The sequence below is a fragment of the Saccopteryx leptura genome, chromosome 2 (assembly GCF_036850995.1).
Source record: "Saccopteryx leptura isolate mSacLep1 chromosome 2, mSacLep1_pri_phased_curated, whole genome shotgun sequence".
In the NCBI taxonomy this organism is placed as follows: domain Eukaryota; kingdom Metazoa; phylum Chordata; class Mammalia; order Chiroptera; family Emballonuridae; genus Saccopteryx; species Saccopteryx leptura.
The window spans coordinates 79,527,253-79,771,045 of record NC_089504.1 but is presented as its reverse complement, the minus strand read 5'-3'; the positions used below and the strand labels follow the sequence as shown (position 1 = coordinate 79,771,045).

At 39.5% G+C, this 243,793-nt stretch overlaps 2 protein-coding genes, 4 non-coding genes and 2 pseudogenes across 12 annotated transcripts; 7 read left to right on the top strand and 1 right to left on the bottom strand.

Moving 5' to 3' along the window:
• Window positions 1-17,513: 17,513 nt before the first annotated feature.
• Window positions 17,514-21,592, top strand: RPS6 (ribosomal protein S6). Its single transcript, XM_066368250.1, has 6 exons — window positions 17,514-17,607; window positions 18,120-18,251; window positions 18,668-18,878; window positions 19,064-19,210; window positions 21,188-21,345; window positions 21,455-21,592. Exons 1-6 carry the CDS (start codon window positions 17,602-17,604, stop codon window positions 21,548-21,550), a joined length of 750 nt encoding a protein of 249 aa, XP_066224347.1. The 5' UTR covers window positions 17,514-17,601; the 3' UTR covers window positions 21,551-21,592.
• Window positions 21,593-21,843: 251 nt separating this feature from the next.
• Window positions 21,844-163,673, bottom strand: DENND4C (DENN domain containing 4C). Of its 7 annotated transcripts, none has more exons than XM_066368235.1 (34): window positions 163,302-163,673; window positions 162,700-162,805; window positions 127,619-127,940; window positions 121,076-121,328; window positions 119,716-119,785; window positions 117,480-117,649; window positions 112,924-113,162; window positions 110,284-110,350; window positions 108,947-109,005; window positions 107,025-107,169; window positions 102,247-102,422; window positions 92,535-92,635; window positions 91,595-91,813; window positions 80,961-81,106; window positions 79,756-79,791; window positions 79,538-79,668; window positions 76,678-76,810; window positions 73,851-74,057; window positions 67,994-68,122; window positions 67,704-67,848; window positions 67,291-67,437; window positions 61,645-61,767; window positions 60,443-60,589; window positions 54,438-55,588; window positions 51,127-51,304; window positions 49,298-49,407; window positions 48,825-49,000; window positions 43,843-44,025; window positions 42,873-43,068; window positions 40,743-40,988; window positions 38,556-38,673; window positions 28,673-28,823; window positions 27,008-27,072; window positions 21,844-25,344 (listed from the first exon to the last, which is right to left on the bottom strand). In XM_066368235.1, the coding sequence occupies exons 3-34, from the start codon at window positions 127,921-127,923 to the stop codon at window positions 25,208-25,210; spliced, it is 5,859 nt and encodes a 1,952-aa protein (XP_066224332.1). In that variant the 5' UTR covers window positions 127,924-127,940; window positions 162,700-162,805; window positions 163,302-163,673; the 3' UTR covers window positions 21,844-25,207. The 7 variants fall into 7 exon arrangements, with proteins under 7 accessions (XP_066224332.1, XP_066224333.1, XP_066224331.1 ...); XM_066368236.1 differs by having other exon boundaries at window positions 162,700-162,772; XM_066368234.1 differs by lacking the exon at window positions 162,700-162,805.
• Window positions 69,043-69,149, top strand: LOC136396541 (U6 spliceosomal RNA). The gene has a single exon (XR_010749813.1). It is a non-coding gene; the product is annotated as a U6 spliceosomal RNA (small nuclear RNA).
• TRNAV-AAC (transfer RNA valine (anticodon AAC)) lies at window positions 92,718-92,793 on the top strand. The gene has a single exon. It is a non-coding gene; the product is annotated as a tRNA-Val (tRNA).
• Window positions 163,674-179,866: 16,193 nt separating the features above from the next.
• LOC136396489 (U6 spliceosomal RNA) lies at window positions 179,867-179,976 on the top strand. Its single transcript, XR_010749775.1, has one exon. It is a non-coding gene; the product is annotated as a U6 spliceosomal RNA (small nuclear RNA).
• Window positions 179,977-181,904: 1,928 nt separating this feature from the next.
• Window positions 181,905-183,740, top strand: LOC136391404 (importin subunit alpha-1 pseudogene; annotated as a pseudogene).
• A 6,011-nt stretch (window positions 183,741-189,751) lies between these two features.
• LOC136391403 (nascent polypeptide-associated complex subunit alpha-like) lies at window positions 189,752-191,033 on the top strand (annotated as a pseudogene).
• A 2,638-nt stretch (window positions 191,034-193,671) lies between these two features.
• On the top strand, window positions 193,672-193,778 carry LOC136396428 (U6 spliceosomal RNA). The gene has a single exon (XR_010749715.1). It is a non-coding gene; the product is annotated as a U6 spliceosomal RNA (small nuclear RNA).
• The last annotated feature ends 50,015 nt before the right edge of the window (window positions 193,779-243,793 follow it).

The window sequence follows — 243,793 nt, the reverse complement described above, 5'->3', positions numbered from 1 at the left end:
TTTGAGCATCCTAATAATCGTTATTTTAAACTCTGCATCTGGCAATTTGGTTATATCTGCTTCATTTAGGTCCTTTTCTGGGGATTTCTCTTGACTCATTTGTGTTGTATTTCTCTGCCTTCTCATCTTCTGTGGGTAAAATAAGGTCTCGGCCACTGGAGTCCACTGGGTGTGGCCCCTGTTTCCTAGGTATGGTCTGTCTGCAGGCCCACCACCCGCTCTGCTGTTGCTGCGTAGGGCGTTTGGGTATGGGCGTTGCCGGTGCCTTCCCACTGGGGCTGTTGCTGTGGTTTCCACCTTTCCTTCATGGGGTGGCTGTGATCATGTGCTTGGGTATACAAGCCTTGGTGGCCTTGGCCTTTGCCCCACCCCCGTGGGTGGCATTATGCTTGGCCCTGAGGTCAGTGGCAGCACCTTTACTCAGTAGTGGAACTCCGCCTGTTCTGGGCTTTTGGCTCCACCCCTGCAGGAGGAGCCGGCTCCCAAGTCAGGCCACAAGCCTGGGTTCCACAGGCGGGGCAAGGCTGTGCTTCTGCGCCCTTGCTCAAGGGCCGGTTTCCACCCCTTCCAGGGTTCCTGCCCTTCTCCTGCAGGCTGGATTACAGGCGGCCTGCAGCTGGGCTTGACCACTTTTGCACGCCTACTCCTTCCCAGCCAGGCAAGACTGAACTCACACCTGGGCCTCAGTGGTGGCCAGCTGGCTTCCGCCCCTGCCGACAGAACCGCGCTTCCATGTCCTGCCGCCGCCCACCCTCCGGCATGCCCTCAGCCATGTGGGTGAGGGCGCTGCAGCTCAGACCCTAACACTCACTACTGTAGCCTCAAAAGCTCCCTCCTTCTAAGTGACTCTGCTCTGAGTGTCGCAGGAGCTTGTTTGGCTGGTGTCCTGCTTCCCTTTGCTGGTATTGCTGTTTCCAGGGGAAATATTCACTTCAGATTTGGGGAGTGACTCATCCCAGGGGTTAGGGTGGCTGTCTCCCAAAATGTTTCTCCCTGTGCCTCCTAGATTACACTCTCTTCCTGCTACTCTGGTCCTCTCCTCTCTCCCCGTTCCCCAGAGCCCCAGGTGAGTGGTTGTGAGAGAGGTTTTCTGTGCGGTCCCTTTAAGAAGAATCTGGGTCTGAGAAATCAGTCTCTTTCTCACAAACAGTATCCTGTCTTGTTTCCAGCTAAATACTGTCCATACACCTCTTCTAGGCTCTGGGGCTGCAGGCTGGGGCTTTGTTCTTGGGACTCCGGACTCTCCCCTCTCTGCTAAACTCACTTCCCACCACATGAGTCTCTCCCAGCTGCTGTTCGCTCTGGGGAAATGGGCAGCCCTCTCCGCATTTCCGCTTTTCCTTCCATTCTCGGTGTGGCTTCTTCAGAGTTCCTTGGTTGAAGAGTCCTCTTAGTTTAGTCCAAAGTTGGTTTTTCCAGATGATAGTTCTTAAAATTAGTTTGTAATCCACTTTGGTTCTGGGAGGTGGGAGTTGGTATGTCTGCCTACTCCAGCGCCATCTTGTCTTCCCTGATTTAATGTTATTTAATACAAAAATGTGTTCTGTTTAGTCAGTATCCTTGTAGTTGAGTGACTCTACCTTCGGATCCTGTTATGGGCTGAATTGTCCTCCTCTTTCTCCAATTCTTATACTGAAGTCCTAACCCCTAGTATCAATACTTAAGAATGTGACTGTATTTGTATTTCCAGGTGGGAAGAAGTAATTCAGATAAAGTGAGGATGGGCCTCAATCCAGTCTGACTGATGTCCTTGTAAGAATTAAGACAGAAAGACACAGAGGAATGATCATATAAAGACACACAGAAGATTGCCACCTAGAAACCAAGAAGAGGCCTCTAGAAACCAATCCTGCCAACATCTTGGTCTCAGACTTCCAGCTCCACCAGTGTGAGAAAATAAGCCTGACCTGTGGTGGCACTGTGGATAAAGCGTTGACCTGGACTGCTGAGGTCACTGATTCGAAACCCTGGGCTTGTCTGGTCAAGGCACATAATAGAAGCAACTACTATGAGTTGATAATTCCAGCTCCTCTCCATGCCTTTCTCTCTCTATTTCTCTCTCTTTCTCACTCTTCTCGCTCTAAAAATCAATAAATAAGATCATTTTAAAAATTGTGAGGAAATAAATTTCTTTTGTTTACCCAGTTTTTGGCATTTTGTTATGGGATCCCTCTCAAATTAATACAGGCCCCCACTCAAAACCCCCTCCTTCACTGTGTCAAATAACCTCCAAGCCTGCATACCCAGCATCCTCTTGGATGTCTCCACTTGTACATCTCGTGGATACTTCACACTCAGTGTGTCCAAAACACCTCGCCATTTCCTCCACTCCCCATTCCACGCCCTGTTCTTGGCAACCACTATTCTAATCTGTGTCTATGAGTTCGGATTTTTTTTTTAGACTCCACATATAAGTGAGATTATACAGTATTTGTCTTTGTCTATCTGACTTATTTCACTTAGCATAATGCCCTTGAGGCCCATTCATACTGTGGCAAGTGGTAGAATTTCCTTTGTTTTATGGTGGATTAATGTTTCATTGTGTTTGTACACATTTTCTTTTTTGCTTTCTTTATGTGTGTGTGTTTAAGTGAGAGGAGGGGATAAAGAGAGATAGACTCCCACATGCGCCCTGGCCAGGATCCACCTGACAACCCCTGATCTGGGACCAATGCTCAAATCAACTGAGCTATTCTCAGCACCAGGGGACTGATGCTTGGACCAATCGAGCCACTGGCTGCAGGAGGGGAAGAGAGAAGAGGGAGAGGGAGGGGAAGAGAAGCAGATGGTAGCTTCTCATGTGTGCCTTCACTAGGAATTGAACCTAGGACTCCATATGCCAGGCTGACGCTTTATCCACAGAGCCAACCAGCCAGGGCCTCACATTTTCTTCATGCATTCATACGTTGATTGGACACTTAGGTTGTTTCCATGTCTTACTATTATGAATAATGCTGCAATGAACATGGGAGTGCAAATATTTCTTCAAGGTTCTGTTAGTTCCCAGGCTGATGGGATCACCTCCAGAATCACAGTCTTGTTAGGTTGGAGCCAGTAATGAGGATATTGCTGGGTTTTCAGTGGAGTCTATGGCTGACCAGCTTGTTATCAGGGACTCAGGCAGTGCAGATCCTGTCTGGCCCCTCATAGTATGGGACTGCCCTCAGTACCTTGTTCAGTAGGGTGGTGCTGGCACAAGGTTTTGCTTCAGGCTTCACACACGGTCCTCAGACAGCAAGCCTATTACCAGGTGTGTAGATGTAGTTCCCACCAAGTCTGTGGGAGGGCCTGGTAATTGGATGCATCCCTGAGTGGGCAGGACTGGATTTGGACTCTGGCTAACAAGAGCTGAAACCAAGGCCCAGGCCTATTTCAGGTTTCACAGGTAACAATGAGGTCTGCAGATGTGGCTCTGGAGGTGTGGATTGTGGGTCTCCTGCCAGGTTCCTAAGGGGCCTGGACTATTCTGTGACCATGGCTAAGGGGGCCTGAGCCAAGTGTACGGCCCTTTCAGGATCTCTGGGGGTGCAGACAGGAGTACTTCCTGCTGGGTCCTTCTGCCAGCAGGACTGTTTGCAGACAGTACCTAGGATGGGCTGGAACCCAGTTAAAGGGCTATTTCAAAATCTACCATTTGACCAAGTTTGGAAGGCTTCACAGCAGAAAGGCTGGAGCTAGTTAACGGGCCACTTTGGGGTCCACAGCCAGGACCGAGGTCTGTAATAATTACTCAGTGCACAGGTGGGTGTGACTCCTCCTCCTGGTTGCCCTAGTATAAGGTGCTGGTGACAGAACTAAAGCTATATTGGGCTGCGGCTAAGACCTCAGGGGTACAGAGCTCTTTCTGGGTCTGCAGCCTCAGCCATGGTCAGTGAATTGGCTGCCTGGGTGTGAGGCTGCCTTGTGAAAATGGCTCTCCTCAGTCTTACCCTGCACAAGGGTTTCACAATCTGCTTGGGTCCTAAAGTTCCCACAAAGGCACTTTTGTCCCTGGATGGATGCCAAGTTGGTGCTGGGGGTGGAGGGGATATGAGCAAGGGTCATCCTAACCCAGCCATCTCACTGATGTTACTACTTTGAGCATCCCTTTTATACAATTTTTACTTCTATGTCAATATTGTAAAATTTTTTAAATAAATTAAAAGAATTAAAAAGAAAACAAAATTTTTACTTATTCCTTTTTTAGAGAAAGAAGAAAGAGAGAGTGAGAAGGGGGGAGGAGCAGGAAGCATCAACTCCCATATGTGCCTTGACCAGGTAAGCCCAGGATTTTGAACCAGCAACCTCAGCATTACAAGTCAATGCTTTATCCACTGCGCCACCATAGGTCAGGCACAAAACTTAATATAAAAGTTTTCATAATATCTGTGAATTCTGCATCCATGAATTCAACTAATTATAGATAAAAAATATTTGAAAAAATGTGTTAAGTTGTTGCTGGCCTGTGCCTTGTACTTAGGCCTATGATGGTTGAATCTGCACTGAACGTGTACAGATTTTTTTCCTGTAGTTATTCCCTTAAAAATATAGTATAACAACTATTTACATTGTATTAGCTCTACCTGCAGAACTTCTTTCAAAATGGAAGTCAATCTTCTCAAACCCTGTTGCTGCTTTAACAAGTAAGTTTATGTCATATTCTAAATCTTTTGTTGTCATTTCAACAGTTTTCACAGCATCTTCACCAAGAGTAGAGTTCACTCAAGAATCCACTTTCTTTGCTCATCCATAAGCAGTAACTCCTCGTTGTGAAAGTTTTACCACGAGACTGTAGCAATCCAGTCCCATCTTTCAACTCTACCTCTACTTCTCTTGCTATTTCCACCACATCTTTGATTACTTCCTCCACTGAAGTCTTGGACTCCTGAAACCATCCATGAGGGTTGGGATCAACTTCTTCCAAACATCTTTTATTATTGATATTTTGACCTCTTCTCATGAATCACAAATGTCCTTAATGGCATCTAGAAAGGTGAAACCTTTCCAGAAGGTTTTCAGTTTATTTTGTCCAGATAACATCAGAGGAATCACTACTTATGGCAGCTATAGTCTTATAAAATGCATGTCTTAAATAGTAAAAATTGAAAAGTTTAAATTACTCCTTCACCCATGGGCTGCAGAATGGATGTTGTGTTAGCAGGAATGGAAATAACTTTAATTTCATTGTACATCTCCCATCACGGCTCCTAGGTGACCAGCTGCATTGTCAATGGGCAGTAATTTTCTGAAATCTTTATTCTGAGCCAGGGGTTCCCAAACTTTTTACATAGGGGGCCAGTTCACTGTCCCTCACCGTTGGAGGGCTGGACTAGAAAAAAAACTATGAACAAATTCCTATCCACACTGCACATATCTTATTTTAAAGTAGAAAAACAAAACAGGAACAAATACAATATTTAAAATAAAGAACAAGTAAATTTAAATCAACAACTGACCAGTATTTCAATGGGAACTATGGGCGTGCTTTTGGCTAATGAGATGGTCAATGTCCGCTTCCATATTTGTCACTGCTAGCCCTAACAAGTGATATGACGCACTTCCGGAGCCGTGACGCATGCGTTCCGCGTCACCGGAAGTAGTACTGTACGTGAGCGACACCTGTGCTTTGTGGCGCTGCCACATACAGTACTCCAGGAGCATCCGCATCCTGTGCTTCTCTCACTGACCACCAATGAAAGAGGTGCCCCTTCCAGAAGTGCGGTGGGGGCCGGATAAATGGCCTCAGGGGGCCGCATGCAGCCCGCAGGCCGGGCCATAGTTTGGGGACCGCTGCTCTGAGCAGTAAGTCTCAACAGTGGGTTTAAAATATTCAGTAAACCACGATGTATTAGATGTACTGTCATCCAGGCTTTGTTGTTCCATTTAACGAGCACAGGCAGAGTAGATTTAGCATAGTTCTTAAGGGCCTTAGGATTTTCAGAATGGTAAACGTGCATTAGCTTCAACTTAAATTCACCAGCTGCATCAGCCCCTAACAAGAGTCAGCCTGCCCTTTGAATCCTTAAAGACAGGCACTGACTTCTTCTCTGTAGGTATGAAAGTCCTTCATGGCATCTTCCTCCAATATAAGGCTGTTTTGTCTACACTGAAAATCTGTTGTTTAGCGTAGCCATGTTCCTTGATGATCTTCGCTAGAACTTCTGGATAACATGCTACAACTTCTACGTCAGCACCTGCTGCTTCACCTTGCACTTTTATGGTATGGTGATGGCTTCTTCCTTAAACCTCAGGAACCAACCTCTGCTAGCTTCAAATTTATCTGCAGCTTCCTCACCTCTCTCAGCCTCCACAGAACTGAAGAAAATTGGGCCTTGCTCTGGTTTAAGCTGTTGCAGCTTGTTTGGTCTTCTATCTGGATCACTGAATCTTTCCTTATCAGCAATAAGACTGTCTCATTTTCTTTTTTTTTTTTCTTTTTTTTTTGTATTTTTCTGAAGCTAGAAACGGGACAGTCAGACTCCCGCATGCACCTGACCGGGATCCACCCAGCACGCCCACCAGGGGGCGATGCTCTGCCCCTGGGGGGGGGGGTCACTCTGCCACGACCAGAGCCACTCTAGCGCCTGGGGCAGAGGCCAAGGAGCCATCCCCAGCGCCCGGGCCATTCTTGCTCCAATGGAGCCTCGGCTGCGGGAGGGGAAGAGAGAGACAGAGAGGAAGGAGAGGGGGAGGGGTGGAGAAGTAGATGGGCACTTCTCCCGTGTGCCCTGGCCGGGAATCGAACCCGGGACCTCTGCACGCCAGGCCGACACTCCACCACTGAGCCAACCGGCCAGGGCCGACTGTCTCATTTTCTTATTGTTTGTATGTTCACTGAAGTAGGGCTTTTAATTTTCTGAAAAGCTTTTCCTTTGCAGTCACAGCTTGGCTAACTGGCACAAGAGGCCTAGCTGTCAGCCTATCTCAGCTTTGGACATCCCTTCCTCACTAAGTTTAATCATTTCTAGCTTTTGGATTAGACAGGCGCTCTTTCTTTCACTTGAACACTTAGAGATCACTGTAGGGTTATTAATTGGCCTAATTTTAATATTATTGTGTCTCAGGGAATAGGGAGGCTCAAGTAGAGAGAGAGAGATGGAGAAAGACTGGTTATAGAGCAATCAGGACACACACATTGATCAATTAACTTTGCCATCTTATGTGGGCACAGTTTGTGGCATCCCAAAATAATTACAATGGTAATATAAGAATCACTGATCACAGATCACCAGAACAAATATAATATGAAAAGTTTTGAAATATTATGATAGTTGTCAATATGTGACAGAGACACAAAGTGAAGAAATGCTGTTGGAAAAATGGCCCAATAAACTTGCTGGATGCTGAAGGTTTGTAGCAACAAACCAGTTGTAAAAACTAGATCTGTGAAGATCTATAAAATGAAGTATGGCTATATGTGGAAGGATGTATATACCATATTTCCCCATGTATAGATGCACACTTTTTCGAAAATTTTGGGGTCTAAAAACTGGATGCATCTTATACAGTGGTTGTCAAGTCATTTAAGAAGTGTGGCATTTCAAATGCCATAGATGGAACTGAGGACAAGGCAATATATGAAGACAGTGATTTGTCATCAGACACAGATGAGGACAGGCTAATTGATGGGAGTTTTGACAGTAATGAGGATTTGTATGAATTTTATGATGAATAAAACTTGAGTTCAATAACTTTATGTAATACTTTTTTTTCAAATTTCAGGCCCCAAAATTAAGGTGCATCTTATACATGGGAGCACCTTATACATGGGGAAATATGGTAGATTATATCAAAATACTACCCCATTTTATATTAGTGACTTGAGCACCTGTGGATTTTGGTATCTGAGGTGGGTTCTGGAACCAATCCCCCATGTATAGCAAGAGACAATTGTAAACAGAAACTAATTAATCTAACAATATATATCAAATTGAAATATAATCAGATAAAAAATAATTTTAAGACACTTTTAAGAATTATGATTACATTCCCATTGGGGGATATAGTCTCTAAGGACTGAAAGAACTGCAGAGAGATCTTAAATATTACTTATTATGTTTGCTAATTATAGTTCTATTAATCTTACAATCCTGAAATTATTTTGTATACATTGTAGGGTATAGAGCAAATAAATCCACTGATATCTTTGATAATCAGGGTTTTCACTATGAAACATGAAAATGTAAAAAAATATAAAAGGATCTTATGAAGTTAGATTTGAATTGGAATATCAATATGTACTAATTTAAAATATATATTTATACATATTAGCTTGTCCAATAAAATGGCCTAGTAGCAATGACACCCAGAAACAATGAGCACATCTAACACCCAGATCTTGGTTTCCAAATACCATGCCCTACTCAATGGAAATAGAGTTCCTGAGAAAACTACTTGATTCAGAATCTGTGGCAATCTAAGAACAAGTGAATCTAGGATATCTGTGACAATAAGAAATAAATGTCTCAAAGACTAATGTGTTTATGTCAAAAGGATAAAAAGGTAGTTTAAAGATATTTTTAATCTAAATCTGAGGAAACCATCAGATATATCCAGAATGTGGGTTATTCTCCAAGACAACTGACTTGGAATCTTTAAATTAATGTCATAAGAAGTAAAGAAAATAAAGGTAGTGGTGCTGGGAGAAATTGCTCTCAACTAATAGACTCTAAAGAGAGTAAATAATCATATTCAGTTGTGAACTTTAGTTCCTGGACAGTGTGAGGATGGGGAAGGGAAAGCTAAAGAAGATATTGGGGTGATTGGTAAAATTTATATATGGTACCTAAATAAAATTAAGTTTTAGGTGTGATTATGATATTGAGGGTATGGGGCAGAGTACCTTATTCTTAGGAGATGCACTCTGAAATATTCAGAGGTGACATATCATGGTATTTGAAATTTACTTTTATGTGGCTCAGAAAAAATGTGTGTGCATGTGTAATAAATGTGTCTGTAAAGTCATGGTGCACTTTTGACCGGTCACAGGAAAGCAACAAAAGACGATAGAAATGTGGAATCTGCACCAAATAAAAGGAAAACTCTCCCAGTTTCATACCTATTCAGTGCAGTTCAATGTGGGCTCACGCACAGATTTTTTAGGGCTCCTTAAGTAGCTATCCCAGATAGCCTCTACAGACTCGTCACTGACTGATGGCCTACCAGAACGGGGTTTCTCCACCAAACTGCTGGTTTCCTTCAACTGTTTATCCCACTGAGTAATGTTATTCCTATGTGGTGGCGCTTCATTATAAACACGCCGATATTCACGTTGCACTTTGGTCACGGATTCGAATTTAGCGAGCCACAGAACACACTGAACTTTCCTCTGTACCATCTTGACTGGCATGGCCATGGGCTGCTCCGCTGTATACAGTGTTACATCATCATCTGCGCATGTGCACAAGCTGCCACATCATCCTACAGAAACTGGGAGGGTTTTCCTTTTATTTGGTGCAGATTTCACATTTCTGTCGTCTTTTGTTGCTTTCCTGTGACCGGTCAAAAGTACTCCATGACTTTACGGACACACTGTAGATACAACTTTGTAACTAGTAGGAATTGCTGAGTCAGAAATGACACCTAGGTTTGTCTTGTCACAGGTGCCATCACTTAGATGGGAAACTCTGAAAGAAAAGCAGGCATATAGAGAGTGATGAGACCAAATAGAAAATGGAGCTGAAATCCTAACTATTACTTCCATTCTTCAAAAGTTTTCAGGTAATTCTAAAACTTACAACCAAGATTGCATACCTAGGATACCTGCTTTCAACACTGCTAGTTGACTTTTTACTGAAAGACCTAGCCAGAGCAATTAGTCAAGAAAAATGAATAGAAAGTACTCAAATTGGAAACAAAGAAGCAGAACTACCTCTATTCACAGATGGCATAATCACATATATGGAAAATCCCAAAGAACCCATAAGAATGCTATCAGAGCTAATAACTAAATTCAGGGAATTTAGGAAATAAGATGAACACAATAAAATATGTTGTGTTTCTATATAGCAGTCATGACAATATAAAAAGTAAATTAAGCCTGACCAGGCGGTGGCACAGTGGATAGAGCGTCGGACTGGGATGCAGAGGACCCGGGTTTGAGACCCTGAGGTTGCTAACTTTAGCGTGGGCTCATCTGGTTTGAGCAAAAGCTCACCAGCTTGGACCCAAGGTTGCTGGCTCGAGCAAGGGATTACTTGGTCGCTGTAGCCCCACCGTCAAGGCACATATGAGAAAGCAATCAATGAACAACTAAGGTGTCACAATGCGCAACGAAAAACTAATGATTGATGCTTCTCATCTCTCTGTTCCTGTCTATCCTTCTCACTGTCTCTGTAAAAAATAATAATAATAATAATAAAAAGTAAATTAAGAAAATAATCCAAAGAAAGCATTGACCTGGAATGCTGAGGTTGCTGGTTCAAAATCCTGGGCTTGCCCAGTCAAGGCACATATGGGAGTTGCTGCTTCCTGCTCCTCTCCCTTCTTGTTCTCTCTCTCTCTCTCTTTCTCCCTTCTCTAAAATAAATAAAGTCTTAAAAAAACCTTTTTTAATAATAATAATAAATTTCAAAAAAGGAAAGTAATCCAAAAATAAAATTAGTCAAGGAGCTTAAAGACTTGCACACTGAAAACCATAAAACATTGCTGAAACAAATTCAGACCTAAATACATAGAAAGATATCCTATGTTCATGAATTAGAAAACTTAATATTATATAGTTGTCAATGCTTCCCAAATTGATCTACAGATTAAATGTAATCCTTATCAAACTTCCAAGAGCACAATTTGCATAAATGGTCATAAAATTCATATAGAATTTCAAGGAATCTCAAAGAATTAAAACAATCTTGAAAAAGAACAAAGTTAAGGCTTCACACTTACTTTTAAACTTACTTCAAAGTTAAAAATCAAAACACTGTGGTATTGACATAAGGATAAATATAGACAAATGGAATAGAATTGACAGCAAGTAAACTCATACATGTATAGCCAATTTTCTAAAAGGGTGCCAAAATTTATTAATGAGGGAAAAAATAGCTTCTTCAGCAAGTGGTGGTGGGACAGCTGAGTATACACCTGCAAAAGAATGAAGTTAGACTCTTTAACTCACACCATATTAACAACTTAACTCAAAATGGGTCAACAACCATTTTTAAATTGAATTTATTGGGGTGACAGTAGTTAACATAATTATATACGTTTCAGGTGCCCAATTCTACAACACATCTCTATACACCATATTTTGTTTACCCCCCCCCCCCCCCAGATCAACAACCATTTTGAACTGAAACCATAAAATTCTTGGAAGAAAACATACGGGTAAATCATCACGACTTTGGATTTGGCAATAGATTTGTCTCAGATATGACACCAAAAGCATAATCAACTATAGAAAAAAAAATTGACCTCATCTAAGGTGATCAACTTTTTTTTTTTAATTTTATTTATTTATTTATTTATTTATTCATTTATTTATTTATTACAAAGACAGAGAGTGAGTCAGAGAGAGGGATAGACAGGGACAGAAAGAGATGAGAAGCATCAATCATTAGTTTTTCATTGTGCATTGCAACACCCTAGTTGTTCATTGATTGCTTTCTCATATGTGCCTTGACCGCGGGCCTTCAGCAGACCAAGTAACCCCTTGCTAGAGCCAGCGACCTTGGGTTCAAGCTGGTGGGCTTTTGCTCAAACCAGATGAGCCCACGCTCAAGCTGGTGACCTCGGGTCTCGAACCTGGGTCCTCTTCATCCCAGTCTAACGCTCTATCCACTGCGCCACTGCCTGGTCAGGTTAAGGTGATCAACTTTTTTACAATGAAAAGGAGAACAAAAATAAATGGAAAAAAACTATCATAAATAAAAGAAACATTTTATTCATTGCAACCATAATACACTATATGATAAATGCATAATAAAAACATTTGTAATATTTTATATTGTAATTATGCTTACATGATTATTAATTTTTAATAATTGTAAGAAAAAAGTACTCATTTGGTAAAACTAAATATTAAACAAAAAAACTAATTTGAAGTGATATTTGGGTGTATTTATCATTTTCTCATTTAAAAACGTCTGTTTTGTGCAACTATTTAATCAGAATGCATTATTAATAGATATGATTTGAGGTTAGATTTCCACTTTAAAACTCGAGTTTTGGGAAAATGTTTGTAAATAAAATTATACGTATTTGGAAATTGTTAAATAGATAATGAATTAATAAAATGTGAATAGTGCTTACCTGTCTATGATTGAATATTCACTGAGAAAGAAATAATTGTCAGTCTACAATGTCATATGTGCCATGTCGTGTTTCAGTAAGAAGTACACAAAACCATTTGCATGCTCGGTATATTGCGTGCTCTCTCAAGGTCTCCTATGCAGAGCGCATGCGTCTCATAATCGTGTCTCGCAGCACTGTACTGATCATTGACAAATTGTCATGTCAATTACAAATACGTCACATCACATGCAATGGATTGACTCTGCATTGATCGAATATGGACATTTACAGATTAGTCTTCCAGTATCAAAAAGGAAGACATGTAGGAGGACACTTTTCGAGGGAGGACGGATCTTACAAAAGGACTCTCCTCCCTAAAGGAGGATGATTGGTCACCTTACTGCATCAAAATTTAAAATGATTGTTTATCAAAGGCAATTACCAAGGAAGTAAAAACACCTACAGAATGGGAGAAAATATTTGCACCTCATTTATTTAATAAGGGTGAAGTATTTAGAATATATGATTTAAAGAACTCTTACAGCTCAACAAGACAAGCCAATTCAAAAATGGGCAAAGACACCTGGCCTGTGGTGGTGTAGTGTAAAAAATATCAACCTGGAATGCTGAGGTCACTGGTTTGAAACTCTGGGCTTGCCGATCAAGGCACATACAGGAAGCAACTACTACTGTAGTAACAGTTGATGCTTCCCACTTCTCCTCTCTCTCTCTCTCTCTCTCCTCTCTGTAAACATCAATAAATAATAATAATAATAATAATAATAATAATAATAAACACTTTTAAAATGGGCAAAGAACCCTTGTGCACTGTGGTGAGATTATAAAATGGTGCAACTACTATGGAAAAACAGTATGAAGGTTCCTCAAAAAAATTAAAAATAGCCCTGGCCGGTTGGCTCAGTGGTAGAGCGTCGGCCTGGCGTGTAGAAGTCCCGGATTCGATTCCTGGCCAGGGCACACAGGAGAAGCGCCCATCTGCTTCTCCACCCCTCCCCCTCTCCTTCCTCTCTGTCTCTCTCTTCCCCTCCCACAGCCGAGGCTCCATTGGAGCAAAGTTGGCCCGGGCGCTGGGGATGGCTCCTTGGCCTCTGCCCTAGGCGCTAGAGTGGCTCTGGTCGCGGCAGAGCGACGCCCCGGAGAAGCAGAGCATTGCCCCCTGGTGGGCAGAGCGTTGCCCCTGGTGGGCGTGCCGGGTGGATCCTGGTCGGGCGCATGCGGGAGTCTGTCTGACTGTCTCTCCCGGTTTCTAGCTTCAGAAAAATACAAAAAAAAAAAAATTAAAAATAGAACTACCATGTGATCCAGCACTCCTGCTTCTGGGTATACTGCCAAAAGAACTGAAAGTAGGGTCTTGAAGAGATATATGTACACCTATGTACACAGCAGCATTAGTCACAATAGCTGAGCGTTGGAAGCAACACAAAGTTCATCAATAGATGAATAAATAAAATGTGGTATATAGATACAATAATGAAATATTATTCAGCCTGGCAAAGGAAGGAAATCCTGTCAAACGCTACAACATGGATGAATCTTGAGGACATTATGTTAAGAGAAATAAGCCAATCAAAAAAAAGACAACTACTGTATGATTTCACTTACAGGCAGTATTTTTTATTTTATTTTTATTTTTTCCCCTCCCCACACTGCCAGTATTTATTTATTTATTTATTTATTTATTTATTTTAGCGTGTGCGCACACACGTGCTCGCAAGAGGGAGAGAGAGACAGAAAGACAGAAAGGGAGAGAGATGAGTAGCATCAGTTCTTCATTGCAGCACCTTAGTTGTTCATCGATTATTTTCTCATATGTTCCTTGACTGGGACTCCCCTTGGTTAAGCCAGAAACGTTGGGCTCAAGCCAGCAAATTTGGGATTCAAGCCAGCAACCATGTCTATGATCCCACGCTCAAGCTGGTGACCCCATGCTCAAGCTGGTGAGCCCACCCTCAAGCCAGTGACCTCGGGGTTTCACACCTCAGTCTTCTGCATCCCAGTTGGATGCTTTATCCACTGCACCACTGCCTGGTCAAGCTAGGTAGTATTTAAAGTAGTAAAATTCATAGAAAGAGAAAGCATGGTGGTTACTGGAGTCTGGGAGGTCAGGGAGAAGGAAGTTGTTGTTTAATGGGTATAGAGAGAGGTCTAGTTTTGCAAAATAAAAAAGTTCTGAAGATCTGTTTCACCACAGTGTGAATATGCTTAATACTACTGAATTGTATACTTAAAAATGGCTAAGATGGCAAATGTGTTTTTAACCATCACACAAAAAAAAGCATAAATAAAGAAACCTGGGTAATAGTCCTGAACTTTACTGTTTGCCTCACGTGAACTCACTACCACTACTTCAATAAAAATAAACAGAACTAAAAGAAATGTACAAAGGACTTGAATAGACATTTCTCCAAAGAAGACAAATGGTCAACAAGTACTTTAAAAGATGCTCAACATCATTAGGAAAATAAAAATCAAAACCAGTCAGGTACCACTTCACATTCACAAGGATGGCTATATTTTTTTTTTAAAAAAAGAAAGAATAAACTAACAACTGTTGGGTAGAATGTGGAGAAATTAAAAAAATTATTCATTGCTGGTGGAAATGTAACGTAGTTCAGCTACTGCGAAAATAGTTCCTCCAGGAGTTAAACACAGAATTATCAAATGACTCAGTGACTCCACTTCTAGGTATATACTTCAAAGAATTGAAAACAGGTACTCAGACATACCAGAACTATTCACAATAGCCAAAGGTTGGAAACAGCCCAAAAATCCATTATAGATAAATGGATTAAAAATTGTAATCCATATGTAGTGAATTTTATTGTCATAAAAAGAATGAAGTATTGATACATGCTACAACATGGATGAACTTCAAAAACATTGGAAGCCACACATAAAGATCACATATTGAATAACTCCATTTAAAAGAAATACTTGTATACAGAATAAGTAAATCATAAAGACAGAACACAGATTGTGGTTGCCAGTGGTTGATGAAAGACAGAAATGGGAAGCAACTGTTTAATGGTGCAGGGTTTCCTTTGGGGATGATGAAAATGTTTGGAACTATATAGAGGTGGTGATCACACACATTGTGAATATACTAAATGCATTCCACTGAATTGTTCAATTAAAAATTATTTTTATGCCTGACCAGGTGGTGGCGCAGTGGATAGAGCGTCGGACTGGGATGCAGAAGACCAAGGTTCGAAACCCCGAGGTCGCCAGCTTGAGCACGGGCTCATCTGGTTTGAGCAAAAAGCTCACCAGCTTGAGCCCTAGGTCGCTGGCTCAAGCAAGGGGTTACTCGGTCTGCTGAAGGCCCGCGGTCAAGGCACATATGAGAAAGCAATCAATGAATGACTAGGAAGTGGCAACGCGCAACGAAAAACTAATGATTGATGCTTCTCATCTCTCCGTTCCTCTCTGTCTGTTCCTGTCTATCCCTCTCTCTGTCTCTGTAAAGGAAAAAAAAAATTATTTTTATGTCAATTTTACCTCAACAAAAAATTATACCGAGATTTTAAGTGCGTCATTTCACCAGCACTTTATATATTTACATCAGATGAACAGGATTTAGAATTTTTCAACTTTTAATGTGAAGCAGGCCTAAATGCAAAACTTTGTGATAACACAGTGAAAAATGGGATACAATAATCTTGAAAAGTAAAAATTTTGTTAACTTGAAATGCAGGAGTTTTCCTGAAGAAAAACATGTAAGAGACAATAAATATTCCTTTATTTGGGTACACCTTCAATGTGGGCTTCAGAGTTAGATCACCTGGGTTCTCATTCCCCTTCTCCCAGGAATGTTCAGGAGTACTATCAAATGCACTGTACCTTTCTCATATCTTTCTATACTATAAAGAGCTGCACCATTACCGACTCAAGAATTATTGTAATCACTTATTCTCCCTCTGATGGCTGGCATTGTAACACACTATAATAAACTAATATTCACCAGAGCTAGGTTTATACTCTCTAAAAATACTTACTGAGCACTTATGTGCCATGCATTTTGCTGCCTCCTGGTATGCATACCATGGTAAAACTGAGACATGAATCCTTCCTTAACTTTTCATCTAGTAGACGAGTTAGACCATAACTCATTTACGTATCATGACTAAGTTCTATGAAGGAAATGAGAGGTATACTATTTGAGACAGCGTGGTCAGGAAAGGGTTCTCTTAGGGACATCTTATCTGAAAGATCTGCATGGTGTTAACCAATGGCAATAGGTGAGTTTGGGACTGTGGAGAGGTTGTAACGCCAGAATAGGAGTTTGAAAAGTTTTTGACTTCATTGAAAAATATATGGTGTATTCCCAGCAAATGAGTCATATAATTTTGCGGGCTTTAAAAAAAAAATCGCAGAGGCAAGACATAAAGCAAGGAGACGAAGAGGTACCGATGATGGCCTGGACTTTGGGTAATTGTGATTGGCTAGCGCGACAGGGTGACTGAAAATGGTTTTTTTTTTTTGTATTTTTCCGAAGCTGGAAACGGGGAGAGACAGAGACTCCCGCATGCGCCCGACAGGGATCCACCCGGCACGCCCACCAGGGGGCGATGCTCTGCCCCTCCGGGGCGTCGCTCTGTTGCGACCAGAGCCACTCCAGCGCCTGGGGCAGAGGCCAAGGAGCCATCCCCAGCGCCCAGGCCAACCCTGCTCCAATGGAGCCTCGCTGCGGGAGGGGAAGAGAGAGACAGAGAGGAAGGAGAGGGGGAGGGGTGGAGAAGCAGATGGGCGCTTCTCCTGTGTGCCCTGGCCGGGAATCGAACCCGGGACCCCTTGCACGCCAGGCCGACGCTCTACCACCGAGCCAACCGGCCAGGGCCGAAAATGTCATTTTGTGATAGAACAACGATTACAGAGCTGTTGGAGGACAAGCAGATGATCACGTATTTAAAAGAAAAACAATCAAGGCTGTCTGGTGTCTTGCTGTGAACCACCGGACTGGAGCAAGGCACATTCTCAAACCGTAAATCTTCCCACGGAGTCCGAGGTACAGAAGATCCAAAGAGAGCTGAACTGCGGTCCCGCCCTCCTTCTTTGGCAGCATCAGATGCAGACTGTCCGAGACAGAGCTAGGGCTCCGCACTAGCCAAGGGTAACCGGGAAAGGTGAGGCAGGGGTCTAACCATCAGAACTAAACTAGCAGCCAGGATAAAACTCGGGCACACGTGTGATTAGAACTCCCAAGTCAATTTCCCTACTGAGTATTAGTCCCACCCCGGAAGTGACTACTACAGTCACTTCCGCCATCCCAGTGTTTTGTCCGTCTCGCGAGAACTGGAAGTGACTATGTGATATAGGCTAAGCGGAAGTCGGGCCTCTTTTTCGTGGCGCCTCCAAGGCGGCTTGTGCTTCAGCATGAAGGTAGGAAGAGATGGCGGGTTTGGGATTAGGCTTGGTGAACGTCAATCGGTCCCCAGAACACGGCATTGCCTCGATCGCGGCTCTTCAAAAGCTTGGTTGTAGGTAGAGAAGGGTCTGGTGTAAGAGAAAGGTCACTTTTACGGGGCTGGAGCTCTCTGGGAGAGCGGATGGCGAGCGATTGCCGCTGGGGCTGCGTTTGCCCGGGAACATAATGGTGGCGACGTTCTTGGGCCTACCGGGACAGATACGGACCTGCCTTTGGTTGGGCTTCTTACTCCGTGAGGGTGAACGACTGCGGAAAACCGTTCGCCCTTGCAGCCATTCCTCAGGGCTTGGTAAAAGCTGTCCTGTTTTTTAGCGCGGTGCTTCTTGCGTTTTGTTGTGAATAAGGTCGGTATCAAGTCCTCTTGATTGTGTGGGAATGACGTGGGTTTTAGCAGTGAAATAAACCTTAGTGGGTGGTTCTCTGCTAATAATAAAGCTCTTCCCTCCTCCCTTCCCCAATCCTTTAGCTGAACATCTCTTTCCCAGCCACTGGCTGCCAGAAAGTCATCGAAGTGGACGATGAACGCAAACTTCGAACCTTTTATGAGAAGCGTATGGCCACAGAAGTTGCTGCTGATGCTCTGGGTGAAGAGTGGAAGGTAAGAGTGGGAAACGGAATTGAATTGTTGCATCTAGAGTATTTGAGAGCGGTAGTAACGCAGACCTTGGGTTATTTACTTCCAGACATCATCTTGGAAAGTTAGAGCTGTCACTTTACTTTTTAGAAGGGGTTTATAGAGCAAACGAGAAAACATAATGACGAAATTGCGCTGCAAGCTAATGGTCCCCAAGGGTGTATTTAAAAGTGCCAGGAAGGGCTGTTTCTGGTTTGTTGCCACCTCAGGTAAAACAGGTGAGCAGTAAGGCTTGATTGAAAGGAATTTGCTTATTGAACTTGGAAAATTGTAAATGGAGGCAAAACTGAATGACCAGGGAAGTTTATTAAGTTTCGAAAAGTACTTAATGGGCTGCACTTAGAATTGAGAACGTAACGTATCCTTGTGTTCTCCTGCAGGGTTACGTGGTGCGGATCAGCGGCGGGAATGACAAACAAGGTTTCCCCATGAAGCAGGGCGTCCTGACCCATGGCCGCGTCCGCCTGCTGCTGAGTAAGGGGCATTCCTGCTACAGGCCCCGGAGGACTGGGGAGCGGAAGCGCAAGTCTGTCCGGGGTTGCATTGTGGATGCCAATCTCAGTGTTCTCAACTTGGTCATTGTGAAGAAAGGTGAGGCTTGTGTTCTTGAATTCAGTTACTGTTGACATTATTTATAGCTGATTGTCCAAATGCTTTGCCATTTCGTTTGACCAGTGGGGTTTTGTTTTGTTTTGTTTTGTTACCAATGTGTAAACAGTTACTCAGGGTTCTTTCTAAGGAAGTTGAATTAAAACGTTTTTGTACACGTTTCATAGGGGAGAAAGATATTCCTGGTCTTACTGACACTACTGTGCCTCGTCGCCTGGGTCCCAAAAGAGCTAGCAGGATTCGCAAACTTTTCAATCTCTCCAAAGAAGATGACGTTCGCCAGTATGTTGTGAGAAAGCCCCTAAACAAAGAAGGTAAGGGAGTTTATGAAATTTAGGGCTTGCTTGATATCGATAATCTGTCAGTAGTGTTTTGAGTGCTCATTAGAAGATAAACTCTACCTATAATTTACCTGGAGTTTATAGGGAAATATTTGAGTCGAGATAATGCATTTCGTATTGAACCTTGTTACATCCAGTGCCTTTTATCTTTGTTTATCCTTTTTTTTTTCAATGCCCTCAATTTAGACTAGTATTTCTTTAAAATTTTGTTAGTCTTTGATATATAACTGTATCCAAAGATAACATGTACCAGACATTTAAGTTCAGTTTCTGGGTTAAGAGTTGAATGAATGATAGAAAATTATAGGGCTGTAATTGAATGTTCTCTCACGCCCTACATACTTTTGCTCTTTTCTATCAGAGGTTCTAATATTTTGTTTATAAAAGAAATACGTGCTTTCATTAGCAGAACTTGCTTTAACTTCTGATGCTCATTTTCTTCATCTGTGGGATGTGTACAGCAATAGTAAGAGTTGTGAGAACTAGAAGTTAAAAAAGTACTGTATTCAGGCCCCGGCCGGTTGGCTCAGCGGTAGAGCGTCGGCCTGGCGTGCGGGGGACCTGGGTTTGATTCCCGGCCAGGGCACATAGGAGAAGTGCCCATTTGCTTCTCCACCCCCACCCCCTCCTTCCTCTCTGTCTCTCTCTTCCCCTCCCGCAGCCAAGGCTCCATTGGAGCAAAGATGGCCTGGGCACTGGGGATGGCTCCTTGGCCTCTGCCCCAGGCGCTAGAGTGGCTCTGGTCCCACAGAGCGACGCCCCGGAGGGGCAGAGCATCGCCTCCTGGTGGGCAGAGCATCGCCCCCTGGTGGGCGTGCCGGGTGGATCCCGGTCGGGCGCATGTGGGAGTCTGACTGACTGTCTCTCCCCGTTTCCAGCTTCAGAAAAATACAAAAATGAAAAAAAAAAAAAAAGTACTGTATTCAGAACACTAAGGCCATGATAGTTTGGGATTTTGAAGTTTAATATTTTAAGAAAGTACATTGTTAAGCAACGTAACCCATCACTAGTGTGGTCTGTAGATGCAATGCTCTGTAACATTAATATTTCTGTAGTGAAGTGCATAAATATTTAAATGGGTTGCATGTCAGTTCAGGTTGGGTTTTTCCTGGCAAATCTGAAAAAAATTGGGTTTTGGTTTTCAGGTCAACCTATACCTGGCTGATAGTATTCATTGGCCACTCATTCTACATATTAGGATATCACCTATGTGCTGAGTACTATTTTAAAGGTTGAGGATACAGTCGAGACAAATGATTAGCCTCATGAAACTTAAACTTTTTGTAGGTGTAATTGGAGAGACTTGTACTCTAAAGCAGATCGGTATTCCATAGGATACTGAATTTAAATCAAAGGAAAAACAGTATTCTATGCAGAACATGTTGTACATTCCAATGTTAATGGTTCTCCGGATTGGCAGGAAAGTATAGATTCAAGCTAAATGGGACTTCAAAGTATGGTGGGATGATAATGCTTTCCTTAGTTTTCAGACTGCTAAAAGAATACTGTTGTGTCTTAAGGTACAAAAATACTTAATACCCTGATATGATAGTATAGTTGTGGAAGGGAAATTTGGACTCCATTAAGGAAAGGAGCCTTAATTTACATATGATTTTGAGCTTAATATCCAAACTAGGTATGGTTTAACTAAGCTATTTTATGAGGATTAAATGTACTAATTAGGAAAACACTGGCAGCTAGTAAATAAAGTTAGCTTGGTCACTTTTTGGAAGGACTTCAGTTTTCTTTAATTTGGACAATAGCGCATTTTGGATTTATGCTAACAGTGGTATTTTAAGTTACAGAATATTTTAATTTGGGAGAGGTCTCATACCAGTATGTTTTCAGAGATAATACTAAGTCAAGTTTGTAGCTGTAAAGTTTTTAAAGTGTAGATGTGTATTCTAACAAACGAGCATTGAGAGGTGATTAAGCTATTTGAATTTTTAGGTAAGAAACCTAGGACCAAAGCACCCAAAATCCAGCGTCTTGTTACTCCACGTGTCCTGCAACACAAACGTCGGCGTATTGCTCTGAAGAAACAGCGTACTAAGAAAAATAAAGAAGAGGCCGCAGAATATGCTAAACTTTTGGCTAAGAGAATGAAGGTCAGTCTAAGATGATTGGGTGAAGAAGGCAGAGGAGTCAGGCCTCACTTTTGGGTTTGCCTTTTTAATGAAGACAAGTTTTGAATGACTGCTTTTCTGTTTTGTTTAGGAGGCCAAAGAAAAACGCCAGGAACAGATTGCCAAGAGACGTAGGCTGTCCTCTCTGAGAGCTTCTACCTCTAAGTCTGAGTCCAGTCAAAAATGAGATTTTTCTAACAGTGAAAAATAAAGAACAACAAATATCAAACTCTTTTATTGACTTTTCATTGATAAAATTTAGATAAGTGAGAAACTCAGGTCAAAGAAGGGGGGATTGTCTATAGTAATCTAATTATAGATAAAAATGATATCCTTCAAATTTAGAGATGGGGCCCATACTATGATAACACAAAATAGTCTAGGATAGGGTTTCTCTTGTAACCTGTGGGTTGCCCAGGAGATGATCCTCAGCATATGGCATGAAACAATTTCAGGAAAATAAGTGACTAGAACTGTGTATTAAATTTTCATACACTTTATTTTGAGGAATACAGTTTTTCTTAAACACCTATGCACAATACATGAAAAGTGCCCTTGTGAGGATGATGGACAATTGTCATATGTAATAAAAAAGATAACTTGTTAATGGATACCATTTTGAAACAGTTTACAAAGCTTTTAAAACCAGTGCAAATTGACCACATTAACAAAGCTTTTCAGTTCCAGTGAATTGTTATCCATGCTTTATTCTATTTCACACTCTGAAAAGGAGTTGAATGTGCTTGTTTAAGCAGTTGGCATCAATGAGGGATGCAGAGAGAAAATAGTTCTTTTTCTAATGTGCCATGTCTAACCTCTGGTAATTAGTTACAGCTATCCTTTTACAGAGCAGGAGCATCTTTAAAAGGCACAATGGGCTTTAAGGGTGAAGGACGGGTTCCTCCTTATTTGGTGAAACACAGTTTAACCACAGGTGAGTAAAAATTTTCAAATAGTTTTTTTTATATATATAAATTTTTTTTTTTTAATTTATTTTTTACAGAGACAGTGAGTCAGACAAGAGGGATAGACAGGAACGGAGAGAGATGAGAAGCATCAATCATTAGTTTTTCATTGTGCGTTGCAACACCTTAGTTGTTCATTGATTGGTTTCTCATATGTGCCTTGACCACAGGCCTTCAGCAGACCCAGTAACCCCTTGTTGGACCCAGCGACCTTGGGTTCAAGCTGGTGGGCTTTGGCTCAAACTAGTTGAGCCCATGCTCAATCTGGCAACCTCAGGGTCTCGAACCTGGGTCCTCTGCATCCCAGTCCGACACTATCCACTGTGCCATTGCCTGGTCAGGCTTCAAATAGTTTTAACATAGATTAAGTTCCCATGTGAGGCCAGTAATGCCAATCCTTTGACCATAATGTGAGAATCAAGATTCTTACACAACAGTAGGAGATCCCAATTGCTTTTAATATATGCTATTAGTTAAATGACATGAAGTCTTAATTGGCAACTGACAATGTAAACCAAAGTTGATCTTTAAAAGCAAAAGGGGAAATGTAGTATTTTTAAAGATAACCAAAACAAAAAGGCAAGTCTGTTGTATAGCCCAGAATTCTGTATTAATCAGTATATACGTTGTGCCTAATACACAAAATTGCTTTCTGATTTTGACAGCATTCCCTAAAGTACACAGATGTGGCTTGCCTGGACTATTCTGGCTCATGAATTCTGGCAGATTTAAGATTGAGAACTTGTAAAAGGATGTTAGAAAATATTTCAACAGTTACTAAAATTACAAAAATGTTCTTCAATATATTACTATTACGTACCAAAGTTAATGGGAGACTTATGCTTGACTTACCTAAAGTTAAATTAGACTATCAAGTCCAAAAACAATTTTTGACTAAAAGTTTTAGACTAAACTAATTTGAAAGACTGCTTTAAAAAATTACCAAGATATGTTTCATACAGTGCTGTAAGTCATTCTAGACAGTTCTATGTTCTGTAGGTAGTGATTCAAATGAGTTAAGATCTGAATTTTTGCTGTAAGTTACTAGTGGTACCCTTTCTGTGGTAGGTGCTAAAGAAGGCCTTTAAGCAATTTGAACACAGGTTAGCCTCTTTCTAAATGACTGCAGCAGGCTCAGGTTTCCAGTATATAAATGGCTGTTACTTAGAATGTTACAAAAAGTTATCAGAAAATTTATAATTAGATACAATAGTCAAACATTCTTAAATGTGTAAGGAGTTCTTCAATACAGATTAATCGTTTTTAGTGGGATATAATTTTAAGGCTCAAGAAAAATAGAAAAACAGACTTTGAATTCTAAAGCTCACAAAGGTTCAAACTATACATTTCTGAAGGATTAAAAATGTAACAGACAAGCACAGCAAATAATTTTTCCTTTCATTCAACCTCAATCTTCATATGTGAAGGTTCTACAACTTTTGTTGGGGCCAAAAAGTGTTAACTATGAAAACTAGTACCATGTCTTAAGTTGCAAAAATATATACTCTGAGGTGCAAAAAATCTACTTTTACAGTAATGAGAATTTTAAATAATTTCTGACAAGTTCTTTCACTTAGTACTTTCACAAAAAATTGGAACTAGAATTCTGCATAAGTCATATTTACCCTGAAATGTTGAAAGACTGCTACAGTAACTCAAAGATAACACCAGGTAGAAGAGAAATCTGTGCTGTTAACTACTGGTAGATAATTGTGGTTTTTTTGTATCCATTGATTTAGTCATGTATAATTACTATAAAAGTGCACACACAACCACTGGCTTTTTAAACCATGCAGAGAGTTAAGGCAATTTGACTGTTCCTAAGGGGTGTTTTTAACAAAAGACAATTGTCAGGTATGTGAGGCCATGATTTCCTTAAACCTACTGGCAACAAGCTCAATAGCTTTAAAGGATTAAGACTTAATTGATTCATCCTAAAAAACACTATTTACAAATGCACAAATAAGCGTAAAAATCTATATATTATACAAGAGTAAAACTGCAGTGCAAGTTTATCCCACAGGTTTTTAAAAGTGACAAACAGCAACCATTTACTGTGCCTGAACAATTTCAGGCCCAAAGAATATATACAAGCATTTTAAGCATGTTTCAATTTTTTGAAGTAGGAAGCCAATTTAATTTCATTTAAACTGACTGGCTCATTCCAATTTTAAAGCTGTTGCATAAAGCTGTTGCACATGGTATTGGGAAGAAGACGAAAATAACTGGATATTCATATACAATCTATTAAGATACAAAACATGAAGGGTGAAGATATATATTAAATTTAAAGTCAGAGGCAAGGCAGTTGTCATCAGACTTTCAGGTTACTTTGAGATTAATGACTACAGATGAATTTAGTAGTAGTCATTTAATAGACCCCTTTCAGAAAACTTCAACACGCAATCTAGGAATTTTAATAAATATCATATGGCTGTATATACACACCTACACAGCCACACATATATACACATAAGGAGTTGCTCTTCTAGCAGATTATTTCATTTGTATTGGGGCTAGGCAAGTTTATATTAATTTGCCACTCCCCAAACCCAATAGCTTTAAATATAAAATTGCCAAGGATGAATATGGTTTCTCATTATCAAACTACAAATATTGAGAAATCATGTTTTCAGCAAAGGCATATAAACCATTCATTCAGAAGTTCAAATTTTCAACATCAATATACCCTGGGGCATTTTAATGGCAATTTTTCATTGTGAGATAATTCACTGTAAATTACATTTCATTATAGATACATTGTCCCAAGAGTACTTCATTTCAGTTTTCACCAATTCTTAGCATTTGGAACAAACCTTGAATATTTCCAGACAATCTATTCCCCCAGCTTTGTGTGTTAGAAATCTAGTGAACCTCGTTTAAATGAGAGGTGCTCCAAAACACTTCCTGCACCATTCCACACTGACACTTGGTGGAACATCAATTTTCTGCAACTTCTCAAGAATTTCTGAAGACAGACTATTGTATGCAAGTCCATATTCATTATCAAAAGCCTCTGAAAGACATTTTCAAAAATGAAGTTGGAATTTGTTAAAGGAAACAAAAGTCATACATTTTAAAATGGTAGTCAAATCATATATATGTGTGTATGTGTGTATATATATATATACACACACATAAAATGTTTATTGTATTGATTTGAGAGAGAGCGAGAAAGGAATGTAGAGGGGGAGAAAGACGGGAGCATGGATCAGCCCCTCTATGTACCCTGATCAGGGATCAAATCAGCAATGTCTGTGCTTCAGATGATGCTCTAACCCAGTGGTCCCCAACCTTTTTTGGGCCACGGACCGGTTTAATGTCAGAAAATATTTTCATGGACCGGCCTTTAGGGTGGGACGGATAAATGTATCACGTGACCGAGACAAGCGTCAAGAGTGAGTCTTAGACGGATGTAACAGAGGGAATCTGGTCATTTTTTTTTTTTTTTCATTTTTCTGAAGCTGGAAACAGGGAGAGACAGTCAGACAGACTCCCGCATGCGCCTGACCGGGATCCACCCGGCACGCTCACCAGGGGCGGTGCTCTGCCCCCCAGGGGGCGATGCTCTGCCCATCCTGGGCGTCGCCATATTGCGACCAGAGCCACTCTAGCGCCTGAGGCAGAGGCCACAGAGCCATGCCCAGCGCCCGGGCCATCTTTGCTCCAATGGAGCCTTGGCTGCGGGAGGGGAAGAGAGAGACAGAGAGGAAAGCGCGGCGGAGGGGTGGAGAAGCAAATGGGCGCTTCTCCTATGTGCCCTGGCCGGAAATCGAACCCGGGTCCTCCGCACGCTAGGCCGACGCTCTACCGCTGAGCCAACCGGCCAGGGCCTGGTCATTTTTAAAAAATAAAACATTGTTCAGACTTAAATACAAATAAAACGGAAATAATGTAAGTTATTTATTCTTTCTCTGCAGACCAGTACCAAATGGCCCACGGACCCGAACCAGTCTGTGGCCCGGGGGTTGGGGACCACTGCTCTAACCACTGAACATCTGGCCAGGGCAAATCATACTTTACACACACACAGACACACACAGAATCCTTGGGTTACAACAGTCTTCACCTATGACGTTTCAAGTGCTCACTCCCATATAAACTAAAAAAATTGAGACATGAGCGTTTTGGCTTATGCTGTTAGTGTTGTACTTACGGACTACGTGGGTGAACTGAACTACTTTGGTTGCCCACGGCAGATGGATACGTAGTAACGGCATTTATGAGTGAGGGAGTTGGCGTCACTCATTTTTTCTGTTACTACAGAATAGTACAATATATTTATGTCCTTTTCCTTTTTCTGTGGCTTAGTTGTATTTTTATGTTCTAGATTATGATTTTACAACTGTGTTAGGATAGGTAAGTGACTTAGGCCAGGGTGTTTTTCAACTTACACCAAAATTCAGGTTACATCCCTGTTGTAGGAACGGAACTGTGTTATAACCTGAGGACCGTGTGTGTGTGTGTGTGTGTGTGTGTGTGTGTGTGTGTGTGTGTGTGTGTGTGTGTGTGTGTAAACTGCACATTCAAAAGTAGAAATCTTTCTAAGAGCAAGTAGAGTATTTATTCATATAAGTTGCAAGTTTTAAAATTACTTGAGAAAATAAAATGACATTAGAAAATCAAAGATAGGAAAATAGAAAATAATCCCTAATAATTAAAATAATTAACCAACTTACCAATATCAATATTCTCTCTTCCAAGAGACACTAATGATAAGAAGAGGATCTCTCTGTATAAACTCCTATAAAACAAATATTTTTTAAGTTAGTGAACAAACAGTATAAAAACATACGAAAGTGTTTTTAAATTGTTAAAAAAACAACAACATTGAGTTCTGTGGTCTACTTAACAGTAATGCACTGTGACAATGTCCTGGTTTTGATATGAAGCTGGGTGAAGGGTACACAGAACTACACTATTTTTGCAACTACTTCCTGTGAATATAGATTTCAAATTAAAACTGTAATGGGTCTAAAACTTCACGCCAAACCAATTAAAAATGGTTTAACTTTCTTATAATTTTTAACAATATAACTTCTAATTTCTAATTATAACTTGCAAAAGCAGAGTCTTCTCTCATCTTTTTTGCCACTTGACAAAGTAACAGATTAATTTCTAAGTTAGGAGTCTAAAACCCTTGGATATAAACAGTGTGAAAGGTAGTATGGGTCTCTTGACTACCAAATCAAACAATAAAAGATAAATCACCTTTATTTGGTTTGTGAACATAAAAATGTAAAAAAAAAACTTTTTAAATTAATATTTTTAACTTATTGTGTTAACATGAATTCAAGCGTCCCACTCAATACCCCTCAACCCCCAACAACGTGTCCCCATTACATCTCCTTTGCCCATCCTTACCTGCCCTCTGGGATTTGCTGTCCTGTTACCTATATCTCTGTGTTATGTATATATAATTTGGCTAATCCCTTCACCTTTTCTTATCCCTTCCACTCATCTGCCTTCCCTCTGACAGCTGTTCCTCTGCTCCTTGTACCCCCGCCTCTGCCTCTATTCCGTTCCTCAGTTCATCACAAATGAACTTTAAAACTGAGCTTCATAGCTCAGTTGTTAAAAATAAACAACTTAAATAAACTGGTTTCTAAGTATTTACATAGAACAAAAGAATTACAGAGTAATGCTGTTCTGATGATGCTCCACATAGCTTTTCTTAGAAGCTTTAGAAGCCATTAACAGGTCATTTCTAATATTCCTTCCCTACTCCTATACTACGGATGCTTGAAACTAGGTGCTCTTTAGACTGTGAGGGAAGTCTCATGTACCTCAACAAGAGGACCCACCTCAGTTTTCATTATCAATTCTTGCACTAAGCTTTTCTGAAGCTTCCACTGCAAAACCCACATATATTGACAATGGGATAAGTACTGACCCAAGCACTGTCGCAGACAACAGCAGGAAGATCAGGAGAACTCCACAGCCTCTGTAATTCACTGCTTCCATCACTTTCCTAAATTGTTTCTACTCCTAAACTAATTTTTTTTACATCCCACAAGTAAAGAAAGATGTGAGGCTATGACAGAACCTGCACAAGTAGGATGTATGTATAACATCACTGTTACCAAGTTCACAGAGGTTTTCCAGTAAATTACAGTACTGTTTCCTGAAGATTCAATACACTTTAGACATGAATTACCTCCTAAAATTTAATCTACCCCCCTCGACATTTTTATTTGTGCTCAAGTATGAATGAATATATACATTTTTGGTAGCACTTTTTAAAACAGATATTCTCTGAATATGTGTTTCTTTTACAACTAGAGATATTTTAAAATAATTTTTAAAAACATGACATTTTAAATAGCAAATACTGAATTATTTACCTTTGTCTTTTCTTGTCTGGCTTCATTTGCTGTGAAAGCAGGTTGATGGGTTTAAGAACATCATTACGTTGAATACTCTGCTTGATGGTTTCTACTAAACTGCTTGTTGCTTGCTGTTCCTCTGACAGGAGAGACAGTTTCTTTTCAGAATCTAATAATAAAAACAGTAATTAAGAATATACTTAATTATTAAAAAAGACTACTCTAATTATTAAAGAAGACTTTTTCCAGAGTTGCAGCATTTTCTAGTTTCTATTCAACATCGCCTCTCCCGTATTAGTCAAGTTATGTGGCAACGTGACTGGCTAAAAATATTTTTCCTGCTCTCTTCAGGTAGGAGAGACCAACTTATCCCTTTGCCCTTTCCCTGAACGTAGTGCTTCCTGATGTGGGGGGTGGGAGGCTCACACTGAGCCAGTGACCCCTTGCTCAAGCCAGCAACCTTGGGATCATGTCAATGATCCTGCGCTCAAGCTGGTGACCCTGTGTTCAAGTTGGCGACCGTGTTCTGTTAATTTCTATTAAATATAGCAAAATATAATCCTAATTGATATAAAGCTAATTCTAGAATTATTAAGAACAAACACATAGGTTTCACAGATTACAAAAATGCTTCAGTGATATACTGGAATTGAATCATATTAACTTGAAAAATATACAAAATGCTTGTCCCAGAAAAAGTGAAAACTTTAGTACTGCAAGTAATCCCAGCATCCACACAATTTTAGTTACAACCACATTAGTTAAGATGGGGATAATGCATCCAATAACTCCTCAATCCAGCCTCATTCTAAGTGCCTCTCATAAAGTAAGCTGTTGTATTTTTCATAAAAAACAGCCCCTTAATAAAGGCAACTAGGAGTACTTCATTTGTGTTCAATACAATAGCAAAATTCTGTTATAATACAAGAGAGAAGAGTAGCTGCCACAGGTTTTGAACCCAGCACTTCTAGCTGCTAAATGATTACCTTGGAAAATGGTTGATTGTTATACTATGTTGCGATTTTAAAAGCCTAACCCAAATATATAACTTCACTGTTTCTCTTTAATTCAATTTTTAAAATAACACTTTTACTGAGATATAATTCCCAAACCATTCAATTTGCCTATTTAAACTTCACAAAACAGTGGTTTTAATATAAGCTCGGAGTTGAGCAACCATCAACTTTAAAACATTTTTGTTACCACCAAAAGAAACCTCCTATTAATACTCACTTCTCTATATTCCCAACTCCTCAGCTCTAGGTAAACTATGATTTGCAAATATTGTCTCTGTTTTGTTCTCTGAGTTGACATTTCACTTTTTTGATGGTTTATTTTTCAGCATAGAAGTTTTTGATTTTCATGAAGCACAATTTATTTTTTCTTTTGTTATGCTTTTGATAGTGGTGTATCTAGGACGCTGCCCTAAACAAGGCCATAAAGATTTTAGTCCTATGTTCTCTTTTGAAGAGTGCTACAGGTTTAGCTCTTATATTTAGGTCTATAATCTATTTTGAGTTCATTTTTATGGATGATTTAAGGAAGCAATTCAACTTTTTTTTTTTTTTTTTTTTTTTTTTTTTTTGCTGCATGTTGCTCCAGTTGTCCCAACAGCATTTGTCCCAGTTTTGTGGTCTTAAACTTTTCTTGACTGTTATGTAAGGGTTTATTTCTGGAAACTCAACTCTATTCCACTGACTTATATTGTCTACCCCTATGAAGTATTCCACTTTCTTGATTGCTGCAGCTTTACTAAACTTTCAAATTAAGAAATGTTAGTCCTACAACTTTGTTCTTCACATTTAAGATTGTTTAGCTATTCTGGGTCCCTTCAATATCCATACAATTTTTAGGACAGGCTTGTCAATTTCTGTAAAAAAGCCCCATGGAATTTTCATAGGGATTTTGCTGAATCTGTTGTTCAATTTGGAAATACTGCCATCTTAATCATATCAACTCTTCTAAACATTTATTTAGCTCTTCTTTAATTTCTTTCAACAATGATTTTAGTTTTTAGAGTATAAGTTCTATACTTCTTTTAGTGAATTTATTCCTATAAATTTTATTCTTTTTAAGTTTATTGGGGTGACATTGGCTAATAAAAGTATACAGGTTTCAGATGTACAATTCTATAACACATCATCTGTGTACTGCACTGTGTTCACCACCCCAAGTCAAGCCTCCTTCCATCACCATTTATCCTCCAACACCCTCTTCTAACTCCCTGACACCCCCTTGCCTCTGGTAGACACCATACTGTTGTCTTTTAATTTTGTTTTTGGCTTAATCTCTTCATCTTTCTCACCCAGCCTCCTGAATTTTATTCTTTTTTATTATTATTCTTTTTAATGCTATTATAAATGGAATTACTTTCCTAATTTCACTTTTGGATTATTTATTGAAAGTATACAGAAACAGAGATACAGTTGGTTTCTGTATATTGACATTATATCCTGCAACTTTGCTGAACCTATTACCATGTTTTGTGTTTGTGTGTGCATATTCCTTAGGATTTTCTCTATTACAATCACATAATCTGCAAATAGAGATAGTTTTACTTCCTTTACAACTTGGATGATTTTATTTTCTTGTCTAATTGCTCTAGCAAGAACCTTCAGTACAGCCTGACCAGGCAGTGGCACAGTGGATAGAGCATCGGACTGGGATATGGAGGACCCAGGTTCAAGACCCCAAGGTCGTCAGTTTGAGCACAGGCTCATCTGGTTTGAGCAAAGCTCACCAGCTTGGACCCAAGGTCACTGGCTCAAGCAAGGGGTTACTTGGTCTGCTGAAGGCCCACGGTCAAAGCACATATGAGAAATAAATCAATGAACAACTAAGAAGCCGCAATGAAGGGTTGGTGTTTCTCATCTCTCTCCCTTCCTGTCTGTTTCTCTCTGACTCTGTCTCTGCAAAAAAAAAAAAAAAAAAAAGGAACTTCCAGTACAGTGTTGAACAGGAATGATAAAATAGACATCCTTGTCTTATACCTATACTTAGGGGAAAATATTTCCTTCACCATTAAGAAAACTGTGGGTTTTCACAAATATTCTTGATCAAATTAAGGAAGTCCTTCTCTATTTCTAGCATAAGTGTTTTTATTTTTTTTTTTAATTTTTTTTGTATTTTTCTGAAGTTGGAAATGGGGAGGCAGTCAGACAGACTCCCGCATGCGCTCGACCGGGATCCACCTGGCATGCCCACCAGGGGGCGATGCTCTGCCCATCTGGGGCGTTGCTCTTTTCCAACCGGGGCCATTCTAGCACCTGAGGCAGAGGCCATGGAACCATCCTCAGAGCCCAGGCCAACTTTGCTTCAATGGAGCCTTGGCAGCGGGAGGGGAAGAGAGAGACAGAGAAGAAGGAGAGGGGGAAGGGTGGAGAAGCAGATGGGCGCTTCTCCTGTGTGCCCTGGCCGGGAATCGAAGCCAGGACTCCTGCATGCCAGGCCGACGCTCTACCACTGAGCCAACCGGCCAGGGCCAGCTTAAGTGCTTTTAACAAAGGGTGATGGATTTCACCGAAAGCTTTAGCTATGCCTATAAAGATGATCATGTCAATTCTGTCCTTTATTACGGTGATATGGTGTACTACATTAATTGATTTTCAAATGTTAAACCAATATGGCATGCCTGGGATAAACGGCATTTGGTAATGGTTTGCACAATCCTTTTTCTATATTGTTGCATTTGTTTGCTAGTATTTTATTGAGAATATTTATGTCTGTATTCATAAATGATACAGACTGTTTTATTTTCTTATGAATGTCTTTGGTTATTGTATCAGGGCAATACTATCCTTCTTACCAAAATCTCAAATGTTTCCAAGAGTGTTCTCTTGGAATTATCCATACCCTGGTCCAAATACAGTCATCTCCTTTGTAGAATATTTAAGAGTGCTCTGTTCTTATGACTTGCCTCTCCTCCTGGGCTAAATCTCTGAGCCACTGCTCTGAAGCTGGGACTCAGAACAGTGGCCCTTCTCTTGAATGACACTCCTGCTTTGTTAACAGGGTGTTGAATGGGAACAATAGCCTCTATCTTTTCAGCTTGTCCCTCCTGCCATAAAACTTCCACCCTTTAAGCAACATGCTGTAAGAATTGGGACCCCAGAATACTTGGCTTGCTATTCTATGGGGTACAATAGCTACCCAACAAATGGGGGCTGGGTGGAAGAAACGAGCCTCCATCTCTCCTGGAATTTTGCCTCTGTACTAACAGAGCTGAGAGGATAAGAAGGGCTGCCAACTTGTCTTTCCCAGGGAGATTCTGAAGCCAGTGACTTGGAGATTGGGGGGGAGGCGCAGCAAGTTGTAACTCAAGTGCCACAGGAACAAACTGATTTTACTGAGATTTGGTATAGTCACTTGAATAAATGTTGATTTGCTCTATAGTCTTAGAATTTTTTTCTTTAATAATTTTCACCGCCTGACCAGGTGGTGGCGCAGTGGATAGAGCATTGGACTGGGGTGCAGAGGACCAGGTTCGAGACCCCGAGGTCACCAGCTTGAGCATGGACTCATCTGGTTTGAGCAAGACTTACCAGGTTGGACCCAGGGTCGCTGGCTCGAGCAAGGGGTTACTCAGTCTGCTGTAGCCCCACGGTCAAGGCACAGATGAGAAAGCAATCAATGAACAACTAAAGTGTCGCAATGAAAAACTGATGATTGATGCTTCTCATCTCTCTCCGTTCCTGTCTGTCTGTCCCTGTCTATCCCTCTCTCTGACTCTCTCTGTCTCTGTAAAAAATAAATAATTTTCACCAATTATGGTTGCTTTTCTGAGAAGTGGGTAGCAGAACTCTTCATACGGCCATTCCAGAAGTCATCAAAAAATATTTAAATCATTTTTTATTTTTCAATTACAGTTGACATACAATATTATTTAGTTTCAGGTGTACAACCCTGTGATTAGACATTATATAATTTATTAAGTAATCGTCCTGATAAGTCCTGTACCCATCTGACACCATACTTATTAGAATATTAACTATTTTCCCTGTGCTGTACTTTACATGCACCCCATGACTAGTTTATAACAACCAATTTGTACTTCTTAATCCCTTCACTTTTTCCACTCATTCCCCCAACTCCCCTTCCATCTGGCAACCAACAAAATGTTCTCTGTATCTATGTGTCTGTTTCTGTTCTGCTTGTTTGTTTTTTAGATTCAACTGATAGATATGTATTTATTGCTATTTTATTGTCATATTTTTATTTATTTTTCCTCTTAGAGAAGACCCTTTAACATTTCATATAATACTGGTTTGGTGGAGATGAAATCCTTTAATTCTTTTTTGTCTGGGAAGCTCTTTATCTGCCGTTCGATTCTAAATGATAGCATCGCTGGATAATTTGGGTTGTAGGTCCTTGCTTTCATTTTAAGTATTTCCTGCCACTCCTCTGGCCAGCAAAGTTTCATTTGAGAAATCAGCTAACAGTCTTATGTGAGATTCCTTGTAGGTAACTAACTGTCTTTCTCTGGCATTAAGATTCTCTCTCTCTCTCTCTCTTTTTTTTTTTTACAGAGACAGAGCGAGAATCAGAGAGAGGGATAGACAGGGACAGACAGGAACGGAGAGAGATGAGAAGCATCAATTATCAGTTTTTCATTGCGACACCTTAGTTGTTCATTGATTGCTTTCTCATATGTGCCTTGACGGTGGGCCTTCAGCAGACCAAGTAACCCCTTGCTCGAGCCAGCGACCTTGGGTCCAAGCTGGTGAGCTTTGCTCAAACCAGATGAGCCCACGCTCAGGCTGGCAACCTCGGAGTCTCAAACCTGGGTCCTCTGCATCCCAGTCCAATGCTCTATCCACTGCGCAACTGCCTTGCCTGGTCAGGCAATTCTCTCTCTCTTTTTAAGATTCTGTCTTTAACCTTTTGAATTTTAATTATGCTATGTCTTGTTGTGGGCCTCTTTGGGTTCATCTTGTTTGGGACTCTCTGTCCTTCCTGGACTTGTATGTCTATTTCCTTCACCAAGTTAGGGAATTTTTCTACCGTTATTTTTTTTCATATAGGTTTTCAATTTCTTGCTCTCTCCCATCTTCTGCCACCTCCATAATGCAAATATTGGTATGCTTGAAGTTGTCCCAGAGGCTCCTTTAACTATCCTCATTTTTTTTGGATTCTTTTTGCTGTTCTGATTGGGTGTTTTCTGCTTCCTTATAGTCCAAATTGCTGATTTCATTCTCAGCTTGATGTACTCTATCTACTATTAATTCCCTGTAAATTATTCTTCATTTCAGTTACTATATCCTTATTTCTGACTGGTTCCTTCTTATGGTTTCTATGTAGTTTTTTATGCTTATTATTTCTTTGTTGAAATTCTCACTAAATTATAACCATTGTTTTGAATTCTGTTATCTAGTAGTTTGCTTGTCTCTATTTTGTTTAGTTCTTTTTCTGGTGATTTCTCCTTGCATTTGGGACATGTTTCTTTGTCTCTGCTTTTTGGCTGCTTCCCTGTGATAGTTTGCATATATTAGGTAGAGCTGCTATGTCTCCCAGACTTGGTAAAGTGAACTTGTGTAGTAGGAGTCCTGCAGGGCACCGTGGCACACCTCCCCAGTCACCTAAACTGGGTGCACCCCTGTGTGAGCTGTATGCACTGTCCCGTTATAGTTGACCCTTGCTTCCTGTTGGTGTTACTAGGAGGAATTGACCCCCAGGCTGATCAGCTTTGAGGACTGGCTGGGACTACAGTGGAGGAGCTGTTGTGTAGGAGTTGACCCTATCAAGCTTTCCTCAGTGGGGCTTTCGGGCTCACCAAAATTGCCTCTTAAGTCACTCATGGAGGTGGCAGTGTTGTACCCTGCATGGTCTGAAGTTGTCCACCAGGTGCACTGGCTCTGGGACTTGATGGGAGGTGCAAAGTCAGCCACAGCCTGTGCCCTGCCTGGGGCCATATGGCACAAGCTACAGAGCGATGTGCAGATGGCTGCAACTTATACTGGGCTTGGAGGTGCCTAGAGGAGGCCAAGCTGTGAATCAAAGCCAGCTGCCACTGGTGCCAAGACTAAGGCCACTTAGCAAGAGGTATGGAGTACACAGAGGCATTTTTGAGATCTCTAAATTTTATCCAAAAATTATAGAACATTTTGAATCACTTGTCAATTTCATGGTGTGCAGACAGAGTTGATTTCACCTTAAAGAGCTGATTCCATTCTAAAACTAATCTGCCTGAACCCGTTTCCCCACCCCTCACCCCATGGACTCTGGAATGTGCACAAAGGCTTTGGGTTAATCACAGACTATCATTCATCTTTCCTTCACCATTTAGTCCTTCTTCTGGGGCAAGGTGCCCTTAGCATTACCTATCTTCTAACTCCTCATGATAATAGAGTCCCAGTATCTGGTCCCTTTATTACCCTCGATCACCCCTGCCATTCCTTTTGGAGCATGTAGGTCTATGTCTTAGGGGAATATAAATCTGGTGGTCTGGGGGTGAATGGTACAGGGATCCTTTTTCTGTCCTACTGCTGCCCGGAGCTGCTTCCTGTTAAGTAAATTCCCTATTAAACCAACAAGCTGGCCTTGTCTGCATCATTTTTTGGCCTCTTGGCTCCTTCAGCATTTGGGGGCCACTTTGCATACATGGGCCTTTCACTAAACACAAGAGATGCAGAAAAACAGCTAAAGAAATGGCATCTCTAATTCTATTATTTTCTAGCATAAATTTCAAAGTTACTCTGCTCCTACTTATCAACAAAAAAACTTATCAATATCAGAACTGGAAACAACAAAAAAAACTTATATTTAACCATAATTTTGGGACTGGCATATTTCAAGGAAAAACATTGAATTTTTTTCTTCCAGTTTTAAGTTTAAAAAGTTGCAAAGTAGGCCCTGGCTGGTTGGCTCAGTGGGAGAGCGTCAGCCTGGTGTGTGGAAGTCCTGGGTTCAATTCCCAGTCAGGGCACACAGGAGAAGCACCCATCTGCTTCTCCACCCTTCCCCTTCTCCTTCCTCTCTATCTCTCTCTTCCCCTCCTGCAGCCAAGGCTCCATTGGAGCAAAGTTGGCCGGGGCGCTGAGGATGGCTCCATGGCCTCTGCCTCAGGCGCTAGAATGGCTCCGGCTGCAACGGAACATTGGCCCCTCGTGGGCATGCCAGGTGGGTCCCAGTCGGGCGCATGTGGGAGTCCCTCTGACTGCCCCCCACTTCTAACTTTGGAAAAATACAAAAAAAAAATTGCAAAGTAATGATAGATTGTTGAAAAGTATAAAACTAGTAAAAAAAAATAGCTTTTCTCTTCTGCGTAGCCACGGTTAACAGCTTGGGATATGTGGTTTTACACTTTTTTCTATGTATGTATTAAAAACACAAACATATATTTTTTGTTCTTTTTCTACAAAAAGGAGAGAAGATCAAAAATTGTTCTGCAACCTGTCTTTTTTTCACTGAATATACAATGAGTATATGTCCTTTCATACCCCCATATACAAATGACTCGGTTTTTTTTCTTGGCAGCCAACACTTTAAAATGTGGATTTTTCACAAATCTGTTATATTTTACATAAAGTTTTTCATCATTATAAACAATCTTACAGTAAGCATCATTGTCAAAACAGCTTTGGCCACTGTGTTTCTATGGAAAACAATTAGTTGTCTTACTGTGATTACCAAGTTAAAGAGTATCCACAGTTTGAATTGAGATGTCTGCCATATTGTTCTCCAGAACTGTGTCAATGTACACTTAATAACAGTACATCCAAGTATTCTTTTCCTCTATCTCAACAATATTGGATGTTACTATTAATTTTTTTGCTATTCTGATGTATTTAAGTTGGTATTTTCTTCTTTTTAAAAAATTATAGTTTAGACATGGGGGCGGGGGGTGAGGGTGTTATACTGAATGGGACAGCTGAATCTATGTTAACACAATAAATTAAAATAAAATTTTTTTTTAAATTATAGTTTACTTAATAATGAGATTGAGCATATTTTTCATACTTGGTTATGGATTGAATTATGTGACCCCAAACTTCCTATGTTGAAGCTCTAACCCCAATGTGATGGTATTTGGAGATAGGGTCTTTAAAGAGGTAATTAAAGTTAAATGAGGTCCTAAGGGTCGGGCCCTAACCCAGTATGACTGGTGTCTTTTTAAGGAAGGGATACCAGGAAGATACAGGCGAGCAAAGGGAAAAGGCCATCTGCAGGCCAACAAGAGAAACCTTAGGAGAAACCAGAACTGCCAACACCCTGATTTTATACTTTTCCAGAACTGTGAGAAACTTCTGTGTTTAAGCCACCCAGTCTGTAATATTCTGTTAGGGTAGCCCTATCAAACTAATATAGTTTGTATAAGCCACTTAATGTTTTTCTTCCATGCCCGTTGATATCATTTGCTCACTTATTACTTGGTTGTTTGTAGTTTTCTTATTGATTCTCACAGGGTTTCTGAACTGGATGATAGCCCTTTAAACCCCTTGTAAAAATATATTCTAAATGTAAAAAACTAAAAATGAGCTAGAATCTATGAGACCAGTATCCATATAATTCAAATTATGGATCTTATACCAACACATCCAAATTATTTTTCCACTATATAGAATTTAGTCTCCAAATATCTAACCAAAGTGGTAGCTGACAGAAAAATCACAAAAAAATACTCTCAACTCATATGGAGACCTGACAGAGTTAAATGGGTCAATATAATAGCAAATCAATTTGAATTAAAATAGAATTTTGAAATACTAAATACAAATAAAAACATTTAAATAATGTAAAAGAACTTGTTTCTCACATTAAATTCTAGTACACCCACCCCCAGTAGTCCATTCTTCTTTACTGCTAAATAGTACTCTACTGTATAGATAGCTTGTACCACAATTTGCTTATTCATTCACTTATGGTTAGTTTGAGTCTTTTGTGTCTTCAATTCTATTTTACTTACTAAAATTCCTCCATGAGACATACAGAGGTTCTCCTGGTTCCTGATGAAGGTTGATATTATCCCATAACAGCTGAATATACACAAGTTTGCTATCCTGGGACAGAGATGATAGAGGAAGCTTTAAAAAAAAAACATCAATAGTATTAGTACCTGAACGATAATAATTGCAAGGGGACCTAGCAACACTTGATTATAAAACAGATGACCCTGGCTGTTTGGCTCATGGGAGAGCATTGGCCAGGCATGTGGATGTCCCAGGTTTGTTTCCCAGTCAGGGCACACAGGAGAAGCAACCATCTGCTTCTCCACCCTTCCACCTCCCCTTCTCTCTCTCTTTCTCTTCCACTCCTGCAACCATGGCTCCCACACTCCAGGCTGAAGATGGCTCTGTGGAGCTTCTGCCTCAGGCACTAAAAATAGCATGGTTGCAAGCATGATGCTAGATGGGCAGAGCAATAGCCCCAAATGGAGGTTGCCAGGTGGATCCTGGTGAGGACGCATCTAGGAGTCTGTCTTTCTATCTCCCCTCCCCTCACTTGGAAAAGAAGAAAAAATAAATAAAATTTAAAAATAAATAAATAAAACAGATGAGTTATTTAAAAACTCTGAACTTAAAGTCCTGTGTGAAAATTTTTATTTAGAGCTGAAGATTAATATTCTATTATTTCCTGAAGTGCAGGTTTCTCATTCTAAATTGAGGACCGGAATTATAACTTGGTATCTAGCACAGTAGCTACATCAAAGAACTGCCATTACAACAAATTTTAAGGTAAGAGTAAGTGTAATAGTTTCTACTATCTTGTTGTAGTACTACTTAAATGAGTTTGTAATACTTTTAAGATTTTGTGGGGGCCTTATGTATGTTTGGGGTGTTGGTTGACTCTCAATATTCAATATTAAAATAAAGGAACTCTAGAAGCTCACTGTCTCCAGTGGAACCGGGCTGCCAGCACACAGAAGCTTTAGTCAAACACAGCCAGAGTGGGATCTTGGCTCCTCATCATGTGTTAGGTATGTGGCCTTTCAAAAATTACTTATCTCCTCTAACTTTTAATTATATCATCTAAAAAATATGGATGAGTCTTTTTTCTTCTTTAAATTTTATTTTGTTTTGGTTTCAGGTGTATAGAATAGGAGTCTTTTAAAATAAGGTTATGAGCCCTGGCCGGTTGGCTCAGCGGTAGAGCCTCGGCCTGGCGTGCGGGGGACCCGGGTCCGATTCCCGGCCAGGGCACATAGGAGAAGCGCCCATTTGCTTCTCCACCCCCCCCCCCTCCTCTCTGTCTCTCTCTTCCCCTCCTGCAGCCAAGGCTCCATTGGAGCAAAGATGGCCCGGGCACTGGGGATGGCTCCTTGGCCTCTGCCCCAGGTGCTAGAGTGGCTCTGGTCACGGCAGAGCGACGCCCTGGAGGGGCAGAGCATCGCCCCCTGGTGGGCAGAGCTTCACCCCTGGTGGGTGTGCCGGGTGGATCCCGGTCGGGCGCATGCGGGAGTCTGTCTGACTGTCTCTCCCCATTTCCAGCTTCAGAAAAATACAAAAAAATAAATAAATAAATAAAATAAGGTTGTGAAAATTTCAACTGGGAATATGACAGATTAGAATAAAAGCTACCTATTCTAGCCACACCTGCAACTAGAAACGACCGTATAACTAAGATCAGGCCAAATGAATACATAGGGAAATATTATTATGTACAACTCCAGGAACTGTTCCTAAAGAAGGAAGACATACTCTTTTTCATCCATTTTTATCTGCACTGTTAACTGAATGTGGATGTGATAGCTTAGAAGTAGAGTCAGCCATCCTGGTGTATAACTTGAAAATGGAGTTCAGATACAGCTGAGCAAAAAGAAGCATCTCACATCCATAATGGTACGAACCCTAAACTGCTTATCCAAACTTTTTTTTTTTTAAATTTACAGATTTTAGTGAGAGAGCATGGGAGAGAGAGAGACAGGAACATCTATTCCTGTATGTGCCCTGACTGGGGATTGAACCGGCAACCTCTGCACTTTGGGATGATGCTCCAACCAACTGAGCTATCCGGCCAGGGCTCCAAAATTTTAAGTGAGAGAAATAACCTACATCTTATTAAGCCACTATTGTTGTATACTTTCTGTTACTTTAAGTTAAGCCTCATCCTAACCAACACCAACGTAATACAAGTATAGAAGTTGATACCCTACCTGTATACCTCCATTGCAATGTTCAGATGTGAGAATAAGTCCCGGCAAGTTACTAGGAAGGTCCAAACGTCTGAAATACCACACAAGGTTCCAGAAAATGATTGGATGTTGGTTGATGAAAGAGGATGTGTGAATCACCTGATCACCTTCATTTTCTAGCAAAGATTCAAGTTCTTTACGAAGCACTAGAGGACTCAAGTAGGGCACAGAAACAGGGGGAGGATTGGGTCTTTTCCCTAAAGGATCCTTAAAAAAATAAAAATATAAAAAGATGTGAATATTATCTATTTAATCCTGTATGTTTAAGAGTACTTTTTAATGAGCTCTATCCTTTCAAAATCAGTTACTATTTCTGGACCATTGCTCTATGCAGTAGAACACCCTAATGAAAACCTAAAAAAAAAGGTACTTAATCATAATTAGCTTTAAGTTAAATAAGATAAAGTAAATAGTTTATATAAGAGACCCTATTTTAAACATGAATTTTTCTATCATGTTGATAAGAGCAATGGCTTGTATACGACTAATTTTTCCTTGACAATTTTTTTAAAATTAAAAAACGTTTTCAATTCAAATGTTTTATGATGATGAGACCAAAAAATATGTGTGATTTTATCATCTACTACAACTTTAAACAGATGGGGCAATCTTTTGTGTTAACATTCTTGACTCCTTTTAAAATTATATCTGATTTTTTTTACATTTAATTCCAACAAAAAGTAAAGTAAAGTAGTTAAAGAACAGTTTTATAAATCAAAATAATGAATGAAAAAAACAACCTAGACTTCATAAGTCATGCATAATATAATCAGACTAAAATGTTTACGACCAACTCAGTAATAAGTACCCCTAATACCCAGTGTGAGGTATCCAGTTGTACTTTCCTCTAAAAGGAACCAGTGTTTCTTAGAGAAATGGCTGATTCTAGGTCTGGAGAAGGATATAATATAACATGAACATGAAACATCTTGTCGTTTAAGAAAGCAAGAAAACTTTTTAAAAATTTTATAAAGTGCTAGTAGAGTTGTATCAAGGAATAAGACACCAATTAGTAGAGAATTCTAGCTGCCCAATAATATAATTAACATCAATAAGGATAAAACAGCAATGGATGTAAGTATAAATGTTAAAATCAATTTTTCATAACAACACCCTATTCCTGCAAGTAAACTGTTCACTTTGGAAATGCTAGGAACACAACTTGTTATTCTAAAATTTGGTAAACAAAGGTGGGGGGGGGGGACCCAACATTTTTCCTGCCTCTCCAATATATATTGTAACTTTAGAAAACCAAGAAGAAGACCTAGGGACAGTTTTTCTTCATACATGTATTCCATATAATAAAGATAACAGAATTAGACTATCATCATTTTATAAGTTCCAAATGAATAACCTGATCTAGGCAATGGGGCATTAATAGCTCCTTACATCACAGAGATAGTTCATGTCTCCAATGGAGGAACATACTGCCAAAATAAGTAAACATGAACAACAAAACAGAACAACAAAAAACCTGAATCTGACCAAGCTTGTGGGTACAAGTACCAATTTATAGGGTTGTAATCAACAAATAAATTGCAAAAGGAAAAAGGAGAGTCTACAGATAAAAAAAAAAAAAGACTAAAAAATGTATCAACCAATGGCAGTGCATGGGCTTTATTTGATCCTGACTCCTCCAACTACAAACAGACATACTTGACATTGAGACAATTAGAAATTTGAACAAAGACTGAATAATTTGATATTATTTTTTTGTCTGATAGTGGCATAAATTATATTTATAAAAAAGTCCTTAGGTTTTAGAGATGCATACTGAAATATTTACAAATGAAATATATGATGTTTGAAATTTCTTCAAAATAATCTATAATGAAGGGAATGAGGGTATACATAAAAGAAGAATGACCATAAGTTGAAAACTACTGAATCTAGATGTGGGTCAAAGGGACTCATTTATGTTATTCTTCTATTTATTTTTGTACATATTTGAAATTTTAAATAAGTTCTTTGTTTATGAAAAATTCTTACTACTTTTCATGTCATCTAAATGAATCTTCTATTGACAAATTATGTGCTGTTCTAATAAATACTTACATGAATATACAGTATAATTATAATGTTGTTACTTACCACAACTTCCTGCAGACTGTTTGGAAGACTAACTGTTGAAATGCCAGGAAATGGTCGCTGGGAAAAGTCAATGTTTTGCAATGGACCTCCAACACTGTGACTTCGAGTCAAAGATAGATTCCGCTTTGATAAACTATTAGGCACAGGTGATACTTTCACAGTTTCAACATCTCCACTGGCATTCTGTATTTCATCACTTAAAAAAATGAAAAAGAGATACTGTGTTCTGTAAAACAATCTAAATCTGTAGAGTATTTTCTACAATGAATTTTGAGTCTACTGAATACATATGAGAGGAGTCAGTACTGCCTTCTAAGAATAAAATTTTCTTCAGGTTATTTTTTTAAAAACTGGTTGGAAGAACTGAATAGAGTAAATGACTGGTAAAGGGTGGGAAAAGGTGATATGGTAGATAACAGGTTTTATTTTAAAGAGATTAAGTGCTCATTCAGTTGCTTTACTCAAATATTATTTCATATTTATTAAACAAAACTGCTTAGAAGTAACTATGCTGCATGCCAATAAGTAATGTAGATCACTGACAAATGTTTAATCTCTACCAGGCTATGATGCACCTAGTATAGAGACCAGAACTTACTTATTCTTTTTTTAGTGTTTAGCATAATGCTTAGCATACAATAAGTTCTCAATATATGTTTAATTTAATAAATATTTAAGAGTAAAGAGTGTATGTCTTTGGAAACTGGCAAAGACTACACTAAAAGGGGAAATACTTTTTACTGGTTGAGAAATTAATTTCGTGTAAGACACTGTAAAACATTAGACGTAGTTTAAAAAATCATCATCAGATTCATTTGTTAGATATTTAAACAATATATGGTAGTAAAAAATTAAGATTAAATTTTTAAATGTCAGAACTTATGCCTACATGAGTGAGGTTATCTTTAGAGATGAAATTTTTACAAGGATATCCAATTTATCATGAGGTGTTCTCTATAAGCTATGGTACCTTGACTCAACTGCAGAGCTTGTTTCTTCAGTTATGGTCTGGTTATGTTTTGGGAAATCTGTAAAGTTGATCAAGCCAGGTTCTGCTGAACTGGATACGGGTTTGTGCTCCAAAGGTTCGCTTGCCAGAGGAATGCTGCCACTTTGTAAACTGTCACCAGAGGTACTTGGTTTCAGGAAAAAGCTAAATATGAAGCAGTCCAAAAAACTAGTGTTTAAAAATCTTAAAGTCCTCTAAGTTTCATATTTAGAATCACTTTATGGTAAAGCAGTCATTAATGAATTATATAATTCATAGAAATACTTCCTATTTCAAACACACACACACACACACACACATTCTCTCTCTCCCCCTCTCTCTCTCTCTCTCACTCACTCACACTGCTGCTTTCATTCTTCCTCTCCTGTCTTAAACTATTCAAATGAAAGGTCTAGAGGAGGTCATTATAGTTCAATATAAAATCCCTTGTTTTTGAAAATCATTAAAGAAAGCTGTGAAGGAAGATGAAAAGCAAAATATTTCATCAACTTTCTAAGTTAAGAAAGAGAAGCAACAGCAGCATTTTAACATGTATTAAACTATAAAGGTTTATAAAAACCTCATTTCCCCCTTATAAAATCTCTATTTTGTCCCTAGTCTCCCCCCCACATACACTCATTCAGTGTTTTATTTTTCTCTTATCCTTCATTCCTTTTCTCTCTGGACGGGGACAGTATTAGGGTTGGGCCTTGCAAGGGACATTAAGAGAATTTTCTGAAATAATAGTCATGTTTTATATCTTGATAAGGGTTTGAATTTGCATAAACATATGCATTCACTGTTCAAATGGTACATTTAAGATTTGTACATTTTATTGTATTCCAACTTTACCTCAAAAATATACTGTAAACAAATATTCAGGAATTATATGCATGCTGAAGTCTTTGGTGGAGAAGTACATTAATGTCTATAGCTTATTTTAAATGAATAAAAATGTAAGATGGATTAGTGGATGGCTAGAGGGATAAATGAAAAATGATTAATTGTAAAATATTAAAATACTAATTATAGAATGCAGGGGTGGATATTTGGGTGTCACCACAAAAAAAGTCTTTAAACAACTGTAAGTTTAAAATTTTCTATACTAATTCCCATATTAGGAAGGAAAATCAATAATGCTCCTTTATACTCAATTAGAAAATATAAAATAAGATACCACAATAGCTTAAGAAACATAATTAGTCAACCAAAAAGTACAGAATTTATGCAAAATCTAAAAGTATATAAAAAAGATCTAAAAAATGAAGATAAATACCATGCTCACAGATAAGAGAATATCCATTTCCCCTAAATTAAATCTATAAATCTAATACAATCCCAATAAAAACTCTAACTGAATTTTTAAAAGAAACTTAGTTATTCTGAATTTTATAATTTTTAAAATAAGTAACTATAAAAAAAATTCCATGAAGGGGAACTTATAGCCATAACAGAAGGACAGTAATAAAAAGATAATATGATACTAACAAAAAGAACAGAACAGGCCCTGGCCAGTTGGCTCAGTGGTAGATGTCGGCCTGGCGTGCAGAAGTCCCAGGTTCGATTCCCAGCCAGGGCACACAGAAGTGCCCATTTGCTTCTCCACCCCTCCCCCTCTCCTTCCTCTCTGTCTCTCTCTTCCCCTCCCGCAGCCGAGGCTCCATTGGAGCAAAGATGGCCCGGGCACTGGGGATGGCTCCTCGGCCTCTGCCCCAGGCGCTGGAGTGGCTCTGGTCGCGACAGAGCGACGCCCCGGAGGGGCAGAGCATCGCCCCCTGGTGGGCAGAGCGTCGCCCCCTGGTGGGTATGCTGGGTGGATCCCGGTCGGGTGCATGCGGGAGTCTGTCTGACTGTCTCTCCCCGTTTCCAGCTTCAGAAAAATACAAAAAAAAAAAGAACAGAACACACAGTAAAGTGTATATGGGAATGTGAGGTGTCATGGCATTAAAGACCTAAATATTATAGATAAAATATCAGAAGAACATTCAGGAGAAAATTTTCATGTCCTACAGATGGGAAGCAACTATTTTTTTTATTTTTTTATTAATTTTAATGGGGTGACATTAATAAATCAGGGTACATATGTTCAGAGAAAACATCTCCAGGTTATTTTGACATTTAATTATGTTGCATACCCATCACCCAAAGTCAAATTGTCTTCTGTCACCTTCTATCTGGTTTTCTTTGTGCTCCTCCCCCCTACTCCCTCCCTCTCCTCCACCCCCCCCCCCAACCACTTCACTCTTGTCCATGTCTCTTAGTCTCATTTTTATGTCCCACTTATGTATGGAATCATACAGTTCTTAGTTTTTTCTGGAAGCAACTTTTAATACAAGACTCCAGCCCTAGCACAGCTGGTTAGACCATCGTCCCAATACACCAGGGTTATGGATTCAATGCCCGGTCAGGGCACATGCAAAAAACAACTAATAAATGCATGAATATATGGAAGAACAAATTGAGGTTTCTCTCTCTCTCTCAAATCAATCAACCAATTAAAAAAAAGGACTTCAAAAACACAAATCATAAGGTTTAAAATTAATGGATGAGGACAGCAAAATTAACGATTTCTCTTCAGGAAATTAATATTAAGAATATTCAAGGCAGAGATCAATAAGAAAAATAAGCTTAATATAATAAAATGGACAACGGATATAAACAGGCAATTCATAGAAAATGCTGGAATAACAAGCATAAAAAGAAATACTCAAACTCTCCAAAATTCAGAGAAATTCAAACAAAAATGAGATACCACTATATACTCATTAGAATGCAAACATCAGCCTGACTGGTGGTGGCACACAGTGGATTGAGTATCAACCTGGAATGCTGAAGTTCCAGGTTCTAAACCCCAAGGTCACTGGCCTGAGCATGGGATCATCCAGCTTGAGCGTGGACTCATCCAGTTTGAGCATGGGATCATCAACATGATCCCAAGGTCACTGGCTTGAAGCCCAAGGTCACTGGTTTGAGCAAGGGGTCAGTGGCTCACCTAGATGGAGCCCCTTACGCCTGTCAAGGCACATATGAGAGGTGATCAATGAACAATTCAAGAGACACAACTATGAGAGTTGATGCTTATCTCTAGCTCCCTTCCGGTCTCTTTTTCTCTCTTACTGAAAAAAAAAAATGCAAAAATCAGAAAACTGATAATAAGGAGGTACAGAAATGAAAATTCTTAAACACTACTAGTGGGAATAGTTATCTAAGAAGCAATCTTCCACTGTTTATTAAAATCATGTATGAAAAGATCCAAAGGTCTCACTCCTAAGACTTATTCTGGGAGAAACTACTTCATAAGGCCAGAAGTAGACATGTATTTTACAGTGTATTGTCTCACAGCAGTGATATTTATAACAAAGAACTGGAAGCAACTGAAGTATCGAACACTAGGATAATGGACAAGTAAAATGAGGTATTAACTTCCTGCAAAAGAAATAAACTAGACTTACACAGAGCAACTCAGATTTTAAACTGAGTGATAAAAATAGAGATTTTCAGTATTATTCTAATTATGTAAGTTAAAAATACACAATCCTGCAAAACAACATATAATAACAGGGAATATTTTATTGCTTCATATTCATTTGGAAATACCCCTAATTTCTGTGAGCAGTATATATTCAAGGATATACCACAAACAACACAATGTCTTTGTTGGATCAAGCAATGAAAATGAAAAGGTGCAAGGGGAGGAAGATAATAAAAGAGGGACCTTGCACAAACCATTGATACTACATCAGGAATTGGAGTATGGTTTCACCCAGCTCCACATCTGAAGCTAAAAGGAAAACTAGAGCTAAAAGGAAATACCTATACAATTGGGTATTTTTCAAAAGTAGCTAAAAGTAGACAATATGAAGTTAACTTGCTCCATAAAACAAATAGAACATTATAGATCAGCTAGTATTCTTCTCATTGCTTACTATTTGAGCATTTCTCTATATAGAAAATTACCAGTTACAGCCTGACCAGGCGGTGGCGCAGTGGATAGAGCGTCGGACTGGGATGCAGAGGACCCGGGTTCGAGACCCCGAGGTCGCCAGCTTGAGCGCGGGCTCATCTGGTTTGAGGAAAAGCCCACCAGCTTGAACCCAAGGCCCCTCCAGCAAGGGGTTACTCGGTCTGCTGAAGGCCCGCGGTCAAGGCACATATCAGAAAGCAATCAATGAACAACTAAGGTGTTGCAATGTGCAATGAAAAAGTAATGATTGATGCTTCTCATCTCTCTCCATTCCTGTCTGTCTGTCCCTGTCTATCCCTCTCTCTAACTCACTCTCTGTCTCTGTAAAAAAAAAAAGAAGAGTTCAAGCCAAGGTGGTGGCACAGTGGATAGAGCTGCAGCCTGGGACCCAGGTTCAAAGCCCTAAGGTCGCCAGCTTGAGTGCAGGGTCACCGGCTTGAGTGTGGGATCATAAACATGATTCCATGCTCGCTCACTTGAGCCCAACAGTCACTGACTTGAAACCCAAGGGGTCACTGGCTTGGCTGTAGTCCCCTAGTCAAGGCACACATGAGAAAGCAAACAATGAACTAAGGTGACACAACTATGAGTTAATGCTTCTCATCTCTCTCTCTCTCGCTCTCTCTCTCTCTCTCTCTGTCCCTCCATCTCTCTCTCCCTCACTAAAACAAAAGAAGAGTTCAAGCCCTCACCCCCTTACCTTTATATTTGTTAGTTTGTTTCTAAAAGACATAATTAAGGTCACTGAAGCAGAATGACTAACATTCGAGTTTTCAATTATCTATAACATTAGTTTCAATTATCTATAGCAGTTAAAGTTAAATTAACTGCTACCGATAATTATATGTTAAATAAAATGAAAAAGCAGTCTCCTACATTACCATTATTTTCCACTCAAATACTGAAAGTTATGTAGAAAAAGGAAAAGGACACCTGGAATGTACCAGGAGTCATGCCTTTGGGGTGTCTTACCTCTTATGGGAGCTTTTATAATACTAACCTTGCAGAGCCTCTGAAGTCTTTAAACTCAATGTTAAGAAGAGGCAAGAAGTTGCTTTTACAGAATGGGCAAGTTGTATTCAAATTTGAATCATCTGCTGTCCACCCAGCCATAATTTCTTCATCATAAACTAAAGCTCCACAAGCTGTGCACTGTGAACAACTTGACATCAAAACCTAAGAGTAGAAAAGTGTAGATACTGTAAACCCCCACAATGATCATCTTAAACAAGCATTCTCTGAGATATAGAATTTTATTTATTTTGCTGATCAAATTTGGAATTAATAGTTCAATTAATTTATAGGTAAAAATGATGTTTACTGCCCTGCTTACATAAGGCATTAAGCAAATTCAACACAATGACTTATTTTATTATTCTGTCAACAAGGGTATTGTAGAATTCTATTATATGTCATTCTGAAATAAAACTATGTATATAGCCACTTTATCATGAGTAGAAACAGAACTTTTACCTCCATTGCACAATTCTGATAGATGCTAGACATGCTGGTGTTTTGAGAAGAACCATGATCTGATTTTTCAAAATCCTGCCCTTTCATGCCTCTTGGAAATGGAAGTTCACCTAGAGAGAAGTACCCATCATAGCACAGTATATATCAGAATGTCCCTTACTCTTTGGAAATGCATACTTAAAACATTCAGGGGGAAGTATCATGAAGTCTATTTATTTTCAATGGCTCAGTAAAAAATGTGTATATTTTTATACACACACACTCCAAGTACCAGGCTAAGAAAGAAAGTAATATTAACACCTTTTACAAGGAATTCTTGCCGACCTGTGGTGGCACAGTGGATTAGCGTTGACCTGGAATGCTGAGGTCACCGGTTCTAAACACTGAACTTGCCTGGTTAAGGCACACATGGGAGGCAACTACAATGAGTTGATGCTTTCTGCTTCTCCCCACCCCCCGTCCTCTATCTAAAAAGCAATAAAAATAAATAAAATAAAATAAAGTTAAGGAATTCTTTAAAAGTCTCAAGACTTTTAAATTGAATTCCTGGGACTTCTCAGGTTTCTAGAGTTAATATTAAAAATTTTGGCCCTGGCCGGCTGGCTCAGTGGTAGAGCGTCAGCCTGGCATGCGGAAGTCCCGGGTTCGATTCCCGGCCAGGGCACACAGGAGAAGTGCCCATCTGCTTCTCCACCCCTCCCCCTCTCCTTCCTGTCTCTCTCTTCCCCTCCTGCAGCCAAGGCTCCATTGGAGCAAAAGATGACCCGGGCGCTGGGGATGGCTCCTTGGCCTCTGCCCCAGGCGCTAGAGTGGCTCTGGTCGCAACAGAGCGACGCCCCGGATGGGCAGAGCATCGCCCCCTGGTGGGCGTGCCGGGTGGATCCTGGTCAGGCGCATGCGGGAGTCTGTCTGACTGCCTACCCGTTTCCAGCTTCAGAAAAATACAAAAAAAAAATTTTTTTTTTAAATTTTTATTTCTGACTTCAATAAATTGTAAATGTCTTCAAAGTTTTAATAAATTTATGCATCTTTTAAAATATATATATATATATAGAGAGAGAGAGAAAGGGAGAAAAAGTTAGGTTAAAACTAGATAGAGAATATACAATTGTTCATTATATAAATCTTTCAATTTCACAGGACATTAAAAATTTTTCTAATACAAAGTTGGATAAACTAGAATTATAGTTTTAAAAAAACACAGGGCTAAGACATTTCAGTGATAGAGCCCAGGGACCCTCAGACTCTGGTATGCCTCTGATTCACCCAGAGAACTGATTAAAAACACACATTTATTTCTAAGGCCCTATCCCATGGACTCAAGTCTCAAAAATTTTAGCCTAGGGCTTGGTTATTTGTATATATGTTTAAGCAAATTTCTCAGGGGATTCTGATATACACTAAAGAACAAATGATATAATCCCATGATATACCCAACTAAAAATAAAATCACTAAGTAACTGTAGTACTTGTAGATCATAAAAAATAACGGTGATAGTATGGTGTGACTATATTAAAAATCTGTCAGATCAGCCTGACCTGTGGTGGTGCAGTGGATAAAGCATCGACCTGGAGGAACAGAGGTCGCTGGTTCGAAACCCCCTGCTTGCCTGGTCAAGGCACACGTGAGAAGCTATGATGAGTTGATGCTTCCTGCTTCTCCCACCACCCCTTTTCTCCTTCTATCACCTCTCTTTAAAATCAATAAATAAAATCTTAAAAAACATACTATTAGATCATTTCAACAAATAAGGCTTACTGTATGTGTTGTGGGAGAAGGGAAAGGTAAGGGCATGTAAATTAGAAGAGAGGACAATTCTTCCCCATACCTGTTGCATAGTATGATTTTCCTATATCTCCACTGCTGCCGCTACTGCCAAGGCTTGTGTTGCTCTGAGTAAGTTCACTGGGGACCAAACCTGAGATACTTGTGTTAGGTGACATATTCTCCTCCAAAATATGGTCTTCAAGGCCAGCTGGGAAGCTGTAATCTCTATTAGTTTCCTCCTTAATTGAAAAGAATAAAATCAAACACACAAACAATACCTTCACCAATGAGAATATATTTACTCCATCTTTTTCAGAATTAAACTCCTCTATAATCCTTAAATAAATCATCATCCCTATATGTATTTTTCAAAGTAATGAATTCTTCTAGTATTTGGAATTTCCCTTCCAAACTCTAAACATTCAACCAATGATATATATCAGGGGTCCCCAAACTTTTTACACAGGGGGCCAGTTCACTGTCCCTCAGACCATTGGAGGGCTGGACTATAAAAAAAAAACTATGAACAAATCCCTATGCACACTGCACATATCTTATTTTAAAGTAAAAAAACAAAACGGAAACAAATACAATATTTAAAATAAAGAACAAGTAAATTTAAAGCAACAAACTGACCAGTATTTCAATGGGAACTATGCTTCTCTCACTGACCACCAATGAAAGAGGTGCCCCTTCCGGAAGTGTGGCGGGGGGCCAGATAAATGGCCTCAGGGGGCCGCATGCAGCCCGAAGGCCATAGTTTGGGGACCCCTGATGTATATAATACTTTAAGATTGTGTTGTGCCCCTAGTTGTATGTTTAAGGTATGGGGTGATTCTCAATCTTCACTATCATAAAATGAAGAAACTCTTAGAGCTCATTTTCTCCAGTGGGATCAGGTAAAGCAGCACAAGTAGAGTAGAAGCTTTAGAATCAGACACAGCCAGAGTGGGATCTTGGATCCACATCACTTTTAGGAATGAGGCCCTGCAAAAATTACTTCTTTAACTTTTATTTATATCGCCTGAAAAATATGAATAATATGAGTTCTTTAAAATAAGATTGTTATGAGACTTTCAGCTGGAAATATGATTGTTCAGAATAATAACCATCAACACTAGAGGCAGAAAGCATGAATAAAGTTCCAAACATTGTAGTTCTTGATCACTGTGATTGTTGATGCTTTAGTTTAAATAAATAAAGAATATTTCAATAAACAGCTTTTTAAATTTTTACTTTAAAGAAGATTTGTGTCTTGTTATAAAACCATGTTAAATGATTTTAAAAAATTAAACAGATATGTAAAACAGGAAATAAAAGCACTTAAAATACCAATAAGCCACAAAGTACAATCAAAATCTTGATGCATACCTTTCTACTTACTTAAAAATATGCATAATACATATTTACAAAATAGGAAGTTTTATAACAGAGTCTTCTCATGTAATTTATTTTGTCATTAAATCTTCTACATTATTTAACCCCCTCCATCCTAATCCAATTTACTGATGTACTATTGTATGTTTAGTAAATCCTCTATTGCTTAAATATTCAGCATACTTTAATTTTTGTTATGTATATGTTATATGACGAGTTCCTTTGAGCTATTTTTACACAAATCCCTAATTTTTTTCCCCTAGATTAAATTCTGGTTAAAAATTCTAAACATTTTTATAGACATTTTATTCATTTCTTCCTTTGAAAATACTTATTAGGTATATCCTATTTGTTTTTGCCAGGCACTGAAATCAGTACTATAGCAATGAAGATTAAAATCTGTACCAACTTGGAATTTACAATCATATATTCCAAACTCAAATTATTCTGTATAAAGCTTTTTAAAAATACTGTTAGATAAAATTCCAAATATAAAATGGCATTTAAAAAAATAATGCCAGACTGAGATACTTTTGAACTTAGCTTATTTTGTCTTTCCTTAACTAACCTCATAAGCTCTTTAAATACAAAATACAATTTGTGTTATAATACTTACTGTACTTTTAATTCAATTAAGTCTGCCTATAAAATAAAATTTTCTTTAAAACAGTATACAAGTCTTATTTGTCCAATTTAATTTCCACTCTACTTCCTGTTTAGAACTTTAGCAACCTGAAATTGATTATATTATCTTGAAAATGCATGCTGTTTTAAGCCTCCATATTTTTTTCACTATTCTCTCAGATACATATTCTACCATCTTACCACTTTGACTAACCCCAAACTTTCAATTTACCCATCAAAAGCCACTTAGTTATCATGTGCTCTGCTCTTGTTGGACAGTCCCCACAGGAACCTTTTCTAAGGTGCTGCTCCTTCTTTGCTACTATCATGGTTCAGAGCATAGACTCGAGCCAATCTCTCAGACTTCAAATTCTAATTTTGTAACTCATTTGTTGTGTGACCTGGGAAATTAATTAACTTCTCTGAATCTCAGATACCTCATTTATAAAATGAGGACAAATGGTAGTACCAACCCATGGGACTGCTATAAAAATTAAATAAATATATGTGTGTGCATCTATATCCATGTATTAAAAATATATATATATAGTTTATGACAATACCTAGAACATAGTGCTACAGTAATAACAGTAAACATATATAGATGTCTGCTTTTTCTACTAAAGTACTACTATAATTCTTTAATACAATAGTGAAATTTTTTTTAATTTTTTTTTTAAATTTTATTTATTCATTTTAGAGAAGAGAGGGGGGGGGGGGAGAGACACAGGGGAGGAGCTGGAAGCATCAACTCCCATATGTGCCTTGACCAGGCAAGCCCAGGGTTTTGAACCGGCGACCTCAGCATTTCCAGGTCGACACTTTATCCACTGCGCCACCACAGGTCAGGCCTACAATAGTGAAATTTTAATTAAAGTTTTTCTATAAAAAAATAAGCAAAATTTCCCTACTTCTATTTTCATAAGATCTAATGATTAATTCTCTTTACAATGATTTTTAAAAGAATTATCAGTTTTTGTTATGCAGTATGAAATCTATGGATCAAGTTGTCAAATGACTTCATAGATATTAAAAAGATTACAAAGGTAAAGGTTATTTAAAAAGTGAAGTGCTATGCAAATAACATGGCATCATTATTAAATTAAAACATTAATCATTTGGCTTCCAAAGAAATAAACTTATTGTGTTCATTTAGACTGATCTATGGAATTATAAAGTAGTCCTGATATTTTATTTTTTCATTATTAATTTCCTTACATGTATGTTCAAATCATTTCAAGAAAGAAATAGGATATACATAAAATTTTAAAATATAAAAACCAAATTTACTAGAACTCTCTAATAATTTGTATATAAAAATACTACAAACATTCCAATATCAGACAGACTACACACATACAACAATCTTACCTCATCATCTGAGTAGTTGTAGGCAGACACTACAGCTACCCACATCTTATTGGCTACTGTCGCTGCTTGTTTCATACCAGATTTTAGGACATCTATCTTGGGTCCAGACAGTATATTATCCAGCTTTAACCCTGACAAAGAATTTACCACAGAACCCAATGAGCCATGTGGTGAAGAATGCACCAATGCTGATAAAGAAGGTGAACGTTCTTTACGACCTCGAGAGGGAGTTTGCTGTTTGAAACGCCCGGTAAAAGTTTTAGACCTAGACACTGCAGGGGAGCTCTTTTCACTTTCAGGATTTTCCTGTGCTGGTGGACCATGCTCTAAAGGTAGGCTTGATCTCCTCTCTAAAGGGTGAATAAATGCAGTGGTAGGGCCAGGCTCTCTGTTCCCCTCTCCGTGTAACTCCATACTAGAAGACTTGCTACCCAGGGGACTCTTTAGGTTCATGTAGGTTTCAATTTCATCAGCCAGATTACGTGCAATAACTGGAGAAAACAACTTATCTTCAGAATCAGAAGTTTTTTCTCCTGTATATTCAGTGGCTAAAAGAGACAAAGGATCTAGTCCAGTTTCAACATTTTCCCTCTCAACAGCTTTAGCAACACCATATAAACTACTTCTTTTATTTATTAGTTCTTTGGATCCTGCTTTCAAGTCTGCACTGTTGCTATCACTTTGTAGACTATCATGTGTCTCCTTTGTCATAGTTGTGGTTACAATGTCATCAGTTACAGGTTCTATGAGCTCTTGGCTTTCCTCAAGCATCTCTAACACTGAAGATCTGTACTCAGAATCCCAAGTGCTTTCAGACACACGAGTCCTAGTATCAGCTAGATGACAACTAACACTCTCAAAGCTATGGGTTCTTGCAATATGAAGTGGAGAGGCCTTAGGACATGTCAATGCTGCTGTGAGAATCTTGGCATCTGCTCCCATCATGATAGCCATGTCACTTGAATTCAAATCCAAACTGCTCTTCTTAAGCAACATTCCTGCTCGACTTTCAGAACTAAAACTACAACTCCTCTCCGGAAAATGCTTTTGTCTCTTTTCTCCTCTGTCACTGTTCTTGAGATTAGTAACTTCGCCAAAGACTGCATCTTCAACTTGATCTTGAGCAGAAAATAGCACTTTTGATGTACTACCTAAAAGGGAAAATATAATATTAAAAATCAGTCTGGCCTTGGCTGGTTTGCTCAGTGGATAGAGCGTCAGCCCAATGTGTGAACATCCTGGGTTCAATCCCTGGTCAAGGCACACATGAGAAGCGACCATTTGCTTCTCTTCCCCTCCCTCCACCAGTGGCTCGATTGGTTCGAGGGTTGACCCTCAGTGTTGAGGATAGCTCTGTCGTTCCAAGCATCAGCCTCAGGCACTAAAGATAGCTTGGTTGATGCAAGCATTGGCCCTAGACAGTGGTTGTCAGGTGGATCCTGGATGGGGCACAAAAAGAAATGTGTCTACCTCCCCTCCTCTTACTTAAAAAAATTAAAAGTAAACAAATATAAATGAATATGTTTTCTAAAGTAACTTTTATTAAAAAGTTTATTTTCTGGCCTGTCCTATGGTGGCACAGTGGATAGAGCGCCACCCTGGAATGCTGAGGTCACCACTTTGAAACCCTGGGTTTGCCCAGTTAAGGCACACAGGACAAGCAAGCAATGAACAACTAAAATGAAGCAACTATGAGTGGATACTCCTTGCTCCCACCCCTCTCCTCTCTCTGTAAAATCAATAAATTAAAATCTTTGGAAAAAAACCTAGATAAGTTTATTTTCTAATCTATAAAAAGATTCAGAAAATTTAGAAGGCACAAAGAAGGTACAAAGAAAAAGAAAATAAATAACAAAATTCCATTCAACCCTCTCAGAAATAACATTTTAATATATAATCTGCCTTTCATCTTCTATGCATATAAACACACACTTTAAAAATGACCATGCTGGCCCTGGCCAGTTGGCTCAGTGGTATAGTGTAGGCCTGGTGTATGGATGTCCCAGGTTTGATTCCTGGTCAGGGCACATAGGAGAAACACCCATCTGCTTCTTCACCCCCTCCCCCTCTCGCTTCTGTCCTCTATCTCTCCCTCCTCCCCTCCTGCAGCCATGGCTCAACTGGAGGAAGTTGGTCCTGGGTGCTGAGGATGGCTCCATGGCCTCCACCTCAGGTGCTAAGAGGGGCTCGGCTGATGGGCAATGGAGCAACACTCCTGATAGGCAGAACATTGCCCCCTAGTAGGCTTGCTGGGTGGATTGTGGTTAGGGCACATGTGGGAGTCTGTCTCTGCCTCCTTCAGTTCACAGAATTAAAAAAATAAAAATAAAAGATCATGCAATATATGTACATACCTGTATTATTCACTAAAATATATCACATTTCTCAATATTGATCTCTATCTTAACTTCAGGGTTTTACATTCAATTTAAGAAAAATGTTCTACATCAAGTAACAGATCTAAAAAGAAATAATCTCTTCTAGCTTAGCCTTCATATATCTAATTCAACAAATATTTGCCAGGAATCAACTCTGCACAAAGCAAATTCATAATCATGGAGGAATTAATATTTGCTACAGTAAACAATCAAGAATAGAATGCTTAGAATTAGCCAACTCCAAGAAGGCTAATAAAATCTGAGTAGCTAAAAATTGTTCAGATATAGTCATTCTTTTATCAAATATCTAAATGTCTACTAACATCTACTATGTGAGGTACTAGAAACACAATGGCAAATACATAGACATGATCCTAGCCTTCACAAATCAGTCTTATTTAATCCAATAGCACAAAACTATGCCAGTGGCTGTAGAAACAGCTCTGCCCCCCAACTTTGGGGGAAACAAATAAATAGTCTTACTCTTTGCTACCACGCAATTTTATCCATTCCAAAACCAAAAGCTATTTTCCTATATGAATTATTACACAAACTTAAGTCCATCTATCCCAGTGATGGGCAATCTTTTGAGCTTGGTGTGTCAAAATTTGCCAAAAAACCAAGCATAACTCGGGTGGTGTGTCACTTCAAGAAAAAAACCATAATTTTGTGATATTTATAGTTTAAATAACAAAAATGTATAATTGTAATATATAACTGTATTTAATAAACCAAAAACTGATTATTTAACTTACCTGCTTAGTGACTTCTTTGTTCATCAGTCAGTGGGTTTCTTTTGTTGGTCTTGATATTATTTAACTTGTGTGGGGTGCCGTGAACTAAGATAAGTGAGGGGGAGGGGGAATTCTTTAACTAACCTGCCTATTAGTGACTTTTTTTGTTGCTGAATTTCATTGGCTAAATCTTCAGTTGAAGGTTGGTATTTTGTACACTTCAAGCCCAAGCAAGTGCTACTAACTTCATCTGTCAATCTGTTTCTTTTGTTGGTTTTGTTATTATTTAACACTGAGAATAAGGTCTCACAAAAGTATGTAGAGGAAAAAATTGTGAGTAAAGCCATTGCTATATTTTTCAGGGTGCTAAAAGTGTCTGGTAATCGGTTCCAGGCACTCCAAATTTCCTGTTCGTAGTGACACTCCTCTTGATTCTCCAAGCGGCACCTTTCCAGATTCTCAAGCTTTGACCTCAAGTCGACAAACACCTGAGCCCAGATGCTGTCTTGAAATTCTGCAACTTGCATTTTATATAAATTAAGATGGATGCCACTATTTCTAATGGCGGGAAACGGCACCCATAGCACAGGCCCTTGCCTCTCTCAGCCTCCCCCCTCACTTATCTCAGTAATGATGGTCAATTAGAAATCCATGACACCCCAGAACAGTAGATTGGATGATGGTTGCTGTGGTTATGTGGTTGCTGGTAATGGCGATCACAGGGCCCCCAGATATGTGTGCCCCACAACATTCCGCTGCTCCCTGCTCCACCAGCAGGAAGTGAGATCAAAGATCCCCTAACGACCTAACCGGAAGTCCCAGAACTAGACACTCTGTGCCAGAGTTCTGTTGTTTTGGCCTACAGACCTCCGGCACAGAGTGTCTACACTATAGCAAATGTTTTATCCTTGGCTACTACACCTAGCCATATGTCATCGAAAATGGCTACGCATGTCAATGCTGTACGCATGTCATAGGTTCACCATCACAGATCTATCCATTCATATTTAGGATTCTCATTTGTTTTGTAAAAAGCATAATGACCTGGGAGATTTGAAAGGAAAGTCTTTAATAAGGTTTTTTTAATCTTCCAAATTAATTTCAGGCTTCTTTTTAATCTCCCAAATTTGTACCAACTAAAAATCATAATCATACCAATTAAACAGAATTAATAATAAGCATTTAGAGATATTTTTTAAGTTTTTAGGGGAATCATATTAGCCTATTTTACAAATCTGCATCAGCTTAGCAAACTTTTACCAACATTTGAGAAACAGATGGTTGCAATTAACTGGTTCTCATAGTATTTCCAGGAACTTGGTGACATATTTTGTTCAATTTTTAAAATGAATTTGACTATTTGATGTATTGGCAAAAGCCCCATTACCATCTCCTTCTTTCTTAATAACAAAAATCTTCCTAGATCAAGATGTAACATGGAAATAAAATGAGTAAGAAGGGAAGGAAACACACCAGTTTCCAGACCATGTCCATTTCAGTATTCTGAGAAGATTCTAACCCTTTGATGAAGAAAACTCTGCCCCCCCCCTTTTAACCTGCTATCAACAGGTTGGAAAAATGAGATATAGAACATATATATCAATAATTTGTTCAAAAACCTTTAGCTCCACCTCTTGTGTACTATTCCTCTCCAACAACAACTAAACTTGGTATCACAGAAAATACAAAAAAAAACAACAACAACCAACTTTAGAAATAAGAATTTCTACATTAATTTTAAAAGCTGGACAAATTAGTTTCTATAAAGTACAATAGATATACTTACAGACAAAACAGTCAATTTTAGAGAAGTGAATTGTAGCTACTAACGAAGGGCACAGGATACATACAGGACAAGTTCATTATCTTTAAAATCATATACTTAGGGTATGCCTTAAGAGTACTTGGGAGACTATAACATAGCTGAAAGTAGCAAACTCAAATTCAAGGGAGTTACACATAACAGTTATTCATTACAAATATTTAATCACACATAAGAAGTGGCTCAGGGCACTTATAAAAATTGGGCCAAAATTAAAAAGCCACTGATATTTTTTGTAGAAAGTGACATCAATCCTTTTTTTCCATTTCCCTTCAGTGACAGAAATTATCCAATCATACAAAAAAAGCCCTGTGGAATTTGATCGCATCCCTGCATCTCTGCTCTTGAGAAGCATATAAGAGGCCCTATGGTCATCTCTCATTACCTACCATGAGAAAGTGGGACCAAACTGAGAACAAGCGCTACAAGAAAAGGTATTCCAAATAACAACTAAACACTCTTTACGTACCTTTCCTTTTAAAAATTACGTATCTTTAAACAACTATTTTAACTTCTTTAGCTCATTTACAGGATTCAAACTTACTTCTGGCTCTTTAGCATGTTCATTACAATTAAGTCAACAATTCAGTATCATTAAAGACACATGTATATCTGCAGAAGTATATTTAAAATTTTTTTTTTCTTTTTCTTTTTCTGAAGCTGGAAACGGGGAGAGACAGTCAGACAGACTCCCGCATGCGCCCGACCGGGATCCACCCGGCACGCCCACCAGGGGCGAAGCTCTGCCCACCAGGGGGCGATGCTCTGCCCCTCCGGGGCGTTGCTCTGCCTCCACGAGAGCCACTCACTCTAGCGCCTGGGGCAGAGGCCAAGGAGCCATCCCCAGCGCCCGGGCCATCTTTGCTCCAATGGAGCCTTGGCTGCAGGAGGGGAAGAGAGAGACAGAGAGGAAGGAGGGGGTGGGGGTGGAGAAGCAAATGGGTGCTTCTCCTATGTGCCCTGGCCGGGAATCGAACCCAGGTCCCTCGCACGCCAGGCCGACACTCTACTGCTGAGCCAACCGGCCAGGGCCCATTTAAAATATTTAATAACCAATATGTAAAGACTCACCAGTGCTACTTTTCCTGCCACTGAAGTCAAATATACCAGATGGAACTTTCACAATACTGCTGCCCCATGCAGGAGGCTCAGTGGGACTCGGTGGCTCTCCACTAGCTTGTGAATGTTTTGCAACCACATTAGAGATATCACACACTTCTGGAGAAAAAAAAGAATGTTATTATTCCTTTTTTTTTTTTTTTTTTGCCGATATTGAACAGAAACTATGTACTGATTTTAATACATTCTGTATAGCATTTCCCCCCAAGTGGGGATGAATACATGACTATTTTATTACTGATTTGTGACTGATTTACTTTATGCCATCAATGTTGCCAGTATTGAGTAAAACAAAAGCTTTATTTTAGCATTCAATACCTCTAACTGGAGCATTATTTTTTTTAATGTTTATTTTTCATTGATTTTAGAGACAGGAAGGAAAGAGCACGAGAGAGATAGGAACATCAATCTGTTCCTGAGTGTGCCCTGACTGGGGATCAAACAGGCAAACTCTGTGCTTCAGGTTGATGCTCTAACCAAACCAGTTATCCAGCCAGGGCTAACTTGATCATTCTTGAATGAATAAATTAAAGCTTTGGCCTTCAGTTATAGTCATCATTTGTGAAGTAGGAAATGGACTTGTTTTGGCATAACTGCAGCATAAAATAAGTAACATCATTGAATAAAGTATACTTTTGTGTAAAAACATAGGAAGAACATCTTAACACCATAAGGTCAAAATATTACTCCATATTTCCCTAAAATGTTTATTAGAAATCATTTCTACCTCGATGAGTCCCATTAAAAAAAAACAAAAAAAAACCCCAGGAAACCACAAAAACTATATTTAATTTACCCATGAAAACTATCCTGATATTTGAGGGACTTACAGTGAAAGAATATTTACAATAAAGGGGACATTAGAATATAAGTTTGATGACTCAAAGTTTAGTCTCAGTTCTGTCAAAAAGTAGTTACATAACTTCAGCCACTAAATACTTCAATGGGTCACAGTATCCTACAAAATGGAGGGCTGACCTAGTCTCTAAAGATCTCTTAAATTCAAAAATTAAGAGACTACTGAAATCTACCATATATAATGGTACACAGTACCTTATAAGCTCAGATTTTACATTTCTAAAAATTATCAAATAAAGTATTTTAGTTAACACAGGTATTTTTCCAAGTAAAGCTAGAAAATATCAGTACTTAACCTTCTGTTTGTACTTTAGTTTTAGTTATCAATTCTCTTGCTACTTGTTCTTCAGGCACATGAATTTCTGCATCATCCTTTATAAGTTCATCCTTAGACCCATAGCCTTGGTCAGACTGACCACCTGTGAAAAACAATGCAGGCTTACACAGAAATCATTTCATACACTTGCAGTCCAGCCATAACATTTCAAAAGAAAATTCCACTGATCTACATAATTAAACTCAGAGAAAAGGAAGACAAAAAAGCTTACAAAGCACACAGACCATTTTAAACAATAAAAGGCAAAGAACAGCAGAAACAGGAACATCAAGGACTAAACACTATTACATATTTGAAAGCACTGAACCTTAGTTTCCTATTCTGTAAATCAATAGATTTTGTCAAGATGTCTTGAAAGGCTTCTTTTGGAGTGTGTCTATAGAATACTACCTTTGTGTAAGAAGAGGAAATAAACATATATCTGCTTACTTTCACAAGAAGACACAAACTGGTTCTCTATATGGTGTGGGGCAAAATAGGCTGGGAGAGATAGAGAAAAAGGAAACTTTTCTAAATATGACTTATTATTTTCTTTTTATTTTTGGAAATGTATTAACTTCTACATATTCATAAAATTAAATCAATACAATAGAGGGTGGGAAAGGAGAATAACTAAAATTGAATGCAAATAGAAACAAATGAAACCTACTATATTTCATATGAGTAACAACCACTCTGAAAGGATGTGGAGGACTAATCCAAGTAACTTGGATTACATTATTCTGAGTATGTACCCTAAGCCTGGGGGTCACAGTCAAATATTGAACTCGTTACAAAGTTTGTTTTTAACAGGGGAATGGGTGTAGTAATTCTGAAATTATTCTATGTGTCCTGTAGAACTGAGCAAATGAGTAAAGTAGATGCTGTTTTTAAAAGCCAAGATTACTGTGGAAGAGCCTGACTGGTGGTGGCTCAGTAGACAGAGCAGTGCACAGGTTCGAAATCCCAAGGTCACCAGCTTGAGTGCGGGCTCATTGGGCTTGAGCAGAGGATCACTGGCATGACCCCATGGTCGCTGGCATGAGCTCAAGGTTGCTGGCTTGAGCAAGCAGTTGCTGGCTTGAGCAAGAAGTCACGGGCTCAGCTGGAACCCCTGGTCAAAGTATGTACAAGAAGCAACCAATGAACTAAAAGTGATGACACTATGAGTTGATGCTTCTCATCTCTCTCACTCTCAGTCTCTCTCTCTCTCGCTAAAAAAAAAAAAAGAATATTATGGAAGACATATTTTTAAAGTAAATGGAATGAAAGAAGACAAAGAAAAACCTGTGGGATTGATTGGAATGAGAAGAATTTCTACAGTATATATACTATTTTCTAGTTCAGCTGAACAAATCTAGAACCAGTAACACCTTGGTAGCAGTAACCATACCTAGGGCCCAAATTTTGGTTCCTAAAATCTATTGCCCATTAAGAAGAACCTAGGATCCTTGAAGAAATGGCTGATTCCAGAGCTCAGGCAGGAAGGTATAAGAATAAGTTAGGAACATTTTATTGTTCAAGAAAGGAAAAATACAGAATGGAGGCATGCCTAAAGGATATGCGACAAACTACCGTCTTACACATGTGGTGGGAGGACAGAGTTGGCAAAACCACCACTTTGTGTGTGAACTCAACATATGTTTTATTAAATTGATTTCTATAATAACACATAAAATTCACATCTTTGTGTTCTTCCATCTCTGATGGTTCACCTTATTTTTTATATATAATTATATTTATTAGAATTTATATACATATTTTCTTTTATTTAAAAAACTGCTAATTAGCCATGTAACTTTTATCCTCTTTCCTTATTATACCCACAAGATTTTTTCTAATTTTTAAAAACTTTTTATTTTTAATTTATTGTGTTGACATGATTTCAAGTGTCCCACTCAATATAACACCCTCTACACACTGCATCGTGCTCCCCATGACCCATGCAAAGTGTCTTTTTATCCTCATTTCCGTCCTTTTGGCCCCCCCACCTCTATCTTTCCTTTCCCTCTGGCTATTGCTATGCTGTTGTATCTATCTATGTGTTACATATAAGGTCTACCGGAAAGTTCTGTCCGTTTCTATAACAAGTTTCAACACGTAAGCACATGTTTATTTGGCGCGTGTGTGCCTCTCTATTATCACTTAATGTATACATACTGACGTAGCACATTAACTAAAACAAAGTTGATTCACGTTAGTCTTATGTGTGAAGCGATAGTATACCCATGGCTACTGATAAAGTTCATTTACGCCACTGTAATTTTTACGAATTTCAACAAGGAAGAAATGCTACAGAAGCATGTCTGTCGCATCCACCATATTCCCCGGACTTAGCACTCTCCGACTATCACTTGTTTTTGTCCTTACAAAATTTTTTGAAGGGCAAAAAATTCAAAAATGAAGAAGATATCAAACAAGCACTGGTTCAATTTTTCGCATCAAAAGATAAAACATTTTTCAAAAATGGGATATACAAATTGCCCTCACGCTGGCAAGAAATCATTAATAATGGCAATTATATTATTTAATAAAGTTTATTGACAGTAAGAAAAATTTGTTTTGTTTTATTCCAAAAATGGAAATAACTTTCTGGTAGACCTTATATATATGATTTTGGCTAATCCCTTTACCTTCTTTGATCCCGTCTCCACTTCCCCCTTCCCTATGACAGCTGCCCATAAAACCACCACTTTATAAATATGATTGTCAAGATAGATTCAAGCAAGAATCATAAATGGGCGCTAAATTAAAAAAAAAGTTTACTATGAATGAGGATATTATTGCATAGGCTCATAGTATCTTCTCACAAATAGCTTATTATCTGCAAGGAGGTGAATAGTAACTGAGAGAAACCAAATATTGAGACCAGTAATGAAAATTAACATCACCAATGAGGGGCAGACAGTCATTATGTGACTCTGGGATGTAATAATCTAAATAGGATACAATATCACTTTTGTAGTAGAGCCACGGATGCATAAACTAATCTAATTACATGGAAATGTCAGGCAAGCTCAAGTTGAAGAGCATTCCACAAAATAACTGGACTGAATTCTTCAAAAGGTTCAAGGTCATGAAAGATAAAAGAAAGGGTGAGGAACTATGTCAGGTTAAAAAAGACTAAAGAGAGTGAGTTAAAGTACCACAAAGGACATCACAATAATTGAAAAAATTGGAATATAGACTATAGATTAAAGTAGTTTATGAATGTTTTCCTGAATTTGGTAACAATACTGTGGTTATAAAAGAGAAAATACTACTGAAGTATTAGGAGGTAACAGGGCAAGATGTATACAATATGTTCTCACATGATTTGTAAAATAATAATAATGTATATATGGGTATAGAAAAAAATAATAAAGCAAGTGTGGCAAACTAAAAGTGAGTGAATCTAAATAAAAATTATTTAAGAGTTCTATGTATTATTCTTGCAAAATTTCAGTAAGTTTGAAGTTATTTCAAAGTACAAAAGTCTATTTTGGCTTTAAACTTATTTAAAAACAAAACTAAGACCAGTTACTAGACAATCCTTTTATAAAGGACATGAATGAAAAACATGTAAAATAAAAAATACAGTGTCTTATACTTTCTACTACCACTTGTTACACTGCTACTCCAATGTTGGGTTTGCCATCTATATAACAAAAGAATTAAACTCTAAATGCTGCCATTTAGAATGACTAACTTCAGTCATACTTTTATTGGCTCCCTCAGAAAGGCTGGTAGAGTACTGTAGTGCCATGAAAGGACACAAGACTGGAAACTGAGTAAACTGATTAAACCTAGATATGCTCCCCAACAAGCTAAGTGACTCAGTATCAGGTACCAAGTGGAAAGATTCTACAAGATAATCCTTAATGAAAAGAGTAACTTAAGCATGCAGGCTACAAGTCTCCAAAAGTATCAAATGATATCACCAGAAACTCTACAAAGGTATATAATCACTGTAAATTCAGTACTGGGGCTTCAGCCATCTGTATGCAGCTAAAAAGAAATATATGGAAAAGGGATCTGAAGTTTCTTCCCCAACTACTGGAATATTTATGCCAATTTCTTGGGATTACCAGACCACTTTCTCTATTAAAGAAGGCAAGTTTAAAAATCTGGAGGTATAAGGAGAATATCTATTACTATTATTATTCTTGGGAAAATTGTTTCATACCACAAAATTATTTTCTTGATATTTCACTAGTGAAATACATTTCATTTTTAAGTATTAGAAGAAATACAGGAGGAAATAAAATAAGGTGGCTTTAAAATAAAAGTCTCATAAAAATTCCTACTTAATAAAACAAAGTTAATTTACAAACAGGATTGTAACTCAGCCTTATGCTGAGTTTCAATGATTTATACATGCTTCTGTAATTCTGGGGATAGTTTTTAGCATAAAAACTCAGCAGATCAGTTTTAGCAAGCAAACACATCAATACATCAATAGCTAGAACACTATTATCTTTAATACCTACAAAATTATTTGACACAATAATGCTATAAGCCAATCTCAAAGTAAGAATTATAGTCTTAAGTCATAGTATATTTTCAAAGATAACAAATGTGATTGCAAACTGATCATTAAATGTTAGCTGAATATTTTCAGTAGCACATATATGATTACACTTATCTGAAGGAGAAAAAGCCAAGAAAACTAAAAGTATTTTCCACTGGTAGCAAGACTTAAAATACAACAAAAGGTCTCTCCCCCACCCTTGCATGTCAGCAAAATTTAACCTAATAAATGGGAAATTACCTGAAGTGGTTAACATTCAATGGCAGAATTAATGCACACGTGTATCCATAGCTTCACGTCATACAAGTCTGCACCCCCACACCATGACAGCCAAGGACAAATGCAGCATCAAGAAACAGCACAGAGCAAAAAGCAGAGCAACAAAGAGCAGAGAAAAGGAAACTTCAGTCATTGAGACAAGTTCATCAGATGAAGCACAGGAATTAGACTCTGAATTCTTTTTAAAGAAAAGCCTGAGATATTAACAACAAAAAAGAAAAACAAACAAGAAGAAGGATGTGCAACACACATATATCTGCTCAAGTATTCCTTTAATTATGCTTAATTCTACTTTCAGAGGACAGAGGTTATACCCATAGCTTTGTCTGTAAAAGTAGCTTCAGTAGTTTCTCAGATTTTTAAAAGTGTCATTTAAGGTAATGACTATGCAAAGAGAATTCTTCTCATGATGTGTAACTTATTTTCTTTCCTCTTTAATATTCATGATCTCAAATCTTTAATAAATTATTTCCCACTAAATGAAAAGATTTGCAGGTTATGTCACTAATATTCAAGTTCTTGAGCTCACATTTCCTAACAATTATATTATATACTTTCATAAATGAATAATGAACAAATACAAAGAAGTTCCATGCTAGAGCCTTTCACACAGCACTCCAAAGTTAACTACAGAAAAAAAAGAGAAGTGAGCAGCAAAGATGTAATTTCTTCCCTTATTTATATATAGTATATATAGTATTTTTAAAGTACTTATACTGCACAAACTCTAGAGGGATGTAAAAGCTTTTTTAAAAAAGAAAAGACTTGAAAGAAGAAGAAAAAAAGAAAAGACAACATGAGAGTAAGTGAAGGGTTAGTAAAATCCAGATTTAGTACCTGTGCTAGAGTGATTATCAATGGAATCAAGCCTGATTAAGTCTCTGACGAAGACTGTGTGCTCCCCACTGTTAGCATCATTAGAACTATCCACGCTACCGTGGCTCACCGTGTCCCCATCACTTCCACCTGTGGCATTCTGAGGAGCTAAAGATAAGGACAACAGCAGTTCAATAATGCATGTACTGATAATCTCTAAAACTAAACATCAATGACCCATAGTTCACTTAAAGTTGCACAAAACTTTCAAAAATGTAGAGGGGGGGTTAGACTAAGGTCATGCCTATCTTTAGTTGTACTGTATATAAAAATATCAACCAGAATTTAAGTTTTCTATTTCATATAATTAAAATGCATATACCTATAAAGCTTATCATTCAGTAAGAAAGTATCTTTCCAATCACATATATTACCTGATGTTGAGGAGACCTGTGATTTTTGCATGGTCTTTTTAAGCGGCTGCCTAAATTGTGCCAAGCCATGTACCACATTTCGTACCTTCGTCCATAAGAAGATACCACTGCGGGTACTGCTAGGCCACGGGCTCTCCAAAACTACCTAAAGGTAAAAGTAAAAGTAATAGCTAATAGAAATATTTGATATGCTTAAATACATATACAAATTATACCCCAAAACCACTAAAAGAAAGTAAAAAAAATATCCATCTTAATTAGCAACATATATTGCCCAATGTCAATCTTACCTTATTATAATAACCATAAGTAATAGCATTTGGCTTTATGTTAGCAGTTTTCATTTCAAATAAGACTCTCACTGCTAAAACTGGATGACCCCACAGTCCACAAAGCTGCATTACCACTCGATAGCACACCTAACAAAAAATAATAATAACATCAAAGCATTAGTAGTTAGCATACAGTCCACCTGTGACTTGTAAAGATTTTTAAATGATTTACCGATTTTTCTCAAAGTTTTTAAGCACTGTTTTCTCCTTTGTGTTTTGAGTCTCAATAAATTATTTGTAAAACCTATTCATTAATGGAAATATCAGCATAATTTTTTTAAAAAAATTTATTGATTGATTTTAAAGAGGAAAGAGAGAGAAAGGCAGGGAGGTGGGGAGGAGTGGGAAGCATCAACTCATAGTAGTTGCTTTTTGTATGTGCCTTGAACAGGTGACCTCAGCATGCCAGGTCAACACAATCCACTAGGCCATCACAGGTCAGACAAGAAGTACCAGCATTATTAATTATTGCATTATAAGACTTTTGTGCATGTGTGCCATTTGTTTCAGTAACTAAGTTTACACAAAGAGAATGACTATTATTCTCCATACTTCAAGAAGAAATTCATTTTTAAAAAGAAGTATGATTAAAATACCTCTCCTCTAAATCATATTTTATATTCTATATCAAAAGAATTAAAGACGGCGTTCTCCAGAACGCCTATATGACAAAAAGAATTCTGTTAGTCCATGTCTTTAAAAAGTATGTTAAAAAGTTAAAAACATTGTAAAAAAAAAAAAGTTAAAAACATTGTAATATAATTAGCAAAGGCTTTTCTGAGGATATGGGTTTACCAAGGGGGATAGATTTAATCATAAGAGGACAAGTCAATTAGGTACTCCTAAAGTTAGAATCTTACATATTAGAAGAAGATGGTAGAAAACATGGAGAATGAAACAAAGATCTCAATGATCCGTGGCTAAGAGGGTAAGCCAGTTTATAGAATGTGACAGGGCAGCCATGCATTTATTTATAATAAATAAATCATTTATTCTGAGATTAAGGAGTGCTCACTTCAGCTGCACAAATACTAAAATAAAAATGATACAGACAAGATTAGCATGGCTTCTGAGCAAGGATGACACACAAGCTTGGGAAGAGAATAAGGAAATACACATATAGAAGATACTTTTCTTGGGACTCATAAAACATGCTGTTGATAACAGAGTTGCTTAACTGTGAGTATCATAATGCCAATTGCTCTTTCTCCTAAAGGGGAAAGTAAAAGATTTGAGGAAGAAAATTATATACAAGAGAACAGAAAAAATGAAATGTGAAAAGAGATCTGAAGAGGCAGGAAATCGTCAAGATGAGTACTATATGAAGCCAGAAATGCAGAGTATAATTTAGAAGCAGAAGGAGGTCAGATACTGTTAAGAGGAACTCTACAACTGACCAAGTTAAAGATGTTTTATGAAACTATATGAATTATGAACAACTGAAATCTAGGTAAGACTTATGAAGAAATGAAGAATGTGCTCAAGAGGGTACTTCAAATATCTGAAGAGTTGTCACATAAAAGAAGGAGTAAACAGTTACTGCATCTGCAAAAAGCCATAGGGAGGGGGAATTGAGCTCATCATAAAACACATACAACTTTATATCAATTACGGCCAATTCAATCATGGGAAAGATCTCATATGTTACAAACTTTCTAGAGCATTGCAGTTTTAGGTTGAACTTATACTAAAATATCTTAAAGTCCTATTCAATTCTAAGAAAATCACTTTCTATATAAAATTGGGATTACCTCTGAATTTTCTATAATGATTCTACATGATGAATTTATTCTGAAGTGTTTCCCCAACCTCCCAGGTTTACTTGTATAAAAGCCAGTCACCAAACTAAATAAACAGTAATAACACCAGGAATATAATTTTCTTTTCTTTTTTTTTATTCAGTGAGAGGTGGGGAGGCAGAGACACTCCCACATGTGCCCTGACTGGGATCCACCCAGTAAGCCCACTAGGGAACGATGCTCTGCCCATCTGGGGCATTGTTCCATTGCTCAGCAACCAAGCTCTTCTTATCACCTGAGGCAGAGGCCATGGAGCCATCCTCAGTGACTGGGCCAACTTGCTCCAATTGAGCCATGGCTATAGGAGGGGAAGAGAGAGAAAGAGATAGAAATAGAAAGGGACATATAGAGAGACATGAGAGGGGAAGGAGTGGAGAAGCAGATGGACGCTTCTCCTGTGTGCCTTGACAGGGAATCAAACCCAGGACATCCACACCCCAGGCTAACGCTCTACCGAGCCAACTGGCCAGGGCCAATATAATTTTCCAATTGCAGTATTTTGTTTCAACATATCTGTGGTAGATAAAAGATGGCAACCAACTCTGCTACTACTCACACTGAAAGGTCTATATCTGCCCTGGCTGGCTAGCTCAGTTGGTTAGGGCTTGGACCCAAAGCACAGAGGTTGCTGGTTTGATCCCCGGTTGGGGTACATACAGGAACAGATCAATGTTCCTGTCTTTCTCTCTCTCTCCCATCCTCTCTCTTCACTAAAACAAAACAAAATAAAATAAAATAAATCTAAAAAATAAAATAAAGTCTATGTCCTTCTCTTTGAATTGAGGGGGAAGGCCTCAATTCTGTTGCATGACTAACAGAATTCGGCTGAAGTGACACTGCATCAGTTTCCAGAAATGATAGAGACAAGCAACTGCCAGTTCCTACTTCCTCTGTCTTGAATAAATGCTTAGAGCTCTAAGCTATCAAGGAAAAAGCCCAAATATAGCACACGGGTTTTAAGACTATGTGGAGGGAGAGGGTCTCACCTGAGCCCGACCTTCCAGTCAACGTTGCCAAAGTGCCTGGCCTGCCTTTGAGTTAAGCTGTCTAGAACCCTCCAGACCAGACCAGCGGGCAACTGGTTATAACCAAGTGATTCTAGTTAATGCCTTGTGCACCAGAAAAAGCACCCAAAATCCTTTCAAGATTTTCAGCAAATAAAAAAATAAGACTTAATAAAATAGCTGTTATATGTCACTAAGTTTCAGAGTTGTTTGCTACTTAATAATATCTGTTAGACTGATGAGATGATATGGAAATAAGCATAACACAAATATTTAATTTTCATTAAAAATTCAGTAAATGTTATTAAAAAGAAAAATGTATTATGCATTTAAGTTTTAATTCAGCCAAGGTGGCATATGCTCTATTTCTAGGTCTTCTAAAGTCTTATTTGAAAATCTAGATTATTATAACTTTAACATAAAATATAGAACACAAAGCTATCAAATTAAAACATTAAGAATATAAATGTGAGCTCTAATAAAATATGAACCTGAGCATCAAAACCACTTACTTGCTAGGTGGCCTTATGTGTGTATTTCAAATTTCTTTCTTTTTAAAATGTAGCTAGCTTGAGTCCAGGGTCACTGGCTTGAGCAAGGGGTCACTCACTCTACTGTAGCCCCCGGTCAAGGCACATATGAGAAAGCAATCTCTGAACAACTAAGGAGCTGCAACAAAGAACTGATGCTTCTCATCTCTCTCCCTTCCTGTCTGTCTGTCCTTATCTGTCCCTTTCTCTGACTCTCTCTCTCTGTCTCTGTCAAAAAAACAACGTAGCTAATATATAAACTGCCTCACAGAGTTGCTGGAAATATCAGAGGACATAATGTACAAGAAAATACTGTATAAACTCCAATGTGCTATTTTATATGTAATCAATACACAGATAAAACACATCAAATATGCCTAGAAAATATGTATTCTTAAGTATTAAACAAACATTTCTTTCTTCCAGTAGTAGAGATACAAATACTTCAGCACACTGCAAATCTCTCAATATAACTTGTTAGAAACAGCATAGTAGAAACTAAACTTGAAATTTTCAACTTCTATCATGGTGTTTATTGGAGAAATAGTCAGAAAAGGTTTCTTAGCTTATGAGCTCTAATTGCTGCACATTAGAAAATGAGAATGTAATTATTTGTACCAAAGACTACTACAGAACTTTAATACTGCTAGAGAAAAATATTTTTTAGGCAATTTGTGATTTGTCTCATGAACTTATAACTTATCAAAGGAATAATCAAGTATAGTGCTTTGAATTTAATGTACGGTAACATAATCAACATTTGTTCTCTTCATACGGCATGCTTTAAAACACTTAAATGTTCTATGCTTTTCAACAATGTTAAAACATCTTGAAATACATCTTAGATATAAAAATTAACAGAATAATATTTTAAAACACTAAAATGAGGTGCAAAGCACTGATCTAATCAAGTACTTTTAATTTCCAAATCATTTAATAAACATCAGATGAGAGAAAATGTAATCGAATTTGAGAATGGATATTAGCACTTGTTTTGTATCTTTTATAATATACAATAGTACATAGAGAAAAACGAGCTATAACGTGCCCACCGCATCATCAAATCTTAATATTGTAAATGCTGTATTAGTTTCAGATCTCTTTTATCTTAAAGAGAAACATGATAGCTACTGCTGAGCCTATAATGTGCTCTCTTCAGTCCCATTTCTCTTCTCTCGTGCTCTCTCCTTCCCCCAGGCATCCATTACTCTGAATTTTTATTTCAACTTCATTTTAAATTTTAACCTGGTTCTATATACCATTTATAATTATTTTAACACAAAATAATTTTAAAGGGAAAAAATAGCAAAGAGAAAGACTAAATAAGTGACTCAATTTCTTCAACCATATCACTATTCCTTAAGATAGTTCTGAAGCTTAAGAGAGGTAACGTAGCCTGACCAGGCGGTGGCACAGTGGACCCCGAGGTCACCAGCTTGAGTGCGGGCTCATCTGGCTTGAACAACAAAAAAATAAGTTCACCAGCTTAAACCCAAGGTCGCTAACTAGAACAAGGGGTTAAGTGGTCTGCTGAAGGCCCGCAGTCAAGGCACATATGAGAAAGCAATCAATGAACAACTAAGGTGTCGCAACTAAAAACTGATGATTGATGCTTCTCATCTCTCTCTGTTCCTGTCTGTCCCTATCTATCCCTCTCTCTGACTCTCTCTCTGTCCCTGTAAAAAAAAAAAAAAAAAAAAAAAAAAAAAGAGAGAGAGAGAGAGGTAACGTCTGTAAAACATTTAACACATCATTCATTGAGTGCTTACTATGAGCCTGGTACTATTCTAGCCATGGTATTTACATTACCTGATTTAAAGTTCTGGTTAAACTTATGAGGAAGGTACTGCTGTTATCTACATCAGTGGGGCAATTTTGTCCTCCAGTACATTTGATTGCCAGACATTTTTGATTGCCATGGCAGGAGGAGTTTGCTAGTTGCATCTAATGGGTAGAGGCCAGGGATGCTGCTAGACACCCAACAATGTGAAGGACAGGCCCAAACAGGTCCCCACAATAAATAATTAAGTGGGCCAAAATGTCAGTAATGCCAAGGCTGAGAAACTCGAATCTACCCACATTTCAGATACATAGTCTGAAACACAGACTGATTTTATAACACACCCTAGGACATAGATCCTAAGTAGAAAGCCACTTCCTAAAAGCCTATTCCTTATTTGCTTCCTAACCAAGTTATAGTACTTCAAAGAATAAAATGAAATCAGTATTATTTTCTACCTATCAAGGGCAAACAATCTAGTCTAAGTAAGAAGTCTCAGCTTCATTCCAAAGCAGTAATTTTTAAAATAAATACATTTAAAATAAATATGAAGTACTAGCTCTATGAGACAAAGTAAATGTTTTACATTTCCTACTTAATGAAAATACTTGAGGATACTTTAAAGCAACTGAGACATATATTTTCTTAAAAATACAAAAATAAAATTTATTTTAGTTAACATTCTCAATTTGTTATACTTGCCTCATCTAGTGGATCCACATCTATCTTCCTCATCTTAATGAGTACATCATACGCCTGCTGAAGTGCTCTGACCTTAGGATGAGAAACCCTAACATAGGCTGGGAGACAAATAAACCATAAGCTGTAACAATGACTGAAGAGACACTTAGCCCACTGTGGTGGATTTGTATAACACTTCTTCGCCAACTTATGAGCTGTTTTTATCTCCTAGAAAGAGAATAAATAAAACATTATGGTATTTCCTAAAATTCATTAGGATAAGAAAAGGGAAGAAAAAATTTTCATGTAAAATTTGATTCTAAAATCAAGCATTTCATAGTTTTACTTTTGTGAATGGCTTCCTACTTAGTGCTGCACGGTACTTTCAACATTCACCTATAGAAGCATTTTACATTGTTGGTAATTATTTGTTGGCAAGCAAGCATCCTAATAGACTAGAAATTCCTTAGAGCAGAGATCATTCATATTTTTATAATATAGTAATTAATTAGGTGCCCTTCATATACAAGGCACTCATATGTTTGATGGAAAAAGGGGAAATAACCATTTATAGCCCATGAGTTCTTCAATGTTATTCTTGAAAAGTGAGTCTTTTCACTCTTCTCCCTGCTAAAAAGATGCCCTAAGCTATTTCCTGCCAAGAGTTCCACTTTACCTTCCCTCAATACAGTCTGTGCTAATTCCTTCATTGATGATTCCATAAGAGACTTACCCCTTTGAAGGCAACACAGTCTGAGAAAGATCACAAACCTTCCTTCAATAGTCATGTTACTGACTTCTGGTTTTTATTCTAACTTAGGTGGAAAAGAGAATAGATACCAAAAATACCTGCTGAGCTTAATCAAACTATACATACTCCTAGAACCTACAGAGCCTTCCAGATAGGCTAAATGCTATTGTGTGCCTTGAACTAAAGATCTCTCTACCAGAATGTGTTCTAAATAAAAATATCCTGGTGTATTAATTTTTATTATGATCTCTTTCTATGAGACGTAAAGATTTATTTGAAAATATGGGTCTTTTTTTCCTAAGATCTGAAGATCCTTTTCTTTTTCAGCTAGCCTGGAATTATGGTAAAAATGAGATTTAAACACTTAGTAACAAAATGTTCCCATTTTAAAAATTTGCTTTAGTAAGCTGGTATGAATAAAAAAACATAATTCCCTTAAGACAACATGAAGAGAAATGTGTACTGTCTGAAATTAAGGAACACCTCTGGTTACCTCTTGGATTTGGGGGACGTATATGTATAAATTGGTAAAACCTAAACTAAAAATTTCATTCTAAAATTTTGTTTTGTAGACCCCCAAAATGTCAATATGTGTATAAAAGATATTTAATTTTAACCCAAACCTAACTATAGCCTAACTTTTTACACCTAAATCAGATACAGTAGTAAAGCAAGATGTCTAGGTTGTCCTAATTTAAGTCACTTGAACTCCCTTAGAATGTAGTATACTTTATAAAGTACATTTACATTAACCATGAGGGAAATGCAAATCAAAATCATAATGAAATACCTACCACTTCACACCCACTAGGATGCTACAATCAAAAAGACAGACAACAAAAACCAACAACTGCCACCCTCATACACTGCTGGTAGAAAACGTAAAATGATGTAGCCACTTTGGAAAACAGTGTGACAGTTCCTCGAAAGGTTAAACAGAGAATTACCATATGACATAGTAATTCTACGTACTTCTAAGCATATACCCAAGAGAAATGAAAACATGCATCCACATAAACACTTGTACACAAATGTTCAAAGCAGCACTATGCATAATAGCCAAAAAGTAGAAACCACTTATATGTCCATGAATAGATGAAAATAAAATGTAGTATATATTTATACAGTGAAATATTATTCAGCAATAAAAATAAAGTATTGATTCATGTTGCAACATGGATGAACCTTAAAAACATTATTATAAATGAAAGAAGCCAGTCACAAAAGGCTACATGTTACACAATTCCATTTATATGAAATGCCCAGCAGAAACAAAACTACAGAGACAGAAAATAGATTAGCGGTTGCCATAGGGATGTGGGGGGAAAAAAAACTGGCTGTTAACAGCGAAGCAGTAAAAGCTTTCTTTTAGGGGTGACAATGTTCTAAAATTGATTATGGTGGTAGCTGCACAATCCCTGTGAATATACTAAAGCCACTGAGTATACTTTAAATGGGTGGATTATATGGTATGTCAATTATATCGCAATAAATTTGTAATCTAAAAAGTATATTTGGTTCCCAAGCATTCTCTTAAAACATTCAAACTTCAACCTCAATATTATAAGTAGGGTTGCAAGAAATCTAGTTTAGTTCATTATCAACCATAGTGGGTCTTCAAATGGTTCCTATGGGTGATAATTCTAAACTATGAGATACCTATTACATATAACAGTTTACATTTTTTTGATTTTTTTTTCAGGGGGTGGGAGGAAAGACAGAGAGAGAGATGCATTCATTGGTTGATTCTTGTATGTGCCCTGACCAGGGATCGAACCCATAACCTTGGTGTATGGGACGATGCTCTAACCAACTGAGTTACCTGGCCAGGGCCATATTTTACATTTTAAATTTATTTATTTACTTACTTATTTATTCATTCATTCATTCATTCATTTTAGAGAGGAGAAAGAGTGAGAGAGAGAGAAAGGGGGGAGCAGGAAGCATCAACTCTCATATGTGCCTTGACCAGATAAGTGCAGGGTTTTGAACCAGCGACCTCAGCGTGCCAGGTCGACACTTTATCCACTGCGCCACCACAGGTCAGGCCATATTTTACATTTTAAATTAACATGTATTAGATAAAGAATATCTGACCTGTTTAGTTCTCTTAGCCATGAGAGCTGGACTGTTTGTAACGCTATTCCCAGTAGGGTGTCTACTAAAACAAAGTTTCAATTCCTGTGGTCTGTCAAAAAGCTTAAGGTCCAGTCTTGGAAAGTATTTGTAACTAAAATAAAAAGCAAAAATAGAACTGCTGATTTAAAATACATTAACTCTTCATATTATTCCAGAATTTAGGTGAATATTTCTAAACCTCAGATAGTATCCAATTATTATTCCCCAAAATCCACAAATAGAAAAAACTTTTTTTCAAGAATATAAAATGATGTAATTATAAATACATAGACTGCCTACATATAGAAACTTTGGCTTCTCCCCACTCTATTTGTTATATCTGGAAAAGAGAAAACCCTGATAACTTATTTGACAGAGGAATTAACCTTTGCAACAGAATGCATGTGTTCAATGATAATTTATATTTAAAAATAATGCTTGGTATAATTTCTAATTGTTTTTCTTCATAAAAATACCACGCATTGGTAGCTAAAAGGAAAAAATTTTCATAATATTTGTATTTAGGGATATACAATAACTTAACCAATCTTTACTGTTGGACATTTTGGGTTATTTCTTAATTTTTCCAATTAAATATCTTTGTACATATATCTTTGTGAATACTTTTGCTTAATTTTTTAGAATAATGCCCAATAATAGGGTTTGGTATGATCAATATTTATCAAAAGAATCAAAATTATTATAATTATACACTATCAAATTATTTCCAAAATATATTTGCATATACTCTAACATTCACTCTAACTAGTAGCATAGCCTATCCTAGACATGATAGATTAAAAATGCTTCTACTCATCATTTTGATTTGCAGTTTTTTGAATACTAGAAAACTTAATATATTTTCGGCCCTGGCCGGTTGGCTCACTGGTAGAGCATCGGCCTGGCGTGCAGGAGTCCTGGGTTCAATTCCCGGCCAGGGCACACAGGAGAAGCGCCCATCTGCTTCTCCACCCCTCACCCTCTCCTTCCTCTCTCTCTCTCTCTCTCTTCCACTCCTGCAGCCAAGGCTCCATTGGAGCAAAGTTGGCCCGGGCGCTGAGGATGGCTCTATGGCCTCTGCCTCAGGTGCTAGAATGGCTCTGGTTGCAACAGAGCAATGCCCCAGATGGGCAAAGCATCGCCCCCTGGTGGGCGTGCCGGGTGGATCCAGTCGGGCGCATGCGGGAGTCTGTCTGACTGCCTCCCCGTTTCCAACTTCAGAAAAATACAAAAAACAAAACAACAACAACAAAAAACTTAATATATTTTCATATTATTATTGGGATTTCTTCTTGGAAACTGTCTACTTAGTTCCTTTGGCCAATTTTCTTCTAAGAGATATTGCCTTTCCCTGCTTAATTTACCTTGTTTGTCCATAACCTGGATTCCAATCTAGTGATTAAGGCAAAGTAAAAAGGAATTCGACAGTTAATATGCAATCAAAATAGTACTTAATTAAGCCACTCATTCCCTATGGTACATATTCTTAGTTCTTATGCAGTCTTTCTGAAATTATATATTAATTCCACATTTCCATCTTTTTAGAAGACAGTTATATTTTCTTTGCTCTCTAGACATTCTTTTAAGACTATAGCCTAAGAAAATAACTGTGTATATACACCAAGATATAGATTGCAAAGAAATACAAACAAATCCACAGGAGACTAATGAAACAATCACAATAAATGCATGTAATGTGGTCATTCCATAGGATATGGCATAAATATTTTAGGGCAATAAAATATGTTCAGATCATTATAGGCAAACAAAAGTTACAAAGAATATGTACAGATGAACTCACATTTATTTTCAATACAGTAATGCAAATTTATGCACAAAAAGGAAAGATACACATACAATTGTTATCAGACTAAGTATTGGTGCTAAAACGATGTGTTAGTTTTCTTTCTTGTTGTTTGATATTCTAAGTTTATTAAACTGTGAATTATCACAATTATAACAATAACAATAAAATACATTTCAATTTCTCAAAAGATTCCCATCAAAATCCTATTCTTTACATTTATTTTAATCAAGAATGATTCTGGTCCTCTACTTTTTAGTTTACTCTGATGTCTTACTAACTAATAAATAAAAATTTCAGTTTTTATATTGACAACAAAACTCCCTAAAAGGAGGGTAAACCTCACAAAAGTAAACAAATTTTTAAAAGATTAAAGTAAGGTTAAATGTTTAAGTGAACAATGATTAACATCTAGCTTATCTTCCAACAAGGCTGTTCAATTCTGAATTTACAATACCCAGTGACATCAGATATTATAAAATATTCATCTCTGGCCCTGGCCGGTTGGCTCAGTGGTAAAGCATCAGCCTGGCGTGCGGGAGTCCCAGGTTTGATTCCCGGCCAGGACACACAGGAGAAGAGCCCATCTGCTTCTCCACCCCTCACCCTCTCCTTCCTCTCTTTCTCTTCCCCTCCCGCAGCCGAGGCTCCACTGGATCAAAGTTGGCCCGGGCACTGAAGATGGCTCTGTGGCCTCTGCCTCAGGCGCTAGAATGGCTCTGGTTGCAGCAGAGTGACGCCCCAGAAGGGCAGAGCATCGCCCCTGGAGGGCGTGCCAGGTGGATCCCAGTCGGGCACATGTGGGAGTCTGTCTGACTGCCTCCCCGTTTCCAGCTTCAGAAAAATACAAAAAAAATAAAAAATAAAATAAAATATTCATCTCCATTAGTTCACTGAATAATATTTTTTAAATGACCTTCACAAATGATTAACATATGTGTGTGTGTATGTGTGTGTATCTACTAATAGTCATAAATGAGCAAAATTAATGATTAAAGCTGTGCCCAAAAAGCTCTTTAAAAAAATTCCTGTTACCTGTACTTTGGTGACAGGTCCTTTCCATCATCAGGAGGTGGCTCTGGTGGCATTATGAATACAGTGTGCTCACTTTTTTGTGAATCATCTAACTCTATCAATTTGGTATCATCTGCTGAATCAAAATCAACCTGAAAATAATTATTATTTTCCAATTAATTTGTATATAAGGAAGATCTAATTCTGAAATTTCAAAACTAAGTTTAAGAAAAAAATACCTTATCTGTTTTCTCTGTGCCTTTATCAGGAAACAACTAGAAAAGAAGAAAGGAATTAATGAATATGTCTACTGTTAATATAATAGAGATAATCTTAAATTCTAATTTTAAAAACTATCCTTTTTTAAATACTGGGCATATATAAAATACTTCACAATATATTTCTGGGACCCTATACCATAATTAGGCTAAAATATAATACTTCCCTTATGACTATTAAAATAGAAAATAGTTTATTTTGATTAGTTTTTTCATAAATCCCTTTTCACAAGTAAAACATGGCCAATCACAAGGGGCAGCTAGCTTCTCAAATCAAAAATCTTATTATTACTATTAAGCCTCTGAATTAGTGATTGTTATTATCTAAGCATCCTTCTAGCTGGATGATATTAGACTATAAATTTTATAAGTAAATTAAAATGTTAAATAATTTTAATTGAATCCCTGAAGTTTTAGATCACACTGATAGAATGGGGAAAAAATCAAGTTTTCTAAGGCATATGAATCATTAGGAGCCCATAAAAAATACAATATCACAATACAGTACTCTACCTTTTTTGGATATAATCTCAAATTTTATATATTATACAATTTGCCTAAATAATCAGCCCCAACATCCACACAACAAAAATAAAAATACTATTAAAAATGGGAGAAAAAAAATCTAAGTCATTAATCAACTGTCAAGAATCAACTTAAACTTCCTAAGGATGGGGGAGTTAAGCTTTAAAATGTAACATATTTCCAAATATCCTACATTAGGACAAAATATATTAGCAAAAGTATTTAGAAAGCCATTAAAACAAAGCAACACAGGACTCTATTAACCATAAAACTAAACTTTTTAAATGACCTACTAAATTTTCTTACCTATATAAATTTTAAAAATATATGGTTTAGGCAGGTCAATGAAATGTTCTTAGTACTTAAGAGTTACAAAAACAAAGTGAAATTCAAAGAGAAGAGTAAGCTGTGTATGGTAGAAACTAGATACCACAAGGAAAATGTCTCTTTCATTAAGCCCAGAATCAGACATTTGCACGCACATGTGCACACACATACACACACACACACACACACACCATATGTTGTCTCCGTCAGATTGTTTGGGCTAATAATAATGAAGATGATGATTATATCATACATACAGGTAGTCAAACTGGTCAAGTTTTTTCTTAACACTGATATATAGGACAAACTTTTACCTTTTCTATGCAGTCATCAAAAAATGCCAATCCAGTATCTTTATCACTTACAAAACTACATTCTTCAATGAAACGAATAAAAATCTGTGTTTTGGATAAAAGGGTGTAGAATTTTGTATAGGCGCGATCTCGACTTTTTAAAAATCCTGAAGAAAACAAAATTACAATTAAATTCAAATTTTAAAGTGAAACTAGATATTATCTTAAACATTATTTTAAACTTGTACATATCTATATTATAATCTGTTTATATATATATACTATATGTTTATAGAAGGTTGTAGTAACCAACCATAACTCCTGCTAATTCAACCACTTACACTACTAACCTTTTCACTGATCTCTGAATCTCTTTTAAGAAACCTTTAGCTTTGCAGCTCTCATGTAAAAATTTCTCTGATGTTCTGCATATTTTCAAGCAAGATGTATCAATGTCCTTCCTCCATGACGCCATTAGACAATTATTTCTGTATCATCTTATAAAAATTTCTGCTCACTGAAGTTTCAAGCATCTAGCTATTCTACCCTTTCCCCTACCAACTGTAGTCATCTACTGACTTTAGGGACACTCTCCTTCATTCACTGAAGACCTGGGCACCAATTCAGTCTTCTCTCCAAATCCTACCATTATCATTCCTCAACACCCACCAAGCGCGAACCATCCAACAGTTTCAATGATCTGTGGTTTATCCCACCCTGTATCCATCAACTTTGACACAAAGCTGCACACACACTCTCGACTTTTCTCACTATCATTAAAAATAGCTCTGCCTATCAAATCTCTAATTTACACATCTCTGATCATTACCCCTATCTGTCTGATTTGCTTACTTACATACTTCTACCAAGACTTGGGGGGAGTAGAAGGTAGGCTCATTGAAATCTACAATCCATTTATACCCTTTTCCATTCTACCTATGCCCTCCTGCCTTCACTTTGCTTTTTACTTCCCTAAGACTAATTCCATGTCCATGTCCATCATTTCAGTTACTTTCTTGTCAACACTCTCAATTCTTACTTCCCTTTATCTTTTCTGTCAAACCCACCTATTACAACCTAGCCTGGGGGAATGTATTGTCTGCCTTCTCTGGATCTGCACCAGTGTAGCTGAGCACAGGTTCAAAGGGAAAACAAAGTTCTACAATTAGGTGGATCAGAATCACTTATATATCCTGTACCTTTGTCCCTAACCAGCAGTCCTGTATTACATTTCTGGAATCAACCTAATTTCCCTTTACCCATGTTTTCACAGCTATTTCCAGTTTTTAAATATTCTCTCTCCATGTTTTCTTCCCCCATCCCATAATGATCATACCTTATATTGCAGAGAAATTAAAAATCATTAAGTGAAAACTACCTTAATTATCTCACTACATCTATGACTCTGCAGCTATCATTCATCCCTGCCTTCTTTCTACAATGGATATATCCAGTCCTCCTATCTAAGACAAAGCCCACCACCTGAGCCTGAATTTCTAGCCCCTTCAGTGTTCTAAGAATAAGTGTTCCTCTCTATTAGCTATTTATCAGCATATCCTAGTCTCTCTCATTATATAACAACAACAATAAAACCTTTCTTTAACAAACACTCAGATCCTCCCTTTTCTGCTGTTTTCCTGCTCAATAAAGAACACAACCATTTACTTGGTTATTAAAGACAGAAATCTCGAAGTTTGTCCTTGACATCTACCTCTATCTTACATCTCATATTCAATCACCAAGTTTTATTCAATCTACCTCCTAAAAATCACTCTTCTGTTCATACCACCACAAACTAATCCAGGTGACTGCCACTGGTCACTTGGGCCAACTATTTAGTAGATCCATGCTTTGGATACCTCTAATTCAACCTCTGTATAAAAACTAGAAAAAAAATTTTTTAATTCAAAGTGACCTCTTTAAAACCTGATCCTATTACCTTCTTAAATATCCTTTCCTGGCTTCCAAGTACTCTAAGACTAAATATTAAAATCCTTCTCTGGTTCTACAACATCCTACATGACCTAGCTCACAACTACCATTACAAGCATGTTTTCTGAGCCACTTTTCCCTCCACCATTTCTTTGATACTTTAGGGCATTCCACATGCTATGGTCCTCACTCCATCCCACTGAAACACTAATTAGTTAAGAAATGCATACATAAAATAAAAATAGATTATTCTTAACAAGTAGTAACAACCTTTTTTTCTTCTAACGGATATAGACAAACCGCAGCAAAAGCTGCTGAAACAGTTAAATGAAAACCTGATGTGAAACCATAATAAACAAATGAGGCCAACAACAATTAAACCTTCTATCAACCTTAAGACCACTAAAAATAGGACAGCCAGAAATGTACCTTGAAATTGGAACTAGTGATCCCTATGTATTTTGGCATTACTTGCCAAGAAAATTTAACCTGAATCTAATCAAGCTCTAAAATCAGTATTGTTTAATTCAGTTACCAATACCCACATGAGGCAATTAGCACTTGACCTGTGGCTGGACCAAATAAAGATATGTTGTAAGTATAAAATACATGCCAATTTCGAAGACTTAGTACTGAAAAAAGAATGTAAAGTATTTCATTAAAATGGTAAAAAAAATACTACTTCTTGAAATAATTCTACTTTAAATATATTAAGCTGGAGAAAACATGATCAAAATGCAACTACATGGATGAATCTTGAGAGTATCATGTTAAGTGCAGTAAAGTTGATTGAAAAGTTAAAGAACCAAGACTTCACTCGTATGTAGAACATGAACATAAAGCAACAAATGAACAAACACAACAAACAAACTCATAGATACAGATGACAGAATGGTGCTTACCAGAGGAAAAAAGGAATGGTAGGAGAACAAAAAGTATAAAAGGGGTCAAATATATAGTGATGAAAAAAGACTCAACTTGGGTGGTGAGCACAGATGTACTATGAAGTTGTATACCTGAAACTTATGTTATCAACCAATGTTACCCCAATAAATTAAAATAAAATTTAAGAAATAATTTCCCCTATTGCTTACTTATTTTTAACCGGGGCCACTAGAATATTTTAAATTATATATGTAGTCACATTATATTCCTATTGGCCAACTGGCTCTTGACTTGATCCAACTACAAGTTTATAGGAAATACTGATGAAGATATGTTAAGTAACACTATGAGGATACAATCAGCCAAAAGGACAGATAAGTCCAGAAAATTCTAAAGATAATTAACACAACTTATGGGTGAAATGATGTCCTACTTGAAAGAGACAGAGAGAGAACATTAAAGAAAGATGAAACAAAAATAGCAGAATGTTCATTGCTACTACTGCTTAAATTGGAAGATGGCTACATGATTTGATATGTTTATGAAAGTATTCCCTAAGAAAAAATTATCCCAAAACCAATAAGCAATTCTTATTCATTTTTCAGGCCCAAGATTAAGTGTTACTTCTTCAGGGAACTCTTCCCTGACCTAACACTTTCACTGTAACCAATACTTTCCTTCACAACACATCTAGTAAAATGTAAACAGTATTTGTTTCACTTTGTCTAATAATGTCTGTATCCCTGACTGACCAAATTCCATCCTGTTAACAACAAAATCTTTAGGCCTCCGACACTAACTAAATATCTATCTTTTAAAATTCCATTAGCAATGCCACTCTTCCACAGAGAGAGAAAGTGAGAGAACATTAATTACTGACCGATTACTGCTGATTAGAAAAACTGCATATAGTCTGGCATTTAAGACTACTGTTAACACTACCCATAATCTGAGTTTTAATTGTATTTTCAGCCTTATCTTCCATAACACCTACAAAACTTTCACTTTGGTCAAACTGTACCATTAAATCTTTTCCCCCAAACACGCTGTTATGGGTTGAATTGTGCCCCCACCTCAAATTCATCTGTTGAAGTTTTAACTCCTATATCAGAACGTGACTGCAACTGCAGATAAGGTCTTTAAAAAACTAATTGTTCCAGTCAAGATGGCAGCGTAGGTAAATGTGGCACTCACTTTCTCCCACAATCACATCAAAATTACAAATAAGGCCCTGGCCGGTTGGCTCAGCGGTAGAGCGTCGGCCTAGCGTGCGGAGGACCCGGGTTCGATTCCCGGCCAGGGCACACAGGAGAAGCGCCCATTTGCTTCTCCACCCCTCCGCCGCGCTTTCCTCTCTGTCTCTCTCTTCTCCTCCCGCAGCCAAGGCTCCATTGGAGCAAAGATGGCCCGGGCGCTGGGGATGGCTCTGTGGCCTCTGCCTCAGGCGCTAGAGTGGCTCTGGTTGCAACATGGCGACGCCCAGGATGAGCAGAGCATCGCCCCCTGGTGGGCAGAGCGTCGCCCCTGGTGGGCGTGCCGGGTGGATCCCGGTCGGGCGCATGCGGGAGTCTGTCTGACTGTCTCTCCCTGTTTCCAGCTTCAGAAAAATGAAAGAAAAAAAAAATTACAAATAAATTACACAGGACAACCAGCATTTGGGACCACCTGAAAACTGACTGAATGGAAGTCCTACAGCTAGGGAGTTAAAAAAGAAGCCACATCAAAACTGGTAGGATAGGTGGACATGCTGAATGGGCTGGTCCCACATCCACATGTGGTAGATAAAAACTGGGAGAGATTTCTCAGCTGTGTGTGTGTGGGGGGGGTTCCCCCTGAGCAAGAAGGGGTCCCAGCCCCACACCAGGCCACCTAACCCAGGGTTGCAATACCAAGAAGAGATGCCCCTATAACTTCTGGCTATAAACACCAGAGAGTGAGGCTGAGGAAGAGAGAGGCTGCTGGGGTCCCAGGCAGTTCCTCTTTAAGGGCTCATGCATGGACTTATTCAGACTCACTCCACTGAACTCCAGCACTGGGGCAGCAGCTTGAAAGGCACCAGAGATATACGGGGAGGATGTGTGTCTTTATGTCCCTGGCATCAAGGTGAGAGCTGGAGGAGCAGCTTTCACCCAGACACAAGTGCTGGCAAAGGTCATTGCTCTTTTGATGAGCCACTGCCCTACAGAGCTGGCAGCTGGGAGCCATATCTGAGATTCCATCAACCAGGCTCAAACTGTTTCCCCACCCAGGTGATTCTAAGACCCCGCCCCACCCAAATTTTAAGCCCACACAAGCTATTTCTAGAGGCTTTTCCATACAAATGGCCTGTCTTGGCTCATGTTTCAGACTTTCCTACAATCTCTCAAACAAGCAGCATCTGGCCTCAGAGTGCCCTGTACTTCTTGCTAAGTAGCCCCAGGCCTGGCACTAGCAGCAGCCGGCCTACGTTCGAAGCTTGGTCTTACCAGGGCAACTCCAAGCCTAACACAAGTAGCAGCCATTACAGTTTACTTTGCAGCTGAAGTCAGGTGGCCTCAGGCAAGAATTCAGGCAGCAGGTGACCTTGGTCTCTACCTCCTGGGAAGCCTCAGAGCTAAAGCACCTGGTGGACAGCTTCAGAATATATCACACCACCACCCAACCACCTCAGCGGGCACCAGAGCCCCCATGAAGGAAGTCCTGGTCTATGGGGTGGGTCCATACACAGCTAATCCTCCACAGTGGTCAGAGGCCAGTGGTTGCAGACAGTCCTTGCAGCTATCTGGTCTTCCTAGGGGTAAATCCCTCCCACTGACATGCCAATAGCAATCAAGGCTCAACTACAAAAGGAGGGTTTACACAGCCCACATCAGGGGAGTACCTCAAGTACCCAGTTTGGGTGATCAGGGAAGCTGTGCTACCTTGCTTTCTGGACAGCTTTATATAAGGCCCTTCTACCAAGTCATGGAGACATAGTAGCTCCACCTAATATATAGAAACAAACACAGGAAGGCAGCTAAAATGAAGAGACAAAGAAACATCTCCCAAATGAAAGAACAAAACAAAACATCAGAAAGAGAACTAAACAAAATGCAAACAAGCAATCTTCTAGATGCAGAGTTCAAAACACTGGTTATTAGGAGAATAGTAGATGAACGTAGCAAGAACTTCAACAAAGAGATAGGAAACATAAAAACAAAGCTATATAACATAAAAAAGAATCAGTCAAAAATGAAGAATACATTAAATGAAATGAAGACTATATTACAGAGAATCATTAGTAGAATAAATGAAGCTGAGAGTCAAATCAGCAATTTGGAATATAAGCAAGCAGAAAATGCCCAATCAAAGCAGCAAAAAGGATCCAAAAAATGAGGATAGTGTAAGGAGCCCTGGAACAACTCCAAGCATACCAATATTCACATCATTGGGGTGCCAGAAGAAGAAAGAAAGCAAGAAATTAAAAACATATTTGAGCCCTGGCCGGTTGGCTCAGCGGTAGAGCGTCGGCCTAGCGTGCGGAGGACCCGGGTTCGATTCCCGGCCAGGGCACACAGGAGAAGCGCCCATTTGCTTCTCCACCCCTCCGCCGCGCTTTCCTCTCTGTCTCTCTCTTCCCCTCCCGCAGCCAAGGCTCCACTGGAGCAAAGATGGCCCGGGCGCTGGGGATGGCTCTGTGGCCTCTGCCTCAGGCGCTAGAGTGGCTCTGGTCGCAACATGGCGACGCCCAGGATGGGCAGAGCATCGCCCCCTGGTGGGCAGAGCGTCGCCCCTGGTGGGCGTGCCGGGTGGATCCCGGTCGAGCGCATGCGGGAGTCTGTCTGACTGTCTCTCCCTGTTTCCAGCTTCAGAAAAATGAAAAAAAAAAAAAAAATAGGAAAAAAAAAAAACAAAAAACATATTTGAGGCCCTGGCCAGTTGGCTCAGTGGTAGAGCGTCAGCCTGGCGTGCAGGAGTCCTGGGTTCGATTCCTGGCCAGGGCACACAGGAGAAGCACTCATCTGCTTCTCCACCCCTCCCCCCTCCTTCCTCTCTGTCTCTCTCTTCCCTTCCTGCAGCCAAGGCTCCATTGGAGCAAAGTTGGCCCGGGCGCTGAGGATGGCTCCATGGCCTCTGCCTCAAGTGCAAGAATGGCTCTGGTTGTGACAGAGCAACGCCCCAGATGGGCAGAACATCGCCCCCTGGTGGGCATGCCGAGTGGATCCTGGTCGGGCGCATGCGGGAGTCTGTCTGACTGCCTCTCCATTTCCAACTTCAGAAAAGAAAAAAAAACCTATTTGAGCCTGACCAGGCAGTGGTGCAGTGGATAGAGTGTGGGACTGGGATGCCGAGGACCCAGGTTCTAGACCCTGAGGTCGCCAGCTTGAGTGCGGGCTCATCTGGCTTGAGCAAAAAAAAAAAAAGCTCACCAGCTTGGACCCAAGGTTGCTGGCTCGAGCAAGGGGTCACTTGGTCTGCTGAAGGCCCGCGGTCAAGGTACATATGAGAAATCAATCAATGAACAACTAAGGTGTCACAATGTGCAACGAAAAACTAATGATTGATGCTTCTCATCTCTCCGTTCCTGTCTGTCTGTCCCTGTCTATCCCTCTCTCTGACTCTCTCTCTGTCTCTGTAAAAAAAAAACAAAAAAAAACCTATTTGAAAAACTAATGAAAGAAAAATTCCCTACTTGGTGAAGGAAATAGACATACAAGTGCAGAAAGCACAAAGAGTCCCAGACAAGATGAACCCAAAGAGGCCCACAAGACATATCATAATTAAAATGCAAAAGGTTAAAGACAAAGAGTGAATCTCAAAAGCAGCAAGAGAAAGACAGTTAGTTACCTACAAGGAACCTCCCATAAGACTGTCAGCTGATTTCTCAACAGAAACTTTGCAGACCAGAGAGAGTGGCAAGAAATATTCAAAGTGGGCTTGGCCTGTGGTGGCGCAGTGGATAGAGTGTCGTCCTGGAACGCTGAGGTCATGGCTCAAAACTCTGGGCTTGCTGGATCAAGGCACATAGGACAAGCAACAGTGAACAACTAAAGTGAAGCAACTATGAGTTGGTACTTCTCTCTCCCTTCTCCTCTCTGTAAAATCAATAAATAAAAAAAAAAAATAAAAGAAATATTCAAAGTGATGAAAAGCAAGGACCTACAACCAAGATTAGTTTATCCAGCAGAGCTATCCTTTAGAATTGAAGGACAGGTAAAAAGCTTCCCAGACAAAAAAAGTTAAAGGAGATTGTGCCAACCAAACTGATATTATATGAAATGATATGAAATGTTAAAGGGTCTTCTTGAAGAAGAAAATTTAAAAATATGAACAATAAAATGGCAATAAATACATTTCTATCAACAGTTGAATCTAAAAATACAAAATAAACAAACAAGCAGAACAGAAACAGACTCAGAGATACCAGGAACATTTTGAGCATTGTCAGGTGGAAAGGGGGTTAGAGGGATGGGTAAAAAAGGTGAAGGGATTAAGAAGTACAAATTGGCTGTTACTGAATAGTCATGGGGATGTAAGGTACAGCACAGGAAATATAGTCAATAATATTCAAATACCTAACCATGTATGGTGTCAGATGGGTGCAAGATTTATTGGGATGATCACTTAGTAAGTTATGTAATGTCTAATCACTGGGTGTACAACTAAAACTAATATAATAATATATGTCCACTGTAACTGAAAAAAATTTAAATAATTAAAAAGAATTACTGTATTTCTCCATGTATAAGATACACTTTAATTTTGGGGCCCAAAATTTGAAAAAAAAAAAAGTATTACATAAAGTTATTAAACTCAAGTTTTATTCATCATAAAATTCATACAACTCTTCACCCACGCAAAAATGCAAGAAATGCAAGTAAAAAAAATAACTCTACCACTGTATAAGACACAACCAGTTTTTCAGTCCCCAAATTTTTCAAAAAAGGTGCGTCTTATACATGGGGATATACGGTAGGTCAAAATGAGGTAATTAGAGTGACTCCAATCAAATGCAATCGGTGTCCTTAGAAGAAGAGGCAATTTAGACACAGAGGAAGAAGACCATGTGAAGACACAGGGAGAAGACAATCAACTATAAGCCAGAAGAGAGGCCTCGGAGGAAACCAATCCTGCCAATACAGTGATCTCGACCTTCCAGGTTCTAGAATTATTAAAAAATAAAGTTCTGTTGGTTAAGCCACCCAATCTATGTTTGATATAAAGGCCTGGCAAACTAATATGCAAACCTTGTGCTTTTGTTTTTGAGCTTTCTTCCATTTCGTTATTACCACTAATAATAATAGTTATTATTATGAGTACTAAATATTGTATACTACTTTTACTAGTTGTTCCATATACATTTTCTCATTTAATTTTCACCACCATGCAGAACTAGGTATCATCCCATTTTATTAAGATTAAATCTTCACCATGCATGAACTAGGTATCACCCCATTTTATTAAGATTAAATGAGAAAATGTATGTGGAGCAACTAGCAAAAGTAGGTAGTCGAGATCACATCCCCATTTTATTAATGAGAAAACAGAACCCCAGAAAGGTTTCATAAATAACAAAGAAGAAATTCAAATTCAGATTTGATTTTTAATGTTATTGTTTTTAGAAACCTTTTCTTGCGTGACCAGGCGGTGGCACAGTGGATAGAGCGTCAGACTGGAATGCAGAGGACCCAGGTTCGAGACCCCAAGGTCACCAGCTTGAGCGCGGGCTCAGCTGGTTTGAGCAAAAGCTCACCAGCTTGGACCCAAGGTCACTGGCTCGAGCAAGGGGTAACTCAGTCTGCTGAAGGCCCGCGGTCAAGGCACATATAAGAAAGCAATCAATGAACAACTAAGGTGTCACAACACGCAACGAAAAACTAATGATTGATGCTTCTCATCTCTCTCCATTCCTCTCTGTCCCTGTCTATCCCTCTCTCTGACTCTCTCTCTGTCTCTGTAAAAAAAGAAACCTTTTCTTGCTCATCTCCATTTATCTAAATTCTTCAAAGTCATACTCTTCTTCCACAGTCTTTCACAATATTTATTTGAAAGAATGTTTCTTTTTTCTCAAATTTTAGATCTTCTCACTGAATTCTGTAAAATGTTTTCTTGAGTACTTGCTCTCTTTTTAAAAAACACTCAATTATTTTTCATTAGTATCCCAGAGAGCTAGATTTTATACTTCTTTATATCCCTACATAAAAATAGCTGGACTTGATAAGCAGTAACTAAATATTTGAGAGATAGTTATCTGAAGCAGAAATGATAAAAGACAAAAGGATTACTGGGAAAATACAAATTGTTTTTAAAGTAACTGCTTGGTAAAAATATAAAAATGTAATATAATTTTTATATAAATATTAATGCATCTATAAGGTTGCTACCATGTTACAAGAATAAAACAAAATCTTTATAACTCCCTAAAATAACAAATACTAAAAAAGATGGATAAAGTGTTTTCCTCTGGAACAAAGCTATATGTTTTAAAGTTTTTAAAACTGGTTCCTTTATTTCAAAAACTAATTGTTAAGGAATATTTTAAAGCAAGTCTGTATAAATCCAAAAATTTAGCAAAACTGAAGAAAGAGAGCAAATCACATTCTACTAAGATAACTGATTAGGTAGTACTGTAAATATAAACAACATCTTTGACTTTTCACAATTAAAGTCCTACAGCTTCAGATTTGTCAGTAAAAAATGTGGTATAAAAATTAAAAGAAAGTCTATTCATAAAGCCAGATTACAAAATATAGAGAAATTCATTATATTTTAATATAAATTTCTAAAATTTTAGATAGTGAATGATGCTTGGTAGCAATACCAAATAGAAAGTATTTCCCATTTCTATAAAAAGTAATTCTAATTTTAATGCCACTCACCCTGTCGGTCAAATAATGAATCAGCTGCTGTGGCTTTATTTGAAGGAGCCTCTGTGATTGGTCTGAGATATGTTCTGTATCCTTTCAAAATGGATGCCATAAAGCGCAAAAATGCTTCTTGAATTTCCATCTCAAGTTGAGTCATCTTTTTTTGCCAGGAGAAATCTGCTTCAATTGGAGTCATCTCAATTGCTGAACCTTCTTGAGTTTTTCGGTGAACTGACAAATAAAATAAGAGAAAATGACACTAATATATACTGTTATATATAGAATGATTAAACAATTAAGGAAACTGTCAAAATAAAGTCTGTGACTTCCCAAAATTTCTCTTTCTATTAACATATTGAGATCATTGGCGGGCCCAACAAAGATGCCCAACAGATATGGCACAGACATCAATGCTTAAAAGATCATGAACGGCCCTGGCCGGTTGGCTCAGCGGTAGAGCGTCAGCCTGGCGTGCGGGGGACCCGGGTTCGATTCCCGACCAGGGCACATAGGAGAAGCACCCATCTGCTTCCCCACCCCCCCCCCCTCCTTCCTCTCTGTCTCTCTCTTCCCCTCCCGTAGCCGAGGCTCCATTGGAGCAAAGATGGCCCGGGCGCTGGGAATGGCTCCTTGGCCTCTGCCCCAGGCGCTAGAGTGGCTCTGGTCGCAGCAGAGCGACGCCCTGGAGGGGCAGAGCGTTGCCCCTGGTGGGCATGCCGGGTGGATCCCAGTCGGGCGCGTGCGGGAGTCTGTCTGACTGTCTCTCCCCGTTTCCAGCTTCAGAAAAATACAAAAAAAAAAAAAAAAAGATCATGAACCACAATAGTAACTTCTTGTTACTGGAATTTTGTTTTGTAATGAGACTCCTTTTAAGCAGAGAAAAATTATGTTTAAATTTAAGAATTTTCTCATATACATTCTTTCATTAAAATATTTCTTTCCTCTCATTTACCTGAAGATAACTGAGGATACAATTTCTTCAAGGTGCTAAGCAGATTTTTGCATGGCTTTTTGGGAAGCTGCTTCCAGTTCATGTTCTTCTTTTCATCAGATCTATTAAAAAAATATAACTAATAAAATTTCTCATATTCTGTTTATACTTAAACAAAATTCTTATGTCAAACTAAAAAAAGAAGCCCTGGTTGGTTGGCTCAGCGGTAGAGCGTCAGCCCAACGTGTGGAAGTCCTGGGTTCAATTCCCAGTCAGGGCACACAGGAGAAGCGACCATCTGCTTCTCCACCTCTACCCCCTCCTTTATCTCTCTCTCTATATATATATATTTCTCTATCTCGCCTCCTCCCACAGCCATGGCTCGAATGGTTCTAGCAAAGTTGGCCCCGGGCACTGAGGATGGCTCCATGGCATCTGCCTCAAACACTAAAATAGCTTGGTTGCTGAGCAAAGGAGCAGTGGCCTCAGATGGGCAGAGCGTTGCCTGGTAGGGACTTGCCCAGTGGATCCTGGTCAGGCACATGCGGGAGTCTGTTTCTGCCTCCTCACCTCTCACTTAATTAAAAATAATTAAACTAAAAAAAGAAAATTAAAAGTGTATTTTAAATGAAGTTACAACAACTTATATAGTCTGAATAAGTGGTTTTCAAGAAACTTCCTGAGTCAATTTGGTTATCTCATACCCTTGAACATAGATTTTCAATACTGGATTTATGAATAAAATACTGAAATCTTGCTTCAAAAGTGTTTTAAAATTATATTTTAAGTGTCAAACTTAACTGACTTGAGATTTCAAATTACTTATTAGAAGCAAACTGCAACAATTATCAGTGAGTTAGTGACAAATACAACATGTCCTGACTACAATTCAATTGAGCTGGCATTTAAAAAACAACAAACCTTTGCAATTTCAAAGAACACTTTTAAATAATGCATGAGTCAAATAAAATACTTTAATAGAAATAAGAAACATTAAAAATTCTACCAAGAGGAAAGTACCAACCATGGGCTGCACCTAAAGCTATATATATACATCAGGCCAATATAATTTATGAACATCAATGTAAGCATCTTAAATTCTTAGAAAATTTCATCTGCTGGTATATAGAAAAAACAACAGCAAAATGATGTTTATTTCAGGAATGAAAGGACTGGTTACAACTAAATCATGTTATAGTGTAATGTGCCACACAGATATCAAAAGAGAAAAACTTAATGTTTATCTCAACAGTTGTAAAAAAAAGTACTATAAAATTCAATGGCTATTTATGATTTTTTAAAAAATCTTAATCTAGAAGTACAAGAGTTCTTTAATTTATTATTAAGTAATCAAAACCCTAGAATGGGACTAGGGAAGTTCTGGGTCAGATAGTAAATATTTCATGCTTTGAGGACCAGAGGGCCTATATCACAACTACACAAATGTCCCACTGTAGCAGGAAAGCAGCCTTAGACCATATGTAACAAATGAGCATGGCTATGTCCAATAAAATTTTATTTACAAATACAGGCCTTGGGCTGGATGTCAATTCTTGCCTTAAAGCAATAATCATACTTAATGATAAACTACTCAAAGCATTCCCTTTGAAATTAGGAATAAGACAGTCTGATCAGGCGGTGGCACAGTGGATAGAGCATTGGACTAGGATGCCAAAGACCCAGGTTCGAGACCCTGAGGTCGCCAGCTTGAGCGTGGGCTCATCTGGTTTGAGAAAAAGCTCACCAGTTGGACCCAAGGTCGCTGGCTCGAGCAAGGGGTTACTCGGTTTGATGAAGGCCCGCAGTCAAGGCACATATGAGAAAGCAATCAATGAACAAATAAAGTATCGCAATGAGCAACGAAAAACTAATGATTGATGCTTCTCATCTCTCTGTTCCTGTCTGTCCATCCCTATCTATCTTTCTCTCTGACTCTCTCTCTGTCTCAGTAAAAGAAAAAAAGAAGAAGGAATAAGACAAGGTTCTGGCTATGACTACTTCTATTCATTACATTAGAGGCTTGGCCAGAAAATTAAGACAAGAAATTTAGGAATAAGAATTAGAGATAGCACAATTGCTTATAGCCTGAAAATTGAAGAGGATCTACAGACAACATAAAAGAATTCAACTAAGTTGCTGGGCAGAAGACCACTATACAAAAATCAGTAGCATTTCTATACCCTAGAAACTAACAAGTAGAAAATGTAATTAAAAATACCATTTACAGTAGTGATAAAAACTACAAGGTTCTCAAGAATGAGTCTAACAAAAGATGTATATGGTCTTTATTGAAAAATGCAAGCTTACAGAAAAATTTTTAAAGATTTATAAAGTAAAATACCACATTCATGGGTAGGGAGACTATGTCAAATGTCATTTGTTCCCAAATTAATCTGTACATTCAATAGAATTCTAATCAAAATTACAATATAATTTTGTATGGAACTTAACAAGCTGTTATTAAAATTTATATGAAAAAGCAAAGGACCAAACATATCAAAATAATTTTTAAAAACAAGGGTAAAAGTGCCTGGCCTGTGGTGGCGCAATGGATAGAAAAGAGTGTTAACCTGGAATGCTGAGGTCACCGGTTTGAGGACCTAGGCTTGTCCAGTTAAGCACATGTAACAAGCAATCAATGAACAACTACAGTGAAGCAATTATGAGTTGATACTTCTCATTCCCCATCCCCCTCACTCTCTTCTCTCTATAAAATCTTTTAAAAAAATAAAAAAGAACAGGGTAAAGGACTTGCTACATCCCATTTTTTAACAATGTTATTAAGCTATAATTCACATACCATACAATTCACCCATCTGAAATGTACAATTTGATGGTTTTTAGTATATTCACAGAGCTGTATAACCACCACCATTATCCTTTTTTTATTTTATTTTATTATTTTTTTTGTGTATGTATTTTTCTGAAGTTGGAAACGGGGAGGCAGTCAGACAGACTCCCGCATGCGCCCGACCGGGATCCACCTGGCATGCCCACCAGGGGGCGATGCTCTGCCTATCTGGGGTGTCGCTCTGTTGCAACCAGAGCCATTCTAGCGCCTGAGGCAGAGGCCACAGAGCCATCCTCAGTGCCCGGGCCAACTTTGCTCCAATGGAGCCTTGGCTGCAGGAGGGGAAGAGAGAGACAGAGAGGGGGAGGAGTGGAGAAGCAGATGGGTGCTTCTCCTGTGTGCCCTGGTTGGGACTCCTGCACGCCAGGCTGACACTCTACCACTGAGCCAACCGGCCAGGGCCATTATCCATTTTAGAATATCTGCATCCCCTTAGTCATTAACCTCCAATTCCCTAGGTTATTTTATATAAATGGGATCATATAAGTCTCTGAGCATGATGTTTCCAAGGTTCATCCATGCTATATACAACTTTTTAATTTAAAATTTTTTTAGCGAGAGACAGGAAGAAAGAGAGATGTGAAGCATCAACTCATGGTTGCATCACTTTAGTTATTCATTGATTGTTTCTCATATGTGCCTTGACAGGGTGGGGGTGGGGGGAGATCCAGCTGAGCCAGTACCTCTTGCTCAAGCCAGAGACCTTGGACTCAAGCCAGCAACCTCTGGGCACAAGCCAGTGACCATGGGATCATGTCAATGATCTCACACTTAAGCCAGCAAGCCCATGCTCAAAGCGCTCAAGCCAGCGACCTTAGGATTTTGAACCTGGGTCCTCAGCATCCCAAGTCTCCGCTCTCTCCACTGAACCTGGTCGGGCACAACTTAATTTTAAAATTATTATAATAGTGTTGTATTAGCAAGAGGCTAAAACAAAACAAAGGAACAGAATAATAAGCCTGAATAGATATCCACAGTGATATAGAAACTGATACATAATAGTGTTGAGACTGAAGAACAGTGAGAAAGAAATGAACTCATTATTCAATAAACAGTGCTATGTGATGATTACCATATTTCCCCATGTATAAGACACACACTATTTTTAAAAATTTGGGGTCTAAAAACTGGGTGCATTTTATACATTAATTTTAGATTTTTACTTGCACTTCTCACTTTTTCATACTTGTTTTTGCGCTCATTGTTGTAGATTTTTTTACTTGCATTTCCTGATTTTCCACGCTTGTTGTCTTTGTGCTCATTGCTTCGCATTTGTTACCAGTATATTACGGTAGGTTATGTTTTGCTACGTTTTGCCACGTTCTGCCCAGAAATGGCTCAGAAAAGATTTTCATACAGTGCTGAATTCAAGTTAAAAGTGACCCAGTTTGCAAAAGTGAATGGAAATCATGCTGCTGAATGGAAGTTTGGTCCTCTTCCAACTGAGAAATCAATCCAACTGGCTATAGAAAGAAGAAACCCTATTGAAAATGCCACGGCAGAAGAAGGCCATGAGAAGCAAGTCAGCAAAATGGCCTGATTTAGAGAGGGAACTCAAGATATGGATTGAAGAGCAAAGGGCAATTGAAATTCCTGTGTCCACAAAGATGGTTCAGCATGAGGCAAGAAGAACTGTTGATTTAAAAGAAGTTATTGATTTCAAAGGACACAATTGGTGGTTCAGGTTCATGAAACGGAATAGACTAAGCATGAGTACATGCACCAGACTTGCCCAATAGATGACTGAAAACTATAAGCAGAAAGTCCTTGAATTTCATCATTTTGTCATTCAATGTCAGAAGACACATCAGTTTGAGTTGGGACAGATTGCAAATACAGACAAAGTTCCCCTTCAATCTGATGTCCCAAGTAACGGAACTATTGATAAGAAGGGGGTGAAAACTGTAACTGTGAAGACAAGTGGACATGAAAAGAGCCATTATACAGTTGTCCTAGCTTGTTGTGCCGACGGAACCAAGCTGCCTCCTATGCTGATTTTCAAACACAAAACCATGCCAAAAGAAGACATTCCTCAAAGAGTGTCCACGTTCATGACAAGGGTTGGATGGATCAGACTGGGATAAAGATCTGGTTTGAGAAAGTTTGGAAACCAGGTGGGCTCTTATGCAAACCTGCCCTACTGGTGCTTAATCAGTTCAGGGCACACATAACAAAAAACACAAAGAAGATTGCTGCAAAGCAAAAAACAAAACTTGCCGTCATACCTGGAGGCTTGACAACCAGCTCAAACTACTTGACGTCAGCATTAACAAACCCTTCAAAGCTGCCATGAGAGACAAATGGAACCAATGGATGAAGTCTTCTGGGGACAATCTGACACCAGCAGGAAGAGGGAAGAAACCAACTATAGGAGAAGTTTGTACCTGAGTGAAAAGATCCTGAGATAATATCAAGATTGAGATTGTTGTCAAGTCATTTAAGAAGTGTGGCATTTCAAATGCCATAGATGGAACTGAGGATGAGGCAATATACAAAGACAATGATTTGTCATCAGACACAGATGAGGATAAGTTAATGGATGGGAGTTTTGACAGTAATGAGGAGTTGTATGAATTTTATAATGAATAAAACTTGAGTTCAATAACTTTATGTAATACTTTTTTTTTTTATTTCAGGCCCCAAAATTAAGGTGTGTCTTATACATGGCAGCATCTTATACATGGGGAAATACGGTACTTATTCATGTGAAAAAAAATCAACGGTATTTCTATGCCGTATCATACACTAATATCAAGTTTAGCTGAACTAAAGACCTACATGAAAAAGGCACAGAACCTTACAACTTTAAGAACATCCAAAAGAGAGTATTTCATGACCTCAAGCAGAAGACTACATATACAAGAACAAAAACAGCAATCTATAAGAGAATATGATAAATTTCATCAATTAAAATAAGCTTCTCCTCATCAAGACACAATAAATAGAATGAAAAGAGAAGTCAGTGTGGAAGAAGCTACTTGTAATGCATATAAGAAACCAAGAATTAATTCCAGATTATGTAAAGAATTTACACAAATTTTTTAAAAAAGAAAAATTCACCCAAAAAAGGGAAAATTCTATTAACAGGAAATAAAAACCAAAGGACTAACAAAATTAAAAGTGTTTTATTTGCAACTAATTAAGGAAATGTGAATTAAAGCCACAGTGAGATCCCATTATCATCAAATTAGCAAAAATTTTAAATTCTGACCATAACAAGTATTAGCAAAGATATGAAACAAACAGAACTCTCATTTGCTGTTGAAGAGGGGATAAACTTGGAAAATAATGTGGTATTAACAAAACCTGCCAACATTGGCTGTTCAAGGTATATGCTTCAAAATTCTTGCCCATAAACTCAAAGAAATATGGACATTAATGATCAGGGCAGCCTTGTTAACAACTGCACAAATCTAAGTACAATCTAAATATCCATCAATACCAATAAACACTGAAATGGAAGTAGAGCTACATGTATCAACATGGACTAACCTCATAAGGATTGCCAAGTAAAACAATAAGTCACAGAAAACTATACAAGCATAAAAAAGTTTTTAAGTCATGCAAAACAAAATGCTACAGTTACACATTTCTAAAAACACATAGAAATAATAAAAACCAAATTCAACATGATGCAAGATACACTGCAGAGGACTATCCAGGGGTATCAGATTTACTGGCAATATTCTATTTTTGAATCTGGTAGTGGATACATGGGAGTTATTTACATTATCCTCTATAATTCTTGAGTATTTCAAATACTTCCTAATTCATAATAAGTACAACTGAGCAAAGAATTCAGTTATTTTAAAAAATAATGTTTGAATCAATAGAAATTTTATAGAAGTTATTTAAAACTGTTGAATTAAGAATCTCCACCTAAATATAAGACCTGAAACAATAAATTACATAGAAGAAAACGTAGGTACTAAACTCATGGATTTTGGTTACAAGGAGCACTTTATAAATTTGACTCCAAAGGAAAGGGAAGTGAAGGCAAAGATAAATGAATGGGACTACATCAGAATAAGAAGTTTTTGCACAGCAAAAGAAACTGACAACAAAACAAATGGACAGCCAACTAAATGGGAGATGATATTTTCAAACAACAGCACAGATAAGGGCCTATTATCCAAAATATACAAAGAACTCATAAAACTCAACAACAAACAAGCAAATAATCCAATAAAAAAAATGGAAATAGGACATAAAGACACTTCTCCCAGGAAGAAATACAAATGGCCAACAGATATATGAAAAGATGCTCATCTTTTAGAGAAATGCAAGTCAAAACTATAATGAGATACCACCTTACACCTGTTAGATTAGCTATTATCAACAAGACAGGTAATAATAACAAGTGTTGGAGAGGCTGTGGAGAAAAAGGAACCCTCATTCACTGTTGGGAATGTAAAGTAGTAGTACAACTATATGGAAGAAAGTATGGTGGTTCCTCAAAAACTTAAAAATAGAACTACCATATGACCCAGCAATCCCTCTACTGGGAATATACCTCCATAACTCAAAAACACTGGTACGTAAAGACACATGCAGCCCCATGTTCATTGCAGCATTGTTCACAGTGGCCAAGACATGGAAACAACCAAAAAGCCCTTCAGTAGATGATTGGATAAAGAAGATGTGGTACATATATACTATGGAATACTACTCAGCGATAAGAAATGTTGACATCGGATCATTTACAACATGGATGGACCTTGATAACATTATACTGAGTAAAACAAGTAAATCAGAAAAAACTAAGAACTATGTGATTCCATACATAGGTGGGATGGGACATAAAAATGAGACTCAGGGACATGGACAAGAGTGTGGTGGTTACGGGGGGGGGGGGGGGGGGGGCACAAAGAAAACCAGATAGAAGGTGACAGAAGACTATATGACTTTGGGTGATGAGTATGCAACATAATCAAATGTCAAAATAACCTGGAGATGTGTTCTCTGAACCTATGTACCCTGATTGGTCAATGTCACCCATTAAAATAAAATAAATAAAAAATAAATAAATAAATAAATAAATCTCCAGGGCCTGGCTGGTTGGCGAAGTGGATGGAGTGTTAGCCCAGTGTATGGATGTCCTGGGTTCGATTTCTGGATAAGGCACACAAGAAACCCAACTATCTACTTCTCTCCCCCTTCCCCTTTTCTCCCTCTTCCCCTTTCACAATCAGTGGCTCAATTGGTTTGAGTGTCAGCCCCGGGCGCTGAAAATGGCTTAGCTGGTCCAAGTGTTGGCCTCAGGAGCTGATGATAACTTGGCTGATTAGAGAATTGGCCCCAGACGGGGGTTACTGGGTAGATCCCAATCAGGGCTCATTCAGGAGTGTCTCATTATCTCCCTTCCTTTCACTTAAAAATAACAAAAGAATCTCCACAATATTATTTTATTCAGAACAGTAAATAAAATAAGGTAAACATCTGAGTTACAACTTCATAAATAATCATTTCCCAAAGCACAATGCATACAACCCTGAAATAATAGTTTTTCAGGGATAGCCCTAAAAAACAACAAAATGTTGCTATAAAAAATATTTAGTGCATACAAGTGGTTCATTATTTCCAGGCTATAAGTAAATCTACAAATACATAGGGAAGAGCTACCACAATTATAGTTTCAAAATATAAAGAAAGATCCATTTCAAAATTATTTTTAAAGTTATAACAAACATTTTCTTCCTTCTTACAAGTTACTCCTTTGGTTCACTTTTGAAAATTTTCCCAACCAATTCAATTGCTGTGACCACTGAAGTCTCACTCCAAACAATTCTTTTTACTTTCTTCTAATCACAAACAGTACAGAATAAAAGTACTCCAAGGCCTGGAAGTTGGCACCAACACTAGGAACTTATCAATACTTACTAATCTTTCCCATTTGGGGGACAGGGGAGTGAGGTAGGGTTTGCTTTTAAGTATCCACCAGAGCTGTTTCCTTTACTAATGTGGTACACTACTCTCAATTCCCAGTCACACCACTGCTGTGTATATTTATCACCTCCAGTAAACACAGACTATGACTATTTTTTAATATCAGTTTCTCTGCAATAAAATATATACTTATAAAAATTCAAATCTTAACAACTAAGGAAATGACATAATATTACCCTATATCAGGGGTCTCAAACTCGCGGCCCGCCAAACAATTTTGTGTGGCCCGCAGACTAATCCACGAAGTTCAAAATATTTTGGATAAAATTAAGTAAGCCTAGGGGCCTACTTGTATTTTTCATTTCTCTAGCATCCTAGCTAGATATTAGCTTAGTTAACAGCAGTTGTGATGCGAACTACAGTTTCTGGTCGTTTTGTGACACTGAGTAAACTGCATGTACGATTGTGCTTGTTGTACTGATTTTTTTTTTGTTTTCAACTGCAGTGAGAAAAGTGTTGCATAACAGTTGCCTTTTGTAGACCTAGTGCGGCCCGCCAAACGGCTATGATCTTGCTCTGCGGCCCACATGCTGAGTTGAGTTTGAGACCCCTGCCCTATATTGTGACTAAATTTAAATAGGTAAACCCATTTTTTAAAAGCTTACACATAGATTTTGAATTAAACCTAGAAAGTATGTCCATTCTTGAGCTCTAAGAGCAGTGTTTAATCTTTTCTAAAAATCCATATTCTCTTTTGATAAACGTATTGTCCACCATTAACATTAGTATCCAAGTATAAACTATTATAATGTAGACGTCGATCTTTTCAAAATCACACAGCTTTCCAGGGTTCTGATACTTGCTCTGGTTGAGATTCACTGATGAAAACTTATTAACAACTTTTAAAAGGAGCACATTTTTAGACACTTTCAGTGAGCTATAACTACATATGAGGAAAAATATAAATGGGAGATGATATAAAAAGAATCAACTTACACATATAACATGTTTGTATCCAAGTCAATGCAAACAACATCTTGTGGAGGGTCGTGAAGATCAAAATACCTTGAGTCTACTCCAACTATGAACGGTAAAGGTGCACTAAGCACTGCCGCCAAGGACAGAGGACACAGAGGAATATATGGGCATTGCCACTGAAATGGAAAGATCATCTGGGGAAAAAGTTTTCAAAAATTAGCCAAATTTAAAATTTGGAATAAAATTATGTAATTAACTAATATTGCTGAAAAGACCATTAGGAAGCAGTTAAGTCTAATTTCTTTTATCTTAAAAATCATTCCAAAAACTACATGACAATAAACCATTACTAAGCAGTACTAAGAGCCAATGTAATTAAAACCTTTAAGCATGACAATGATCACAGGCACAATAAAAATGCTAACAGCTAGCCCTGCCTGGTAGCTAGGTTGGTTGGATCAGTGGTCCCCAACCCCCGGGCCACAGACCGGTACCGGTCCTCAGAGAAAAAATAAATAACTTACATTATTTCTGTTTTATTTCTATTTAAGTCTGAACAATGTTTTATTTTTTTTAAATGACCAGATTCCCTCTGTTACATCCGTCTAAGACTCACTCTTGACGCTTGTCTTGGTCACGTGATACATTTATCCGTCCCACCCTAAAGGCCAGTCCATGAAAATATTTTCTGACATTAAACCGGTCCGTGGCCCAAAAAACATTGGGGACCACTGGGTTAGAGCATCATCCCAAAGTACAGAGGTTGCCGGTTTGATCCCCAGTCAGGACACATGCAGGAGCAGATCAATGTTCCTGTCTACCCCTGCCCTTTCTCCCTTCCTCTGTCTCTAAAAATCAATATAAATAAACACTTTAAAAATAAATAAATAAAAATGCTAACATCTCTTTGCATATTAATTCATCTAATGTCTATTTAAAACCCATGTTCAGTTTTATGGAAAAAGTCAAAGTAGAAAATTGCCTAAAAAATTATAAAACAAACTCATGACATTTAAATCTTAAGCATTTCATTGATCTATTAAGTCTCAAAATAACCTCTGACCAAAATCCAACTGAGAGTACAAAGGAATCAAAACAATTAAAATGATTCCCTAGGGAATGGTAATAGTTGACTGAAATTTCCTAACCACTCAAAAAAACATAAATGGTCTCCAACTTCAGTGAAGCTTGACATATTCAAATCATTCATCAATATGAAACATAGGTTAAGAATCTTTACCAGGTCTCCTTTACAAAGCTAAACCATAATTCTATCATATATACTTGTTTTTGTTTTTAATTTTAATGTGTTGTCATAGTTTCAAGTATTCCACTCAATATAAAAACCTCTACACCCCTCATCGTGCCTCCCCATTCCTCTTGCAAAGTCTCCTTCCACCCTTATTTCCCCTTGCCTCCCAACTTTTCCCTCTGGGAATTGTTACCCTGTTGTCTGTATCTATGTTACCTATATATGATTTTGGCTACTCCCTTCATCTTCTTTGACCCCATCCTCTTTTCCCCCTTCCCTAACAGCTGTTCATCTATTCCTAGTGACCCTGACTCTGTTTCTATTTTGTTCTTCACTTTACTGTGTTTATTAGATTCCATGTATATGTGAGATCATACAGTATCTGTCTTTCTCTGCCTGGCTTATTTCACTTATAGTAATCTCCAGTCCATCCATGCTGTTGCAGAAGGTCAAGTTTCCTTCTTTCTTTTTGCCACATAGTATTCCATTATGTAAATGTACCACATCTTTGTTACCCACTCATCCACTGATGGATATGCTTATTGTTGTTGTTTGTGTGTTTTTTTGTGATAGAGACAGAGAGAGAGACAGGGACAGACAGACAGGAAAGGAGAGAGATGAGAAGCATCAATTCTTTGTTGCAGCACCTTAGTTGTTCATTGATTGCTTTCTCATATATGTCTTGACCAGGGGGCTACAGCAGGCTGAGTGACCCCTTGTTCAAGACAGGGACCTTGGGCTCAAGCTGGTGAGCCTTGCTCAAACCAGATAAGCCCGCACTCAAGCCTGTGACCTCGGGGTTTCAAACCTCAGTCCTCCGCATCCCATTCCAACGCTCTATCCACTGCACTATATCTTGGTCAGGCTGTTGTTTTGTTATTTTTAAGATAAGGTTAACTAAAATTCAGATTAAAAATTTAATAATCAACTAATATTAAATGTTAAATGATTGATAATAAAATTTTTCCTCTACTATAAAAATATTTGCTATCTTTTAGAGCAGGGGTCCCCAAACTTTTTACACAGGGGTCCAGTTCACTGTCCCTGAGACCGTTGGAGGGCCAGACTATAAAAAAACTATGAACAAATCCCTATGCACACTGCACATATCTTATTTTAAAGTAAAAAAAAAAAAAAAAGGGAACAAATACAATATTTAAAATAAAGAATAAGTAAATTTAAATCAACAAACTGACCAGTATTTCAATGGGAACTATGGGCCTGCTTTTGGCTAATGAGATGATCAATGTCCGGTTTCATATTTGTCACTGCTAGCCGTAACAAGTGATATGATGCGCTTCCGTAGCCGTGACGTGTGCATCCCACGTCACCGGAAGTAGTACTGTACGTGAGCAGCACCGCACTTTGCAGCGCTGTGGCATCCTGTGCTCCTCTCACTGAACACCAATGAAAGAGGTGCCCCTTCCGGAAGTGCAGCAGGGGCCAGATAAATGGCCTCAGGGGGCCGCATGTGGCCCGCAGGCTGTAGTTTGGGGACCCCTGTTTTAAAGTCTAATTCGATTCTTACCTTATCCATCAACACTCACCCCCCCAAAATGCCTGTAACATCTATTACCTCTGCCAGTTATTCCAGATAGTTATCCAAAATTGGGATTTTTATCTTCAATCATTTATTTACTCATCAAATATCTGAGTACTTAATATGTATCATGCACTGTTCTAGATGATGGAGAATAACACTGAATAAAACAAAGATCTCTGCTTTCATGAGGTTTATAGTCGTACATAAAAGTCAGTAATTTTTTTTCTATAAAAGATAGGAAATGCTATAGGACACGAGAGCCATATTGTCACAAATACTTAACTCTTTCTTCATGCATGAAAGCAATCATATGTAATATGTAAATAAATGGCCTATATTCCAGTGAATCATCATAAAAACAGGTGGCAGGCAGGTTTTGACTACTGGGCCATAGTTTGCCAATACCTGTTCTAGCAGGAAGAGACAGAAAATTAGCAGAAGATATAACAAATGAAAGATATACCATGTAAGGAACTGTTAAGTGCTACAGAAAAATGAAAAAGTAAAGCCAAGTGAAAGGGGTTTAGAGTTCAGAAGAGAAGGGGGGGGGGGTGGTATCACTAAATAGGCCAAACAGGGCAGAGGCCTCCTTAAGAAAGTGACAACTGAACTGAAACCTGAAGGAGGTGAGGGAGGGATTTAGCCAAGGGGATTATCTAGAAAAGTGCTTCAAAGAGAAGGAACAGTAGAGCAAAGGTATGTGGCCTACCTAACATGCTTCAAGTATAGCAAGAAGTCCAGCGTGGCTGGAGTAGAGTGATCAAGGGGAAGAGTAGTAAAAAATGAGGTCAGAGAACAAAGAGACAAGGCCACTTGCATAAGAAAATTGCAAGGACTTCAGAATTCCTTCAATAAAAACTATCTTCTGTTCAACATTACATCCACAACTATGTAAGAAATTTTAGTACAAAACTATCTGATAGCAAAATATGACACACTTGTCTTCACCTTTGAGTTCTGCATCACAATCATAAATAGGGTCACTGCTACAAAAACATCCATTGGTTTCATTAATTTTTGCAATGGGCTCCATTAATTTTTTTATATTCTCTTATATTCAAATAATTCTCCTTTTGAAGAATTTATCCTGTCACCATTCTTTTTTTTTCTTCTTCAAATTGCTTAACTGCCAAATCCTCCTTTACCAGTGGTTCTGCATGCAATTCCAAGAGCTCTCCAACATTAATTACATAAAGTCCACAAAATCTTGCATTTTTTTCATAAAATTTCCAACTTCATATTGCAACTTTTCCACCTGTTCTTGAACTATACTGCTGAAAGCAATCAAGAGACTGGGCCACAAACATTCTGCAAAGGGGCATGAATAAACACTAATATTTTATAGGCAGGAATATTTGAGTGGGACCTTTCTAAAACTGGTCAGTTCATTAACAAATATTTTCCTGTTGTAATGACTTTTACTTTCACATGCAACTGTGAAGGCTTGAAAACTTTATATATAATGAAGTTCTTTGCTTCCCTAAACCCATCTCACAAGTTATCACTGTTTTCAGTCCTAGAGTATTTCTCTGACCAAATTAAGATCCTGAAGACATATCCCATTAGTTGATCTAACAAGTATTTATTCAGTGCTTACTCCAAGCTACTAAGCATTTGTATATTATCCTATTTCAAAATCACTTAGAATTTCCTATAGGTTATTGGCTTACAATGATTAAAAATTAAAATTGGGAGAAAGTAACTCTAAAATTTATTTCTATTAATATTAGGGCAGCTGACATTGTCCAGAGCATTTCATTTAATAAGTTTAATTTACAAGTTTTAATATGTAATCATATAGATTCTCTGAAGAACTCTAAAATATGAAAAACTGAGAATTTGAAATTTTCTCTCAAACAGATCAAGTTTCTCTTTGCTACCCCATTATTTTTATGTTAAATTTTCACTGGTAATTCCAAAGTTGCTTTCATTAAAGAAAGTTTTCCTTTAGAGTAAAAATTGCCAGTAATACTGTACTAAAAGGAAAAATTCTGTACTTACAGCTACAACAGCTTCAGCTACTCCAGTCAACACAGCTGGCCTAAGAGAATGCAGCAGAATCTTACTCTCAAGTAACACAAAGAACAGCAGTGTTGCACAATTCTCAGGACCCAGATTCATTAACAAGGTGCTAAAGTTGGCTCCACTAGAAAAAGAGAAAGAGAGATGATTATGCACTATTTTGCTAAAACGACTTAGGATTTGTTTATTAAACTATTTCCTAGAGCTTAATACAGTGATTGATTTCAAGTCCTGATTTAGTTATCACTGAAAAGTAGCAAATCTAATGAAACAGTCTAACAGAATGATTCATATTTATCCCTTGGTAACTAACAAAGGAGTGTTTATTAGGAAATATATATCTGAAGATTAACCATATGAGCAGAGCTCAAAGAACAGAGGTAAGGGTGGGAATGGGTAGAGGGAACATATACAAAGGCTCATCAGATTCAAGAAATTAAAATAAATCTACTATGACTAAAGCATAGTAAAGGAAGAGATAAAAATAACAAGAAATTATGCCAAAATAAAAATGACACAATTATATTTTGCATTCTCAAAAGAATAAACTGGCTACAGTGTGAATAAAGAACTAAGGAAGAAAAGAGCAGGTTTCAATTAGGAGGTACTTAAGTAGTTCAGTTGAGAGATCATGCTAGCCTGGATTAGTGATGCACATGGAGAGAAACTAAAAGATTTAAGATACTTTAGGTAAAAATCAGTGCACTTTTGAACATTTAGTTACGAACTGAACATGTGGAGTGCAGATGAGAAGAAAAAAAAAAGGTATTCTTATATTCAATCTTGCAACTATTCAGTATTCCATTTTTTATTTATTTATTTATTTTTACAGAGCCAGAGTCAGAGAGAGGGATAGACAGGGACAGACAGACAAGAACAGGAACGGAGAGATGAGAAGCATCAATCATCAGTTTTTCGTTGCGAGACCTTAGTTGTTCATTGATTGCTTTGCTCATATATGCCTTGACCGTGGGTCTTCAGCAGACCGAGTAACTCCTTGCTCAAGCCAGCGACCTTGGGTCCAAGCTGGTGAGCTCTGCTCAAACCAGATGAGCCCACGCTCAAGCTGGCAACCTTGGGGTCTCGAATCTGGGTCCTCTGCATCCCAGTCTGACACTCTATCCACTGTGCCACCGCCTGGTCAGGCTTCAGTATTCCATTTTTAAAATGGCCCCACTGCCCTAGCTGGTCGGCTCAGCAGTGGAGTGTTGGCCCCAGCGTGTGGAAGTTCCATGTTCAATTTGCGATCAGGGCACACAGGAGAAGCGACCATCTGTTTCTCCACCCCTCCCCCTCCCTTCTCTCTCTTCTCCTGCAGCCAGTGGCTCCAATGGTTGGAGCAAGTTGACCCCAAGCACTGAGGATGGCTCCATGGCCTCACCTCAGGCACTAAAATGGCTCAGTTGCTCAGCAATTAAGCAGCAGCCCCAGATGGGCAGAGCATTGCCTGGTAGGGGGCTTGCCAGGTGGATCCCAGTTGGGGTACATGATGGAGCCTGTTTCTCTGCCTCCCCGCCTCTCATTTAATTTAAAAAATAAAATAAAATGGCCCCACCATCCATCCAGCTATCAAAGTTAGAAACATTAAGGCCATCCTTACATAGTTTGTAAAAATAGCACTTTCTTATCCTAACCCTTAAAATGGTATTTCTTAACCACTGGTCCATGGATCAGTCCACCAGAAATTTTGTGCTGGTCTGCAAAAAGAGTTAACCACTCTGATGTATGAAGATTACAGACCCAATTAGGTGAATTCACTTATGCTCAGGGTGATTTCTACCTTAGCAGTCCCCGAAATAATTCTATTTTCATTGGTCCCCAAGACTAAAAACATTGAAAACCACTATAAAGCACTCTGCTCCAAATGAATAAATATATCATTATTAGATAGCATTATTTACCTTAGTGGTAAAGGTGTGGAAACTGGCTGTGACAATATTAATGCATCATGGACTGATAGCTTTAAAAAAAAAAAGATAAATTAACCAAGCCAATTTCAAAACCTAAATGTTTAGATCAAATATAAAATAGAAAATATTTTAATGTACAGGCTAACACAACAGTGTTGGAAAAATGTACTAAGATATAAAACAACAGCTATATTTACTCAAAGGTACTGTATTCGTTCATTTTAATTAAATTGTTAATTCAATTGATTTTTTATTTTGTTAATTGGTTAAAATGTAGTTATTTAAAAATTAAGAAATAATTGCTTTGTAAAAGCCTCAAATTTGCTCTAGCCAGGTAGCTCAGTTGGTTAGTGTCATCCCAATATGTAAAGGTTAAGGGTTTGATCCCAGGTTAAGAATCAACCAATGAATGTATAAATAAGTGAAACAACAAATCAATGTCTCTCTCTCTCTTCTCTAAAATCAATAAATAAAAAAATAAAAAATTTAAGCCTCAAAATTTATTTACTCTAAACACTGGTAAGCACTTGGAAATTACATATATTAATACTCGCTGAAGTGAAGTACATTCAAGATTAACAGTATTTGACTTAATGCTACCATATTACATATAATTTTGATAACATCTTAGAAAAAATTTTTAAATCACTTGCCTCCATAGATGAGCACTACTAAAAGTGCCAATCTGTAAACTGCTATGGGTTCAGGAAGAGACGGTATATAAATGGAGAGCAAGCCATTCAGAAATTTTTATGGCAATCTGACAATGCTTGCACATCCAAGAACATGATCAGTAAACTCATGTCTTTGGACAGTTATAGACCTATTCATGTCTATACACATCTCACACAGTAAGTTCCACATGTCACAAGCTGTATATTTATATAGGTCTGCCACTGACTGGAAATAAAAAGAAACTAGTCCCTTAACATAGTTTGAAGAGCACTAGTACAAACTAGTTCACTTTCACCCTCCAATCATAACTCATTTCATGTTTAATATTAGTCACTCTCATATTAAAAATATTCCCATAAAAAAATTCTGGGTTTTAAGTTATTAAAGCCAGCTACATAAAGGCTATATATAAACCAATGTTGATAATGTCATGAACTAAGAATTTTAATTATTCCAATACTATACACCCAATATTCAAAAAGTCAGTACAAAGGATGTTCAGTAAAGATATAAATTATAAAAATACAGGAAATTCAAGGACTTTATAAATGCATATTGCTCCATTCCAAACCCAAAGAGCCACGGAACCCCCACTCTGCAATGACTATAATTAACATATGCAAGGCTCCCCTCAAATACACTTTTTTAATTACCTGTACAAGGATTCTTGGTCTTTGTGGTGACGGAAAGGGGATATTTTGCATAAAATGTGAAATATGCCTGAAAAAAAAGATTAAAAATAAAGATAATTACTTTTCTACAATGCCTCATATATTTTAACAAATATTAGATATCATTATATATCATCCCAAATATGACAAAATCACTTACCTAAAATTTATGCTAAATAGTGTAAATAAATGTACTCATCCTACTAAACTTCTGAAATGCACAATGTAATTCCTGATTAACAGTTCATAATAGGGTATCTATTATTGCCAGAAAAATAAGAGTAACATGAATATGATTTTCATAAAAGAAGCTAATTTTTATTGCCATGGTTATCAGTACCAATATGGGGATGAATTAATTGTCATATACTAAATTAAAACTAATATAGCATTTAATCCCAACTATAACTTTTGGCAAACCATTTACCCTCTCTATTTTTCCACCTATGAATAATGTTTCTTAAGTTTCTCCAAACTTCTGAGTTCTTAAGAGGCTTCTAACATGCAGTTAAATTTCAAACATAAAAAAAAATTGATCAATACAGTGTACATTGACTTTATTTACATAAACTATTTATAGAGACTTAATTTTCAAAAGGTTGCTAGCCTCTTATTCATATTAAATATTAATTTAAACAATTTTAAGTTAATCTGACAGCTAAAAGTTAAATTAGAATTATGAACCATTAGATTGGCATTCCAGGAGTACAACCTAAAAGTTGAAACCATATTTCCACATCAAGTTGTGATAAGTTTATGCCCACTACTTCACTACTTTTTATTTTTATTTATTTATTTATTTTTAAATATATATCTTTTTATTTATTTATTTATTTTTACAGAGACAGAGCGAGAGTTAAAGAGAGGGATAGATAGGGACAGTCAGGAACCAAGAGAGATGAGAAGCATCAATCATCAGTTTTTCGTTGTGACACCTTAGTTGTTCATTGATTACTTTCTCATATGTGCCTTGATCATGGGGCTTTAGCAGACCAAGTAACCCCTTGCTCGAGCCAGTGACTCTGGGTCCAAGCTGGTGAGCTTTTTGCTCAAGCCAGATGAGCACGCTCTCAAGCTAGTGACCTTGGGGCCTCGAACCTGAGTCCTCCACATCCCAGTCCGACACTCTATCCACTGTGCCACCGCCTGGTCAGGCTACTTCACTACTTTTTAAAGGTGAATTTGAACAGCATTATTTTAAAACCTATTAATAACTACTCCCAAGTTATCTACTAAACTAGTATGTTTTGCTGGTACTCTGCTCTGTGAGATTTTCCAAACTGTAAGGAAATCTATGTTTAGGCATACTATAATACATTTCCACCAGCAGGTTACATAAATTCTTTACTACAATGAACAGAAGTCAATGTGCCACTAGAAGTCAGAAAAGTGGTTTTCAAAAGACAGAGGCTCCAGCCCTTGCCAGCTGGCTCAGCAGTAGAGTGTCGGCCCAGCATGTGGAAGTCCCGGGTTTGATTCCCGGTCAGGGCACAGAGGAGAAGTGCCCATCTGCTTCTCCACCCTTCCCCCTCTCCTTCCTCTCTCTCTCTCTCTTCCCCTCCTGCAGCCAAGGTTCCATTGGAGCAAAGTTGGCCCGGGCGCTGAGGATGGCTCCATGGCCTCTGCCTCAGGCACTAGAATGGCTCCACCGCAGCAAGATAGCAATGCCCCAGATGGGCAGAGCATCACCCCCTGGTGAGCATGCCAGGTGGATCCTGGTCAGGCGCATGTGGGAGTCTGTCTGACTGCCTCCCCGCTTTTAACTTTGGAAAAATACAAAAAAAAAAAAAAAAAAAAAAAAAAAAAAGAAAAGACGCTCCACATATAGTATATATTTTTTTTGCTTACAAAAAATTTCCATAAAAAAGAGAATTATAAATCAAAGGAAAAACATGTAGAATTCTGTCAATGCTAAAACCAAAACCTCATTTTTAACATCAATTAACTCACTTTTATTAATTTCTTGATCATTTTAGAGATATTTTATAGTTAGAACTTGGAATAACCACTTGTATGGTTGGGTATATATGTATGTTTATGTGCATCAACAGCTATTTTTTTCTTGGTTATTAGAGAATGACTTAGAAGAACACACACAGTACAACATATATTAAGTTCCTTCCTCAGCTGAATTTTCAAAAGGAGATTATTATTTGGTCATCCTCATCCACAAAACAATTTTTAATTCAATCAATGATTAGGTGAAAAAGGGAGCAAGTGAAAAGTAGGGTGACTATGACTCTCCTTCCAACTTTGCTGCTTAAAGTCAGATAAACAATGAAATGTGTATATACAACTGCTCACAAAAATTAAGGAATCAGGGAACGTGCAGATAGACACTCCAGTACTTTCAGCCTTTTGTATAGTGCATTTTCACCAATGAAATAAAAGTTGTTTTGCATCTCATTTGCATAATGAAACAACTTTCTTTGAGTTGTCATTTGCTTTTCTGATGTTCTTGTTTAATAAAAAAAATCAAATGCTTCTTTTTTTCATCACTTCATATTCATCTTGAAATATCCCCTTATTTTTGTGAGCAGTATATATGTGTGTATATATATATATATATGCGGATGTACACCCAGTTTTTCTACCAGACATCTCTTTAATAATTATACATACTTTTCAATGGGGAGAGGATGTGGTCCAGACACAGAAAGTTTGTAGATAAACATGAGAAATTTTCTAAAAGCTTCAAAAAAAGGCCAGTGTGAGAGTAAACAAATGCATTTGTTTGAATTGATGGATTTGGAAACCCTTTTTCTCTCCACAGGTGTCAAAAGGCCCAGTTGCATAAGCTGTTTCTCTGTTAGAAGTTCCCAAGAGTACGGCTCATAAAACTGGATGGCAGCTCCATATACCTACAGAGCAACAGAATTCCATTATAAGATTTGAAGATTTTTAACAATTAATTTCTTTTTCCTCTTATTCCACAGAAATATTTGCTTGGAATATATGACAGAAAAATGAAAAGAAAAATCTCAACATTGCTGATAGGAATATAAACTGGTGTGGCTGCTATGGAAAACAGTTTGGCAGCTCCTCTTAAGTTAAATAAAGAATTACCAGATGATACAGCAACACTGCTCTTAGGAATACAAGTATTCCCTACTTTTTGAAAGTTCATGTTATGCCACGTCGCTTTTACAAAAGACCTATGTTAGTAAATGTTTATACTAACAGAAATAAATCCAAAGAGGACTTTCACTTTCATGAAAAAAGGCAAAAAGCAAAAATAGCATTCAGCATTTGTTCTGCAGTGAGCCGATACAGAGGCAGTGCACACCTCAAGCAGCTCCAGTGGCAGCACCAAGCTCCTTCCCAGGGAACCACACTCAGCATCTCCACTGCAAGCCCCCACACTCTGAAGTTTGTCTGTGAGCATCTGCAACTTATCTCGATTGATTTGTACTTCTGTTAGCAAATTGTGTCCTCAGGTATCAGAAAAGCCAAAGAGAGCTTATAAGAGTATTATGCTTAGCATAAAATGACATAACTAAAGTGTTTTAATCGTGAACTAAATAAAGACATCCTCCATCTGTTGGATTTGCCTGGTCCACCAATTGTACTATTTAAATAAAGAAAGAAAAAATCTTGAAAACTGCCAAAGTTACTATTGGTTTTGCCAGTAGCAAAGTGGTTTTTCTTTAGTTGGCATCCAGTAATGGGTAAAATGGAAAGTCTATTGTTTAAGCAGACTGATTGGTGTAGAAGACATGGTGTGTATTTATCACATCATTCCTACTTTTACTATATGTTAGTGTTACAGGTTTTGTGTCTTATTTGGTATGGTTGGGTAGGTTATTTTTGGAATCTGGTGACATTAAAAAATTTTACTATATAAATTAATGGTACCTAATTGTTTCTTCACATTACACTATTTCAGCTTGCAAAAGATTTCATAAGTATGCTCTACTTTCAGAGAGTAGAGAAACCTGTATACCCAAAGGAATTCAAAACAAGGACTCAAACAGATATTTGTACACCAATTTTCAAAGCACCATTATCCACAATAGCCAAAAGGTGGAAACAAACAAAATGTCCATCAACAGATGAATAAACAAAAAAAATGTGGAATATACATGCAATGGAATGTTATCCTTAAAAAGAAATGAAATTCTGATAGATGCAGCAACATAGAAAAATCCTAAAAACATTATGCTAAGTGAGTAAGCCAGACACAAAAGGACAAATTTTATATTATTCCATTTATACAAGCTACCTAGCATAGGCAAATTAATAGAAACAAAAATAAGAAAGGTTACCAGGGACTTGGGGTGGGGTGAGGGAGGCTTCTGTTTAAGGTGATGAAAAGTTCTCAGACTGGATAGTAATACTTACATAAATCTTACAATGACTTAGATAGATCACCTTAACCCTTGTTTTTACAGATACAACAATCCCAAATACAATTACTTCAAAGTGATCTGAAAGGTATTTTTAACAAGCAATTTAACAAAAGCATCTTAATGAGGCTTTGTTGTTCTCTACTGGTCAACTTTGGTAACTCAGGTGTTTGAAGATCCTAAAATTTTCATTTATATTTATTGCTTTCAGATGAATCAGTAAATGATTATTAAGCTAAAGAGTTAGCTTAGTTGTAAGCAATCCAGGTAATATAGTTGGTCTTTATTCAGTGAATATTTTACTATACTCCAGACACTGTCCTGGGTCTTAGCCTTCATCATCTTTAATACAGTGGTTATGAACTTGTAGTCTGTAGAATGAGGCCACAGATGTATTTTGAAATGTTTGATCCACAAGAGTCAGCTTTGGTTAGTTATAATTATCCATAAAACTGCCTATTTTATCAAGCTTCCTAAGAAAATTTTTAATTTTAAATTTCTACTATATCTGTAGTCTTATTTTTTATTTTCTAATATTTATTTCTGATTTTTTTATTTTAAATTAACATTCAATATTACTGCTTTTATATGTTTTCAATTTTTGACAGTTACAAATAAAGCATATATATGTTTTTCGAAGATGTATACATTCATATATCATGGGATTGCTCAAGAGTATAATTGCTGGATCGCTTCTTTTCCTTGCTGATAATGTAGAAATCCTATATTTATGTGTATACAAGACCCATCTTGACTATACAGTGTGTCCGTAAAGTCATGGTGCACTTTTGACCGGTCACAGGAAAGCAACAAAAGAAGACAGAAATGTGAAATCTGCACCAAATAAAAAAAAACCCTCCCAGTTTCTGTAGGATGATGTGGCAGCTTGTGCGCATGCGCAGATGATGACGTAACACCGTGTCTACAGCGGAGCAGCCCACAGCCATGCCAGTCAAGATGTGGATGGTCCAGAGGAAAGTTCAGTGTGTTCTGTGGCTCGCTAAATTCAAATCCGTGACCAAAGTGCAACGTGAATATCGGCGCGTTTATAACGAAGCGCCACCACATAGAAATAACATTACTCGGTGGGATAAGCAGTTGAGGGAAACTGGCAGTTTGGTGGAGAAACCCCGTTCTGGTAGGCCATCAGTCAGTGACGAGTCTGTAGAGGCTATACGGCATAGCTACCTAAGGAGCCCTAAAAAAATCTGTGCGTGAGCCCACATCGAACTGCACTCAATAGGTATGAAACTGGGAGAGTTTTCCTTTTATTTGGTGCAGATTTCACATTTCTATCGTCTTTTGTTGCTTTTCTGTGACCGGTCAAAAGTGCACCATGACTTTACGAACACACTGTATATATCGCATTGTTTTCTCTGAGCTTGTGGTCTGCTTTTACACTTTCTTAGTGGTATCTTTGAATGAACTGATGTTCTTCAACTCCAATGAGATCTGTTATTCATCTTTTCTTTTCTGCATGCTATTTAAACTATCTTTGCTTACTCCCTTCATTTTAATATATTATTTTTCTTCTGACCTTCATTATTGTTGTTGAGAAATTACTAATCCTTTAAAAGTAAATGTCACTTCTTTCTGTTGATTTTTGTCTTGGTGTTCCCTATGAAAAAGAGGTGATTTTGTATTTTTCTTTTTTTTTGTACTGAAGGTTCAGAGTATATCTTTAAAGACTCAATTTTTCATCCATTCTGGAAACTCTCAACCGTTATCTATTTATGTGCTGCCTCCCCCTTTTCTGATTTCTCCTTCTGGAATTCATTAAATATTCATTGGTCCTTCTGATTCTTTCCTGCACATATTTAAACTCCTTTTATATTTTATGTTTTTGTGCTACATTTGAAGCGACCTATTTTCAACTTCATTAATTCTCCCTTCATGTATGTCTTCTTTGCTGTTTAAACCATTCATTGAATTCAATTTTAAGAACCATATTTTTCATCACTAGACATTTAATAGTTTCTAATCTGTCTATTTATTTTCAAAATATCCTGTTCTTTCCCTGATGCTTTGAACCCCTCTTTTAGGGGCTTAAATTATATATTAAATTTATATTTTCCTTCATATTGTTATTCTATCATTTCAGTTTGTTTTTTTTTTCTTTTCTGAAGCTGGAAACGGGGAGAGACAGTCAGACAGACTCCCGCATGCGCCCGACCGGGATCCACCCGGCACGCCCACCAGGGGCCACGCTCTGCCCACCAGGGGGCGATACTCTGCTCCTCCGGGGTGTCGCTCTGCCACGACCAGAGCCACTCTAGCGCCTGGGGCAGAGGCCACGGAGCCATCCCCAGCGCCTGGGCCATCTTTGCTCCAATGGAGCCTTGGATGCGGGAGGGGAAGAGAGAGACAGAGGAAGGGGGGGGGGTGGAGAAGCAAATGGATGCTTCTCCTGTGCCCTGGCCAGGAATCGAACCCGGGTCCCCCGCACACCAGGCCGACGCTCTACCGCTGAGCCAACTCATTTCAGTATCTTGAAAGTCTAATCCAGCTTTGTATTATGAGTCTTGTTAATTCTTCCTATGGTAACTATGTCTTCTAACTTTTACTATAATCTCATTTTAAGGCCTGGGTATTGGGGGCTGTCTCTCCAGAAGGACTTTGTAGTTGACTCTGTAAAAACTCCAGGGGTATGAACATCCTAATAGCAATTTTCATGTTGACCTTTCCACCTTGGGCATTATAGAACAAATTTAAACCAAAATGTATTCTGTCTAAATAATCCTAACATTCAAATAAAACTTAGGTTATATTAATCATTTTACACTATTAAAACATGAACAAAATAGGTTAAATAAAAAAGGGGAAAAAACATACCTTTTCCGCAGAAGAACCTGTCAAGACAAAAGTTGAAAAAACTGGAAGTGGGTATTTGGTTTGGGGATCCCAACATTCAATAGTAGCTCCCATAGGAAGGCAGAAGAGAGGTACAGATTCTGAGAGTGGAAACGACTCATAATCATCTTCTGGATATCTAAAAATTAAACCTTTAAGAGAAAGGAGACAATGATAAATTTTTTAAATAGTTAGTTTTCCATAAATTATATGTGATACATTAGGATATTTTAATAGCAAATTTGAAATTTCATGTGAAATTTCAAAAATCAGTTTTTCTCTTGCCATATCAGATACTAAAATAAATTAACAAATTTGCCTTTTTTTTTAACCTATGTGGACTTCTTGTTCATAAAATGTATTAAATATACTAGTTAACACTCTACTCAATAGGATCACAAATCTTAATTTACTTTTTTCTACACACTTCCAACATCTGATAGGAATGGCAAGAAACACACAGGAAAATTTACCAACTATTTCAATTAGTCTTCTATTAAAAAGTCAGAGAAGGGACAAGTATTATGAAATAATGTCAAGGAAACAGAAGTTATCATAGCCCCTAAACTCATCTTTCAGAGAAGATTAGCGTAAAAGGCATGCAACATGAAAAGTAAAGGAGACAGAAACCTTTGTGACTGAGTGGAGTATGTGAGACCAAAAAAGTAGGAACAGGGAGGATACTCTGAGAAGCACAACAAAGCCTCTTCATAATAAAGTGGCTACATGGCATTAGCTCATTAGCCTCTATATGCAGACCACATCTGAGATAAACACTTGAAATTAAGCAGAACTTTTAGTACAAATTCAGTCTTCAAAACTCTGTATTCTAAAACACATGTCTTATATAAAACCTGAATACTTTCACAAAGCCTGTTTCTGTTAAGTTTTTTTTAAGTGATACTTTATCCCCACCAAAAACTAAAAATCTTAAAGAAAATCATATACAATCAATACATTATAGCAATATGAACAGTATCACATTTTAAAATGATACTGAACTTATAATTTTTACATTAGAAATTAAATGGTTTAAGTCATTAGTATGAATGTCTTTATGAGAACAATAAATGTTTTTTAGATACAAATTTGCCTAACTTCTCTGAAGTAAAAGTTGCAAAAATTGGGAATGATCAAAAAGTATTTGACATGGTTTCCACAAAGAAGTATTCCAGTATTTTTCTTCTATTTACAACTGGAGCATACCTGTATTTTCAGTTTTTATCCCACAATACCAGCGGGATGAAGAAGTCACATTTAAATCTTTACAGCCCTTGACACTTTACTGTGCAGTAAGAATGTGGTGATAGATTTCTCAAACACTTCATGGCAGAAAAGTTTCTCAGGCCCTCCTCTCCTCCATATAGCTGATTCTTTGCAACAAGGGAGAAAGGAAGCAAGTCCACCTTTCATGGCAAGTAACATGTGGTTTCAAATCAGACACACAGAGATAAGAGAAGGAAATATAAGAAGTAAAGATGTAGTTTGACACCTTTCTGATTGCCAAAATATAAAAGATCAGAGAATAAGCAGTTTTCCACTGACTTGTTAAATGTATACTAAAAGCCTGCAAGTTTATTCCACAAATGCTTGCTTGGGATGAAAGTTTCTATTTAACTAACAGCACTTTTGGCCTGACCAGGCGGTGACACAGTAGATAAAGCGTCGACCTGTGATGCTAAGGACCCAGGTTCAAAACCCCCAGGTCGCCATCTTGAGCAAGGGCTCACCAGCTTGAGCGTAGGGTTGCCAGCTTGAGCTGTGGAATCACAGACATGACCCCATGGTCGCTGGCTTAAAGACCAAGGTTGCTGGCTTGAGCAACGAGTCACTGGCTCAGCTGGAGCCCCCCGGTCAAGGCACATATAAAAAAGCAATCAATGAACAACTAAAGTGCCACAACTGCGAGTTGATGCGTCTCATCTCTCTCCCTTCCTGTCCGTCTATCCCTGTCTCTCTCTCTTACTCTTTCTCTAAAAAAAAAAAAAAAAAAAACACTTTTGGGGAGGGGGTAGAGGAGACAATATTAATATACCTTGTAATATATGAAGTATTTAAGAAAACATGCCTTTACATGCTACAATTATAGATAATTATATTTATAAACAGGTCTATTCCACAAACTACAGTACCTAAGTGACCATACATTGCCTCTCCTAATCAAATGTTAATGTGCAATAACTATAATAATAGAAACAATTTTTCAAAATTTACTTACCAGCTTTATATGCTATTGAATTAGAAGCAGGTACTGACTTCTTATAACACAGAAACACACTGGAACCCCACTGTAAAATATAAATTAGGTTTAAAAAAGAGAAAAGAAATTTCATTTTGTTGAATGGCTTCTAAAGATTCTGATTATTCAGAATGTCTATTTAAAACACATATCTATCAAAAAAGACTATAAAATACAACAAAATATGAAGCTGAGAACACTAGAAGAGTAAAATAACATTGCTATAAATATCAAACTGACATGAAATCAGTTTCAAAAAGTTCACTATTCTGTAATCGTCCAGAACTGTCTATACTGGAAAGAGAAAGAACAAAGTAAAGTGGGCACTAGAATCTGAACTAGGAAAGACTGCAGTCACTGGGGTCCTATGCAGTCACTACTTCCAGAGGCAAACCTGTCCTAATAGCCATGGGTGTACTAAGCATCTCTGCCTATACCACACTTAAGTTAACTCTAGTTTGATGTAAACATATATTTCAAAATAAATATGACCCAATAATAAAATTTAGTCTCATAAAACTATAAATCAAACATGTTCAATTTTCTTCTTTATTAGAGGCCTTTATAAAAATATGTAAACATTTAAAACAAATAAATATAAAGGGGGTCCTTACCCAGTCTCCCTGCAGTTGTCCCTTAGAAAAACACCACTGAGGCCATGGCCGGTTGGCTCAGTGGTAGGGCATCAGCCTGGTGCTGGATGTCCCGAGTTCAATTCCCAGTCAGGGCACACAGGAGAAGTGCCCATCTGTTTCTCCACCCTTCACCCTCTTCCTTCTCTCTCTCAATCTCTCTCCTCCCCTCCCGCAGCCATGGCTTGGTTAGAGCAAGCTAGCCCTGGGCACTGAAGATGGTTCCATAGCCTCGCCTCAAGTGCTAAAATAACTCAGTTGCCGAGCAACAGAGCAATGGCTTCAGATGGGCAGAGCATTGCCTGGTAGGGGCTTGTCGGGTGAATCCCGGTTGGGGCACATGCAGGAGTATAGTATGTCTCTCTGCCTCCCTGCTTCTCACTTAAGAAAAATTAAAAAAAAAAGAAAAATGCCACTGAAACCCAAAAATTAATAAGACCTCTAAATCAGTATAACAAAAGCAACATTAGCATGTACCCCTGCCAAAAAATCCTGATTTTAAGTACGTATCTACTTTCTCAATGAAATTTTTCTAAAACATCAGCTAGCTAAGGATTTCTTAAATTACTATGAATCATAAAAATTAGAGCTAAAATTAATAAAAATCATGAAAACATAAACTGAGAGTAAACTACCCAATAATAAACAGGAATCCAAAAATTATCTTTTTTTAAATATGAAAACTGAAAATGAAACTTTATTCTTACCATCCCACAATTTAAGTTTTTGTCAACTTTGCAGAAAGTATGAGGAGGGGTTTCTCCTTTATTGGTTATAATAACACAGATATCAGTTACAGCCAATGAATTCTGGGGTCTAATTTGAGGAGCCCTTCGATAAGTGATAAAGATTCTTTGTGAAGTAGTTGAACTATTGTTGACATTGGCACAGCGACCATAGGGTGTGGCTTGGATCACTTCACATCCTGGAATAAGCCTTTCTTTTCCTTCATATAGAACTCTGCATGGCGGGGAGGGGAGAAGTAGATAAGGAAACAAATTTCACGTTAATGCCGCTTTTGTTCTTGAAAAAAAAAATTTGGTCTCCTTTATCTATTGTTTCCCAAACCTTAATTACAAACCAAAACTAAAATTACTACCTTGGGAAGTATAAATCTTTTTACTATTTTTCAACAGCTAGAATATAATTTTAAGATGTATAAATAGGCTCAAAGAACTTGATTTTTTTGTTGCTTATTAAAAGAAATATATGAAATAAGAAAAGGGCAACACCACAAACATGCTCAGGTCAATTCCTAGAGAACAAGTTTTCAGAAAATTTTCCTCCGTAACTCCTGTCAAAATTTTACCTTTAAGCCTTTGAGTAATACGAACATTCATGTATGTCCTTGTGCCTCCTGACCATTCAGAGTAGGATCGATTTACTTTTAAAATGTGTAAGGCAACATTAAAAAAGGGCAAGTGTATGTTCTTCCTGTTTCCATAAATTGGTTATCAAAGAAACATGATTTTAAGTTAATAAAACTGTAACTGGAACTAATTTCATTTTTTGAAAAAAAAACTCACTCCTGGGGATCAGCGAGCATGAAAAAAACTCACTACTCAACAGGTTAAAACTCCTTTATTTTCTAGATGAGCTAGTAAATAAAAAAGATATCTCATGTTCATGGATAAGCAGCTTAATATGGTAAGATGTCAACTATTTTCCAAACAGATCTAGAGTCAATACAGTTCCTATCTAAATCCTAGTTGTATTTTTTTTTTTGTAGAAATTGGAAGCATGTCCTTCAAGTTCATATGGAAATGAAAGGGACCCAGTATAGCTAAAGCAATCTGGAAAAAAAAAAAAAAGAACAAATTTGGAAGCTCACACGCCCCCATTTCAAAACTTCTATTATCTGTTCTGTATGTCTGAAAAGTTTCAAAAAATAAAAGTGCTAGAGAAAAATACTAAGTTGAAAGTCAATGAATCTGATAAATTGAGGAAAATAAGAACTTTGGATAGTAGTCTGTGATTCTTTATCTTAATAAATATATCTGACAAATAATATTATATATATTATCCTGTTAAATTATACAATATAGAGTATTTAACATTATAAACTACAGACTTTTCTGGGAAAAAATTACTTTACTTTTGTAAATATCTCAGTTTATAAATCAGTCAAAAAGGTCAAAAGTTGGATAACAGTATTTCATACTTCAATGGGATTGGTGCTTGTCTTATAGTGGCTAATAGGTTTTCCAAACCTCACCAATGTGTTTGGGGGATTAGAGTAGGGGAGAGACAGTCACCAGATATTCACAACTACTTGATCTGGAGAGAAATATTCGCCACCGTAATTAGCCAAAAAACAACCATACACTCTAGCAAATTTGGGTCAGTAAACTATATCAAAAATTAGATGCCTTAAGGAACTGCATGATGTATATGACAGCCACCTGCAATCTGAAAGCATTTAAGTGTAATCATCTAAGTCAGGGGTCCCCAAACTACGGCCCGCGGGACACATGCGGCCCCCTGAGGCCATTTATCTGGCCCCCACCGCACTTCTGGAAGGGGCACCTCTTTCATTGGTGGTCAGTGGCGGATGCATCCTGTGCTCCTGGAGTACTATATGTGGTGGCACTGCAAAGCGCAGCGTCGCTCACGTACAGTACTACTTCCGGTGACGCAGGATGCACGCATCACGGCTCTGGAAGCACGTCATATCACTTGTTACGGCTAGCAGTGACAAATATGGAACTGGACATTGACCATCATCTCATTAGCCAAAATCAGGCCCATAGTTCCCATTGAAATACTGGTCAGTTTGTTGATTTCAATTTACTTGCTTTTTATTTTAAATATTGTATTTGTTCCCATTTTGTTTTTTTACTTTAAAATAAGATATGTGCAGTGTGCATAGGGATTTGTTCATAGTTTTTTTTATAGTCCAGCCCTCCAACAGTCTGAGGGGCAGTGAACTGGCCCCCTGTGTAAAAAGTTTGGGGACCCCTGATCTAAGTCATAATTTAATTTTTAAATTATGCAGCTGAAACACAAGCAGCAACCATCTTTCAGAGATTCACATCCTTTCAATCACGACTGTACTGAGGGGTAGGGAGAAGGATGTGAAAAGATGGCCTTTGAAGGATGGCTAACAGAGGAAACAGCGAGGGCTAAAACATAGGATAAGTCCCTGGCTGGTTTCCCATCAACTGACATGCATACCATCAAAAGTTTATCCTATAGCCATTCTTCTATGAATATTACCTATCTTCTTAAGACAACCATAGAGAAAATTTTTTTACATGTCCTAAATCACTCCACCTCAACCAATAATTTGCATTCACACCCACTTTAATCTCCTTTCCTCTTTTCAAAGGATAAGTCCCTCCCATTAGTCAAATCCAGTCACCTATGCTGTTATTACCCCCTTAATTGGTTTCATAATTTTGTTCTATCAAATATCTCCTCTTACTCCTATATTTCAGCTCTTTCTTCTCTATTGTTTTTTTTTCCTTCAATATAAAGGTGTTTAAAGTTATTCCCTGGAAGAAAGGTTAAAAAACAGTCCTTGAGCCTGACCAGGTGGTGGTACAGTGGATAAGCGTTGAACTAGGATGCACGGGACCCAGGTTTGAAACCCCGAGGTGGCCAGCTTGAGCACAGACTTATTCCGGCTTGAGCGCAAGCTCACCAGCTTGAGCACGGGGTCTCTAGCTTGAGTGTGGGATCATAGACATGACCCCATGGTCACTGGCTTGAGCCCAAATGTCACTGGCTTACAGCCCAACGTCGCTGCTTGAGCCCAAGGTCATTGGCTTGAGCAAGGGGTCACTGGTTCGGCTGTAGCCCCTGGTCAAGGCACATATGAAAAAAGTCAATGGACAACTAAGGTGCCACAATAAAGAATTGATGCTTCTCGCCTGACCAAGCGGTGGCGCAGTGGATAGAGCGTCGGACTGTGATGCAGAGGACCCAGGTTCGAGACCTCGAGGTCGCCAGCTTGAGCGCGGGCTCATCTGGTTTGAGCAAAAAGCCCACCAGCTTGAACCCAAGGTTGCTAGCTCCAGCAAGGGGTTACTCGGTCTGCTGAAGGCCCGCGGTCAAGGCACATATGAGAAAGCAATCAATGAACAACTAAGGTGTTGCAATGTGCAATGAAAAACTAATGATTGATGCTTCTCATCTCTCTCCGTTCCTGTCTGTCCCTGTCTATCCCTCTCTCTGACTCACTCTGTCTCTGTAAAAAATAAATATAAAAAATAAATAAATAATTAAAAAAAAAGAATTGATACTTCTCATCTCTCTCCTCCCTGTCTATCTGTCCCTCTCTCTCTACAAAAACAAACAACAGATTCTGATTCAGTAAATCTGGGGCAGTGCCTGAGAGTCTGAATATCAAACATACTTTCAGGACCTATAAACTATATGGGTCCATGAACCATACCTTGAATTGCAAGGCCCATAATGATCTTCTCATTTTCTTAAAGTCAAGCTTTCAAAAAGAAGCCTCTATTATTCCAGTGTCAATCATTTCTCAATCTTTTCTAACCTGGCTCCTGTAATCAAAGATCCTATAAAGTTGTATGACCACCATCCTAACTGCATTGACTTAAAAGAAAACGATGGAGGCTTAACAGGGTGGATGATACTAGAGGAGTTAAATAGATGGTGATTAAAGGTAAAGTAAAATAAAGACAAATCATCCTTTGGCTTTGAAAATTAAAACATAATGAGGACCTTAGGATAATTTCACCAGAGCTCTACTGCAGCACTGAAGGAAGTCAATGAGCATGATAAGTGGTGGTCAAAAGCAGTAGCTCACTACTTCTCTTGGTATCTGAACAGAATAACTGGCAACCAACTACTTAAAGAAAATTCATGGAGCCCTGGCCAGTTGGCTCAGTGGTAGAGCATCAGCCCAGCATGTGGAAGTCCCAGGTTCAATTCCTGGCCAGGGCACATAGGAGAAGTGCCCATCTGCTTAGCCAACCCCCCCCCCCCCCCGGCTCTCTCTCTCTCTCTCTCTTCCCCTCTGGCAGCCAAGGCTCCACTGGAGCAAAGTTGGCCCGGGTGCTGAGGATGGCTCCATGGCCTCCACCTCAGGCACTAGAATGGCTCCAGTTGCACAGAGCAATGCCCCAGATGGGCAGAGCATCACCCCCTAGTGGGCCTGCCTGGTGGATCCCAGTCAGGCACATGTGGGAGTCTATCTCTCTGCCTCCCTGCTTCTCACTTCAGAAAAATACAAAAAAGAAAAAAGAAAAAAAAGAAAATTCATGGAAATACAGTATACAGAGAAGTGTTATAGAATTAGGCACCTGAAACGTATATAATAATTTTAACCAGTGTCACCCCAATAAATTCAATTTAAAAAAAACAAAAAAAAATTATGAAAGAATCAGGGAAATTTATATATATGATGATACCAAGGAATTAATCATTTTTTGAGATGTCATGTTATGGTTACATTAAAAGAGAGAGATTCAACATAAGAAAGTCAACTGATGTAATAAATCACAGAAACAGAATGAAGGAAAAATCCACATGATCATCTCAATTAATAATGAAAAGGCATGTGACAAAATCCAACACATTTTCATGATAAAACTTTCTCAAAAAAAAAAAAAAACAGAAATAAAGGGAGGGAGGGAACCTACCTTAACATGATAAATGGCTTTTATGAAAAACCCACAACTAACATCATATTCAATGGTAAAACACACTTTTCTCATAAGATCAGGAATAAGACAAGGATGCTTGCTTTCACCACTGCTGTTCAACAATGTACTCTTAATTCTAGCCAGAGCAATAAAACAAGTGGAGGGGGAGAGGATAAAGCAAACTGCAAAGGAAGGAATAAAATTATCTCTATTTGCAGAGGACATGATCCTATTATTTTTTTAAAACCCCCAATAATACCATATGAAAGATAATATATTCAGCAAACTTATAGGGTATAATATTAACATATAATTAAAATTCAGCTGTGTTTTTATACACTAGCAATGAACAAGCAAAAAAAGATATTAAGAAAACAGTTCCAGCCTGACCAGGTGGTGGCGCAGTGGATAGAGCATTGGACTGGGATGTGGAAGGACGCAGGTTCAAGACCCCGAGCTCACCAGCTTGAGTGCGAGCTCAACTGGTTTGAGCAAAGCTCACCAGCTTGGACCCAAGGTCGTGGCTCGAGCAAGGAGTTACTCGGTCAGCTGAAGGCCCATGGTCAAGGCTCATATGAGAAAGCAATCAATGAACAACTAAGGTGTTGCAACGAAAAACTGATGATTGATGCTTCTCATCTCATCTCTCTCCATTCCTGTCTGTCTGTCCCTACCTATCCCTCTCTCTATGTAAAAAAAAAAAAAAAAAATTAAAGAAAACAATTCCATTTATAATAAAATTCAAACAAATAAATTACTTAGGAATAAAATTAACCAAGGTGAAAGACTAAAAGCCACAATACATTGCTAAAAGAAATTTTAAAATAACTAAATAAATAGAAAGACCTCTCATGTCATAGATTAGAAGGTAATATTGTAAAGATGGCAATACTCTCCAAATAGATCTACAGATTAAATACAATCCCCATCAAAATTCCAACAGCATGTTTTACGTAAATGGACAAGCTGATCCCAAATATTTCCCTAAATACTCTCAAGTACTTATGTTTTTACCGATGGTGATTATAATAAACAGAACAGCGTAATACATGACATGTATATATGAAAAAATATTATAGATATTCTAAAAGCACATTTGGAAAAAAGGCTTTTACAAAAAGAATGTTCATTTGCTGTGGAGTAGACAGTAAATAAGTATATCATAACAACTACACTTCTTCTAAACTGTAAATACCCTCTTCATTGCACTAAAAGTTACACAGCACAATTATATTTTTAAAGACAGAAATGTTCTTTTGCTAAATAAGCTAAAGACTTTGGAGAGAAAAGAAAGCATCACATAACCCAAGTAGCTCCTTTAAAAAATACTGTCTTTTATTGTAGCTTCTTGCTCTTTTATGTTTAATTAATAAGCTTATCTGATAAGTACAACAGAAATGGAATCACATTTCAGGCTCTACCGCCTTCATTTCAATAGCCTTTTGAATTGATCTAATGATTCAAGTACATACAATGCAAAGAAATTCAGTAAGGGTGGACAGAGATATGTAATATCTTATGATACTTGAATCTGAAGTAAATAATAATAGAACTATCGAGGATTTCAAATTCCTATTCCCATGCATCTTAAAAAAATTTTATCCCCTCACTATAGCCAAAGAAAATAAATTACAGTACCCTATATCAGTAAGGGGTGGTTTATCCCTGCCTCTTTTATAACAGAGGAAAAGTTCTGGGCTTTTCAGACTTCCATAGTTTAAGTTTGCTTGGAGAGCTGATGGAGTGGCTTCAACACAGGTGTAACCTTCAGGTACTGTTTCCCCAGCTGATTTGTTAATAACTGCAATGTCTGTAATTGGAGCTTTAGGTCCAGTTGACTTAGTATCTAAACGATTTATTTCTTGATCCAATAGAGTAGATGTATCAGTGAGACCTGCCACGACAAAGTAGTCTGTCACTCTTGGCCCTTTGTCTTCTATCATGGCTGCTATTATCTTTCCTAGAAGAGGGAAAAAAAATCAATTAAATAAAATACTTTATCCTGACTCACTAAAATTAAAATTCTCCCAAGTTAACAGTGCTCAACTAACATACTTCCCAGTTGGATTTATAATCAAACTGTTGTCATTCTGTATAAGCCTGTCATTCTTGTGAGCTTTTACCTCTAACAAAGTACAAATTTGCAACATCAATTCATTTCTAAGGTTACTATGATCCTTTTACATGCCAACGGCTCTGTAAAGAATAATCAAACTGTCACAGGCCAGCTTTCCTTTGACCAAAATGCACGTAATGAACAATATTTAGACCATTTAATAAGTTATTGTAAGTTACAGAATTCCTAGAGCTAAATTTCACATTTAAACATAATTCATCACGAATTAGTCAAGGTCTAACTTAAAGAAATTAAGATAATGGTAATAAATATAATTAAACCAGTCTCTTAACAATCCAGTTAGAAGAGTCTATTCTTTACAGTTAAGAAACTTTATGTAAACATCAAATAAACTATGTTTAGTATTAAGTATTTCCTATATAAATACCATATAGAATATAAAAAAATTATAATCAAAGTTATATAAAATACACATTAACAGACTTAGATAATACAAGGTAGAAACCTAGAGAATATAAACTTTGATTCAAGATTTCTATTATCTTTAAACTTAGTACCTCTAAAAATTAAGTTTCTGAGGTCTTAGATATTTCCATCGATTTTATGTGCTTTATAAAAACTTTCTTGAGGTATAGTTTGCATACAATAATACACATTTTTTTTTTGTATTTTTTCTGAAGCTGGAAACGGGGAGAGACAGACAGACTCCCACATGCGCCCGACCGGGACCCACCCGGCACGCCCACCAGGGGGCGATGCTCTGCCCACCAGGGGGCGTCGCTCTGCCGCGACCAGAGCCACTCCAGCGCCTGGGCCAGAGGCCAAGGAGCCATCCCCAGCACCCGGGCCATCTTTGCTCCAATGGAGCCTTGGCTGCGGGAGGGGAAGAGAGAGACAGAGAGGAAAGCGCGGCGGAGGGGTGGAGAAGCAAATGGGCGCTTCTCCTATGTGCCCTGGCCGGGAATCGAACCCGGGTCCCCCGCACGCCAGGCCGACGCTCTACCGCTGAGCCAACCGGCCAGGGCCAAAAATACACATATTTAAAGTGTATAATTTGGTAAGTTTTCACAACTTATACACCTGTGAAACAAACATATCCATCAACACCCAAAATTTTCCTATACCCCTTCATCATCCCTCCCCTTCTCCAACAGAATGAATGATCTGCTTTCTGTCACTATATGCTGGTTTCGAGAATTGAGATACATGGAATCATTATAGTATGTATCCTTTTTCTGTCTGGCTTCCTTCATTTATCATCATTATTCTGAGATTCATCCATGTTGTTGTGTACATCAATAGTTCATTTCTTTTTTATAACTGTATAGTCCACTACTGAATATGCTACAATGTGCTTATCCATTCATCTATATAATAGACATTTGGGTTATTTTCAGTTCAGGGGCTATTCAAGCTGTCATGAACACCCATGTAGAAGCCTTCTGGACATATGTTTTCATTTATTGTAGGTAAATTTCCAAGATGGAACTGCTGGATAACCTAGTAGGTGTGTGTGATTCTAAAAATCTGTGAGGAGTTTTATAGAGTAAATATAATTATTTTACATTCTTACCATCAAGTATATGAGAGTTTCAGTCGTTTCACATCCTCTCCAAAACTCTATAAGGCCAATCTTTTTAATTTAGACATTCTAATAACGTCTATAGTGATAGTTAACCTTAGCTTTAATTTGCATCTTTATAACTAGCGATGCCCACAGCCATCTTTTTATGTGCTTATTTTCCATTCACACATTTTCTTTTTTATTTATTTATTTATTTATTTATTTATTGCATTACATAGATTCTAGTGTCTTCATATATTTTATTAAGTGAAGTTTCTATTTAAATCTTTGGCTATATTTTAATTGAGTTGTTTGTTTTCTAATTATTGAGTTTTTTGAAGACCTTTATATATTCTAGAGACAAGTTATTTATTAAGCATATGATTTGCAAATATTTTCTCCCAATCTGTGGCTTGTCTTTTTCTATTAATAGTGAAAACTTCTTCTGAAAAGAAGTTTTTATTTTTAATGAGGTCCAGTTTCTCAATGTGTTATATTAGGGATCATGGTTGTGGTGTCATATTTAAGAAATCATTGTCTAATTAAAGGTCATCAAGGTTTTCTCCCATGTTTCCTTAAAAAAGAAAAGTTTTATAAATTTAGGTTTCACATTTAGGTCTATAATCCATATTAAGTTAATTTTTGAATATGGTGTGAGGTATGAATCAAGATTCACTTTTCACATATAGATACACAATTTTTTAGCAACTCTGGTTGAAAAAAACCATCTTTTCTCTTCTGTATTACCTGTGTTCATAAATTAACTTCCAGTATGTGTATTTATTTCTGGATTTTCTATTCTGTTCCACTGATCTATTTGTCTATATCAGTACCACATGGTTTTAACATTAGCTTTATAATAAATCTTGAAATCAAGCAGATAGTTTTCAACTCTGTTCTTTTTAAAAAATTGTTTTGAAAAAAGGTACTTTGCATTTAAATAAGCAGTTTGGAATCAGCTTGTCAGTTTCTAAAAAAAATTAGTAATTTTTTAATTGGGATTGTGCTGAATCTGTAGGTCAATTTGAGGACTGACAATATTGAGTTCTCTAACCCATAAACAAGGTTTAGCTTTGCATTTATTCAAATTTTTAAACATTTCTCTAATCAGTATTTAATAGTTTACAACATGTAAGTCATATCTTTTGTAAACTTATAATTAAATACTTAATAATTTACATGCTACTGTAAATGGAATTCTTCCCTTTTAACTCAATTTCCAATTGTTCATTGCTATCATATAGAAATACAATTGATTTTTATCTACTGATCTTATATAATTCAATCATGCTAGTTATTTATGAGTTGTAGAACTTTTCTGTAGGTTCCATTAAATTTCCTATACAGACAATAATGTATCTGTGAATAAAGGCAATTTTATTTCTTTCTTTCCAATATAGTTGCCTTTTATTTCTTTTTCTTGTCTTGCTGTGCTGGCTAGAACATCCAGTACAATGTTTAAGAGAAATGGTGACCAAAGAAGATATATAAGTGACCAATAAGCACATGAATAAATAAATGCTCAACATCACTAGTCATAGAAGCATTATTCACAATAAAAAAAGTAAAAACAACCCAAGTGTCTATCAATAGATGAATGAATAAATAAAATTCAGTATATCCATATAAGGGAATATTATTAAGCCATAAATAGAATTAAATTTGATAAATGCTGCAACATGGATGAACTTTGAAAATATTATGCTAAGTGAAATAAACCAGACAGAGAAGGAAAACTAATATATGATTTTACTTCATATAGACACAAAGTTAAACAGAGATTACCAAGGGCTAAGAGAGGGGAGAATTAATGAGTATAGATTTTGAGGAGCCACTGAGCCACTTCATCCGCAGGTATTGTAAGGTACCAAAAACTACAGAATTAATATTAATATTTTAAGAGGCTTGGAGAACATTTTATTAATTTGGGTTAAGGTGTGCAGAGAAATTGTGAGAGTAGTCTTTGTACTGTGTGATTGGCATAACCAGGATGGCCCTTGGCATTGTATTCTAAATGCAAAGGGGAGGAAAACATGGATTCCCAGACATTCCACCATGCCTATGGGGAAAAGGGTGAATGTCTAGCCAGGTACAGGGAGAGAAAAGCCAAAATAAACCTTTTCTTATAGCAATGAGCCATTCGCGGGCATTTGTCCCCACCGAAACTACCTCTCCTATGTAAATGCGTGTGGTTAACACGTGTGACTCTGGACATAGAGATGGCAGATAAACACTAGATAATATAGGAATGCCTTTAATATGTAAAGAGACATCTTTCTACCATTGTGTTGGCTTGTAAATTTTGTTTTCTCCAAAATGATGTATGACTTGCTAATTGAACATGGTCCTATCATGTTAAAGGACATATGACTATAACCAATAGTGGTAAAGGGCTCCTAATTACAATTTTTGCTTCTGTACTTCCCACTTACAAAACTATAAAAACTAGGTAGAACAAAGGGCCGGCGCGCTCTCCCTCAGATTTCTGTCAGAGCTGCCTCCGCTTGGCCAAGCTAGACAATAAAGCTTTGATGTGTAAACGACGGACCTTGTTCCTGTCTTCTATGTTTTGGGTCCCTCCGAATTTGGCTTAACAGATTTATACTGGGGATAATAGGAAAGTTTTGGGTGTAGACAATGGCAGTGGTTAGACAACATTGCCGATGTATTTAATACCACTGAACTGTACACTTACAAATGGTTAAAATGGTACATACTACATAGGTATACTTTACCACAATAAAATAAAAAAAGGAAGAGAGAATGCATCAAAATCATCTCTCCACATTAAACGTTGGGCTTCTGTTAATTTATAGAGTAAATTCCTGGAGTCAGCTCCCTAATTCAGAGTATATAAATGCCTGTATAACTACTGTTATATATGTTACTTTCTTGCTTTCTGAAAAGAATATACCAATTTACCATGACAATAATAATGTATGTATTGTCCAAAGAGTATTAAAATTGTATTTATGCTTATAGCAGTAAGATTAAGAGTAAAGTTGTTTCAGGAAAGTTGTTTAAATACACATTTCTTTGATCAAAAAAATGGGAAGAAGGGATACTTAGAATGGACATCTTTGCTTTGTTCCTAATTTAGGAAAAAGCATTATTTCTTTTACCATTAATATGATTGTACTTGTAGTTTTTCCATACATGTTCTTTTTTTGAGGGAAAGGAGTCAAGAAGCATCAGCTCTTAATTGCTTCACTTTAGTTGTTTATTGATTGCTTCTCAGGGAGCTCAAGCTGAGCCAGTGACACCTTGCTCAAGCCAGCAACCTTTGGGATCAAGCCAGCAACCTCAAAATCATGTTGATGATTACGCACTCAAGCTGGTGAGCCTGTGCTAATGCCAAATAAGCCTGCCCTCAAACGAGCTGAGATAAGAAATCCCCTTTTACTAACAGGTCTAAAAGACATTTTATGATTTAGGCCAAGTATTCAAAGAGATTTTGTAAACATGATTTTTATACTTGTGTGTGATTTACACCAGCTCAAGATGGCAGATTACATTCCTACTTAAGGAGGGCTATTATATTGTAAATGGAGACGTTTTGGAAGGAGGAAGGAGACTCTAACCCCCTCTCTTCCCCACACCTGTGAGAAAGAAGTAAACAGCCAGGAATAAGGGAGAGGAAAGGGAGATTTGAAGAGCCCTTTCCTCTCTCTCCTTTCTTTCTCCTTAATGGGCCATTTACAAACACTTATCCCAGGGGTCCGAAACCTATGGCTCAAGAGCCAGACATGGCTCTTTTGATGGCTGCATCTGGCTCGCAAATATTTAATAATAAAAAAATAATGTTAAAAATATAAAACATTCTCATGTATTACAATCCATTTGTTTCCTACCACTCATATTCATGGTTGCGGGTGGCTGGAGCCAATCACAGCTGACCTCTGGGACAACACCAAATTTTTATTGGATAATGCTTAAGGTACACAGGTCACTGTAAGGTCAGGAAGTAAACTTCCTTCCTTTTAATCAAGTAGTCAGCTAGCTAATTGCAGAAACCCTTTTGATGAAGATGGCTAAAATAAAAAAAGATGAGGGGTGATGGGTATGCAACATAACTGAATGACAAGATAACCTGGACATGTTATCTTTGAATATATGTATCCTGATTTACTGATGTCACCCCATTAAAAATAAATAAATAAACTTTAATTAAAAAAAAAAAAAGATGAAGAGTATCATACTTTTCAGCAGGAATGGACAGAGGAATTCACCTTTGTGGAGAGAGCAGGTTCTGCAGTGCGTCTAATATGCAATGATAAAATTGCATCGCTGAAATGGTCAAATACAAAGCGGCACTTCGACACATGCCATACTACAGTTGCATCGAAATATCCAGCGGGGTACAGCAGGAAGAAAGCATGTCAAGAGCTACTGTGCAGAGTGCAAGCTAGTCAGCAGCAACTCCGTGTTTGGACCCAACAAGGTGACTGGAATTCAGCTAGCTTTGCTGGTGCTTTAGCAATTGTGAGAAATGGAAAGCCATTCACAGATGAGGAGTATGCCAAAACATTCATGCCAATGAACTTTTTGACAACTTTTCAGATAAAGACAAGATAATCAAATGAATAAAAGATATGCCTCTGTAGGCAAGAACTGTTCACAATCGTACCATCATGATGGCAAATCAAATTGAGGCAACACAAGTGAAGGACATGAATGCAGCACCATTCTTTTCTCTCACTTTGGATGAGTCAAGAGACATAAGCCATTTATCTCAGTTCAGCGTGATTGCAAAGTATGCTGTCAGTGACACACTACATAAGAAAAGTCTTGCTGTTTTGCCTATGAAAGAGACAACAAGAGGGGAGGATTTAGTCAAGTCTTTCACTGAGTTCACTAAAGAAAAAATCTACCAATGGATAAACTTATTTCGGTGTGTACTGATGGTGCTCCATGCATGGTGGGGAAAATCAGAGGATTCGTAGCACTTCTTCGTGAACATGAAAAGAGACCCATCCTAAGTTTTCACTGCACCCTACATCAGGGGGCGCTTTGTGCTCAGATGTGTGGCGAGCAGCTTGGTGAGGTGATGTCACTGGTCATTCAGGTGGTCAACTTTATTGTTGCCCAAGCTTTAAATGATTGCCCATTTAAAACACTGCTGGATGAAGTTGGCAATAATTATCCTGGTCTGCTTCTGCACAGCAATGTGCGTTGGTTGTCAAGAGGGAAGGTGCTCAGCCGTTTTGCGGCTTGTATGAGTGAAATCCGATTTTTCTTGAAATGAAAAATGTTGAGCATTCTGACTTAGCTAACACTGAATGGCTCCTGAAGTTCTACTATCTTGTGGACATGACTGAACATCTGAACCAGCTCAATGTGAAAATGCAAGGCGTTGGAAATACAGTCTTATCCCTTCAACAAGCAGTGTTTGCATTTGAAAACAAGCTGGAACTCTTCATCACTGACATTAAAACAGGTCGTTTACTACACTTTGAAAAACTGGGAGAGTTTAAAGATGCATGCACAGGAAGTGACCCTGCTCAACATCTTCATCTCCAGCAGCTAGCGGGCTTCACATCTAATCTCCTGCAGTCATTCAAAGCGCACTTTGGAGAATTTCGTGAGCGCACTTGTCTTTTTAAGTTCATCACCCATCCATCCATACAAGTGTGCAGTGGACAGTGCTGACCTGAGTTACATCCCCGGTGTCTCCATCAGAGATTTTGAGCTACAAGCTCTGACCTGAAGGCCTCAGACATGTGGGTGAATAAGTTCAAGTCATTAAATGAAGATTTGGAAAGACTTGCACGACAGCAAGCAGCGTTGGCGAGCAAACCCAATTATGGAGAAATGAAAAAACTTCAACCCATGGACCAGCTGATTGTCAAAAAAACTTGGAATGCACTTCCTGTCACATTACCACACACTGCAGCATGTGAGTATTGCTGTACTGTCAATGTCTGGCTCTACATATGCATGTGAACAGTCTTTCTCACATCTAAAGAACGTTAAGACCAACCTACAATCACATTTAACAGATGGAAGTCTCAACGCCTGCATGAAGCTTAACCTCACCACGTATCAACCAGACTACAAAGCCATCAGCAAAACCATGCAGCACCAGAAGTCACATTAATGGTAAGAAGTACTTATTCATCATTGGTTAGCAACAGCATAACAACGTTATTAAAAAGAATTCAGAGACTTGCTGTGCTTTAAAAGTGTTGGTCACACATAAAATGCACACATTTACTTGTATTTAGTGTTAAACATATTGTATGGCTCTCATGGAATTACATTTTAAAATACGTGGAGTTCATGGCTCTCTCAGCCAAAAAGGTTCCCGACCTCTGAGTTATCCTCTGACATCATATAAGCCCCCTCCTATCCTGAAATCCTGTGATTGACGTATGTACCTCTAGACCAGGGGAGTCAACCTTTTTATACCTACTGCCCACTTTTGTATCTCTGTTAGTAGTAAAACTTTCTAACCGCCCACCAGTTCCACAGTAATGGTGATTTATAAAGTAGAGAAGTAACTTTACTTTATAAAATTTACAAAGCAGATTTACAGCAAGTAAAGCATATAATAATAATTACTTACCAAGTACTTTATGTCAGATTTTCGCTAAGTTTGGCAGAATAAATCTGTATAAAACAACTTACTATAGTTAAATCTATCTTTTTATTTATACTTTGGTTGCTCTGCTACCGCCCACCATGAAAGCTGGAACGCCCACTAGTGGGTGGTAGGGACCAGGTTGACTACCACTGCCAAGGAATCACAAAATCCATGTATGTGAATTTGTGTTCTGTAAAGCGTATATAAGATGTAAGAAATCTAATTTCAGGGAGTACGTGTCTTTGGAGCCACAGACCCTGTGTGCTTCGCCAGCTTTAATAAATTCTCTTTTCCTCTTACAGTTATCTGAGTGTCAATCCTCCACTGAGTTGCTTTCCTGCTGCACAGAGACTTCCGGGTTTCAAATATGGGCCCTCAGTGTCCCAGGTCAATGCTCCATCCACTGCACCACCACTGATCAGACATCTGTGGGTAGTGTTTTAAACTGTAAATTCAATTCCTTTTAAGTTTACTCAATTTCTTCTTGAGTAAATTTTCATACTTTGTGTCTCTCTTAATCCATTTAGGCTGCTATACCAGAATACCATAGATTGGGTGGCTTATGAACAGCAGAAATTTCTCAACTGTTGGTCAAATAAGTTTTTAAATATGACATATATGTTTGCTTGCTTTTAGTGTGGGAGATAGGCTGTAAGCTGGCAAAGTCATTATAGCCTAAGGCTTAGTTTTAAGACTAAGCCTTTCCTACCCTGGGGTGGTGCACTCTCATGAGGATCCCATTATGCCTCAGATAAGTGACTTTGTATCAGAGACTTCCTTGTTTGTATATTGGATTAAATAAAGGTTTTGATTTCTATAATATAAAATGGGGCAGATGGGGAGCTTGCTCTCTCTCGGTTCCTGAGATTAGCACTGGAGAGCAGAGAGCAGAAAAAGGCCATGTGGAGGAGAGGAAAGGCAGCCAAGACAGTGGAGTGCTGAAGGAGAAGCTAGTTAGTGCAGAATTTGTGCAGAGAGAAGATGAGAAACAGAGGGTGAATACAGCTGGTGAGGTTAGAAACCTTTGATTCTAGGAAACTCGGGTAAGTCAGTGGCTTTGGGAGCCCTGAATGGAAAGGGAAGTGTTTTCCCACTGTGTGTATTTCTTGCCTGCCGGGTACAAGCTAGGATTAGAACTAATGGCCCACCAGTTCTTGGCTCCATTGTTTCATTACCATCTGTCCAAATCTAATGCAAACCTGCATGGGCCAGGGGACTCTGATGGTGGCCGCGGCTACTGGCTTTACATCAACAGTTCTGGATGTTGCAAAGTCCAAGATCAAGGCACTGACATATTCAGTGTCTGGTGAAAACTGTCTTCCAGTTCATCATAGAAGGCCATTTTTTTGCTGTAACTTCACAGAGCAGATGGGAGCCAGTGATCATCCTAGGTTTCTTTTAGAAAGGGATTAATCCCATTCATGAGGATTTTACCCTCATGACCAAAGCACCTTCTAAACTGCCACCTCCAAATACTATCACATTTGGGATTAGATATCAAGATAAAAATTTAAGAAGGGGGGAGAGATCCAGTCTATAGTAGTATCTTTCAAAGAATTTGTCCATTTCATCCAACTTGTCAAATTTACTGGAATAAAATTGTTTATAATATTACCTTACTATCCTTTCAATATCGGTAGACTATGCAGTGATGTAAATCCTCTCCTTCTTGATATTAGTAATTTGTGTCTTCTCTCTTTTTTTCTTCCTGATCATTCTGGCTAAAAATTTATCAATTTTATTGATCTTCTCTAAGAACCAATTTTCAGTTTCACTCATTTTTTCCTATTGCTCTTCTGTATTACATTCCATTAATTTCAACTTTGATTCCTATTATTTCCTTTCCTCTATTTAAATAAAATTTTGTTATTATTTTTTTTAGTTTCTTAAACTAGAAGTTGAGGTCATTAATTTGAGACCTTTCTTCTTTTCTAATATAGGTATTTAGTGTTATGAATCCTTCCCCAAGCAATATTTTAGTGGCATCCCACAAATCTGGGTGTGTTGTGTTCTCTTTTTATTCAGTTCAAAATACTTTTAAATTTCCCTTTCTTAAAATATTTTTCTTTGACCAATGGATTATTTAAATGTATGTTCTTCATTTTCCAAATTCTATACTTAGATATTCCAAGAACTTTCAGCTATTAATTTCTAACTAATTACATTGTGGTCAGAGGATATACTATGTATGACTTGAATTCTTTTAAATTTATTGAAACTTATTTTATGGCTAAGAATATGAACATGGTCAACCTTGATAAATATGCCATGTGCACTTCAGCAGAAGGTGTGTTCTCTTGTTGTTCGACAAAGAAGTAAAAAATGACTAAGAAGTCAGGTTAATAGTGTTTGTTCAATCTTGCTGATTTTCTGTCCTGTTAGTCTATCAATTTTTAATAGTGGTATTGAAATCTCTGATTATAATTTTAAATTTGTCTATTTGTCCTTTCAGTTCTATCAGATTTTGCTTCACACATTTTGAAGCTCTGTTATTAAGGGCATAAACACTTAGAATTGTTCTGTGTGTGTGTGTGTGTTTTTTTTATTAACTGACCCCTTTATCATTATGAAATGACCTTCTTTATCTCAGGTAGATAGTATTCTGTATTAACAAAAGCTTCTGAAGAATTAAAAAGAATTATTTATAAAAACTTAGATATATAGTTTAACAACTACATTTCTTTCAGAATCAACTTCATTTCACTTTACTGTTTAGAATGGCATACACTTTAATAAATAATGCTGTTGACATCAACAAAATGTTTATTAACTTTAATTTACAAGGATAAATGTAGTGTACCCAATTCCTCTCTCTGTAATAAAAAGACTTTTTTAAAGCTTCAAAGACCCCTGTGTGTTCCTTTGTGTTCCAAACTATGCAGAATGAATGATGAACTTTAAGTCTCAAAGAAAGTACAGTTTTATTAAAGTTATTTGCTACATTTAAGCAATTTAAAATAGGTCTTTGGTGATTCCGTTTAGAAAGCATTCAACATCAGTTATGCTTGCTGGGTCATGAAACTACAAAACTGAAAAAGTAAGTCATTTCAGATAAAATCAGTTCCTTTCTCAGAACACAAAGCAGTGTAATTCTCTACTGTTGCACCTGCCACTGAAAGTTTTGTAAAGAAGGAGAGTTGTAAAGAGGAGTTGCAAACACAAATGCCTAAAGGGGTCAGGCAGGATGTGAGTCGTGGGAACCAGAGAACACAGGCAGTCACTACTAGTCAGATACAGCCAATTGCTGCCAAGTGGAGTTAGGAAAACCAGAATTTCATTTTGCCTTTTTAAGAGAAATCAGAAATCAGGATTTCTATGTAAATCTTCAAGTTTTTAAATATTGGCAACTAATTCAAAATTCTTAAACACTAGTAAAATCAAACAAAACATACAAGCGGGTATAACCACTCTAAAGATTAAGTCTAGAAAAGAACAATTTCTAAATTCCATTAAAAAAGCTGACCTGGTAAATATCTAACTTCACCATTTAAAGATAAGTGAGCCAATGAACAGAACTGTATATCAAATTGATAATATATCCGTATAAAAGGGAATGAATGAAAGAAGAATCCAAGTAACTTTTAAACATTTTAACATGAAGAACTAAAAAGAAATTTTGAACTTTACTTAGGCTTGCTTTTGCAGACTTCTGGTCAAGATGGTGGCATAAGGAAACACGGTACTTGAATCATCCACGACCACACCAAAATTACAACTATACTTCAGAACAACCTTTATTCAGAACTGCTTGAAATCTAACTGAATGAAAGTCCTTCAACTAGGAGTTTAAAGAAGCCACATTGAGATTGGTAGGAGAGGCAGAGATGCAGGAAGGGCTGGTCCCACAACTGATGTGTGATGGTTTAAAATCTAGAGGGATGTCTTGGCTGTGGAGGTCCCCCTGAGAAGCAAGACCTCCCAGGCCAGGGTTCTAGTGCCAGAAAGAGAAGTCTCCATAACTTCTGGCTGCAAAAACCAAAATGGACTGAGTGAGACTGATGGCTGTGGGAGCCCCAGGTGGCTCCTTTCAAAGTGTCCATACATGGACTTCTCAGACTAACTCCCTCTCAGTGCCAGCACTGGGGCAGCAGCTTGAAAGGAACCAGGGAAACATGGGGAAAAACTGACTAGTCAAACATCAGGGCAAGAACTGGGGCAGTTTTCTGCCAGTTAAAAGTACTGGCAGCCTGACCTGTGGTTGTGCAATGGATAAAGCATCAACCTGGAATGCTGAAGTCAACACTTCAAAACCCTGAGCTTGCCTGGTCAAGGCATGTATGAGAAACAACTACTATGAGTTGTTGCTACTCTGAATTGATGCTTCCCACTCCTTCTTCACTTCTCTCTCTCTCTCTCTCTCTCTCTCTCTTTCTCGCTCTCTCTCCCCCCCTCCTCTCTAAAATCAATAAATAAAATCTTTAAAAAGTGCTGGCAGAGGCCATTGTTCCTTTTCTGAGACAGCCCCCCCACGAGCCAGCAGGTAGGTGCTCTATCAAACTTTCTATTAACCTGGCTCACACTATTCACCCAGCCCAGATGATTCCCTGAGACTCCACCTCACCCAACATGTGGGTCCACCCAAGCTGTTTACAGTGGCTTTTCCATACAAAATGGCCTCTCTGGCCTCCTGCTTCAGAGTTTCCTCAAATCTCTCAAACAGGCAGCATCTGGCCTCTGTGTACTCTGTACCTCTTGCTAAGTGGCCCCAGGCCTGGCACTTAGCAGCAGCTGACCTTAGTTTACAGCTTTAGCTGTTTCATTTCCTGAGCACTTCCAAGCCCAGTACAAAATAGTAGCTGTATGCACACCGCTCTGCAGCTCATGGTTGGTGTCCCCAGCAGAATGAATTCAGTGAGCACAAAAGCCCTACTGAAGCAAGTCCTGGTCTGTGGGGTCAACTCCCAAACAGCAGCTTCTCCATTATTGACCTGGGGTCAATACCTCCCTACATAGAAACCATAAAAAAGAACCAATCAAATATGAGAAGGATACACTAACTGAAGTAAAGAATAATTTACAGGGAATCAACAGTAGAGTAGATGAAGCCAAGAATCAAATCAGTGATTTGGATTATAAGACAAAAAACAAAACAAAACATCCATCAGAACATTAAAAAAAAAGACTCCAAAAAAATGAAGATGATTATAAGGAGTCTCTGGGAACTTCAAGCACACCAACATTCTCATCATTGGGGTGCCAGAAGGAGAAGAGAGACAGCAAGAAATTGAAACCGATTTGAAAAGATAACAGAAAACTTCCCTAAACTGGTGAAGGAAATAAACATACAAGTCCAGGAAGCACAGAGTCCCAACACAAGATGAACCTAAAGAGGCTCACACCAAGACACATCATAATTAAAATGCAAAAAGTTAAAGACAATGAGAAAATCTTAAAAGCCACAATAAAGCAGTTAGGGCCCTGGCCAGATAGCTCAGATGGTTAGAGCATCATCCTAACATGCTGAGGTTACAGGTCTGATCCCATGTCAGGGCATATACAGGAATCAACCAATGACAATATGAATGGGTGCAACAACAAATCAGTGTTTGTTTCTGTTTCTCTCTCTCTCTCTCTCTCTCTCTCTCTCTCTCTCTCTCTCCCCCCCCCTTTCTCTCTCTTAAAAAAATCAATAAAAAATTTTTTTTTTTTTTTAAGAAAAGCAGCTAGTTACCTACAGGAGAACTCCCATAAGGCTGATTTCTCAACAGAAACTTTTCAGGACCGAAGGAGTGGCAAGAAATATTCAAAGTGATGAAAAGCAAGGACCTATAACCAAGATTACTCTATCCAGCAAAGCTATCCTTTGGAATTGAAAATTATATAAAGAGGTCCCCAGACAAGAAAAAGCTGAAGGAGTTCATCACCAATAAACCCGTATTACATGAAATGTTAAAGGGTCTACTTTAAAAAGAAGGAAAAAAATTAGAAATGAGCAGTAAAATGGCCATAAATACGTATCTATCAACAATTGAGTCTAAAAAACAAAAACAAACCAGCAAAAAAGAATCAGACTCATAGATACAGAGAACATTTTGAGGGTTGCCAGATTGGGAGGGCAGATAGGGGGATGGGTGAAAAGGTAAAGGAATTAAGAAATACAAATTGGTTGTTACAGAATAGGGGATATAAAGTACAGCATAAGGAATATAGTCAATAATATTCTAAAATTATGTATGGTGTTAGATGGGTCCAAAACTCAGAATGGTCACTTAATAAGTTATATAATCTTTCATCACTGGGTTGTACATGTGAAACTAATATTGTATGTCAACCATAATTGAAAAATAAAAAATAGTTATTAAAAAAAAAGCTTGCTTTTTATAGCAGTAATGTTGTAGCAATTCTTAAATTATTCTGTATATATTCTATGATGAAACAATTGTTGAAAAACAAAGTTCTCATTTTGAGAAAAGGGAAATATAAATATGGAATGAAAAAAGCCAAGTAAAATGCATGTATTAGAATGGAATTAGAAATATCAATATGAAATCACAGCTTTAAAATACATATAAACTAAATGCAATGTGATGCCCTGAATTGGTTCATAAAACAGTAAGGGCACATTAATGTTAAAATTAATAAATTTTTAAAAATCTGGATTTTAATTAATAGCAAGGTAATGATATTGATGTCCTAGTTTTGACAAATGTACTAAGGTAACTTTATAAAAAATGTTAACTATAAATGAATCAAGAACTCTGTAATACCTTTTCAACATTTCTGTAAACCTAAAATAATTCAAAAATGAAAATTTTTAAATGTACTTATCAACATTATTGATAAGAGACAAAGAGTGGAAATACCCAAATGTCCATCAACTGATGAAGAGATAAATAACATGCAATACATCCATATAATGGACTGTCATTCAGCAATGAAAAGGAATTATGGTAAGTAGTTACATGCTTCAAGATGGATGAGGCATGAAAACATTATTCTAAGAGGAAGCAGTCACAAAAAAACACACTTTATGGTTCCATTTATATGAAATGTTCAAAATAGGCTAATTTATAGAAAGAGAAAGCAGACTGGTGGCTGCCTAGGTTAGGGGGTTGGAGGAAATGGGGATTGACTGCTCATAAGTATAGGGTTTCTTTTGCGGGAGGTGAAAATGTTCTAAAATTGATTACGGCGATGGCTGAGCAATCAGCCAATGGTGACTACACTAAACACCAATGAACTATAAACTTTAAATCACTACAGTGGTACCTTGAGATATGAGCAGACCAACATACAATTTTTTAAGATATGAGCTGTGACTTGGTCCATAGTTTTGTTCAAGATCCAAGCGAAATTCCAAGATACGAGTCGTGATTCAAGAACCGCTGGTTGGCACGTTGGCGCACGGGTCCAGCATCGGCAGCACAACACCAGCATCTCGTTCATTCTCATGTGTTACCCGCAGAATCAAGTCGAATCTCGTGCGCTGTACTCATTCTTGCATCATTTTTGCATTTTTTACTAACTTTTTTTGTGTGTTATCATGGGGCCGAAGACAGTGAGTGTAAAGAACAGTGGTGATGCCTGACCTGTGGTGGCACAGTGGATAAAGCGTCGACCTGGAAATGCTGAGGTCGCCGGTTCGAAACCCTGGGCTTGCCTGGTCAAGGCACATATGGGAGTTGATGCTTCCAGCTCCTCCCCCCTGTCTGTCTGTCTGTCTCTCTCTCTCTCTCCTCTCTAAAATGAATAAATAAAAAATTAAAAAAAAAAATGTTAAAAAAAAAAATTAAAAAAAAACAAAAAACAGTAGTGATAAGAAGAGAATGACGTCAATAGAAGTAAAGCAAGAAATAATAGAAAAACATGAGCATGGTGTACAAGTGATTGAACTGGCAAGACTGTACAACCACAATACATCTGCAATTTGTACCATCCTTAAACAAAAGGATGCTATCAAAAGCACAAATCCAGCAAAAGGAACTACAGTTCTGTCCCAATTAAGGACAAATATCCATGAAGAAATGGAGAAGTTTCTGCTGGTGTGGGTGAAAGAGAAAGAGCTGGCAGGAGATACAGTGACGGAGACTGTAATATGCAAAAAGGCACGTATTATTTACAGTGATTTGAAGAAGAAAGAACCATCAACCTCAAAAGAGGCAGCAGAAGATACATTTAAGGCAAGTCATGGCTGGTTTGAAAATTTCAAGAAGAGATCTGGCATCCACTTGGTGAGGCATGGTGAAGCTGCAAGTGCTGACGTTAAGGCAGCTGAGGAGTACATTGCACGTTTTGCTGCGCTTATCACAAAGGAAGGCTACATCCCCCAACAAGTATTCAACTGTGACAAAACAGGATTGTTTTGGAAAAAAACACCCCGGAGGACTTTCATCATCACAGAGGAGAAGAAGCTGCCAGGCCATAAACCCATGAAGGACCATCTGACCCTTGCATTGTGTGCAAATGCTAGCGATGACTGTAAAGTAAGTCACTGCTAGTGTATCATTCCGAAAATCCTTGAGCCTTTAAGACTCACAAGATTCTTAAAGAAAAACTGCAGGTTATGTGGTGCGCCAATGCTAGGGCATGGGTTATGCAGCAGTTTTTTATTGAATGGGCAAATCTTGTCTTTGTTCCTGCAGTGAAGAAATATGTTCAAGAAAATAAACTTCCGATGAAAGCATTACTAATCTTTGATAATGCTCCAGCCCACCCACCTGGTCTTGAAGATGACATTCTGGATGAGTTCAAATTCGTGAAAGTCCTCTACCTCCTACCCAACACGACCTCAATCTTGCAACCTATGGATCAGCAGGTCATTTCCAACTTTAAAAAGCTTTACACAAAGCACTTGTTCTGCCACAGCTTTGAGGTAACTAAGAATACAATTCTAACCCTTCGAGAGTTTTGGAAAGATCACTACAACATCGTGATATGTTTATGCATTATTGACTTGGCATGGCAAGAGGTTACAAGAAGAACCTTGAACTTGGCATGGAAAAAGTTATGGCCTGATGTTGTTGCAGATAGACTTCGAAGGATTCAAACCAGAGACCGAGACTGAGGTAGAAGCGTTGGAGGAGACTGTGTCCCTCGGAAAGTTGATGGGTCTGGAGGTAGATGAGGGTGATGTAAACGAGCTTATCGAGGAACATGAGGAGGAACTCTCAACTGAGGAGTTGAAGGAGCTACAGAAGATGCAACATACAGAGCTTTCTGCAAGAGGTTAGTAGTGAGGAGGAGGTAGAGTTGGAGGAAGTGATTTCTACAAGTGAAATTAAAGACATGCTGGCAATGTGGGAGAAGTTTTCAAGTTTCATTGAAAAAAAACACCCAGAAAAAGTTTCAACTGGTCATGCTTCAGCACTTTTTAATGACACTTGTTTGTCACATTTCCATAACATTTTAAAAGGCAGGCAAAAGCAAACCTCTTTGCATAGATTTTTATTCAAAAGTCCTGCAAGTGAAAGTGCCAAAAGTGCAGCCAGAAAGGCAAAAATAGGTGGTGATTAAATGAAAATATGTAATGTTAAGCTTAGGTTAAGTTTAAAGTTAAGAAAGTGCATTTTTTTACAATTAAGTTTTTTGCGGTTTCATTTTAAGTAAAGAAAGTGCAGTTTTAGTTTTGTTTAAAGTAAAAAAAAATGCAGTTTAGTTTACATTCAGTGTTAAAAAAGTGCAGTTTTAGTTTACATGTCTACAGTGCCTGCATCCCTTCCTCCCTCCCTCCCTCCTCCTCTGCCATTCACCTCCATTAGCCACACTCGTCGGTCTCCAAGGTAAGAATACAGTACTAAGTAACACTTTTTTCTTTTATTTCATATATTTTATTATGCATTGGTAAAGTATACATGTGTGTTTCTTAATTAAAAACATGTCTTTTTTCATAATTTAGGATGGTCTGGGGATGTTTCACAGGGCTGGAACGGATTAAATCTATTTCAGTTATTTTAAATGGGAGAGATTTGTTTGATATACGAGTTGACTGACTTACGAGCTCGGTTTCAGAACAAATTAAACTCGTATCTCAAGGTACTACTGTATATGAATTATATCTCAATAAATCTGTTAAAAATGTATGTGTGTTTATCTCCTCCTCCTCTCTGCTAAAATTCAGAAGCAATGTCGCCCCACAAACAATAAACATCCATAGCACCTACATTTTTTTAAATTGATTTTTTAGAGAGGAGAAGAGGGGAGGGGAGGAGTGGAAAGTATCATCTCTAGTAGTTGTTTTTCATATGTGCCTTAACCAGGTAAGTCCAGGATTTCGAACCCACAAACTCAGCATTCCAGGTCAACACTTTATCCACTGCACCACCACAGGTCAGGCACCTGTTGTTTCTTAAAACCATTCTCCACCAAAGGATATTAGAGCTCCTTGGAGAAATGGACAATTCCGAGGCTTGGCAAGAAAAGGATAAGTTACACTAAGAACATCTTATGCAATGGAGAAAACACAAATTACCACTGCTCAAAGATTAATGGGGTCCCTATCAAAAGGACACAAAAACTAGCTTGAAGAATCTCAAACTGACCAAACTATAAACAACTGCAGCATCAAAATGAATGACAGTAATGGAGAATATAACACATTGATTTTTTAAATTGACTGATTGATTTTAGAGAGAGAGCAAGACAGAAACATGGATTTATTCCTGTATGTGCCCCAACCAGGGATAGAACTCACAACTTTTGCATATGAAGACAATGCTCTAACCAAATGAGCTATCTGGCCAGAGCCACTTTGATTTTTTTCTTAAGCCTTGTATGCACACTGACATTATAAAATAAGCAAAGAAGGGGCGGGAAGAAGAAAGGCATGCTCTTCAAAACAGAATATCAACTAATAAACATAGAAGGAATGACCCAAATCATATTACCCTCATTATAGTATTCAGATTCAAGAAAAAATTATCAAGAGATGTTAAAATCACTGAGTAGAAGGCTGTTGGAAACAGTACACTTATACAATCTCAGACTCTTCCCCCAGAGATACCAATAATTACAAAGAAATAAAGTATATCACTAAAGAAATATGATGGCCAAAACTTCAAATAATCAATGTTAACACCACTAACAATGGTCAAACTGATATTACATACCTTCTTTTTTTTTTTTTTTTTTTTTTGTATTTTTCTGAAGCTGGAAACGGGGAGAGACGCTCAGACAGCCTCCCACATGCGCCTGACCGGGATCCACCTGGCACACCCACCAGGGGCGACGCTCTGCCCACCAGGGGGCGATGCTCTGCCCCTCCGGGGCGTCGCTCTGCCGCGACCAGAGCCACTCTAGCGCCTGGGGCAGAGGCCAAGGAGCCATCCCCAGCACCCGGGCCATCTTTGCTCCAATGGAGCCTTGGCTGCAGGAGGGGAAGGGAGAGACAGAGGGGAAGGAGGGGGGTGGAGAAGCAAATGGGCGCTTCTCCTATGTGCCCTGGCCAGGAATCGAACCCGGGTCCCCCACACGCCAGGCCGACGCTCTACTGCTGAGCCACCGGCCAGGGCCTATTACATACCTTCTGATGCGATGCACTAAGACGGACACCACATTAGTTATGGAGTACCCCTAACAAAAATGCATAGCCTTGATTTAATCATGAGGGATTAGGTAGCCAAACTCAAACTAAAGGATAGAATTCTTTAAAAAGTCAAATACCATAAAAAAGAAAGTCCAAGGTACTGTTGTAGATCAAAGATTAAATCTGAGAATCAAAAAGAAAAAAGAAATATGACAGCACTGAGATAAGAAATAGCTCTAAACACTTGGAAATTTAACACACTTCTTTTGGGTTTTTTTCTTTTAATTAAGTGAGAGGTGGTGAGGCAGAGAGTCAGATTTCCACATGCACCTAATTGGGATCCACCCAGCAAGCCCCTACCAGGCGATGCTCTGCCCATCTGGGAATGCTGCTCCATTGTTCTGCAACGGTGCCATTTTAGCACCTGAAGAAAGGCTATGGAGCTATCCTCATTGCCCAGGGCCAACTTGCTCAAACCATTCAAGTCATGGCTGTGGGAGAAGGAGGGAAGGAAAGAGAGAGAAAGGGAGGGGCAGTGGAGAAGCAGATGCTCATTTCTCCCGTGTGCCCTGGCCAGGAGTTGAACCCAGGACTTCCACACACCGGGTCAACGCTCTACTGCTAAACCAACCAGCCAGGGCCTTAAACACATTTCTAAATAATCTATGGTTCAAGAGGAAGTTTAAGAAAATTACAAAATATTGTGAATTGCAAACATATAAAAATCTATGGAATGCAATTAAAGCAGTACTTCCAGGGAAATATATATATAGCATTAACCACTTATTGGGAGAAAAAAGCAAGGTCTTAAATTAATAATCTAAGCTTCAATCTTAAGAAACTAGAAAACAGCAAAGCAAAGTAAAACTGTCCTTATTCGCTGACAGGGCTATCTACACAGAAATTCCAAATAATCTACCAAGTAATTGACAACTAATTATAATCAGTGATACTAGAATGAATCAGAAAATAGAATAACAAAATAATGCTGTAATGTATAGTATTGGAAAATTTTTAATTTAGATTATATACCAGATAATTTTGCAAGTTTCCTAATGTGATTATTGTATACATGAATGTCTCTTTTCTTCAGAAATACATGCTGAACTTATTCTCAAATGATTTAAACAAAATAATAACATGAATAGAGAGAGCTAATGTGTCAAAATGTTCATCAGTAAATCTAAGGAAAGGGTATATTAGAAGCTAATTACAATATTCTCACAACTTTTCTGAAAGTCTGATATTTTCTAAATAAAAAGTTTTGTTTTTTAAAAAAAAAACAAGGAATTCTGTCCTTTGAGATTTCATCAAAAGTACAGGAGAAAATGGAGGGTGAGAAAAGTAGGAAAATATAAAGAGGAATGACACTGGTTTGGACTCAAGAAGTAGGAAGGAAAGAATAACCACTAATCTTCATATTCCCAATTGACCAGGGTAAAGTAACACCTCATAAATTTCTGAAATTCAGCTACCTGGCAACCTCACCAATTCATATACAACCAAGATCCAGCCAAGAAGAACTAAAATAGGTATCACAAAGCAGGAAAACACACCTTATGGATTTCAGTCTCTCATTCACAGTCTACTATTGTTGGTATATAAGAAATTCTATTAAGTTTGAGTACTAAACACATAGTGGAAAGTAGTAATAAATTAAAAGCAAGAGACGTAAACACACTGTCAGAATAAAAAAATTAAGCTGTCAGAGAACAGATTGACAGCTGTCAGAGGGGACAGGGGTTAGGGAATGGGTGAAAAAGCTGAAGGGATTAAGCTAAAAAAATCCCTCAAAAACACAGCAGTATGGGATTGCAAGAGGGACAGGGAGGTGGGGGAGGTAGAAGAGGGTAAAGGGAGTAAATGGTGATGGAAGGAGACTTGACTGGGGGCAGTGAACACACACTATAGTCTACAGAAGATGCATTATAGAATTGTACACCTGAAACCTATATTATTTTGTTACTCAATGTCACTTAAATAAATTCAATTAAAAAATTAAAAAAAAAATTAAGCTGTCAAAGAATGACGGAAAGTCTGACCAGTGATGGTACAGTGGATAGGGTGTCCACTTGGGATGATGAGGTTCCAGGTTCAAAACCCCGAGGTTGCCAGCTTGAGCACAGGCTCACCAGCATAAGCACAGAATAGCTGGTTTGAGCATAGGATCATCGAAAATGATCCCATGGTTGCTGGCTTAAGGCCAAAGGTTGCTGGCTTGAGCAAAGGATCACTGGCTCGGCTAGAGCCCCTGGGTCAAGGCAAATATGAGAAGCAATTAATGAACAAACAAGGTGCCACAACTACAAGTTGATGCTTTTCATCTCTCTCCCTTCCTGTCTTTCTCTCTCTGCCCCCCCACTCTCTCTCTCTCCCTCTCTCTCTCACCTCCCCCCACCCCACCCCTGCACGCTTGGAAAAAAAAAAAAGAATGAAGAAAATATTTTATAAAACAGAAGGTGACCTAAGGGGATAGTTAATTAGATCCCTAACTGTAAGAGTAAAGAGCCCAACATACCTCAAATCAAATACACCTAATGGGCATCACTGTTTTACAAATGCTCTACAAAATAAGTTTATAACATGTCATCTACTTATGATGCAAAGGTTAGCTTACTGAATAAATCTTCTCTCACCTTTATCATATATTAAAATCCTATATAATCCTATAAAATCTAATCTATATTTTGTTTCATTAGCGAGTATCCAAGCTAGTACCACCTCCACAATTAATTATAATAGTTCTGTAAGTTTTTTGATCTGATAAACTCCCTCTGTCACCCTTTTTTTAATACTTTTCAAGCTCATCAAATTTCAGAGGGGGGAAATCAAGTTGAGATCTTTGTTTGAAACTGCTCTAAAACACAGATTATTGAAGGAGAACAGGCATCTTCACAACATTAAGTTCTCCAGCCAGCAGCATGGTATGGTTCTCCATTTTATTCAGGCCTTAAAAAAAAGCCTTTATAAAGTTTCATCATTATTTTCTTCACTAAGATGCTGCACATTGTTTGTCAGGATTATTCATATGTATTAGACAGTTTTGTGGCTAAAAGGAAGTAGCTCTTATGTTTGCTGAACAATCATTGCTGTTGTATCAATAACCTGTGACGGAGCCTCATTATTTTAAATGCTGGGAATTAAAGCAATGAAAATACCAAATAGACTTGTAAATAATTTCAGAAAACATAAATGCTAGGAAGAAAAATAAAAGAAAGGGAAAGTGATAACAGAAGGGCTCATTTTTATGGTGTAATCAGTCAAGACCTCTTTGAAGAAGGAAGATTTGAGCAGAGATCTAAGTGATAAAGAGTAAACCAGATGACAGAGACCATTTCAAGCAGGAAGAAAATAAAAAATAAAAGCTTTAAAACAAGTAAATAATTTGACCTTTGAGGAACAGCAAGAAGGCCATGGCTCTGGCTTGTAGGGGAATATTGGAAGATGAGGTCAGAGAAGGAGGATATCATAAAGAACCTTTTACGCCAGGGGTCCCCAAACTTTTTACACAGGGGGCCAGTTCACTGTCCCTCAGACCGTTGGAGGGCCGGACTATAAAAAAACCTATGAACAAATCCCTATACATACTGCACATATCTTATTTTAAAGTTAAAAAAAAAAAAAAAAAAAACAGGAACAAATACAATATTTAAAATAAAGAACAAGTAAATTTAAATCAACAAACTGATCAGTATTTCAATGGGAACTATGGACCTGCTTTTGGCTAATGAGATGGTCAATGTGCTCCTCTCACTGACCACCAATGAAAGAGGTGCCCCTTCCAGAAGTGCGGCGGGGGCCGGATAAATGGCCTCAGTGGGCCGCATGTGGCCCGCGGGCCCATAGTTTGGGGACCCCTGTTTTACGCTAAGATAACGTTTTTGGGTTTTATGCTAAGTGTGATGGGAAACTACCAGTGGTCTACAGCTGAGAGTGATACATTATAAATGTGTTTTAAAAAGATCATACACTGCTATAAACAGACTATGGTGGGGAGCGCAGAAGCAGGGAAAGCAGTTTGAAGGCAACGCTATAGTCCAGCAGAGATAATAATGGCTTATATTATATTAAGATAAAGAAGTGGAGTAACAAGAAATAGCAAGATTTGGGATATAGTTTAAAAGTAAAATTGCTGCTGATGGATTGGAAGTATGAAGAGAAAAAGACAAAGGAAGAATGGTGTCCAGTTTGCAGCCTAAGTGGGGGAATGGAGCTGCCATATACTGAGATGACAATGCCTGAGGAAAAGTAAGTTTAGAGGAAAGGGGAAGAAGGGGGGAGGGAAGAAGGTGGGGAAGAGAAGGAGGAGGGGGGAGGAAGGGGGAGGAGGGGGAATCAGGGGGGAGGGGGGGGGAGGGTGGAAGAGGGAGGAGGAAGGGTGGAAGAGGGGTGAGGGGGAAAGTGGGAAGAGGGAGAAAAAAGAAAGAGAAAGAGAAAGCAAGCAAGCAGACTAGTAGTTGCTAGGGACTGGGGAGGGAATAAAGAGTATCTGCTTAAAGAGAAAGGGGTTTTCTTTTGGAGTGATAAAAACATTCTGGAACTAGCTAGTGGTAATAGTTGCATAACACTGTGACTGTACTAAATGTCACTGAATTGTACATTTCAAGTTGTTAAAGTGGTGAATTTTACATTATATAAATTTTGCCACAATTTTTAAAAATAAATTAAGTGCTAATACATACAATATAAATAAACTTCAAAAGCACTATTGTAAATGAAAGAAGCCAGTCACAAAAGAGAACATACTGTATAATTTCATTTATACAAAATGTCCAGAATAGGTAAATCCGTAGAGACAGAAAATAGATTAGTGGTTGCCTAGAACTGGACTAGGGGAAAGGGGAATTGGATAGAGACTGCTAATGGAAACAAGGTTTCCTTCTGAAATTATGAAAATGCTCTAAATTAAGTTATATTGATGACTGTAAAACTCTGAATTCTAAGAAGCACTAAATCGTATCCTTTAAATGGGTAAATTTTATGGTGTATCAAGTATATCTCCATAAAGCTGATTAAAAATATTTTTAGTATGAACATTCTTATTAAAAACAAATTAGACTGAATTAAAAATAAGACAATGATGAGCTATTTATAAGAAACATTATTTTTAGGTTTGGGGGGAGATGAGAAGCATCAACTTGTAGTTGCCTCATTTTAGTTGTTCATTGAGTGCTTCTTATACATGCCTTGACAAGGGGCTCAAGCCAAGCCAGTGACCGCTTGCTCAAGCCAGCAACCTTGGGTTCAAGCCAGCGACCTTTGGGCTCAAGACAGCAACCATGAGATCACATCAATAACCCCATGCTCAAGCTGGCGACCTGGGACTTTCGAACCTGGGACCTCAGCATGCCAGGTTGACGCTTTATCCACTGCACCACAACCAGTCAGACATGAAATCTATATAATTTTATTAACCAATTTCATCCTGATAAATTCAGTAAAAAAAAATACATGTATAATGCAGCAAATTAAAAAATAATACTAATAAACACATGTCCATGCAAAACCTACACACAATGTTCACAGCAGTTTGATTCATAATCACCAATAACTGGAAGCCAGAAAGACATTCTTCAATAGATGAATGAATAAATTGTGATACATCCAAACAATAGATGATTCAGTGATTAAAAAAAAAAAAGAGCCACGAAAAAATGTGGAGGAACCTTAAATGCAAAATGAAAAAAAGCCAATCTGAAAAGGCTATTTATGCCTGGCCTGTGGTGGCTCAGTGGATAAAGCGTCACGTGGAACGCTGAGGTTGCTGGTTCGAAAACCTGAGCTTGCCTGCTCCAGGCACATACAGGAGTTGTTTCCTGCTCCTCTTCCCCTTCTCTCTTTTTCTCTCTCTCTCGCCTCTCTAAAATGAATAAATAAAATCTTTAAAAAGAATAGAAAAGGCTACATATCAAATGATTTATATGACATTGTAGAAAAGGCAAAACTACAGAAAGAGTAAAAAGACATCAGTGGTTTCCAGTGCTTTATAGTGAAGCACATAGTGTTGAAGAGTTGAAATACAAGGGACGTTTTTTAGAGAGATAAAACTACTCTGTGTGATACTCTAATGGTGGATACATGACAGTATGCATTTGTTAAAATTCACAGAACTTTATAGCACAGAGAGTGGGCTTTAATGCATGCAAAATTTAAAAAAAAAACCGAGCAGGTCAGGGTGAAGGAATGTGGAGTACGTCAAAAGACCTATAACTAACTGTATTACAAATATAAGAAACAACCTCACTGAAGGTGGTGGGAGGGAAAAGATGCTGACCAAAGTAACTTTAGAAGTGAGTAGAGCCTGGCCTGTGGTGGTGCAGCAGATAGAACATCAACTTCGAATGCTGAGGTTGCTGGTTTGAAACCCTGGGCTTGGCCCTGGCCGGTTGGCTCAGTGGTAGAGCATCAGCCTGGCGTGCGGAAGTCTGGGTTCGATTCCCGGCCAGGGCACACAGGAAAGGCGCCCATCTGCTTCTCCACCTCTCCCCCTCTCCTTCCTCTCTGTCTCTCTCTTTCCCTCCCGCAGCCAAGGCTCCATTGGAGCAAAAGATGGCCCAGGCGCTGGGGATGGCTCCTTGGCCTCTGCCCCAGGCGCTAGAGTGGCTCTCTGGTCACGACAAAGCATCGCCCCCTGGTGGGCAGAGCATCGCCCCCTGGTGGGCGTGCCGGGTGGATCCCAGTCAGTCGCATGCAGGAGTCTGTCTGACTGCCTGTCTCCCCGTTTCCAGCTTCAGAAAAATACAAAAAAAAAAAAAAAAAAAATTTAAAGACATTAAATTAAAAAAAAGAAAAAGAAAAGAAACCCTGGGCTTGCCTGGTCAAGACACATGACAGGCAAGTGAAGCAATTATGACTTACAGTAATAGTTACTTCTCACTCTTCCACTCCTTGTAAAATGAATAAAATCTTTTTTTAAAAAAATGGAGTCTGTAAAACTAAAATCAAAAGGAACTATAAAGAGGCTACTCTACTTGATAAAATTGCTTCCCATAGGAGTTTGAGTTAACAATTCTGATACTAGGATTAAACAATTACATCAATGGATAATGAATGGTGGAAGCTAGGTTTCTCACTGTCAGAGTAGGAATTTACAAATAAGAAGATAAGACCAGGATGTTGCATGTAGTAATGGATTAAAGTTGAAAACTCAGTATGAATTCATATTTAGCTTAATATAAATATAGATGTTACAAATAGAAAGCTTTGAGGGCAGGTATATAATGAATTAATATACACAAGTATTTTACGTTATTCAATCAGTTGAGAAAGCCCAGAAGCAATTACAACCCAGTAGAGTAGAAATCAGCACACAGATTCTTACACTATTCAATAAAAGGAACCAAGGCTTCTTGAAGAAATGAGTGATTATAAAACTGGGACAGAAAATATACAAAATGAGATGGAGCATTTTTTAGTGCTAGTAACAAACAAACCCCTATTGATAGGTATCTATTAAAGGAGCATAGGAGCCAAATGAAAGAGCTCTCAGTAGCCAAAGCTGAAATAATTTGAGTACCGTATTTCCCATGTATAAGACGCAACTTTTTCTGAAATATTTGTGGTCTAAAAACTGGGTGTGTTTTATATAGTGGTTTTAGATTTTTTTTTACTTGCATTTCCTGCTTTTTTGACAGTGATGATGAGTTGTATGAATTTTATGATGAATTAAACTTGACCAATAACTTTGTGTAATTTTTTTTTCAAATTTCAGACCCAAAATTAAGGTGCATCTTATACATGCGATCGTCTTATCCATGGGGAAATACGAGTGACCAGTGGTGGCACCTTAAATAAAGTGTTGACCTGTGATGCTGAGGTCCCAGGTTTGAAACCACAAGATCACCAGATTGAACACAGGCTCATTTGACTTGAATGCAGGCTCACCAGCTTGAGCAGGAGATCATTAACATCATTGTTCCCCAACCCCCGGGCTGTGGACCGGTACTGGGCCGTGGGCCATTTGGTACCAGTCCGCAGAGAAAGAATAAATAACTTACATTATTTCTGTTTTATTTATATTTAAGTCTGAACGATGTTTTATTTTTTAAAAATGACCAGATTCCCTCTGTTACATCCGTCTAAGACTCACTCTTGACGCTTGTCTCAGTCACGTGATACATTTATCCATTCCCACACCCTACAGGCCAGTCCATGAAAATATTTTCTGACATTAAACCAGTCCATGGCCCAAAAAAGGTGGGGGACCACTGATCTACATGATCCCATGGTCACTGGCTTGATCCCAAAGGTCACTGGCTTGAGCCCAAGGTTGCTGGCTAGAACAAGGGGGTCACTGGCTCAGCTGGAGCCCTCCGGTCAAGGCATGTATAAGAAGCAATCAATGAACAACTAAAGTGCTGCAACTACGAGTTGATACTTCTCATCTCTCTTCCTGCCTCTCTCAAAAAATTATATATATACAGGTATATATATCTATATATCTATATCTAAAGAAGAAAACAAGAAAGAAAATATCCTGAACCAAATGGTGTGTTAAAATATTTAATAAAATACCGTATTTTTCACTCCATGAGACGCATGGGCATTTTCCCTTCCACTTTTGGGGGAAAAAAAGTGTGTCTTATGGAGTGAAAAATACAGTATATAATCCTTGACAAAGGAGTATCAAAAATAATAAATTAATTATAAAAAATAAATTAATAAATATGTACAGGACCTATAAAATGAAAATACTGCAGAAAAAAAAAAAAAGACCAAAATAAATGAAGAGATATGCCATGTTAAAATATCAGAAGATTCAATATTAAGATGTCAATTCTTCCCATAGGCTTTTTGTAGACACTGACAAGCTTATTTGACAATTTATATGAAAATGCTACAAATCTAAAATAATCAAAACAATTTTGAAAAAAGAAAATGTTGAAGGACAAACAGTTCCTAATTCTAAGACTTGCTATAAAGTAATAGTAATAAAGACAAGAAAGTATTGGTGGTATAAGGATAAACATATAAACGAATGGAATAGAAAAAGAGACCAAATAGACCTACACTGAGTAAAAATATAAAGGAAATCAGATCGCATATAACTTCCAAACTAGTAAGAGGAGGGTGAGGGGTGGGAAAAAGAAAAGGAGGAAGGGGGAAGTTTTACAATATAAATTAAAAAAATGCTATGATAGTAACTGATCTCCCTAATCAGGTAATATGATTAGAACCTTCTCAGAAAAAGTAAATGGAATAGCATAAGCAAGGGCTTTAAGGGAAAGAATCTGAAAATAGGTTGGTGTAACAGATGTGCAATAGGCAAGCAGAAAATAAAGCTAAAGAGACAGGGCTTTCAAGCCAGAGAAAAATGTTTGTGTTATATAATAGTACTCAATTCTATCCATTTTTTTGCCCATTCCTACCTCTGCTGTTCTCAATTCTCACTTGGATGCCTGCAAGCTGCTCTCAATCCATCCTTCACAATAGAGCCAAAGCTTTTTAACAGCTTAAAATCATTGAATGGCTCCCTGTTCCTCACAATGTATGGTCTTAATTTCTTATTTGACTCATAAGACCCTTCATGACATAGTTTACCCCTCACTTCCCTCCGAAACTACTCGTGCCCAACCAATAAATTACTTCCATTTAAATAAAACCCACCATTCTTTCATTACTTTATGCCTTTTCACATCATTCTTTTAATTTTAAACCAAATGTCTCCTATGTAAACTATCTCTAATCCACACAATTAGATATTTCTCTCTTCTCATAGCATCATTTGCTCTCTTCTAGATTTGTTATTGTAGTTATGATGCATATTTATAAACTGCTTATCATACTAGACTTTAATGTTCAGACTATATGTTATTCATCTTTTTATCCCTAGCAGATAACACAGTACCTATTAATAACTTTTTCATAAGTAAAGGTACTCGTAACTCTTATGCTTTTAGTATTTAAGCATCCCTACATTAAAATATAAAAATGAGCCTGACCAGGTGGTGGTGCAGTGGATAGAGCGTCGGCCTGGGACTCAGAGGACCCAGGTTCAAAACCCCGAGATCATTGGCTTGAGCATGGGGTCATTGGCACAACCCCATGGTCGCTGGCTTGAGCCCAAAGGTCACTGGCTTGAACAAGGGGTCACTGGCTCAGCTAGAGCCCGCCCCTCAGTCAAGGCACACATGAGAGAGCAGTCAATGAACTAAGGTGCCACAACGAAGAACTGATTCTTCTCATCTCTCTCCCTTACATCTGTCTGCTGCCCCTCTCTCACAAAAAAAAAAAAAAAAAAAATATATATATATATATATATACATACACACACACACACACACACACTGCTCACAAAAATTAGGAGATATTTCAAAATTAATATGAAGTGATGGAAAGAAGCATTTGATTTTTTTATTACACAAGAACATCAGAAAAGCAAACAAGTAAAAAAAAAAATTGTTCAATTATGCAAATGAGATGCAAACTCAATTATTGTGATTGAGTAGCAAGTGATATATTGGTGGGGGTGAACAGAAGCATGTCAAATTGGACAAGAGTGCCACACATTGCCTGTTCAATAGGGTGTATGGTCACCCAAGACTGCCAAAACACACTGACAGCAATGGGACATGGACAGGATTTGAGTGTCCAGCAGTTAGTTCTTGAAGAATCCTCTGCCATTCTTGCTCCAGGGCAACTTCCAGCTCAAGAAGTGTGTGGGAGGCATTGGACAGTTTGCCAGACATCTTCCCAGTGCATCCCAAGCATGTGCAATGGGATTCAGGTCCGGAGAACATGAAGGCTAATCCATGCATTCAATTCCTGCCTCCTGAAGCATGTTGTTGACGAGAATGCGCACGGTGGGGCCTTGCATTATCATTAATGAAAAGAAAGTTGTTTCCAAATGCTCCAGCATAGGGTACCACTACAGAGTGCAGGACCTCATCTCAATATCTGACAGCAGTCAGCGATCCGTTTCTGATGACATAGAGGCCGATAATACCACCAATGCTGATGCCAGCCCACACCATGATTCCACCACCACTGAAGGATTCCCTTTCTCGCAAGAAACATGGATTCTCCCATGTTCCTCATTCATGCCAGATCAGGACACAATGATTGTCAGGCTGCAGACTGAACCAGGACTCATCAGAGAAAGAGGACAGCTGACCACTCATCATGGGTCCATTGACGATGCTCATCAGCCCACCTTCTATAGTTCTACAGTGTTCAGCAGATAACGAAATGCAGACCATTGGTCACCAGGCATGCAGTCCAACACAATAGAGCTGATTTCGTATGGTCTGGGTGCACATCCGTCATCTAGTGGCAGCAAGAAACTGTCACCACAGCTCTGTTGCATTGCTGCGTCTGTACCTTCTTGCCAATAAGGTCAAGTAGCGGTCGTCTCTTGCTGTTGTGGCAGATGGAGGACCCTGCTCTCGTCTTCTTCGTACTGTGCCAGTCTCTTGAAAGCGATTCCACAATCTGCTGCTAATCACGCTTTGGAATGTTCCAAGCGCTGTTGCCACTGTTAGTCTGTGTTTGACCAGCTTCAAGATGTCTTATGGCTCTCAAGGCCTTGCATTCGGGTAAATCGTGTTGCAGGGGCATTGCAAGGGCTGGGAAATTGCAGGATGTGCACTTTCAAGATCAGGGAACATGCTGACACTCCAGTCCTTTCACCCTTTTGTTTAGTGCATTTTTACCAATGAAATAAGTCAGTTTTGGATCTTATTTGCATAATCAAACAACTTTCTTTGACTTGTCATTTGCTTTTCTGATGTTCTTGTTTAATAAAAAAAAATCAAATGCTTTTTTTTATCACTTCATATTCATTTTGGAATATCCCTTAATTTTTGTGAGCAGTATATATATGAACTGCACATATACAATGAACTATACTGCTCAAAAAAATTAGGTATATTTCAAAATGAATACGAAGCTATAAAATATATGGAATATATTTTATATATAATATAAATATACGGAATATATTTTATATATAAGTATACATAAAATAGATTCAAGGAGTCCTTTAAAATATTTCAGATTTTCAAAAATCCTATAAATGACTTTTCTGTAAATCAAAAGATTATAAATCTAGATTTATAAATATAAGGTTTGGTTGAAATAAGGTACTTAGAAACACATGCCCCACAATATTACTATAAAAATTAAGAATTCTTATAAGAATATTACTTACTATATTATAAAAGTAAAATTAATAGACACAGAAACTTGTAGCAAGTCAGTAACAGGAAAAATTATGAATTTACACTTTGATTCCTACTCAATGAACTCAAGACAATATGCACATCTACAGTTTTTTCGCCTTGCTTTAATTCAGTTCTCAAATACTGCTGTATTATAGGATCCCTAATGACCTACTGCAAAGGAAGTAATTCAAAAAATGTTTACTTTTACAAAGGTGAGGAATTAAAAAGTACAAATTGGTAGTTACAAAAGAGTCTCAGGATGTAAAGTACAGCATAGGGGATATAATCAGTAATATTGTAATAACTATATATGGTGCCAGGTGGAACCTGGAAATATTGGGAGGAATATGTTGTAAAGTCTATGATTATCTAGCCACTATACTATACACCTGAAGTTAATGCAAAATAAGACTGACTGTAAACTGTAACTGAAAATTTGTAAAAAGAATATTATAGCAAAAAAATTTAACTTTTTTGAAGATAGGAAAAGTAATTTGGTAGACCATCATGTCAGCAAAGTGATTTTATTATAGCATTATTTTAAGAGTATAAAAAATTGAATCATTAAAATGTCAAAAATATGAAAAGGCTAAATAAACTGTGGCAATAAAACTACTATAAAACCATTAGGTAACAGTAATATGCAGAACCAGGAAAAACATGTTATGTTTAAAAAGACAATTATAAACACATTAACAACCGAATTATAAACAAGTACAGACAGAACTAGTATATTACACCAATTAATATATTATGCAAGTATACTAACCACTATGCTGCACACCTGAGACAAATACAAAAAAGAAACAATATTGAAAGATATATATTATGCAATTATAATAGAATTAAAGTACAGAAAATGTAAACGTTAAGATAATTAAATTTTTTCTCTGAATTTCCTTTAATCATGATATACTCTTTTCCAATATAAATATTTTCAAATACCACATTTGGCTCTATTATTCCTACTTACTTATATAAGTACTATGTATGAACATAAGTAGAAAAAAATATAACTGCCTAACTATGATATACTCTTTTCCAATATAAATATTTTCAAATACCACATTTGGCTCTATTATTCCTACTTACTTATATAAGTACTATGTATGAACATAAGTAGAAAAAAATATAACTGCCTAACTTTGCTCCACAAAAATCCTAAATTTTAAATAATGCCAAAGACCTAGTGTTTCACACCGCTGTACTTTTTACAACTCTTCCTCCAAGTTTTAATTCTTATAAAGGGATCTCCAATTCCAACAAGACATCCCGTTATTGTAAGTCTGCCAAACTGACAATATAAAATAAGTACAAATCGTGGCACCAACACAAAGAAGGTAAAATTTTAAGCCACATACTATTATGACAGTCTATTGCCCTTACTAAGTCTCAGTAAACTTATTATATTGGAAATTCAAATTAGAATAGAAATTCTGTTTTGCAAATCAGAAAGACCAAATCAGACAACCTGTCTCTGACTCAGCAGCTTTCTTTTTTACTTTACAACCTGTACTTAAGTTGCAAGCAGAAGACTGAAAGCTAACTTTCAAACTGAGCAGCAAAGCCAATAAGAAATCACTATGTGTCTTGGCAAGAAACTCCAATGAAAATAAAAAATGTTTTGGTCCTTAACAGGCAGATACATAACGAGATAAGGTGCATTGTTGGGTTATTATTTGTCATGCAAAATCCCTTACATATTAGCTTTTATTGCAGATACTTACCATGCTTCTTTAAAAATACCTTAAACAAGTAACTTCCAAATCTGGCACCATGAATTATGATAGCCTACACACCACTGCAGTTACTTGTAGTAATTCAAAACATTTGCGTTTTAAGAACAGTCTCCACATACCAACTCTACTGCCAATTTCTTCAGCTGAAATCTCAAACAAGATGCACTAATTTACAACTATTCAAGAGTAAAACTCTCCAAAATACAACTTCAACATTTCTAACATCATATATATCTTATTGTGCAAATTAGCAAGTCTAAACGGTAGTACACTAAGTGAGGTACTACCGTCAAACTCAAATGACATTATCAGTTCACTAAAATCAGTAACACAAAATATCAGATCCCTAATCCAAAATGTTCACAGGAGATACAAAGAAGGGCAAGTGTGGATTGAGTGTGTGTTACTAGAGAAATCAGTCAGAACCTAAATGACAGGCTTCCTCACGAATACAAATCCAAGTTAATTTCCGATTTCCAGGCCCACACCAAGAAGGCAGTTACCAACTTTTTTACAATACCACCAAGACAACAAAATATAGGTGGGGTTTTTTCATGGTTATATTGATAAAGAACAGGTTTTAAGGCTCAAGGATGTTTTCCTTTTGAAACTAATTTTGCTCTTATCACGTGTACACAGAAAATAGCTCTGCATTTCAAATAGCTACTTACTACAGATGCTCACCTCAAATCAAATATTTGAAAACTTAGCGCGTCAGCACTAATATTCGCCCCATACTTCCTATACCTTTCACCTTCTAAAGCGGGAGACCAAAAGGGAATACCTACTTCTACAGTAAACTGGGGCAAGAAGAGAAGAACGCCTTTACACGGGTTTGCTCACAATTACGGTAAGCAGCCAATTTCCAGACTACAAGGCTCGACAATCTCTCTGAGGCAAAAACACGTAGATAGCTGAGGGTTCGTTACTAGAAATTATCCTTTCTCTCACATTGACACAAGTAACTGCCCTTTTGCTGTGTGAAACAAACACAAAAATGTGTATGGGGGGGGGGGTACTATTTAAAAACTGGGTCACTCATTTGTTCTGAGGAGGCACAGTATTCGGTCGCGAAAAGGTCTATGAAGCAGAAAAAAGAAAAAAACGACAGCATCCTCAGTACAAAAAACTTACAGAGTTTTGCAAAGGTCAGCAGTAGGGGCTCATTCGTCGGTTTCGTGTTTAGTCACTCCGCGTTGAATGGAACCTGCCTTCCCAAAAAGTCCCCAACAAAGAAGTCCTGAGGAGCGGCCCAGGTAAGACAGAGGAGGAAATGCTCTCAATTCACCTGCGACACCTGCCGGTGCCCCCAGTTCTCCCCCGCTGCGTCCCGCGACCCCTCTGGAGATGCCCTAGCTCCCCGCCCGCCCCCGCGCCCAGCCCCTGCCAGGCGGCAGTCGCTCGGCACTCCCTAGGGCCCCGACTCCTCGCGCTTCCACGCGAGTGGTTCTCCTAAGCCCGGGCGGCGGCGCGGGGAGGCCCTCCCTGGCACAGCCTCGCCCCATCACTCCCCGCAGGCTCCAGGAACTCCCCGCCCCCGGAAACCGCGGAGAAACTAGGCCGGGAATGCCAGCCTCGGCCACTCTCCGCCTCCTCGGCGACCCCCCGCGGGTCGGCCTTCGCAACTCCCCACCCCCGAGCGGCTGCTACCTGCCCCGTGCCCTCCCGGCACGCGCGCGGGCCCGCAGGAGCGCGCGCGGGGATCCTCTGCAAAAGGCCTCCGGCCGCAGCCTCACCTGCCGCCCCCTCCTCCTTCAGCGCCACCGGGACACAGCCCCTTCGTGGGGCATGAAAGCGCCGGCTTCGCGGCCTGGACGCTCTTGGCAGGGCCGGGCGGGGGGACTTGCTCTCGCGGCCGCCGCCGCCGGGGCCCTATCTGCGCCTGCGCTGTCTCACGGGCTCGGTCTCGAGGGGCGCCGCAGGCAGCAAGGGGTAATGGCCGGGAGCGCGAGTTAGGCTGGCGCTTCTTCTCACCCGAGGCCGGCAGTGCGGGCGGCGGGGCGCTTAGGAGCTGGTCGGGGTACGACCGTCCAGACAGCTGACGGCCATGTTTCTGTTCCCTTTTTCTTTTTTTTTTCCTTCCCCTCCTTCCGCCCCTTTCCACAGAACAGCACTTTCCTACCCTCCTCCCTCTCCTTTTCCTACTACGGGGGCGGATGGAAAAGGGCGTGGGGGAGGGGTGGGGAAGGGAGGGGGCGGGGCAGCGCTGAGCCCCGCCCACGGGGAGGGCCGAAGCCACGCGGCCACTGTGCTTTACCCCCGGCCTGCGCGGCACCCGGGGGTAAAGCGCAGGCCAGCGGGAGCCTCCTCCGCGTCTGAGCTGCGGGTCAAGAGCAGAAACAGATGGGGAGAAAGGGTCCAGGGCTCTTCCTTGCACCCCTTTCTGCGGGGCCTAGACTCGCCGTTTGCTGTGGGATTATTGCTTTGGGTTCGGGCAGGTGGCGGCTGTTCCTCCAGTCTTTCAAAGACAGGTAAAGTGACATCCAATCGCTCAGAGTCACTGAGGAGAGTGCCAGGAGGGATGCAAGTTACTGGAGGATTCCTTCCCAGGGTGAGAATTAGAGTTTCCACGCACGACTGTGGGCCTAAGGGACCTGAGGGAGACCCGCCGACTGGCGCTTCCCGAAGTCTGTGCCCGGCTGCAGCGCCCCAGGAGAGTCCTTGGCCGCGCTCCACGCCGCCACCCGGGCCGAGATTTCGGAATGGGAACTCCGAATGTGGAAATCGCTCATTTAAATCAGTGCTCTCCTACCTCCTAAATGTAGCTTCTTTATCTACACGGGTACATGTATAGTCGTTTAACCTTACTGCAAATTTTGCGAGATTTTTTTTTTTGACAACTTTTTGAGGTTACAGTAAATGAGCAAGAGTAACAACTAGTTGTTTGGTAAGAAGCAAATACACTGCTCACAAAAATTAGGGGATATTTTATCCTTCATATTCATTCTGAAATATCCCCTGAATTTTATGAGCACTATAGTTTGAAACCAATTAGAACTTTTACCTCTGACTTCCCCCCAAAATGGCGAGTGACTTCACAGATTCCATGTCAGGTCAAAATTATTGTAGAACTGGTAAGATTTGTGCATATCTAATAAGTATTCACATATAATGACCATTTTCCTGAGAGTTACTCTCTCACTCAATCTGTATTTTTGACAAAAAGTATGAGATTAGAACTCAGTCATGAAGGCCCTGTTGTCAGTTTACTTCTGAAATTTGTTGCATACGGATTATATGAATTTTGTAGCCAACAACAAAAATTTTTCCTGATCACATTAGCAGAACTGATTCTGTAGAAATGCACAGCAATAGAAATGAGGTTTATTTAGGTAATATTTTCAAGTCAGTTTGAGCCCATTGGAAACCAGTTTTTGACATAGACAATCTAGATAGAAGTTTAATTAATGCTTAGAAATTTAGCTTGTGGACTTCTTGTCCTTCCTTTCTCAAGATCAAATTAATTAATAACTTAAAAACATTCAACATAGGCAAAAAATTTTAAAGGGTACATCTTATTAACACTCATAGATTGAGAGTTTTTTCCTCTTCTCCTGGACTTTTGCACGCACAGAAATGTATATGAAGGAAGCCAGTATATAGCTTCTATTTGATTAACGGACTATTCTCAATTGGTAATATAGGATTTAGGAATTTCTTTAATTATTTTCACTATTTTAATTGTATATATTTACCATATATTTCATTGCCGTTTTCCAGCCAGAATTTCAAAGAATGAACTCATGTTTTGGGCCTAATTTTTTGCCTAAGTTCTTAGATCTGAAAACCCTTGATTCACTGACCTTCTCAGCTGCACTCTTGTGTGTCCAGGGCTAAAATAAGTTCATTTTATTTTTTAACATACGAACATTTGTCTTAAAAGAACATTTGTCTTAAAAGTGGGAGGGGAACTGGAGAACCCAATAACTGAATTGTCATAAGCTCTATAGTATCACAGTTTCAGTGTAGCCTATATAGATACAAAATAGAATAATCAGCCCTTTGAAGAAGGGAATACAGACATATGACTAGAAATGATTACTGCAGATTTCTGTGGATCACCAATGGAAAATAATTGAATGGAATTGTTGAAAATTTTCTTAAAATAAGATTTAAAATTTTTTATTTTTAAATTAAAAAAGGTTTTTGATAGCCATCTTCAGTGCTACAGCATGCCACATTGTTCATTTTCTTACTCTCTTCAATGTTGCTTTTCATAGGAATATTCAAAGACCTTTATACTTCTTTTCTGTTTTGTTCAATACCATGTTTAACAAAAGTATTGTACATATAGCAGTTTAATCTGGTAATTGTCATTGTGTTTATAATTTCTTAATGTCTGAATTTCATACTATATTATAAGCCCTGTAAAAGTAGGGTTGACATATGTCACATGTATGTAGTCACATGCCATATTTCTCTTACAGATTGTCAGCACCTAGCAGAATTACTAATATATAATAAGTTCTCATAAAATACTTGATGAATGACTGAAATCAGTCTGTATTTCCCCCACTTTCTTCTACTCTGTCCTTAGGCAAGTTACTTAATTCTCCTCACCTATAAAGTGGGTAAAATGATATTTATAAGAATTAATATCACCTGACCAGGCGGTGGCGCAGTGGATAGAGCATCGGACTGGGATGCAGAGGACCCAGGTTCGAGACCCCGAGGTCGCCAACTTGAGTGCGGGCTCATCTGGTTTGAACAAAAAACTCACCAGCTTGGACCCAAGGTTGCTGGCTCAAGCAAGGGGTTACTTGGTCTGCTGAAGGCCCACGGTCAAGGCACATATGAGAAAGCCATCAATGAACAACTAAGGTGTCTCAAGGAAAAACTGATGATTGATGCTTCTCATCTCTCTCCGTTCCTGTCTGTCTGTCCCTATCTATCCCTCTCTCTGACTCTCTCTCTGTCCCTGTAAAAAAAAAAAAAAAAAAGATCATTTAATAATTTATAGTAAGCTATAAATATAAAACAGACTAATTCAGTAATCAATACTTCACACATGCTGGGCAGCCTCTCATTGTAGCTTACCTGGTTTATGCCCTTGTAGACTTATTGACTAGCTTCAGAATACACGAGAAGTGATGAGATCTAATAAGATGAGGTTATAGAAAAGACTGTGGCTTCAGTCTTGGATTCTCTCTCTCATCCTCGTGGATTGCTCAGTCTGGGGAGAGCCATCCACCATGTCATCCAGCAACCCCATAAGTGAATTCTGAGTTGAATCCTAGCCAAGTTGAGCCTTGAAATGACAGTAGCCAACACCTCAGTTGCAACCTCCTGACAAACTGAGCCAAAATCACCCAGCTAAGCTACTCCTGGATTCTTTATTTATAGAAACTATAAGATAATGTTTCTTGTTTCCAGCTACAAAATTTGGGGGTCATTTGTTACACAACAATAGATAACTAGTTCAGCAATGTAGTACCTAGAAAGTAGCAAGTGTTTGTTAATGGTATCTTATCCTTTACTGAATATTACTGGGTTTAGCATATGATACTTAATATTGCATAATACTGAGTTTAATAATAGTGTTTACAATGCAATGAGAGAAATACCTTCACTCCAGGAAAAGTGAAAAGACTGATTTTACTTGATCTGTTACTCATAGATTATCTTTGCTCTAAGAGAATTCCTTAAAATGTATTTCATAAGATGTCTAGGATTTGTTTGAAAATAATACATTGGAGATGGGAGGGTGAGTAAGTAGCAGTTTAGGTATAACACAGTTGGGCATATGTTGAAGTAGAGTGATTGGTACTTAAGGGTTTTTTAATGTTGTTCCCTATATTTTATGCCATTTTGAAATTTTCCATTAAAAATAGTTGTTTTGTTCAAAGTATTTGATGGAATCATAAGTTTGGAACTGAAGGGAATCTTTTTAATTTTTACTTTTTTAAGTAAGAGGAGGGGAGCTAGTGAAACAGACTCCTGCATGCACCCTACCGGGATCCATCTGGCAACCCCTATCTGATGCTGATGCTCCAGTCAATTGAGCTATTTTTAACACCTGAGGCTGATGCTCTCAGACCAACCGAGCTGTCCTCAGCACTGCTGCCCATGCTCGAACTAGTCGAGCCACTGGCTGCGGGGGGGGGGGGGGGGGGGGGGGGGAGGTAGAAGCAGATAGTTGCTTCTCTTTTGTGCCCTGACCGGGAATTGAACCCAGGACATCCATATGTCAACACTCTATCCACTGAACCAACTGGCCAGTGCCGAGGGGAATCTTTAGAGATTATCTATTCTAATTATTCTCATTTAGGGAATTTAAGACCCGGTAAAATCTATTGGCTCACCTAGAATCTCTCAATCTCAGTTTTGGTGATTTCATAGTTGATTATCGAGGAGAATTCATAGCTCTTTATTTTCCCAAACAGAGTAACTTGCTCCAGATTTCCTAGGATAGCTTCCACATAATGAAAATCTGAGCCTAGTCTTCACCTCCACATATTGTAGACTGGCAAGTTATCTGGGTTCACCCCTTCACTCGTCAGTTTTGAAAAACAGGGTTTGAAGGTTTGGTTCTTCAAACCTATAGGTGCTCTTAGTCACTCTTTGAGAAAGAATTTTAAGTTTAAATCAACACTAAATCTGCCTTTTCACATAATATGTAAAGGACCCAGTCAGTGTGTTCTACCCTCCACAGGGAGCATCAGCACATTCTGCTCTTTGTGCTCCACTCCAGTACATTATCTGGCAGGGGTCTCTGTCTCAGCATTATTAGAATGGGCTCTTCCAGAGTCTTTTGAAGTTGCTCAGTGCATTCTTTACCTAGCTTTCTTTACTAAGCCTACAGGCCAAACATAGCTGAATTAGGAGTAAAAAAGACTGACACAAAGCCCTTGGTTTTGGATCAGAGGAGTGTTAGTGATCCAAAGAACTATGTCCTAACAGATCCTAAAAAGGAAGAGGGATTCACAGAAGGAGAAAATCATGAAGAAATAATGGGTAGAGCCTGACAAGGCGGTGGCGCAGTGAATAGAGCATCAGACTGGGATGCGGAGGACCCAGGTTCGAAACCCCGAGGTCGCCAGCTTGAGTGCAGGCTCATCTGGTTTGAGCAAAGCTTACCAAGCGTGGACCCAAGGTCGCAGGCTTGAGCAAGGGGTTACTTGGTCTGCTGAAGGCCTGCAGTCAAGGCACATATGAGAAAGCAATCAATGAACAACTAAGGTGTCGCAAGGAAAAACTGATGATTGATGCTTCTCATCTCTCTCTGTTCCTGTTTGTCCCTATCTATCCCTCTTTCTGACTCTCTCTCTGTCTCTGTTAAAAAAAAAAAAAAATGAGTAGAGAGGTTGAGCAGAGACAGTCTATTTGACTATCTGAGACACAAGATCTGCTACCCATGGCTGGCTTTAATGACTTCCTACAGGATTGTAAGTGGAGGTCATAGCCCCCAACCCTCAATCTTTCCCCACTATTGGGGATCAGTATTTGTGCTAACTTCAACACTACTTTAACACCTAACTCCAGATATGGCCATTCTCTTGAACTGGACTTGTCTATATCCATCTATCTAGATACATTTTAGTTTCCCAACTCACAGAAATGTAGCTATCCTGACTAGATCTTAACTCAACTCCTTTTTGTGGGCCTCAGTTTTGGTATTCCCCACATCATAGGAAATTGTCCTGACCACAGCTCTAGAAATATATGCATTCTTGCCCTGGCTGGATAGCTCAGTTAGCTAGAGCATTGTCCCAAAGCACAGAAGTTGCTGGTTCATTCCCTGGTCAGGACACATACAGGAGCTGTCTTTCTCTCCCCCTTCCTCTCTCGCTAAAATCAATAAATAAACTTTTTTTTAAAAGAAATACATTCTTTATTCCAGAGATTGATTTTTTAAAACATTTCATTACAGAACAATAGTAAAAAACAGCCCTGGCTGGTTGACTCAGTGAATAAAGCATTGGCCCAGCGTGTGGACATCGGGTTCGATCCCCAGCCAAGGCACACATGAGAAGTGACCATCTGCTTCTCTGCTCCTTCCTCTCCCCCTGCTCTCTCTTCCCCTCTTGCAGCCAGTGATGCGCTTGGTTTGAGCGTCAGCCCCAGGTGCTGAGGATAGCTCAGTTGATTTGATCATCAGCCCCAGAAGGGTTGCTAGATGGATCCCAGTTCGGGCGCATGCGAGAGTCTGTCTATCTCCCCTCCTCTCACTTAAAAAACACACACATGCACACACAGTAGAAAATAAGAAAATATACACCTCAACCAAAATAACAAACTCCTTTGTATCCATCACCCAGCTTCAACTCAGAATCTTGTTTAATGTAACCCCAAATCTACTCCTTCTCCTCAAGTGGTTTGAAGCAAATACTTGACATTTCATGTCATCTGTAAATATTTCAGCATGTATCTCTAAAAGATAAGGACTTTAAAAAAAAAAAAAACCCACAAAGCCATTATCACCATTTAAAAATTATTTTAATTAATATTTTATTAAGCCTGAACAGGCAATGGCACAGTAGATAGAGGATAGGCCTGGGGTGCAGAGGACCCAGGTTCAAAACCCCAAAGTGGCCTGCTTGAGCATAGGCTCATTGGGCTTGAGCACAGGCTCACCAGCTTGAACTAATAAGGTCACTGGCTTGAGCGTGGATATCATAGACATGATTCCATGGTCACTGGCTTGAGCCCAAGGTCACTGGCTTGAGCAAGGGGTTACCAGCTCAGCTGGAGCCTCCCAGTCAAGGCACATATGAGAAAGCAATCTATGAACAACTAAGGTACCATAGCACAGAACTGATGCTTCTCATCTCCCTCCCTTCCTGTCCCTATCTGTCCCTCTCTCTGTCTGTCTCTCACTAAAAAAAAAATTAATAATATATTTTATTAATTTTTTAATGAGAAAGAACCTAGAAATATTTATAATGCATCATCTCTCATCCCTTTCCATTCCTCAGGATCTATTCCCTTGGATCCAACTCCTGCCGAGAGGGTTTGAGTTTGCCATACACCTCTTTTTTCCCCTTCCTCCGTGCTTCAGAGAATTTAGAGTAGAGACTTTCCTTTGAAGTTTTCAGGAAGCTAACCATTTATTTCCCATAGGCTCAATGGTTTAGTGTTGCTAATTCAAGTATTCCCTATCTACCCTATCTACTTTATTTAAAATAGCACTCACAGTTTATCACCTTGCCCTGTTTTAAATTTTCCCCATACTTTGGTCACTGACATTTACTGTCTATTTACATATATGTTTACTGTCAGTCTCCCCTACCAGCATGGAAGCTCCATAAGGGCAAGAACCTCATTTTATTCACTACTGTATCTCTGGTACCTACACAGTAGTAACACTCAGTAAATAATTGTTGGTGAATGAAACAAATAATTAAGCAATACTTTTAGGAGACTATTCTCCTCATCAGTTTTCAGCCTTCATCTTTCTGGTCATTGTTTTATCTCTGAAATTTCTAAATTCTAGATCTGGTAAACCCCAGCTGGCCCTACCTCTTCAATCCTGCATGTATGCCTGAGCATATCTGAAAATCTCTGGGACTCTTATCTATAATTCTTCCCTCTACAATCTATGTAAGAAAATTCTTTGAGTTGAGTTCAGAGCATTCAATATGGTTGTGAACAATTCTATGACAGCAATAACCATTAACTGATTAATGCATAAAAGAGAATGAGTTAGCAAATTTTGTCTTAAATAGCCTGACCAGACAGTGGCGCAGTGGATAGAGCATTGGACTGGGATACAGAGGACCCAGGTTCGAGACCCCCGAGGTCCCCAGCTTGAGTGCGGACTCATCTGGTTTGAGCAAAGCTCACCAGCTTGGACCCAAGGTCGCTAGCTCGAGCAAGGGGTTACTTGGTCTGCTGAAGGCCCATGGTCAAGGCACATATGACAAAGCAATCAATGAACAACTAAGGTGTCGCAATGAAAAACTAATGATTGATGCTTCTCATCTCTCTTCGTTCCTGTCTGTCTGTCCCTACCTTTCCCTCTCTCTGACTCTCTCTCTGTCTCTGTAAAAAAAAAAATTGTCTTAAATAACTTGAATAACATGTCAATTCTCCAATTTAATGGTTTATTTACTCATGCCTTCTGCCTTCATTAAGAATTATAAGAGAGGCCCTGGCTAGTTGGCTCACTGGATAGAGCATCAGCCTAGCACATGGATGTTCCAGGTTCGATTCCAGGTCAGGGCACACAAGAGAAGTGACCATGTGCTTCTCACCTCCTCCCTCTCCCCTTTCTCTCTCTCTTCCTTTCTCATAGCCAGTGGCTCAGTTGATTTGAGTATCAGCCCCAAATGCTGAGGATTGCTTGTTTGGTCCAAGAGCATCAGCCTCAGGTGCTAAAAATAGCTCAGTGATTCAAGCATCAGCCCAAGATGGGGATTGCCAGGTGGATCCTGGTGGGGTGCATATGGTATTCTGTTTCACTATCTCCCTTACTCTCACTTAAAAAAAAAAAAAGAGAGAGAGAACTAGAGAAGCTGAATCAAAGATGGTGATGGAGTAGTTGGATGTTCCACTAACCTCCTCCCAGGAACAAATGGGAGTTATAACTAAATTTAATAACAGTCATCCTGGGAAATCAACTCAAAACTGAGGAGGAGTCTATAACTAAGGATTCACAGAAGAAGACACAGCGAGACTGGTAGTAAGGGTGGAGACACAAAAAAAGCTTCCCCTGCTCCCACGAGTGAATGGTGTCTGAGGGTCCTGAGGGACATCTGAGCAGTGGGGAAGGTTAGCACTTAGAGGTGAGGGTCCTAAGCTCCAGGCAGGGCACCGCAGCCTAGAGCACCAAAGCCTAGAAGAAGTGCCCACATAGCACTTGGCAGTGAAAAGAGGTGAGATTTCTGTCAACCAGAAAGAGACAGGAGTTCTCAGAGATGCAGGCACCCTCTTAAAGGGCCGACAGAAAATCTTGTTCACAGACACTTTCTGTGGGCTCCAGCAAAGGGACGGCTGAGAGAACTACAGTTTCGTGAGGAGAGTGTGAAATTGGCCCTCTAGGGAGAGACACAGTGGGGGAACAGCCACCAGACTCCCTGTGCTGCTGAATTAGTCTCAAAGACCGCAGTCACCATCTTTCTTGGAGCATTCCCATCCATGCGGCATCTGCCTGGAGGAAAGCAACTGCCCCACCCTCAGGAATCTCTCTTGCCCACACTAAGAAGTAAGCAGCTTTGACCAGAAAGCAGGGGGCTGGAAAGACTTGGGGTGATAGTAACTCAGTTGTCTGGCATCAAGGCCAGAGCTCCCCCCAACCTTTCCCAAGAATATTACTGTCCTTTTGCCTCATGGGAGATTCAGTAGAAACTGTCGGTACTGTTGGCAGACCAAATTTCTAGCTTCAGAGGCCACACTTCTTAGGTCGCCAAAGGAAGGATGCACAAACACTAGTGAGTTTTATAAGAAATTTATTTCCATATCTGCAAACAGATGGGCCAAGACCATCTGTGGCATCAGCCGCAAGTGCTTGGGGATTTAAGCTTTTATAGGGTTAGTGAGCAAGGCTAACTGTAGTTTAGTTTTGGCAAGGAATTTGGGGTAGGGTGATCATTATTCACTTAGTAACAACATGTTTAGGTAAGTGATAGGAAGTGACTTACTTGCAGGAGACTTACCTGGAGATCAATGATTAAGCAACAGAATGTTTAGATAAGTGGTGGGAGGAGAGCTACAGAAACGGTCCTGGAGCCAGATCACTTAAAGTTTATCCTGGATATTTGAAGGTTTATTTGTTTGTTTGTTTGTTTATAAGAGGCTCTGGACCTGAACCTAACAACACCCACTGGACTCCTAGTGGCCACACCCTACTGAAGTCTGTAAAAATATTCAGTACCGTCACCTGGGGCCCTGGGGTGGGAACCACACTCACTGATACCTGATTAGCCCCAGCCTCTATACTCTACCAGAGGTTGTTTCAGGGGCCAAGCCTAACAAGCAGCCAGTGGACAGAGGCAGCAGGAGGCAGAACTCAGAGAACCTTGGGTATTTTGCTAGCTTTCCCCCAGGCCTGATGCTGGTAAAAGCCAGCCTAGGTGTGCGTGTTGGTCCTTCTATATCCACCTAACCCTAGAAGATACAGCCACAAACTCTGGATTGCTTATAGCTCCAAAATGGTCACAGAGGGCCAGTTACAAGCAGTGTCTTACAATGGTCTATACCAGGTTCCCTCCTAAGAGGTCTGGAATCAACACATTCAGTGGCCAGCTACAGACATCAGAGAATTCCCAATTCCAACTAGCATCACTAGCAGCGTATCCAAAGGGAGAACTTATCAGGCACCAATCCCAGCAAAGGCAAATTCTGCTTTCTGTGGTCAGCATCTGCACAGCAGCCTGCACACATTGGATGATGTATAATCTCATAGTCAGCCGGCTCAAGTCCCAGCTGGGATAGAAGTGAAAGGAGAGAGGCTTAGAGCTCTGACATTCAAAGAGTTCAGTTCCTTGGAGCCTTTTGGCGCTGGTCAGGGAGCTTAGCAACCTCATGGGCGAATGTTCCCAAACAGCAGCATTGGAATGGAAGGCTCTCATAATCTTTCTCCCTGAAACTAGGGGCTCCTCAGCTGAAAAGCTTCTGCAGAGGTTCTCTCAGCTCCACTTAACCTTAACCTACTTTTCACTTCTCTGGGAAGAAATAGAATTGGAATATGCAGCATTAGGATCTGAAGTAGGGGCCACTTTCCCTTTACCGAGCTCCTGACCAAGAGAACCCCCAAGTAGGGGGTCCCATTAATGTTATCCTTTCAACCTCAGTTGCCCTAACCCACCAAGCTTGCAACCAGTGAGGTGTTGGTGGGAACAGGCCAGTCTGAGCCCACTCTAAAGTCTTTTTACAGAAGACTGCAGGAAGACAAGGCAAGTGCAAAAAGAGGTACAGCAGGGAGGCAAATCTTAAGGAACTTGGGCCCTTTTATGGAGCTGCTGTCAGCTTTAAGCAGGAGGAAGTCAATCCTTATACACAGGTTGGCTCTTCCCACACATACCCAGGCACAGGAAATATAGACACAAACAGAGAACACAGTAGTAGTTCCAGAAAGGTAGCTCATCCATGGTGGGTTACAAACAATGTGTGACATCAACTTGTACCCGAACACTGCCTTAGAGGACCCAGAACCAACACAACAAATGGTAGCAGACTGCACCAACACTAGTCTCAGCTAGCAACACAAGCAGCACATCTGAAGGAGGAGGCCAACAGGCAGCAGACCCTGCTGAAAATGAACTACACCCCATGGGCCAGACACTGCACAGCATCTAATACACATGATCAAGGTTGACCCTTAGAGCCAGCCAGCCTTCAGGGTTAACTCCATCCACAAAAGTGCCAACAGACTCACAACAAGAAGACAAATATAACCCTCAAGAAACATTCCTAGTACAAGGAGCTCAAGTGGCCTGAAGGTTAGTACCACTGAGCCCACCTTCCTCACAAAGACAGCACAACAAATTTGGGAGTCAGAGCAGAACTACATAACACAGACAAAATAGGCAAAAAAACTATGCCCCAAATGAATCAACAAGAGAAATCCCCAGAAATGAAATGGAAGCAATCAAACTACCAAATGCAGAGTTTAAAATAATGGTTATTAGGACACTTAAGGGTCTTAGAGTAAGAATGGATGATCTCAGTGATAACTTAAAGAGGTAATAAGCATTAAAAGAAAACTATAGGCCAATATCCCTGATGAACATAGATGCTAAAATTCTCAACAAGATATTAGTAAATTGGATCCAGCAATACAATAGAAAGACCATACACCATGATCAAGTGGAATTTATTCCAGGAGGCAAGGCTGATACAATATTCTCATTTAATAAATGTGATTCAGCACATAAACAAAATGAAGGGTCTGACCAGGCAGTGGAGCAGTGGATAGAGCATCGGACTGGGATGCCAAGGACCCAGGTTTGAAACCCTGAGGTCGACAGCTTGAGCACGGGCTCATCTGGTTTGAGCAAAAGCTCACCAGCTTGGACCCAAGGTCGCTGGCTCGAGCAAGGGGTTACTCCGTCTGCTGAAGGCCCACAGTCAAGGCACATATGAGAAAGCAATCAATGAACAACTAAGGTATTGCAACGAAAAACTAATGATTGATGCTTCTCATATCTCTCTGTTCCTGTCTGTCTGTCCCTGTCTATCCCTCTCTCTGACTCTCTCTCTGTCTCTGTAAAAAAAAAAAAAAAAAAAAATGAAGGGTAAAATCACATGATCAGATCAATAGATGCAGAAGAGGCATTTGATAAAATCCAGCACCCATTTATGATCAAAACTCTCAGCAAAATGGGAGGAAACATACCTCAACATAATGAAGGCCATATATGATAAAACTATAGCCAACATTATACTAAATGAGCAAAAACTAAAAGCAATCCCCTTAAGATCAGCAACAAGACAGGGGTGTCCCCTATCACCACACATTCAACATAATACTAGAAGTCCTAACCACAGCAATCAGACAACAAGGAGAAATAAAAGGCATCCAAATTGGAAAGGAAGAAGTAAAATTGTCATTTGCTCACATTATACTGTACATTGAAAACCCTAAAGTCTCAGCCAAAAAACTACTAGACCTGATAAATGAATTCAGCAAAATGGCATGATATAAAATTAATACAGGGAGTCCTCAGGTTACATCAGTTTTGACATTCGACATTTTGAGTTTACAACACTCACTCCCATAAGAACTTAAGAAAATTGAGACATGAGTGCTTTGGCTTATACTGATAGCATCATATTTATGAACTACGTGGGCAAGCTAGTTTGGTTGCATGGCAGAAGAATACTCAGTAATGTGGTGTATGAGTGAGGAAGTTGGCGTCCCCCAGTATGCTTACCTATGCCATTTTGGACTATTAAAAGCGCAACTGTTCCATTTGTGTTGCTTTGTTTGGCAATTTTTTGGCCCTTATTATGGCTCCTAAACAAAAATCAGAGTCTTCAGATGGTAGTGCTTCAAAGAAGAGGAAAGTCATCACAATGGATGTCACAGAACTACTGGCATCACATGGAGAGGAGTGGTCTGCTGAGGACTTCATTTAGCTGTAGAAGCAGAAGATTGAAAGGAGTAGATAGAACCCCCAGAACCCAATAGATTTTCTCCCAAGTGTTTGGCAGAAGATTTTTTTATGGTAGAGAAAGGGTTGGCAAAATTTCAGGCTGAGAACCCCAGTGATGACAGATTCAGTAAGGTCTACAGAGCTGTTATGGATGTCTTGCAATGCTATAGGCAGATTTTGGAAGAGAAGAAGAAATCAACCTTCCAGACTAGCCTGGAACAATTCTTTAAGAAGGTAAAGAGGTCTGCAACAGATCCTGTACTCTACATCAGCTGCTTCTTGAGATGAAACGCCTGTAATACAGGTAGAATCATCTCCAACATCCTTAGACAATCCTGATTCACCTGATCTAGTAGCTCCAGCACCTTCTAGAGAGTATATCTTGCCTCTCCAGCTTCCTCCTCCCATAGGTCACTCTCTCCCACCTTGCAATGCCCCCTCCAGTGTGCAAGCCAACCACAGGAATTAAGGTAAGAAATCTTTTTTTAACACTCATTTTTTGTAATACTTTTCTGTTACTACAATACAGTGTATAGTACAGTATATTTGTCCTTTTCCTTTTTCTGTGGCTTAGTTGTGGGGGGTTTTTAATCCATTTATCTAGTGATAGGTACTTGAGCTATTACAGATCTTGGCAATTGTAAATAATTCTTCAATGAACATTGGAGTGCATATATTCTTGCTTCTTCTTAAAGATTTTATTTATTGATTTTTAGAGATAAGAGTGAGAGAGAGAGAGAAAGGGAAGTAGGAAGGAGCAGAAAGCATCAACTTGTAGTAGTTGCTTCCCATATGTGCCTTGACTAAGTAAGCCTAGGATTTCAAACCAGTGGTCTCAGCATTCCAGGTCAAATGCTTTACCCACTGTGCTACCAAAGGTCAGGCTTAGTTGTGTTTTTATGTTCTAGATTATGATTTTACAACATGTTAGAATAGGTAAGTGACTTAGGCTAGGGTGTGTTTCACCTTTCACCGAAATTTGGGTTCTGTCACTGTCATAGGAACAGAACTGTGTCATAACCCAAGGACCCTCATATTCAGAAATCAGTGGCATTTTTATACACCAATAATGAAATGTCAGAAAGAGAATTAGGCAAACAACCTCATTTACTATTGCCTAATCAAAAAATAAAGTACCTAGGAATAAATTTAACCAGAGAGGTAAAAGAAAATTTTAAGACATTAAAAAAGAAATTGAGGAAGATACAAATAAGTGGAAGCATATACCATGTTCATGAATAAGAATTAACATCATTAGGCCCTGGCCGGTTGGCTCAGCGGTAGAGCGTTGGCCTGGCGTGCGGGGGACCCGGGTTCGATTCCCGGCCAGGGCACATAGAAGAAGCGCCCATTTGCTTCTCCACCACCCCCTCCTTCCTCTCTGTCTCTCTCTTCCCCCCCCGCAGCCAAGGCTCCATTGGAGCAAGGATGGCCCGGGCGCTGGGGATGGCTCCTTGGCCTCTGCCCCAGGCGCTAGAGTGGCTCTGGTCGTGGCAGAGCAACGCCCCCTGGTGGGCAGAGCGTCGCCCCTGGTGGGCATGCCGGGTGGATCCCGGTCAGGCGCATGCGGGAGTCTGTCTGACTGTCTCTCCCCGTTTCCAGCTTCAGAAAAATACAGAAAAAAAAAAAAAAGAATTAACATCATTAAAGTGTCCACACTACCCAAAGCAATCTATAGATTTAATGCAATTCTGATTAAAATACCAGTGTCATATCTCACTGATCTAGAACAAATATTCCAAAAATTTATATAGAACCAAAAAAGAACCTGAATAGCCTCAGCAATCTTGAAAATATAGAACAAAGTGGGAGGCATTGCACTTCCTGATATCAAGCTATTACTACAAAGCCATTTTGATCAAAACAATCTGGTACTGACATAAGAACAGGCATATAGATAAATGGAACAGAACAGAGACTCCAGAAACAAACCCACACCTCTATGGTCAATTAATATTTGACAGAGGAGGCAACAGTACAACAATGGAGTAAAAACAGTCTCTTTAATAAATAGTGTTGGGAAAACTGGATTGGTACATGCAAAAAAAAAAAAATGAAACTAGATCACCAACTTACTCCACTCACAAAAATAAACTCAGAATGGATAAAAGATTTAAATATAAGTCATGAAACCATAAAAATTCTTGGAAGAAAACATAAGCAGTAGACTCTCAAAGCAATATTTTTGCCACTAAATCACCTCAGGCAAGTGAAATAAAGGACAAAATAAACAAATGGGACTATATCAAACTAAGAGGTTTTACACAGCAAAAGACACCATTAGCAACATAAACAGACAACCTACTCTATGGGAGAACATATTCACCAATAGTCTGATAGGAGTTAATAAGCAAAATGTATAAAGAACTTATGAAACAACACCAGGAAAACAAACAATCCAATTTAAAAATGGGCAAAGGACCTGAATAGACACTTCTTCAAAGAGGACATACAGGTCAATAGTCATATGAATAAATGCTCAGCATCACTAGTCATCAAAGAAATGCAACTTAAAACCACAATGAGATATCACCTAATTCTGTCAGAATGGCTTTTATTAACAAATCAGCAAACAACAAGTGCTGATAAGGGTATGGAGAAAAGGCAACCCTCCGGCACTGTTGGTGGGAACGCAGGCTCATTCAGCCACTGTGGAAAACAGTATGGCATTTCCTCAAAAAATTAAAATTGGAACTGCCTTATGACCGAGCTATCCCACTTCTAGAAATATGTCCTAAGAATCCCAAAACACTAATTTAAGAGAAGATATGCACCCGCCCCATGTTCATTGCAGTGTTTGCAATAGCCAAGATCTGGAAATAGCCCAAGTGTCCATCAGTGGACAAGTAGATAAAAAAAGCATTAACTCTGTATACTGTTTTTGGCCCAGGGTTGGGCAGGTTACCTAAGTTGGCACAGTTGAACTAAAGGGTTTCAAACCTGGGTCCTCAGAGTTCTAGATCAATGCTCTCCACTGCGTCGCCACCTGGTCAGGCCATAGGTAACTAATTGTAATAATTTATATATTTCCAGACCTTTCTCAGTACATATATACACATATAATGTGTGTACCTAAATATATAACTTTTCAAAACAAACATCATTCTAAGTGATATTCTGCATCTAGTCTTTCTCTGTCACCAGTGTATCATGGACATTTTTTCCTTGTCAGCACATATAAAGCTACTTACTTTATCTAATATTAGCCTTGTATATTCTATTACATGAATGAACAATAATGTATTTAATCAATTATGTATTTATGAGTGCTCGTTTTGGCAGCACATACACTAACATTGGAACCATACAGGGAATATTATTAGCATGGCCCCTGCGTAAGAATGACACACAAATTTGTGAAGCATTCCATATTTTTTAGAATATTTTGATGGTTTCCAGATGGGAGGGGTGTTGGGGAGAAGGATGAAAAAGGTGAAGGGATTAAGAAGTACAAATTGATACAGAACAGTCATGGGGGTATAAAGTACAGCATAAAAAATATACTGCTCACATGTGAACAGGCGGTGGCTCAATGGATAGAGCATCAAACTGGGACCCAGGGAGGACCCAGGTTTGAAACCTCAAGGTCACCAGCTTGAGTGTGGGCTCATTTAGTTTGAGCAAGGCTCACCAGCTTGGGCCCGAGGTCACTGGCTTGAGCAAGGAGTCACTCGGTCTGCTATAGCCCATTGGTTAAGACACATATGAGAAAGCAATCAATGAACAACTAAGGTGCTACAATGAAGAATTGATGCTTCTCATCTCTCTCCCTTCCTGTCTGTCTGTCCCTCTCTCTGTCTCTTTCTTTGTCTTTAAAAAAGAAAAAAATGAGATATAATTAATATTTTAATAACTGAAAAAATCACTTATTAGATTTAGATTTTTCCAGTTTGAGAGACTTTATTACAGGGCAAGTTATAAAGTTATAAAGATATGAAGGTTTACTATGTATTAGTAATATATAAATGGCTCTTTCAAATCAATAATAAAAATACAAACAGCATACTTACATAAGAAATGACAAAAATATTTACATGAGAAATATGGATAATACATGAAAGGCAATTTAAATGAAATACAAATAAATATATACAAATATTTGTGATTACTAATAATAGAGTAAAAGACAAAACAATGAGATACAGCCTTTTATCTAGCAGATCAGCAAAGGGGTAAAAAAAGAAAAAGAGGAAGTATTGATGTTGGGGGAAAAGACTTTTTTTTTTTTTGACAGAGACAGAGAGAGTCAGAGAGAGGGTCAGACAGGAAGAGAGATGAGAAGCATGAATTCTTCATTGCAGCTCATTAGTTGTTCATTGATTGGATTTACATATGTGCCATGACCTGGAGGCTACAGCAGAGCGAGTGACCCCTTGCTCAAGCCAGTGACCTTAGGCTCAAGCCATTGACTATGAGGTTATGTTTATGGTCCCATGCTCAAGTCAGTGACCCTGCGCTCAAGCTGGCGAGCCCGTGCTCAAGCCAGATGAGCCTGCACTCAAGCCTGCAACTTTGGGGTTTCGAACCTGGGCCCTCTAAGTCCCAGTCCAACGCTTAATTCACTGCTCCACCACCTGGTCAGGTGAAAAAGGCATTTTTACTCAGTGGTAGAGCGTCAGCCTGGCATGCAGCAGTCCAGGGTTCGATTCCTGGCCAGGGCACACAGGAGAAGTGCCCATCTGCTTCTCCACCCCTCCCCCTCTCCTTCCTCTCTGTCTCTCTCTTCCCCTCCTGCAGCCAAGGCTCCATTGGAGCAAAGTTGGCCCCGGGTGCTGAGGATGGCTCTGTGGCCTCTGCCTCAGGCGCTAGAATAGCTCTGGTTGCAACAGAGCGATGCCCCAGATGGGCAGAGCATCGCCCCCTGGTGGGCATACCGAGTGGATCCCAGTTGGGCGCATGCGGGAATCTGTCTGACTGCCTCCCCGTTTCCAACTTCAGAAAAAAATAAAATAAAATAAAAAGGCATTTTTATAAACTAAGCTAAAATAGTTAATTCATATGTACTTTCAGTGGTGCAGTTTGAATGTTTATTAAATGCCTTAAAACTATGCATAACTTTTTATCTAACGAGTTCATCTATAGAAATTGTAACTAAAAAATAACTAAGGCTTAGTTCATTTTTAGTTAATGTCATTATGGGGTTGTTTAAATCCTATAGTTTAAGATAGCAAATATTTGCACACTGACTTTGGCTGGACGATGGTGGATGTTTTCAGAGCAGCAAGCCTGCAAACTGTTTACCCTGCACCATCTCCTGTGAAAACCTGAACTCGCTGGATAGCTTTCTCCCTTTGTCTCATAACCATGTCCACCAACAGGAAAGCTAATTCATCAGCTGCCCACCTAACAGATTCAAGAACAAGGCAAAGACAGTATCAACATGAGTCAGTGCTAAATAGAGGTCAGTCTGGAGCTAAGGAAAACTGAGAAGGATGACCAGATGAGAAGAAAGCTGAAAAGGAGAAATGTCAGCTTTTTTCTGATGATGCTACTTCTCCACTGCTGGGGGGAAAAAAAAACTGCAACAACCAGGGCACTGTTAATGGGTCTGTTGAGAACATTGTCAAAGGCACAAATAGCAACAAAACTGGAAAGCCAGCTCCAAGCTACTGAAGCTGCTGGAAACTGCTTTCTAGGGAAAAACAGGTTGGTTTGATTCCAAAATTTGTGCCCTTGGGCACATTGCTTCCGGGACATCAGAACAGACCAAAGCTGTAGGAGAGGCAGGTACTATCCCAGCATTCATTTCTCTGTTGACATCTCTCCGTGTTCACATCAGTGAACAAGTCATATGGGCTCTAGGAAACATTGCAGGTGGTAATTTAGTTTTCTAAGACTGATCATATCATGTATGATGCTGTTGACCCACTGTTGGCTCTTCTTGCAGTTCCTGATATGTTATCTATAGCATGTGATTACTTACATATTCTTACCTTAACACTTGCAAATCTTTATTGCAACAAGAAATCTGCAGCCCTGTTAGATGCTATTGAGCAATTCTTCCTACTTTTTTGTCTTGTGCAATGTGATGATCCAGAATTATTAGCAGATAGCTGCTGGGCCATTTTCTACTTTACTGATGGTCCAAATAAATGGATTGAAATGGTCATGAAAACAGGAGTTATACCCCAATTTGCGAAGCTCCTATGAGCTACTGAATTGCCAATTATAACTCCTGTGCAAAGAGCCACAAGAAATATTTTCTTTTTGTGTGTGTGTGTGACAGAGACACAGAGAGAGGGACAGATAGGGACAGACAGACAGAAAGGGAGAGAGATGAGAAGCATCAATTCTTTGTTGCAGCTCCTTAGTTGTTAATTGATTGCTTTCTCATATGTGTCTTGGCTGGGGGCTACAGCAGAGGAAGTGATCTCTTGCTAAAGCCAGCAACCTTGGGCTCAAGTTGGTGAACTTTGCTCAAACCAGATGAGCCCGCACTCAAACTGGCGACCTCGGAGTCTCGAACCTTGATCCTCCGCATCCCAGTCCAAAGCTCTATCCACTGCGCCACCACCTGGTCAGGCACAAGAAATATTTTCACCAGAACGAATGAATAGATTCAGGTTGTCATAGATGTAGGCTCACTTGCTGTCTTTCCCATCCTAGTAATGAACTCCAGAAGGAAGCTTATATGGACAATGTCAAGGATCACAGCTGGCCACCAGGACAAGATACAACAAACTGTGAATCATAGGTTAGTCCCACTCCTCATAAGCATTCTCTTTAAGGCAGGCTTTAAGATACGAAAGGAAGCTGTATGGGCCGTGACCAACTATACAAGGGGTGGAATAGTTGAACAGATTGTATATCTCATTCATTGTGGCATTCGTGAACCTGGTAACTGCAAAAGATACTATAATTCTGGTTATTCTGAATGCCATTTCAAGTATCTTTCAGGCTGCTGAGAAACTAGGTGAAACTGAGAAACTTAATGTAATGATTGAAGAACGTGGAGGTTTGGACAAAATTGAAGCTCTACAAATCATTGACAATGAGTCTAAGGACAAAGTCTTCATTAAACTTGATTGAGAAGTATTTCTCTGCAGAGGAAGAAGACCAAAATGTTGTTTTGGGATCTACCTATGATGGGTTATGTTCCAAGTTCAGGATGGCACTCTTAAGACCTTTACTGAGGCATAAAGTTGTTTATTGTGTACTATGTTTGGTATAAATTTGTCTTACTGTTTCTCTACTAAGAACTCTTTTTAAATGTGGTTGGTGGCCTGACCTGTGGTGGCACAGTGGATAAAGCATCAACCTGGAAATGCTGAGGTCGCCGGTTCGAAACCCTGGGCTTGCCTGGTCAAGGCACATATGGGAGTTGATGCTTCCAGCTCCTCCCCCCCTTCTCTCTCTCTGTCTCTCCTCTCTCTCTCTCTCTCTCTCTCTCTCTCTCTCTGTCTCTCCCTCTCCACTCTAAAATGAATAAATAAATTAAAAAGTGTTAAAAAAATAAATAAATAAATAAATGTGGTTGGTTATTGCACTTTTTTACAATAAAACTATACTTGAATAATTCCAAACTGTACATACTGTATGAAGCTTCTCCTCTCAATGGGTTCCTTATTTTTATGTGGAATTTCATATCTTGAAGTGTCCTGTAAATAAAGATTAAACTCTGCTTTTAAAAAATAAAATAAACCTCACCAGGCAGTGGCACAGTGGATAGAGCATCGGACTGGGACGCAGAGGACCCAGGTTCGAAACCCCAAGGTCATTGGCTTGAGTGCAGGCTCATCTGATTTGAGCAAGGCTCACCAGCTTGAGCCTAAGGTCACTGGATTGAGCAAGGGGTCACTTGGTCTGCTGTAGCCAGCCAGTCAAAGCACACATGAAAAAGCAATCAATGAAAAACTAAGGTGCTGCAACAAGGAATTGATGTTTCTCATCTCTCTCCTTCCTTTCTGTCTGCTGTCTCTCTCTGTCTCTGTCACAAAGGAAAAAAAAGAAAAATGCCTGAACTTTGGTCATGTGGTGGGTCAAGTGTCGACCTGGAATGCTGAGGTCGTGAGTTCAAAACCCTGGGCTTCCCACTCCTCCCCCTCCCCTCACTTTCTCTCTCTCTTCCCTCTCTAATATCAATAATTAAAAAATTTAAAAGATAATAAAATTAGATAAAATAGCAAATATTTACTGAATTTTAAGACAACTGTGAAATGGACTGCTATGCTATATTAATATTAATGTTGAAAATATTTTTATATGGAAAAGTGCAGACTAAAAAATAATATGCACAGATGATTTGCTTTATAAATTACTGTGAATAACCTGACCAGGCAGTGGTGCAGTGGATAGAGTGTCAGACTGGGATGCAGAATACCCAGGTTCGAGACCCCGAGGTCGCCAGCTTGAGCACGGGCTCATCTGGTTTGAGCAAAATTCCACCAGCTTGAGCCCAAGGTCGCTGGCTCCAGCAAGGGGTTACTAGGTCTGCTGAAGGCCTACGGTCAAGGCACATATGAGAAAGCAATCAATGAACAACTAAGATGTTGCAACGTGCAATGAAAAACTAATGATTGATGCTTCTCATCTCTCCGTTCCTGTCTGTCTGTCTCTGTCTATCCCTCTTTCTGACTCACTCTCTGTCTCTGTAAAAAATAAATTAAAAAAAATTTTTTTAAATAAATTACTGTGAATAATATACATATGCCTATGTACTGTATATGTATAGAAAAGCACTGCTACTAAGATTAATGAAGTATTGGAGAATTTATTTTCTTCAATTTGCTTAATTGTATTTCCAATGAACAAATATAATCATCAATAAAAAGCTTTTATAAAATGTTTCATAAAGAGTATACATCGCTATAAGTTAAAAACATAAGTCTATCAGAAGTATACTGAAAGAATGAAAAGTAAACAGAACAGCTGGATTGCTGCTGGTAAGGAAGCTTTGCTCTCTATTTAGGAGAATCGCAAGTGACTCCCAGTGGATTGGAGTTTTCTCTGTCAATATAAGGATGTATCCTTGTGACCATCATCTCTTTATTCTTAAGCCAAGTGGAAAGAGAACAAAGCAGTTAGAAGAAATTGATAAGGACCTATAACAGATCAGAGGGGCAGGGGGAACTAGGAAAACTAAGCATCAATTAACTCTTGAAGTGATTTTATGTCGCAAGAGCATGGTCTGAACTTGATGAAGCTGAAGAAAAACCTTATTGAGCTTGTATTACCAGAGAAATTTTGAGACTAAATTGACCTCAAGTGTGAAGACCATCTTGGCAGGAGACCTTTTATAAGACTTATATTTAGGGTCATTACAAAGAAGCCTTCCTACTTGGTCTGGGCATAAAACCAAAATATGATCTATTTTGAAATGTGGTAAAAGTATGTTTTCAATAAAATCTGCCTGAAATTTTGTATCTAAACTTAGTGTTTTTAGCATTAGCCCTATGTGTCTTTTTATATTAGAGAGAAGAAGGATATAAAAATGTGTTAAGCTACTTCTTCATTACCCTTTCCTGTGACTCAAGTCCAGTTGTTTAAACAATGTCACCCTAATCAAGGTAACACCAAACAATTTACAGCTATGAAACCCAAAGGAACAATGACCAGAAGGCTGAATTTGAAACCTAAAGCTATAGAACATCAAACCCAGCAAAACTATTAAGCCCATGGTTAATGCATAGGTGACTTTTATAAGATTGGGCTATTATTTTTAGATTTTTGGCAATATCTCGTTATAGCATACAAATGATCATTCTCTAATAAATCTATAAGCGATCACCTTTCAAGTGAGTCTTTTCTACCTAAAGACATCACAACTAAAAATTAATTCTTAGGACTTCTTCTCATTATAACAATTTAAACAAATGTAAGATATATTATTTGCATAACATTGTTTGCTAAATGCTTATACTGGCTGATTTAATTCATAACATACTATATAGTCAGATTCAAGGTTGGCTGCCAGATATGAACCTTTGGCCTCATGAAGGATGAATTGACCTGAAAGCTTATCAGATCTACTCATGTATACATTTTTAGCCCTCTATAGAAAATATATATATAGAAGCTTACTATTTGACACCAGTTATCCTGTACTTTCTTTGTATCCTGAATCTTATTGTTGACTTTTTCTGGTGTGACACTGATTTGTGAACTTAACTTTGGATTCTAATTTTAGTTTCTTTGGGTTCTCATGTTTAGGATTCTACCTTTGCCATTTTTCTTAGCTTTTGTTTTATCCTGAGCTTGTGTCTCAATTCAAATTCCTAACCTTGATACGCCTCAAGCTCCACCCACACGTCTCTTAAACTGAGATATTATTTCCTATGTTCTAGAGACTGAATCCACAGGGGAAACATTAGGTAAGCTAGAAAAGCATCTTTTTTAGACTCTAGATATAATTTCTTCTGAGGTGGAAGGTCCTCACATAAAAACCAAAATGTGTTCATCCAAAAATCATTGTGCAAGAGTTATCTGTTTGCGCAGGCTTTCCCCCCAAGAGGTCAAGAAGAATCTGCTAACCTAGTTGCCATCTCTCAGTCAGAAAAGACATCCAGGTTATACACACTTGAGACCTTTTATTTAATGTTCATCTCCTCATTTACCGCCCAGATATAGACACACTTGCTTCAATAGCTGTCTGGTTCATGGATAGTTTATTAGAATGAAATGATTTTCTTGTACCTTAGTTCTGTTCTAGTATTGTTTCATTATTAAAACCTTTCTGAAATCCTGGCTGGTTGGCTCAGTGGTAGATAGAGTGTCAGCCCGCAGGTGTAAGTCCCAGGTTTGATTTCCAGTTGGGGCACACAGGAGAAGCAACCATCTGCTTCTCCACCTGTACCCTCCTTCTCCTCCCGCAGCCATGGCTCGAATGAGCAAGTTGGCCCCGGGCACTGAGGTTGGCTCCATGGCCTTGTCTCAGGTGCTAAAATAGCTCAGTTGCCGAGCAACAGAACAGGGGCCCCAGATGGGCATAATATCAGCCCTAGATGGGGGTTGCCGGATGAATCCCAGTCAGGGTGCAAGCAGGAGCTATCTTTCTGCCCCCCTGCCTCTCACTTGGTAAAAATAATTAAATAAATAAAGTAAAACCCCTCTGAGCCTGGGCTGCAGTAGTGCAGTGGATAAAGTGTCAACCTGGAACGCTGAACTTGCAAGTTCAAAACCTTGTGCTTGACCTGTAAGGCACATACGCCAAACAACAAAAAACTAAAGTGAGCAACTCTGAGTTGATACTTCTTGTTCCTTGCCCCTCTTTCTTTCTCTGTAAAATCAATAAATAAAATCTTTTTTTTTAAGTGATCGGAGGGGAGATAGAGAGATAAACTCCCACATGCTTTGCAACCACGATCCACCTGGCACCTGGCAACCCCTTGTCTGAGACTAATACTCAAATCAGCCAAGCTATCTTCAGCGCCTGAGGCCAATGCTCAGACCAACTGAGTAATCCTCAGTGCCTGGGCCGATGCTCAAACCAATCAAGTCACTGGCTGCAGGAGGAGAAGAGAGAGAGAAGGGGAAGAGAAAGGGGAAGAGAAGCAGATGGTTGCTTCTCATGGGTGCTCTGACCAGGGATCAAACCCAGGATTCCTCATACTGGGCCAATGCTCTAGCCACTGTGCCAATTGGCCAGGGCCAATAAATTCTTGAAAAAATTAAAAACTTCTGATTTTGTCACCACCCATTAATCCAGGTAAATTTATATCTATGAACATGTGAATGCATGAGTCATCAGGCGTATGCTTACTTAACATAAATCTAGTTGAATACTCTCATCTTGTAAGTATATGAATTTGATGCCAGTTTGTTTGAATTATAGTGTCTAATTATTTACACCTATATCATGGACTTAAGAGTTGTTTGCATTACTTAATAACTTAATATCAAAGAGCCTCAAGTATAATGCTATCTTTTCAGAAATGCAAATGCTTCGTTTGGTACAATTTGAGAAAATCTTAATCCGAAATAGGTTTCTTATCAGCCTGCCACAATGCCTGAAATTCCACTATTAGGGATTCATAGCTTTGTGTTTTGGAAGGCATTCAAGACACCTAATACAATGTATTAGTGTGTGAGTGTGTATGTGTGTACATACATGTGTGCACACTCCTGTATTATTTCAAAATTAACAATTATCTGAAGATAGTTATTATTTTTCTTTTATTTTTTTTTCTTCTTTTCCAAGTGAGAGGAAGAGAGATAGAGAGACAGACTCCCACATGTGCCCCAACCTGGATCCACCCGGCAATCCCCATCTGGGGCCGATGCTCTGCCCACCTGGGGTCATGCTCGCAACTGAACTATTTTTAGCACCAGAGGCATGGCTCCACAGAGGCATCCTCAGCACCCAGGGCCAATGTGCTCAAACCAATCAAGCCATGGCTGTGGGAGAAGAAGAATGGGGGGGGAGAAGTAGGGGAGGATTAGAAGTGGAAAAGCAGATGATCATTTCTCCTGTGTGCCCTGACCAGGAATCAAACCTGGGACATCCACATGCCAGGCCAATACTCTACCACTGAACCAACCAGCCAGGGCCTATTTTTATTTTCTTTACATGTTTTCATATTTTCAAAATTTTCTACAATGACTACATATACTTTTATTATCAGAAAAAAATGCTATAAAATATTTATGTGCCCCAAAATAGTAAAAGCTAAAGTTATTCTCAGCAGGTAGCACGTTATTGAATATATTTTTCAAACTTTTTATATTAATGCCTGTTGGGCAGATAAAATGTATTATGCTCACTTTACTAAAGAGGCCATCGCCCAGGTGATATTAATGTGTGTTGGAGATCATTGTAACCTGGGGCTTGGTTCCTGAGATTAGCATGAGAGAGCAGAGAGAATAGAGCCAGCAGCGGGAGGAGGCCACGTGGAGAAGGCCAGGAAAAGCAGCCAAGATGGCGGAGTGCTGAGTGAGATGCCAGTTTGTGTAGAGTTTGTATCTGGGATAAGGACGGAGATGGGGAACTGAGGAGAAGAAGGCTGGTGAGCTAGAAACCTTTGATTCTAGGAAACTCGGATAAGTCAGTGGCTTTGTGAGCACTGAGTGTGACTGGGTTTTGGAGCCCAGTGTGTATTTTTACTTGCCCGCCGGGTGCAAGGTAGGATTAAAGGCTATGGCCCATCAGTTTTTGGCTCCGCTGTTTCTTTACCGACTGTCCGAATCCAATGCGAACCTGCATGTGAATGGCCACGATGGCGGCTCCTGGCTTTACAATGCCAGATAACTGGAAGCCAGAATTCTTCCAAAATAGGTATAAGATCCCCAAAGGAAGTAAATCCTGATTTGATAATGTTCTTATTCTTAAGCAGAACACATCTTTTTGTAACACATTTCACATAACACATTCTTTTGTATGTATCAAATATTATACTAAGATATTTTTAAATTAAAAAGTCCTGGTTCTCATTCTCTTTCTGACACTATCTTGACTCTACATTCCCTAAACAAAATGCCGGTGAAGCCACCAGAACCGTCCCTGCTACAGAACAGGAGTTGCCATGGCCCTAGACTGAGACAGGGTCTGGAACAGAATCATACAGTGACTAATCAACACCAGAGCTCCAGGAACAATCTTCCACACAGGCAACCACACAACAAGCCCAGCTGACATCAGTAGCTGAAATGGATGAGGAACTAGTAAGTAAAGCAAAACAGAAAAGATTAAAAAGAAGGCATGGGCCTGACCGGGTGGTGGCGCAGTGGGTAGAGCATCGGACTGGGATGCAGAGAACCCAGGTTTGAGGCCCCGAGGTCACCAGCTTGAGCGAGGGCTCATCTGGTTTGAGTAAAAGCTCACCAGCTTGAGCCCACGGTCGCTGGCTCCAGCAAGGGGTTACTCGGTCTGCTGAAGGCCCGCGGTCAAGGCACGTATGAGAAAGCAATCAATGAACAACTAAGGTGTTGCAACGTGCAACGAAAAACTAATGATTGATGCTTCTCATCTCTCCATTCCTGTCTGTCCGTCCCTATCTATCCTTCTCTCTGACTCTCTCTGTCTCTGTAAAAAAAAAAAAAAAAAAAAAAGAGAAAAATATATTAAAAAAAAAAAGAAGGCATGGTAGGCTATGTCCAAACTGGTTCTTTGACAAGTTACAGAGGTTACTATGGTCACTATTAGAAAACCTAGGAATATTCTCTTTGTCATCACCAAACCAGATGTCTATGAGCGCCCTGCTTCACATACCTACATAGTTTTGGGAGAACTAGGATTCAGGATTTAGCCAAGATAAATCAGGTAGTAACTGTTGAGAAGTTCTAAGTTCAAAGTGAAGCTGTCTCAAACATTCAAGAAAGCACATAGACTCCAACCATAGAAGCAGAAGATGAAGAGGAATAGGTTGATGAAACAGGTGTGGAAGGTAAGGAATAGAACTGGTCATGTCACAAGCACATGTGTCCAGAGCAAAGGTGGTCTGTGCCCCAATGAAGAACAACAGCAATGATATAGTAAATGCTGTTAAATTAACAATGTAACCAAAAAAATTTAACAATGTAACCATCTAAAAAGGATGACCTTTCTTTGGTGTTTCAAAAGAATAATTGTAGCTTGGTTTAAAATTTGTACTGTTTCTATCATTAATAAAGTTATGGCTTCTTGTGGGATGAAAAAAGAATCCTGAAAAGGCCAAAGATAAACTTATTTTTCCAATATCGCCCTGGCCTTCCATGGCAGGATTCATGCAGAGGGACTTTTTAATAGACAATATAAGTATTATTTCTAAAAATATTTCAGAAAGAGAAAGTGTAAAACAGACCCATATTAGATTGAAGTTTACCCCATTTTTATGGTATAAATTATTGAAATTTAACTTAAAATAATTAAGTTATGTTAAGCATTATATGATATCTGGTCGCATCAGCTTCTGATCCTTCTCAATGTCAGGTAAATTTATCCTTAATTTCATGGAAGTTCAAGGATTAAAGAAGAATAGGTTCTCCACAGGTAGCTGATTGTCTATTCCATTTTCAGGTATATTTACAGAGAATAACTTGTCATTCTTTCACTGTTTGTTCATTCATTTACTCAAATGTAGAGTGAGGCAAAAGTAAGTTTACAGTTCATATGGAAAATAAAAATAATACTATAAAATAAGTTGCGTTTTGTGTACTCACAACTGTAAACCTACTTTTTTGTCCCACACTGTATTTCATAAGCAATGTCCTAGGCATATACTAAATTTGTGATAAGGTTACTGTAGTGAACCAACCAGACATGGGCTCTCCCCTCATGAAGCTTAAACTCTGGTGTGTTCCTGGTATGGATGAAAAAAGGGGTCCTCATGTGATGATCTGATAAAAAATTCCTGACTGGGCATGCCTGGTGTGTTGTCACAACTCCAGCAAGTAATGTCTTTAGTAAAAGACTTATCTTTGCCTTAAGCAATCCCTGTCCATTTCTCAGGCAGATAAGATATATTTTGTTCACCCTGTTAAAGATGGCTGCTGCCCACATGGGCAGCTGATTGCCTTTTATGCTGGGGAAGGGGCTTTCACGCCAAAAGGTTTTAAAAGGAGCAGCTAGGAGGCCATTTGAAGTGAGTGATCACATTCTTGTAGAGAGGAAGAGCCCATGGTGTAGTAGGGCAGGGAAGCCACGTGGACGAGGCACCAAAATGGCGGAATGGGGGGAGGAGAAGCCAGTTCATGGAGGAGAAGGAGGTGGGGAACAGAGGTGAATAAGACTGGTGAGGTAGAAGCCTTTGATTCTAGGAAAACTCAGATGAGTCAGTAGATTTGTGAGTGCTGATTGAGTGGGTTTTGGAGCCCAGTGTGTTTGTTTTTACTCTCTTGCCAAGTGCGAATCTAGAATAAAGAAAAATGGACCATCAGCTTTTGGCTCAATTGATTCTTTATGATTGATCTGAATCAAATCTGAACCTGCATTGGCCAGGTGGCTTTAATGGCAGCCACAAATACTGGCTTTACACTATTATTTCTGTGCATCTAGGTCCCTGGTCGGCAAACTGCGGCTCACAAGCCACATAAGGTTCTTTGACCCCTTGAGTGTGGCTTTTCCATAAAATACCATGTGCGGGCGCTACCTCAATAAGGAATGTACTTACCTATATAGTTTAAGTTTTAAAAATTTGGCTCTCAAAAGAAATTTCAATCGTTGTACTGTTGATATTTGGCTCTGTTGACTCATGAGTTTGCCGACCACTGACTAGGTTAACAAACCTTTGATATGCCTCTTTTCAGACTCTTCTAAAGGAAGACCACCCTCAAGAGAGCACATAATCTTAACCTGTCTGATCCCTGACTTGCTTTCTTCCACTTTCATGTAGTCTTTCTACATTCCTTTCTTAATTTTAAATGTATCAAAGAAACTATAAACTGTTATTTTTAGAAGCATTTTTTTTTCAGTCTGTTGAGATCTTACTTCCAGACATATCCTCTGCTTGATTCAAATTTTTAAAAAATTCTCTACAGGTTTGGACATTCTATGTCAACACTGGAATACCACCCTTATCTACTGTATCTCTCTTTTTTTTAGATATAATTTACATACCATAAAATTTACCTTTTAAGATATCAATTATATCTTAATTCATTTATTCATCTATTTATCGGTTGACCTAAAAATAGAAGGCCAAAAAGTGAAAGGCAACAAGCATTAGAGATCCGAAAGAATAACTATTCAGGAATCACTGATCGCCTGGCCTGTGATGGCACAGTGGATAAAGCCTCAACCTGCAACCTGCAATGCTGAGGTCACTGGTTAGAAACCCTGGGCTTGCCCAGTCAAGGCACATATAACAAACAAGCAATGAACAAATAAAGTGAAGTAACTATGAGTTGATACTTCATGCTCCCTTTCCACTCCTCTCTTTGTAAAATCAATAAATAAAATATTTTTAAAATAAATTTCTTTTAGATTTTACTTATTCATTTTTAGAGAGAGAGAGAGAGAGAGAGAGAGAGAGAGAGAGAATGGGGGGAGGAGCAGGAAGCATCAATTCCCATATGTGCCTTGACCAGACAAGCCCAAGGTTTCAAACCAGAGACCTCAGCATTACATGTCAACGTTTTATCTACCGCACCACCACAGGTCAGGCCAATAAATAAAATCTTTTAAAAAAAGAAAAGAAAAACTGTTGAAAAAAATAAAAGGGTGCTTGCTTCGACAGCACATATATTAAAATTGGAACGATACAGAGAAGATTAGCATGGCCCCTGCGCAAGGATGACACGCAAATTCGTGAAGCGTTCCATATTAAAAAAAAAAAAAAAGGAAGAACTGATCCAGGTAGAAACCCAAATAGTATTTCAATTAGGAGGTAAAGCAAGGGATATTTATTAAAAAGGGAAGGGGAATAATTACATGAGTAGAAGGAATGAATTTCTATGTTCTTAAGAAGTTAAGGAAGGACTTTCTATAGGTGCAGATAAGCTAACCTAGTGATGCTAATGCTAAAGAATGTCTTTAATGGTCAGATCTGGTATTAATAACACAGTTGTTTGAAATACAGTGCTGTTTTCAGCCCAGTCCGAAGGTTATCTTGCCCAGTTTCAACATTACAAAGTTTTGAGTGTTGCAGGAAAACGACCTCATTGGAGAAGACACTCAGATTAATGAAGAAAGGAGAATTTATTAGTAGCTGGGGGAGCACATGAGCCTCGTAGCACCAAAACACGAGCTCCCCAAATTAGATTTTCTTACAGGTTACATACCTTTAATAGTACCCAAGCAATGGGCACGTGATTCCTTTTTTTTTTTTTTTTATTCATTTTAGAGAGGAGAGAGAAATGGAGAGAGAGAGACAGAGAGAGAAGGTGGGGAGGAGCTGGAAGCATCAACTCCCATATGTACCTTGACCAGGCAAGCCCAGGGTTTTGAACCGGCAACCTCAGCATTTCCAGGTCGACACTTTATCCACTGCGCCACCACGGGTCAGGCCACGTGATTCCTTTGTTTAAGGTTTCCCAGGACTCAAGGAGAGGGATGGGGGAGTTTTGGTGAGGTCAGCAAGGGGGAAGGGGTTTCCAGATCACTGGTCGTAGCTACATACATATCCTGCTTTTCTTGCTTTGTGTTGCAAGCAGCTCTAATCAACCATTTAGAGAACTATGGGATGTAGTTTATTTATAACTGGCCGACTCAGTTACCCTGCTGGCTCCTTTCCCTTGTAGTCTTCTGGTTCCTCCCCTCTCAAGGGAGAAGGGAGACTTGCTCCCTCCACAAGGCAGTTTCTCTACTGGGAATATTTCTTGGACTCCATTTTAAAGTGGTTTCTTTTAGATTATTTTTTACATGTTGAACATTGGTAATATGTAAGGCAGTGTGTTAGGTAAGTGAAATATAGACTCATTCTTCATGGGTCTTACAGGGAAGTTTTACTTGATAGTATCAACAAAAATTCCCAAAAATTGTATTAGGAAATGGAGAGACTTTATTCACATGAACAGTTTGCAAACTAAGGAATCACAGCCTCTGGTGGAAACTGAAAAGGTGCTCCACAGAGACAAAGAGGATGCCACCTTTTATATATAAGTTCCTGCCCCAGATTCCAGTTGATCCAACTTCATGCAAATGAGGTTTCCAAATTCATACAGTTCTCACTGGCCTGAATCAGGCTGTTCCAACTGGTATAGACGCAAATGACGATATATTTGTGCAGTTCTGATTAGATGGGTGTTGGTCAAATTAGTTTGTAAATATGATATATAGGTTTACTCGCTTATAGTTTGCATTGGGTGTGGGGGACAGGTTGTAAGCAGGCAGGGTTGTTATACCCTAAGGCTTAGTTTTAAGACTAAGCCTTTCCCTCCCTAAGTGACTTTGTATCAGAGACTTCCTTGTTTGTATATTGAATTAAAGGTTTTGATTTCTACACTATAAAATGGGGCAGACTGGGAGCTTGCTCTCTCTCAGTTCCTGAGATTAGCATTAGAGAGGAGAGCAGAGAAGGCCACGTGGAGGAGAGGAGAAGCAGCCAAGATGGCGAAGTGTTGAAGGAGAAGCCAGTTTGTGCAGAGTTTGTGCAGAGAGTAGGAGATGGGGAACAGAGGTGAATAAGGCTAGTGAGCTAGAAACCTTTGATTCTAGGAAACTCGGATAAGTCAGTAGCTTTATGAGCACTGAATAAGTGCGTTTTGGAGCCTAGTGTGTGTTTTTACTTGCCCGCCTGGTGCAAGCTAGAATTAAAGGTAATGGCCCAACAGTTCTTGGCTCCGTGTTTCATTACCTACTGTCTGAATCCAATGGGAACCTGCAGGGCCAGGCGGCTGTGATGGTGGCCGTGGCTACTGGCTTCACATTTGTGAGTCTGTGGCAGGATTCAATACAGATGAGTATGGAGCCACCACCACCTTTGAGTGGTGGAGTAGAGGACTGGCTGCTGTTATGGTTCCCCATGTCTGTACTTTTGGGGACCATAGGCTGGCTGAATTTTACAGCCATATATGAGGAAACTGAGAACTCTGTGGAAGAGGCTGCTGGACCTGCAAACTGAGCAGTGGAAGGAGTTGGAGCAAATGTGGGAGAAAGAGATGCTGACCCTGGAGCTGAAGCAAGCACCAGCGGAGGCCAACCAGGTTCATGAGATTCACTTGGAAATGGAGCAGCCACTGGAGAAGGAATCACAGGTTCATGAGTTGCAGATTGCACTGGACGTTGTGGAGAGCCAGCAGTGGTGGGAGACTGGGACTGAGGCCGGGGCCAGGGCTGTAAGCCCCATTGAGCAGACGGCGGCCCAGGGCTCTAGCCCAGCAGTGGGAGCTGGTGTATCCAGTTCCTCTTTGAAGGATGAGGAGAATCGGGCTGGAGTTGCAATCCACAGTCTCCAGAAGGTGAGAGCCCAGCAGGAAGGAGTACTTACTACGCCCTTGGTAGGTCTGCAATTTGGGGACATAGGGGTGAATGCCATCATAATATCTGGAGCAGAGATGGAAATGCTGACTGTCATTGCCACGTACTCCTCTTTGGGACAGTGTAAGACCTGCCAGGATGGCAGGGATGAGGATGGTGGTTGAGGCCCCATGTGCATGGACTAATTCCTGGACTACAACCAGAGTGGGCACTGGCTCCTTTGTTGGATAGACTTACATATTTTGGACAATATGAAATACCCTGATAGGGGTGGGGGACGGCTTTGCTGGAAGCACTCCCATGCTCCAGGAAGCTTTTCCCATGGCTAGAAAGAAAGCTGAAGACATTTTTTTTTTTTTTTTTTTTACAGAGACAGAGAGAGAGAGAGGGATAGTCAGGGACAGACAGACAGGAATGGAGAGATGAGAAGCATCAATCATTAGTTTTTCGTTGTGCATTGCGACACCTTAGTTGTTCATTGATTGCTTTCTCATATGCGCCTTGACCACGGGCCTTCAGCAGACCGAGTAATCCCTCGCTTGAGCCAGGGACCTTGGGTTCAAGCTGGTGAGCTTTTTGCTCAAACCAGATGAGCCCACGCTCAAGCTGGTGACCTCGGGGTCTCGAACCTGGGTCCTCAGCATCCCAGTCCGACGCTCTATCCACTGCACCACCGCCTGGTCAGGCAAGCTGAAGACATTTTATGCTTTTAGCAAAGTGCTCAGAGTCTGGTGAAATGTACCTTTGTAATTGTTGAAATTGTATGATTTGTCATGTTGTTGTAATTTGTGTAATGTGCCTAATTTCCTTGTGCAGGAATATCTGTGCTTTAGATTGTGAAGCGAGCAAAAGGGATGGATTGTTGATCAAATAAGTTTGTAAATAATGATTGTTGGGCAGATAAAATATATTATGCTCACTTTGTTAAAGATGGTACTGCCCACGTGGAAGCCCGTCACCCAGGTGATGTTACTGGTTGTCTTTCTTGCTTGGGATGGGCGTGATTATATTAATGTGTGTTGGGGGCGGACTCGGGGCAGGCAGGATCCTTGTAGTCTGGGGCTTGGTTTTTGGACTAAGCCTTTTCCACCCTTTTTGATGTGGGGTGGTGCACTCTCATGAGGAATCCCATTATGACTCAGATAAGTGACTTTGTATCAGAGACTTCCTTGTTTGTATATTAGATTAAAGGTTTTGATTTCTACACTATAAAATGGAGCAGACCGGGAGCTTGCTCTCTCTAGGTTCCTGAGATTAACATTAGAAGGAAAGCAGAGAAAGGCCACGTGGAGGAGAGGAGAAGCAGCCAAGATGGCGGAGTACTGAAGGAGAAGCCAGTTTGTGCAGAGAGAAGGAGATGGGGAATAGAGGTGAATAAGTCTGGTAAACTAAAAACCTTTGATTCTAGGAAACTCGGATAAGTCAGTAGCTTGTAAGCACTGAATGAGTGGGTTTTGGAGCCCAGTGTGTATTTTTACTTGCCCGCCGGGTGCAAGCTAGGATTAAAGATGATGGCCCACCAGTTTTTGGCTCCGTTGTTTCTTTACTGGCTGTCCGAATCCAATGCGAACCTGCATGGGCCAGGCTGCTGTGATAGTGGCCGTGGCAACTGGCTTTACACACATGAAATGAATCTTTTCTCAGGCTCCACATTAGAAAGTATGCCAGAACTCAGCTTCTTTATTATCATTTGTTATACTTTTGTCCCAGTTTTATTAAGATATAATTGATATACATCACTCTATAAATTTAAGGTGTGCAGCATAATGGTTTGAAATACATACTGTGAAATGATTAATGCAATAAGTTTATGCAATATCCATCATCTCATATAGATATAATAAAAAGAGAAGCCAAAAAAATTATTTTTCCTTGTGAAATGAGAACTCAGGATTGATTAATGTTATATCATCTTTACCAGTCACATACCAGGATTAGATTTAATCTGCACTTGTACTGTACTGACTTTTCCCAAGATTGAAGAATGATAGTAATCATTAATTTCAAATTTTTATTTATTGATTGATTTTAGAGTGAGAGAGTGTTGGGCAGATAAAATATATTATGCTCACTTTGTTAAAGATGGCGCTGCCCACGTGGAGGCCATCGCCCAGGTGATATTAATGTGTGTCTCTGAGGGCTGTGGGCAGGCAGGATTCTTGTAGCCTGGGGCTTGGTTTTGGGATTAAGCCTTTCCCACCCTTTTTGATGTGGGGTGGTACAATCCCATCATGCTCCAGATAAGTGACTTTGTATTAGAGACTTCCCTATTTTGTATATTGGATTAAAGGTTTGGATTTCTACACTATAAAATAGGGGCAGAACAGGAGCTTGCTCTCTTGGTTCCTGAGATTAGCGTTAGAGAGCAGAGAGCAGAGAAAGGCCATGTGGAGGAGGCCAGGAGAAGCAGCCAAGATGGCAGAGTGTTGAGTGAGAAGCCAGTTTGTGCAGAGTTTGTGCAGGGAGAAGGAAGGAGATGGGGAACAGAGGTGAATAAGTCTGGTGAGCTAAAAACCTTTGATTCTAGGAAACTCGGATAAGTCAGTAGCTTTGTGAGCACTGAATGTGAGTGGGTTTTGGAGCCCAGTGTGTGTTTTTACTTGCCTGCTGGGTGCAAGCTAGGATTAAAAATGATGGCTGTAATGCCAGAAGCCACAGCCAGGGCCACCAACACAGCAGCCCGGACCATGCAGGTTCGCATTGGATTCGGACAGTCGGTAAAGAAACAACGGAGCCAAGAACTGATGGGCTGTCATCTTTAATCCTAGCTTGCACTTGCGGGCAAGTAAAACATACACTGGGCTCCAAAACCCACTCACTTCAGTGCTCACAAAGCTACTGATTTATCCGAGTTTCCTAGAATCAAAGGTTTCTAGCTCACCAGCCTTATTCTCCTCAGTTCCCCATCTCCTTCCTTATCCCAGATACAAACTGCACAAACTGGCATCTCACTCAGCACTCCACCATCTTGGCTGCTTCTCCTGGCCTACTCCACGTGGCCTCCTTCTGCTCTCTGCACTGCTCTCTCCTCTAATGATAATCTCAGGAACCAAGAGCCCAAGCTCCCTTTCCGCCCCTATTTTATAGTGTAGATTCAAAACCTTTAATCCAATATACAAAATAGGGAAGTCTCTAATACAAAGTCACTTCTCTGAGGCATGATTGGATTGTACCACCCCACATCAAAAAGGGTGGGAAAGGCTTAATCCCAAAACCAAGCCCCAGGCTACAAGGATTCTCAACACACATTAATATCACCTGGGCAACAGCCTCACGTGGGCAGCGCTATTTTTAACAAAGTGAGCATAATATATTTTATCTGCCCAACAATGGCTCATCAGTTTTTGGCTCCATTGTTTCTTTACCGACTGTCCGAATCCAATGCGAACCTGAATGGGCCAGGCTGCCGTGATGGTGGCCCTGGCTACTGGCCATACAGAGAGAAATATCGATTTGTTGTTCCACTTATTTATGCATTCATTGGTTGATTCTTTTATGTGCCCTGACTGTAAATCAAACCTACAACCTTGATGTATCAAGGATGACGCTTTGAGTAAACCAGCCAGCACTCAACTGGTTTCCAGTTCTTATAACTTCAAGTGTTAGCTTCTAAGACCCACAATTCTCTGACCTACAGTCAGTTCTTAGTCTCAGCAGAAACCCTTTGTTATGTTTCTTCTTGAGGTGCTGCCACCCAGGAGGAACATCTGTACTGCCTCCCCTCTCTTCCTGGATACCAGCTTCTTTGTTTGTATTTGTGGCCCTTTAACTACCTTTATCTTATCTAAGAGATAAGAAAGATCAATGGAAACTAGCTGCCCTTTGCTCTGACTATTACATTGACTTTGATATAAGCCTTTCCCCTATTTTCTATTTTCATCCAATGTTTGCTGTTTGTTTTATAGATTTTGGAAAGGTGGTTATAGCTCAAAGCTTGTTTTGATCTGTATTTAAATCCTTTAAGCTCTGGGGTGATTTGGTAAACATTTTAGAAGCCTGTTGCTACTAGATTTTGTGTTAGCTATTTTGGGGCCACATAATTGTAGACTTTGAGAATAGAACGGGGCTTTCAATAATTTTAGTTCAACCCCTTCATCTGACAGATAGGAAACAGAAGCCAATGAAATTCCTGTACTTTGCCAAAGACTGGGGTGCTGAGTCCCCACACCTTTAAACTGTGTACCAAGAAACACTAAGGAGCTGCTTAAATCTGACTGCACTGAGTTGTTTTTGTTTGGAGGGTTGGAGGCAAAAGCTTCTGTAAAGCCAGCAGGCACGGCCACTATCACAGCAGGTTCGCATTGGATTCGGACAGTCGGTAAAGAAACAATGGAGCCAAAAACTGGTGGGCCATTATTTTTAATTCTAGCTTGCACCCGGCGGGCAAGTAAAAACACACACTGGGCTCCAAAACCCACTCACATTCAGTGCTCACAAAGCTACTGATTTATCCGAGTTTCCTAGAATCAAAGGTTTCTAGCTCACCAGACTTATTCACCTCTGTTCCCCATCTCCTTTCTTCTCCCTGCACAAACTGCACAAACTGGCATCTCACTCAACACTCCACCATCTTGGCTGCTTCTCCTGGCCTCCTCCACATGGCCTTTCTCTGCTCTCTGCTCTCTCCTCTCATGATAATCTCAGGAACCAAAACGCAAACTCCCGTTCTGTCCCTATTTTATAGTGTAGAAATCCAAACCATTAATCCAATATACAAAATAGGGAAGTCTCTAATACAAAGTCACTTATCAGAGACATGATGGGATTGTACCACCCCACATCAAAACGGGTGGGAAAGGCTTAATCCCAAAACCAAGCCCCAGGCTACAAGGATTCTGCCTGCCTTTAGCCCACCCCCAACACACATTACTATCACCTGGGCGACGGCCTCCTCGTGGGCAGCGCCACCTTTAACAAAGTGAGCATAATATATTTTATCTGCCCAACAGCTTCCTTCCCTCCCCCATCCCTGTCCACATCAACCAAAGTGTTAGCATAGATAGCTAATTAGTATTAATAAAGGATGGCTACAAAGGGAATCAGACTTTAAACATAATAAATTAGGGAGCAGAGTTTTGCTATAAGCCTGCTTCACTAGGAAGTTCCAGCATTCATGGGCTCCTTAGGGAGTGCTGTATCCTCTGCCCTCAGGACCTAATCCCCTAAACAGCGGGAAGGATCATTACTGGTCATTAGCCAGGATTATGAGGGAGAAATAAAACAATAAAGGGGAAATTCCTCTGCTGGGCCCATGCACAGTAGAAGCCAGATGATACCATAGAAGCCCAGATGGCAAAGGGGGAGGTCCTTCTACTATGAGGCACACACAGTAGGCGCCAAGATAACAACCAAAAAGGTCTGTCTCTCTAGCCTAGGAAAAGAATGGAATTAGATAATGGACACAGAATTCTGGAAAATCTAGGAAACGGATTGGTTAGGTGAAGGGCCCAGCACAAGCTGTGAAGGATTGGGAAACTGATCGGTTAGTTTGAAAGAGTGCCTGGTCCTTCCCAAGCCTGAGATAACATAATCAGAGCCTAGCAAAGGCAGGTACACGCTCTCTCTCTCTCTCTCTCTCTCTCTCTCCCACTCTCTCTGTAACGTGTGTTTGGCCATTTGTCATTCTCTCTCTGTAGCAGCCATGCAGGCCTAGCAGCAGCATGGGCCCCAAGCGTGGACTTCAAGTGTGGGTCTGGTAGCCATATGGACTCCAAGCACAGGCTCCAAGAGCGAGCTTGGGTACAGCAATGCAGTGCTGCCTGGAGCACAGCCAGAAACAGAGACTAGGCTAGCTGGATTGGGAACAGAGGCTGAAATTGGACTGAACAAGGGCACAGAACTTCTGGACCCTGGCCTTTCTTCTGGGCTTGATGAAAACAAGACTGGACTTCTTTCACAGCAGGACAGAGCTAAACTCAGGACAGTCCTTTCTGTTTGCTCCAGCTTCATACCTCTTAACACCATACCTCATCTTCCCCTGTGTGGTCTCCAGAATGCTTTTCTCATGACACCACAGAGATCCCATTTCCACCAGCAACAAAAGGAGTTCCATTTGTAACAATTCCATCTGTTCCATATGCTAAACTTCCAACTTAGAAATTTGAAGAATGAGTTTGTATCTACAAAAGTTTTTAAACCATTTCACCATTCTGCCTGCAAATTAATCCTAATTTCATATCTATAGTTTAAGAGAGTCATGTTTTTCTATTTGAGGAGCCACTGAGCCATTTCACCCGCAGGTGTTGTAAAGTACCAAAGGCTACAGAATTAATATTAATATTTTAGGAGGCTTGGAGAACATTTTATTAATTTGGATTAAGGTGTGCAGAGAAATTGTGAGAATAGTCTCTGTACTGTGTGATTGGCATAACCAGGATGGCCCTTGGCATTGTATTGTAAATGCAAGGGGAGGAAAACATGGATTCCCAGACATTCCACCACACCTGTGGGGAAAGGGGTGAATGGCTAGCCAGGTGCAGGAAGAGAAAAGCCAAAATAAACCTTTTCTTATAGCAATGAGTCATTTGCGGGCATTTGTACTCACCGAAACGACCTCTCCTATGTAAATGTGTGTGTGACTCTGGACAGAGAGATAGCAGATAAACACTAGATAATATAGGAATGCCTTTAATATGTAAAGAGACATCTTTCTACCATTGTGTTGGCTTGTAAACTTTGTTTTCCCCAAAATGATGTATAGCTTGTAAATTGAACGTGGTCCTATCATATTAAAGGACATATGACTATAACCAATCGTGGTAAGGGGCTCCTAATTGCAATTTTTGCTTCTGTACTTCCCACTTACAAAACTATAAAAACTAAGTAGAACAAAGGGCCGGCACGCTCTCCCTCAGATTTCTGTCGGAGCTGCCGCTGCTTGGCCAAGCTAAACAATAAAACTTTGGTGTGTAAACTACGGACCTTATTTCTGTCTTTCATGTTTTGGGTCCCTCCGAATTTGGATTAACACTATTCTCATTTCAACTGTAGAGTTTGAGCCAGAGCTAAAATTCCACATGTGGGAAGAGCTAAGGTAAGGATATCTGACACTTAGAACATTTAAATGTAATGCTGAAATACTCCTTAGTAACAGAATTTTATGTTAGTCACTAACTCATGCTATGAAAATATAAATTTTACATTTATAATGATAAAACTTGCACTATTCCATTCAATCTGTTATATTTTCATGACATTTTTCCAACCCTTCCAGTGGAAATTACACATAGTGTCTGATTTTCACCCAAATCTTGGTAAATTTAATGGATTTATTAAGACATAATTTACATACCATACATGATAGTTTTTTTTTTGTTTTTTTTTGCTTTTACAAAGAGAGAGAGAGAGTCAGAGAGAGGAATAGACAGAGACAGACAGACAGGAAAGGAGAGATGAGAAGCATCAATTATTAGTTTTTCGTTGCACGTTGCAACACCTTAGTTGTTCATTGATTGCTTTCTCATATATGCCTTGACCGCGGGCCTTCAGCAGACCGAGTAACCCCTTGCTTGAGCCAGCGACCTTGGGCTCAACCTGGTGAGCTTTTTGCTCAAACCAGATGAGCCGGTGCTCAAGCTGACGACCTCGGGGTCTCGAACCTGGGTCTTCCGCATCCCAGTCCAACGCTTTACCCACTGCGCCACCGCCTGGTCAGGCATGATAGTTAATTTTATGTGTCAATTTGATTGGGCTAAAGCAGGAATCGGGAACCTTTTTGGCTGTGAGAGCCATGAACGCCACATATTTTAAAATGTAATTCTGTGGAGCCATACAATATGTTTAACACTAAATTGAAGTAAATGTGTGCATTTTATATAAGACCAACACTTTTAAAGTACAATAAGTCTCTGAATTCTTTTTAATAATGTTGTTATGCTGTTGCTAACCAATGATGAATACAGTACTTCTTACCATTAATGCGACTTCTGGTGCTGCATGGTTTTGCTGATGGCTTTGTAGTCTGGTTGATACGTGGTGAGGTTAAGCTTCATGCAGGCATTGAGGCTTCCATCCGTTAAATGTGATCGTAGGTTGGTCTTAATGTTCTTTAGATGTGAAAAAGACTGCTCACATGCATACGTAGAGCCATTTTCAGTACAGCAATACTCACATGCTGCAGTATGTGGTATGTGACGGGAAGCGCATTCCAAGTTTTGACAATCAGCTGGTCCACGGGTTGAAGTTTTTTCATTTCTCCCCACTTGTGTTTGCTCACCAACTCTGCTTACTGTCATGCAAGTCTTTCCAAATCTTTATTCAGTGACTTGAACTTATTCACCCACATGTTTGAGGCCTCCAAGTCAGCAGCTTGCAGCTCAAAATCTCTGATGGAGACACCAGGGATGTAACTCAGGTTGGCGCTGTCCACTGCACACTTGTGTGGATGGGTGATAAACTTAAAAAGATGAATGTGCTCACAAAATTCTCCAAAGCGTGCTTTGAATGAGTGCAGGAGATTGGATGTGAAGCCCGCTAGCTGCTGGATGGAGATCAAGATGTTGAGCAGAGTCACTTGCTGTGCATGCATCTTTAAACTCTCCCAGTTTTTCAAAGTGTAGTAAATAACCTGTTTCAATGTCTGTGATGAAGAGTTCCAGCTTGTTTTCAAATGCAAACACTGCTTGTGGAAGAGATAAGACTGTATTTCCAACGCCTTGCATTTTCACATTGAGCTGGTTCAGATGTTCAATCATGTCCACAAGATAGTAGAACTTCAGGAGCCATTCAGCGTTAGCTAAGTCAGAATGTTCGACATTTTTCATTTCAAGAAAAATCGGATTTCGCTCAGACAAGCCACAAAATGGCTGAGCACCTTCCCTCTTGACAACCAACGCACATTGCTGTGCAGAAGCAGACCAGGATAATTATTCCCAACTTCATCCAGCAGTATTTTAAATTGGCAATCATTTAAAGCTTGGGCAACAATAAAGTTAACCACCCGAATGACCAGCAACATCACCTCACCAAGCTGCTCGCCACACATCTGAGCACAAAGCGCCACCTGATGTAGGATGCAGTGAAAACTTAGGATGGGTCTCTTTTCATGTTCACGAAGAAGTGCTACAAATCCTCTTTTTTTCCCCACCATGTACGGAGCACCATCAGTACACACCGAAATAAGTTTATCCATTGGTAGATTTCTTTCTTTAGCGAACTCAGTGAAAGACTTAAATAAATCCTCCCCTCTTGTTGTCTCTTTCATAGGCAAAACAGCAAGACTTTCCTTATGTAGTGTGTCACCGACAGCATACTTTGCAATCATGCTGAACTGGGATAAATGGCTTACGTCTGTTGACTCATCCAAAGCCAGAGAAAAGAATGGTGCTGCATTCATGTCCTTCACTTGTGTTGCCTCAATTTGATTTGCCATCATTATGGTACAATTGTGAACAGTTCTTGCTGACAGAGGCATGTCTTTTATTCATTTGATTATCTTGTCTTTATTTGAATAGTTGTCAAAAAGTTCATTGGCAACATCAAGCATGAATGTTCTGGCATACTCCCCATCTGTGAATGGCTTTCCATTTCTCACAATTGCTAAAGCACCAGCAAAGCTAGCCGAATTCCAGTCACCTTGTTGGGTCCAAACACGGAGTTGCTGCTGACTAGCTTGCACTCTGCACAGTAGCTCTTGACATGCTTTCTTTCTGCTGTCCCCCACTGGACATTTTGATGCAACTGTAGTATGGCATGTGTCGAAGTGCTGCTTTATATTTGACCATTTCATGAATGTAACTTTATCATTGTATATTAGACACACTGCAGAACCTGCCCTCTCCACAAAGGCGAATTCCTCTGTCCGTTCCTGCTAAAAAGTACGATACTCCTCATCTTTTTTTCTTTTAGCCATCTTCTTCGTCAAAACTGTTTCTGCAATTAGCTAGCTGACTACTTGATTAAAAGGAAGGAAGCTTACTTTCTGACCTCACAACAACCCGTGTATGTTATGCATTATCCAATAAAAATTTGGTGTTGTCCTGGAGGATTGGCTGTGATTGGCTCCAGCCACCCGCAACCATGAACATGAGCGGTAGGAAATGAATGAATTGTAATACATGAGAATGTTTTATATTTTTAACGTTATTATTTTTTTTATTAAAGATTTGTCTGCGAGCCAGATGCAGCCATCAAAAGATCCGCATCTGCCTTGTGAGCCATAGGTTCCCGACCCCTGGGCTAAAGGCTGCCTAGATAGCTGGCAAAACATTATTTCTGGGTGTGTCTGTGAGGGTATTTCTGGAAGAGATTAGCATTTGATTCAGTAGACTGAGAAAAGAAGTTCCTCCACAATGTGGTGGGCATCATCCAGTCCACTGGGGGTTGGACTAGAACATAAAGAGGAAGAATGGTTGAATTATCTTCCTCTTGAGCTGGCATGTCCAGACTAGGAGTTACACCATTAGATCCCCTGATTCTCAGACCTTCAGACTCAGACTGAATTTTACCACTTGCTCTCCTGGTTCTCCAGCTTGAAGATGGCAGATTGTGGGACTTCTCAGTCCCTATATGTGCATTAGCCAAATCCTATCATAATCTTCTTCTTATGTATATCTACATATATATCCTATTGATTCTGTTTCTCTGGAGAATCTTGATTAATGTACCATATAAGTTACCAATTTAAAATGTAGAATTCATGCCTGACCTGTGGTGGCGCAGTGGATAAAGCATCTAAATCATCGACCTGGAAATGCTGAGGTCGCCGGTTCGAAACCCTGGGCTTGCCTGGTCAAGGCACATATGGGAGTTGATGCTTCCAGCTCCTCCCTCCCTTCTCTCTCTCTGTCTCTCCTCTCTCTCTCTCTCTCTGTCTCTCCCTCTCCTCTCTAAAATGAATAAATAAATAAGTAAATAATTTAAAATGTAGAATTCATGACTTTTAGTGAATTCATCTAATTGTGCAACTAAAGGAGAAATATATTCATATATAGATAAATGTGTAACCTTTTTGCTTCCAAAGAATATGAAAGACAAACCACAGAATGGGAGAAAATATTTATAAATAATATATCAAATAAGGGCATTTTTTTATTTCATTTTGTTTTGTTTCAGTTTTTCCATTAATTTAAGAAAGAAAGGGAAAGAGAGAAGCATCAATTCATTGGTTTTTAGTTGCTTGTGCTTTTGGTATTATATCTAAAAATCCATAATCTACTGGCCCTGGCCAAGCAGTTCTGTTGGTTAGAGCATCATCCTGATATGCCATGGCTATGGGTTTAATCCCCAGTCAGGGCACATACAAGAATCAACCAATATGCATAAATAAGTGGAACAATAATTGGTGTTTCTTTCTCAAATCAATTTTAAAACAATCAAATTCAAGGTCCTTAAAATTTGCACCTATATTTATTTCTAAGAGTTTTATCATTTTAGTTTTTATATTTAAGTTTATGGTTCATTTTGAGTTAATTATCACATATAGTGTGAAGTAGAGGTTCCAACTTTGCCCTTCTATATGGGACATACAATGTGTCCCAGAAGACTTAGTTTTCTCCCCCGAGTTCCCTGGCATCCTTGTCAAAAATCAATTTACCATAAATATAAGGTTTGTTTCTGGACTGTCAATTTTATTTCATTGAACTATCTGTATATCCTTACGCCAGTACCACACTGTCATTATTAGAACTTTCTGCTAATTTTCAAAATTAGGATATGGGAGTCATCCAACCTTGTTCTTTTTCCAGGTTGTTTTGGCTACTCTGAATCCCTTGCATTTTCATATTATTTTTAGGATCAGCTTATTGCTTTCTATGAAAGCAGCATCTGGGATTTTGATAGGGGTTCTGTTGAATGTGTAAATTAGTTTGGGGAGTATTGCTATCTTAACAGTACTATGTCTCCCAATCCATAAACGTAGGATGTTTTTCTATAAATAGTTTGGTTCAACCATCCCTTTGAGCTGTACCTCTGTTCTCAGTACCCATTTTGCTTTGCATACCGGTGTGTCTTCATAAAGGAGGTGACACACTGACTCTTGAAGCATTACTGAGCTACAGGTTAAGCGTCAACCAGTCAGCTGAACTAGATACACTGGAGTCAGCGTGGAGGATGGCCTCTCTCATATCCCTGTTATCTAATTGGTTGCCCAGACTTGTCATACTTCAGAAATATCTCTCATTCTATTTCTCCTCATTCCTTAGGTGTTCATCCTCCTGGACCTGCTCTATTTGGTTTCTATCTTTCGTCTGCACTTATCTTCAAAATTATCTTTTATATATCACATTATATCTTTGTTGAAAAAAACTTTTCATTATTCCCAGTGATGACAGGATGAAATGCAGGCTTCTTTGATCCTTGTAAAGGGCCTCTACTCTTGCATACCTTTCCAGCATCAGCTCCTTTCTCCTTGTACCCCACAGTCTAAATGTATTGCGTGTCTATGGCCTTATTCCCCCTTCCTTGCATAATAATTTCTGATATCCTTCAAAACTTAGCTCATATGTTCTCCTTTGTGATGTTGCCCCTGATGCTCCTGCACAGACTTAATGACTTGTTCCTCTGTAACGACAGCAGTCTCTGGGAACGTCCAATGTGATCCCTGATACAGAAAGAAAAAATTAGAAATCTTATTTTTTTTCTTCTTGCCTTTTTAAAGTTATGTGTGTGTGTTTTTGTGTGTGTGTGTGTGTGTTTTTAAATTTTATTTATTGATTATAGAGAAAAGAGAGAGAGAAGAAAGGGAGGAGAAGAAGTATCAACTTGTAGTAGTTGCTTCTCTTATGTGCCTTGACCAAGCAAACTCAGGATTTCGAACCAGCGACCTCAGCATCCCAGGTCAATGCTCTATCCTCTGGACCACCACAGGTCAGGTGTGTATAAGTTTTTAATGCAAAACCAGAACAATGCAGTGGTTACTAACCCAGTTTAAAGAGTTAAACTGCCTGGGCTTAATTCCTAACTCTGTCACCTGCTAGCTGTTTTTTTGTTTTGTTTTGTTTTTCTTTTTTTGGTGGCAGCAGTGGGATGCTAGCTGTTTTTGATTTGGACAAGTTACTTGACCATTGTATGTGTGTGTCAGTTTTCCAATCTGGAAACTGAATATTGTTCTAATTACTTATTGCTGCATTACAAACCACTCTAAAACTTGGTGACTTAAAACAACACCTCATTATTATCTTCCAAAATTATCAGGAATAACTCAACTCAGCCGGGTGTTCATTTGGGATCTCTCGTATGGTTGCAGTAGTATGGCAACTAGGGCTGGACTCAAGTATCTCACACCTGGGCGAGGCAGTCTGTAACATCTGGGGATGCTCGGGTGTTTCTCTCTCCATGTGTTTAACATGGGCTTCTTCACTTGGCATCTGGCTTACCCCAAAGCATTTAATAATATAACCTCAGAAGTCCCAGAATGTCATTCCTCCTGCGTTCTATTAACCAAGCAAGTCACGAAGGTCAGGTCAGTTTCAAGGGGTGAGGAACTAGACCTCTTGATAGGAGGCATGTTGAAGAATTTGCAACCATTTTCAACCCGCTATAGGTATAATTATACTATCTACCTGGGAGGGGTTGTTGTTGTGAGGATTAATTGATTTAATAATTATAACATTCTTATAACAATAGTTGGCACTTAGGTGTGTCATATTGTTTTAGCTCTTAGTATTATGAACATGAATGTAATTTATGGAAACAATATATTTGGGTGTATGCTTCATTTTTCTTTATGATGGAGAACACAACACTTTGAAGACTGTTCTCTAGAGTCACTTACCAATTTTCTTTGTTCAGTGTTAGTGCCCTTCTGAACCGACTACTCTGTGAATTCCTCAAGGTCAGGGACTTTGTCAAAGTTATTCTTTATAATCCAATGCCTATTACAGTGCCTGGCACATGGTACCTGTTCAGTGATTTAAAAATAAATAAATAAATGGGTGGAAAGAATGAATGGAATAGGATGACATTTCCTGGGACCAGAGGGATTCCCAGGACACAGAACTTTCATTGCTAAACCAACAAATTGTCAGGCAAACCAGGATGAATTGATAACTTTAGGAATAAAGGAGTGAATGCATTTTGCAAAAGAGACCAAAGTTGAAACATAACAGTGAAATATGTTTCTAGGCCAGCCCACCAAAGCTTTATAACGTTTGCTAAAACATTTTATGCTTTGGAGTTGTTTGCTTGCTTGTCTGTTGCTTGTTTGTTTTTATTTAAATGAAACCTATTTGAGCGCAGTACATATAAAACAGACAAACTGGACCTTGGTTGATGTGCAGGAGACAGCACCTGGAGCTTTGGCCTTGTCTTCCTTTCCCTCTCTCCTTTTAGAGGCCACTACAGCAGCTCTGAAAATTCCGAGGGCATTACCTTGAAAGCCACTGATGTAGTAAACCACAGCCTCTGGGATCCTTCAAGTCCCTGAAATCTGACCATTCAGCTCTTTTAATTTGGTATTTTACAGCCTGGAGCCTCCCTCTGGCATGAGTAGTAAGAGCTGGTTAAGGCAGGTGGACAGCTCCAGGGTAGAAGAGGCGAAGGGAGGGCTTTATAGTACCAGAAAAGGAGTGGGCCAAATGTTAGAGGCTACCCTAGAAATAGAAACACACATTTATGAAAAGGAAGCAGTATTAGCACCAGGGGAGCTCAGGGGCCAGATGAGTAAAGCAGAAGAAGCTGCTTGTTTGTGCCTTCATTTTCAAGTTAGGAACTAATGGACTTTATAAACAATGTTTTATTCCTGACTATCTAAGGCAAAAGGCTCTTGTATATATTAAGATCCATATACATGTGAATAATTTTTGTCACAGTAATTTCACTTCTAATAATTTCCACTAAGGGCACAATCAGAAATGTGTGCAGAGACATTTAAAAAAAAAAAAAGATATCTGAGGATATTCATTGCAGTTTTGCAATGATAAATTTCTTCAAGTGGAAGTGATCCCTAAGGTGAATCTACCAGGACAAATAGAAATTAATTAGATTTATTGTGCAGGGGATAAAAAGAAGAAAAGTTCCCTGGCTGGGTAGCTCAGTTGGAACATTGTCTCAATATGCCAAGGTTGCAAGTTCAATGCCCAGTCAAAGCAATACAAGAATCCAATGAATGCATAAGTTGAGGCTCTGGCCAGTTGCTCAGTGGTAGAGCATTAGCCCAGTGTGTGGATGTCCTGGGTTTGATTCCCAGTCAGGGCACACAAGAGAGGTGACGATCTACTTCTCCATCCCTCCCCCTCTTCCTTCTCTCTCTCTTTTCCTCCTGCATCCATGGCTCGATTGGTTCAAGTGCATTGGCCCCAGGCACTGAGGATGGCTCCATGGAGCATCCACCTCAGGCACTAAAAATAGCTTGATTGTGAGCATGGCCCCAGATGGGCAGGTCATCAGCCTCAAATGGGGGTTGCCAGCTGGATCCCAGTCAGGGTGCATGCAGGAGTCTGTCTCATTATCTTCCCCTGACTCACCTGGAAAAGAAGAAATAAAATGAGTAGAGTTGGGGCCTGACTGGTGGTGGCACAGTGGATGAGGACGCAGGTTTGAGACCCCTGAGGTCCCTGGTTTGAGCTCACCAGCTTGAGTGTGGGTTAATCAGCTTGAGTGTGGGATCATCAACGTGATCCCAAAGATTGCTGGCTTACACCCCAGGATTGCTGGCTTGAGCAAGGGGTCACTGGCTAGGCTTGAGCCCTTGGTCAAGGCACATATGAGAATAAATCAGCCTGACCTCTGGTGGCACAGTGGATAAAGCGTCGACCTGGAAATGCTGAAGTCGCTGGTTCGAAACCCTGGGCTTGCCTGGTCAAGGCACATATGGGAGTTGATGCTTCCAGCTCCTCCCCCCCTTCTCTCTCTCTCTCCCTCTCTGTCTTTCTTTCTCTCTTCTCTAAAAATGAATAAATAAAATTAAAAAAAAAAAAAAAAAAAAGAATAAATCAATGAACAACTAAAGTGATGCAACTATAAATTCATGCTTCCAGAGGCGGATTAAGGTCAGTTGAGGCCCTGGGCACAGAAGAAATTATTGGGCTCCTTAAAAAAAGAGAGAGACAGGGAAAATAAAAATACATGTTAATCATATTTTTAAATAAATAAAAAATATTTTGTACTATTAATGTTAAATTTTCACCTATGGCCTGAACAGGCGGTGGCGCAGTGGATAGAGCATCAGACAGGGATGCAGACGACCCAGGTTTGAGACCCCGAGGTCACCAGCTTGAGCGCGGGCTCATCTGGTTTGAGCAAAAGCTCACCAGCTTGGACCCAAGGTCGCTGGCTCAAGCAAGGGGTCACTTGGTCTGCTGAAGGCCAGTGGTCAAAGCACATATGAGAAAGCAATCAATGAACAATTAAGGTGTTGCAACGAGAAACTGATGATTGATGCTTCTCATCTCTCTGCGTTCCTGTCTGTCTGTCCCTATCTATCCTCTCTCTGACTCTCTGTCTCTGTAAAAAAAAAAAAAAAAAAAGACAGTGAGAGAGAAGAAAAAAATTTTCACCTATGAAATCAAACTTGGTGTCATTACAAAAAAGTGTAAAGTTGGGGTTTTGTGAGGCCCCTCAGAAGTAGGGGCCCAGGGTACACATCTGGTGCGTCTGCCGTTAAATCTGCCTCCGGATGCTTCTCATCTCTCTACCTTCCTGTCTCTCTCAAGAAAAAATATAGAGTAGGGTTTGGGAGGGGGAGCTTGGCCTCCATGAGCCCAGTCTTACTCCACATCTGGGCTTTCCTATTCTTAGAGAAAACCTGGTCCTTGCAGCCTCAGTTTCTTCGGGTGAAACTAGAGCTCATCCTCCCTTGTGGCACTGTGGGGATTGAATAAAATGACAGTGGTGAGAGGTAAGCCGGTATGACTTCCTGTGCTTACTTGATTTTGGTTTTTGTTTTTGTTTTGAGTGAGAGGAAGAAGAGAGGATGGGGGGAAAGAGAGAAAGAAAGAAAGAGAAAAGCATCAGCTCGTTGTTCCACTTTAGTTGTGCATCCATTGATTGCTTCTCATTTGTGCCCTGACCTGATTGGGGCTTCAACCCGTGCCAGCTAGTGACTTCGGGGAACTCTGCATTCCAGATCAATGCTCTATCCACTGTACCACCGGGCAGCATGCTAATATGTTTCTTTGTGTGTGTGTGTGTGTGTGTGTGTGTGTGTGTGTGTGTGACAGAGACAGAGGGAGGGACAGATAAGGAGAGACAGACAGGAAGGGAGAGAGATGAGAAGCATCAATTCTTCATTGCAGCACCTTAGTTGTTTATTGATTGCTTTCTCATATGTGCCTTGACCAGGGGACTACAGCAAACTGAGTGACCCCTTGCTCAAGCCAGAGACCTTGGGTAGAAGTTGGTGAGCTTTGCTCAAACCAGATGAACCTGCGCTCAAGCTGGCAACCTCAGGGTTTTAAACCTGGGTCCTCCACATCCCAGTGTGATGCTCTATCCACTGAGCAACCGCCTGGTTAGGCTGATGTGGGTTTTTTTGTTTGTTTGTTTTTTGGGTTTTTTGACAGAGACATAGAGAGAGTCAGGGAGTGAGATAGACAGGGACAGACAGACAGGAATGGAGAGATGAGAAGCATCAATCATTAGTTTCTTGTTGTGCATTGCGACCCTTTAGTTGTTCATTGATTGCTTTCTCATATGTGCCGTGACCGCGGGCCTTCAGCAGACTGAGTAACCTCTTGCTCAAGCCAGCGACCTTGGGTCCAAGCTGGTGAGCTTTTTTTTTTTAAAGCTCTTTTTTTTCCTTTTATTTTTATTGTGACAGAGACAGAGAGAGTCAGAGAGAGAGACAGATAGGGACAGGCAGACAGGAATGGAGAAAGATGAGAAGCATCAGTTCTTCCTTGTGGCACCTTAGTTGTTCATTGATTGCTTTCTCATATGTGCCTTGACCGGGGGGCTACAGCAGACCAAGAGATGCCTTGCTCGATCCAGATGAGCCTGTGCTCAAGCTGGGGACCACGGGGTCTCAAACCTGGGTCCTCCGCGTCCCACTCCGATGCTCTATCCACTGCGCCACCGCCTGGTCAGGCTGGTGAGCTTTCTTGCTCAAACCAGAATAGCCCACGCTCAAGCTGGCGACCTCGGGGTCTCGAACCTGGGTCCTCGGCATCGCAGTCCAATGCCCTATCCACTGCGCCACCGCCTGGTTAGGCAATGTGTTTCTTAATAAATTGTGTTAATGCCTCGCTTAATGCCAGTTAAACATTCCAAAAAAAAAGAGGGGGTTATAATTTTTGCAATGATCACACTGTGTCCTCTGTTATTCTGGTTTCAAAATAAAGGCAAAGGTTTTAAAGTTTTAAGGATAAGATCAATTTATGACTGCAGGCACAGAGCCAAGACAACTCTAGGTCTCCTGACAGTAGGGAAGAGACATGCTAATCTCTTGAGGTTAATGAGAAGGATATCCTCATATGATTAATGCTCAATAATAGTTATGGATATTTTTGTGTTTTTACTCAAAGGTAAACACATCCTGCATTTTAGCTTCTTAGTTTCCTCTTTAATTGTTCAAGAGGTACATATTCTTTTAAACAGTGCTGATGATTATGATTACCACATTTATTCCCCTATCCTTTTGTGAGTAACTGAAGAGTCAAATCCTCAAACTGAATTATAGTTTATTGAGAAAGAGGACCTTAAGGAGAAATTTCACCATCACGCTACTCAGATTTATTTTTTTTAAAATTTAGAGTAGGTATTGCTGTATTATTGAAACATCTAGGGGAGGTTTTTTATATTTCAGAGGCTGAACTATGATATAGTTCTATAATATAGAACTCATATAGTTCTAATTTTCAGTAAATCCACCCCAGTTTCAAAGCTCTAATTTTTTTTTTAAAAAGGTGTAGATATATCAAGAAATTAAGTGAGAGAAATTTTTGACACATGGTAAGATTATAGTGTATTTTTATTGTGTTATTACTGTAGTCTTGTTTTCCCTGCACTTTAGACATTCTCAAGATAAAAAAAAGTGTTTAGATTTAAACATACTGTATCAGATTCCAGTATATAAATTTCATACTGTAAGGTTGGTGGATAATGAGGGATGGTCATGTGGGGAACACAGGCCCGCGAACTTTGGCTAGGACCGCCCACAACCAAGCTCACCAAAAGAAACTTTCTAGGAGTCCTTGGGAAAAAAGCGACTGACTGTCAGCCAGTGAGATTTTGCTACTTCATATTAGCCCAACTTCCCTAGAGGACCCCTTTAAATTTACCCATGCGGTCTCTCCATGTGTGATTTTCCTGACCTCCATCTTCCAGGCCAGTGAATCTCATCCGAGAAACACTCTATACTGAATAAAGCCTTTACAATTCCACACTTGCTGGCTACGCCCCTTCCTTCCTTCTTGGCGGGGAAAAATACCTTACATTTTGGTGCCGAAACCCGGGAGGATTTAGAAGTCTGCAAGGACTGCTCCTCTCCCCTTCCTTCCGAGAAAGAACCAGGATCTCCAACCTTCCACCCACTTTGGCTCACAGTGTGGTAAGTTCCCCACCTCCAGCCTCCCCTGCCTCAGTTCTTTTCTCCAAGAATCCCTGTCTGAAACCACAGCTGCATCAGGGACTTCTTTTCCATCTGAGTGCGTGTGCTTGCGGAGACGTCTGGAGCACATCCACTTTACCTTTTCCGTCCGTGGCCAGACCTTGAGATTTAGGACGCTAATACTCAAATCTGACCACTCTGAGAACTGAGGGTGACCATGGGGGCAAAGGGCTCCAAACCTGACTCTAAAACACCCTTGGGGTACCTAATCTGGAATCTCTCAAACATTGATCGTTCCCTAAAAAAGAAGAGACTAATCTTCTTCTGTAGTGTAGCCTGGCCAAAATACCCGCTGGATAACCAGACCAGGTGGCCTCAGAAAGGGACTTTCAATTTTAACATCCTTACTGATTCATGGAACTATTGCCAGGAGGCTGAAAAGTGGTCAGAAATCCCTTATATTCAGGGGTTTTGGCATCTGCGTTCTCATCCTAAACTCTGTGCTGGTTGTTCTACAATGCACGTCCTCTTGGCCAGAGAAACCTCAGCTAAACCCTCTGCTCCAGATCTCTCCTCCTTTGCTGACTCCCCCGAGGAACTCTCTTCCCCTCCTGCAAGACTCCCTCGGCTCCCTCAGTCCCATCGGACTCCTCCCCCCTCTTCGCTAGATTCTGCTTCCCCACCTGCAAATGATGCTCTCTCTCTCCCCTCTCCAGTCAGTGCTCACACCCGATCTCACTCCAGGCCACAAGAGAAAGCCAACCTCCTATGCCCTCTCTGCGAGGTGGCCGGAGCAGAAGGAGTTGTTTGGGTTCATGTGCCCTTCTCCCTCTCTGATCTGTCTGCAATCAAAAAGTGCTTGGGCTCTTATTCTTCTAATCCTACCAACTATACCAAGGAATTCCAATATCTCACTCAGGCATATGATCTCACTTGGCATGATCTCTACATTATTATGTCTTCTACCCTTACCCCCAATGAACAGGACTGAATCCGGACGGCGGCACAAGCTCATGCAGATAAGGTCCACGCCTCAAACCCTCAAATGCCGGTGGGCCCAGAGGTGGTCCCTGACATAGACCCCAACTGGAATTACCAGACGGAACAAACAGGTAGGAAACAACGAGACAAAATGATTGAATGTCTTGTAGCTGGCATGCAGGATGCAGCACAAAAGGTAGTAAACTATGACAAATTAAGGGAAATTACTCAAGGACCTGAGGAAAATCTGGCTCTCTTCTTAAATCGCCTCACTGACACTATGTTCCTCCACACTCGTTTAGACCCTGCCTCCAATGCCGGGGCCACTGTATTAGCCACCCATTTTATTTCCCAATCGGCCCCGGACATTCAGAGGAAACTTAAAAAGGCAGAAGAGGGCCCCCAGACCCCTATCCGAGACCTGATGAACATGGCATTTAAGGTTTTTAACAGTCGAGAGGAACAGGCCGAGGCTGAACGCTGGGCCGCATGCAGCAGAAGATATCACTCCAAACCCAGGCTCTTGTGGCAGCTCTAAGGCCAGAGCAACATGGGCAAGGCACAGAGGGTGCTCGACCTAAGTCCGGGCTGCAAAGAGGATCCCCACCAGAAGCTTGCTTTAAGTGTGGCAGGGAGGGTCATTGGTCCCGGCAGTGCCCCTGCCCGAGGCCGCCCACTAAGCCCTGCCCTAAGTGCAAGCAGCCCGGTCACTGGCAGAGCAATTGGCCCCTTTTGGCTGCAGGCTCATCCTTGATGTCTCTACTGAGGACAGGCCGCTCAGACGGGAGGCCAAACCAGCCAGGCAGGGCCATCATTTGAATTCCTAGGCCTCGCAGACGACTGATGCGGCCCGGACTCGGAGACCCCCATTGCTCTCTCTGAGCCACGGGTGATGCTACAGGTAGTGGGTAAGTCCATATCGTTTCCTGTGGACGTGGGGGCTACCTTCTCTGTTTTGCCTTCATACTCTGGACTTCTAGTTCCCTCACAGGTCTCAGTTATGGAGTGGATGGGACCCCTACCTCTCCTCTTCGCACGCCACCCCTGACATGCAGTTTGGACGGAATCCCCTTTTCACACTCGTTCTTAGTCATGCCATCGTGCCCTGTACCCCTTCTGGGTCAAGACATTCTACACAGTCTCAGAGCCACCATCCAGCTGACAGCATCTTCCCATCTAGTCCTACCACTCCTGACTGAAGACTCTCCCACTACCACAGATCACCCTAACCTGGTCACACCTCCTATTCCACCAGATGTTGTCAACCCTCAGGTCTGGGACACTTCTACACCTGTGGTAGCAACCCACCACCCACCTGTACACATCTGCTTAAAGAATCCCTCCCAATTTCCATCTAGGCCCCAATTCCCTATTTCAGCAAGTCACCGTCAAGGCCTTAAACCAATAATTACCCGCCTCTTAAACCAAGGCTTACTCATCCTCACGGACTCTCCCTGTAATATCTCCACCCTTCCTGTTCGAAAACCTTCAGGAGCCTATCGCCTCATACAAGACTTACGCCTAATCAACGAGGCAGTAGTGCCCCTCCATCCAGTAGTCCCTAATCCTTACACATTACTGTCACACATTCCGTCAGACACCACTCACTTCACGGTTCTAAATCTCAAGGATGCCTTCTTTACCATTCCTCTACACCCTGACTCTTACTTTCTGTTTGCCTTTACTTGGACTGATCCGGACACTAATGCAGCCCAGCAGCTTACGTGGACCGTCCTGCCCCAGGGGTTCAGAGACAGCCCACACCTGTTTGGACAGGCGCTGGCTCGGGATTTAGCTGCATGCGATCTCGAGACTAGTACTCTCTTACAACATGTAGATGACCTACTTCTTGTAGTCCCTCCCTGTCTGCCTCAAGAAGACACACAGCTACCCTTCTTAACTTTCTTGCCATGAAGGGATATCATGTCTCCCCTACTAAGGCTCAACTTCACTCTCAGTCTGTAGTCTGTCTGGGCATCGCCTTGACTCCCACCACCCGAGGTCTCACCCTAGATCAGGGGTCCCCAAACTTTTTACACAGGGGGCCAGTTCACTGTCCCTCAGACCGTTGGAGGGCCGGACTATAAAAAACACTATGAACAAATCCCTATGCATACTGCACACATCTTATTTTAAAGTAAACAAAATGGGAACAAATACAATATTTAAAATAAAGTACAAGTAAACTTAAATCAACAAACTGACCAGCATTTCTTTTTTTTAAAATTTTATTTATTTATTCATTTTAGAGGAGAGAGAGAGAGAGGGAGAGAGAGAGAGAGAGAGAGGGAGAGAGAAAGAGAGAGAAAGAGAAGGGGGGAGCAGGAAGCTTCAACTCCCACATGTGCCTTGACCAGGCAAGCCCAGGGTTTTGAACTGGCGACCTCAGAGTTCCAGGTCAACGCTTTATCCACTGCGCCACCACATAAATTTATTTATTTATTCATTTTTAGAGAGGAGAGGGAGAGACAGAGAGAGAGAGAGAGAGGAGAGACAGAGAGAGAGAAGGGGGGGAGGAGCTGGAAGCATCAACTCCCATATGTGCCTTGACCAGGCAAGCCCAGGGTTTTGAACCGGTGACCTCAGCATTTCCAGGTCGACGCTTTATCCACTGCGCCACCACATGACCAGTATTTCAATGGGAGCTATGGGCCTGCTTTTGGCTAATGAGATGGTCAATGTCTGGTTCTATATTTGTCACTGCTAGCTGTAACAAGTGATATGACGTGCTTCCGGAGCCCTGACACGTGCGTCCCGTGTCACCGGAAGTAGTACTGTACTTGAGCGACACTGTGCTTTGCGTCGCTCTCTCACTGACCACCAATGAAAGAGGTGCCCCTTCCGGAAATGCGGCGGGGGATGGATAAATGGCCTCAGGGGGCCACATGTGGCCCGCGGGCCGTAGTTTGGGGACCCCTGCCCTAGATCAAACTCAGACCATCCGCAGTCTCCAACCACCTACCACCACTGATCACATCTTTCTTTCCTTGGTCTAATAGGCTTCTTTAGACACTGGATTCCCAATTTTGGTCTCTTAGCCAAATCCCTCTACGAGGCTGCAAAAGAGAGTCCCATGGGACCTCTCACATCCCCCAACACCGTCAAAAGGGCTTTCTGTACCCTTCGAGATGCCCTCATCTCCTCTCCCCCTCTCGCTTTACCTGACTCCAGACACCCCTTCCATCTTTTCACTGATGAAAAGCACAGTAATGCTGTTGGCGTGTTAACTCAACCTGTGGGGCCTACATCTGCAGCATGGAATATCTCTTTAAATAACTGGATACCACTGTCAAAGGCTGGCAGCCCCGCCTCCGGGCACTGGGCGCAGCAGCCGAACTCACCAAGGAGGCTACTAAGCTCACCCTTTCCCAACCCATTACTGTATTCTCCTCCCACAGGCTCACTCTCTTTCTCTGTTAAGACCTTCCCGCTTACAAGAATTTCACCTCGCCTGACCAGGCGGTGGCCCAGTGGATAAAGCGTCGGACTGGGATGCAGAGGACCCAGGTTCAAGACCCCAAGGTCGCCAGCTTGAGTGCAGGCTCTTCTGGTTTGAGGAAAAGCCCACCAGCTTGAACCCAAGGTCGCTGGTTCCAGCAAGGGTTTACTCGGTCTGCTGAAGGCCCGTGGTCAAGGCACATATGAGAAAGCAATCAATGAACAACTAAGGTGTTGCAACATGCAATGAAAAACTAATGATTGATGCTTCTCATCTCTCTTCGTTCCTGTCTGTCCCTGTCTATCCCTCTCTCTGACTCACTCTCTGTCTCTGTAAAAAATAAATAAATAATTAATTAATTAAAAAAAAAAAAAAAAAAGAATTTCACCTCCTGTTCATTGAAAACCCTCAGTCACTCTTTTGCCATCTCCCAGACTCAACCCAGCCACTCTACTGCCAGCTCCAACGACACTTCCGGAACCCACCCACTCTTGTACAGAGCTAATAGATTTCCTCAACAGACCTCGAGATGGATGATCAGATTCTCCTTTAAAAGATCCAGATCTAATACTCTTTGTAGATGGGAGCTCTGTACAGGGACCCGACGGACAACGACGGGCAGCCTACGCGGTGGTCACCACCTCCTCCACCCTAGAAGCCCAACAGCTGCCAGAGGGCACCACTTCCCAGAAAGCAGAGCTGATTGCCCTCACGCGGGCACTCACTCTGGCCCGGGGAAAATGCATAACCATATATACTGACTCTAAATATGCTTTTCTTATCACCCACAGCCACTCTGCCCTCTGAAAGGAAAGGGGCTTCCTCACTACCAGGGGCTCCCCCATAATCAATGCTACCCTCATTTCTAAACTTTTGCAGGCATTAGAGCTTCCCACTGAGGTGGCTGTGGTACATTGTAAGGGCCATCAAACCTCTCAGGACCCGGTGGCCTTGGGAAATGCTCGGGCTGACGCGACAGCTCGAAACCTCACCCTGAGAGCCTCCCCCTCTCCTCTCATGTTTCTCTCCACCTCCTTGAAACCTTCCTACACTCCTGAGGAAGAACAGACCCTCCTCAGAAAAGGTGGAGACATGTGCAACCAGGGATGGATATTTCTGGGAGATAGAATTGCCTTACCAAAAGAACAGGCTGAAACTCTCCTTTCTGATATCCACTGTTCCTTACACATAGGGCCAAAAGCTCTCTATCAGTTCTTACAACCACTCTTTTTCTTCCCAGGCCTCCAGCAGACTATCGAAAAGGTGCACGCAGCATGTGCTGTCTGTTCCAAAGCCTCTACACAGGGGGACTCCGCCCCCGCTTCCCTACTCATCAGCTGAGGGGGCACGTGCCAGGCCAGGATTGGCAGATTGACTTCACTCACATGCCCCCTCACAAAAAACTCCGTTATCTCTTAACTTTTGTTGACACCTTTTCAGGATGGATAGAAGCCTTTCCCACTTCTTGAGAAACAGCAGACACCGTTGCCTCCATTCTCATTGAAAACATCATCCTGCGGTTTGGACTGCCGACTACCATCCAGTCAGACAATGGCCCGGCCTTCACTGCCCAAATAGTCCAGCAGGTTGCCACCTCTCTCAACATCACCTGGAAGCTCCACATACCCTATCACCCTCAATCATCGGGTAAGGTGGAGAGGGCCCATGGCATCCTGAAGAGTCAGCTAACTAAACTTTCCATCGAGACCAGGCTCTCCTGGCCAAACCTCCTCCCCCTGGCACTCACCAGAATCAGGGCAACCCTGCGAAACCCCACTGGACTCAGCCCCTTTGAGCTAGTTTATGGTAGACCATTCCTAATCAATCACAGCTTACCTGTTAACCACCCTCCTCTAGCCACGTACCTCCCCTTTCTGTCTTTACTTCGCCATCTTCTCAGGGAACACGTGGACCGGACCCTTCCTCCCATAGGGGGTGCAGATGAAACACACCCAGTGGTCCCTCTCCAACCAGGAGACAGCGTTCTTCTAAGGGAGCTCTAGCCTGGCTCCCTACAGCCCAGATGGACAGGACCCCATACGGTAATACTGACTACTCCTACTGCAGCTAAGCTCCTAGAGCAAACACCTTGGTACCATGTCTCTCGCCTCAAACTTGCTCCCATACAGGATTGCTGGGAGTCAGAACCACTGGGCCTTACTGGTCTGCGGCTCACCAAAATTGGGCCATGCAGACCCTCCTGTTGCTCCTGTCCCTGCCACCAGGAACCTGCCACCAGAGTGAGCTGAAGCAGGGAGCAATGCTGTTCAGTAAGACTGGCCTGATAAAAGAGGCTTCAATCTAAACTGTATGCAAGAAAAATTAAGCAAAAATCTCTCCTCTTACAACCTGCTTAACTCCTAATAGCAGCCATTAGGAGTGCTATTCTTACCTGGGCTGCCCCTATCCTACCTAAATCTTCTTCTAATTATCAGCGTATAACTCATATTTACCTCTCTTTTTTTTTTAAATTCTTACAGAACCGCACCGGAGAAGTTTCTCAACTCATGGCCAAACGGATGTTCCTCCTGACACCCCTCAAAACCACCACCTTCCGATCTCCCCCTCCCCACGACGCCCCTATTCAGCAGAAAGTAGCCAGACGAATAAGCGGCGCCCTTTATTAACACAAAAAGATCAGAATGTAAGGTTGGTTGATAATGAGGGATGGTTCGTGGGGAACCCAGGCCCGCGAACTTTGGCTAGGACCGCCCACAACTAAGTGTGCCAAAAGAAACTTCCTAGGAGTCCTTGGGAAAAAAGTGACTGACTGTCAGTGAGATTTTGCTACTTCATATTAGCCCGACTTCCCTGGAGGACCCCTTTAAATTTACCCACGTGGTCTCTCCATGTGCAATTTTTCTGACCTCCATCTTCCAGGCCAGTGAATCTCATCTGAGAAATGCTCTATACTGAATAAAGCCTTTACCATTCCACACTTGGTGGCTACACCCCTTCCTTCCTTGAACTTGGTGGGGAAAATACCTTACACATACCATTCTTTCTATCTTGCTTTTCCAAGTGTCTCTGAACTTCCTCGTGTATGAAATAGTTTAAGGACATTGACTTTCATAAGACAAGAAATGTAACCTAAAAAGATATGCAGCTTTCTACCATGTAACTTTAATTCTTACACACCTAATTCAAACTCTGTTATAAGGCATTGCAGTCAATATTACAGATCTGGATGTAAATAAATAACATGCTTCTGTGTTTTTATGAAGATTTTATTAAAGCTTACAGTTTATATTAATCATTCTACTTTTTAATTTTTTTATTAAGTTAACATTCAATATTATTTTGTATTAGTTTCAGATGTGCAGCATAGTGGTTAGATAATTATATACTTTACAAAGTAGTCTCCCCAATATTTCAAGTACTCTCCTGGCACCCTACATAATTATTACAATATTACTGACTTTATTCCCTGTGTTGTACTTTACATACCTGCAACCTTTTAAAAAAATTTTTTTTAAGTGAGAGGTAGAGAGATAGAAAGACAGACTCCTGCATGCGCTCTGAGCGGGGTCCACCCAGCAACCCTTGTCTGGGACCGATGTACAAATAAACTGAGCTATCCTCAGCACCCAGGACCAATGCTGTAACCAAGCCACTGGCTGCAGGAGGGGAAGAGAGAGAGAAGGGGGAGCGGGAGGGGAAGAGAAGTAGATGGTTGCTTCTCATGTGTGCTCTGACTGGGGATTGAACCTGGGATGTCCACACGCCACTGAGCCAACTGGCTAGGGGCCCCTGCGACTATTTTGTGACTACCAATTTGTATTTCTTAAGACTTTCACATTTTTCACCCAGTCCCCCAACACCCCTCCCTTTGACAACCATCAGTCTGATCTCTGTATCTATGAGTCTGTTTTCATTTTGTTTGTTTGTTTGTTTTGCTCTTTAGATTCTACATGCAGTCTGACCAAGTGGTGGCACAGTGGCTAGAGCCTCTGTCTGGAATGCTGGGGACCCAGATTTGAAACCCCAAGGCAGTTTCATTTTTAACTTTTGAGAAACCTCCATACTGTTTTCCGTAATGGCTGCACCAATCTGCATTCCCACCAACAACGCAGATGGGTTCTCTTTTCTCCACATCTTTGTCAGCACTTGCTGTTTGTGGCTTTGTTGATGATAGCCATTCTGACAGCTGTGAGGTGACATCTCATTGTTATTTTAATTGCATTTCTCTGATGATTAGTAGCATTGGGCATCTTTTCATATGTTTATTGATCATCTGTATGTCCTCTTCGGATAGTCATATGCATTTTTTTAATATGGTGGAAAGCACAGTATATACCATGAAAAGGAAATGTTTTGCCTAGCCAGGACACTTGTCCCTCAGTTTCCCTACCCTGAGATGACCACTAGTCCCAGTTTATTTTCTATAAATGTTTAAAAATTATTTTAAATTGATTTTTAGAGAAAGAAAGGAAATGAGAAAGAGAGACAAACATTGAATTGTTGTTCCATTAATTTATGCATTCATTGGTTGTTTCTTGTATGTGCCCTGACAGGGGATTGAACCCACAACATTGGCATATCAGGAGGACACTTCATCCAACTGAGCTACCCATCCGGGACTAGTCCCACTGTTTTTATCTATTTTTTTCTGATATAAGAAAGCAAAACTTCAATATTCATTCTTTTATTTGATCTTAAAAAATATTCTGTAAGGTAGGCAGAAGAGGTTTCCTCCTTGATCATAGAAGCAAATATAGAGGCTCAGAGAAGTGAATCAATCATTATAAATGTTCTACAACTAATAAGTTCACACTGTCAGTTAAGTATTTCTTTCATCCAGGCATTAGGCTGAGGGGTAGAGACAGGACAAGTACAATGCATTATACAATGCATTATACAATGGTGTTTCTATTGTGTGGAATGATTTTTTTTCTTTCTTTACAGAGACAGAAAAAGAGTCAGAGAGAGGGACAGACAGGGACAGAGAGAGATGAGAAGCATCAATCATCAGTTTCTCGTTGTGACACCTTAGTTGTTCATTGATTGCTCTCCCATATGTGCCTTCACTGTGGGCCTTCAGCAGACCGAGTAACCTCTTGCTCAAGCCAGTGACCTCGGGTCCCAGCTGGTGAGCCTTGCTCAAACCAGATGAGCCCATGCTCAAGCTGGCAACCTCAGGGTCTCAAACCTGGGTCCTTGGCATCCTAGTCTGATGCTCTATCCACTGTGCTACTGCCCGGTCAGGCTGGAATGATTCTTGAATGCTTTGGTTTAAAAAACTGAATGTTTTAAAATTTGGGTAGGCTTTCTTATAATGTAAACATGTTTAATAGAGAAGTCTTAATTCACAGAGTATAATATATCCAACACTATTCTTCAACAGCTGAGGACAATAGAAAAAGGTTTGCTTTCCTAACTGTTGTATTTGCCTGACTAGGGCATCCTGGGTTTTGTTTTAAAGATTTCTTAGGAAATCCCAACAGTTACAAGGAAGTGTTGCTTTTGGTGTAATGTTTATGCTGCTAGTGCACTCCACCCTTAAATGATCTTTGTGACTAATAGGACTGGCACCAGTTCTCACCTACCAGATGCGAGTTCCACTTTCCAGCTTGTCAGCTTGTTTTCTGTGCCTTCTGTTAATTTGCAGTAAGTAAACAAACTCGACTGAAGAACTTACAATAAATAAAAATAGACAAGGATGCAGTTGCTCTTTAATTTTTAAATTGGCCTGGTACAGTGGCCTCACCTAAAAGTCATATGGTCAGTGGGTCAGTCTTATCTCCCCTGACAGTTAGACTCAGGGGACCTTCCCCTGCTGCCCACAGTGACTCAGAAGGGAGCTGCTGATAAGGCGGGGTGGGGGGGGGGGGTTGAGAGTCACATGACAAGCCCAAGCCGTGTGCCTTCACCAGGGCAAACAAAGCAGGTGGGCCATCTCTCTGCCCACCCCCACCCCCCAGTTTTATGTTGCCTTTCAGGAATTTAAATTTTTTTTCTTGATTGATTTCAGAGAAAAAAGAAGGGGGAGAGAGAGAGAGAGAGAGAGAGAGAGAGAGACATTGTTGATTCTTGTGTGTGCCCTGACTGGGAATCAAACCTACAACCGTGGTGTATTAGGATGAAACTGAAACCAACTGAGCTACTGGACAAGGGCCAAGGATTTTGTTTTTCCTTCTCAAACTGCTCTGAATTTTTTCTTTGACCTAATTTCATCTGGAAAAAGTGCTGTCCAAAAGGGCCTGCTGAGATTTTGTCTGATCCTGCCTCCCTGAAGAAGGCTAGCAGTTTATTTGCACACCAAGAATGGAAACAATGTTTCTGTGCTTCAGAGAGTACTGAACACACTCTTTACAAAATGTGTCAATTCCTTCTAGCAAGGGTAATTTTCATTAGCTGGGAAAATGAAGCTGTCAATATTCAATAGCCAACCTCTCAATTTCAAAAGAGACCACACATTTTCAAGGTTTCTTCCAGTTTTTCTTTGCTAGGGTTAAGTCATTTTTTCCCCAAAGTATAGCCTGAGGGCCACCTACAATAGAATCATGAAGGTGAAGAAATAATTATCTCTGGAGAACGACCCAGTAATCTATGATTTTAACAAGCCCAACAACTCAATTAAAAACACTTTTTTAGTTATTGATTGATTTTTAGAGAGAAGGGGAAAGGGGGGTCATTGATTTGTTGTTTCACTTTTTTATGCATTCATTGGTTGATTCTTGTATGTGCCCTGACAGGTTATCAAATCTGCAACCTTGGTGAATTGATACGATGCTTGCTCTACCCAGCCAGAATTACAACTCATTTTTAGATACAAGATTAACTCAGCTAAATCAGAATTCACAAGTTCATTGCTAACCCCAAAGGAGATAGTCCCGGGGAAAAGAAATGTTGTTAATGTTTCCTCTTGTCCTCACCTCTCCATTCCCTCCTTGTCCAACACCTCAAAAAATACCATTTCTGAAACTGTTGTGTGGTTACTGCAGAAGGATATAGAGGAGAGACTAGGAGCTAAGGAAAGAGCAATGTTTTCTCTTGATTGTACTGGGGAGGGACTGTATCCCTGACCAGTGCTGGGAAAATGAGATGCCACACTCCCAAGTGGCCACACAGGAAAAGAAGACCAACCAGTCGATGCAGTACAGTGGGTGCTTCATCAATGTTGTACCTACTCTTGGCAAGAAGAGCTCCATTGCCAACTTTAAGTCTCTTGTAATCTTGGCTTTCCTTAAAAATGCCACTTAGCTCACTCAAAAAAAAATCACAAATGTCTTGAAAATAAGCATTTTTTGCCTGACCAGGTGGTGGCGCAGTGGATAGAGCATCGGACTAGAATGTGAAGGACCCAGGTTAGAGACCCCCAGCTTGAGCGCAGGCTCATCTGGTTTGAGGGAAAAAAAAAAAAAAAAGCTCACCAGCTTGGACCCAAGGTCTCTGGCTTGAGCAAGGGGTTACTCGGTCTGCTGTAGCCCCCCCCCACCCCATCAAGGCACACATGAGAAAGCAATCAATGAACAACTAAAGTGCCACAACGAAAAACTGATGATTGATGCTTCTCATCTCTCTCTGTTCCTGTCTGTCTGTCCCTATCTATCCCTCTCTCTGACTCTCTGTCTCTGTAAAAAAAAAAAAAAAAGCATTTTTTAAAGGACCAATATTTAGAAAACAATGGACCAGAATGCTTAATCATTTATAAGGGTTGTTAAAAATGCAATCCCCTGTCTCCACTCCAATTTAGTAGGTATAGTGTGGGGTCTGGGAACCTGCATTTGTTAAGGCACCTACAGTGATTCTAATACATATTGACATGGGGGCACTTTAGGATATCATTTGTAAGGTACTGGAGCCTGGAGCAAATGATAGATTGAGGAAGGAACTTGCAGTGTCTACAACTAACAGATTTAATAGGTAGGATAGCAGTTTCCAAAGTGTAGTCTCTGGACCCATGGAGTCTATGAGGATTTTCAGGGGAACTGCAAGATCAAAAATATTTTTATAATAGCACAAATACTTTGTCTTTTTTATGTGTTGACTTTGACTTTGGTTGTATTGATTTTGAGGTGCCTGTAGGATACCCAGATAGAATTAGTATGTAGGCATTTACAAATGTGGAGCCTAGCAGAGTCCTGAACTAGATATATACAGTATACACAGTCCATTGTACTTAGGCAAAATGGGTAGTAATTGTGCTTCTCTTTGCATACACCTTAATTCTCCAGACTAAGTTCGATATCCTTGACATTCTTTTTTTGCCCAAGGACACACAGCGAAGGATGCACTTAACCATCTGTGTGATCTTAGGCAAGTTAAAAAAATAAATAAATAAAGGCCTCTCTAGTTCTCAATTTTCTCATCTATAAAATGAGAATAGAGGGCCTGTCTTATAGGATTGCTCTGAGGACTTTAGTTTTTTGACTTAAGTGCTAAGAATAATGCGAGCAAGCACTCAATAAATATTAGCTATGTTTTGTAATTATGGCACCTGTACTTCCTCTCGGTAGTGCATCACAATTGTTAGCATTCATTACCAGGTTAAAAGCTTTATGAGAGTTTGGGTCTGGACTAGCATTAGTACATAATAGAGGCTAAATAAATACTTATTTGATGAATTAATAAATATATTTCCCAGGGTTGTAGTTGTATTGTTGTAAATTCCTTTCCATCTTTAAACTGCCCTGATTTAACTTGGATCAACAGGTTGGAGAACTGAGTTCACTGTGACTTCTTCTTTGCTTAGTACAGTATTGTGTTCCTCATGATTCCTATGATTGTATATATATTGTCCCAGTAAAGCCCGAGCTCTACATTGATCAGGCGTCCCCAATTCGACTTCCCGTGCAGTGGGACACTCCTGCTTAACAGCAGGGCTGGCAGCCTCTTTAAGACTATTCTTGAGGGAGCTATGACTATTCTACTTATTGGTACAGAGATCAGTTGTCACCGGAGGAAAGACAGGACCGACACACAAGTTAGTTGCAAGAATCACACAGGCAGTTTATTACTCACAAATCCTATGGTGTGACTGGGTACAGCTTTAATGGGGCCCTGCTGGTGTGCTCCTCTTGGCTGTCCTTGGTCAGAACGGCGTGGAGACAGCCCACGTTCAATGCTGGAGTCTGAATCTGAACTGACTGCAGCTAGGCCTCCTTGGTTTAAGTACCCTTTCTGGCATACACCTTCTAGCCTTCTAACAGGTGGTAATCTACCGAATTATCACATCAAGCCACTTTTGGAGAGTTCCTCAGGAAGCTCTTTTTTATGTTAATCTACAGATTGTCACATCAAGCCACTTTTAGGGAGTTCCTTGTAGGGAGCTCTTTTTATCTATGAATAATTACACACAAACACTAGCTGGGCCTTGCACAGAGGGCATAGTCTTGCCTATCATATCTCTGCACACTAGATTAGCTCCCTCCCAGAGGGTGTAGCCTTATTCACTTGCCTTAATGGCTTTTAATATTATATCCTAACTTATTTCTATATATCTTCTAGATTTTTCTATATTTCTATATATTTATTACTATAACATTATATTACTATAACATATACATAAGGGGTCAATAGGACCTTAGGGATTGGTTGATTGAATGATCTGGACTGATCCTCATCTCCTGTCCCAGCTCTGCCTGTTATCAGATACAAGGCAAAGAGAAAAATTAGGGAAGCAGCTCTCAGGTTACCGAGGTCAAATCTTTACATCAGTTGTTTGAAATATAGCCTGGCATCCATAGGAACTTGCTTGTTTGTCCACTACTGGTCTGAAAAATCAAGAGCCAAACGGTTAGTAACCAACTACTTCATTATCTCAAATATTACAGGAGCATTAAATCCCATGCATCCTTCATGTTGTGAATTAATAGCTTTTAGTGTAATCAAAAGTGTTTGTCTTTTTCATCTTGGGCTTTGCAAATGGATGGGTAAATATCCTCTATTTTCTTTGTTGTACCTAAATCATAACTATATCAGAGCGCCAATAATTCACTAGCTACATAGTGTTGCAGGAATCAAGGAGGATAAGACACTCAGACAAGGAGGAAGAAAGGTTTATTAGCTGGTGGAGCAGCGTGCCACCAAAAGAGGCAATAAGATACGTGCTCCCCGAAGTTAGATCTCTTACATCTCATATGCCTTTACAGCTTTAGCTTTCATGTGACAAATGCCTAATTTCTATTACTTCTTTGTTTGCAGGCCTATGCGACTTTCGTGTCTCCAGGAAAGGCGGAGGGTAAGAGAGGAGACGGGAGGGTCTGTCATAGACTTACTACTTATTCTTCTCTCTGGAGCTGCCAGTTCATTTCAAGGAACTGATAACAAGCAAGGTCCACAGCTGTGGTTTGTTATTTTTCAAACTTTTCTGTCTGCCCTTGTTCCCTCAGTCCTGAACACTGAGGTCACAGGCTGGAGCATAATACCCCAGATATTGCAGGCCCCCCTTCTTCTGCATTTTTGTGGTTTCTCCTCCTTAAATAGCTTTGGATAAGTCATTTCTATCCAGAAGTAAATTTCTTCATTGATAAAATAAATTGCTTGGATTCTGGTCTAAGTTCTCTTTGAATTCTGACATCGTTTTCCTCCCTGTATTATTTAATGCACCAGACCAAACAAATACAATTTTTTTTAAGTTTTTTTCCTCTGTACACAGGAAAAGGGATTTCGTTTTTCCATAAATCTGGAGGTAAAAACTTTGTATTGTGTTTATGTGACTACAAGGGACTTTTCCTAAAAAATAAAATACTGAAAATACAGACTTCTTTTTTTTATTTGGCCATTAGATGTCGCTAAACATCCAGAAAGTGTCAGAAACCAGGCCTGAATTGGGAAACTCCCGTTTTGTCCTCCAGCCCCTGCCATTCCCACCATCTGAATCTGTGTTACTTAGTCAGGTATTTGTGTGGCTTGGCATTTGTAGCTAACAATCCCCTCAGCCACCAGAAAACATTTTTTTAATGTCTTAATTTTGCTATTTAAGTCAATATATAGTTATTGAGCAGTTGACTTACTACATACTAGGACCAAGGCACTCCACAGCAGAATTCTCATTCATTCTTTAAGGCCTAGCTCAAATGCCACCTCCTCTGTGGAACCTTATTTCACCCTCCTTTCTAACCCAGAGCATTGTAGAAAAATCTTCATCACAATACTTTTGTATCATGTTTGTTTACAAATCTGTCTCTCCAAATTCTGGGAAAGATCTGAATCTCTTTCATAGTAAAGGAAATGCACACATAAACTACAAAGAGAAGGCCCAGGCAGGTTGGCTCAGTGGTAGAGCACTGGCCGGGTATGTGGATGTCCTGGGTTCAATTCCCGGCCAGGGCACACAGGAGAAGTGCCTATCTGCTTCTCCACCTCTCCCCCTCCCCTTCTCTCTGTCTCTCTCTTTTCTCCTCCCGTACACATGGCTCAATTGGTTGGTTCAAGCACACTGGCCTGGGGCACTGAGGATGGCTCCATGGAGACTCCATCTCAGGTGCTAAAACTAGCTTGGTTGAAAGCATGGCCACAAGTGGGGGTTGCTGGGGGGATCCCTGTTGGGGTGCCTGCAGGAGTCTGTCTCTCTATCTCCCCTCCTCTCACTTGGAAAAGAAGGGAAAAATATAACTACAAAGAGAAGCCATTTTCACTTAGGAGTTTGGCAAATATCCACAATTTTATAGTATATTTGGTTTAAGGTAACAGTAATTCTCACACAATCTGGGGAGTGCACACTGGTTTATGCTTTCTGGAAGACAATTTGGCAATGTCCATCAAAATTTTAAACACAGCAATTTTTTCTTCTAGACGTTTCCCTAAAGATATATGGTAGTTTTACACATGTACAAATACCTGTGTAAAGAGATATTCACTGCACAATTATTTGTGGTAGGGAAGACTAGTTGTGGCCCTGGTTGGTTGGCTCAGCGGTAAAGCGTTGGCTCCAGCCCCAAAAGAGCAACGCCCCAGATGGGCAGAGCATCGGCCCCTGGTGGACACGCTCGGTGGATCCTAGTCGGGCACATGCAGGAGTCTGTCTGACTTCCTCCCTGCTTCAAACTTCAGAAAAATCTAAAAATAAAAGACTAGTTGTGACCCTAAATGTCCATCAACAGGGGACCGGTTAAATTGTACAACTTACAGTAAATTACCAGGAGTTGTAATAGCCAACATTTATTGAGCACTTCTAAATGGAGTTTCTCACTTACTATAGTAAAAACCCTAGGAAGAAGTCATTTACATTGCCACCACATTACAGATGAAACTGAGGCAGAGAGAAGGTAAATAATTTGTCCAAATTCTAGCTCTTGTTTAGAAGAACTGTTATCTAAATCCAGATAGTCTTTGATTTCAGGGTCTTTTCTCTTAATCATTATGGTACATTTAGGTGTAGTGGTATAGGGGATAAAAAGGTGACATATTTATATCTATCTATATCTACATATAGATATGAATATAGATATACATACCTGGGTCATCGAGTTACGACACAGTTTCGTTCCTATGACAATGATGTGACCCAAACTTTGGTGTAAGTCGAAACACATCCTAGCCTAAGTCACTTACCTATCCTAACATGGTTGTAAAATCATAATCTAGGACATAAAAACACAACTAAGCCCCAGAAAAAGGAAAAGGACATAAATATACTGTACTGTACACTGAACTGTGTATTCTTCCACTGCACGCAACCTAACTAGTTTGCTCACACAGTCCGTAAGCACAACACTAACGGCATAAACTTAAACACTCACATCTCAATTTTTAAAAATTTATGGGAGTGAGCATCCTAAACTTGAAACATTGTATGTTGAGACTGTCATAACCTGAGGACTGTGTGTGTGTGTTTGTGTGTGTGTGTGTGTAAAAGACAAGGTGTATATGTATGCACCATGTATATCTGAAATCATAACAGCCTGGGAGTGGTGGCTGCACCTGGCAGAGAATTGGGGCAAAAGGACAAGGGTGGAAGATGGTTAAGTTTCTTCCTGTTCTACACCAGTGGTTCTCAGACTCGGTTGTGTATTAGAATAACATGGAGAACTTCAAAAAATACATTTGCCTGGGTACATTTCAGGTGAATAAAATGAGAATTTCTGAGAAAAGGAACAGACACTGCTTTTTCAAAGCTTCCCAGGTGATTCAAATGTAAAGTTGGCATTAAGAACCTCTTCCTTTTCTTTCTTTCTTTCTTTCTTTCTTTCTTTCTTTCTTTCTTTCTTTCTTTCTTTCTTTCTTTCTTTCTTTCTTTGTATTGATTTTAGTGAGAGAGGAAGGGGGGGGAGGGAGAGAGAGAGAGAGAGAGAGAGAGAGAGGAACATCGATCTGTTCCTGTATGTGCGCTGACCAGGGATCAGACAAGCGACCTCCGTGCTGTGGGAGAATGCTCTAACCAACTGAGCTATTCAACCAAGGCAGAACCAATTTCTATACTATTTGCAAAAAAATTTTTATCAGTAAGAATCTTATAACAGATATTGTGTCTTATGATACAGCTCTTTGGAGAACAGTTGTTTTTTGTTGTTGTTGTTGATATGCTTCTTTATTGTGCTAAAAATTATCTCTCTAAAAGTTGGTATATTAGACTGGCTAATATAGCAAGAAAACAAAAATTTAGGGGTTTTGATCCAAATCCTTAATATTTACACTTTAGTTGACATATTCTATTTCCTATAATAATAATAATTATTCCTATAATATAATAACAACCTTTCTGGCCTAAGATACCCTTAATATAACAAAAAAAAATTGTCAGCTATATCCATTTTCTTGTTAAAATAGTGGCCAAAAAATTATTTAAATATATTCTATTTTCACAGTCCTGGCAACCTCATTTCTTCCTCCTTCCTCATATTACTGCCACACAAAAGTGTCTTTGTGATCTCATAGTACTAGAGCTGATTTTTCCATAACTCTAAGAGATATTAGCAATTTAGGCATAAAAGACTTTCAGAAATGATTTCAGTTCATCAGTCACAATTCTGTTCTCTCTTTTATTGACATAAAACAGCTAGGGATAGACTTTCCAGAAAACTCTAGTGAAGGCTTTAAGTAAGGGAAAAGAAGTAGGACACACACCAGGTAACCCAGGAGAAGAAAAGTTCACACCAGGTCAATGATTTACAGGTTCTAGGTTAATGAAATGATAAGACTTAGGATGAGGAAGAATGACAGTAGCATGAATGCATTTCTGGCACTTGAGTAGGGGAAAGGGAATGCTGGCCTGAGGGAGGAGGGTGGGGCTCAGTTCAGTATGACAGCTGGCAGGTGGGTGATCAAGGGTCCACTTTCACCATCAATACCAATAGGTAATCCCCACCATCCCACAAAAAGTGTCTTTAAAAAAAATTAATTGGGATGTCTTTTTGATCATTAAAGTATCTCTTTCTCCTCTTGGGAGGAAAAAAAAAAGTCCTGGTATTCACTACTTCACACCCTCTTCATTCTTCTGAATGCTGCTATTTATACTCGAGGCATTCTTCAAAGTTATTTCAGTTGGTTGTGCATTTTACAACTGGCACAGGGAAACTGAAACACAGTTGGAGACATTCCTACAAAGTGTCTTAGGCTAACACCATATTTCTATACAGAACCTTGAGTGTAATCATGGTTTCATGGTGAACTATGGTTTCATCAGATGAATTTCATCACTGCAGTTTTTATTTTGCCATAAGTGGATTATTTAATATTCTCATTTTTATAGATTAAAAAAGACCTCAGCAAAAGGCTCTCATTTAGCTCTCATGGTTGACGCAGAAAATGAGAAACATAGTAATATCCTGAATGTTCCTTGCTGCCTCAACAATAGACCTGAAACAATAGTGGACTAAAAATAGACCAAAATAAAAATAGAATTATATATATAAAAAGATCCCACAATGCTAATTTAGCACAGAACACATAACCAATTTATTTTATATGTCACCAAAACAGCTAGACATTTATTAATGAAATTATTGATTACCTGCCCTTTTATTGAATCTTTCCCCTGATTTATAGTTAATATGTTTTGATACTGCGTCTCCTGTGTGCCAGGCACCATTGTAGACATCTATCCACCACCTAATTTAAGCTTTCTCTGGCTTTCACCTTGTATCCTCACTTCCTGCCCTTTCCTTTTGATAGCTCACATTTGCCAGTGACTTCTACCCCTTTCTTCTATTATTTACTCTGCTCCCATTAATTTTCTCTCTACTTCATCACTCTGTCCTTGGCAAACTTCTTCTATTTTTCTCCATAATCCACCACCCCGATCTTTTTTTTTTCCCATGCCTGCCTTCTGTGTATGTTGATCAGTGTGTAGAAAATTCAGAGGAAAATCACAAAATATTTCTTTAAAATATTGTTATACTATAATTTCCACTGAAGGGGACCAAACTTTTGCCACCCTGAAGCTGCCTTTTGGGATGTTGATTTTAAGCTGGTTATTAAGAAACAAGAGACTTAGCCTGACTTGTAGTGACGCAGTACATGGAAGGTTGATCTGGAAGTCTGGAGTTGGGGGTTCAAAATCCCAGGCTTGCCTGGTCAGGGTACATATGAGAAGCAACTATGAGTTGTTGCTTCCTGCTCCTCCCACCCTCCCTAAAATATGTAAATAAAATCTTAAAAAAGGAAAAGAAAAAAAAGACTTAGAAGGAACCCTGGTCCTCCTCCTTCCTGCCTAGTAGATTCAGACAGGCCTATTGCAGGAAGGGAATTTTAGGATGTCACCTTTGCCTAGTTTGAACTAAGTATGGTAAATAGGAAGGTTTCAGGCAAGTGCCTGTTAGCTAGATAACCAGTGTCCCATTGTTTCTGAGTTGCTTAGCAAGAATTTTCTTGCCATATGTGTTTTGCTCTTCCTCAACTACCTATAAATTGCTTCTGAAATCTAATACCCTATCCACCCCTTTTCTTCATTGTCCAAAATGTCATATATACCCAATGTTGCCTCACTGTCTTCGGAATTTTCATGCATATGTGAATTTCTCATGCTCATGTGTATGGCCAGGGGCCACCATTGTGATCATTCACATGCAGGTTCTCATGGAATTCAGGCAGATGGTAAAGAAATGGGGGAGTTGGAGGATGGTGGGCCATTCTGTTTATTGGTGTCTCACCAAGACAGGCAAGCCACAAGAGAAGCCAAGGGAAAAGCAGAAAACCTGCTTTTCCCATAGAAGGCAAGGGATTAGGGAGGCCTCTGCAATGCTGATAACAGGAACCTAGAGAGAGACAGATAGAGAGCGCATGGGTGAGAGCCCCTGGTCTGCATCATTTCGTAGTGTAGAAATGTAAAGCCTTTAAGCCAATATACAAACAAGGAAGTCTCTGATACAAAGCCACTTATCTGAGGCATAAATGGATCCCTCGCAAGAGTGCACCACCCCCTATCATGTAACAGTCAAGGGTGTGGGGAAAAGCTTAGTTTTGAGATCTTAGAAGGGAGAGAAAGACTTAGTCTTAAAACTAAGCCTTAGGCTATAATGACTTTGTCAGCTTACAGCCAGCCTCCCACACTCAAAGCGAGCAAACGTATACATCATATTTACAAACTTATTTGACCAACAACATGTTATTATAATTTTGTTTTCTCCTGTTAATCTGTCTCTGTTCATTTGATTATTAGCCCAGCTAAAAGAATTTTAAAGGTGAAAAAAAAAGTACTAATTGCTTTTTTAGCCCCAATACCACCAACAATGTATGAGTTTTTGGAGCTTATATACTCAACATTTAAAATATTACAGCTATTCTGGTGGGTGAGTGGTGGTATTTCATTTGTTTTAGGTTGCATTTCCCCCATTACTAATGGGTTTTGTTGTTGTTGTTTTTAGAGATAGGCAGGGAGAGAGAAATAGAAACATTGATCTGTTCCTGTATGTGCCCTGACCAGGGAATCAAACCAGCAAATGGCAACCTCCACACTTGGTACAATTCTCCAACCAACCAACCAAGCTATCCAGCCAGGGCTTAATTTTTATTGATTTTTAGAGCAATAGAGAAAGGAAGGGGGGGATATTTGTTGACTAGTGATTATGAGAAACTTGTGCTGTTAGCCACTCATTTATCTTCATTAGTGAAATGTTTATTCAGGTCTTTTGCTCATTTAAAAAAATGAATTGTTTGCCTTTATATTATTATTATTGAGTTGTAGGAATTTCTTATTATATCTCGGATACCAGACCTTTATCAGATATATGCTTTGTTAATCTTTCCCTTCTGTGTGTGGCTTGTCTCTTCATTTCCTTGAGGAAGGAAGGGCAGGCCCCCTCTTCCCTGAGAAGGAAGAAATGAAAATAATGCAAAGAAAAGGAGCCTGCAGGGGCAATAAGTCAGCCAGTTGTAAATTAACTAATTCCTATAGTTCTCTAAAAGGTTGTCTGGAGCTCGTAGTGATACAAAGCAAGAAAGACAGGACTTGTACATAGCTGAGATCAGTGGTCAGGAAACCCTTTTCCCCTTGCTGACCCCACGGAAACTCACCTTCCCCTCCTGGAGTCATAAGAGTGACATATATGTCTACACAGAGGAATCACAAGCCCCTTGAATGGACACAAGTATTCTGTAAATCAGGGGTCCCCAAACTACGGCCCGCGGGCCGCATGCGGCCCCCTGAGGCCATTTATCCGGCCCCCACCGCACTTACGGAAGGGGCACCTCTTTCATTGGTGGTCAGTGAGAGGAGCATAGTCCCCATTGAAATACTGGTCAGTTTGTTGATTTAAATTTACTTGTTCTTTATTTTAAATATTGTATTTGTTCCCGTTTTGTTTTTTTACTTTAAAATAAGATATGTGCAGTATGCATAGGGATTTGTTCATAGTTTTTTTTATAGTCTGGCCCTCCAATGAGTGACAGTGAACTGGCCCCCTGTGTAAAAAGTTTGGGGACCCCTGCTGTAAATGATATATAACCTATAAGAAAATCAATCTCGGGGAGCACATGTCTTTGAAGCTACTAGTCTCGCGTGCTCCAGTGGCTTTTAATAAATTCTCTTTCCTCTGATCAAGTGATCTGAGTGTCTTACTTCCGTCGGGTCACTTCCTGCTACATCCTTGAGGGTGACATTTGATGATCAAAAGTTTTTAATGTTGATGAAGTCTGCTTTATCAATTTTTCTGTTGTGGTCATTGTTTTCTGTGTTCCATCTAATAAGCCTTTGCCTAATCCCAAACACCCAGATATTTTCATGTTTTCCCTAAAAGCTTTAGGGTTTTGTCAGTGTAGATAGTGAAGTAGTAGTAAAGGAAGGGAGCAAAGGGAATTATACATTAAAAAGCCTGCTTGCTTCACTAGGAAACTACAGCTTTAGACACCCCAGGAGATCACAGCCTGTGTAGGTAGGAAGGGCTGGCTTTTCAGTCTCCCCGGGGTACAACCAGCCCATCCCCAGACTGTGGAGGGAGGAATGACAGCAGAAAAGATTCCTCTGCTGGGTGTACGCCCAGTGGAGGTCAGGATGGTGCAGGGGGAGGTGCTTCTACTTTGAGGCATGAGCAGTAGAATCTAATATGATATGTTAGCCATAGAGGCCTGTCAGTCTAGCCTAGGAAAAGGATTAGATTGGTTGAGGGGAGGACCATGAAAAACCTTCAAAAGATTGCCTAGTTTAAAGATTGCCTAGTCGGATGTGAGGGCGATCTGGCTGCGACATCTGCCACCCCATTGATCGCCAGAGTTGATTCGGCTGATCTGGCTGGCTAGGCAGGTGTCCCCTTCCTCCCTCACTGCTCCATGTGCGTCCCTCCCGAAGCTGTGCGCCTTCAAAGAGGACGGCCTTCCCGATAGAGGAGAGGACCGTTCTTCCATCAGGGGATATGAGTAGCTGCGCTCCCCTGCTAGAACCTCTAAACAAGCCTCAACTTTAAAGATTGCCTAGTCCTTCCCAAAATCCAAGGTTATATAACCCACACTTAACAAAGAGCTAGGTAGCACTCTCCCTTTTCTCGTTCTCTTTGGAAACATGCACTTGCCCCATTTGCTTACAAGTTCTCCAAACAGCCTTGTGGCCCTAGGAGCTGTGATAGCTGGCAGCCTCCTGGGGGCCCGCAACCGCACAGGCTCCCAAGTACCGGCTCTGAGTGTGGGACTGGGTACAGCGACACAGTGCCTGGACTGAACTAAGCTTTGATATGAGCTGAATAATGACACAGAGTTTCTGGACAATGGCCTTTCTCCTGGATCTAATGAACACTAGGCTGGACTTTTTCTATGGTGGGACAGAGGGAGATGAGACATTGGGAACCTGTGGGCAGCCTTCTACTCAGTGTGGAATTCAAATAGTTTAACAACCGGTTCTTGCCCTAATGACCTTTTAAGTATAGAGAAACAATATACCAAAAGGTAGTTTATTATTTCATGCATTTAATACTTAAACAAGAAGAATAAAAGAGGTACACGAAACTAGATTGTTAAATAAAGTTTTAAAATATTAATGAAAAAATATTAAATCATACCTGACAAAAAACAATAAAACGTTATTTAAGATATTTCCATAGCCCTGGCCAGTTGGCTCAGTGGTAGAGCGTCGGCCTGGCATGCAGAAGTCCCGGGTTCGATTCCCGGCCAGGGCACACAGGAGAAGCGCCCATCTGCTTCTCCACCTCTCCTCCTCTCCTTCCTCTCTGTCTCTCTCTTCTCCTCCCACAGAGAGGCTCCATTGGAGCAAAGATGGCCCGGGCGCTGGGGATGGCTCCTTGGCCTCTGCCCCAGGCGCTAGAGTGGCTCTGGTCGTGACAGAGCGACGCCCCAGAGAGGCAGAGCATCGCCCCCTGGTGGGCAGAGCGTCGCCCCCTGGTGGGCATGCTGGGTGGATCCCGGTGGGGCGCATGCGGGAGTCTGTCTGACTGTCTATCCCCGTTTCCAGCTTCAGAAAAATACAAAAAAAAAAAAAAAGATATTTCCATATTGCTTCTTGATTGGCATCCTCACTTGCAATTTTTTTCACCTGTGGACAGAGTAAACATTACTACATGCGCTTAGTTACGCTGTTGCACAGATGAATGTTAAAGAGTAAGGAATGTAAATTTTTTATTTCCACATTGGGCGGCTGCCCAGGTGCCCACCTTAGAGAGAATCCTGATTACAAGTGCCACGTGTGTGTGTGTGTGTGTGTGTGTGTGTGTGTGAGAGAGAGAGAGAGAGATAGAGAGAGAGAGAGAGAGAGAGAGAGAGATGGAGGGACAGACAGACAGGAAGGGAGCGAGATGAGAAGCATCAACTTGTAGTTGTGGCACTTTAATTGTTCATTGATTGCTTTCTCATATGTGCCTTGACGGGGAGGAGGGTGCCACAGCCACGCCAGTGACCCTTTGCTCAAGCTGATGAGCCCGCGTTCAAGCCAGCGACCTCAAGGTTTTGAACCTAGGTCCTCAGTGTCACAGGCCAATGCTCTATCTTCTGCACCACCACCTGGTCAGGCTGAATTCTCATTTTTTTTTTTTAACTATTTTTTTAATTCATTTTAGAGAGGAGAGAGAAAGAGAGAGAGAGAGAGAGAGAGGAGAGAGAGAGAGAGAGAGAAGGTGGGGAGGAGCTGGAAGCATCAACTCCCATATGTGCCTTGACCAGAAAAGCCCAGGGTTTCGAACCAGCGACCTCAGCATTTCCAGGTCCACGCTTTATCCACTGCACCACCACAGGTCAGGCTGAATTCTCATTTTTAAAATATATATATATTATTCTCTCCTAGATTGGCATGCTTGTAGGATGGCAAAGGGTCCAGTATGTGGTTCACAGGCAGTGAGGAGGAGTATGACTTGAGATCAAAGAAGTAGTTGGGCCAGATCATGCCTTACAGGCTTTGGATTTTACTGTGGGCTATCTTTGAAGTGTCCTGAGCAGAGAATTACACTGATGCTGTTTTGAGAATAAAAAGTGGGGTATAATGGTAGGGGTTCCATAAGAGACTAGTTAAGACACTATTGGAGAAGGCCAGGCTTAAGAGTAGATAATGTTTGGATCAGGTGGTATGGGAGGAAGAGGTAAGAAGGGTCTGTATTCTGGATATATATTGAAGATGATGCCAACAGATTTTGTTAGCAGTTTAAGTTTGAAGTGTGAAAGAAAGGATTCAAGGATGATGTCAAAATTTTTTTACCTCAACTATTAGAAGAATGGCATTACTGATTACTAAGTGGGGTGTGTGTATATATATCTGTGAACTCCTTACTGGCATAGTCAGTATCTTCTGTCTCTTTGCCTCCTCTCAATAGCCTTTATGATCAGAATCCCAACAAACATAATAATGTTAATATATAATATGTATCTGTATTTACATGTCAGGCATTGTACAACTAATGTAAATGTATCCTTGAATGTACATTTATAATCCTTATAGAAACCTAGGTGATAGGTCCCCATTTATACCTAGGCTTTATATGCCTGACCAGGCGGTGGCACAGTGGATAGAGCGTCGGACTGGGATGTAAAGGACCCAAGTTCAAGACCCCGAGGTCGCCAGCTTGAGCGCGGGCTCATCTGGTTTGAGCAAAAAGCCCACCAGCTTGAACCCAAGTTACTCGGTCTGCTGAAGGCCCGCGGTCAAGGCACATATGAGAAAGCAATCAATGAACAACTAAGGTGTTGCAATGCGCAATGAAAAACTAATGATTGATGCTTCTCATCTCTCTCCATTCCTGTCTGTCTGTCCCTGTCTATCCCTCTCTCAGACTCACTCTCTGTCTCTGTAAAAAATAAAATATTAAAAAAAAAAATACCTAGGCTTTATAGAAGTTAAAGAACTTGTTCAAGGTCACATAGCTCATAAAAAAGGAGAGCTGGGCGCTGGCCTGTTGGCTCAGCGGTAGAGCGTCGGCCTGGCGTGCGGGGGACCCGGGTTCGATTCCCGGCCAGGGCACATAGGAGAAGCGCCCATTTGCTTCTCCACCCCCCCCTTCCTCTCTGTCTCTCTCTTCCCCTCCCGCAGCCCAGGCTCCATTGGAGCAAAGATGGCCCGGGTGCTGGGGATGGCTCCTTGGCCTCTGCCCCAGGCGCTAGAGTGGCTCTGGTCGCGGCAGAGCGATGCCCCGGAGGGGCAGAGCATCGCCCCCTGGTGGGCAGAGCGTTGCCCCTGGTGGGCGTGCCGGGTGGATCCCTGTCGGGCGCATGCGGGAGTCTGTCTGACTGTCTCTCCCCGTTTCCAGCTTTAGAAAAATACAAAAAAAAAAAGGAGAGCTGGAATTCTTATTTTCTTTTTTTAAGATTTGTATTTATTCATTATAGAGAGGGGAGAGAGAGAGAGAAAGGGGGAGAAGCAGGAAGCATCAACTCCCATATGTGCCTTGACCAGGCAAGCCCAGGGTTTTGAACTGGCAACCTCATTGTTTCCAGGTTGACACTTTATCCACTGCGCCACCACAGGTCAGGCTCTTATTTTCTTTTCCTAAGTTTTCTCCAGATGTATAGCTCCTTTAGTTTTTCTTTTAAAATGGTTGCTTTAATTTTTGAACATATGACAGTCCTGTAATTTAAAATTGAAAAAACATGAAGTTTTTTTCAACCTTTAATTCCTCAACCATCCACTTCCCCTCCCCCCAGGCAATCAATCAGTCTTTTAGCTTCTCGAAAATTATTCCAGAGATATTTTACTTTCTAAGCAAGCAGATACAAAATAGAAAACATCTTTGCCCTTTTTGTTTTTCTCACAAAGAGTAACTTACTTTATAAACTGCTCTGTACCTTTTTCCATGTGGATAACTTTCTACATTGTTATGTCATAATTTACTTTTTTAGTTCCCTATTGAAGTATATTTCCAGTTATTTGTTATCATAAACAGTGGTGCAGTGAATTGCTTTGTACACGTGCCATTTTGCAAAAGGGAAAGCTGGTTATTAAAATAAAGATCTATTTGACTTAGCTAGCTTCCACACCCCTACTGTCGGTTGATTTTTGAGGATAATTCTTCTGAACTCTTCTCAAATTCACAAGAATACTTTATTTCTTAACCCCTGTGACACTCAGCTTCCGGCTCCAGGTGGAGCAACTTCTCCTGGGGGATGTTTTCTGGGAAACTCATCTACACTCAGGTGACCCTGATGACGGAGTCTAGAAAAGGGAAATAATACACTCAGTGTGCTTGAGAAAGGTTTTCTTTGCTTACTGGTTTAAGGTAAATGTACTGTGGGAAGTAACCCAGAAGGTAAAAGTGTATGTGGCAAATGGAAAACATTTTCTAAAGTGAGATGATGATGTGACTGCTGCAAAGACAGATTGCACACCAGCGTCTTAAGCAATATGTCACCACTTCATACGTGACACTTAACGCTCACACTTTTGTCTTGCACAACTTTTCATTGTACGTGGGACTTTGTTCTAGATTTGAGTCATTTCCTGTTAAATTTTACCTCCGCTGTGTGCTGCTGGTCTTATGATAATGTCAATGAGTAACTTAGCAACTCTATCTAGCTCTGAACTTTGATCTAGTTTGTGTTGCAATGACATAAACTCCACTGTGAACTTTCACTTAGATATCTGATTCCCTGAGATTATTAATAACATTTCAAGTGGATTTAAAAATTCTTTTTTAATCTATTGATATTTGAGATATCTAAGTAATACATAAACATTATTAGCCATACATTTAAAGTTAAACCACTCTTCCATCTCAGCTATAGAAAACAGCACTTCCTTATTTTGTGCATCCTCTGATAATAGTAATAATATTTAT

Coding starts and splice junctions, on each gene's coding strand:
- DENND4C (XM_066368235.1), bottom strand. CDS start 127,923: ATGATAGAAGACAAAGGGCCAAGAGTGACAGACTACTTTGTCGTGGCA. Junction 119,786..121,075: donor AAAACTTAAATTGTGGGATG/GTAAGAATAAAG, acceptor TATATTTTACAG/TGGGGTTCCAGTGTGTTTCT. Junction 79,669..79,755: donor GCACAGAGAAAACAGATAAG/GTATTTTTTTCT, acceptor AATTATTTTCAG/GTTGATTTTGATTCAGCAGA.
- RPS6 (XM_066368250.1), top strand. Junction 18,879..19,063: donor CTTGGTCATTGTGAAGAAAG/GTGAGGCTTGTG, acceptor CACGTTTCATAG/GGGAGAAAGATATTCCTGGT. Junction 19,211..21,187: donor AAAGCCCCTAAACAAAGAAG/GTAAGGGAGTTT, acceptor TTGAATTTTTAG/GTAAGAAACCTAGGACCAAA.